The sequence below is a fragment of the Corvus moneduloides genome, chromosome 19 (genome assembly GCF_009650955.1).
Source record: "Corvus moneduloides isolate bCorMon1 chromosome 19, bCorMon1.pri, whole genome shotgun sequence".
Classification (NCBI taxonomy): Eukaryota; Metazoa; Chordata; class Aves; order Passeriformes; family Corvidae; genus Corvus; species Corvus moneduloides.
The window spans coordinates 11,731,562-11,978,925 of NC_045494.1; the positions used below are offsets into that span (position 1 = coordinate 11,731,562).

The window sequence follows — 247,364 nt, forward strand, 5'->3', positions numbered from 1 at the left end:
GGACTGAGGATGGGCTGCTCCAGCCCGGCTCTGTCCTGCTTCCAGCCTCTTCTCGTTGGGTTGGGTGACATCTCTGTCCCATTTTTCCCATTTACTCGAGGGTAAGACAAACCCTGCCCGCAAACCCCATTTTCTCCTCACAGCAGGTCTGGGCACATCATTCCGATGCCTGCAGAGGTCATGGAGTTTGTCACCTGGATAAGGTGCAGGGCAAGTGTCCCTGCCGCAGTTCAGCTTATCCCAAGCTGCATCTGCAGTGGATTTGCACGGGGTGATTACTTTTATTTAAAACAAGCAGGGAATAAAAGGAAATTCACGGAAAGAAACCATCCATGGGAGCTCACCCTGAGGCCCTGCTGCCATCTGCTGGGGTCCCTGCGCCGAGCCCGCTGCGCCAGCCTGGGATGGGGAGGGGGACGGGGACGGGGACGGGGACGGGGATGGGGATGGGGAGTGTCCGGGGGGAGGGACCCCTCCGGGGGGCTGGAAGGGGAGGGGATCCCCGTCCTTGTTTTTCTGGATTTGGACCTCTCCTGCTGCAGCCTCATTTGGGAGCAAAATCTCCGGAGAGGCCAAACACCCCCAAGTGTCCCAGCCGAGGATCTGGGCTGTCCCTTGCTCCTCTGGGCTGTTCTTTGCTGAAGTATTTCAGCCCCTGGATTTGGGAAGGCAGAGCCCAGCTCCTGAGGGGTTGCAGGACCCTGTGGTTTCTACTCAGATTTTCAGAATTACGCCTGATTTACACCTTGTCCATCATAAAATGTGCATCCAAAAGTGGAGGGGCAATGGCAATGACGGGTGGGACTCGGCTGGGCGGTGCTGCCTCAGTGCCCTAGTGGCCGTGCCGGCTGACAGGGCTGTGACCCGGGGAAGGAGCACAAACTGCAGCTGCTCTGGGCTCACAGCACCCTTGGAACGCTGCCACCTCCACCCCTGGATGTGTGGCCGCCCAGGGATGTGTCCAGCTGTCCAGCAAAGCACAGGCTCAGGGCGCAGCCAGCTCCAGGGATTGCCCAGGTTTATTCAGTCCCATCAGGACCTGGAGCGAGCCCTGGTTATGGACACGTCTTTACCTGGCAGTGCCCAGAGCGAGCTCCCGAATCCAGGTTTGGTTTCTGAGGGTTCACCGGGAGCTGTGGCGCTTTGGGGAGTGGAAGGTGCTGCTGGCTCTGGAGGCTCAGAGTGGCCGGGACAGAGGGCTGAGGGTCACGGCGGTCACAGATACCACGGAACCCGCGGAATTTCAGCACCCTCACATCGTCCCTCCCCCGGGATGACCCAGGGAGGCTGCCAGAGGCAGAGCAGTTCCTGGGAAGTGTTTTCCGGGGATTCACTGCCCAGCTGGTGCCCAGGGCCGGCTGAGCCGCACCCCCGGCGGATGCTGAGCCCTCCCCATCAGTGCAGTTCTCCGGCAGGACACAGGGTGGAAACCTCAGCCCACGGGAAAGCCGCTCCCAGCCCGGCTCTTCCCAGCGCTCTGCCCCTTCCCGGGGCCGCCTGCGCTCCTCCTGGTCCCGGAGGATGATCCGGACAGGAATCCCCTGCTGTCAGGGCAGGGAGCTCTGAAAAGTGAGGAAAGGGTGTTCCAGCTTCGGCTGAATCCCGCCTGGAGCCGGTGGAGAGCGAAGAGCTGGGAATGCCGCAGCCCCAGACCAGTGCAGATCAGACGTGTCTGCCGAAAGTGCGGCAGCTCTGGAGCCCTCCCAGCCCAGAACTGGCCGGAAAACCTTTGACATCTCAACAGATCGGGTCATGTAAAGTTTCATTGTCACCTCCTCCATGGGAGGTGGAAGGGCAGCGTCAGGTCTGCCCGCAGCGAGGTCTCTGCCCCAGTTTCATTTCTCAAGGGCTGCAGCAGAGTCTGTCAGGATCCTCTGAGCTTGCCCTGAGAAATGAAAAACACAACTTGTGGGGAAAACCAGAGAGAAGAAGGTTCCCTTTTCAGTGACGCTGCTTCCTCTTCCCTCCGAGGGACAGGCGGTGGGGAGAGGCTGCAGAGCTGCTCTGCGGGGCTGGGATGCTCCGATACTGTGGGAACCCAGGGAGAGGGAGGGAATGGGCTCACCTGGAGCCTGCGCAGCCCCAGCAGCAGCAGCAGCCTCGGGGGCTGCGTGAGGCCAGGGTCAGCCATCCCAAAGCTGTGCAAACCCTCAGTCTGGGCACGAGCAGTAGCACCCCAGGGAGACATGCCGGCTGCGCTCTGCAGAGCCTGGCCTGAGTGTACAGCTGCTGCCTTCATGGCATTTTGGGGGGGTGAGCTGCTCGATTCCCACTGTGGGGCTGGGTTGGGGTTGCTGTGTCAGGGAGTGTGTCTGGGTGTGGAGCAGACAGGAATGGGAATGAGACCGTGATGAACTGAACTTCACTGTAAGGTGAACTTCGGTGTCCAAGGCCAGGTTGGAGGGACTTGGAGCAACCTTTTCAGTTAAAGGTGTCCCTTCCCCACGGGGGCAGGGGCTTGGGACAAGGTGATCTTTAAGGTCCTTTCCAACCCAACCCATTTTTTGACTCTACAAATCCGTAATGCCGTGAACTTCTGAGCACCTCTTTGAATTCAGGGTAAGTCCCATTTTTCAGCAGCCACCCAAGAGGTGCCTTTGTGCTGATTTGGAGGAAAAGGAGTCAAAGTAGAAGCCAAGGAAAGGAGATTTGTGTTTGTGAGTTGCCATTCCTGGAAATGCAGGATTTGATTGCTGTCACAGGACACGTTCACAGCTGCCTCCCCCAGCCACCCCTTTGCATACGTGGGAAATATGATTTGCTTGGAGATGCTCTCTACGGAGATCCCTTTCCAGCACCACAGGGGCTTTGTGCACAGATTGCTCTGCTCCCAGCCAAGGCTTCCCATGAGTTGCTTTGGAGTTGCTTGTGGAAAAATGACTTTTATAGTTAATGGCTTGCTCTCTATCCCTGCACTGGCTGTTGAGCATCCCTGGAGCAGAGGTGGTGTCCCTTGGGCACTGGAAGCAGGGATGTGGCCAGATCTCTGAATTTGCACCGATGTGGCTGTTTCTGTGCAGTGGGCTGGAACTCACACTTTGATATTTGGGTGTTTTTCCCTTGCCCCATCAGCTGTGAGGGACAAAGCAGCTCAGGTGAGCACAGAGGAAGAGCACTGCTCCCAGCCCAGCATCCCTGGCGTGCAGCTGCTCCCCTGGCACAGGGAGCTGCCCCCAGGTCAGTGTTTCACCTCCTGTGCCCTGGGGTGTTCACAGAGAACCCAAAGGTCTAAACGAGCTCATCAGAGCACACCCTCAGCTTTCTCCTCCTGCTGGGGCTGGTCGGCAGCTCCAGGGGCAGGAACTGAGCTGGGATGTGCCGGAGCTGCCGGTGCTCCGTGGCCCTGCTCCAGCTGCAGCTCCAGCAGCTTCGGCATCACTGTTGGTGTCACCACAGCCACACTTGATGCAACTCCTCCTCGTGGGTGGGAGCCACCGGGGATGCCATTCCTGCTCTCTGTGTGACCCCTAAAAGCCACCTGTGGCCCCTAAAAGCCACCTCCCGCTGCCTGCTGTCACCTTGGTGTGGCACCAGCATCCCCAGGATCCCCTGAACTCAGACCAGCTGAGCAATAAGGAGGAGCACAGCTCCCTGCTCCAGGAGCTCCCAGGAACATGCTGGTGTCGACATCCCTTGGAGGTGCCCCTGCTCCAGAGCCCTTTCCCCGAGCTGGCTGTGTCAGCCTGGTGGCCCCACGCTGCTGTTTGTCACTGCTGCAGCCCTGGCACGGCCCCTCCCTGCCCTCCTCCGCTTCCTTCCGCCACCACGAGCCCCCCCAGCCCATGTTTGGTAACTTCCTCAGCTGCTCCAGGCCCCCAGGAGCACAACAAGGAGCTCCCAGTGCCTCAGACAGGGAGGGAGGGGGACGGGAGGGGACACACTGCAGCCCCAGCAGTCAGAGGAGTTTGGCCTCCGCAGCTTTGGACCTTCAGACACCTCCCAGTTCCTCCAGTTCAGGGATCTGCCTGAAAAGCTGGGTCTGAAATGAGGAGGTGGGAATGGGGCAGAAGGGGTGGGAAAGATCAGATTAGCATCCCAGGTTGGCATCCAGCGAAGAGCTCCGGCCAAGAGGAGCTGGGACACAAAGCTGCCCCGAGCACTCGGCTGTTTCCCAGGGCAGCGCCTTGGGGCAGGTGGCACCGCGACATCGACACCAGACCTTCCCTGTCCGGCTATTTTTGCTGCCTCAGGATTTCTGCTGAACTGCTGGTGGCCGCTCAGCTGGCGAAGGCCGAGCCCATGTCCCCCTGCAGGGGTTTCACCTGGCACAGGTGACACAGGCACCCGGGGCTCTCGTCCCACGCGCTTTGCACAGCGGGCGTTTGTCTCTATGGGTCGCCAATGAAAGGGGATTTCGGCTCTGACTGGGTTTGCTTTTTTTAAAATTCACTGGAATTTCACTGCAGAACCCACAGCTATTTTGGCCCCCGAGCAGGTTTCGAGTCTCGGAGCCGCAGTGGCAGCGGTCACTCTCTTCAGCAAACCGAAATCCGCAGAGAAACCTGCTCAGATTCCTGCCCCTGCCCACAGCACCGGCTGGGCAGGATCCGGCCACAAGCCCCATGAGCAGGCGGGCCCGGGGACAGGTGTGGGCCAGAAATCGAGGTGCGACGGGCCTTTGCTCAGGAGCAGCCGTGAAGGCAACAGGAAAGGCCACTCCCAGGTGCCACCAGAACAGTCACCGGCAGCACATCCCCAGCCTGGTGCCACCAGTGTGGGCTTGGCACAGTCACGGAGGGACTGAGGGTTTGCCCAGCAAAGGTGAGGTACAGGGCAGTGCAGGGAGGGAAGGAAAACAAACTCACATCATGCACAGGCTGGAGGAACAGAGAGAGGGAGGGAGGAACGGAGAGGTGGATGGCTGGAGGGAAGGAAGGATGGATGGATGGATGGATGGATGGATGGATGGATGGATGGATGGAAGGATGGATGGATGGATGGATGGATGGAAGGATGGATGGCAGGTGAAGGCGGAAAAGTGGAAAAGGTGCATGGATAGATGAAAAGAAGGAGAGATTGATGGAGGGAAGGGCAGATGGATGAAGAGCAGGATGGTGGACGAATGCATGGATGGGTGGGGGGCAGAATGGCAGGAGCAAGGGATAGATGGAGGGGTGGGTGAATGGAAGAGTGAAGGGCGGAAGAGAAAGTGGTGGTGGTGTCAGGATGGATGGATCCATGGATGGATGGACGAGGGGATGACCAGCTGGGTGACCGGCAGGGTGGGAGCAGCGAGGGAGTAAGAGAGGGATGGCTGTACGAAGGGAGGGAAGGCCTGAGGGCCGGCTGGGCGGAGGAAGCGGGGGGCAGGTGCCGGGGCAAGGCCGGGGCGGGGCGGGCCGCGCACATGTGCGGGGCGGACCCGCCGCCAGCCCCGCCCGCCCGGTGCCGCCGGTGCCGCCCGGCGCGGAGCGCAGCCCAGCCCGGCGACAGCCCGGCGGGGCCGGCCGAGGATGGGCACGGAGCCCCGGCGGCAGCCGCCCCGCAGGTGGGAGAGCCGGGAGGACCGTGCGGCAGGGGAGGGGGGCCGTGCACACACTGTGACCGGGGCGGGGGGGGGACCGTGCGGGCACTGAGCCCGGGGTAACCGGGGCGGGGGGCTCCGTGCACCCCGTGCACGTGGAGGAAGAGCGGGGGTTCCCTTGTCTTCCCGGGGTGTCCGTGTAAGCCGTGGGTTGGGGCGTTGGTGCCCAGGGCACCGCCGTGCCCGGAGGGGGGGCTGTGTCCTTCGCGGGGGGCTCGCTGTAAATGGGGTAACAAGGAGGGGGACAGAAACCGGTGTAATGCGGGGGTCCCACGTAGCTGGGGGCTTCCTCTTAAGCCCACCAGCGGGGTGTCACTACCCGGGGGCGGGGGTTTCCCTCGCACCTTTGGAAGGGGCCCCCGCACCGCGTCTCCCTCGGGGTGCCCTTGCAGCCCAGGGCGGTCCGTGCCTGGCCAGGAGGAGCCGGTGTCACCCCGCGGGCGGGGACGGCCCGGCTGTTGTGACTCATTTCGGGACTCTGTGTTTGTTTTCCTCCGCGCGGCCCCACGGAGCTGCTGCTCGGGGCCAGGTGTGGGGCTGTGCCCGCCCCAGGGGACCACCCTACCGTGGCGGGGTCCCCGGGAAGTCCCGGGGGCTCTCCAGTCCCCGTCTGGAGTTTTGGCAGGGCTGCCGGCAGCGTGGCAGTGACTCACGCGGGTCACTGCAGCAGCAGCCCTGCCCCGAAGGGACCCAAAGGTCACAAGTCGCCTGTTGCTCCCTCAGCTGGGTCTCCGCAGCCCGAGGGAGCTGAGGTGCAGACCCAGGGAAGGCTCTGCTTTGGCAACAGGATGTGGTTTGGGATGTGACAAGCTCAGCAGCGTCACCCCTCCAAGCACCGGGGGCTGGACACGCACCAGCCCCGAGCTGTCCCCGCGCTGCCTCTTGCAGCAGCCCGTGCTGATCGTCGGGCCTGCCAAGGAGCATCTTCCATCAGGTGCTTCTGTGGCCTCCCCGTGTCGCCAGCGTCACCCAGTCAGTGCCCAGCCTGGCCTCGGGCCACGCTCCCTCCCGCACCGGCCTCCCAGAGGATGTTGAGCTGCTTTGGAGGTGAGAGCCCTGAGGGAGGAAAAGGCTCTGCTGATTCAAATCGCTAACGAAAGCGGGAGAAAAGAGCTTTCAGCCCTTTGTTGTCATGTTTGTGACAATCTGGTTGCTGTCACCCAGCGCCGTTAGCTTTGCTAAGGGCTGGTTTCGGGGCTGTGCTGCTCCCGCTGCAGCGAAACTGCTCGGGCAGCTGCAGGCTGGTGCTGCTCCTGCTGCTTGCCCTGATGCTGAACAGCTGCAATTTATTTCGTTTTCCCATTTAGATCAATTTTCTAAATCTTGGTTTGGTGTAAAATCCAGGGGTATGCAGGATGTCGAGGCTTTAATTTTCCTGGGTGTCAGAAAGGTCTGGTTTTGTGTTCGGGCTTTTTTCTCTTGTTCAAAGCACGAACTCGGATGGAGTTGCAAAGTGTTTCCGAAACCTGGTTGCAAAGTGGTTTGGAGCTCTGGGTGCTGCTCAGATTAGAGCTCAAATGCAGAAAGGTGAGAAGATAACAGAGCCCGGCTGTGGTGGTGGCAGCGGTTCCATCCCTCAGTCACGGTGACTGCGTGAGGCCGGAGGGCTCGGGTGATGCTGGGGATGCTCCACGGGTTTCTGAAGGAAGCAACTGCGCAGCGGGGATGTGAGCGCGGTCCGAGGGCAGCTGCAGCCTCGCGGTGTGGTCCTGCTGAATTGAAGTGAGCGGAGCTCAGTGCTCTGCTCTCCCTGGCTCTGTGTGGCCACCCCTGTCCTGCTGCCGGCAGTTCTGCAGCCTGCTCAGGGCAGAGGAAAGGGGATGAGAAGTGTTGGGGGTGCTTATACAGAGGGAGAAAGGGGAGTTCTGGTGTGCGTTGGTTGGGTGAGGGGCAGCCCCACATCTCTGGGGCTGTAGGATGGTGCCGCTGCCTTTTCCCTCCTCCCCATGGAGATCAGGGCATCCAGCCGGGACAGAAACCAACCAAAACTGGCCCCGCGTGCCTTTTTGCTGAATGTGGAAATGAAGATGTGGATTTTGCACTAAGAAAGAAGAACTGAGTGCAGTGGGAGGTGCTGGCAGAGAGGAGCAGCGGCTGCTCCAGCAGGATGAGCGCTGGCAGGGCGAGCTGCCCGTGCTGCAGCAGCCCCAGGGCTGAGGGATGCCAACTTCAGCGCTCTGGCTCTGCTGGGGACCAGGGACACCCCAGCGTGGCATGGGGACCTTGCCATGTTGCAGCTCACCCTGGAGGAGTTTCAACTTCTCTTTTCGGGGTGCATGCTGAGCACGGCGGGGCTGCCCATTTTTGCATTATTATCCTGCAAGTGGAAGGTTGTGCCTGAGGGTGTCAGGGGAAAGTGCTCAGGTGAGTCCCCCAGGTGGTTTCGAGCAGTGAGAAGCTCCTTTTGTGTCTGAGCTCTGCTCCCAGCAGCGGTTTGAACTTCCAGGTGGGAGGATGAGGTTGTTATGCAAGCTCTGTCCCCCAACTCCGTGGGCATTGCACTGCCGCCCGGCAGGTCTCCCTCATTGCAGCTCTCTGCACTGCTGGTTCGGGCTGGAAATGTCCTTCCTTGGAGGATGCAATCCGGGCTCCGCGGCTGCAGCTCTTTTCCTCCTCTCTCCAAGACTTCCTTCCGCTTTCCTCAGAGCCTCAGGACCCCCCATCCTTGCCCTGTCTCTCATGTCGGGTGTGAGGACAGGGTCCTACCCATTGAAAGCCATCACCGGGGGCTCCAGGTGACCTCTGCGCCCACCTGGTGTTGGGTCCGGGCTGTTTGGTGACGGGGGTGCGATCCAGTGATATTCCCGGGGACCCAGAGAGCAGCTCCCTGTGCCGCAGCCTGGAGGGGCGGACAGGACCTGTCACCAGTGCTCCCTGCTGGCACCGAGCCCCGTCCGCGGCCTCCTGGGTGGGAGCCCGGGGAGCGGCCGCAGCCCCCGAGCGCCTTTCCCAGCACGGAGACCAAACCCCGCCGTTCCCGTCCTTCCGATCGGTCTTTGGCCGCCAATTAGCACGACGTGAGAACTTGTCTCCCTGCTGACGCGCCCGTGTGACTCCTCAGATGCTTTAATTGCGGTGTTTTCGGCGGCCGGGTGCAATGAAATGTTAATTGTTGTGATTGTGCGCCGGGCGGGAACTGAGAGATGCAGCTCTTTGGCGAAGCCTAATTAGGAAATAGGGACACTGTTGGGAATGGCTCTGCGATTTGATTTTCCTAATGAAAGCCACTGAATAGGCAGCCTTGTCATGAAGAACAGCCTCGCAAGGGCACTGCCAATTGCTCTTCTCTAGTGTTAATTTTGTATTTCCTCCCCATTGTTTCTAATACCCTCTTGGAAAAGCTTGGAGATAAAATGCTTTATTTCCTTGCGCCTCGTATCCTGTTTGGCAAGCGGCGATTGGAGCATGTGCATCTGGAATACATGAGAGGCCAGGCAGGAGCTCCTTCAGACTTGTTCATCTCTGATTTCAAGCTCTGCCACTGGAAAAAAAAATAAAATAAAGCAACTTCAGCTTGCGGCTGACGGGCTCCCTGGCGGCTGGCGCAGCGGGAGTGCTCGGCCGGGATGGCAGATGTGCGGCTGGAAGGGAGCTGGGTTGTGGAGCCGGAGCAGAGCGATGCTCCGGGAGCGTGGTTTGGGTGGGAGCAGCGCGGGGGGTTTGGAGTTTGGAGCTCCACCTCAGCCGTGTTCCCCTCGCTGTGTTGAACCTGCAGGGGCTGAAAGCTCGCCCAGGTTCAGTCTCCGGCTGGTAAAGCCGAGCCTGGAGGCCGGACCTGCCGGGGCAGCTGTGGCTCAGCGCTCCCACCTGGGCTGCCCCTTCCCGGAACGGGGCTGGAGCCCTCGGGGTGCCCGGGCACGGCTCCGGGGCTGCCTCCCCACCTGTGCCGGGCAGGGAAAAGCTCCGCGCGTGTTTTCAGCCAGCAGATGCGAGCGTGAGCCGCTGGCTGAGTTAAAAGGGGAGTAGGAAAGCGCTCCCTGGCTGGCTGGGGTGGTGCCGTGGCGCTGTGACAATCACCAGTGACAATCATCACTGACAATTATCAATGACTCTGGGTGCCGCAGGGGCACTGTTTGTATTTGTAAGAGACGCGGCTGGGCCTTGGCTTCCCCTCAAATGCTCTCTTTCATTGCTCAAAGTCCCCCCAGTGCTTGGGCTGAGAGCAGCTTGGGTGCTCCCAAAACGCTGCCGGTGTTTATTTTGGGGTGGGCTGAAGCAGAAGCGAGCAGGGCTGGCATGAGCAGCCCATGTCATGGGCACGGAGGACACGGGGCACCGTTCCCGGTCACGCCGCTCGCGGCTGCCCGACGCTGCTTTGTCTGAGCAGGAAGAGCTCGGCTTCGCCCCTATCTTGTGACTGCCCCAAGCAGCTGCCGGGGGAGGGAATTTTTCATGGTTGTATCCTGCGTCGGAAGGTTTGCGGGCCGCTTCGGGAGGTTTTCGCTCCCGTGTGTGCCCGTTCCAGCGCAGCGCTGCGGGGGCGGGGCACGGCTGCTGCGTGCGCGCTTTGGGAGAGGCGCCGCTGCCCTGAGCCTGCAGAAGTGTTTTCCATCCCTTCCACAAAGGCCCATTCTTTGTTGTCTCAAATTAGGATGAAACGCTTCCCCTTTCAGCTGCTTCCCCCATCGCTCTGTGGCTATTTAAACCCCCAGCCCAGAGGCTTCTCGGCAAACAAGCTCCCATCCTTTCAGGTGGCATTTCCCTTTTCTCATTGTTTCTGGCAGTCTGTACATGTGAAACTCCACAAATGGTTCTTCATTCTCGGTGTCTTTGTGTTGATAGAGCTCGTAAATGGGCACACACCGAGTGTGCAGCTGCCCGGGGGAGTCACAGCATCTCTCAGGTGTGGAGGCTTTGCAGTGGGACTCAGGGAATTCCAGCCCGGGAGAGATCCCTGCTGCTCCTCATCCAGCTGTGGGAATCCTGCCTGAGGCTTCCCTGGATCACTTAGCTGGGTTGCAATCAAAGCCAGCGAGGTCAGTGTTCCCAGAGGGCTGCTCATTAAATGGAAATTGTCCATAGGTCGATCTGGTCTCGATGCCAGGGTGTGCTAATTCCTTAGGGAGCTCCAGGGTGAGGAGGAACGGTTGCAAATCCACTTTTATGGCACAGAGAACACCCAGAGCCTGGGAACCCCGTGGCCCTGAGCTGCCAGATCCCGCTGCTGGGTTTAGAAGTGATGGAGGATAGCGAGTGTTAAACAGCATCCCCTGCTCCATGTGGGCTCCAACCAGAGCATCACCATGAGGGGATGTTTTAGGATGAAGGGAACAGCCTCTGGAAATTGAGTTTTTACAGTCACTGTCAGCTCAGCTCCCAGGAGTGTGGCTGGGATGAAGGACTGCTCCTTTTGGGATAAAGGCTCCTGTGCTGGGATGCTCCAGCCCATCCTGGGAAGACCTGGGGGCTGCAAGTTCATGTGCTGCACTCCCTGCTCCTGTGATGGGTGCCTGCCTGGGGGATGTGGGACTTGCTCTGAGGTCAGGGCTGTGCCAGCCTGGCCAGAGGCTCTTCAGAGCTGGGTTGCTCTTGGTGTCACCTTCAGATACAGCCCCTCTCCTTGGGCTGTCTCCCCATTTGGAGACTTCCTTCCTTCCCCTCACTGTGATGGGGATTCTGTGGTTGTACCACTCAGAGTGGGGCTCACACCCTCCTGTCAGATTTGGGAATCCCAGCCCCGATTGCCCTTGGCCTGAGGGCAATGGGGACCAGCCAAAAACGTCCCTGCCATCATCTGTCCTTTGTGGTGTCGCAGCCAGCGGTGCTGGGACTAAACTGAAGGGTTTGGGCAACCAAGCCAGGGACTGAAAAGGCTCCTGGGTTCCCAGCAGGGCCTCCACAATGGCAGGAAGCAACTTCTAAAGCTTCCTTTGGATACACAGGGCCTTGGGGGAAAGATTTACTTGCTTGTTTATGCGGGAAGTTAATCTGTTTAGTGGGTTTGGCATTGGAGCTCACAAAAAGTCCTCAGAAATGGTCACGCTGCTCGTTTGTAGGGCTTTGTCTCTCACTTACTTTGTTTCACAGCTGGAGGAGTTAAGCAGAGGCAGAGCCAATTGAAATCTCACGTGTAAACTTGTTTTTCCAAATAGCCAGAAGGAATTAGGATCAGCTCTCCCCTCCCTCATCACCAGGGAGCTGCAGGGGGAGGGCAGTGGGGCAGGGATTGGGGTCCCCTCTGGGAGGGACCCTTGTGCTCTGTGCCACCTTGCTGGGATGGTCCCTGACCCTGTTCAGGCCGGGAGATGTTTTTGCAACAGAAAAACCCCAACAAACCCATACCCCAACAAAACCCAAACCCCAAACAACCCTCCCTGTGAGCCAGGGTAGCAGAGTAAGGAGCCACATGACATTTGGGGGCAGGAAGTCTTGGGAAGGGTTTGGGGAGGCACAGAGAAGCGCTGGCTCAGTGGAACACAGAATGGGTGATGAGAAGTTTTCCTGGTATCGCAGTGTTGGTGTTTCCCTCGCGTTTGATGCTGTCCTGAATGTGACCGTGCCACTCACACGTGACCTGGCACACTGAAAAGGGATTTTCCCCAGGGACCAAGGCCAAGGAAGCCCCACGTGCCAGCAGCTGCTGTAGGAAATGCGGGACCCAGCTCCGTGCTGAGCTCCCTCCTGATCCAGACACTTCCTTGGAGCATCTTCAGCTGCCAGGAGTTCATGGGAGGGAGCTCAGCACCTGCTCCGTGTGGGCATGGACCCCGATCCCAGGTGTCCCACAGGCTTTGGGAGGGTTTCCTGCCGAGCATGGAAACACCTGGGGTTTTACCACCTCCACCCCAGGTGAGCGGCCATGAACCCGCACAGCAGGGATGTCCCCTTGCGTCCTGTCCCTGGGGGTGTTGGGAGGAATCCCTGGACGCTGTGGTGTCCTTCACTTCCTTCTCAGCAGGAACGGCTGGGGTGGCTGCTGGACTTTGGGAAACACCTTTTTTTCCTCTCTAAATTATGCACTTGCTGAATTTTTTATTTTTTCCCCCGTCTCTCCTGTGACACACAGGAACTCCTGTGCCGAGCTTCCACCTTCCCTAAGGAGCAGCCCTGGCATTTCCACCGCACCCCGCTGGTGACACCCAGCTCCTCCCAGGCTGAGACCACACCACGGCTGTCCCCAGCCTAAACCCTCTTGGGATCTCACGTGGAGCCTGGAATTGCCTGTGATGTTGAGTGGAACTTCAGCCTTGCTGTGGTGACAATGACTGGTAGAGGCTAAAATTAACTCTTGCATCATGTGGCCAGGGGTTTTCAGAATTGCTGCCAGGAACAGAAAGAGCATTTCCTCTCTGAAAACCGAGCGCGTAAAACTGGGCTGCTCTTACTCACACCAGATCGGTGTCATTTCTGTTGGCCTTGGGGTTTTTGAGGAGGAAAAGACAGGCTGCTCTTACCCTGGCTGAGTTTTGCCAAACTCACAGAGCCCCGTGAGTGGGCAGGGGTGGGGTGGGGTTGGTGATGTCCTGGGTGGCCTCTCCGTTCCTCTGCATCGCTCCAACTCCTGCTTGAACACAACTGTTGAGTGTCCTGGAGCTGCTCCTGAAGGAGCCTTGGTGGGGTGGGTGAGAGATGAATCTCCCTCCAGGAGGGTGGGAGGTGCTTGGTCAGAGGCACAGGGCAGTTGATCCCAGAATAACCTCGGGTGAGGTTTTGTGCCTGGTCCTGCAAGAGTTGATGGGGATTTTGCTCCTGGCTGAAGAGCCAATGCAACCTTGGTGTGGAAATGAGACCTGTGCTGCCCTGTCCCACACGTCCCAGGCTGTTGGTGTCCCTGGTGTTTGTTCCCAGCCTTCACATGCTCCAAATAACTAAATAACGATGCCTTTATTTTCTCTAATTTGTGTTTTCTGCATTATCAGTGCTCTAATGTAGTTCATCAGTGAAATAGTCCCCCAAAACTGACCTTAAGAAGGTTTAAAGTGCCCACTTCACCTTCAAAGGTGGGAATAACTTGGAGCAGAGGTTTTAAAGTGGCGATCGTTGGACCTTCTTGGCCTGGTGGTTTATGGAGAGCTGCTCATTCCAGCCTCTGGCACGCAGATTTTACATCTGGCTTCCCAGAGGTGGAACTCTAGCAAGGAATCCCGGGGGTCTTCAGCAGACAAAATGACCTGTAAAAATGTTGGGTTCTGCTTTGTTTGGTAAGAATTGAACTTGGGCATGAAAGAATTAAAAGCTAAGCTCTGCCTGCAATTTCCATGTTCCCATTATTGCATTATCTGAGCTTCTTACAGGCTTTGAAACATTTGGTTGTGCAACTGCTGGGGAAGGAAGGAAGTGGGATTATTCCTGTTGTGCACGTGGGAAGCAGCTCAGGAGAACAAGGATGGGAGTTGTCTTGCTTAAGGATGGCCTGAAAGAGGCCTAAAAAATTCAACTTAGGCTGCCCTGAAGAGGGGTTCCAGCTGGGTGGGGTGAGCTGCCCTCCACAGCAGGTGCTCTGTGTCTGGAGATGTTAATTTGTTTAATCACCTCAGTTTTGCATAGGTAAAGTTGGAGGCAATGACTCCTGTCCCTGGATAGACCCAGAGTGACCACGGAGCTCTACAGCAGAGCAAAAAGCTCATGGGGTGCTCCAAAGCACTGCATGATTTATTTTTTTTCATTTTACTTTGTGGCTTGGACTCCATCGTTTTTCAGGGCTCAGGATGATAATCCTGAAGTTTCTGGCCTTACTGGCACAGTGGTAAGGAACAAGACACCAGGAGTGTGGGCTGCTTTGCCTTGTGTGGTGTTGGCTGGGCAGAAGCTCACAAAGGTTTCAGGGCTGGACAAGGTCCCTTCCAACCCAAACCATTCCACGATTTTATGAACAAGCTCCTTGTGGAGCACAGCCCTCCACAGCCAGCTCTGGACAATTTAACTCAACCAAATCCTTGTCAAGATCAGTATCTCGTAGGCCAGCAATGGCAGTTTCCTTTAGCTGGTGTTGAGCGTGGACTTTAGTCCCCCAGTGGTTTTCTCCTCTCTGAGCAGCTGCACTTTGGGGAGTTTTTGGAGGGGAACTGGGTTTTCCTGCTTATTCCACTCCTCTGGTGGGGTTGTCCTGCTCAGCAGTGGTGGAACCCGAGTGATGCCTTCTCTTGGGCCGTTGCTCTGGGCTCGCAGCTCGCTGTTGCCGTGGGTGCAGTGGGAAGTGTGGGAAGGCCTGTCCCAGCTGCTGGACGCTTCCTTGGCAGTGATTTGTACCCAGGGGGAGAGGAGAGGCTGCTCAGGGTGGGGCCAGGGTATGAGCTGCCTGAGGGAAGACTGGAATGGCTCAGAAGGTGAATCTGCCCATCTGTGTGAGCAACCAGCTTAAACCTCTCTGATCTTACCAAGCCTTTCACACAGGCAGCTCCAGCCCTCCGATTCAAGTTACCCCATCTGAAAGGCTGAGGCTGCATTGTCGGTTGAGGAGAATCAGTGGCCACTGGCACCAAATGCAGCCAAATTCTCTTTGTGGTTTATCCCAGAAGAGCAAATGTTCACCATCCCTTGTTTCTTTTTCCCCCCAAACCATCAGGGTGGACGAGGGCCTTGAGTTTCCTTCTCCACCTGCCTGTAGAGCCCCCAGTGAGTTGTGCTGTCCTTGAGGACTTGGTCCCTCTGAGAAAACCAATTTTCCTCATTTGCTGGGGGGATGGAAGCCCTCAGAGATGGCAGCTCCTGCGTGTTGTTCCCTCAGTGACTCCCAACGAGGTGTGAATTCTGGATGTTGTGTTCTGACCTTGTGACTGTTGGGATGCTCTCCCTGCTAATTAATGCACCTCTAATTCCGGTGCTCATGGATATTCCCTCTAAAAATACCTTGAGGTGTCTCTCTGGTGATGAGCTACAGAAGGACTTGTAAGAAGCGAATGTGATAAGGCCTGAGCCACTCTTGAGCTGTGCTAGAGAAAGCTTCTGGTGATGGGGCTTGTCAAGCCCCCTTGGAGAAGGGAGGCAGGAGATCTTTCCCTCTAAATGGGGATGAGATTTCCATCATGGCAGCAGAAATCCAGGCTTTTAGGGCTGCAAGGAAAGGAGTGATGCTTGGGTCTCATCCAGACTGGAAAACAGCCCTCATGCTGAGCAGATGGAGCAAACCCTGGTGATGGATGGTGGGAAGAGCCTTCCCTTCAGTTTTTGGCAGCAGTTGGTCAGGATGGAGCTGTTCTTGCAGCATCCAGGTGGGAAGACCCAGCTCCATGAACACACAGGGAGGAGTGGATCTCTTGGCTCCTCTGGCTCTGCTGTTCCTCAGCACCAGATGGTGCTGCCTGAAGGGGAACTGACCCCTCAGACAAGAAGAGAGGGGGCCCCAGGATTGCCTGAGCCCAGCTTACCCCACGTGTGCCATCATTTAGGGGGCACAGAGTCTTTGCTTGGCCCTGGAGCTGCCCTCAGGTGTCTCTCCTCGCCCAGCCCTGCTGGGGTGTCTGACAGCCCAGCGAGCACCAGGGACAGCCTGGTTATTTCTGACCAGATCATCTGTGTGTGGGCTTTATTTCTGTATTTTCTTGCTCATGACTGTTGGGGTTCCTGGAACTGCTCACCCCAAAGCAGGGCCCTGGGCAGCCCCAGCCCCGTTGCGCAGCGTGGCCGGCGCCGTGCGTGTCCCTCGGATGTGGCAGGAGCCTGAAATCCTCCTCAGAATAGGAAAGGGTGCCACAACTTCCCCCCGGCTCGGAGCACTTCTCCTTTTGGCACAGCACACGGAAGGTGGAGTAAGAAGATCTCTGAAATTGCGGAAGTGTGGGTTGCTCTTGGAAACCTGTCCCTGGGCAGAGCCACGGCCTCGGGAGGGGATTTGTGTGGGGATGGATTCGGCTCCGGGCCTGGGGCTCCCTCCTCAGCCGGGAAGTGTTGGAATGCCGGGAGAGCCAGGGGATGGATGGGGGGCTGCAGGCCTCGCTCCGGGGAGGTGCCTTCTCCCATCCTTCCACCCTTGGGAACCGCCATCCCATGTCCTTGCTCGCCCACGGGTTGTTTTAGGTGTTGTGGAATGCTGCCGATTTCCACAGGATTATTCCCGCTTTGTGATGATTCTCCTGCGCTGCCAGAGAGGGAGAGCCCTCGCTCAAACCCGAGCTGTGCTCGTGGGGATGCTCCTGGCTGGTCCCTGGGAGCTGCCGGGGCGGGACCGAGGCCGTCAGGGTTTTGGCTGGAATTTTCTTTGACCTCATTTGATTACCGAGCCCTACGTGCTCAGCACTAGGGCAAAACATCCCAGGGAAAGCAGCTTATGCAAAAGCACCCAGAGCCAGTGCATTTCCAGAGGCACAAAGGACTTCCCAAGGTCACACCACAGACCCCGAGCCTGGGAACAACTCCCAGGGCAGCTGAGAGGGGAGAGGAGGAGCAGTTTGGGACATGCTGTGGATGGAGATGGATGGGGGGGGGTCACCTCGTCCCCGTGGGCTCTGGGGTCCCACAGCAGCACCTCCCCTCCGGGCTGGGCTGGGCACAGGGCTCCTGCTGCAGCTGCCAGGGCTTTGGGGTCTGGGGGAAGGAAGAAGGAGCATCCCCAGTGAGGGGAGCAGCCCAAACCCCCCAGCTCTGCTTCCAGCTGTTCTCCAGCTGTTCAGAGAGGGAGATGCTGGGAGGGGCTGGAGGGAAAGCTGGGAGTGTGTGAGGAGAGGAGGTGCCACCACAGGGAAGTGTCTGTGAGGGTTGGCAGCGGGGACGGACGGACTGGAGCCGTCCTGGGTGGCACAAGAGCTGCTGCAGCCCCTCTGTGCTCTCCCCACATCTCAGGGGGTGGCCCTGACACCTTGGGTGAGTTTCCTTTTCTCCTCTCAGCTTTTCCCATCCCTTTCTCCTGCCAAGGGCACAGTGGAGCAGCAGGCCCATGGCTGGGTCCAGAGCAGAGGCTGCCACCCCAATTCTGCTGAGGAGGGATGGGAAGGGGGGACAATCCATAAATGACAGTCTGGGCTGCCAGGTGTCCCAGTGCAGAGCTGGTGTTCCTGGGAATTGGGCTTTTCCTGCTTGAGCTTTCCTGCAGGAGGACTGGATACCAAACCATGGAATATCCACACCCATACAATCCCCAGAGGTGAGGGGTTGGTGGCCCTGGTCAGGAGCCTCTGGCCAGTCCTGTGGATGTCACTGACACCCCCCAGCATGCAGAGGGCCATGATTCAGATCAGCGGCTGCTCTGCTCCACTCAGCTGAAATGGCCAAGCCCAGGGGATGGACATGTTTGATTTGGGGGATTTTGGAGTATTTTCAGGCTTTGCTTTGGGGTTTCTGGTGTGAGAAGCTGTGGCTCAGCCTCTGAGGCTCTCAGATTCTGCAGCTTCGTGTCTGAGAGGTTCAGCATGGAGAGCACCTCCCTGGGGATGCCTCACCTGGAACTGAGGGGTCTGGAAGTCAAGGCAAAGCCACAAGTGCCCCCTCCATCCTGTGTGACAGCGGAGGCCGTGGCAGTGCTGCTGCAGGGCCGCATCTCCAGCTCCCGGTGTCCCCAGTGTTTGTGTCGGGCTGCTTGGAGCACGTTTGGTCCCACACAGGCAGAGCAGCTCTGCCACGGTGTCACACAGTTCTTGCACTGCCTGGACACCGCTTCTTGTGTCCAGGTTGCTGCTGGAACTGCTGAACTTGTAAGAGGATGCCTTCATTGGGATGGGATGGGGGCTCATGGTCTGTAGCACCCAGGGACAAATGCTGGATCCTTTGATGCAGACTTAACCCCAGATCTCTTGGGTCCCAGCAGGCAAAGCCATTCTGGCCTTGTACACAGAACTGAACCCCCTTCCCAAGCCAAAGGCAGGGGGTGAATGCGCTCAGAGCTGTCCCTGCCTCCTGCAGCCCCGAGCAGCCCTGCCAAGGCACCGTGGGCTGGGTGCCAGTGGGGACTGGTGGGACTGGTCTGGCATGGGCCCCTCAGAGCCGGGTCCTTCTCTGCCAGGTGATGCCTTGCTCTGGGGGTGAGGAGCTCCTCCAGCTTGGGGGGTATCCTAAAGCCCTGTGTTTCAAAGAGTTTGTTGGGGATTTTTTCCCTTCCCCAGCTCGAGCTGTAACCGCCGCGCTTGGGATAAGCACTTTGAAGCCTTAATTGCAATTATGAATCTTCCTCTGTTCCCAGGTCTCCCCTAATTGGCTTCCTGTGCAAACTTCCAAAGCTGGTAAAAACAAAACTGCTGTTTTTGTGAGGGAGCTGCTGGCGTGAGAGTCCCGAGCCCAAATAAAGCCGGGCTCAGCCGGGCCCTGTGCGCTGCTGTGCCCAGATGCTCACAAGGGTGGCATTATATCAGACCTAAGCTGATTTACATGCTTGCATTTGCAAAGTGCTAATCTAGTGGGATTTTTTTTTTCTTTCCCCCTCCTCTCTTTTTCTTTTCAGCCCCCTCTAATCTCCTGCTCTCCCTGCCAGGTTCCCAGCTCCTTTGGCTGGAATAGGCCCCAGCTAAATCCTTTATCTGTCTGTTTGGCAGCCCTGGGTGCAGTAGTTAGCAAACGAGTGACACTTTTCCTGGCTCATTAATTAGATTTACTGAGCTGAGTGCTCGCTGCAGCAGCAAGAGTCTGGACAAGGCAGTTCTGTATTTTGTTTCTTAGAAATTTGGGGTTAAAAAAAAAAAAAAACGCACTTCCAATGCAGTTCTGGTCCCAGTGGCCAAATCCACAGCTCCCCTGCTTGCACTGCTGCTGGGAACACGTGGTTTTCTCGTGTGCAGCTTTATTTCTGCAATTTGCTGCTGCATGGGCACTTCTGGCTGTGTGTCATTGTTTTGCTGCCCAGAAAGTTTGAGGACGGGTGGCTGGGTCCTGTGTTGGGTGCCCGTGGCAGGATGTCTTGGTTAAGGCAAGTGGTTCTTGTGGGTTAGAAATAACCTCGGTGAAGTATTAGGATGTTTTTATCTGTTATAAAAATGCTTTTCAGCATGTCCTGCTCTGCCAGCTTTGCATGCCAGGTTTATAAATGGGGTTGGGAAGGTTACAGTAGGAGATAAAAGTGAGAGGATGGAAGAAAATTCTGGTTCAGCTTTACCTGAGGGACTGTGCTGAGCAGGAGCCTCTGCCCCTCCTGTTGGAGGGGAAACTGAGGCACGGAGAGGTCTCACCAAACTCTGGGCTTTGATTGTGGACTCGTGGCTGGAAGCACTGGACACCACCAGTTTGTGTTGGGTTTGCCTGGGGGCTGAGCAGTCTGGGAGGGTGACGAGTGTTGGGGCCTTGTCACCCCCTGGGACACCCTGGGGATGCTCCTGGTGCTGCTGGGTTACAGCTCGAGCTGGGGAAGGGAAAATCCCCAACAGAGTCTGTGAAACAGGGAGCTTTAGGATACCCCCCAAGCTGGGAGAACACCAGGCTGCTGCACGAGCCCAGCCAACCGCGGGCAAGTCCCTAATTTCGGTTTTAGGCGTTTATGCCACCAAAGTGCCTCGCACACGAGGAGCTCGAACACCGCCCGTCAGGGTGTGCGGAGACAGAGCTGCCGCAGTTCCTGGAAGGAGTTTTGCAGGCGCAGAGCTGGGGGAGGAGAGCTGAGGTATCTGCGAGATGTCACAGAGCTGTGACCAGAAGCACTTTGCACTTCACCCCCGTGAGAAGTGCCCTCCCCGAGCAGCAGCGGCTGCTCCTCCGCCGCGGACCCACCGCCGGCACAGGCGAGCTGCCGCTAATTGGCTGCGCCGAAAGGCACAGGGGCCAGGCCGCTTAATTAGCCGGGTCTTTATACCTCCTCTGTTAATTTGGAGAGTGCGGGATATTCCCGGAGGGAGCTGGGCTTCCCGGGAGGGGACCCCCCATCAGCTCGCGGCGTCTTTTGATCCCTACCGGGAGCGAGCCGGGAGCTGCGGCTGGGAGCCGCCAGCCTGAACTCCGGCAAATAACCCCGCAGCTATTTGGAGTGAACATTTTGGAGTTTAAAAGCACGGAAATAACTTGAGGTCTCCCCGGAGGTAAGTGAGAAGGGGAATAAGTTGCTGCCAGCCCGGGAGTGCTGAGGTGGAAAGTCGGGATCTGTCCTGAGCCTCCCTCTGTGCTGGCAGAGTGATCTCACCTGGCTCAACCTGTGCTGTTTCTACTTTTAGAAAATTAAATATTAAAGAAAGACAGTCCAGGCACAGAAATATCCCTGAGTGTGCAGCTGAACCCAGGTGTGACCTGAGCTGTGAGTGCTGCAGGTTAAAATAGAAAAGGTGGAGAAGCTGAGAAAAGCACAGGATAATTGTGGTGACTGGATTTTACAGCAGCTCTGAGGGGGAAATGCTCAGCGTTTAGGGTGCCCTCGGGATCACAGAATCCCAGGATGGGCCAGGCTGGAAGGGATCCCAGGGGCCCAGCTCCAGCAGGGCCATCCCAGAGCTCAGGGCACAGGATGGTGTCCAGGCAGCTCTGGAATATCCCCCGGGAGGACACTCCAGCCCTCTCTGGTCTCTGCTCAGGGCTGGGCACTGCCTGGGGCAGAAGTTCTGCCTCATGTGCAGGGGAATTGCTGGGAAGGTCCCCCCTCTGACCCAGGTGTTTCACCTGCCCTTACACGGGGTTAAAGCCTTGTTCCCGATCCCAGGAAGCCCCCAGTGTTTCCATAGGGAGCAGAAATGAGTGGTAGTGACTGGGGAGTCCTGGAGACACAGGAGCACAGTCAGAGTCTGGGGCTTTGGCTGTCTCAGGGATGCTGCAGGAGGGCAAACCAGCACAGGAGCATCCTTGGGGGCAGCTTCCCACGCGGGTACCACTGGTCCCAGGGAGAGCTGGCCAGCTGGGGGCTTGCTCTTTGCCGTGGGAATCCAAACTAGTGTGAGGAGCAAAATGTCTCCTTTGATCAGGAATGAGAAGTTTCATTTTTTTCTGGCTTGATTTTTGCTTTTTGAATCACAGTCAGGTGACGGCAAACGCTGTTTTGAAATGACGAGTTGCAAGGTTTTGTTCTGAGTCCTTGAAACCCCCTCTCTCCAGGTCTCTCCTTGTGCACCCTCTGGGCAGATGCATCTTGTTGGAATCCTCTCCATCCACTGAGGAATTCCCTCACCTCAGAGCAGTTTCTGTTATTTTGTTCTTTTTGCTGAGTCTCTTGCAGCCCTGGTTTTGCTCCTCCTGTGATTCAGTTTGCTGCTTTGGTTGAACCCTGGGGACAACTTAATCCTAAATTTCAGGTCAAGCATCTCCATTATCATCCTGAGGCTGCCTCCTGTGCTGACCTGCAGGAGGGACGTGGCAAAGGTGGCCCCTTGGCAGCTGGTCCGTGATGCTGGGAGCCCCCACGGGCTCGTTTCACCCTGGGAGTGCTGCGAGTGCTGCTGCTGACGCTACAGCAACATCTCTGTGACTTATCAGCTCGGGGAGAGCAGATCCCTGAGCGAAGGACAGCTGAGGTGGGCAGTGCTGGGACCCTGCTCCTGACATGTTGCATTTTTTTCTTTCAGTGGAGCCTTTATCTCCAAATCTCCCAAACAAAGGCGGTTACACTTTGGAGCTGTTGATGTTTGCTTGCACGTCTTGGGTTTATTTTTTTGGCATTCACAGAGCCTTCACCTCCCGAGCCCAGCCTTAAGCTCCGGCTGCTAATGCAGGTAATCTTGGGGCTGGGACTTGGGAAATCCCATTAAATAACTCCCCTTTGCAGCGACACCAGGGCTTGGATGGAGGGCTTAGAGTGGGGCTGACTCGTCTTAGGCTTTTCTGAGCCTCCTGCGGGTTTCCTGCTCTGATCCCGGAGCCGGCGCTGCTCGGGGCCGGCTGAGCGGGGCCAGGCTGTGCCGGGAGGGGCTGGGGCGATAAAACCACTCGTGGTTGGCGAGCAGAGCGCTGCCGCCGCGGGCTCCGCTGCCCTCCCACCGCGGGTTCGCTGCTGAGCCCCGGAGCCTGTCCCGGGTGCGGCTCCGCAGAGGGGTCGCAGCTCAGGGCGGTCCCACACCAGGGCCACCCCTCCCCTGGCTGTGCTCAGGGCGGGGGATTTGGGCGGTTTTGGGTGGCGTTGCTCGGGGTTACGCGATGCTGAGCGCTGCCGGTGTCACACGTGCGGTTGTTTTGTCCCTCTCTCCGTCCCCTCCCCGGGTCTTGCTGCCTCAGATCTCGCTGGGCTCGCCCTCCCCTGCGAGCGAAGAACCGGAGGGACCCTGAGCAAGAAAAACCAGTCCTGCCTGGTCTGGGGAGAGGCTGTGTCTGGATTTGGGATCTTGCCTCTGGCACCCAGGGCACACAGCTGTCCCCAGGTTTTAGCTGGGGTTTGATCCCTCAGGGCTGGGTTTGCTGGTGAAGACAAAGGATTGGACACAGCTGATGACCAGAGGCCGCTCATTTCAGGCAGACGGCAGAGCACTTCCCTTATTTCTGCCTCTCCTGGATGTTATTTTCCCCTTTGCTTGGATGATGCTCCATCCTTCGCTTGCAGAGTGTTTTTAAGCTCCTTCCTAAGATGGAGACCTTCCACGTCTGACTGCAGATCTTTCTTTCTGCCACATCCTGGTGCTCTGTGGCCGTGGTCAGCTCGACAGCCGGAGCAGCACAGAACTGACCACCCAGACGTGCAGTTGTTAGGTCAGGCTTCACTTCCCTGCTGTCTGACAGGGATCTGGCCGTGCCCTGGCCGTGGACTGACCGTGGCCACCGTTGTGCCTTCCCACAGAGCCATCTGCTTCTGGGAATGGGAACTCTGAGCTAATTTGGGCTTCTTTGTGCAAAGCAGCATCTCAGGGCTTAGATCTGTGGCTGGGCTCCTCCACTGCAGCTCTGCCACGAGCTGGGGGATGTTGGGGATGTTGCATTTGGTGGAGAAGGACAGGCAGGGCACAGTGCCCATGGTGGGTATCCCCCACAGGGGCTGAGCAGCCCCAGGTCCGTGGCTCACAGAGCTATGTGACTGTAGCTGGTGGCAGTTTGGATGAATCACAGCTCACCTTTCAGTTCCTGGGGCTGCGCTCTGCCCCCCTTCCTGCACTGCTGCCAAGGACAGCCCCAGCCCCAGGGGTTGGGCACTGTGCATGCCCAGCTGGCACCTGGGGGAGCAGGAATCCAACTCTGGGTGTAAAACCTGGGTGCTGCTTGGCCCCTGTTGAGTCACGTTCTGGAAGAGCTGTTTGACACTCACAGGACTCCGAAACTGCTCTTGCACGTTGGGTGCTTTCCCTGCCCCGTGCTGGGAGCCTCTCCTCCAGCCCAGTTCTCAGAGCCAGCGAGAACAGGGAGGGATCTCTGGCTCTGAGGGAGCTCTGCACTTGTGGCTCTTTGAGATCTCTCAATTCTCGCATTTTTGGTGTAAATGAGGCTTTGCAGCTCAGAAGGGCTGCTGGGGCAGGGCTTGGTCCTGTTCTTTCTCTCTGGGAGCTGCCAGGCTGGTACCTCTCCTCTTCCCAAAACGCCATTTCCCACTCATAAATGAGGATTTAGGTTCCTCCTGTGAGCAGTGGGATGTCCTGTGTCATTCCTGCCCCTCAGCACCGTTATCCCACAGGCACAGGTGCTCTTGTTCTTCCAGAAGCAGATTTTCTTCTTGTGCCAGGACTTTTAGCTTCTGCTGTGAGATGAAATCAGTGCCTAAACCTCTCTTTCCCATTTCCCTTCCAAGCACGGCAGTTTGCTCAGAATCCTGCATTATGTGCCAATCCCAGAGCAGTTTTAAGGTTGATATATATATTTATATCATATATATGATTCATAAGGTTCATATCTCGCCTTGTTGCTCATCTATTCCATCACAGCTTTCTACATGTGCATGTCAAGCTGTCCCAGAGTTGGGGACCAATTGCTGTGAAAATCTTCCTTTCAGAGCTGTCCAAGTCATTTGACTCCTCACTTTATGGACAAGCAAAGGGGAAGTCCCATGGGGTGTCCAGGCACTGCTCTGATCGACTCCCGAAGAAATCAGACCTTGGGACAATTTTTTCTGTCCTAGTCCTTGCTCTTGGGTGTCTGTCACCACCTGGGAGCAGGAGTGATGCTCCCAGCAAGCCAACGCTGCTTGGATAGGTGAGGTGGGTGCAGGTGGATCTGCAGAGGTGGGAGCGGTGACACATCCGTGGATTTCCCTTGTGTTCCCCTCTGTGGCCTCGTCAGGGGCTGCTTTCGGTCAGTTTGTCCCTGGTCAGGATTCAGGGCTTGGTCTGGGTTTTGGGAGTGACTCTCTGCGTTCCTTCTCTGCTGCCTCCTCCCTGTTGGCTCAGGGCGTGGGGACTCCCTGGGGGTGAGGGTTTGCAGCCCAAGGAGAGGCTGTCCCTCCCGGTCCCTGCTATGGCTCGGTGCGTCCTTATCCGCAGCGTCACAGCAGCCTCTGCCCCCGCTCAGCGGGACAGGAACCCGGCCCTATAAGGAGCCGTGCGGTGCCGGGGGTTGGCATGGCACAGCCTCCTCTGCAGGCACCCCGGGAGGATGTTTGTCAAACCAGCTGCTCCTGGATCATCTGATACCCTGCCTTGGTGTGGTTTGAGCGAGCACCTTATCGCCCTCATCTCCCGCTCTGTGCAGAGCTCTCACTCGGCTGATAAACACCCCGAGGCTGAAGATTTTCTTGAAAATCGCAGCTTTCTCCCCGCACTGCCCCGTGTTCTACAAAGGCTTCCTCCAGCTGCTCCCTCCCTCGCTCCGGGTTTCTATCTTTGGTTCCTGTATGAGGTGGAGGTGCAGGGGAGGCAGTAAAATCTTGCAAGCAAAGAGTTGAAACCCAAGATTTTCCTCTGTAATCTAAGAAAAACGTGGTTTCACTGGAGGAGCAGGTACCAGGCGTGTGCTGCTCCACTGCCTGGCACAGCTCCGAATCCAGCTCTTCCTCTGCAGCGAGGACGCATCTCCCAAAGCTCCTGTGCTGCCCCTTTGGAGGATGAACTGGAGGAGGCAGGAAGCTGAGGTGGAGCTCGAAGGAGGTGATGACCCTGCTGGGGAGCTCGTGTGAGGATCTCGCCTTGAAAAGAGCTCTGGGTAGGATCCCTTTGCTTTAAACCAAATTTAGGGATTTTCCTTCTGGTGCAGCATCAGCCCAAGCTCCTGTTTCCTTCAGCCTCATCAGGCCTCTCGTTCTGATCCCCCCAGTGCCCAAAGCCCTCCAGCAGCATCGATCCAGGTGCTGAGCCACGTCCTGGCACCAACCCAGTTGAGGCATCTCTGTCCCTCCACCCGCTGCCGCTGTCCCCAAACCTGGGCAGCGCGTTCAGAGCTGCTCCTGAGGGCCAAGGGCCTTGTTTTTCCTCTGCTGTTTCCTGCCCAGAATGCTCAGCCTCAGAACAATCGGGGCAGGAAAGGGCGTTGTCCCATCCCCGAGGGTACCTGGGGGCTTCCCCCAGCGCCGGTGGAGCGGTGGCTGCTTCCCCGCTGCAGGATCCCCCCTGGAAAGGTCTTTGCCAGGTCCTTTCCTGCCCCCGGCATCTCAGGGAGATGTTGCTGGGATTTGCTGTCGTGGGAGGGGAAATCTCAGCTTGTTTCAGGTCTGCCTGGGTTTGCTCACCTGGAGGAGTGGATTTTGGAGCGTTTGCTGCCTGGGGTGGTCCCTCCCCAGGGCATCGTGGTGGAGCCCCCCAGGCTCCAGGGATTTGCTCCAGGGGGGGTGGGAGGTGTCCTGGGAGGGGAGTCTGAGCCTCTTCACCCCTTGATTTCGGAACACCCACTTTGGACTTGATCTTGGAGCCCTTCCCTCTGTTCCAACCTCCCGGGGGCTGTCCTGGGCTCCAGCACTGCAGAAGGAGCTCCGAGAAGTCCTTTGAGTGTTGAGGATGGGACTCAGGTGCACCTCAATACAAGCACAGGGTTTTTCCTTGCTGGAAAGGCAGCTCTGAGCCCTGTCCCAGGCGTGTCAGAGCTGCTGATGTCACCTTGGCTGCTGAGGGACCTTCTGCTCCTGGGCGTGGAGCAGATCCTGAGCAGGAGAAAAGCCCTGGGAGGGAAGGGTTCCAGGGCACTGAGGGCAGCTGGGGGAACCCCAGTGGGTCCCAGCGGAGTGGAAAGTCCCCGTCAGGGAGCTGTGGTACCCCAAGGGCTTCCCGTGACCTCCGGTGCCTTCCCAGCTCAGCAGGAAAAGACGTGTTTTTGTTGGTAACTTTTTTTCATACTATTTAAAAACTTTTTTTTTTTTTACACAAACTTTTTGCCTCAAGCACAACAAGGGAAAATGTAAAACCAGTGATCAGCAAGTTCCCACTTCCCACCAAGGGGTAAATGTTTACCAGTTTGGTGTTAATTAACAGAAATATTTAATTCGTCTGATCACCTTTGTGACTGTGACCCACAGAGATGAATGAGGTTTAACTAAGCAATCTTGGATGGAAATTCCCCAGGGATCTGGCTCCCGTGCAAGGACAGTTGCACAAATGATCTTAGGATACTTCCCAAGCTGAGCTTTGGTGTGCTGGGCCTTTTCTCGCTCACTTTAATCAGTGCTTTTTTGGAAAATGATTATAAATTAATTATTGTAAATTGCCCTTTTGGGCACTCACAACTTCAGAGGGGATGGGTTCAACCTTGCCCCGAGCCCTGACATTGGGAATTGTTGGGCATCTGTTGAAAATGGGACAAAACCTTGAGGCTTTGGGTTTCTCTCAGGACATGGGGCTCTTAAAACCAGCTGTTGTCCCTGCTCTGTGGAGAGAGCTGTGCCACCACTGGGGCGATGTCACGTGAAGGTGCTCAGCACCCTCATAAAAAACACAGCATTTTCCAAACCCTTGACCTCAGCACTTGTTTTCCTTGGTGTTCTCGAGATGCTTAACAAGGGCTCCTGAAGGTCAGATTATGTTCTCCAGAACTGTCCCCTGCCCTGTCATCGTGCTCAGCGTGGGTGGCAAGGACAGGGGACAGCTGGGGGAAGACGCAGCAGGAAAGGTTGCAGGGCTTCTGCTCGGCTGTGGTGGACAAAGAGAGGCCTTTCCCACGGAAAATGCTTCCATAAGCACTGCCCTGGGAGAGGAGGTTTAGGTTCACGTGTGGTCCATGGCACAGCAGGAAAAAACCACCCAAAGAGCACGTTTTGTGGTCTGAAAGTTATGGTGATATCTTGGGTGTATTTTATTTTAAACTCCCTGCCTGTTGTGTGCTGAGACACGGGGGAAGGGATGGTGGGCTTGGTGTGGGGTGAGGAGCCCGTTCCCCTCTGAGGACCAAGCTGTGCCGAAACCGAGCTGTTTTTTGAGCTGAGTGTTGCAAAGGTGCCTGTGAGTCACTCTGGGCTCTTACTCACCCCTTTCTTCTGCCACAAGCACGACTGAGGTGCTGGGCTGCGATTTCCCCGCTCCTTCGCGCGGCTCCAGAACGTTCCTCGCGTTCCTCAGATGAAAGTCCTGGTGCAGAGCCCAATTCCAGGCTTTGGCAGGGGCCCACGAGAGGAGGAGCCCATGAGCCTCTCTGGGGCGAAGGGGAGCGCGTGCACCGGGCAGGTCAGTGGTGCTCAGGGCGTGTTTGCTGTCACCTCCGGGGAGCTGCTGGTGGATCCAGCGCAGGGGCAGGGCTGGAGGTGGCTCCCTGTGTTCTCAGGGAGCTCCAGCAGGCAGGCACAGCGCTCCTGAGCCCTTCTGGGGGAGTTGCTGGCAATGCAGGGTGGGTGGAGGTGGCTGTGCTGAGTGCCAGGGCAGGGAGGGCTGTGGAGCCTCTGGCGGGGTCACAGCGGCTCCTGCTGTGGGTGGGTGGGGCTGTGATGGGCACAGCCGCTGCTGGGTGCTGGCACCAAATGTTGGCCAAGTGAGCAGAGAACTGAGCATTCTGGGGTGGCTTTGGGAATTATGTGGGTGTGTGGCAGAGGTGCTGTGCAGGGTGAAAGCAAAGGCTGCCTCACAGGTGGTTTTGTACCATTGGCAGCTTTTATTGCTTCTTCCTGGATTGTTTTTGTGCATTTGTGTTGCTTCTAAACGAGAGGCAAAGAGTCTGTGGGATGGACCCATGCCTGTGCTTTGGGACAGGAGGACAGCTGCCCCAGGACTGCAGGGGAGGAGGGAATGTCCACCTGGTCACCTCTGATTGCTCAGATCAGGAACAGCAGAGCAGTGACCCTGGGAAGCAGCTCTAATGTTCCTGCTGTCCCAGGCAGATGGATACGGGTTGGGTGGGATAAACCCTTCCTCCCCTGCCCGGGCTCTGCCAGCCAAGGTTCAGGTTGCACCCTGGGCCCTGGAGGAGAGGTGGGATGTGACAGAGCTGCAATCACAATTTCACAATGTCCTCGCTGGGCTCACGTCCCCTTGGTGTTTCCCACCATTGCCACAGGGGCACGTGGACCTTTCCTTCATGTCAGCTGTGTGGCAGCAAGGGGACAGTTCTGGAGCCTTCCCTGGCCACTTGGGGTGGGTTTGTGACCATCACCAGTGGACATTGGAGCTGTCAAGGGCAATCCTTTATTGACTCTCCTCTTTCTTTCCTCTTTAATTCAGGAGATGAATTAAAATGCAGCACACCACGTGCACGGAGGACAGGATCTACCACGCACTGGAAAGGTGTCTCCACGGGCTTAGCAGGGACGCTGTGTCCAGCAGATGGGCTGGTAGGTGACCTGTTAACCACGGACTTCTCTCTCTGTGATCCACCAGGGCCCCTGGTAGGGTGTCCCACCCAGGACTCTCTCTGGGTAAGAGGGAACTGCTGGTGCTGCTGGAGGCTTTACAGAGTCAGAGGTAGCCTCCAACCTGGTCGGTCTTCCCGGACATTTTGCTGGAATAGGAAGATGTGCCAAGACCCCAAACAGGTCATGTCAGGTCTGACCCGTGTAAGGACTCAGCAGGGCAGTCGTGCGTGCTGCCAGCTGTCCCTGAGTGAGCTGGGAGCGGAGAAGGCTTTGTTCAGCAGAGGAGAGGCTCCTTTGTGCAATCAGCCAGCCCTGCCTCGATGCTCGGGCCCCCAGGCCAGGGGTGTGCTCTGTGCTGCATTGTCACACACGGCACAGAGATGTTGTTATCAGTTTAACCCTGGCTCAGATACTGTGCTGGCCATAAAGAGCTGAGCCTTGGTCAGGGGGCTGTGAAGGGATTGGGGCTGACGTGGTGAGGGCAGAGCAGCAACGAGCAGAAATAATTTTTGAATGTCGTTTTGACCTTTCTGCCTCATAGCTGTGTCTGTGAGCTGTGACTGAATCCCTGCCAAACCCTCTTGTGGATGAAGGAATTGGGGGCTGTCAGACTCTGATCCCTTTTTTGTCTGTCAGTTCTTTCAAACCTTCCTGCTTTTCTTTTTCCCTACAAGTCAACAAAGAGTGGCAGACAGGGTCCTACCTGCTGCCAAATCCCAGAGGAGTCCCTTTGCCATGCCCTCACGCACCGGAGTGATGCCACCTCCACGCTGTAGCATCACCTCAGGGCTTGGTTCGGGCAGTTCTGCCCAAGGTTCCTGTGTCCTTTTCTTCTTGCCCGCTCTGGGAAGCGGGCCCTGAAGTGTGACCCACATTCCTGGTTCCTGGAAGCGCGGCCTCGTGCTTGGCACGGTGACAGCGCGTGGCCAGAGGAGCCCCTGTGGCCAAGCAGGTCACTGTGTGCCCAGAGCTCACCTCTCCTGCAATTACCAGCAATCAGTTCCCGTGTCACTCACAGCTCTAATCCCAGCCCCTCAGCGCTGCTCTTTGGGGTGGGGAAGCCTTTAAACAACGACTTCATAATTTTTCTGGCTCATTAGCAAAGATTGGGGTGTGCAGGGCAGGGGTCGGGGCTGGGGGCTCTGCTGGGGGCAGCTGTGCTGAGTCCCAGTGAGTCCCATCCCATCCCCAGTGATTCCCTCTGGCTCCCAGGCCCCTTCCTGTGGCTCTCGTGGGCTTTGGCGGAGGGACCTGGCGTTCCTGGGAGAATTTCGGGCGTTTTGCACCTCAAAAGTCTCCCTTTCATCCAAAGGGTTTGTGCTGCCGCCAGGAATGTCCAGGGTGCCCTGGGTGGGTGTTGGTGGCTTTGCAGTGCCCCAGCCCAGGTGCTGCTGCTGGGGACCCCCAGGGACCCCCCCAGTGCCCTCCCCAGGGGCTGTCCCTCCTTTCCCCTGCTGGCTCTGAGGAGCTGCTCTCCCCATCGTGCCCCGTGCTGCCGGAGTGGGGAGTGTTTGGTGGCTGTGGTGACACGAGGGATGCAGGGAGAGCAGAGCACAGTGCCCACAGCCCAGAGCTGCCCCCTCCTGCCTTTCAAAACCAGAGCAGAGATGTTGCTGCATCCCCCCCAAGCTACAAGTGACAGTTTCATTATTGCTGTCCTGTGTCAGGCCCAGGCTGTTGTTTGTGGCAGGGCTGATCCTCACAAGTCAGTGAATCCTTTCATCGTGCTCTTGGCTGGGCTGGAACCTTCACCTTCCTCATTTTTCACTTCTATTTCCCAGTTTCTTTGCTTTCCCCTCCTCTTTTACCCTTTCCATGCACCAAGATAACACACACCACTCACAGCTTTTTAGGCTGAGACCTTGCTGAATTTTGTTCATTCTTAAATTATTTAAAGCTTTATTTGTCTGTGCTGACTTCACACGAGGTTGCTCCAGAGAAGGTGAGTAATCATTTCTGACGTGTTGTTCCCCCCTGCGTAAGGGATGAGGAGCTGAGGGCTATGAAGTCAGCAAGGAGGAGCTGTGAGGGTTTGGCCATCCCGGAATTACACCCTGGATGAGGCCCTGGCCAGCTCTGGGGGGTAAATAGAAAACCTTTCTGCAGAATTTATTGGAGGAACCAAATAAAAGCGAAGGAACCTCCTCAGGGCTGGCCTTGCTTTGAGCTGCAGGAGAGAGAACGTGGGCAAATTAGAGTGTGAAAAGCAAGAAAAATGTTTTATTTCTTGCTGGGGAGCAGAAAAACAAAAAGAGGAGGTTTTGGTGAAGGAGAGCCCTGGGCTTGGCTCTGGTGGTGCTGGGGATGCCGTGCTGTGGAGTCAGAGGTGGGAGAGGGGCCTGAGGATCCTGGTGGATGGGAGCTGCTGGAGAGGCTGGAGGGCACCCAGCGCCTAGAATGTCCCAGGGGTGGAGTGGAGGGCACCCAGCGCCTGGAATGTCCCAGGGGTGGAAGGAGACGCTGTGTCTCTCCCACAGGGATCAGAGAGGATGGAGGATGCTGGTGAGGGAGGGTGGTAAAGGTCACAGGTGATCTGGAGGAGCAGCGGCCCATGGCCAGTCCCACCTGGGGCCCAGGAGTTGACTCTGCTCAGCTCTGGTGAAGAGAAGCTCAAGGTCCTGGCAGTCCTCTAAACACCCTTCCAGGGAAGGAGCAGGCTCTGGTGTGGGGCCCTTCTGGCTTAGTCACTGAGCAATGTCTGAAACTCTTCCCGGAATCCCAGCATATTCCGAGTTGGAAGGGACCCACCAGGACCAGCCAGTCCAGCTCCTCAGTGAATGGCTCCCACAGGGATTGAAGCACAGCCTGGATGGTTTTGGCTCTGACCAGCTGAGCTCAGGGTCCTGCAGCTCTGGGTGCACAACATGCACAAGGCTCCTGGTTACTAAATCTGGCAGATTTTACCCTTTCTGCTGATTTCTCCAGGCTTGTGCTGGGTTTTCCTGCTGAAATCTCTGCCCAGGCTGGGTGGAAGTGCCGGGAGGTGCCCTGTGCTGGACATCACTACCCACCTTCCCTGTCTCATGGATTGCTGTGCTTCCCAAGGGATGCTGTGGCTGCCAGGCTTGGGCTGTCCCTGTCCTTGGGCACCCCCGGCCCCTCTGTGCCAACTGCCCCGAGCTGGCCCTTCCTCTGGGCAGTCCCTGGGAGGAACCACCTCCCTCTGTGAGGAAGTGGTGGCAGCAGGTCTGGGGGAGGTGGAAGCGGAGCCTTCTGCTTTCCACCCACCCCGGGCTGTGTCACTCTGACGGCACCAGGAGCCCATGCGCGGCTCAGCGCCGTGGGCGAGGGCAGCTCAGGAGGTGCCGTTTCTGCTCCAGCGCTGCTGGATTTCCGACTTGACAGCTGCCCGCTCTGAGGGGAAATGCCACCCCCTGAGGCCAGGAAGGAGCTGGTGTGGGAGGAGGAGGAGGAAGAAGGCATCTTGGGGCACTTCTCAGAAAAGAAATGGCAAAGCCTCATCCTTCCGAGGCCGCCCACGGGGCTGCTGTGCCCGGTCTTGGCATCTTTGGTGCTGATAACGATCGAAGCCGAGCCCAGGCTCCCTGTGCCCGGCACCCGCTGCCTGCTCAGGGCTTTGCTGTGTTCTGCTCCCAAAGGGGGTTTTCCTTTGGCTCGGCAGAGGCTTTGCTGGGGCTTTGCCCTCCCGAAGGAGGGGTTTCTGTGGGTCACTGTCATGCTGGGTTCAGTCGAGTCGTTCTCTATGGGGTGCTGGGATAAGCCCAGCGTAGTCCTGCCTTTGCCCCAGCCCCACATGTCCCCCAGCTGGGGACAGGGTGTTCCCTGGGCTGCCTGTGCTGCTGGCAGATAAACCTGACTCGTTCTCTATCTTAAGGAAAAATAACTGGCGCTGGGTGGCTGCTTTGGTGGAGCACAGCCCGATGGATGAGCACTGAGGGCAGCAGCTCCTCAGTGTGGGGCTTCCACCGCCCTGCTGGGAGTCTCCTGGGCCTCTTGGGGAAAATTCCTTGGATTTAGGAACTAGAAAGGGAAGTTCTGTACAAGGTGCATCTCTAATGGTGATCTTGGCCCCTGCAGAGCCATGGACTGCTCTCCTCTCTGCTCCTCACAGCTCCCGGGGATCCCGCTGCCCGCAGCCGGGCTCTCAGAGGTGAGAGAATCCTGGAATGTTTTGGGTTGGAGGGGACCTCAAAGCCCATCCGGTGCCACCCCTGCCGTGGCAGGGACACCTCCCACTGTCCCAGGCTGCTCCCAGCCCCAATGTCCAGCCTGGCCTTGGACACTGCCAGGGATCCAGGGGCAGCCACAGCTGCTCTGGGCACCCTGTGCCAGGGCCTGCCCTCCCTCACAGGGAGGATTTTTTTCTCAATATCTCATCTAAATCTGCCTTCCTTCAGCTTCCCCCTTGTCCTGTCACGCCATTCCCTGTCCCAAGTCCCTCTCCAGCTCTCCCAGAGCCCCTGGAGCCACTGGAAGGGGCTTGAAGATAAATCCTCCTCCCAGCTGGAGCAGGATGGGTTTTTCAAGGACCCTGTGGGTCCAGCAGCTTCTTGATGGGGTCAGCAAAGCTCCCAGCAGCTCTGACCAGCTCCTGCTGGGCCAGTTCTTCCCTGAGTGCCTCCCAGGAGCTGGGGCTTTCCCTGGAGGATGCCACACTCTGGGGCAATATCGATTAATTTGATCAGTCTGCTGGAGTCCTCCCGTGGCTTTGTGCCATCGCGCTGTCATGTGGAAGCGGCTCACAGGAAAACTGGAGCTCCACAGAATTCCTGCATGGTCGTGGCTGCTCCTCTCTGACAAATACCCCAGGATCTTGGTGGATGGCAGCAGAGCAGAGGCAAATTAAGAATTGCATCTGTAATTACCAGCGAGTGCATCGGAGCCACTTGGAACCTCTCCAGGAGGATCTTTCTCCACTGGAAAATGTTGATTCATTGAAAGTAAAAAGTCGTGTGGCAGCAGGGGGCTTTCCCTGCTGATTCAGCTGCAAGCCTGGCAGAAAGCCACGGCAAGTGTCCCACTGAGCAAATGCTTGTCCCTGCTGGGGGACCAGTGTGGCTTTGCAACCTCTGCCTCGGTTTTGCTTGTCTTGCCATTGGCCTTTCCCCCCAGGCCACGGCAGATCTCTCCAGCAGTTTAAATTCACCTTCCTTAGCACCTGGATGGGGTGTAAAGGTGTTTATGTGGCATTTCTGGGTGTTTGATGGATCTGTAGCCTCTGCAGCTGAAAGAACCTTTGAGGGAGAGGCAGAGAGCCCTGTGGGTTTGTGATGAATGTCCCCTGCCAACGAACACCCCTGCACTGGTGTTTGTGTCCTGTGCTGCTTTTAGGGTGAGTGAAACCCAGCTGGATTTATATTTCTCCTCTCTGATCTTTAGCCCCTCGTTTCTGCAGAGAGGAATGCTCTGTTTCTCTTGGCTTTGCCTTTGGGCTGAGACTGGCAGAGCCCCGGTGCCTCCTGAGCTGTGCCCTGGGTGTCTGCACTGCCTCCTCTGCTGCTGAAATGATCCGTGGCAGAGCAGGACCAGGAGCTGCCAGCGTGGACCTTTCCCGGATATTTGTGGGGCTGTTTGCTTGCAATTTCCCCGTAATTTTCCCCAGGGGCTGTGGCGGTGCCCGGGTCCCTGGGGAGGAGGAGGAGGAGGTGGAAGGGGAGAGGAGCTGCTGCTCCCTCCTCGGGCTGCGGATGCCGCGAGCTCTGCCTCTCCCCCGGGATGCGGCGCTGGGCTGAAGGAGGCTCCTGGCAGCTTTCACACATCGGAGCGTTTCCTCCAGCACCAGCTGCGAGCTGGCCCCGAGTGCCAAGGAGAGCCACGGCCTCGGAAACACCTTGGCTGTTGTCACCGGCCGGGACCCTGCAGCCAGAGGCAGCTCTTTGGGGCAGGGGCACTCTCCGACCCTTGGCATGGCAGTGCCCCTCTCTCAGGGTAATGGTTTGGTGGGGTTTTGATAGATTTAATGAGAATGTGAGGGTGCTGAGAGATGGACTGAGCGCTGGGCAGGCCTGGCAGCGATGCTGGTGCTGCTGCCTTGGGGCATCTCCCACTGTGAGGAGCTGGGTGTGATGCAGCCAGAGGGGGGTGGGTTCCTGCCTGGCAGGGAGCTGGATTTGGCAGGATTTGAGTGAGTTTGGAGCTGGGATAACATCTGGGGTTTGAGGTGGGGTTAGGGTAGGGGTCACATGGGTGGGTTCTGTGCTGGGGCAGGAGGAAGGGGGGGGTCTCACCCTGGCCAGGTGCACCCCTTTGGCCTCTGCCCGCACCTGGCTCTTGGACATCGGGCATCTTGGACACTCACCTGGCACCTGGGCAGAGGCCTCCAGCCGGGTGTGTTGGGCTGAGAAGGGGAAGGTGCTCAGGTGCCCTGTGGTGCCACTGGGATAAACCGCTGTGTTCGGGGTTAGACCCGGCTCCAGGGAGGGTGTGGGGCTTGTTCTTCCGCCCTGATCTGATACCTGCAGTCACCACCTCCCCGTGACCCCTTCCCGGTGTTCATCCCTCTCTGACCTTCCTGAGCGGGGCTGGGGGTGCCCGCGGCTCTGTGAGTGCCCACTGCTCTGTGAGTGCCCACTGCTCTGTGAGTGCCCATTGCTCTGTGAGTGCCCACTGCTCTGTGAGTGCCCATTGCTCTGTGAGTGCCCGCGGCTCTGAGTGCCCACTGTTCTGTGAGTGCCCATTGCTCTGTGAGTGCCCATTGCTCTGTGAGTGCCCACTGCTCTGTGAGTGCCCATTGCTCTGTGAGTGCCCGCGGCTCTGAGTGCCCACTGTTCTGTGAGTGCCCGCGGCTCTGTGAGTGCCCACTGCTCTGTGAGTGCCCACTGCTCTGTGAGTGCCCATTGCTCTGTGAGTGCCCGCGGCTCTGTGAGTGCCCACTGCTCTGTGAGTGCCCATTGCTCTGTGAGTGCCCATTGCTCTGTGAGTGCCCGCGGCTCTGAGTGCCCACTGCTCTGTGAGTGCCCGCGGCTCTGTGAGTGCCCACTGCTCTGTGAGTGCCCACTGCTCTGTGAGTGCCCATTGCTCTGTGAGTGCCCGCTGCTCTGTGAGTGCCCGCTGCTCTGTGAGTGCCCATTGCTCTGTGAGTGCCCACTGCTCTGTGAGTGCCCGCTGCTCTGTGAGTGCCCATTGCTCTGTGAGTGCCCACTGCTCTGTGAGTGCCCGCGGCTCTGAGTGCCCACTGCTCTGTGAGTGCCCGCGGCTCTGTGAGTGCCCGCAGCTCTGTGAGTGCCCGCGGCTCTGTGAGTGCCCGCTGCTCTGTGAGTGCCCGCGGCTCTGTGAGTGCCCACTGCTCTGTGAGTGCCCGCGGCTCTGTGAGTGCCCACGGCTCTGTGAGTGCCCACTGCTCTGTGAGTGCCCGCAGCTCTGTGAGTGCCCACTGCTCTGTGAGTGACAACTGCTCTGTGAGTGCCCGCTGCTCTGTGAGTGCCCGCGGCTCTGTGAGTGCCCGCGGCTCTGTGAGTGCCCACTGCTCTGTGAGTGCCCGCGGCTCTGTGAGTGCCCACGGCTCTGTGAGTGCCCACTGCTCTGTGAGTGCCCGCAGCTCTGTGAGTGCCCACTGCTCTGTGAGTGCCCACTGCTCTGTGAGTGACAACTGCTCTGTGAGTGACCGCGGCTCTGTCCCCACAGCCGGGCTGTGCCTGAACTGCTGGAGCCTGCAGGAGCTGGTGAGCCGGGACGCCGGTAACTACCTCATCCTGGTGGAGAAGATCCTGAGCAAGACCAAAGAGGTCAGTGGGGGCTGTTGGGGGCAGCTGCAGCCCCTGAGGCATCGGCAGCTCCGGGGCTTGCTCAGGATGGGCTTTGGCAACGCTGGGTGGGGGATTTTGGGTCATAAGATATTGCTGGGCCCAGTGCTTGGGGTCGGGTGGGGCTGGGTCAGCAGCTCCAGAGCTCTGGTGGGCGCAGGTCCCGTGATGAAAAGCCCGTATCCATTGTTTGGGCAGCCCTGCAGATCCCCAGGGATGGGTTTTGATCCCCCAAAGCGCTGCTCGGCCCTGTGCAGGGGCTGTGCAGATCCTTCAGCCTTCCTCAGCCCTCTCCTGGCTCCACAGCCGAGCAAATGGAAAATTTCCTGTTGTTTTTGGTGGAAACATCGCTGGGGCTCTGCCGGGGCTGGGACACTGGCGACCACAGGCAGGATCTGCACTGCACAGCAGCCTGGCAGGTGGCAGTGGGGTCACAGCAAGGGGACAAAGCAGAGCAGGGCCAATCAGATGGACCTGCCATGGTCCCATCATGTGCCGGGGGAGCTCGAGGCATCACTGGTCAAGCAGGGTCATCCTGGGCTGCAGCCAGGAGGGCCTTGGAGGAATCCCTTGCTGTGGCAGGAAATGGGGGTGTGTTTCCCAAATCCCCAGTGCTGGGATTCATGCGAGAGGGCAAATTCTGGCTTCCATTTCTTGGGAAAGAGGCTGTGGAGCTGAGAGCAGTCGAGGTTATTCATGTTTATATTCTTTTACTGGCTGGAACTGCTCTGGGTGCAGAGAGGGGTTTGGTACAGGAGGGTTTAGTAAAGTGAGGCTTTATTGCACTTTGGGCTGAGCTCAAAGGGGAGATCATCTGCAAGTGTCTCCTTGAGCCCTCAGAGAGAGCGTTCTGCTGGCTGTTCCCTGGAATAAAGGCTGGGATTCCATCCCCTGGATTCCACCGTGCTGCCCAGCTTCCCCAGCTGCCTGCAGCTCTGAGCCACTTCCATGGAATTTCAAGGATCAGGAGCATCAAAGGGTTGGGTGCTTGGCCAGAGCCGGGAGAAGACAGAGCAGGAGGTTGTGCTGCTCTGCCTGTCCCATGCTGGGGGTCAGGGGGGCTTTGGGGGCGGTTTTCCCGTGGAGGTGAGGGAATCTCTCGGCCGTGTTGATGGGATGAGGGGGGCTGGGGGCTGGAGTCTCCCGGCACCTCCGGGGATATTTTGGGCGGTGCTCCTGGCCGGCAGCTCACCCCTGTGCCCTCGGGCTGTTCCCGCAGGTGCAGGAGAGGTGCGACTACGACCTGGTGACGCCCCTGGCCCTGCTTTTCTACTGCGCCGTGCTCTATGTAAGTGCTGAGGCTGCTGCACCGATCCCAGCCCGGGGCAGAACCAGAATCGGGGGGGCTTTGGCTGGAACATCCCAGTCTGCTTTCATCACTTCATCCCAGAAAGAAAGATTCTGTAGGAACCCATAGGGATCAGGATCATTGCACAAGTTGAGAGACAAAGAAAATGAACTTCAGGGGTTTGAAGCTATTTTTTTAAGTCTGGGCTAATCAGAAAGGGAGACGGACAATGAAGGGGAATTTTTTTCATTGCCCTTTATAGTTGGGCAAAATACATGGGCAACGTGAATGGAAAGGAGCAGAGCCTTCCCAGGAAATACTTTTATTATTATTATTATTACCAGCACAATGCGTTGTTATCCTGAGGAAATCATTGCTGCCAGATCCTGCACAAGCGCAGGCTGTGTGCAACTCATCCGGACGGCTTGTGAGGCTGAAAAAGGAATTTCTGCTTGGGCTTGGGCACGTGAGCCGAGGTTGGGAAGGAGCTCCTTGGAGCTGTGCCCAGCGGGGATCCTGTGGCCCTTCCGTGGGAGGAGATGGGGTGGCACAGGGGGACCTCTGCTTTGCTCCTCCTGCTGCCACTTCCAGCCTAAGCCCTGCAGTTCTCACACAGCACTCGGGGTCTTTGCTCCTCTCTGACCTCCTGTCCCTGTCCCTGCAGGCTCCTCACCTCCCACCCGGCTCTGAGCTGCTCCTGAAAGCTGCCAGGGTCTACCACAGCTTCCTGACCTGGCCCGTGCCCTACTGTGACACCTTCCGGGAGCTGCTCACCTTCATCAGCAACGAGCTGAAGGCACCAGGTGAGCGGCCCTGCCCTGCCCCGGGGTCTGCAGGCACCCAAACCCGGCCCTGCCCTGGGGTCTGCAGGCACCCAAACCCGGCCCTGCCCCGGGGTCTGCAGGCACCCAAACCCGGCCCTGCCCCGGGGTCTGCAGGCACCCAAACCCGGCCCTGCCCCGGGGTCTGCAGGCACCCAAACCCGGCCCTGCCCCGGGGTCTGCAGGCACCCAAACCCGGCCCTGCCCCGGGGTCTGCAGGCACCCAAACCCGGCCCTGCCCCGGGGTCTGCAGGCACCCAAACCCGGCCCTGCCCCGGGGTCTGCAGGCACCCAAACCCGGCCCTGCCCCGGGGTCTGCAGGCACCCAAACCCAGCCGTGCCCCAGGGTTTGTCCCCCTGCTGCTCCAGTCTTGTTCTCCCCTTGCTTCCTGAATCCTGGGAGTGCAGTGTCCATCCCAAACCTCAGCTTTTCCAGGGGGTCAGGAGCCTGCCCTCCATCCTCCCTCAGGATGGTGTTCCCGGGTGCTCCAGCACAGGGTGAGACCGGATTCCTCTGCAGGAGCAGGGCAGGATGGTGTTTGGTGGGTGCCCTGAGTGCACGGAGCATCCCGGGCCCTCCCAGCCTGATCGGAGGCAATTAGCCAGCCGGGTCAAGATTTCCTGGCTGGCTTTCAGCCTGGAGGGTCTTTTCCCCAGCAGAGCACGTGCTGGCTGCTCCCCCAGCCTGGCCTTTGTCTGAGGTGCTCAGTGGTGCAGTGGGGGGACAACAGTGGGGCCATTCATGGGCATCAGGGTGGCTGGAGCCTCCGAGCCTGCTCTTCCATGGAGATTTCCACGGGGCTGAGGGACTCCCTGGGTTGTTCTTTCCAGCCCAGATGCTCCTTGTGACCCAGCTCTGGGCACATCCAGGGGCAGCACCAGTGCTCCTCTTAATTAAGGACTCCTTGCAGATGTCCTGTGGTTCCCAATGGAACAGCTCTTCCAATTATTTCTCAAAGCCCTTTTTCGTAATCTCCCTGCCTTTTGGGGGCTTTTGAAGAGCTGTTATCACACAGAGCACATTGCAGCCCGTGTTTAATCCTGGGCAGGGCTTGGGAGGCCTGGGAGGGGGATATGGCTGAGGCTGGGGGTGTTCCCCACCTCCTCAAACTGGGAAGCTGCTTTGGGGAGCCCTGGAGGATGTGAAATGCAGGGTCTCTGTCAGAGCAGCGATCCCTGGGAGATGGGAGCTTGGAGATGGGATGGAAGGTGCTTTCAAAGGAACAAAAAGATGGGAACACCCCCACCTGTGCAGTGGGAGCTCTGGGCTGGCTGCTTCACCCCCAGCACAAATGGCCACGGCCACCACACAGCGTCTGGCTGGGCTCCTGCTGTGTCCAGCTCAGAGCTGCAGGGCCACGGGGACTTGGGGACACTTGTGGGGCTCCCCAGCTCCCTCCTGGTCATTTGTTGCTGTGCCCCTGCTCAGGGCTGTGCTTCACACGCTCTGGAGAGCTCCGGTGCTGGCTGGGGGTTGCTGCACCCCGTTCTTGTGCCATGCCCCGTGCCCCAGGCTGTGTGAGGGGGGGCTTTGGTCCCAAAGCTTTTCCCCTCCCACAGCAGAGTGGATTTCCTCCTCCTGCCAAAGGCACCGTGTGGGAGGCGTTGGCTGCGGGGTTTGGGAATCCCTCTCCAGAACCAGTGAGGCTGTGTCCCTGCTGCTCAGCTGTTCTAGGCTTGCTGCACGGCCCCCTGCCCTGCTAGGGGCTGAGGCCAAAGCTTTTTATTGGGATGAGGGTAAAGGTTGAGGGAGAATGAGCCGCTGTCAATATTTGCCTGGAGTGCCAAGGCTTTGATCTGCACGCAGGGGCTGTGCCTCTGCAGGAGGGGTCACTGCTGCCCTGACTCTGTGGGTCGGGGTGGGCCCCCATGGGTGCTGGGCCCCCTGAGGGTGCCGAGCTGGGTGGGATGTGGCTGCCTGCATGGATAAGGGGGCTGGATCCTGCTGATGCCGTAAGGTTTTCCCAAGTTGTGGCCCTGCCCTGCTGGTTGGGGTGACAGGGCTCTGCTGTTGCCACCCAGCCCAGATCCATCTGATGTCAGCTGGTGTCCTGGGGACAGTCCCAGCGAGGCATCCAGGGCATGGCTGCCCACAGCAGCCTCCCTCCTGCTGGATCAGCCTGGGCCCCAGCCCTGCGGGAGGGGAGGTGGCAGTGCCCTGCCGGCCCTGTGTGACATCCAGGCTGTGTGGGGCTAAAGCAAGTGGGAGAAGCTGGTAAATGTCATCCATGGAATTCCCGTCCCACTCAAGCAGTGGGGCAGGAGGAACTGGGGCTGGAGCAGCTCTCCTGTCCCATCCTGTGCGTGATTTCCCATCACTCTGGGATTTTACCCTTTCCCTCCCGAGCTCCCCCGCTCCTGGACTGGCCCCCTCACTGGGTGGCTGTGCCTTGTCCCCACTCTTGGAGGACTCTTGGTGCTGCCATTCCCACTGCAGGCAAGGGCTCTGCCAGCTCAGGACTGCCCTGGGGGCAGAGCCAGCTCAGTGCTGCTGAGCTGAGCAGCCCTCGGGGACTCTGAGCCTCACTCCTCTGCTCTCTCCCCAGGGATCACTTTCCAGAGGCTGGTGAGGACGGAGCAGGGGCTGCCTGTGAAGAACTACCAGAGCTCCACGGTGTAAGTGTGGCCACGGGCATTGCTGGGGGCTCCCTGTGGCATCCCCACGGGCTGGCACTGCTGCAGCATGTCCCAGGGGCTAGGGAGGAGGGCTGGAAAGCCGGGCTGAGCTGTGGGAAGGGTGAGGAGAGCGGCTGGGGCATTTCCAGAGGCTTGGGATGGGGTCTGTGGGCTCCCTGTGCCGGTGACCCTGCAGGGCTGAGATGTGGGGAAGGCAAGGTCTCCTCCCCAGGGAGCTGCTGATCTCAGCACATGTTGGAGAACAGCTGGGAGATGCCGTGATCCATGAATTTGGGAGCCACCACCCCGACAGGAGCCAGGAGCGAGTCCATCCCAGCCCCAGAGCAGCGAGGAGGGAAAGTCTTGCAGCTCTGAGCAGTCAGACTTTGCACCTCACTCGAGGGCTGAACCTTTCCCTGCCATCCTCATTTGTAAATAGGGAAATGAGGCTGGGAAACAGACCTGTGCCATCCTTAAAGCTCCTCCTCTGAGCTGCACCCTCAGGAGGGAGATGTTGCGGTGTCACTCGTGTCCAGTGAGGCCAAGTGGCTGCTGGGCTGGAGCCCTGCCTGGGCTCGGTGTCCTGGCCTGACTGGTGTCCCTGTCCCCAGGACGGTGCTGCTGCTGAACCGCTCGGAGGTGCAGAGCGAGTTCCTGTCCATCGCCGAGAAGCTGAGCTCCAGCGAGCCCCCCCAGCACTCCACGCTGGTGCTGCTCCTCGAGCACCTCTACCAGGCCAACTTCGGCACCCGCTGCGACCTGGACAGGCTGCACCCCCTCCTCAAGGTGGGCTGGGGCAGTGCCCACCCTGGGGTGCCACAGGAGCAGTTCAGGGCACTTGGTTGCTGGATTTTGTACCCAAAACAGGGCTGGCTTGGCAAAGGAAAAGAGTTTTGATAATGCTTCTGGGAGGAAAAATAAACATCTTTCCCTTCTCAGGTTAAATCTGAGATCTGAGGTGTTTGGTGAAGCGTGTGCAGGGGGCTCACTCCCCTTTCACCCCGTCACTCCTTTCCCATCCTGAAGAGGAGAGAGGAAGGGCCCCCAGACTTGAAAATCAGCAAAAGTGTTTGTTTGACCAGAGAAACACTTGGGGCAGAGGCAAAAACTAATGAAGGAACCCCCTGGGGTGTTTTCAACAACATTTTGATTTTCTTTGGAAAAGTCTGGGGGGGCTTAAGGGGATGGGGATAGTGGAGGGGAGAGAGTCACCCCGTTAGTGATGCTGCCCGTGTGCTGCCTCAGTGGAGGGACCTCCTGAATGTCTCCCCCTGGCTCTGCTCCGCAGTCCAAGCCCCTGGAGGAGCTCCTGGAGCTCTACGCCAGCGCTGCCGATGCGCAGGAGGCGGCGGCCGCCAGCAGTGACCCCGCGCTGGCCCGGGAGCGGCTCCAGGCTGTGCTGCGCGACATCGCCGGGGCCGCCTCCTTTCCTGCCATCACAGGTGAGGATCCCCCCATCCTTCCCTTCCCCAGGGTTTGCTGCCAGCTCAGCCCCGCAGCAGCAGCAGCAGTGGAGAGTGGTTTTGCAGTCTCAGCCAAGGGCAACAGCTGCAATAAAAAAGCACCGCCCCAGGTCCTGGTCAGTAACCACACCGTGAGCCACAAAGGGTTTCAGTAAAACAGCAACAAAGCGAATTGTCCAGCCTTTGAACAACTTAGGGTGAGATGAGAGCGTTAGATCAGATGGTAGCTGTGGCATCTGGTGGCTCCTAAAGGTGTGAAGTGTCCCCTCCGCCCAACCGCACGTGTTTGGGGCTAAGGACAGCCCCATCGGAGCTCAGCATGGCCTGGGCTGCCCAAAACACGCAGGGGGTGGGTGGCACCTCCCAGGCCAGGAGAGCTGGCAGGGGTGGCACAGGGGGACTGCAAACCAACTCCTGTCCCTCCTCTCTCCCCAGGCGAGGCCCAGCCCCGCAAGCTCCACCCCATCCCCATCCCCCCCGCTCGCTGCTACACCTACAGCTGGGACCAGGACAACTTCGGTGAGTCGGGGGCCTCTGCTGAGCTCTCGGCTGGGCCCAGCAGTTTTGGAGAAGTAGAAGGTTCCCCTTGTGCTGAGCTGGTGTCTCCCTCTTCCCCATTCCTGGAAGAACCTTGTCTGCTCCTGGGTGGGCTCTGTGTTCGTTCCCTGCTGGCCCCAGCAAGCAGGAGCAGAGCTCTGGCTCAGGCTTTGCAGTGAATTTCAGCCCTAAAAGGGAGCCAGGGTGGCTCAGTTTGGGGTTTGATCATCAGCCACAGGCTTGGCTTTGCTCCTGCCCTCTGGTTAAACCTGGATCAGATGTGCGGGTGTGGTGAAAGCTGGGGGGGAAGGAAGCAAAAGCCCAGCTGGAGTTTGCCTTTGGAGAACCCAACCAGAACCTCGGGGAGAGAAACACACCTTGCTTTGCATTGCACCTGAGCCTTTTGTGGAAACCTAAAAACATTGGGGAGGAGGTTTCCAGCTCCTTGTTTGACACCAGGAGGGAGGAGAGCTTTGGCCACAAGGAGTGGCGGTGGGGTCTGGGGTCACCACGTTTGCAGTGGCTCTGCTGGAGACACCTTCTCCCTCTGGTTGCTTTCAGACATCCTCAACGATGTCCTCAGCAAGGAGTGCAGCACTGCTGAGCCCCTGGCCTCGGAGAATGAGGAGGAGGATGAGGAGGAGGATGTGGAGGATGTGGAGACCGACGGCGGCTCCCCCGAGCAGGACTCGCTGCTGGCCCCGCTCTGTGCCATCTCCAGTGACTCTGTGTACTCGGTGCTGTCCGAGGAGGGCTCCAGGCCCTCGCGGGTGTCGCTCTTCACCTCATCCAAGGACTCCATCTCGGAGCTGACCGTGGTCTCCAGGAAGTCCCTGAAGTCGTTCGTGTCCAGCCTGAAGGACTGCATGGACAGCGGCTATGCCGAGGACAGCGATGAGAGCTCCCTGGACACGGCGGGCAGGACGGAGCCGAAGGCGGACAAGGCCCCCAGGTGCCGGCAGTCGCTGACCAACAGGCTCTACAAACTGTTCAAGAGCAAGAGCCAGCTGGTGCTGCGGCGGGAGCTGCGGCACTGCCCGGGGCCGTGCTCGCTGTCGCTGCCGCTGCGGCGCGCCGAGAGCCTGTGCGCGTCCCCGGCGCAGCCGCGCGTCCCCGCGCGCTCCCGCCGCGCGCTCTCGCTGCCGCAGCACGGCCCGGGCCAGTGCGGGCCCGCCCCGCTCGCCCCCCGGCCCCTCGGGCTGCCCCGCCGCCCCTTCCTCAGCTACGACGAGGAGGCCAAGGTGGCCACGCTCCGCGTCGTGGTGTTCGGCTCCGACCGCATCTCGGGCAAGGTGGCCCGCGCCTACAGCGACCTCAGGTGAGCCGGGGCGGGCTGGCCGCGGGTGCCTCGCCCCGCCGGGATGCTCTGCTCAGCCTCTGCACCTCCGCAGGCTCAAGGAGAGCTCCTGCCCCTCCCTGACACGGTACTTCAGGCTGCAGTTTTTCTACGTCCCCGTGAAGAGGAGCTGCGTGGCTCCATCGACCCCACAGATGCATCATCACCCCTCGCCGTCCCTGGGGGACCCCTCGCCCCGGGCACAGGTGGGTGTCTCCTCCCTGCGGTGTCACCAGGGCTTAGATTGGCCCGGGGGTGCTGTGTGAGGTGGGGCAGGCTGAGGTGGACCCCGAGGTGACCCCAGTGTCTGGTTTCAGGACCCTTCCCTGGCTGGGATGGAGAGCAGCACCAACGACATCTCCCACTACATCGGCCTGCTGGACCCCTGGTACGAGCGCAACGTCCTGGGGCTGATGAACCTGCCCATGGACGTCCTGTGCCAGGTGCGTGTGTGCCAGGGGCAGGGCGGGGTGTGCCCCATCCCCAGGGAACCGGGGAGCTCTTTGGAGAACCTTCTGCCATGCTACATGGACACAGGATGGCGATGGGGCTCCTGGTGGTCAGCAGGAGGTTTCCATCCCCAGTGGGGTGGGGTGGGCAGTTGTGGCTGGAGGTGCCACCTGCCCCGTCACGTTTCTGACCCGTTCTGCCACCACAGTGTGCCAAGCCCGAGGCTGAGCCCCAGGAGGACTCCCAGGAGCAGCTGCCCATCCTGGCAGACATGATCCTGTACTACTGCCGCTTCGCCACGCGCCCCGTGCTGCTGCAGCTCTACCAGACTGAGGTGGGCACAGGGCTCAGCCCCAGCCTGGCGAGGGACAAGGGGGATGACTCTGCCTGTGCCACCTGTTAGGAGCTGCCTGTGAAGCCCGGGGGGTGTGGCACAGCCACCACGTGCTGCTGAGGCAGAGCTCGGTCCCCTCTCGTCCCCTGGCTGTCCGTGGTGCCCTGGCTGATGCTCCTGGCTCAGGGACTGAGGGCATCCAGGTGCTGCCCAGACCGTGAAGTGCCACGAGCCGTTTTCCAGCCCAGTAGCCTTCCCCGTGGCACAAGGCAGTGCCTGTCAGTGCTGCCAGGTTGTTCATGTTGCTGGGATCGCTCCAGAGCTCTGCTTCCCAAACTGAGCCCCTCCATGGGGCGAGATTTCCACACCCCGCTGTGAGCCTGGAGCAGATGTGGTGGGGAAGGTTGAGTTTGGGGCTGCAACCCCTCCTTTGGGGCTGTGGCTCAGGACAGCTGCAGCAGGGCTTGGTGAGCAGAGCTGCTGCTCTTCCAGGGATTTGTGCTCCCAAAGCAATTCCCAGACCCTGCTGTTGGCTTACTGTGGGTTTTTTTCCGGTGGGCTGTGGAGTTGTAAGTGAACATGAGGGGTTTGGGTTGTTTTGGGGGCCTGTTCAAACAATCTGGCAGGTGCCACCCCAAGCAGCTGCTGAAAGGTGCTTTGAAAACATGGAAGGATTTTCCCAAACTGACCCATGTCCTGTGGGAGGGAGTGAGAGGGATGAAGGCTGCCTGGCATGGCTGGGCCCCTCACCCCCAAATGTCCCCTCTTGTCCCCCTGGCAGCTCACCTTCATTGGGGGAGAGAAGAGGACCGAGGTCTTCATCCACTCCCTGGAGCTGGGGCACTCAGCAGCCACCAGGGCCATCAAGGCCTCAGGTCTGTAGCTGCTTCTGCACCCCCTGACCTGCTGAGGGTCTGAAACCGCAGCTGGGAGGGAAGGGAAGGGAAGGGAAGGGAAGGGAAGGGAAGGAGGGGCTGGCAGAGCCTGGACTGCAGGAGGGGTCTGGGCCAGGCTGAGCGAGGATCCAGGCAGCTCCTCACTGGTTTGGGAGCGAAACATCCCAGTTCTGTATTCCCTTCGGAGCAAAGCCATGGCAATGCCTGATTGATTGCGCTGCTCTTAACTCTAGAATGGATTTACAATAAAACACCTTCAAGCCTGTTTCCTTCCTCTCATCAGCACCTGCCAAATGCAGCTCTTTATCCTTCCTTTTTGCTGCTTTCTCTTTGTGCTTTGTCCAAAAGTGTCATTTATAAAACCCCTCATTCCATTTCCTCAGTCTGCTGGGCAAAGCCAGGTTTGTGTGTGTTCTTGGAGCCCTCTGCGTGCAGCTTATGTACTTTTACGTTACGAATTTATAACATTAGTGATATTCAGAGAGCAGAAGCAGTGGCAGGAACATCTGGCTGCAGTTCCTCGCGGGTACCCGGGGCAGGATGCTCTGAAGTGCGGCTCACACAGACACCTCATGGCCAACCCCCACTACTGCACCCGAGCACGTTCTTCAGCTTTGGTGTGAGCTCGCCTTATCCTTCTAAACAGAGCCCACAAAACACCCCCGTGTGAAGTGTCCCCACCCCACTCCCCCAAAATCAGGCTCGGGCAAAGAGCTCTTCCCTCCAGCTCATGAAGCTGCCAGTGCTGACTCCAATGTTTTCCCCTTGGCTCCTCTGGCACCATTTCACAATAAAAAATTATCTGGGGGGGAAGAAACCAGTTAGGAAGTGTCAGGCCCGGTGTTCCAGGGCTAATTTAACGTGGGCAGAAGTCTGCCTGAACAAACAGGAGCAGGGAGAGCACTGTGGCGTCGTGGTTGCTCTGTGTTTTCCTGGAGCTCTGACCCCTCTGCACCGGCTCAGCCAGAGCCACTCTCAGTTCTGCAGACTGGTTTTGTGTTGTAATTCCACTCTGGATTCTTTGCTTTCTGCAGCTTTTAAGCCACCTTTTATCTTTTTTTTTTTTCCTTTTTTCCCCGCAGCTGTGCTCAGCAAACCCCTTCCCCCCTTTCTGCAGGTCCTGGGTGCGCTGCTATACCAGCAGCCAGGGAAGGCTGGGGATAAAAAGGCCCTGTGTGACATTTGCTCCTTGTTCCCTGCAGGTCCAGGCAGCAAAAGGCTGGGAATAGATGGAGACAGGGAAGCAATCCCACTGACACTACAGATTGCGTACAGCAAGGTGTGTGCTGGCACTGCTGGGGCGCCTCCAGTGCTGGGGACAGCTCTGGGACACTCATGGCAAGGAGGACACTGATGGGCTGAGCGTGTCCAGGGAAGGAGAAGGGGCTGGAGCACCAGGAGCAGCCCAGGGAACAGGGACAGGAGGAGAGGGAACGGCCTCGAGCTGCACCACAGGAAGTTTAGGTTGGATATTAGAGAATATTCACCAAAAGTGTTTTCCAGCCCTGGCACCGCTGTCCAGGGCAGTGGTGGAGTCACCATTCCTGGGGGTGCTTAAAAGATGTAGATGCGGTGTTTAAGGACTTGGCAGGGTTAGATTTAGGGTTAGACTTGACCTTAAAGGTCTTTCCCAAGCTTGAATGGTTCTGTGCTTCTCTCCCCTGGGCTCTGGCTGCTCCCTGCAGACGGCTGCCAGCGGCAGGAGCCACTGGAATGACGTGGAGAAGGTCTGCACGTCCGTCAACCTCAGCAAGGCCTGCAGGAAGCACGAGGAGCTCGGTGGGTACCGGGGTCCTGGGGGCTGTGCCCGGGGAAGGGGGGAGGCACTGGTGGAGCATGGGAACAGTGTGGAATTCTGGCTGGAGCAAGTGAGGGAGGTGTGAGTGCAGGAGGCACGTGGGAGGTGCCTGATGTCCCCTGGGCTGTACTGCAGTCCTTGGCTGTTCTTAGGACCACATCAGGGACAAAGGACGTGTCGTGTCCCACTGTCCTAAAGCTTCCAGCTGGAAAAACATCCACTAGGGATGGGTCTGGGATGGCCCAAACACCGGGATGGTCACTGGAGAGGGATGCTTTCCAGAGCAACCCTTATTTAGCAAGGAGGAGCAACAGGTGAAGCTGTTGCTAAATGAAGCAGGACCAAGGGCCAGGTGCCTGTCCTGCAGCCGAGCAGGATGGCAGCAGCCCCTTCCTGAGCTGCTGCTCCAGCTTGGTTCCCTTCCTGCAGCTCAGACACAGCTTCCAGCCACCTGCCTTGGCCTCAGGAGCCTTTTTCCTAACCAGGTTTCCAATTAATCAAGCTTTGAGCCTCTGAAAAGCTCCAAGGCTCTTGGTCCCTGTGTGTATTTGGTTCGTTCTCGTGTAAGAGCTGCTGCTTTGGCCACCAGGCACATCCGGTTCTGAGGAGACTGAGGGGGTTTGGTTCCTTTTTCCTCGTGTGCCTGGCAGGTGTTTGTTAGCAGGGTGATCAGGGGAATGGTGGTGTACCCAGCAGGAGGCGTCCCTGCATGCTCCATGGAGCTCCCTCCTGTCCCTGCCCATCCATGGAGCCGGTCCTGGGAGAAAAGCATCAGGAATTGGTTTCTCACTCCCTCTAAATGTTGAGTTGGGTGTTCCTGCTCCGGTTCAGGGTTTGCATCAGCTCCTCTCTGGGGAGAAACCTCTCCATGAATGTCCTTCCTTCCAAGAGGAATCTGATCCCCGGGCTTGGCTCCGTTGGTTCTCCCGTTTGACCACAGGATGTCACTGCAATTCCAGGCGTGAGGAGGCGTCTCCAGGTGGGCTCAGGAGAGGCCACGCTGGGACAGCCAGGCTTTCCTCACGATGATGGGCAATGGTTTTCCCCTGTTTGCAGCCCAATGTGGTTAAATCTCCTCTCCTGCCGTGTTTGGAAAGCAGCTGGAATCCCAGAGGACGTTTCTCTGTGTCCCCAGTGCTTTCCATGCATTGAGCACGAGGGGAGGGAATTTGGACTGCACTGCATCCCCCCAGCAGTGGGATCCTGCTGGAGCCCCAGTTCTGGGATGCTCTGAGAGGCGCAGGGACCCCTTGGGTTCCCTGCAGAGCCCCAGCTCATGGCAGTTTCCTTCTGCTGCAGCCTCGAAGACAGAATGTCTCAACCTAACCATGACCGAGGTGGTCAAGAGGCAGAACTCCAAATCCAAGAAAAGTTTCAATCAGGTAACTCCAGTCCTGGAGCTTTTATATTTGGGGGGACAAGGTTGGCCTGGCCCAGCTGGGAGGGGAGCAGGGCTGGACAGAGCAGCTCCTTGGGGCATCCCTTTGCTGCTGGCCCCAGTCCTGCCCCCAGCTCCCCTGCCCAGCCCCGGGAATGCGCTGAGGCAGCAGCTCCCTCACTCCAGCCTTTCCTCTCAGCAGATCAGCGTGTCCCAGATCAAAGTGGACAAGGCCCAGATCATCGGGGTCCAGTCGTCCTTCGCCGTGTGCCTGGACCAGGATGAGCAGAAGATCCTGCAGAGCGTAACCAGGTGGGAACTGCGGCCAGAGCTGCTGGGGTGGTGCATCCTGACCTGTCCCTGAGCCGTGGCTGGGAATGGGGTCCTGCCCCAGGGGGGCTCTGTGCCCCGAGCTCAGCTGGGGTGGGTGCTCCTGCTCAGATCCCAGCAGGAGTTTACCTTCAGGAAGTCCCACAGTCTGAAGGGTGATCCCCTGTCCACTCCTCAGCCCCAAAGACTCCTCTTCTAGCAGGAGCAGTCGTGAGCCAGAGGTTGTGGGAGATAAAGGAGGTGTTGGAAGAGCTCTGGGTGCATGAGCAGAGCCTTCACCTTCTAAACACCCTTTGGGCTGTCCCCTCCTTTGGTATCCCCATTGCAGAGGGAACTCACAATCCTGATGGGAGAGTCTGGGCTAAAGCAGGAATTGTTCATTGGACTGTTCACCCATCTGTGGTGTCCCCAGGGCACCAACCTGGCTCCCCAGGTGACAGAGTTTCCATGAGCACAGGAGATCAAACTCACAGATTTAAAAAATGTACAACCATTGTAATTCCACCCTCAGATTGAGCAGAACTCTGCAAAGTGATGCTGCCTCCAACAGAAAAATATTTGGCGTCTTATATCTTTAGTAACCCCAAAGAGAAGTGGTCAACTTGTTTGTTGTGAAACTTAGGGGGTTGGTGGAGTTCATGAAATGCTAAAGGAGCTCCTTCCCTCTTCCCGAAACTTGGGGGATGCAGAAGTTCTCATTTTCCCTGGTGAATTTCTGCAAATGCCCCAGGTGGGTGATGCTGCTCGAGGTCCCAGTCTGAGCCAGCTGAAAGTCCTGAACTCAGTGCTCAGCCTCCATTCCTGTTAAAGACTGGGCTGATTCCCGCTGGGTTTGCAGCCCCATTCCCATCCCTGCTGCGTTTGCAGCCCCATTCCCATCCCCGCTGTGCTTGCAGCCCCATTCCCATCCCCGCTGTGCTTGCAGCCCCATTCCCATCCCTGCTGGGTTTGCAGCCCCATTCCCATCCCCGCTGCGTTCGCAGCCCCATTCCCATCCCCGCTGCGTTCGCAGCCCCATTCCCATCCCTGCTGGGTTCGCAGCCCCGTTCCCATCCCTGCTGCGTTCGCAGCCCCGTTCCCATCCCCGCTGTGCCTGCAGCCCCATTCCCATCCCTGCTGGGTTTGCAGCCCCATTCCCATCCCCGCTGCGTTCGCAGCCCCGTTCCCATCCCCGCTGCATTCGCAGCCCCGTTCCCATCCCTGCTGCGTTCGCAGCCCCGTTCCCATCCCTGCTGCGTTCGCAGCCCCATTCCCATCCCCGCTGCGTTTGCAGCCCCATTCCCATCCCTGCTGGGTTCGCAGCCCCATTCCCATCCCTGCTGGGTTTGCAGCCCCATTCCCATCCCCGCTGTGCCTGCAGCCCCATTCCCATCCCCGCTGTGCTTGCAGCCCCATTCCCATCCCCGCTGCGTTTGCAGCCCCATTCCCATCCCTGCTGCGTTTGCAGCCCCATTCCCATCCCCGCTGGGTTTGCAGCCCCATTCCCATCCCTGCTGGGTTTGCAGCCCCATTCCCATCCCTGCTGTGCTTGCAGCCCCATTCCCATCCCCGCTGCGTTTGCAGCCCCATTCCCATCCCTGCTGGGCTCGCAGCCCCATTCCCATCCCCGCTGTGTTTGCAGCTCCATTCCCGCTGCCCCTGAGGGCTCTCAGCCCACAGCTCCCTCAGGGGTTGTTTCCTTGTGTCCCCCTACAGGTGTGAGATCTCCGTGTGCTACAAGCCCAGGGACAGCGACCCCCTGGCCCTGCGAGGGTCCCCTGGGCCTGCCCAGGACTCCGAGTTCCACTCCCTGCTGTGTTTGCCCATTGCCACCTTCAGTGGGGCCCTGCCGTAGGGGAGCCGTGTCCTTTCAGACCAGACTCCATCCCACACCAATCCAGGCTCAGGAGAAAGAAAAGGATGCCCAGCCCTGCTTGTCCAAGACCTCCTGCAGCTGAGGAGTCACTGCGGTGTCCGTGTGGTGGCTGAGCTGCTCCTGCTCCAGGCTCAGTGGGAAATGGGATCGTTGTGCTCTGGTGTCTCTCGGGGTTCCTCAGCAAAGGGGGGAAGGTGGTTCCTGGATATCCCCCCGTGGATCAGCAGATGCCAGTGCCTGTGTGGGGAGGGCAGGGCAAGGACAGGGGTATTCGCTGCCAGAAAACGGCGCAGGTGGGACCAGGGGGGAAGGGTGAGCTCCTGGGGGGATATTTGGGAAAAGGAATGTCCTTGGCTCAGTGGGGTCAGGCATCTGTCAGCACATGGGAGTTGCAGGTCACCCAACCCATGTCCTGATGGTATTTCACCGTGTCCTGGTGGTATTTCACCTGTACCGGTCAAGGGTGCTCAGGACAGTTTTTTTGGGATGGGGACAGGTCTCTCAAGGCTTCCCTTCCATCCTGGAGGTTGGGTGTCCTGCAGGGAAGCAGAGCAGAGCAGGGACCCTGCAGCGTGGAGTGCAATAGGCCATCCCAGGGCAAGGACAGCTGGTGATGGATTCGTGTATTTCCTGTACATCCAGAAGAGGAATTCCTCATCCCTGCAGGATTCCAGCACCGAGCTGTTCTCCCTGTCCAGCCCCTGGGCTTGCGTCCTGCTCCCAGCACTGTGAGCCAGCCCAGGGCTGAACCCTCAGTAGCTGCTGGAAATCCATCAGGAGCCGTGCTGGACTCCCAGCAGGGAGGGAAGCGCTGGGGAAAGCACCAGGGTTGCCTCCAGCCCACCTGCAGGGACACATCTGCTGGGGAAGGACCCAGCGCCAAACCCACCGAGTGACACCTGCAGGTGACAACAGGATTTGAGATCCTCCTCCTCACAAACATTCCAACCTCTTCCCTCTCCCTGCAAGGCTGTAGGTACAGAAAGGTGCAATATTTGAGCATATTTAGGGGTAGTCTGACCCCATGAGCAAAGAAATAAGACTGGAAAAGCCTCAGGCTGTTTCTGGGTTTTTTGGGGATGGTACCAGTGCTGACAGCACAAGAGCTCATTGCCTGCTGCAGGCTCAAAGCAGCTTGATCCCAAGGTTCTGTGTTCCCTGGATGTGTCCGGGGGCTGCAGGGCTCAGCCACAGTGGGGTCAGTCCAGGGAGTCCCTTGATCTTCCAGAAAACAGCAAACAGGACCTGGCGAGCTCTTAGCACTGTCCCCAGTGGGGCTGGAATTTGGCAGGTGGTTATTTTTGTTCAGGCCTTTGAAATAGCACCTTATCCTGTCAAACGTTGCTCTTTGGGATTTGATATCCTTGGCTAAATTCCTGCCAGGACATCAATCCCTCTGGGTTCAGTTGGCCCTACAGAAATCCTGGACAAGAGAATTTCCGTCCCATAGAGAAAACCAAGCACAAACTGCAGGGACTCATAATCCTGGGGAAGGTTTTGACCTCTGATGCTTTCTGGAAATAATTCCAGGGTTCTTTGGGGTCAGTTGTGTACATTTGTGTAGCCTCAGCAAATCTGTGTAAAGCCCGTGCTGATCTGTAAAATACTGTGCAGAGAACTTTTAAAGTAATTGTAAAATATTAAAAGTTGATTTATTTCCAGTACAGGAGCAGTATTGGGTCAAGGAATTCCTGGGTGGGTGGGAGGCACGGGAGGAGGCTCCAAATCTCCGCAGAGGAGCTGACCTGGGAGCAGAAAAGGCTCAGCAAGTCACTGGCATGAGACAATTCCAGCGCCCACCACAGCACTGGGATTTTTTCCTTCAGGTGCTCCCAAGTCTCCTGCTCACAGGTGGGTGACCTGGGATTAACCTGCAGGTAGAACCTGCACAGTCTTTATCAAATAAATGGTATTTTCCACCCTCACAGGACATCCTGAGACGCTGCCCAGACCTGAACACTCCATGGTTTATTTTTATTATCTTTTATCTCCTTATTTTGATTTTTTCAATACCAAAAAAAAAAAAAAAGAAAGAAAAGAAAAAAGAAAAAAAAGAAGGGTTGGAGGTGACTCAGTTTAGAGAAACGAAAAAGGCAACTTCAGTTCTGGCTGTCACCTTGGCTTTCCCTGTGCCCAGCTCCCCTCATCTTCTATATTTGCTGGAGCTGGAGTAAAAATAGATCTGGGCTGGAGGCCAGGGTAGAAAATAGAGCTGCAGCATCAAAGCAGTGTTTGGTTTGTGACCTGTTCCCTCACAAACTGTAAGGAAATCACCCAGGGCTGGGCTTGGCCGCCTGCCAGGGGAGCTTTCCCTGCAGGACGGGAGAGGAGCTCGGACAGCTCCGTTTGCTTTGGCCAAACACCTCCGGACCCGCGGCTGCCTGTGAGCTTCGTCATTACAGCAGCCACAGAATGACGCAATTAAAGCGGGGGAAAGCAAAGCATCCCTGAATAGCAGCCAGGGCGGGACGGAGCTGTCCGAGCTCCCCTGGCCGGGGAGGGTGCGGGGCAGTGGCCGAAATAGGCACCAAACGTCAGCGCAGGATGGGGAGGAGAAACAGCGCCGGCCCCGCTCGCTGCCACCCCGGCACCGCTACCCTGGCACTGCCACCGCTACCCTGGCACTGCCACCGCTACCCTGGCACTGCCACCGCTACCCTGACACTGCCACCTTCACCCCGGCACCGCCACCCTGACACTGCCACCGCTACCCTGGCACTGCCACCGCTACCCTGACACTGCCACCTTCACCCCGGCACCGCCACCCTGACACTGCCACCGCTACCCTGGCACTGCTCCCCCGGCACCGCTACCCTGGCACTGCCACCGCTACCCTGGCACTGCCACCGCTACCCTGACACTGCCACCTTCACCCCGGCACCGCCACCCTGACACTGCCACCGCTACCCTGGCACTGCCACCGCTACCCTGACACTGCCACCTTCACCCCGCCACCGCTACCCTGGCACTGCCACCGCTACCCTGGCACTGCCACCGCTACCCTGACACTGCCACCTTCACCCCGGCACCGCCACCCTGACACTGCCACCGCTACCCTGGCACTGCTCCCCCGGCACCGCTACCCTGGCACTGCCACCGCTACCCTGACACTGCCACCTTCACCCCGGCACCGCCACCCTGACACTGCCACCGCTACCCTGACACTGCCACCGCTACCCTGACACTGCCACCTTCACCCCGGCACCGCCACCCTGACAGCCCTGGGGGGGCTCGTGGCAACCGAAGGGCTGTGAGGGGCTCTGACGGGCCGGAGTGTGAGCACCAGGAGGAGCCCGCCCCGTGTTGGTGTCACAGCGGTGTGACCTCGGCGAGGAGCTGCCAGTGCCGGCACGGGTTCAGGTGGCAGCGGGATCTCCAGAGCAAAGAGAGCTGTGGGTGCTTCCATGGCAGGACAGCCCCTGCCTGGGAAGCAAGGTCCTCTCCAGGCTGGGAACCCCCTCTGGAATTAGTGCTTCAGGTGAGCTTTTTCTGTTTCATTGAATCCCAGGATGGTTTGGGTTGGGAGGGATCCCAAAGCCCATCCAGTGCCACCCCTGCCATGGCAGGGACACCTCCCACTGTCCCAGGCTGCTCCCAGCCCCAGTGTCCAGCCTGGCCTTGGGCACTGCCAGGGATTCAGGGGCAGCCACAGCTGCTCTGGGCACCCTGGGCCAGGGCCTGCCCACCCTCACAGAGAACAATTCCTTCCCAATATCCCATCCAGCCCTGCCCTCTGGCACTGGGAAACCATTCCCTGTGTCCTGTCCCTCCAGCCCTTGTCCCCAGTCCCTCTCCAGCTCTCCTGGAGCTCCTTTAGGCCCTGTAAGGGGCTCTGAGCTTTCTCCTGCCAGGTGAGCATTCTCCTCTCCAGGTGAGCAGCCCCAGCTCTCCCAGGCTGGCTCCAGAGCAGAGGGGCTCCAGCCCTGGAGTATCAGGAGATCATTTCAGGAGACAGAGTTTTTCCATGTGAGGAAAATCCTGACTTCTTCAAGACTTCTCTGCACCCCACCTATGCACAGAAGTGACCAGGCAGGGCTCTAAAATACCTGTAAATCCCAGAGCACAGCATTTGCAGGGACAAAGAGCTGCTTTGTCCCTGGCCTGCCACACAAGAGGTTCTTTCTCTGCTTCAGTTTGGTTCTTCCCTTTTTTTTTTCAGTCTTCTGACTGAAGGCTTTGTGTGAGCAGGGTCATACCTGGCTCTCCCTCTCTCTGTGGCCAGGAGCTGATGTCATCTGGGGGGATTTGGCAGTTCCCTGGGCTGTTCTGAGGGTTTCTGTCAGCTGTGTTTCGGTGTTCAATGACATCAGAAAACACTGGGAACCAACCCTCTCCTCCCCCTTCCAGGGGCTGACACAAGGAAATGTGGCCCCATGGCAGGAGAGGGTTAATGCTGCTGCTGTGGCAGAGATGGAAAAGGCAGGAGGGGAAGGGGTAGGGTGAGGCTAAAGGGTCCCAGCAGGACGCTTTAGTGAAATGGATTTTTGGGTTGGGATCCCTTGGTGGCCGTGAGCGGGTGCTGGGTGTGTGCTATGGACACTTGGACATTTAGACACTGTCCGAGGGAGCTCTCTGGCCTCTCCCTTCTCTGTGCAGGGGGACAGAGTCCAGTTCTAGGGAAAATTAGGGAATGGTGAAGGCTCGGGGCCCGCAGTGACCAGCTGGGAGGGGAGGAGTGAAAATATCCGGGAGCAAGTGGGAGATCCCGGCCCTGAAAGTGCAGCAAAGCCACAGCACACCCGACACGAGGTGCTGGGGAGCCCCTGCCCCTCCTTCCCCTCCCATGCAAAGTGTGGGGCTCCCACCCCCAGTCCTGCCAGAGCCCTCTTCCCTCTGGAATTTGCATGGAAAGCAGGAGCGTGTGGCAGGTCCGGCCCGTGCCACAGCTCCTGCACGCTGGGAAATTCCTGCTGAGGACGGACAGGCAGACAGAGGTGGCACCAGGACAGGGGGACAGGCATGGGACAACGCACTACGGAGCAGTGACACCCCAAACCTTCTCCTGGGCTCCTGAAGGTGTTAATTGTGACCCTGGCAGGACAAAGCGCCCCGTGCGTGTCCGGGCCGTGCCCACCTGCCCGCGGGGCTGGCCGGGGGTGCCCGCGGGGCTGGCCGGGGGTGCCCGCGGGGCCGGGCCGCGTGTCCGTGTCCCTGATGAATGGGAGCGCCCGTGAATGAACGCGGGCCGGGGGAAACGAGGATGTTTTCATTGCTGCTGCTGCTTCCCGGAGCCTTCCTGCCCGCGGGGCGGCTCGGGCGGGGCTGGGGAAGGGGATGCGGGACTTGGCACCAGCGCAGCGAGAGGGAATTGGCGGCGAGGGACGCTGACAGCCTGAGCTGCCTCCTGCTGCCTTTCTGTCCCGCTCAGGAAGGAAGGAGGTTATTTTTGACCTGGGGCCCAGGTACGGAGCGGTACCTAAGGCTTTTCCTCATGCAAAAGAAATGGGAAGTGATGCAGCGTCAGCTGCAGCTCCCACGCTCCCTCCAGAGGGATTTTCTTCCCCCCGTCTACTTCCCCAGCAAAGCTCGGCACCTCAGACCCTGCTCTAGGTGCCATTTGGGGAGAGGGCCTGATCCAGCATGGCCCTGGCCACGGGTGGGGACAGTTCTGGCCAGAGAGGTTGGGCCCTGGGCTGGGGCTGTCCTGGGCTCTGTGCCCAGCAGAGCCTGGGGCGCACACGAGGGGCACGCAGGGCTCCAGCAGCTGCCCAGGCTGGCGGGGCTGGGGGCTCATCCCACCCTGCCCCACACCCCACAGGGAGCAGCGCTCATCTCCACATTTGGGCTGGGTCTGCTGCGTCCCCTCACTGCTGCCCTGTGCCACCCGAGATTGTGCCAGCCTGCAAACAGATCCTAATCCAGACTGAGGGTCAGGGCACCGCCGGAGCCCGGCAGCCCCGAGCAGCCACACCTGGGGCCCGTGGGTCTCATCCCGGCTCTCCTGACTCGGAGTCACACGCGGTGACAATGACACCCTGCTGAGCACGGCCAGACCTGCTCCAGGCTCTGTCAGGGCAGAGTCAAACTGCTCCGTGAACGCATTGCAGAGGGGCCGGGCATCCCTGCCCGGGCTGCATCCCGAGCTGGCAGCAGGCAGGAGCTGCCGGGGCAGCCGCAGGGGCTCTGAGCAAAAGCAGACGTGGGAGATGCTCCGGGCGGGAGGCGCTGGCAGAGGCACAAACACCGTGCCTGGAACGGGCGGCTGCAGAAGTGCCTTTGGACGGACTCCTGGTCTCCCGGAGCAACGCGGTTTGTTGGGAGGTGCGAGGATCCGGGCTCGCTCTGCCTCGCTGGGCGGCAGCAGCGCAGGGATTGCCCCTGTTTGGGATGGTTGGCAGCAGTGCCAGGGCCGGTGCCAGGGCCGGTGCCAGGGGCGGTGCCAGGGCTCACAGGCCGGTCCCAGAGCAGTCCGACTGGCGGGGCTGGTTTGAGGGGATTGGATCCAGGGCAGTGCTGAGCCTCCTTCCCTGCTCCCGCCCGTCCGGAGCGCGCCGGGCGCCGGAGACCCACACGGGGACAGCTCTGTCACTGCGGGACCTCCCTGTGTAAGAGGAAGTTGTCTCGAAATAACTCGCGCTTCCCTTTCTGCTCCGCACGCTCTGAAGCGGCTGCAGAGCCCGGGAGCCGCGGGGGCTCCGCCGGCACCCGCGACCCCTCCCCGGGCAGGGCGGACCCGCGATGTCCCCTGCGGGACCCTGCTGTGTCCCCCGCGCTGGCCGGGACCTCGGAGGGGACTGTGACTCCCTGGGCCCCCCGTGCCCGCCCTGAGGAAGGTAAGAGCCCCGGAGGGCGCGGTGCTCCCGGCTCCGGGCGTGGGGAATCCTGCGGCTCAGCCTCTCCCGTCTCCGCCGCTGCTCCCCAGGCTGCTCTGTCACCGGGGAGGGCTTTGTTTAGGGGCTGGCACCGTGTGCACGAGCGCTGAGTGCCGGGGGGGAAAGCGCCCGGAAAGCCGTGGATGCGGGCAGCGATGCCTTTTCCCAGGAAGAATCGGGGGAGGGAGCAGCGATGGTGCTGGAGATCAGGAATGTGCTGCTAAAGGGATATTTGTGCCAGCTCCGCTGGCAGCGAGCGGGATCCTGCTGGGCCATGGGTTTGCCCTGGAGCCTGGCCCAGGCAGGAGCGTGGGGACTTTGCTGCCCATGCCCCGGAGAGGACACGGGCGGCTTTGGTCCCGTCCCAAGCCCTCGGCCACCCCCGCACACCCCACGGACAGCCCGGCTGGGGCTGTTCCACCCCATCCCGGGGCTGCTGCAGCACCAGCCCGTGCTGGCTCCCTTTGTTCTGTGTGGAACAACTGCCAGCTGCAAGGGACAGTCACCTGCCCCGGGCCACCTCCGGCCACCCCCGGGGCTCCCTGTCCCGGCTCCCGGTTCCCGGGGGGCTGTGCCGGGGATTTTGGCACGGCCGGGGTGATGCACGTTCCGGCACCCGCTGTTTGTGCGGTCGTGTGGCTGCCCGGCTCCCCTGCCCTTGGCCCGGCGCCCCGGCTGCTCCCTGGGGCCCCGAGCAGCGGTGACAGGGCAATAAAGAGCGATGGCAGCGGCGATAAGGAGCAGAGAGCAGGGCCCCGTCCAGAAAGGAAGCAAAAAGCTGCGTGCTCGGGCCCAAGCTGCAAACAAATGCACATGAGCCAGCTCTGCAGCGAGCAGGGCTTCGTCCTTCTGCCCTGAGCGCTTCCCTTGGCATCCTCTGGCTGGTCAGAGCCATCTCACCGTGACCATTCACCTCCCCGGGATGCTGTTCCCTTCCATGGGAGCTCTCCAAGTGTCCTTGCAGCTCAGCAGCTCTTTTTCTTTTCTGTCTTTCACTTAAAGCTTTGGCTTGGTGATCCTGGAGGTCTTTTCCAAACTAAACGATTCTGGGATTCTTTCTCTTGGCTAAGCCTGAGCACAGGAACAAATTTCCCTGGGCTTCCAGGACTGCGTTATCATCTCTGAGTATCACACAGGGGTGTCTCGGCCCTGGTGAGACGGCCCAGGCAGCCAGCAGGGGTTTTATCGGAGTTCCCTGGACCTTGTGGGACTGTGTGTCCAGGTTGTTCTGTGACACAAACTCTGCTTCCTTATTTTGCCTCGAAATGAGGGAATCTCTGCTCATGGGAGGGCCATGACTGCTCCTGCCCAGGCCCCAACCTGCACATCCCCTCTGGAGCAACTTCCCTGTTCTCTGTTGTGTTCAGAGGGCTCCCCCTGGGCTCCTGTGAGCTCCGAGCAGCCCTGCTGGGACGCGGTGTCACTGCCCAGGTGACAGGGACATGTACAGCCTGTGCGTGGCCCCTGGCAGGGCCCTGTGCCCCAGCTCAGGTGGATTCAGGTTCCCACCTCCCCCCACCCTGTGACAGCCGGGGTGGGCACAGCTGCGGCTGTGACAGGGCCACAGTGACCTTTCATCCACTGGGTGTGGTGGGACGAGGGCAGGACCCCTCCCCAGCACCCAAACTCTGATTTTCCCTTGGGCTCCTCTGCTCCGAGTGCTTGGGACAGCGCTGACCCCGGAGGGGCCTTGCTCTGGTCATGTCCAGCCTTCCTCAGGCTGGCGCAGCTCCCACCCAGCCCTGGGGCTCTCAGGAGCTCCTTTCCCTGCCACCTTCTGGCTTTGCGGAGCGGTGCTGCTGTTCCTGGCTGCTCTGGAGGCTGAGTCACATCTCCGTTCTGAGGTGTGACACGCCTCAAGGCAGCACCAGCCACCAAACGTGACTGGGACAGGGGAGCTGCTGTCTGAGAGATCTATGCTGGATGGGTTTGATCGAGGGCGAGTCCCTGCTGTGATTCTCCAGGCCGGACTGGAGTTTCAGGGTGCTGCTGAAAGCAGAGGGGGCTGTTGGTGCCTGTGCCCTGTAATCAAATCCTCTTATTGACGTCGTTGTCCTGGTGCAACCCTAAACCCTCGTCCCTTCCTTTCTAGGCTGCTTCTGCGTGCCCTCCCTGCCAGCACCTGTCACATCACTCTGTCCCCACAGTGCCAAGAGAGGGCTGGGCAGGGCTTGGAGCAGCCTGGGACAGTGGGAGGTGTCCCTGCCCATGGCAGGGGTGGCACTGGATGGGCTTTGGGGTCCCTCCCAACCCAAACCATTCTGGGATTCCGTAAGGATTTGCTGCTAGCACAGAGCTGTTCTCTCCCAGCTGGTGACAGAGATGTCTGTGACAGTGCAGGGCTGTCCCAGGGACTGTGCAGGTGCCAGTCCTGTCCAAGGGAGGGAATGCCCAGGGAATGGGTCTGGAGGGAGGCTGGGAACAGCTGTGCCAGCTCCCAGCCCCTCCCACCCCAGGAAAGCAGCCTGGCCTCTCCCAGGTTGGCCACATTTGGAAGTTTGAGCTCTCCCTGCTTTTCTCTCCCCTCAGGTGGGCAGTGCTCTCCTGGGCTGTTTGTGAGCACAGTCCTGGCAGTGAATTTCAAATCACATGCATTTTTCCCCTCTGATTGTTTTCCCAAAGTCGGCTCTGGGGATGGAAAGAGATGCTAAATCTGAAAAGCTGCTGTTTCCGGAAAACTCATTCCTTTCCTTAGGAAGAATGAAATGTGACATTGGCAAGGAAGCCTCCAAACAGTCGGTGGTGTCCAGGAAGCTGCTGGACTTCCACAGCCTCAGCAGATGCCTGGGGGCTCATGCAGAGCTGAGGGGCTGAGGAACACTCGCTGCAGGGCCAGTGAAGGGGTTTTGTTACTGAAACGGCCCCAAGAGCCGCCCTTGCTCTCCCCTCCATGGGCAGGGCTCCCCTGGCAGGGCCGTGCCTTCCCAGAGCAGCCAGCAGGCAAATGGAGCCTCAAAGAGGTGCTGGAAAGCAGAGTCGGGGCTCGAGATGCTCTTCCTTGGCAGTAAGAGCCTGAGGGAGAGCAGCTGCTTTCATCTCAGAGCGGTGTGGAACCAGAGCCCTGCCCGGGCTGGAGTTCAAACTGGAAACCAGAGCAGGAGGGGGCTCAGGCTGGGCCCCAGCACACGTGGGGCTCCCAGCTCTCCTGCGGGTCTGTCCTCTCCAGCAGCGTGTCCAAAGGGACCAGAAATGAGGCAGGGGTCCTTCCTGTGGGGTTTGAGCCTCATGCCCAAAGTTTTGCCCGGTTTTCATTTGAACTGAGGCCCCTTGTGCTAGGGCAGCTGATGGAAGGGCGAGGAGCAGACCCTGCCCTCACTGTTTATCCTTGCCCAGGGTCCTCAGGGAGCCTGGAGCTGCTGCTGCCTGCACAGCCAGGAGGGCTGGAGGCTGGAAAGCTGCCTTTGTCCTGCTTCCCTACCTGTGCAGCTGTGCTGGCGGTCGGGATCCAGGCCAGAAATAGTGGATGCTGCACTGGCAGACGGACAGGGTCTAAGAGGAGAGAGCAAACAGGATGCACCACCTGCCTCTGGTGGGGTCCCCTGCAGCTCCAGCCCGGTCTGGGGTGAGGAGGTGAGGGGTTAAGGGGTGTCAGGGATGCTGCTGGAGCTGTTTCTCGGTGTTCCGGAGCTGCCAGCTGCAGTTCGGAGCAGCCCAGAGGATGCAGTGCCAGATCCCCAGCGTGCCCTGGGGTACGCGGCCCTTCAGCTCCCACATCCCCTCCGCTCCCATCCCATCCCCGTGCCCCAGCCGTGCCAGCTGCAGGAGGCAGCCCCGCTGGGCGGGTGCCCGGGGCCGTGCCGGGCTCTGATGCGCCGCTTTCAGAACCAGCCTCGCCCGGGGGAGCCGCGGGCAGACGGGGGAGGGCGGCACGAGGGGGTGGCGAATTTGGGCTGTCCCCAGGACATTTGTCATCCCATGACGACACTCCCTGAGCCCGTGTGCTCGTGTGTCCCCTCGGGCTGAGCGCTCCCCACGGCTCCCGCGGGACGCTCCGGCGCTGAGCCCTCGCCCCTCGCTGCCAATGGTATTTGTGAGATCCTTCCTTGCTCCGGGCGGCTGCGGCAGGGTGGGAAGGGCTGGGATCGGGGCGGTGACTGCGGTGGGATGGGGAGAAGGCAGAGCCGCTCTCCCGTGCCGGTGCGAGGCGCGCGTTTCTCTCTCTCTGTGGCGGAGCTGATAAAGAGCCCCGGGAAAGCTCAGCCGTGCCCGGGCGGTGAGTTTGTAGCTAAACCCTGGCTGCAGAGGCGCGGGGAGATGGCTTTGGGGCGGATAAATGTAACCGGGAGAACGCGAGGGGATGTGCTCCGTGTGCCGCTGTGGCACCGCTGCCCTCGGGCAGACGGGAAGGGGGGACAGGGACATCCCCAGGCTGCTGTGCCAGCCCAGCTCCAGGTGGTGGCATTTGGGATCCACGGCAGGGTGTGCCGGGAGCAGAGAGCCCTGGACACGCTGGAGCTTCCCAGGGGAGCCTGGTTTGCTGCCAGCCCGGCTCCCACCACCGCAGGGTTTGGGGTTTTCTTTCGTGGCTTCAGCTATTTCTGCCTCGCTTCAGCTATTTCTGTGCCTCTCGTGCTTCAGCTGGTCGGGGGGTTTGGGGTTTGGTGTTTCCGCCGGTGCTGATAGCCTGTGAGGCAGAGCAGGAGGGCTTTGGGGGGGCTGTGCAGCCCCACATTTCCAGGGGACAGCCTGAGTCACTTCACGGTGGGGCTGAAGTGACTCACCTGGATGGACACACCCCCGTCCCTCTGTGTGGGATTTCCAATCTCACACCAGTGGCCTCACAAAGGGCTGAGCTTCAACCCCTGCCACGGGGCTGAGAGGGAAATACCCTTTTGTGGGGCCAGGGATGAGCTGTTCCTCCCGTGGTTCCTGACAAGGGTGAGTGAACGTGGATCCTCCTTCAAGGAGGACAAGGAGCAGCCCAGCCTGGGCTGTGTGTGGGGACCGATGACCCTACAGGGACAGTGACATGCTGGCTGTACCTGCTGGTGCCCAGGACCCTCCAGACACACCCGGAAGTGTTGTTTGATCTGCTGGAATCCACCTGGTGACAATGGCCTTGGTGCCTGTCCTGCTCATGATCAGCCCTCAGAGAAGGGGGAGGGCACTCGGGGCGGTGCCCCCGGCACTCGGGGTGGTGTCCCCAGCACTCGGGGTGCTGTCCCCAGTGTTCCTCCCTGCCTGTAAGGATTAGGGAAGGGACAACCCTGGAGGGAGGTGACAGCTTCCTTGTGCACACCCAGGCCTGAGCAAACGGGGATCCCTGCTTGGGAGGAAGGAGCTTCAGAGGGATGAGCAGGGGGAGGATGGAGAAGTGGGAGGGAGGCAGAGGCTGGAGGATCCCAAAATGGGACAGAACTTCACCTTGGATTAGCTGGGCTGAGACAGAGCAGCCGTACAAACTGCTCCCCACCCTGGGCCCCCTCTGCCCTGCAGAGGAGGGGCTGAGGAGGCGCTTGCGGGGTGCTCAGCCAGGTCCTGCTCTTGCTGTCTCCAGCACCTGTAGCTTGGAACAGGAGGATTCCCTTCAAGCCTGCAGTTCCCTTTAACCCACGGGTTTATCTGCCCCTGTCCAGGGTGAGCTGCACTTTCACTGCCAAGCCCTTCACTTCTAAGAATAGACCCAGATGTTCCCCACAGCTGCCCCAAACTCTTGGGAAAGGTGGCTTTTAGGTCACTAAGGGTTTTTGCACTACAAATCTCAGAATTATTGAAACCTGAAGGGAGAAATGGCACTTCTCTTCTTGCCCTTCCTGTTTCATTTTTTTCCTGCAAAAGGCATAAAATCCAGCTGATGCCACGGGTATTTTAAGAATTGCGGAGAGGAAGTGGAGATTTGCAGCTCTGCAAAGAAGTGGGATGAATGCAGAGAAGGCTCTGGTCTTGCTGAGCTGGCAGACAGCAAAACACCCGGCTTTGGGATGAGCTGTGCCTCGTGTCTGCCGCAGGGGAGGGAGGAGATCCAGGGGGAGGAGGGGGACAGAGCAGAGAAACCCTCCCGGTGTGGATCAGGGAACCTTCCCGGGCTTCTGGGGAGCAGCGACGGGTTCCCGGATAAAGAGGCTGAGTCCAGCAGGCACTGGGACCAGTGCAGGGTCCATCCCCAGAAATGGGGACGATTTCCCTTCCTCGTGCCAGGGATCCTCTCAGGAGAGCTGTGGCAGGCAGAGAGGCTGCCTGGAGGCCGCTGCTCCCCTCCCTCTGGGCCGGCAGCATCCCCGCCTGCCGTGCGGGGGTCGGGATGGGGCACGGTCAGTGCTCAGGGTCTGGCACCCTCACCCTCGGGGAGCACAGCAGGTAGAAAACATTCCCAGGGAAAAGGGGGATTTTCCGCTCGTGTGGGTTCCTGTGCTGCTGACAGCGGAGGGAGAAGCAGCGGCCAGAGCCTGGCAGGACCCTGACTGACCCCAGCCTTCCTCAGAGCCTGTTCCTGGGCGTGTGCTTTCATCCTCTTCTCCCCTGACCCCTGCCTGTCCTCCCCTGGACAGCGTGGCTGGTTCTGAACGTGCTGGGGACCAGTTTTTGTCACTTTATGTTGAATTTTCGTGGGAGGCCCAAGCACAGGCACCGCGGGCTCAGCCTCAGCCACTCTTTGCTGCCAGGGAGGAAGAGGAGCCCTTTTGAAGCAGACAGGTGAACCGAGAATCAAAGTTTCTCGGGCGGGAGGAGCTCACGCTGGTCTTTGCTAAATTTGGAAGCTCTGCCGGGCCGTGGCCAGCAGCGCCCACCCCCGCACTGCCAGGAGGATGCGGATGTGGGGAGCCACCGACACCTTTAGCCACATTCAGCTGCTGCTTCCTCCGGCAGCAGAGCCGAGAGGAGCCCGGGGCGCAGCCCTCGGGGGCAGAGCCCGGGGGTCTCCCGCGGCTTCGGGAGCGCGGTGCTTTCCCAGCAGAGCTTTAATCCTGGGAATGGCAGTGCCAGCAGCTCCTCCCTGTGTCACGCTGCTGTTGGCGTTTGGTGCCTCGTGCACGGGAGGGATTGGGAGAACCATTCCCTGTCCTTCTGCAGCCTGGGATTCTAGGGGAGATCTGTGGGTTTGGAAACGAGGAGGGTTAACTGATGTTCTCCTGTGCCCCAGACTGACATTCCAGCGGGCACATCCCGGTCCTGGCTGTTAAAGGAAACCTCTGAGGAGTGTCTGGGAGCTGCTGTGAGCAGGATGCTCAGGGGCTCGAGGGGTGCATGGCAGGGACACTCCCACACGTGTCTGTCCTCCTCCTGCAGCTGCAGACTGTTGGATTTGGTGATGGAGATTTACAGATTTAGGAACTACCTGGGTGGAGTTTGGCCCTAATTCTTCAAATTAAATAGAAAAACATCTTAAATAAAGGGAATTCGGGCTTTCCCTCGTCCTTTTTATTCCTAGATGAACCTTGCATTTCAGACTCAGTTTGGCTTAAATTGAACATCTCTTAAACCCTGGGAGGATGAGGATCCCGATCCTGCCCTTCTCAGGGATGCTGCTGCTCATCCCTGGGGAGCTCCTTGCTGCAAGATGCTTTGGGGGCCAAATATTCCACCGGGATCAGCTTTGAGCTGGAGGTTGCTGCCCCAAACACAGCCTGTGCTCACCCCTAGGGCTCTGCCTCTGCCCCACGGGAGGTCCCACGGGGTCCTGGTGACTTTGTGCTCTCCCTGATCTCCAGCCCCACCTAAGCCAAGTGTGTCCTCATTTTCTGCAGGCACGATCCCGGATCTGAGGCCATGCCCGTGTGGAGTGAGGAGCTCTGTGCAGTGCCCCCACGTGCTGCAGCCTCAGCCTGGCCATGGAGAGCCCAGGTGGGTGATGCTGAACCCCCGGGGGGCTGGGGAGGGGGTCCTGATGAATGAACCCTCGCCGACCTCTCACACTTCGATTTCCCTCTGTTCAAGCACCTGGGTGCTTTCCAAGGCGTTGGCAGGTGCTGCTGGAAGATGGGAAACGAGGCACAAAGCACTGCAGGGGCAGCCGAAAGCTTTGCTGCGTGGGGAGCGCTCCGATCCGACAAAACACTTTTGAGTTTTAGAGCAGCTCAGTCCGGGCAGTGCCCAATGCTGAGGGGCTTCTGCTCCTCCCCAGTGCCCCGTTCTGGGTTCGTTTTGGTGGTTTCTATATCTGATGTGAGGGGTTTTATTGACCGGGGGGAGAGGAGGGCTCTGCACGGCTCAGGCGTGAGCTGTCCTCGGCAGAGCTTCTGTGCCACACATCCCTGCAGGGGCACCTCGCTCTCCAGCTGGGCTCCAGGGCCACCAGTCCGTGGGGTGGCATTCCCGAGCCGCTCCAGTGGCCTTGGGGACAGCTCTGTTGATTCCATCGCGGCTCACCCGGGCTCTGAGGGCTGTGGGGAGGGTTCTGTCCCCTCCGGGGTGCTGGCCTGGCTCACGTCCCCGTTGTCCCTTGCAGAGGTGGAGTCGGACATCCTGCGGCGGGTGCGGGCGCTGCTGCGGGAGCTGGACGGGCACCACCCGTCCTGCCAGAGCGACCGAGGTGAGAGGGGCTGGCACGGCCCGGGGTCCGCTGGGCACTGCCTGGCCCCAACACCCCCCATTCCCCTCTCAGTGCCAGCAGGGGGATACGGTGGCTTCACTCATTTGCCCTTCCTGACCCTCTCCAGGAGGTGCCAAATCCTTGCTGAGCTGCATCCGTGCCCCAGCAGCCTCGGTCACCACCGTGTGGCTGTCCCCCCCTGCACAACCCCAGCAGCCTCTGTCCCCCCCTGCACGCCCCTCACTCGCCCGGGGCCAGCATTAAGCTGCGACGTAAGTGCAGAGCCCCCAGCTGTGACACCGACCCCTCCCACAGCCCTGTCCAGCTCTCCGAGCTCCGAGCTGCGGTCCCGCTGTCCCTCTCCTCGGGGATGTTCCTTTGCCGTGCCCTGCCCAGCGCCTCCCTGAGGACTCGGTTATTTCCCTGCGTTATGGGTTTGGAGGATGAAGCTGTTACAGCCTGGGGAAACGTAACAAAGTTTGAGAAATTGAGTTTGCTTGGAGCACACGGAATATTTTACAGTTAATTAAATTCGATTTTGCCTGGAATGAGCCTTGGCATCCTCAGGGCTGAGAGGTTTTGTGGTCCCCGCTCTGAGGGTGAGCTGTTGGCAGCCAGGGGCTTGTGCTGGGACCAGTAGGATCCCAAATTCCTTGGGGCAGGTGGGGAAAGCAGCTGGGCACGAACAGAGCAACAGAGGAACAGGAAGCAAACTCCACATCCCTGCTTTTCTCCAGCCCTAGGATCTCTAGGAGCCATTCCCAAGGGTTTCCCAGAATTAGATCCAATACATCAGTGCTGCACCCAGGCCCAGGGCAGGGGCTGGCCTGGCCCTTGCAGAGGCTCAGAGGTGGAGGCAGAGGGAACAGGAGCCTGGTTTAGCTCTCAGTGATGCCTGGGCAGCGTCCCAGGGGGGATTTTTGCAGCTCCAGTGCTCAGGTCCCTGATTCCCCTGTGAAACCTCACCCTGATCCCTCCATTGGCGACCTTTCCTGGCTCTCACTCCTCAGGAATGCTGCGATGGACCCTGCACAAGAAAATCGACCAGAATCCCAGCACCAGCTGTGTCCTGGTCAGGATCCTGGTGAAGGAGCTGGAAAGGGTGAGTGCCACCTCCGAGAGGGGGATGCCACCTCCGAGAGGGGAATGCCACATCAGAGAGGGGAATGCCACCTCGGAGACGGGAGTGCCACCTCGGAGAGGGGAGTGCCACCTCGGAGAGGGGAGTGCCGCCTCCGAGAGGTGTCCTGAGTGCAGGGCTGCCCCCGCTGTGCCATGAGCTGTGCCATCAGTTGTTGCGCGCTGGGGGAGGCAGAGCGATGGGGCTCAGCTCCACCTCAAACAGGGGTTTCAGGGCTTTGAGGCCTGGCTGGGCACTGGGGCTCAGCACAGAGTGAAAACCCCTGAGGGACACCAGGGCTTGTCCCAGCTGATGCTTTGTCCCTACAGTGTCACTGAGCCGCGGCAGAGCCAGGAGCCCCCTCAGGCTCCTCCCTGCCACAGCAGCCCGAGGCAGGCAGCCCTTACACTGATAAACCCTCCCAGCCACCCCAAACTTCCCCCACCCCTCCCTCCGTGCCCTCAGGTAGAGCGGAAGTTCCTCCCCCACATCTCTCGTTTCTACCCCTCCCAAGCCCGTGCCCTGCCCTGGAGCCACCGGTGGAAACCTGCGAGGGCTTTTGGTTTCATCGATTTCTTACCTCATCTTCTGGTCTGTTCGAGCCTTCAGCAGCCTCTGCATCCTGGTGTGACCGCGTTTGTGGTCTGGGGACGTGTCATCTTCTGAGCCTGCCTCAGTTTACCCAGGGCCCTCGTTCCCCTCCTCCTCCTCCTCACCCCACAGATGAGCCCCCGCTCCTTGTCCCCCATCCAGAAACCTCCCTGGGCCATTTTCTCTGCATCTCTGCTACTTCTCCTTTGACCTGGGAGGCTGGAGCAGCCCTGCGGAGCTGTCACCTCCCTCAGCACTGCCGTGTCCCCCCGGTGCCAGCCCAGCCCAGGTCCCTGTGCACACACCCAGCACTGTGAACACCCAGCAGTGATCCCAACCCCAATCCCAGTTCCCAGCCCAGCCCTGATCCCAACCCCAGTCCCAGTTTCCTTGCTCCGAAGCAGCTCTGGGGTTGTTTGCAGGCTCTCTGTCTCGTGTTGAGGCAGTTCAGCTTCCATCAGTGCCCTGGAGAGGAATTTTATCCAGGGGCTTTCACAAATCCAGACAGGAACATCCACATCAGCCTTGGCTGTGGATTCAGGGATTGTCCCTGAGGATTTGAGGGCTGCTTTCCTCTGCAGAAGCCAGGCCAGTCCTCCCTTCTAGCTGTTATCACTCTGTCACTCTTATCTTCCCTTGCCCAGGAGGGTGTCAGCCCTCTTGCTCTGTAATTCCCTTCATCTCCCTGAAGCTCTTCCAGGAAATCCCTGTCACTTGGGGCTTTTGTGGGTTTTCTCACTCCTCAGCAGCTCTGAGCCATCAGCACCAGGCAGGGATGATAATTTAGCAATTTCATGCCTGAGTTCCTCCAGGGCCGGTCCCAACTCAGCAGTTCCCTGCTATTCGTTTATTGAGGTTTTCTCCGGCTCTGCTGCCACCGGCTCCGGTTAGCTCAGCTCCACCAGCACAGCGGCCCTGGGGAAAGGGGCCAGAGTTATCTTAGCGGTGGGAATTCTTTCCCAGGGTTATCCAGGGGCATTCTCAATGCTGGAGCTGTTGTTAGAGCCAGACCAGGCTGCAGGGTGGGGCTGGAGCATCCCTTGGATTCCCATGGGCCGGGATGGGGACCCAGGACGGGAACACCTCCCTGTTCCCTCTGCTCCCACCCCACCAAACCCAGGCCAGGCTTTTCCCAGAGGTTTTGTGTTCATGCAGGAGTGGAAAGGAGCTCCCCAATGAGCTCAGTTGGAAACCTTTGCTCGCCCTCTCCCATCCTCCCCTGTGCACCTCCCCAGGGACATCCTGCCCACCCTAAAAGCCTGTGGAGGGATCCCAAACCCCACCCTGACCCAGGGATCCCCCCTAAGCCAGGATGAATTCCCGGGCTCAGAGACAGAGCCTGGCATGCGCTGGGGGCTCTGGGGCAGCTCTGCCCAGCCCAGCGCCCTGCCAGGACCTGACTGTGCCCTCTGCTCCCACAGGCAGAGCGAGGGGACCTCCGGCACTACATCATCCCCCTGCTGCACACGCTGATGTACACCTTGATACAGGTGAGCTGCGCCTTGATAAGGGAGCCTGTGCCTTGATAAGGGAGCCTGCACCTTGATAAGGGAGTGTACACCTGGATACAGGGAACCTACCCCTTGGTAAAGGGAACCTACACATTGATACAGGAACCCACCCTGGGCCTCACTGGGGCAGCATCCAGGGACATCAGGAGTCACAGCAGGGGCCACCTGAAGCCACTCAGAACCTGGAACAGCCACTCAGAGCCAGCGAAGCTCTGGGACTGCCCCGGGTGGGCTCAGCTGTGCATTTCCCATGTCCCTGTGCCACGGGCAGTGCCAGGTCCTTCCACCTGACCCCCTTTCTGGAGGCCTTTCAGTGCCTGGTGGCACAGGAAGCCCCAGCCTCGCCAAAAAAAATGTCCCCAAGCTGCAGTGGGTATTGCTGGAGGTTCTCAAGCCACTGCAGGGCCTGATCCTGCTCCATGCTTTGCATTTAAACCCGTGGTGAGTTTGGGGCAGTGAACTTGGTGCCCTCCCAGCCCGAGGGCTGTGTGGGAGCAGATTTAGGGATCACTCCCTGTCCCTCTGCAGGCTCCCTGCATCCCTGACGAGCTCTGTGCCAGGGTTTATGACTTCTGCAAGAGGCTGCTGACCCTGCCCAAGCCCTTCTGCACCATCGGGCTGGCCTATGCCAGCAGGCTGAAGGTGGAGAGGACAGCCCCAGGTAAGGGGGTGCCCCTGCCCCATCCCTGCCCAGCACAGGGGAGGGCTGGGCCCTCGAGGGGTGGTGTGAAGAAAATCAGCTCTAAACCAGCCCAAACCAGATCAAAACCTGGCCAAACCCAGCTCATTTTGGGGAGTTTTGGGGGATTTCCACACCTGAAGAGCTTTGCCTGATGCACTGAGCCATGGCTGGGATTCCTGTGGGACTGGACAAATGTTTGGGGTTTTGGGAATGTGTTTGGGTGGGAGGGTTCCCCTCTCCTGGTCTCAGCCTGCTGAGCCTCTGTTACCATCAGAGAAACTTGGGATCATCCTGCTCTCAGTGTAGGCACAGCTGAGCCAAGTCCAGCCCACCTAATGCCAGAGATATCAATAGATGTTTATATACACAGACATCCTCTTTCTCTGTGGGAAACGAGCTGTTCTGCTCCCAGCCTGGACATCCCCGTACATTTTGAGGTGTCTCCTTCCTGCAAAGGGAATTTTCCATCTGGGATTGCGGCTCAGACCCGCCTGGGCTCTCCCCCAGGCTGTGGCCACTGAGACGTCAGCGGTGGCTGCAGGAACAGCCCCGTGAGCGAAGCAAGCCCAAGAACACCTGGTTTCCTTTTTGGCTGTGTTCTTTTCCTCTGTTCTTATTAAAGTCCTTCTCGTTAAAGTTCTCTTTAACAGGAGCCTTCCAAAGCAATCCTTTAAAGCAGAGCAAGGTGCAGACACCCTGTGAGGGGGAGGTGAAACAGGAGAAACCTGGTGGGGAATTTTGGTGCCATTTTGGGGAGGCTCAGCCCACCCCCGTCACCCCAACCACCCCTCCCCAGCGCTGCTCTGGCTGGAGCTCCACGGGGCACCTTTATCTCCCCTGACTTTTGGTAGAGGAACGGTTCAGTGTGGAGAGAGGGGATCTCCCCCTCAGAGCACCACAGGGCTCACAGGGTGATTGTCCCTGAGCCAGGGCAGGAGGAGGGATCCTCACCCCTGAGCAGGGGGAGGGGGAAGTGCCTCTCTCCTGATCCGGAGATCCCTGGTGCTCCTCAGATGCCCCCAAACACCAGGCCAGCAGCAGGGCTCTTCCTCCTGCTTCCAGCTCCGCTCCCAAGCTCATGATACCCTAAACAAAGGAAGGGAAACACAGGAAATTGTCCCAGAATAGAAGGGGGTTTCTTTTTCTGGAGCCTGGCCTATCTTTGTCCTTGGCTATTTTTAGCTCTGGCCCAGTTCTGGGCTGTTTAGCCTCATCTCGGTGGGTGTTCCCTGACTTGGCAGAGCCACCTCAGCCCCTACACCTGGGAGCAGCCCTGGCTGCTCCAGGAGCTGCACTGCTCCTGCTGCTCTGACCCCGAGTGTTTATCCCCTTCCCAGGAACCTTGTACCAAAGGATGGTCATCTCCGAGCAAAGCCTGCGCAGCGCCCCGTACCCCTACCAGGAGAGGTGGGTGCTGCCTCTCTGCAGGGGCTGCGGCTTCTATTTTGTGGCCTCTTAGGGAAACCTGTCCTTTCCCGGCACTCTGAATTAATCTCCGCTGGAACAGACAAGCTGAGCCTAAACCACGTGGTTTTGGGGGACACGACTGGGTGACGTCCAGTACCTCGCTAAAACTTTGCACGGGGAGAGGCACATTCCTCCTGTGTCCCCAATTATTTTGGGAGGCAGGGAGCTGCCCTTGGAGGGGAGACAGGGTGGAGAAGGGGAATATCGACAGCAATAATCAAAAAAGAGAGATGTGAGCTGCTCCTGCCAGCCCTGGTGTCAGTGACAGTGGATCTGCAGCTCCCTCTTTCCCCACCCTCCTGTCCCCACAGGATTTTCATCTTTGCTGACCCAGAGCTGCTGCCCGAGGCCATCTGCACCGCCCTGGTCACCGACACCGAGGCGGCCCGGGTGTCCCAGAGCCCCCGGGGCTGCATGAGCTGCGTGGTCACCCACGCCCTGCAGGCGGCCCTGGGTGACACCTGCGACATCCACGGCCTCAGGGCTCGACTCCAGGTAGTGCAGCAGCTCCTCCGGAGCTTTTCCAATGGTCCTGCTCTGGCTGGACACCTTGGAGGGGCAAAAGGTGTTTTGGCAAGTGGAGAAACCCCCTCAGCTCCTCAGCGGTGGTCTCCAGCCCTGGCAGCCCCAGTGCTGGGCTGGGGTTGAACTCAAACACCCTTCAAATGGAAAGCAGCGGCTGCAGCAGAGCCAGAGTCTGGAATCTTTAGTCTGAGTGTTGGCTTTGCCACTGAAACAGCTCCTCTGAGAGCCCCTGGGCACTGCAGGAATGTCTCAGGGGAAACGTTTCCATCAGTGTTCTCCAAAACCTCCTGGAAGGAGCTGTGGGGCCGCAGTAGCGCAGATGTCCGGCTCCAAAACTTTGCAGGAGCTCTCGGCAATTCCCACCCCAAGGACACTTTGTGTGCCTGCTGTCCCCATCTCCTGAGAGCCACCTGAAGTGCCAGCACTGCTGAGATGCCCCAAGGGACACAGTGCCCATCAGCTGCAAAGCTGCCAGAAAAGGAGCTTCGAGCAGCCAGCACAGCCAGCGTCCCTCCTGGGGACAAGAGGACGTTTGTGTCCTGCTGGGAAATTATTTTTGCGGGACTTGTTTGCTCTTTCTGCCCCTCCCGCTGCCCTGGCCATGGAGCACTCCCTGCTCCCAGGTGTTCACAGCCCCTCTCCCAACAGGCCCTGCCCCCGGGGGACGTGGAGCACTGGTTCCAGCAGGTGGTGGCGGCCGTGGAGTGTGCGGGGAGCGAGGGGGGCTCGGAGCGGGTCCAGCACACGGCCAGGCTGGAGAGGATCTACCACGGCCTCCTGGGCTCCCTGCCCGCAGGTGAGCCCCAGCCAGACATTCCCACCGGGGCACAGAGCCCTCGTGTCCCCGCTGTGTCCCCGCCATCCCCTTTAGCAGCAGGATCAGGCTCCTTGCAGTGACCCCGTGGCCAGCAGGGAGAGCTGGCCCTGGCGAGCAGATTTGTCACTGAGGAGAGGGACAATGGGAATTCCTGCTGCTGCTTCAGCGCGGGACTGGGTGGGCTTTAAGGCCCCTTCCTGCCCAAACCTTTCTGTGGTGTGCTGGACGGTGGCACTGCCATCTCCTGCCATCCCTGCCATGCTCTGTTCCAGCCCGGTGCCACTCAGGACACACAGACTGTAACAAATTCCCCATCCACCACAGCTCCTCACACAGATCTGGGGTAGCCAGAGGGAAATGGGGTCATGGTTCCTCTCCTGGCTGCTCCCTGTGTCCCAACCCCTCCCCAGAAGAGCTGGAGACTGTCCCAGTGCAGGATATGGGGAGGAGCGGCCGGTTGGTGCCAGGGGGGAGCAGGACCATCACCTTTTGGGGGCAGTGAGGGGTGTGGGACCATCACCTTTTGGGGGCAGTGAGGGGTGTGGGACCATCACCTTTTGGGGGCAGTGAGTGTTAAAGTGTCCCACTGCTGTCCCAGAGCTCTCCTGGATTTAAAGGGTCGGTGCTGGTGGGATCAGAGGGTTCAGATCACCACGAGCACTGGAGGCCCAGTGCCAGAGGAGTGTTCATTTACTCTGCAGTCCCTCTGCTGGCTGCAAGGCGAGGTCCTTCACCCCGCCTCAGTTTCCCCATTTTCATTTCTCCCTCCCACCAACGTTGTGGACACTTTGTGGTGGCTCCGTTTGTGAGAGCAGAGGCCTCACAGCCTCACATCTGGCTGAGAGAGCCCCGGGGCTGCCTCAGCCGGTGCTCAGCACCGGGGGGTTCGTGCTCCTGTGTGGGGAAATGCTCCCGCGTGCTCCAAGCATCCTTGTTTTCCCAGGGAATGCTCCCCAGGAAGGGCTGCAGGGGACCCCTCTGCCCAACCCCAACATCAGCTTCCACCTGTGGACAGAAGATGAGCAGCTCTGTGAGTGCCCCGGGGCTGGGGGGAGCTGGGTGGGGCCTGAGCCTGGGGGTCCTGTCCCAAAGGGGTCACTTAGCCCTGACCCTTGGGCAGGGAGTTTTGGAACCATTGTCCCAAGGCCAGGCTTGTGGAGATTCGTGCTGACTGCTCCAGCCTTCCTTCCTGGGATCAGGTCAGGGGATTTGGGGAGCGAAGGGGTGAAGGAGCTGGGGCTGCAGCAGGATGTGCCCAGAGGACCTGATTTTGTTGTGGCCTGTTTTTGTTGTTGTCCCTGGCAGTGTCCAAGGCCAGGCTGGATGGGGCTCTGAGCACCCTGGTCTGGTGGAAGGTGTCCCTGCCCATGGCAGGGGGTGGGAACAAGATGATCTTCAAGGTCCCTTCCAACCCAAACCAGTCTGGGATTCTGGGATTGGAACGGTGCTGAGCTCTCTCAGTGGGAAATGGGACGGAAAGGCTGACTGCCCTTGGGCCTGCTGCTGGAGATCTCTGCTCGGCAGCTGGCCTGGGGAGAGGGCAGCGGGGGCAGGACAGGGCTGAGGCTGGCAGTGGCCGGCTGTCCTTGCTGAGGCCGCTCTGTGCCCGCAGGGAAGGAGCTGGTGCTGTTCCTCCGCCCTCTGTCGCAGAGCTGCGAGCCCGACTGCCTCGGGCAGGACCTGGACCCCATCGAGATCCAGGACATCCTCCCGGACTGTGCCTGCTGCGGGCAGAGCCGCTTCTCCGTGCTGTCCACCGACAGCGGCATCGAGCGGGACCTGCCCGCCCAGGAGGAGCCGTGCGCTCCCTGCGCCGCGGACACCGAGCACTCCCGGCTCCACAGGAAGGGGGGCATCAAGAAAAAGCTGTCCCCGCTGGACAGCGTGGCCTTCCTGCAGGCTGGCAGCGGTGGCCCCGGGGGGAAGTCCCCCGGGAAGCTGCCCAGGAGGTCGGGAATGCCCCCGGAGCCCGCGGCCCCGCTGCAGAGGCTGCACACCGCCCGCGTGGTGCTGCTGGGGGACGACCGCATCCTGGGGCGCCTGGCACAAGCCTACCACTCCCTCAGGTACCGGGGCCAGCCGGGCTCGGGGGACAGCAGGACAGGGCGGCTGCTTTGCCCTTCAGGCTGTTGGAGCAGCCGGGGTGGCTGGGGACGGGGGCAGTGACGGGGGCAGGTGGCAGAGCAGCTGCAGTGTCCTGGCACTGTCCAGCCTTGGCCAGGAGCCGCGTTCTGCCCCTTTCCCTCGGGACATTCTATTTTTCGTTTCAGGAAACGGGAAACCCGGCGAGTGTTCCTGACGCCCAGGCTGAACCTGCAGTTCTACCACATCCCCGTGGTGCCGGGGCAGCCGCACCCCTCGGCTGCTGCGGTGAGCGCCTGACAGCGGCCGGGGATGGGCATCTGGGGGAAGAGCAGGGGGATCCAGGAATTCCCACCTTCCCAAAGCAAGGAGGGTGGGAGCCAACACGGAGCTGCTGGGCTCGGTTTGAAGTCACAGCTGCTTCAGTTCTGCTTCCAGGCCCCCGATGCAGGAGGTTCCATGAGGTTTAGCCAAGGATTGCTGCTTTTCCCACCTCCCCAGTGCTGAGGGGAAGCAGTTGCTGCTTGTTGAGGGCTTCACCTCCTTGGCCATGGCCCCGGTTTAGGTCTGTGAGTCACTACTTGCAGTTTATGTTGGACACATCCCCTCCCCTCTGACAGCCTGAGACAGAGAGAAATAAACAGTTGCATTTAGGATCTTTTAAGCTCAGCTGGCTGTGACCCCTGACCAACAGGCCAATATAAAAATCAGTATTTCTTCTTTTCATTCCTCATGGCATTTTTGTTCTTGAGCACCTGCTAAATGAGTTTGCCAACTTCTCTGGACTGAGCAGGGAAAGGGGAGGGATGGGGAAATGTCACAAATCTCTCCATCTCCTTATGGCTCCTGATATGGTGAACCCTGCTGTTCCTCTTTGGCTGCAGGAAGCTTCCCAGGAGTGTGAGCCAAATCTCACAGGAGCTGGATTTAGGGCTGGAAGTGGCTGGGAGAGGTTCTCCAAGTTCTCCTCACATTTTGCTCAATGCAAGCCCAGGAAAAGCAAACAATCCCTAGGCTGGAGTGAGTCTGAGCTGTGTTTCTCCCCCAGGACCACGCTGGCCCCGAGGAGCTGTGTGAGGTGGCCGGGTACCTGGGCAGAGCCGACCCCTGGTACGAGAGCAACATCAACACCCTGTGCCACATGATCCCCAAGCTGGCCACCATGGTACGAGGAAAGCCTTCCCATTTCCCAAACAACCTGCAGCGCCTGAGGAGGGGCCTGTGCCCTGCAGGGCTCTCCATGCCCAGGCAGAGATTTCCTCCTGCAAACCCTCCCCAGGGCCCTGCCTGTGGCTGCCACTGCCCCAGCCCACAAGAGCCATTTGCTGTGAGGGGTTTTTTTTGACCAAGGGACAGGAAATGGCAGATTTCAAGAAAGAAAACTTTTGCTGAAATCCCCCCAGCTCTCATTTCCCGGCAGTTTGAGCCACCAGTGACAGAAACAGGGCTGAGAGGCGGGTGCAGCTCCCGTTCCCTGTGAGTGGCGAGGGCAGAGGACAGCTCATCGCTCAGCCTGTGCCCAGGAAGGTGTGACATTTTGTGGCAGGGTTTTTGAGAAGTGGCAGGGGCTGACCCAGCCTGTGATTTGCCCCCCCAGCCATCGTCGCCGAGCAGGGCCCTGGTGACCGACCTGTTCCTCACCGATGTCATCGCCTACTACGCCCGCATGGGCACCCAGCCCGTCTGCTTCCAGGTGCACGCTGTCAAGGTGGGTGGCACAGCTGGCACAGCTGGCACAGCCCCTGGGCCTCCAGCGGCCCTGCAAGGGCTGGCAGAGCTGTGTAGAGCCAGCAGAGCCAGAAGGGGCTGGGGGCTTCCAGCAGATCCAAGCCTGGATCCCCGTTCCCCCCAGCCTGTCCCTCCCTGCCAGCTCCCAGTGACTCTGGAGCCCAGCTCCGCTGGAGCCAATGATCCTGGCAAGGCCATTTCAGGATCTCAGCTCAGCAACCCACAGGGATGCAGATTTCCTGTGCTGCTGGGTTTGGGGGAGCCCTGGTACCTCCTGCTGCTTTAGATGCTGGGAGCAAGCGGGGCTTTTCTGAGCAGCTTTGCCAAAACCTCCCTGTACCTTGCAGAGGCTCTGCAGGGTTTCCTGCAGCGCATTTGATTGATTTCCTGCCAGCTTTGCTGTGAAACGGTGTCAGAGCGAGGCCTGGCATTCGATAGGAGAGCAAAGAAGAGCTAAATTTGGGCACATGAAATTAACCCTCCCCTCCCTGCTCTTCTGGCAGCTCCCCCAAAGCTCAGGATGATGCAGAGACCTCCATTTATCTGCTCACAGGCACTTTGGCACCTATTGCAGCACAGGAGGAGCCCCAGCCTGGGCAAACTGGCACAAGGCTTGCAAAGAGCTTTGATAATTCCTGGTGGAGCATCCCCAGGACTTCCCTAAAAACCCATGGCCTGCCAGTCCTTGGAGCACCTGGGCCTCGGTTTGTGGCTGGGCATTTTGATTTTCTGGTGGAATTTTCTTCCGCTCTTTTCTCCTCCAAGATAACACCCGCCAGTGAGAGTGTGGGAGATTCAAGCAGGGGACGAGGAACTGGCTCCAGATGTGGTTTCCAGACAGAGGCCCCTGAGCTGCTCTCCTGGCACCCAGGGCGTGAGGCTGCCTCGGCTGCAAACACTGCCCCTGTTTCCCTTTGGGGTTAGGACCCCACTGTTCCTCTCTGGCTGCAGGAAGCTGCCCAGAGGTGTGAGCCAAGCCCCACAGGAGCTGGATGTGGGACCAGCAGTGGCTGGGAGAGGTTCTCCAGGACCTGCTCTGCACATCTTGCCCAATACAAGCCCACGAAAAGAAAAGAGTCCATAGGGCTGGAGTGACCTGGTGATTTGGGTTGGATCAGAGAGAAATTGCGTCCCCTGAAGCTCAGCAACACCTCAGCCTGGCTGAGCACCGGGGCAGTGCTCCCGGTGATGTGGGTGGGTGGCTGGGAGCTGACTCAGCTCTGAGGGCACAGTGACATCCAGTGGCAGGGGACACTGCCCGTGGCTCTGCTGGCCAGGTCCTCGGGGCTTCTGGCAAGGCCTGCCACGCTCCTGGAGCTCGGGGAGCAGAGCCAGGGCAGTTCCCCCATCCCACAGGAACCCTGAGTGCCATGATGAGATCCCAGCTCCCCCTTGGGTGCTCTGGAGGAGCAGTCTGTGCCACAAGCCCCGTGTGACACCCCAGGGTGACAGAGGGATCCTCAGGGATGCTCCTCTCAGGGGTGCTCCTCTCTTTCAGGTCCTGTTCCGGGACCCGGCGCAGGAGCCGGCCGAGGACGTGTTCCTCACGGAGCTGCTGACGCAGGTGCAGGACAGCCCTTCCCACAGAGGTGGGTGTGTCCCACCAGCCCCAGCCTGCACAGGGCTCCTGCCATCCCCAGAGCCCACCCACCCCATCCCTCAGCCTGCACAGCTCCAGGCCATGGGCAATACTCCTTGTTCCTGACTTCCCGAAATGCCTGGTATTTGTCCCTGAGGTTGGGCACAGACGCTGCAGTGAGTCCATCCCTCTGGCACAGAGCCTCAGCCTCTGAGGCAGGGACAGAAGGGACAGTGTGTGACGCTGGGGTGGCTCATCCCACGGGAGGATCCCTCTCTGCTGACCACAGACAGGTGGGATGAGGGAAATTCAGTCCCACCTCATTCCCTCCTTGCAGAGCTGAGCACAACCAAGAGGAAAACCACCCTGGATGGCCCTGGCATCGACCTCACAGTGACCTACAGGAAGGTGAGTGGGGCTCCCGGCACCCCAAACGTCTCTGCTCCCAGGGATGCCCAGCAGGGCACGGCTCTCCTAAAAGGAGACTGACCCTCCCTCTTTCCCTGGAATTGCTCTCCAGGCAAGGACAGAGAGGTTGTGGTGACCCTGTCAGGTCACCTCTGTGAAAAGCTGTCCCCAGCCCTCCCCACGCCCAGCCCCTCTGCCAGGGGCACTAACAGGGTCCGGTCCTGCCTGCAGGTTGTGCTCAGTGACCGGGAGAAGGAGCTGGCCCTGGCCCTGCGCTCCACGGGCCTGCTGATGAAAGCCATCCCCGCTGACGAGGCTGCAGGTGGGTTCTTCCCGCTTTGCTGAGGTTCCTGGTGCTCACTGGGGTAAATCTGGCCATGGTCCTTGGTGCCAGCTGTGTCTGGGCTGTGGGGGTGGAAGCAGTGACAGGAATATCGGTGTCCCCACGGTCTGGTTGGGGTTTTTCTCAGGAATGCCATGTCTGAGGCTCACACACGATTTAAGCGTCTTCCCTCTGCTCCAGCCTTCCTCTTTCACCCTGCCCTCAGCACAGCCTCTGAGCTTTCCGCCCCAAGCGTGGTCCCACGCAGTTCCTTTGCCCATGGAGCTGCTGGAGCGCCCTTTCCTGCTGTCCCGTGTGCCCACAGCCAGTGCACCCAAACGTGGGGCAGGGGTCCCCAGAAAGCTGAGCCGAGGTTGTGCCACAGCCCCAGACCAACCCTCTGCTTCTGTCACAGCGCGCGGCTGTCTGAGCGTGACCATCACCGAGATCGTCAGGATCAACAACCTGGCAGGACGGTCCTTCTCAGTGAGTACCCGTGGGGTCCCCAGGCCCTGCAGGGCCAAATCCCCTACAACAGCAGGGAAAGGGCAACCCTGTGGAGAGGAGAAGGCTTTGGGGCCACCCTCCTCACAGGGTGTTTCGCAATTATTTTCCATGGAAAAATCTGGATGTTTGAGCCAAAGGCCCAGATGCCCTCCCTGCTGGTCAGTGGCCTCCCTGCTGGTCAGTGCCACGCTGAATCCTGTCTCAGGAGCTCCTGAATGCTTGAGCTGCTGCTGGGGTTACTCCGTGACCACAGGGACAAAGTAGAGGAATAAATCGTGGCCCCACTTGGGTCCAGGGCAGGGTCTGCAGTTCTGCCATCAGCTCCATCAGCTCCACACCTTCAGCTGCGGTGCCCCCCTGTGTTAATCCCCCCAAAAGAGATCACCAAAAGTAATTCAACAAAGCATAAACGAGGAGCAGGAACTTCACTGAATCTGTTTATCAGCTCGGAGAGATGGATTTATAAGAGAAGGGATTGAAATTTTGACTTCTGTCCTTTTTGTTTCGCTTGAGAGTTTCAGCACACCCCAGAGGAAACGCTGCCCATGGTAACGTGTCACTGCAGTTTGGGTGGCACTAAACATTGCTGTGCCTTGGTCACTTGGGCCCTGGACCCTCTGGCTCCCCGCTGGTGTTTTTAACCAGCACATTTTGCCCATTCTTGCCTGGCTTTTGGGAACACTGAGGTGCTGCAGCCCCACTGCCCACAGAGACCCTCCATGGCCATGGAGCACAGACCTTGCCCCACAGCAGACACCCCAAACTCACAGCCTGTGCAGGGATTGCCAGTTTGGAATGTTTGTCCTTACGAAACATGGCCAGGTTGTGAATACAGAGAAAGGATTTGCTTTGTGTCACATCTGGGGTTAAAGAATAAAACCAGAGAGATGTCATTTTCTGTCCCTTTCACACCAGCCCAGGGAGGGGAGGGACACCCTCAGCAGGCTCTCCCTCCTCTCCCCATCCAGGCTGTGGCAAACAGGTTCAAAACACGGAATATCAAGATCAGGAGCCCAGAGCAGAGACCCTTCACCGTGCGGCTGGACAAGGACAGCAGGAGAACCTACAGGGACGTGATCGGGTGAGAACCCCCCGGGTGCCTGGCTCTGCACACCTCCCCTGCATCTCCTCCTGTTTTCCAGGGAGTCCTGACCCTCATACATAATAAAAACCCCACAGGCAAACCCGTTCCTTCTGCAGGGAAAGCAGGGCACAGCAGGGCTCTCCCACATTTGTGTTTTTGGGTGACGGTGTGAGGAACAAAATGGTTCTTTACACAAAAGGTGCTCTCAGTGAGACAGCAGAAAACCAGGGACAAACCTCCAGGGACAAACAAGGCTTGGCTCTCCTGAATTATGAATTATCTCACGATGCTGCTGCTGCTGCTCTCTTCACGGGCTGCATCCCTCACCTGGGGGTCTCCAGCACATGCAGGCAGGGGAGAGAGGATCCAGCCCTGTGGGATGGCAGGGATTAGTGTGCCTGGAACAGTGACATGGGATGTGCTGATGCTTCGAGGTCCAGCCAACACAAACTGTGAATTCCTGAGCTTCACACTGGGCCAGGCTCAGGACACTGGGTTTGTGTCAAACACTAACACGCAGCAGCTCATCTCTGCAGCCAAACCCAGCTGAAAGGAGCATGAGAGCAGCTGCAGCCGGCAGTGTGAGAGCCCTCCCTCAGCAGGCAGTGCAGAGAGCTGAGGTTTGAACACGCAGTAAATGTGTTCTTGTGCTCTTCCAGCCTGGAGGTGTCTCCCTGCCTCGAGCCCAGCTACTGCCTGCAGAAGACAAGGACCATGAAATGCAGCCCTCACGAAACAGAAGATGTGGGGCTTGTGAAATACCTGCCCAAGTCTCTGCTGCTGCCCATCAACACTTTTGCGGGAGTCATCCAGTGAAGGAAAGGGGAAAAAGGTGGTGTGAGTTATGACACGGGGTTATGAGAGGATGCGGGGAAAGAAAACACACTAAAAGCCACCAGTGGTGACTTTAAAAGGCAGTGGTGTGAAAAGCTGCCCCAGCAGAGGTGGGTAACCTCCGAGGGGACAGCCATGCCCTGCTGGTGACAGTGTGACCACGGCTGACAGCCAAGGGCACAGCCATGCTGCAGGACTGAGCTTTAACCTTTTGCACAAGTCAGGGAAAAGCTTTGAGCTCCTCCATTCAGGAAGACCAAGGAAATCCCTGTGAGGTGGTGCTGGCTGTGCTGGTGATCCCAGGGCAGTTGGCAGCAGCAATATTTATTTTGGAGATGTCTCACAGCCCAGCAGGGATCAGGGCCTGACCGTCGGGTTCTGCACGGAAAACTCATTCTGGCACAGGGTGTCACATCTGGGCAAAGCAGCCCGAATTCCCCAGCCTGGTTTAGGACAGCTCGTGGTATCCCTGCCCTCAAGGAAGAACACCGGTGCTCAGTGCAGCTTCCGTAAAAGGCAGTGAAAACCTGCTGCTGGTTCAAAGGGAATGTGGATAACGATGGATGGTGTGAAACAGGGAAATGTGGTGCGGTGTTTGGCAGGGCAAGAACTGCTCAGGCTGCCCAGACTGTGGGATGTGTTTGGCTGTGGATGGTTCTGCTGGAAGAAGAGCCCTCCACGGAGCAGATAATGAGGCTGCACAGCAGCTCTGCGACAGCTGTGCCTTGGAGACCACCTGGGATTTCTCTGTGGCTTCACTGCACAGCCTCTGGACATCCCATCCGGAGCCTCACGAGCACTGGTGGCATTGCTGTGGTTGTACATCCCAGGAACAGCCCCTACAGCCCCAGCAGGACTGGGCCTCCCCTGTGAGCTCAGCCAGCAGTGCCCCTGTGTCCCAGCCTGCCCCACAGTCCTGGTTCGGGCTGTGCAGGTGAGAGATGCAGCAGAGTGGGGGTTGATGGGCGGGCAGGAGGCCTCAAAGGCTTCCCTGTTCCTCTGCTGCTCCCACAGTATAGAAACCCCACCCTGGTTTGCAGAGGGGCCAGGCTGGGCAGTGACAGTGACAGCACAGCTCCTGCTTCCACCAGCTCAGAGCGACCCAGGGCTCAGGATAGGCATGAGGAGGACTCTGTCCTCATCCCAGTTTGTGGCTGACTGGAATAATGGATGAAATAGGATGCGTGTTATGAACCTCCAGAATGTGATCTGTGTTTTCTGGAGTGTCTCCAGGGACACTTTCGGGGACATCCCTTCTATGACACTAGGATTTCTGTACTGTCCTGGCTCCCAGGTAACTCGTTCCCTGGGCTGCCTTCACTCAGGAGTGATTGTTGGCTCATCAGCCCAAAGGAAGTGTCCTTTAGCAGCTATTCCCAGTCACCTCTGGCTGACACTGGGGAATCCCTGGAGATGTGCCACAGGTGCTGCAGTGGCACTGGCAAATCCTTCCTTAGCCCCATAGCTGAGGACAAACCCTTCCCTCTGCCGTGTCTGTGCCAGGCCTGCCCAGCTCTGGGGAGCAGCACCTCTGGAAAATCCCTTCTGTTTGTCCACCTGGAACAAAGAGCCCGCCCCAGTTATCCCAGTCTGGGGTCCTGGAGCAGTTTCCCCTCAGCAGAGCTGCCCTGAGCTTGTGGCTTTTCTTGGCTGCTTGGGCCACCTCTGTTTCTAACACATGCCCAAGGCTTTGGGGTTCAGCCCTCAGACTTCCCTGGTCTCAATCTTTGTCAGCCAGCACAGGGCAGCCCTATTCCTGCTCCTGGCACAGCAGGAATTGTCCCTTCCTGTTCCCAAGTCAAAGGTTTATTCATTCCCACTCCAAATGCCACCCAAAGCAGCCCCTGACCCACTCCTGGGGCACAGCAGCTCTAGAGCTGCCAGCAGGATCTTCAGCAGTGTGAAATCCTCCAGGTCTCATGAAATGTTTAACCCCAAAGCTGCACCAACACCTGGAAGACCACGCTGGGCACAACATGGCCATTTCCCAAGGAATCCCCATTGGAATGCTGGCGGATGCAGCCCCTCGCTCTCTGCAGAGCCAAGCACAGCACTTAAGCCTTAAAATCCCCCACAGGAGTCACAACTCTGCAATATCTCAGCAGCAGAATTCAGTTCTCCAGTTTTCACCTCACGACCCAAACATTGTGCTCCCCTGTGCCAGCCTGGGGCAGCAAACACTCTGTCCCTGAAGGGAGCTGAGGGGAGGCAGGAGGCTCACAGACGAGTCAGGAATGCCCTGCACGAGCAGCTGTTGTTGTTGGGGTAATGTGGGGCTTTAGGGGTGACCAGTGGCTCTGCACCCTCTGCCTCTTCAGGGCTTCACTGTGGGTTTTGTACACACAAAGAAAATGCTCAAAAAGCCAAGAGGCTTTGGGCTGGGCTGGAGTGTGGGCTGTGTGTCCAGAGTTTGTTCTGTACAGCTGTAAATTATGTAGATGGATGATAAATTATTTGTATAGGTGTCCTGGATGATCTGTACCACAGGGTGCAATCCTTTTAATGCCGATTGAAAGGAATTAAGACCAACCCAAGCTGAAACTGCCAGTTGGTTGTTGTTGTGTGTTTGCACGCGGCTGGGGAAGGACGCCCCGTAGTTCCACCTGAACACGAGGCACGATTTCTTCCCTGTGCAGTGACCGAGCCCTGAACAGACTGTCCAGAGAGGGTGTGGAGTTCCCCTCACTGGGGACATTCCAGAACCACCTGGACACAATCCCGGGCCATGTGGTTCCCGTCCGCGTCCCCCACGCCCCGGCCGGCCGGGATGAGGGCGAGCCCCGGGCGGGTCCCTCTGAGCCCACGGAACAGCAGCCGCCGCTCCCCGGCTTGCGCGGGGCACCTGGGCTGGGTGATCGCTGCGGCCCCTTCCAGCCCGAGCCATCCCGGGGTCCTGCGGGACGGGGACGCGCCGGGCCGTTCCCGTGCCGGTGCCGGGCCGTTCCCGTGCCGGTGCCGGGCCGTTCCCTTGCCGGTGCCGGGCTGTTCCCGGGCCGGTACCGGGCTGTTCCCTTGCCGGTACCGGGCTGTTCCCGTGCCGGTGCCGTTCCCATTCCCGTGCCGGGCCATTGTCGTGCTGGTGCCGTTCCCGTTCCTGTGTCGGGCCGTTCCCGTCCCCGTTCCCGTCCCCGTCCCGGTCGGCAGACGGCGCTGCGCCCCCGCCATCCCCCCGGGGCGGGGCAGGTGCGGCCGGGCCGGAGCCGCCGGAGCGATCACTGGGTCCGGAGCGGTCACTGGGCCCGGAGCCGCCGGAGCGGTCACTGGGTCCGGAGCGGTCACTGGGCCCGGAGCCGCCGGAGCGGTCACTGGGCCCGGAGCGGTCACTGGGCCCGGAGCGGGCCCGGCGGGGAGCGGCGGCAGCGGGTGAGGACATGCGGCGGGGGCCATGAGCGAGCGGTGGGACGTGGGCCGGGCCCTGGCGCTGGCCGCGCTGTTCCGGCTGCTGCAGGGCGCGGGCCGGGGCTGCGCCGCGCCCTTCGTGCCGCTGTACCTGCGGCTGCTCGGGCTGCCCGCGCCGCTCGTGGGGGCCGCGGCCGGGGCCCGGCACCTGGCGGCGCTCGCCGTGCCCCTGTGCTGCCCGCGGGGCCGCGCCGGCCGGCGGCTGCTGCTGGCGGGGTCGGTGCTGGGCTCGGCCGGGGCCAGCCTGGCGCTCACCCTCATCCCGCCCGCGGGGGACACGGGCTGCGACCGCAGCGGGCAGCTCGGCCTGCCCGGCTCCCTGCCCTCCGCTCTCCCTTCCACTCTGCTCGTCCCGGTGCCCACCACAGTGCCCAGCCCGATGACCAGCCCGTTGCCCAGCCCCGGCACAAGCAGTTACACAGCGTTAAGCTCGAGTGCTGTGACGGACACGAGAGCTGTGCCAAAGGGAACGGGGAGAGCAGCTGCTGACGTGTTGGCAGCGAGCAGGAAGCCCGCTCTGGGCATTTCAACCTTCCAGGGGTTATTGGGCACACCAGGTGCACTTCAGGAAAACGGCAGAGGACTTGGGGAAGGCAATCCGAAGGGAGATGGCTCCTTGGACGGTCCCTCTGGCTGGACAGTGAGAGCCGTTGATCAGCGGACACAGGAGCCAGAAAGGCCGGCTTTCTCCGGACCTCCCTCCCCCGGACTCCAGGAGGAAACTCCGGGTTCTGCTGCAACAGATCTTGCTGTTGATGCTGAGGAAAGCCTAAATGCTACTGAGAGTAATGAGCCAGCTTTGTTTAAAACAGCTTTTCCAACAGCTGTTGGAAATGCCTACGTGTCTGAAAACCTTTTGGAGTCTCGAGATGTCAAGTTCAAGGCAGTGCAAAGCATCTTCCAGGACAGAGAGTATCAAGTTTTTCTCATGGTCCTGGGCGCTGTGGTGCTTTGGGAGCTGTTGGCCACTTCCCTGGAATGGACCATGGATGAGAGTGTCTACGAGTACCTGGACTTTGTGGACGCCACGGACAGGTTCGGGCGGCTCTGGCTGTGGAGTTCTGTGGGCGCGGCCGCCGGAGCCTGCGGTGTGTCCGTGCTGGTGGATCAGCTGGATTGCTCCCTTGGCCACTCCATCCCCCGCCTCGCCGTGCACTTCTACAGTTACGCTGTCCTGGCAATGCTCTCACTGCTTGTCAGCGCCTTCTTTCCCGGCCACATTCCCAGGAAGAGCGCCCGTGCTCCCAGGCTGGCCAAAGCGCTGGCCCTGCTGTGGGGGGACGGCCAGGCGCTGCTGTTCGCGGGCACCATGTTCCTCGTGGGTGCTGCCAGCTCTGCCGGGCACAACTTCGTCCTGTGGCAGCTGCAGGACCAGGGCAGCAGCGAGCTCCTCATGGGGCTCTGGGTGGCCCTGGGGCCTCTGGCAGAGCTGGGCCTTCACCCCCTCAAGGGGCAGCTGCTGCGGGCGCTGCCGGGTGCCAGGATGGTGGTGCTGAGCCTGGGCGTGCTGGCAGCGCAGCTCCTCAGCTACTCCCTGCTCCGGGCTCCGTGGGCAGCGCTCCCCGTGCAGGCGCTGTCCGCCCTCAGCAGCGGGGCCCTGCGCTGGCAGCTGGAGGGGACAGTGGGGGACATCGCCAGGCCGGGCACGGAGCGCGCCCTGCACGCCCTGCTCGGGGGGCTCTGGGCGGGAGGAGCCAGCCTGGGCAGCTTTGGGGGCGGGTTTGTGGTGCAGCACTTGGGGCTGGCAGTGCTGTTCCAGGCCAGCTGCGTGGGGCTCGGGCTCTGGATCCTCTTCTTCATAATTGTCCAATCCAGACTGCCCCGGCAGAGGAAAATTAATTATTCCCGACTCCTGGCTGCTGATTCCAGTGAAATGAGCGACTCTGAGGAGGAGAACGAGAAGGACTGGCTGGTAAAGGCCATGAAGGATGAGAGCTTTAACAGGAATTGGATACAGCAGCACGGGGTCAACTAATCTGTACCTAAATCTGCGGGGTGGCATGGGAACCTGGTATAATGATAATATCCAGGAATCGCTGTTAATTCTAAAGTGCTAACTATATACAGGCTATATCTGACGGGAGAGATTTTTATTTTTTAAAAAAAATCATAAATCTTATTTTCTTACTTTATAGGCTTCTTCCTTTTTTTGTAATTTTTCCTTTTTAACGTGATGATTTTGCTGCCAAAATCCCAAAAGGATGTTTCAGGTGTACATTGGCTGAAATGAATGTGGATGAGTTTTTAGACGAAAAACAAACTTGGATTGTTGCTGCAAGTGCTGCTGTGAGTGACAGCTGTGACCTGGGCTGTGACACAATCAGATGGAAATGACTGACGTGCTGACAGCACACGGAACCCTTCCAAGGCGGCTGTGAACTCTTTGCACTCTGTAAGGGCTGTGAATAAAAACCTGGTTCATTTGTAAAAGAAGGTTTTGCTGCAGACCATCTGCCTTGTCGCGTTTTGTGATTTCAGGGTGCCCCTGCTTGGAATCTGCTGGGAAAAACCGCCAGGTGTGCTCAGAGGCAGCGCCCGTGGCTGGCCCAGCCCTCCTGGGCACTTCCTGGTGGCGACTTAAAGCGTCCCCGGCATTGCAGGTGACAGGAAGCAGCCGGGCCTCCCGACTGGTGGCACTTCTGTGGGCTGGGAATTACCGGAGGGCGGGATGGGATCCATCCAGCTTGGCACTGCTGGAAGCTGCTGATGCTGCCTGGATCCTGAGCAGGGATCCTCCAGCTGCTGTGTGAGGCAGCCGGGCAGGGACAGCTGGGCAGGGACAGCCACAACCCCACAGACAGAAAGGGGAATTTATTTCTGTTCCCTCACTGCCCAGGGGACCCCCAAAGCAACACCTGGGCACAGGTACACAGGCGGAGAGCAGCACTCAGTCCGTGCCAGAGGATCTCCTTCACACCGAGTTACCCCAGGTTACTCCCAGCTGGAGGTCACTGATATCCAGCCCTCCCTTTTTAACCCATTCCTGGGTTAAACCTGCCTTACCTGCCCTGCCTTCACCTCCAAGGCACAGATTTCAGCCCCTCTCTGGGAGGTAAGTTTTGCTTTTCAATGAGAAATCGGTGGTCTGGTCTCATTAAAAGATCTTAAATGGGGTTTAAATGAGCATTGGAGTCCCTTCAGCCACAGCAAAGGCTGCTGTCAGTTTATCAGGTATTCCTTGGTCAAGGAATTGCATCATTGCTGAGCAGAGGGATGGATTTCAATAACATCTGCGTGAGTGGCTCACAACCCCGAGACAGGCAGCTGCAAAAAGCAGAATATTTATGGAAACGCATATTTAATGTGGCATATGCAAATGTGTCACCCTGCCGTGTTGTGGGCTCGGCAGGAAGCGCTGGAGACAAGGGAAGGACTCCTTGGAGATAATTCCTTTCTCTGTATGCACCGATCCCGCATTATCTGTACATCAGATGCTTTCAGGGTAATTAGCTCCCTCTCTTCCTGGCACCGATGCTCTGTGCCAGCAGAGCGCTCCGCTGCAACGGCTCTATAGATAGAATTGTCCCCGTGCCAAGAATAGCTGGAACTTTTTATTAAGATGTTACCTTCTCCCAGGAATTCAAACACGAGCGGAGAGCAATTTTAGTGTCAAGAATCTCTCCCGGCCTTATTATCATGTAATACCTGAGGAACAAAGCTGGTTAGTGGGGGATCTGCCTGCAGTCAGGCTCATCCCCACACGCAGCACATCCAGAGCCTTTGTGAGAGGCACAGAAAGAGCTGGAATGGTTTGAAATGCAGCTGCAGCTTCAGCTGCCAGCTCTGCCCTCGTTAGAAGCCTATTACCTGCGTGAGCTGTGCCCTTTTCATCTGCCTCAGCACAACGGCAGCTGCTGGATTCCAGTTTGGCAGAGAGAAGCCTTGGAATGACAGGTGCCTGTCCATCCTGGAGCTGTGGAGGGGGCGACTCCCCCGAATCAGCACCAAATGTGTTTAATGGATTATAAATCTTTAAAAAATAACCTTATTGTGCAAGGTTATTACACTGATGCCCCGTTTTGGGCATTCCCTTAAATCCTGCCTGCCCACAGCACGAGCACATCTCCCTAAGAAGGAGCAGGGAAAGATCCCATTGAAACTCCTCAGCCCCAGGATTCCAGGACCTGGGTGAGGGAAGAAGCCCAGGGTCCTGTCAGGTGTAGGGCACACGCTGCTCCCGTCCCTGATTTGCACTTCCCTGTGCACTGTGGATTTGCCCAGGACGATTCCATCCAATCCAGCAGATCCAATGGTGTGTGAATTGTGTCCTGACCCCGTGGGTGCCTCTGGACTGTCTGATTTACTCCCGTGCTTTTACTAGGGATTAAGTGAGCCTATAAAATGCATTAAACTCAAGTTCAGCCCCCAGCAGATCTGGCTGCTCACAGTGAAAGTCATCCTGGAGAGTATTTGCCTGAAGAACTAATTAAAATATTTACAGGTTCATTTTCTCTGTGCTGTGGAGTGACCAAAACAAGGTGAGTCACTGCAGCCCCGCTGGTTCCAGGGCTGGTGGGTGCCCATCATTAATGAGCTGAGAAGCAGCCACTTCATGGCTCTCCTTCCTCGCACATCCAAACGCCCAAACCAATCCGGGGCGGCCCTCAGCTGGGAGCCCAGCAGTTCCTTACAAACCCAGGGCACTCCTGAGCAATTCACTGGAATACTGGAGCTCCCTGTTTGTCACGGATCACCGTTCCAGCTCACAGCCCACGGCCTCGTGGCTTTGTGCTGCTGCTCCTGGGAGCATTTTCAGAGGAGTTCTGGAGCAAGGTGCTGCTGCTGCACTGCCAGCCCAGAGCAGCAGCTCCCATGTCCTGTCTTTCCCCCGTCTTTACACAGAGACTCTTAATTTTTGCCTCCTCATTGTGTTTATATTGCACAGTTCTCCTCAAAGAATGGAACACCATCCCTCTGGCCTGTGTTCTGCTTTAAATCACTTGACTGGACCAAAAGTCGAGAGCTCCTCTTTGGCTGCTGGAGATGGGAATTCCCAGATCTTGCTCAGGTTTGTGTTTCACTGGCTGGAGGTCAGACTGCTGCGAGCAGAGCCCACGGGCTGGTTCTGGGCAGGTGCTGACCCCCAGACCCCTCCCTTGTGTTGCTGTGTCCCTGCTCTCCAGCCCAGTGGCACTTCCCAAAATGTCCCTGAGCCACGTTGCCAGGCTGGGTGTCCCTGAGCCCCTGGACCTGTGCGTGGGGACATCAGTGTCACCTACAGGCACCTCCTAGCAGAGCAGTGTCCCAGCAGAGGACCCCTCCGTGTGCTTTGGGGCAGGGGGTGTTGAGGTGCGTCCTTCCACAGCTGGGAATCCCCAGCCAGGTGCTCTGGGAGCACAAAGCCCTGTGAGCAGCAGGGTTTGCCCATCCCCACCTTCCCTTGTCGCTTTGCTGGGCCCAGCCTTCAGGACAGTGGCAGGGGTCAGTGCTGTGCTGGCCAGAGAGAGGAGAAACCGTCTGGGTCCTGCTGAGGTGGGTGCCACCACCATGCTGGATTTCAGCCCTTGGAGCGTTGTCAAACTCTCACTGTTGGGTTTTTCCATGGAGAAAAGTTGCTTCTACTGGAAAACGCAGCTGCCCTGGCTCCGCACCTCGCAGCAGTTTTGGGGGGGCTCTTGGGTGCTCTGCCTCACCCCGTGTCCCATCCCCGTGTCCCATCCCCGTGTCCCGCAGAGCCTGGGTGCCTTCAGTGCCCGGGCCCCGCTGTCGGTGCCGCTGCTGAGATTTGGGGGCGTGAAACGGCCAGAAAGGGTCCGGGGAATGCCCCGGGGGAAACTGCGGGGGCCGGGGCCTGCAGGCGGAGGACTCGGAGCGCAGGGAGCGGTGGGATCGGAGGGAGCGGAGCGGTGGGAACAGTGCGAGCCCCCGCCCAGGCGGAGCGGCGGGATCGGAGCGGTGGGAGCGACGGGAGTAGTGGGAGAGGAGGAAAGGGAGCGGCGGGAGCCCCCGCCCCGGCGGAGCCGTGGGGTCGGAGCGGTGGGATCAGTGCGAGCCCCCGCCCCGGCGGAGCGGCGGGAGCAGCGCGGAGGGAGCGGCGGGAGCCCCCGCCCCGGCGGAGCACAGCGCGCTGGGCTGCGGATGGAGGGCAGCCGCGCTTCTCCCCGGTACGGATCCATGGAATCCACCCGGTGGCCGCCGGCCGGCGCGGGGCCAGGTGAGCGCGGCGGGACCGGGACGGCACCGGCACCGCCCGAACCCAACTTCCCCCGGGGATGGGTGGATGGATGGATGGATGGATGGAGTGGTTGGGGGAGAAAAAGGACGCGGAGAAGGGGCTGGGCGGGAGGAGGGGGGGGATGTCTGGAGGGACACACCGGGGGAGCAGGGTCACATCTGGCCGCTGCTGCCCAGCTGGACACGGCGCCGCTGCGCTGCCATGCCCGGCCGTGGGCACGGCTGTGACGAGGGCCTGGAGGGCTCGCCCTGTCCGTCACCGCCTTCGCCCCTCTCTGACCAGTTCCTCCAGCAGGACCCGGGGTGAGAGGAGCTGGGGATGCCAAGCAGGGGAATTGCCTTGAGCAGAGCCCTCGACCTTGGGCTGGGAGGAAGGGTCGCAGTGCTGGGCTGTGCGGAGGGGAGGCGCCTGCGATCCCTCTGCTCTGCTGCCCCTCCGACCTCTCCCCTTCCCGTCCCTCTCTGCTCCCCCTTCGCCCCTTGCGCACAGTGGGGCAGCGACAGGCAGCTGGAGAGGCAGGGGAGGAGGGATGGAGCCAACTCCAGCACCCTGCTGGGTACTGCCTGGGGGGTGTGTGATGCCCATGAAGCTGCTCAGCTCCTGAGTGAGCTGTGGGAAGTTTTGATCCGTTTCCTTTGTGCCTTTCCTGGCAGGGTGTATCCTCCCCTACAACCCCCGTGGGGGTCTGAGCACCTTCATCACCCGGGTCCTCTGCTCCAGCAGCCGGGTGACATCGGGGTGGCGCAGGGGCTGGACTCAGGGTGCTGGGTATGGCCTGGACATCCCCCGTGGGTGTCTGTAAGCAGGACTGTAGTGGCTGCGATTTTGTTGATTCGGTGCAGTTGTGTGAACTCCCAGCTCCTGGGGACCTTGGGATGGGTGAGAACCTTGGGATGGGTGAGGACACTGCAACAAGCCCTGCCTGCTGTTTGGATGCTGCTCTGCTGCTTGCTCCCAGCCAGGACAGCTCAGGCCAAGCCTGTGGAGCCCTGAGCTCCTGGAGCCTCTTGTCCTGCTGCTGTTCAGGCTGAATGTGCCCTGTCCCTGCTGCTCTCTGGAGCACAGGAAAGCACACGGCTGAGTTAGAGGCCATTTGGGATGGTGCCCCCGTAAAGAGCTCTGACCCCTCCACAGGGGGCTGTCAATCGATTTCCCAACTTTAATCATGAAGAAAATTGCTTGAAACTCACCCTGCACTGTTGGCTGCCGTGACTCATCCCAGGCTCGCTGCTGACTGTCCAAATGTTTTCCCCAAACCTTCTGGAGTGGAAGTCTCTGGCCATTACACTCCTCGTGTGTAACACACACCCTGGGCTGGGTGTTATCAGAGCATCTCCAAATTTCAGTCCAAGCTTTCTCCCCCTCCTTGGTTGGCCACGTTGAAGTGGTGCCGGGTGGGATCCCTTTGGCTCGGGCACTGGGGGTTTCTGTGTGGGGGTTTCTGTGTCTGTAGGTTTCTGTGTGTGGCTGTGCTGCTGTGGGAGCGCTGTGGGAGCGCTGTGGGAGCAAAGGGACCCCTGGACAGTGTGGCCACACCTGGGGCCATCCCTGTCTGTCCCCAAAGGGAGATTTGGATTGTGAGCTTGATCACAGCTTTAATGAACACCCTGCCTGGGGTGTCTCCTTCTCCAGGTGCTCCCTCCCAGGGTTCATGGGCTTCGTTTTCCAGGAGTTTTCTCCTGGCACTGCCCTCCCTCTGCTTCTGCCCTGAATTCAGCAGCTCCAGGGACACGAAGGTCCTGTCAGAACTTCTTGTCCAGCACTGGCTGCTTAGGGGAGCAGTTCCCTGGGATTCCTGAGGGATGCAGAGTGTCAGGACCTGACCACAGCACCTGAAGGCACAGCCAAGGGCTGGCACCCTCCAGCTGAGCCCTGAGGCCCTGGCTGGGCTGTGCTGCAACCTTCTCACTGTCCCCACGTCCCAGCACACTCCTGACCTGGGCAGTGTCCAGGAAGGTGACTTCAAGGTGTGTGTGAGGGCAGGGTGGTGCCAGCCACACCTGATGGGAACCATCCCAGAGCTGAGCCTCAGGCTGGAATTACAGCCCAGCCTCCTGCTGCAGGTGGGGGAAAGCAACTCAGCTCTTCCACCTCCTCCCCTCCCAGCACTGCCACCTCATCCCTCTGCCTGCACAGGCGAGGATTCACCTCTCCCACCTGGAATGGATGTGCTGACGACATTCTGGGATGAGAGGGAGAAGAAGGGATGCTGACGGCTGTTCCAAACCCTGGCGCTCCTCCCGGGAAATACCTGGCTGGGAACCTCAGCCAGATGACTCTGCCAGCAGGGATAGGTGACATTCTGGGTTATTCCCCACCCGGGCAGGCCAGGAGTGATGGTCCCCCTACCCAGCCCCGCCCCTGTGCTCCCAGGGCTGGTCGGTGTGCCCTTGGATGGAGGCTGCAGGAAGCTCCGGGTTTATCTGTCTCCGTGTTCATTGGCACACCTGGGCAGCCACCAGCCTTGTCACCTCTGCCTGGGCACAGAGCGGACACAGCAATGCAGCTTTTCATGACAGCTCTGGAGCTGAGCTGAGGTACAGCCCCAGGGAGCGGCTGCCCACGGGCACATCCAGCTGTGCCACCTGCGCCTCCAGCTGTGCTGGCACCTGCACATCTGCCAGCATCTGCCACGGGTCCCTGGGCCATCCCCAGCTGCTCAGCTGGGTGCAGCTGCAGCCAAATATCCCAGGCCAGAGGAGCTTCGGGGTGGCAGAGCCCCAGGATGCTCAGGATGAGGGACCTCAGCATCCCGGTCCCCTAGCAACCGCACTCTGGTCCCTTAGCAACCGCATGCTGATGCTGTAGCAGCCACAGGCCGGTCCCTTGGCAACCCCATCAGGAAACGAGGCAGAGGGAGGGGGCTGTGCAGAGCCCGGGGCAGGAGCTGCTGGAGGGCTCATCCAGCCTCACACCCTGCCCAGCCCAGGGATTTGTCTGTCCTGATCAAGCACTGGCTCCTGGCAGCATCCCGAGGGCTCTGAGCAGGGAATGAGTGAGGAGTCACACCCTGGCATCAGCTGAGCCTTCGTGCCTGGGGGAGAGGGAGACAATCTCCGAGAAATCCTCATGAGCTTCTCAGCCAGAAACAGCAGAAATTTCTTCTCCAAGCCACTCTCAGGAATCCAAACTATCGGATTTCCACAATAAAGCTTCCCTGCTGGAAGTCTTGGAAATATGTCCCACTCTGGGAATGATTTCCCGGGCAGTGTTCTGTGATGGGGAGAGGACAAGGAGCGCAGAGTGTTCAGTCTTGAGCCTTAGAGTTTGTCTCTTCCTGCCTGTAACCCTCAGCACTGGCCTGGATCCCATTTGAATGCCCAGACCCCATATCCTGACATCTCCCATCATCCCTGCCTGGAAAATCCTGCTCCTGGAGCCGTAACAGGGCTGTGCTTTCCCCTCTCCCTGCATGGGGAAAGTCCCAGGGCTGCAGGAAGGCAAAACCTCAGAGGGGAGAGGTGCCCTGTGAAGGCTCAAAGGAAGCAGACTTTGCCCTGATGTGGTATTTGGAAGGGTTTGGAATGTTTTCCCACAGCCTGGCTCTGCTGCAGGCCCCTGTCCCCAGCACATCCCGGGATTAGCTGGGATGTGATGAAGGTGCTGCTGCCTGGCACTGGTCACAGGCTCAGTGTCGTGTCTGAGAGCCAGACTGGGCTGGGAGCTGGCTTGGAGCAAATCCTCAGCTCTTCCCATAAAACTGGCTGGGAGCCACTGTGGGATCCACACAGCACCCACGAGTAAATCCGCGGGACGGTCTGGGGCAAAGGAGTGGGATCTGTGTGTGTGAGTCACGGAGGGCGAGGAAGAGCTGCTGGTCAGAGCCACGGACGGGGGTGGACGGGCTTTCATCCTGTCCGTCCCTCCAAAATACAAATTACAGCCCCTTTATCCCACATTTTGCTGGGAAGCCCCTGTCCCTTGCCCTGAGCAGGTGACCCCCCTTTCCCTGCCTCAGTTTCCCCGGGTGGGGATGGATGTGATCCTCAGCACTGCAGAGGGTGCGGGAGCTGAGCTGAGCTGCCCTGCTGGGTCTCAGGGGGGCTTCTCCCCAGAGAGCTGGGAAGGATGGGCGGTGTTCATCCAGCGTGTGAGGGAGGGGGAGCAGCAGAGGGAATTTCATCCCCGTGACCCCTCAGCTCTGAGCTTTGTGTGCCCAGGATTTGCTCCTGGCCATACAGGAGGAGGCTGCTGGGCAGGCTCAGCTCTCTGTGCTGGACATAGCTCTGGAAAAAGAAAGGGACATTCCCACTCTTCCCTCCAGCAGTTTCCAGCTCCCTTGGCCTCCTGCTGTTGGGAGAGGGGGAGACCCCTGGGGATGCAGGGTTTTGTCCCAGCACAGAGCCCGGCACAGGGGCCGGGAGCAGGGGAAGTGCTGCTGGGCCCAAGGCTGCCCTGAGGTCCCTGCTGGTCTCCTGCTGCCTAAGGTGGCTCCCATTCCTTTTCCAGAGGATGAGGTCGTGTCCATGGCCGACTCCACCACCACCATCGATGACATCGAGGGAGAGCTCTTCAGGATCGAGCGGATCCGGGAGATCCTGGTGCGCAGGGAGTCGGAGCTGCGCTACATGTGAGTCCCTGTGCCCCCTCCTGCTCTGCTCCCTCCCAGGGACACCCCAGCACCTCCTCCTGCCCAGCCAAGCACAGCCCAGCCCCAGGGATGAGCAGGGCTGCGGCTGCTTCCCACCTTGTTTCCCAGCTGGAAGTGCAGCCTCTCGCACGCTCTGGCCTTGCTCTCCTGAATGGGTCCCTCTTACGAAGCCGTCACTGTGGCTGGGGAACTCTGAGCCAGCTGAATTCTGTGCAAGCAGAGTTTATCACACAGGTTTGACCCCTCAAGTGTGCCCACATCCCACCGGCTCCAGGTGTTCCCAGCCGGTCCATGCTCTTCCTCAGTGTGAGGCTCTTGGGCTGGGCTTGGGAAGGGACCTGGGGTTTGGTGCTTTGGGGCTGCTCTCTGAAGATTTGCCCCAGCAGGAAGATCCGGCTTTGTCCCAGCACCAGGATCTGCAGCTGCTGAGCAGCCACACAACCACAGTCTGCTCTCCCCGGTTTGAAGTATTGCTCATCCTCCCACCTCCCCTTTTCCTCCTCCATGCCCTGGGGCCACCAGGACATGCTGGAATTGGCCTGGCACCAGTGCCTGGAATGTTTTTCCACAGCCTGGCTCTGCTGCAGTTCCCTGTCCCCAGTGCATCCCGGGAGTGCTGGATTAGCTGGGATGTAGCATCCCATCCCTGCATCGCCTCCCTGCATCCCACTCTCCACTCCCAGCACAGCCTTTGCAGCCTGGTGAGGAGGGGAGGATTTTCTCCAGGGTCCATCTCAATAATCAAAGAAGTTTTGGAATAAAATTCTCCAGGGTTTTCAGATCTAAGGCAATAAAACAGCCCCCAGGTTGCAGTGGTGCCCACCAGCACTTGGGGGGATAAAGGACATTTTCCATGAGTCTATTGGGAGATTTTATGTGTTTGGAGGAGAAGACCTGATCAACATCCAGAGTCTGGGTTGATTAGGCTTTTCAATATCACTAAAGGGCCGTAGTCAGCCCAGTCCTCAGATCCCACCCTGCCAGCCCAGCACCAACGGGGATTTTGGCAAAGGTGACACTTTCTGGGCTGTGGCACTTCCTGTGCTGCCTTTGGGACTTGACTGGGTCCCCACTGGTCCCTGCACTGAGGGACCCCACAGCCTGGGAATCCCTGGGTAAACCCAGCGTGAGTGGAAGCTGGGAGCTGCTTCAGAGGCTCGCATTTGGAGCCCCTCGGAGGCACAGTTCTCCCTGAACTCGTTGTTGAAAAGGATTTTTGGAAATCATCAAAAGTATACTTCTTAAAGGCTTTCCATAGCAACAGTACCCGATGCTCTCCGGTGCCGTCGAAGCTCACAGCTCTTGTTTGGCTTCTCCGTTGTCTTGCGCATGGAAAACAAAGGGAAATCTGGGATCCCCACCACAGGCACTGGCTGGGTGTTGCTCCGGGGGTTTGGAACCTCTGCTCTCCCAGTTTTCCCCCTCAGAGGTTCCGTTTGTGTCTCCACAGGATGGATGACATCCAGCTTTGTAAGGAAATCAGCCGGCTGAAAACAGAACTCCAAAAACTCCTGTCCCTGCCCGGTAAGGCTTTGGGGAGCTTCGGAGAGCCCCACCCTGCTGCCTCGTGGGGGCTTTTAATGCCAACACCTTCCAGTCCATAAACCAGGACTTTCCCTAAACCATGCCTCAGAGCAGAGATAAACTGGTCTTCTCTGTTACTGGAGAAACGAGCCTGGCTTTCCTTCCTGCTTTGGGCTTTCATTTCTTGCCTTTTCAGCACTCCCAGACTCAGCTGAGAGCAGAAATTCTGCTCTCTTTGTCTCCTTTGTAAGTTGACTCAGACCAGTCTGATCTGGAAAAATCCTGCACATCCCTGTTCTTGTGAGACAGCCACGGCAGCCTTGGGTTTGGATAAAGACTGGAACACGTCAGTGCTTACTCAGAGCCCAGCCAGGGCTGGGGCTTGAAATGTCCCCAGTCAAGGTGCCTTTAATGATTCAGATCATCACCGTGGTCATGATGGGCTCTGACATCAGCCAGGGGAGAGAGAGGGACTGCGTTTGTCCCGTGGGACCTTAACTCTGACAGGTTCGTCCTCATGACTGCAGGTTGTTAATTAACTGCAAGTGGCCGTTGTTAATTAACCCCAAATAGCCGGGGCTTGGGCACAGCCTGACGTGTGGCAGCCAAATGCCACTTGAAGTGCCCGTGTCCCCCGCAGGCAGGTGGGGGCTGCTCAGAGACAGAGCCCAGGTGACTCTGCCTTAATTCAGGGGGTGGGAGAGCCCAGCCCAGGCCAGAGCAGCTCCCCGTGCCAGGGAATTCATTCTCTGCACGACACCACAAGAAAACCCTTCACTTGCTGGGGACGTTTTACAACAGGATGGGTCTGAGGCAGCACCTGGATCAATCTCCCAACTACAAATCAATCCTTGGTTTGGGAGCTGCTGAGACCTGGCTGGCTCCATCCTGCAAATTTTGCTGTGTTTTTATTTAGCTGAAGGAAGACTCGTGGTTGATCCAGTCTGGGCTGGGCTGGTTTTGGAGCTGGCTGGAGAATTCAGACGTGGCGTTAAGCAGTACAAACAGCCAGAGTTCCCACCTCGGGTGGCTCCCCATTGATGTTTCCCACTCCTGGCTATCGTCTCTGTGTATCCCACTGTATCCCATTCCATACCAATTCACACAGGACAGGCATTCTTAGTGATGGGAGAGCTCTCCCAGCCTTCACTTGCTGCTCACTGAGCAGCCAGAGCCTGGATCCAGCTGCTTCCTTTGGGTTGGCTTTGCCCCCAATCTCAGAGCTGGGCAGAACAGAGCAGGACTGGCCTGGCAGGAGGGGCTGGCCCCTGTGGGGGTGAACTGTGCTCCCTGTGCTGCAGAGAACCAGAAGTCCAACGAGGAGAAGCAGAGGGAAGAGGAGCTGGTGCAGCAGATCCACAAGCTGGTGGAAACGCGGGATTTCCTAGTGGATGACGTGGAGTTTGAGAGGCTCAGGTAGCTGCTGTCACTCGTTCCTTGTGCTGGGGACAGTGCAATCCACCCCCTGAGCCGTGTCCTGCCTTGCCAGAGCTCCCGGGGGCCTCATTGCTCCTTTCCTGAGCAGAAACCGAGTTCTTTGTCACAGGGAAAGGGAAGAAGACAAGGAAATGGCCGAGTTCCTGCAGAGCAAGCTCTCCAAAAGCTACCTCCAGAGAGCAGGTAGGTGCTGACAGGGTTCATTCCTGGCACTGAACCTCCCTGGCATTTCTCCCCTTTCCCAAGCACTCTGTCTCCAAGATTTGACTGCCTGGGACTGGCTTACCTGGAGGAGGGTGGGGAAGTGGAACTGGGGGATGCTGGTTCTTGAGATCACATCGTGGGAACATCTGGAATTGGAAGAGGTGTTAGGAATCCATTTCCCAGCCTAGGAGAATGGGATAGGTTATTTTAGAGCTGACAGACTTCCTCTGACCCTTTAATATTGCCTCACACCTCAGGTGGGTGCAGGATGGACACCACATCCTCTGATGAGAGCCACCCTGTGCTCTGTTACCTCCCCAGGGCCATGGGAAGCATTCCCAGCCCTGGGGACACCCCAGAGCAGCCACAGCAGTGTCCTCATGGTGCAGGGGCTGTGGCTCTGAGGGGGTCAGCAGCAGCCCCAGAGGAGCTCTGAGCACCAGCCCTGGGCTGTGCCCTGTGCTGTGGGCAGACCCCGATTCCTCTGCCCGCAGCTCCTGTCCGAGAGAAGAAGATGACGTCGAGGGGACAGCAAACCTCCACTCCCTACGTGACCAAGACAGGCCTGACTCTGCTCAAGGAGTGCTGTGGCTTCACCTGCTCCATCATGTAGGGCACTGCCAGCCCCTGGCACAGGACACGCCGTGGTAGGGGTAATTCCCAGGAATCTGGGACAGGCAGGAGGGGCTTCCTTGGAGCTGGGCCTTCCTGGGCAACCCTACAGGGATGTGCCATGATTCTGGGAACAGGGATTGCCCAGGGGGCTGTGTCAGTGGCACAGGACAGTCCTGTGGCTGCTGAGCCAACCAGGCAGTTCCCATCCACCTGCCAGTGGGTCAGGACAGAAGTCATCCCAAATTCTGTGGGAATGGCAGACCCACAGAGATGCTGCTTGCCAGTGCTGGAGTGGGCTTCCCAGCTCATCCCAGGAGGAGCTGCAGTGCCCTGACAGAGATGGGGGTGGGATCCCCACTGGAGCGGCTGTGCCTGGCTCCGGCTGCCTCCCCGCCCTGTGGATGGCTCTGCCCCACAGCACTGCTGCCAAAATTGGGCTTTGGGGCTGCAGACAAGGCCAGCAAGGCCTAAACAGCTTGGAGTGGGCTTTCCCCAGAGGGTGACGGGAACAGAGCTGCAGCACCTGACTGATGCCACGTGGGACAAGCTCTGTGTGAGGGGAGGGTGATGGGGACAGAGGTCCAGGGGGTTGTGGCTCTGTGGGAGGATTCATTTCACCCCAGAGGAGATTTCACTGGGGCCAGTGGCAGCAGGAGTTCCCCCAGGGGCAGTGGGTGCTCTGTAAAGCAGGGCTGGCTCCATGGCCACTGGAGAAAGGAGCACAAGGCGATCCCATGGCTGTAATTCCTGATTTCCCACCTCCTGCCCTCGCTCCCCAGATCTGCAGCCAGAGTCCACTCCCTGCTCTCCTCCGAGAGACCCAGCATCCATCATTGTCCACAATTTCCCCGCAGCAGCACCACCGAGGCTCCCAGGCTGGCTGGGCAGGTCTGGCTGCTGGCACAGGTCCTGGTGGCCCCACGTCCTCCATGGCAGCACAGACACCACGGCCCACCCCGGCTCAGCCTGGGAGCTGTGACAGCAGCGGGGAGCCCACGGCACAGCGCTGGAGCATCCTACACCCAGACCCAGGGATAAAAAGCACCTGGAGCTGCTGTTGGGAGAACATCCTGCTCCAGCACCCAGAACACGCTGTGGCCACTGCTGATGATCTCCTCCTCACCCTTGCCCCACCCTGGGAGTGCCCATGGGATGGTTCCTGAGGACTCCTGGTGGGGAATGTCTGTGTGTCCCAGCTGTGCCCCTGTGGCTGCTCCTGGAGAAGGGCTCAGGCTGCTCCCCTGGGCACATGGAACTGCTGGAACTGCTGGAAAAGGTGCCCAGCCCATGGGCGTGACACCGGTTCATGTGCATTGATCTCGACCCAAACCAATAAATGTCTGTTGGAAGCTCCGTAGCTGTGTTCCCACCTGGGACCTTTTTAGGAGGTGGCTCAGCTGCGTCTCAGTGGGGCGGGTAAAGAGGAACAGAAACCTGATCCTAAAGAGTCAGGCTGGACTTTGGAGTTCCCTGGAAAGCCCAGAGCAGCACCTGCTGCTGCAGCAAGGTCCCCAACCCTTCCATTTCTGGTTCTGACCCACACTGCACTTTTGGTCCCTCAGTGTCCTCCACCAGCCCCTGGGGACAGCCGTGTCCCCAGCCGTCCCTCACAGGGCAGGGGCAGAGCTGCTCCTGTCCCATGAGCTCCTGCCACCTGCCACCACTGAGAGGCATCCAAGTGGGTGACGGGGTGGCCGTGGGTGGCCGGGGAGAGGACAGCTGAGTCACCTCTCAGGAGGGGTGGGAAATGTCACAGCTGAGATGAGATGTGAGGGCACAAAGGCACAGCATCCTCTGTGCTCTGGGATGAGTCAGGAGCTGACTTCTCCAGAGCAGGCAGCACCTCTTGGTGGCACCATCAGTGTCTCTGTGAGGCCCTTGGGACCCCTGAGGGCCACGCAGGGCTCACTCTCTCCTGCTTGCTTTTCTGTCTCTTCTGCTGCTGAGTATTTGGGCTCGCAGAAGAGCAGGGAAGGTCTGCAGGAAATGAAGAATGCCTTAAAATATTTGCTATATTTTTAGTCTGCAGTATCTGCGGGGTTCTCTTGTCCTCTCCTTCCCCTGGCAGGGGCAGGGCCTCACTGAGGTTGGCTGCGGCTCTTCATGTCCTCCGTGAAGTCATGGAGGTCGTGGATAAACTGCTGGATCTAGGGTGGGAAAGGGAGATGGCAGGGCCAGGGCAGGACTGGGAACAGGAGGCAGAGGGGAGCCTGTCCCTCTTGGAGGGCAGATGTCCCCAGGCTGAATGACAGGACAATAGGGCCTTGCTGGGTCTGCAGCACCACAATGGGCCTCTGTGGGGGAATGAAACCAAACCCTGGCCATGGCTGGATCTGCATCCCCACATCCCTGCACCCCCTGTCCCTGCACCCCTTTGTCCCTGCACCCCCTGTCCCTGCACCCCTTTGGCCCTGCACCCTCTGTCCCTGCACCCCCTGTCCCTGCACCCCTGTCCCTGCACCCTCTGTCCCTGCACCCCCTGTCCCTGCACCCCCTGTCCCTGCACCCCCTGTCCCTGCACCCCCTGTCCCTGCACCCCCTGTCCCTGCACCCCCTGTCCCTGCACCCTCTGTCCCTGCACCCTCTGTCCCTGCACCCCCTGTCCCTGCACCCCTTTGGCCCTGCACCCCCTGTCCCTGCACCCCCTGTCCCTGCACCCCTTTGGCCCTGCACCCCTTTGGCCCTGCACCCTCTGTCCCTGCACCCCCTGTCCCTGCACCCCTGTCCCTGCACCCTCTGTCCCTGCACCCCCTGTCCCTGCACCCCCTGTCCCTGCACCCTCTGTCCCTGCACCCCTTTGTCCCTGCACCCCTTTGTCCCTGCACCCCCTGTCCCTGCACCCCCTGTCCCTGCACCCCTTTGGCCCTGCACCCTCTGTCCCTGCACCCCCTGTCCCTGCACCCCTGTCCCTGCACCCTCTGTCCCTGCACCCCCTGTCCCTGCACCCCTTTGTCCCTGCACCCCCTGTCCCTGCACCCCCTGTCCCTGCACCCCTTTGGCCCTGCACCCTCTGTCCCTGCACCCTCTGTCCCTGCACCCCTGTCCCTGCACCCTCTGTCCCTGCACCCCCTGTCCCTGCACCCTCTGTCCCTGCACCCCTTTGTCCCTGCACCCCTTTGTCCCTGCACCCCTTTGGCCCTGCACCCTCTGTCCCTGCACCCCCTGTCCCTGCACCCCTGTCCCTGCACCCCCTGTCCCTGCACCCCCTGTCCCTGCACCCCCTGTCCCTGCACCCCCTGTCCCTGCACCCCTGTCCCTGCACCCTCTGTCCCTGCACCCTCTGTCCCTGCACCCCCTGTCCCTGCACCCCCTGTCCCTGCACCCTCTGTCCCTGCACCCCCTGCCCGGCTCCCACCCCTTCCGCCCCCACGAGGCCCCACTCCCTGCCCCACCTCCTGGGAAGGGACAGATTTCCCTAGTGTCCCCACCATTCCCCATGCCCAGGGACCCCAGGGGAGAAGGGAGGCTCTGTTGGGCTGTCCCCTCTCTTAGAGAGAACCATTCCTGCTGCTTTTCCTGGGCAGGGAGCGGGCTCTGCCTTTACCATGTCCAGCTGCCTGTGGCTGTCACCAGCTGCCACCTTGCCCTTTGGCTGGAGCTGTGTGCTGGCGGCCTGGAAGAGGCTGTGGATGGCCATGCTGAGGGACTTCAGCTCCACGGCTTTCCGGGCAGCCCTGTCCTGGAGCTCGGCCCAGCGACCCTCCTGGGGGACACGAGACACGTCCCAGAAAAGCTGCTTCAGCACCAGGACCCCGGCTTGGACACCCCAAGTTCCACTCTCATCCAGGATGGGAAGAAGCCAGATGTGCCCAGGGCTGGGCTGGAGCTCGTTCAGCCTGACGTGGTGGGAGCAGATCCAGGAACCAGCCCCGCTGTTTGCCAGCCCCGCTGTTTGCCAGCCCCTGCAGTGCCACCCTGGCACGTCCTCCCTGCTGTCCCCATCCCCTCCCCGCCGCAGGGATGGATCCCCTGCAGCAGCACTGCCACTGTCACCCTCCCAGAGCTGCTGCTTCCCAGCTCTTCTGATGACAAACCTGCCCCACACCTGGGCCCTCACTCCTCCTCCTGCGGCCCCGTGGAGGGATGGGATCAGGCATCTCCGCCCACCACAAACTCTGCTGCTGGGCCCTGCCACGAGCCCCCGGCAGCAGGAGGAGCCAGCAGCCGGTCCTGCCCCAGCCAGGCCTGGGAGAGCCCCCTGCCCACCCCACAGCTCCTTACCCACTGCAGGATGTCACTCCGAGCACGGTCAAGAGATTCTTGGAGCTGCACCAGCTCATTCCTGCCCTGCAGCGCCTCAGCTTCCCTCTCCGCCCTGAGCTGCTGCAGCAGCACCGTGGCCTGCTCCGTCAGCTGTCTGTGTCCCCACTGGGACTGCACCACATCCTTGCGTGTCCTCACCAGCGCCTTGTAGAAGGAAATGATGTCCTCGATGTCCCGAAACTGCAGCACAGGACCCTGGGGTCAGTGCCCCCCTGCCCTCCCCTTGCTGGGATCCCCTGCCCTCGCCAGAGCCAAGGCCTCCCCAGCTGGCAGATCTTCCCCTTTCCATCGTCCCTGCTGGTCCCTGAGCATGGCCACATTCCCTGGGCCATGACATCCACAGTGCCAGGCCTGGAACTGGCACTGCCACAGGGCCACTGGCACAGCTCTGCCCCAGGGGAGCAGTGCTGGGATGAAGCACAACAACTCCATGTCCCCGGGCCCTGGGAGGCAGCAGGAGCACCAGGGATCATGGAGAGGTGTCCCATCACCCTGGGGGGAAGGCACAGCTTTCCTGACACTGCCTGGGTCCCACTCCTGGGCAGTTCTCACCTCTCCCAAACCATCAGTGTGACCTGGAAAGGTGACACCAAGGGGGCCCTGTTCCCCTCAGCCCTAAGCTTCCCCCATTCCCATGGTTTTTGTTCAGTTTTCTCAATCCTTCATCTGTTCTGGTTCTCCTCTCCTGACCCTGCTCCCTGTGGCTCACCTTGGCTGCAAAGGAGCCCCTCCCATCCCCTCGAAGTCTCTGGGTCTGATCAAGTGTTGATTTCCCTGGCCTCTCCTCTAGTTTAACACGCAGGTAGGGCCCTCCCTGAGCCACGTCCAAGGTCACCTGTGAATTCTCCACCACATTCTCCAGGTACCGCTTGAACAGGGAGTACTTCACCAATTTTTTGGAGAGTTTCTGGTGCTGTTTTGTGAGGGCTTCCAGTTCCCTCTTAGCCCCCAAGAGCTCACTCTCCTTTTTTGTGTTCTGCTCTTTCTCTTCTCTGGCTTTCTTCAGAGCTTGGGTCCGCAGCCTTTCGTTCTCCTGGTGAGGTTTTCCCACCACCACACACAGACAGAGAGGAAGGAAGGCAAGGGAAGGTGGAGCTGGGTCACTCAGGGGCACTGGAAGGAGACACCTCCAGAGAGGAGCCCCTGGCACTGCAGCACCCTGGGACCATTTCCCCCCCTGTTGCCCAGGGCCACCCCTCTTGCACTGCCCCTTTGGCCTGGGGGCAGCACCTGGGATGGGGCTGTGCCCTTCAGACCTCCTGGTCCCTGTCCCTGGAACATCGCTGGGGGTCCACAGTGGAGACAAGGCTGAGACCCTTCCCTGGGGACATTTGGGGCCCTCAGGAGGTCACAGGGCACAGGACAAGCTGTCTCCTAGCCAGGGTACAAATCCCTGCTCCTCACAGCTCCGGCCTCAGGGGAGGTTTGGCTGGGAGTGCTGACCCAAGGTTCTTCCCAAGGGAGAGGAGTTGGTGCTGTGGCTGAGCAGGGGCAGTGTTCCAGGTGTGCCAGGTGTGCCAGGTGTGCCAGGTGTTCCAGGTGTGCCAGGTGTACGAGGAGTGCCAGGTGTACGAGGAGTGCCAGGTGTGCCAGGTGTGCCAAGTGTGCCAAGTGTGCCAGGTGTATGAGGAGTGCCAGGTGTATGAGGTGTGCCAGGTGTGCCAGGTGTATGAGGAGTGCCAGGTGTTCCAGGTGTGCCAGGTGTGCCAGGTGTATGAGGAATGCCAGGCGTGCCAGGTGTATGAGGAGTGCCAGGTGTGCCAGGCGTGCCAGGTGTTCCAGGTGTGCCACTCGTACCTTTACAGTGCTCCCAGACCTCACCACGTGGGCTTTCAGCTGGGCCCTCCTGGCGTGCAGGTGCCTCCACTGCTCAGCAAGGGCCTCCATCCTCTCCATGAAGGCCTGGCAGCACCAGGGCGAGGGTGACACAGCTGCCACAGCCAGAGCCACTCCCTGCCTGCTCCTGCCACCCTCCAAAGCCCCACCAGCCCTCCCAGCCATGTCCCAGCACCCTCCCACCTTCCTCACCTCCTCTTTCTCTTCCACAACCTTCTCCATCAATCGCACTTCTTTCATCTTCTTCAGGAGGCAGATAAACGAGTCTGTGGAGTCCTCCTCTCTCACCCGGAATTCCCTGACACAGATTTCCTCAGGTTACACTCTAGATCCCATTCCTGGCAGGATGCTGGATTGCTCTGGGAGCTGGACTGTGTCCCAGGTGTGGTGACAGGAGCCCAACCCCAGTTCAGAACCCCTCCGGCAGCGTGGCCTCCCCAGCCCTCCCCTGCAGGGACCCTCCAGCGCAGCCAGCGGGGCTCCAGGGAATGACGGGGCTGGGAAAGGGAGGCACAGGAGGAACAGAGAAGGGATGGGAGTTTGCCACGGCAGGGGAAGGAGGGATGGGGAAACAAGAGATGAGGGCAGAGGAGCCCCTCACCTGAGCAGGGGCAGGAGTCTCTCCTTGTACTGCCCCCGGTAATAGCGCACGTCCTCGTGTGCCATCGCTGCGGCCACGTCCAGCCGCTGGCCCTGCCCTGGCCCCTGGGCAGCCCGAGGGCACTGCAACACCTGCAACAAGCCCTGGGGCTACTCCACTCCACCAGGACAAGGCCTGGGGCTACTCTCACTCCCAGAGAGAGGCCCTGTGACTCCTCCAACCATTGTGACAGGTCCAGTGGCTCCTCCAGCCATTGTGAGAGCTCCAGTGGCTCCTCCAGCCATTGTGACAGCTCCTGTAGTTACTCCAAGCACTGTGGCAGAGCCAGGGGCTACTCCCAGCGCTGTGACAACTCCTGTGAACTCCCTGGCACCACAGGGACTGACCACTGTGTCCAGGACCAGGAATTTTTTCATTCCCTTCTCTTCTTCATTCATCTTCTCTGCTTCCTCCTCTGCCCAGATCTGGCCCTTGTGCCGTGTGCCCTCAGCTGCCCTGGGGGCTCTGTCGGGGCCCCTGGCAGCCACATCCCCCTGTCCCAGCACTCCCAGGCTCCTTTCCCACAGCCCAGCTGGGAATGCAGCCCAGGCCCATCCTCAGGCATGGCTGAGCACTGCTCTGCTCAGACTGAGCTTTCCCATTTCCCAAAGTCAGCTGATTGGTTTTTAACTGATTTCGTTTCCCCCTCAAAAGAGGGCCCGTGACCCAGGACCACCCAAAGCAAAGGGGTGGGGCTCAGGGGCCAGCTGGGGGAGCCCACAGATGCTTCCCAGGGGATTGCTCCTCTCCTGCTCACTGCCAGTCCTGGCTTCCCCCCGGCTGAACCCAGAGCAGCTCTGTGAGCTCAGAACAGGGCACAGGGGCCACATCAGCAGCTGCAACAGAGGGATTAGGGTGGTCCAGGCCCCTCGGCACCTGCACGGAGCATTTTTGGGTACGAAGCCACAAAAGCCACTTTTGTGACTGTCCCTGTCCCTGCTGCTTCTCCTCCCACCAGGGTCAGTTCCTGGATTCTTCACAGCACCTCCTGTGCACGGTCTCTGTTCAAAGAGCAACCAACACAGGCCTTGAAACAGTGAAAATATAAAAACCCTCCCAAAATGCATTTTCAATATTCCCCCTTCAGGAATATTGTAATATTGATATAACAAACACTAATGCTAAAATATACAAAAATATCGATTTATTTGAATATATAATAATATACAATAGATTATATATGATACAGCTTTTTAGACAACACATAAAAATTATAAAATACAATGTATAGTATAAAAACGTCTAAAGAGGTAGATTTGCTGAATTTATAAAACTTTTCCCTGCTCTTTCCCAAAGCACTTCCCCAAACAGAAGAACTGAGAGGACTCTAGAATCTCTTAAATTCTCGATGTTTTTTAATTATACCAAGACCCAAATTTGCATGTTGCAGTGGTTTTGGTGTTTTTAATCAAGTTTTCAATCGAGCTGTTCTCCAGGAGATGCTCTGATGCTGCCCAGTGCCCACATCTGCTGGGCATCCCTCTGTGGCCAAAGCCCCGGGGCAGGAGGTCACTCTGCACAAGGACAGCGGGGCCAGGAGGGGTCAGGGCCCTGCTGACGCTGAAGGGTGTCCAAGCACAGCCCCGAGCTCGGGCCGGAGCTCCGGCAGGAATTCTGGGGAGCTGGGGACATCTCCTGGCCGTGGGATGGAGCAGCACGGCCGGAAAATCCCCGCACAGAGAGCTCTGCAGCTCCTCCTCTCCCCGGACACTGGGACACGGCCACTGGACTCCAGCTCAAGGGAGCACACTCGTCTGAAAGAAAAATAGAAAAAAAAGAGTCTTTTCTGAAAGTGACTAAAACCCACTTGTTTTAAATCACAACATCTCCCTTAAGCACCCTGAACACCAAAGCAGAGCCTGCCTGGCGCTCCTGGCCACATTTTATTTCACAAGTCTGACCTTCCTATTCAACCTCTCTAAATATACACCACAATCAGCATTTCCAGCTGATTAATCCGTCTATCAAATAGCGATGTCTTCTTTCCACACCTCTCCTGGTTTCTATGCAAGATTCCTCACAAATGTGAGTGATATCCAGAAAGTCAGCATTCCTGGCTGCTTTTCCACCCCTGCCTTTGGAATGGAGTGGAACCCTGGGAATCCTGCCCCATTAACGGCCCTCACAACCCGCACAGATCTCTCCCAAGGAGAAAAGGGGGCAGAAGATGCTGAAATTGTGATTAAAACCCAATTAAAGGAAATTTGACTGGCCCTGCTCACAGGGAGTCACGCAAACAGCACAACCTTTCCCTGGAAAATTCCAGCGGCATCTTAATTAAGGCCGGAAGGGGCCGGAAGGGGCAGGAATGCCGTCCCCAAGCCACGGAGCGTCCTGCCCGCAGTTGTCACTTGGGATCAACCCTGAGAGCATTAAACCACAGCCCTGCGCCCCAGAAACGGCTTCAGAGCAGCTTTCAAAGGAGGTGAAACTCACTGAGTGGTGACCAAATGTAAACCAGATTAATTCCAGGGAAACCCTCCCAGCCCCAGGCCCTGGGACAATAAATTTGTGATCAGTGGTGCAGGAAGGTTAATGAAAGGAAGGGCTGCTGCAAGAACAGGACCTGGCCGACGTGGGCTGTCACATCAGGGCTGGATTAGATATGGAAAAGCAGCACAAACCAGGGAAGTGTCACTGCTCAGCTTCATCAAACTCCAGGCGCCGATTTTTCTAATGCAGGAAAAGCTGAGTGTCAGCTCCAGGCACATTCCAGGGTGGGCTCTGCCACCTCCGGAATCCCAAAGCTGGGCCAGGACTCTGCAAGGATTCCAGAGGGACCCCGAGCTGGGAATGGCAGCTGAGTCCTACAGACCCTGGGGGCTCCGGGCCTGAGACCAGCCCCTGCCAAGCTCCTGCCGAGATCCCTCCAAGCTCCCTCCAAGGTCCCTCCAAGGTCCCTCCAAGCTCCCTCCAAGGTCCCTCCAAGCTCCCTCCAAGGTCCCTCCAAGGTCCCTCCAAGTCCCCTCCAAGCTCCCTCCAAGCTCCCTCCAAGCTCCCTCCAAGCCCCCTCCAAGCCCCTTCCCTACAGACCCACAGAGCCCAGGCTCAGGCAAGAGAGGGAAGTTGGATTCACTGGCACAAGATTCAGGCCCTGAGCTGTCTCTGCCTGCACCCCTGAAAACCAGACCCACACGGACAATAGGGAAGGGGTGGGAGTTCACACCTCAGGAGGAAATGGCAGAGTCATTTTGCTGCCCATGGCCTGGCTACCAGCTGAGGAACGAGGCTGGGTTTTTGTTACCCCTTTCCTCCTCTCTCTCCTCCAGGACTTAATTCTTTGGGCACTTTAAACACGTGGAAGGAAAAAGAGAGTCATTCCAAGTCTGTACCCAACGTGGTTTGTTATGGACACAGCACCTGTGTGGCTCCCACCATTCCCAAAAATGTCCACGTGGAGAACGCTGCATTTAACTGACCCAGAAGGGCACAAAGGGAACACAGCCAAGAAAGTCACTGGACACAGACCCCACTGCTGGCTCCCACTGCAGGGGGAGAAAAAAAGATTTCACTTCCATTACAGAAAAAAAAGAAACCAGGGGAAGCTTTAGGACCAGCTCAGCAGAGCAGAGTTCACAGATGGTAAGTGCTGGATTCTAATCTTTCCTCACAGGTTTTGGTGTTCTATTTTAGATTTTATGCTCTATTTTTGGCTCAGCAACAAGCAAGAAGTTTGTCATCCATGCTAATGGCAAAATACTACAAAAATAAAACCCTGTTTACATTCTCCCCAACAGGCCAACACTGGACAAAGGCATTTTCCTGCATTACAACACTCAGGAGGCACAGGACACGCGACTGCTCAGCCGTGGATTTCTCAACAGGCATTTCTGTTATGAAAACACCTCTCTCGTTGTTGGAAACTTGTTTAGAGTAGAATCAAACACTGCCAAATATTCCTCTTTACCTGTTAGTGGATTAAAGGAAACTGGAAAACACAGGGCATGGAACAAATGATTTTATGGAGAAGTCAGTCAGCCGTGCAATGTTTCCATAAAACACAACCCCGGAGAGCTCCAGCCCCAGAAAGGCTCCCAACAACACCAGCACCACGTTTCATTGGGGCTTTGGACTCATCAGAGGTGGCACTGATGCCAACAGAGAACTTTGCCCTCTATAAATACCGACAGATTGAGCAGCAAACTTTTTATTGGTCTGCTGTCGTTCAGGTGTATCTGTACAATTTCAGATACTTCACCATCCTGAAAGCAGGAGTTTAATCTGCACCTCCAAACACCCCAAAGCCAGAGAAAACACTGCCCTCAAATCCCACTGATTTGGGTCTCCTGAGACCCCCAAAACCCCAGCCCAAAAGCCCGCTGAACCCCCTCCCTGCCCGGGGCACAATGATAACCATAGTGATAACGATATTGATAACGACAATCAAAACAATAGTGATAACGATATTGATAAGGGCAATAATAACAATAGTGATAACGATATTGATAACGACAATCAAAACAATAGTGATAACGATAATGATAACGACAACGAGCGCATCCTCGTCAGGACGTTCCCGTTGCCGGGGACCGATCCCCGCGGTGCTCCCGGCGGTGCCCCGGGCCCGGGGCTGCCGAGCGCGGAGCGAGGGGAGCCCCACGAGCGCTGGGGACCAGCCCCGATCCAGTCGCCAACGCCGGGGCGGCTCTGGGGAGGCGCTGAGCACCCCAGGCACCCCTCGGGTCCCGTCCGCTGTCCCGCAGGCTGGGCAGGGCTGGGGACACGCTGGGGTGGGCAGCAGGGACACGTCCCGCTCCTGCCCACGAGGACCCAGTGCCAGCAGTGCCCTGAGGGGCTCGGAGCCGCCCCCCGGCCCCGGCAGCCCCCCGGGGTGGGCTCTGTCCCCCCGGCCCGGCTCTCCGCACACCCGGAGATGCTCCCGCAGCCGCGGCCATCAAACATTCATGGCCTTGGCTGCGCTGCTCAGCCGGAGCCCCACGGCCTCTACATATTTCATTTTTACGCCATTAAAAACGCATGAAGCGACATTTCCTTTCGCCCTGTCCCTAATTCGCTTCCATCTCCCATCTCCGGAGCGGCTGCCGGAGGTTTCAGAGCTGCGTCGGACCGGCAGGAAGAGGCGTCCGCTGTCCTGGAAAAGGCAAACGAGGATAAGGCGGCTGCCAGGGGCCGGGGAAAGGCAGCGGGAGCCGCTGCTGGCAGAGCTGGGCAAAGGGTGGGAGCTGGAGAGAGAAGGAGCGGCCCCTTGGCACCGGGAAGCAGAGCGGGGTGCGGAGCGGGGACCCGCGGGCCCCAGGAGCGGGGCTGGGGCCATCACTGCCCCTTCGGGAGCAGCCTGCGGAGCAGAGCCGCCCATCAGGCGCCCCGGCGGGCTCCGGGGGCGGATAAGGAGATAAGGATAAGGATAATTCCCAGTGGGAGACCCCCTCGCCTCCCTCCCACCCGGCACAGCCCCGGGGGTCTTTGCTGACACAGCCCCTCGCCCCCACTCCCTGGGCTCCCAGCTTGCCAGGACCAAAGGCAGGGAGGGGCGCCGGGACAGCCGAGCTACCCCCAAGGAATCCTGGCACACACGGAGAAGGTGAGGAAGAGGAAAGGGTCCGCAGGGAGACTTGCTGGGAGATGCCCCAGGCCCGCGGTGCCAGCGGATGCTCAGGGATGTGCTGCGGGGCAGACGGGCCTGCGGGCAGGGAGGCCGGTCAGGAACAACCTGCAGCTGCTCTTATCACAACAGAAACAATGCGACTTTCAAAGGCAAATAAAAATCCTTCCACACGTTTCGATGCCTATAAAAATGCCCGCTGAGCGCAGCCTGAGCTGAGAGCTCTGCGGCAGCAGCGTCGGCCCGGGCCGCCGGCCTGGGAGCCTCTCCCGGCTGCTGGAGGCTGCTTTTCCTGCAGCTCGGCTCTTCTGCCCGTGAACACAACGCTCGGTTTGCAGCTCTGCAGCGCGTTTGGAGGCTAAAATCAGTCGATACCAACCATTCCCTGGGGCAGGCTGGGAACGCCGGAGCCCCACGGCCGTGCCCGCAGCAGCCGCAGCCTGGGCTCCGCCGGCAGCCGGGGCCGCGGGGCCGCATCGCCCCGAATTTCCCCGCGGTTGTGCTGGAGCAGCCGCGGCCCCGGCGCCGGGCAGCGCCCGAGGGCGCACACGGCGGGGGCAGCCGGGGGTCGCTGCTCCCCGCGGCCCCGGTGTCCGCCTGGCCCCGGCTCCCGGCCCTGCCGCTCCCAGCTCCTCTCCCGGCTCCCCGGGCCCCCCAGCGGGAAGCGGTGCCAGCCCCGCTCGCTGTGCCGGGGGTTCCCTGCTCAAGGACGGGCCACGGCCGGAGCCCCGCAGCAGCTCCTGCCCCGGGCGCTGCGAAGGGAGCGAGCCCCGGGGCGGGAACGTGAAGGTTATCCTCGGGAAAAGAAAGGATTCATTCAGTGCTCGTGCTGCTGTTTGATGGTATCGCAGCCCACGGGGTGTTTACAGCCCCCCCCCGCCCGGGCTCGGAGCGGAATTGGGGCAGGAAGGGGCGATGCGGGCGCGGAGCTGCTCCACCCCTCGCTGTATTTACCCCAAACAAAGCCCAGTGCCCTCACCTTAAAAGCGCGGGCAGGTGGCGGGGCCGGAGGGGGCCCGGCAGGGGTGGCCGAGCTGGCACATGCTGCAGGTGGGGCTCAGCCTGCCCCGCTGCCCCGGGGGCGCGGCCGGCGCCTTCCCCATGGCCGAGCCGGCCGCGGGCGAGGACGCGGGCACCGGGCGAGGTGAGTGCGCCGAGCGGGACCCGCCCGTGCCGGGACCCGGCCGGCAGAGCGGAGGGGCTGGGGCAGACCCAAATTCCTGCCCCGAGCCCCCCGGCTCGTCCCGGGGCGGGCAGAGCGGGAGCCTCCATTCAGCACCCGGGGCCGGGGCGCCGGCGGTCGGGCGGGCTCGGGCTGATGCTCCTCGGTACCCGGGCAGGGCAGCACCCTGGGGAGGGGACGAGGTGAATTTGGGGATCGTGGGGTGCAAACAGCCCCTGACTCACCCCCGGTGTTGGTTCTGTGGCCAGGAGCCCCCGTGACCGTGCTCGGGTCAGGCTGTGCCCAGGGCAGGGAGTGGGGCCGAGCAGCCCCGGATCCAGCAGCTCCTGCCCTGAGCCAGACTGAGCCCGATCCTACTGACCTTGGGCAAGCGCCCAAGTGAGCTGGAGAGCGAGGGCCGGAGCCGGAGCCAGCCCGGGCGTCAGGACCGTCCCGATGCGGCACCGCGTGCTGTCCCCCCGTGTCCCCTTGGCTCAGTGCGAATCCATCCTTGGCTCCCCCGGCAACTGAGCGCATCCACGATAAAAACATCCCAGAGTTAATGAGTGCGCTAATTGCCTTTATCCCTGCCCGATAATCTGTGCCCAGCAGAGCTCCCCCACGCGGGGACGGCTCCCGTGTCCCTGCAGGGTTTGGATGGAGCTCTCCGGCAGCCCCGGGGAAATGCCGCTCCCGTCTCTCTAGGAGGAGCTCAGACCCTGCTCTTCCCAGCGCCGGGCTGGCGGCTGCCCGAGCCCCGCCACGGGGCTGTGAGCGGGAGCCTCCCCCGAGGGTCCCCTGCTGTCCCCAGGGGGCTTTAAGGGGCTCAGCAGCCCCCGCTGCGGTTCCCGGACAGGGTCCCTCCAGTGCACAGGGGCACGTGGGGAACGGGGACCCTCTGCCCCCACAGACCGGCCCCGCACCCCCGGCGAGCCCCTCGGCTGCAGCAGCTTCTGCTCCCTCCTCCTCTGACACCCGAGGGGCCGGAGGGGCCGGGAGACTTCGGCAGGAGGCACAAGAGGAGGGCAAACACCCGAGGGCGGCTTTGCCCACTCCGCTGGGCTCAGAGCAGCCTGCTCTGGGCTGCCAGACGCGGACAGGACCCTCCTGCCCCGTGCTGTCCTTAGGAGGGGACACGATGGAAATGGTCCCTCTCAGCCTCAGCATCGCTTGGGACCCCCCTGCCCGTGGGGTCCCTCCTCATCCCTGCAGAGCTGGGCTGGGACAGGGCTGCTCGTCCTCCTCGGAGGTGTGACAATGTCCCACGGTCATCCCCGGGGCACAGGGACCGTGCCCCTGCCCTCTGCACCTCCCTCTCGGCAGGTCACAGGCTGGGAAGTCCGTAGCTTTGGGAGGGGTGAAAAGCCCCTCACAGTGTGAGAAGAAACCCTGACACCCGTTTGGGACCTGGCCCCACACTTCACCGGGGCCCTGAGCCGACGGGAGCGGGAGAGGGCAAAGCCCAGAACCCTTCCCTTTGCAGGGGAGAATAAAGAAATCCAGGACGTGGCCGTGAGACTTCAGAGCACCCTCAGCCAGGGTGAAACGCTGTTGGTGGGGCGGTGAAAGGTGTTCAATAAAAGGTCTTTGTCCTACAGAGGCGCCGGGCTCGTGCCCAGTCACCATCGTGGTCACGTCCGAGGCTGACACCTGGGACATCGACACCTCGTCCTGCCTGGGCTGTGGGCAGTTCGTGGATTGGGACAAGATGCCGGAGCCGCAGCAGCCGGCGCAGATCCCGCGGGACGTCCTGAGCAGGCCCCCGAAGGAGCTGAAGAGGCTGGCGAGGGAAGGCTGCTGGGCCGGGAGCCACGCGGGCCGGGCCCGGCTCTACCCCCGGCTCATCCAGCAGGTCTCCTGCCGCCTCGTCACCCCCGACGCGCTCGTGTACAGGGACGTGGCCGGCCGGCTCTTCGGGAAGCCCAGCGTGAGCTCCCACCCTCTGCCCGAGTTCCTGGAGGGCTGCCCCATGCCCACCTACTGCCTCAGCCCGCACGGGGTCACCGCCCTGAAGAAGATCCTCATCTGTGTGGGCGCCCTGTTCCCCGACATCACCCACAGCCCCCTCCTGCCGGCCCTGGCGGCGCTGCTGCTGCACTACAGCGAGGACGAGGCCCAGTGCTTCGAGAGCGTCTCGCGCCTCATCGCCAGCAACGCTCCCCACGCCGGCTACATCGACCAGTCCTTCCTGGCCCACCAGGCCTCCTGCATGACCTTCGGGGACCTGGCCAACAAGCACTGCCCGGCAGCTCACAAGCTCATAGCCGGCACCGCCAAGAACGTCCTCGAGGTCTACTCGGAGTGGCTGTCGTGGCTCTTTCCCGGGCTGCCCTTCGGCTACGCCGTGCGGGTGCTGGACGTGTTCCTGCTGGAGGGCCAGAAGGTCCTGTACCGCATCGCCCTGGCCCTGCTGAAGCAGTTCCGGCTCTCGGTGACCCCGGCCGGGCTGCAGGGCTCCGACATCAAGGCAGAACTGCAGGCTTTCGTCAGGAACATCGCCGAGCACGTGACCGTCGACAAACTCCTGGAGAGGGCCTTTGGCATCCGGCTGTTCTCCCGCAAGGAGATCTGGCTTCTCCAGATGGCCAACAGGAAGGCGCTGATGGAGAGGGGCATCACCGTGGTGCAGAGAAGGTGAGGAGAGCTCTGCGTTCCCCGGCCCTGGGGCTGAGCTGACAAAATGCGAGCCCCCGTGGAGAACACCCGGGGGGAGCTCCAGGCACGTCCCGCAGCTGTGGCTGTGCTGGGCCCTCCCAGCCCCTCGGGGGACCCTGTCAGGGGTCACGGCACAGCCGGAGCCGGGGATGTCGGCAGAGAGCTCGCGGTGCAAAGAGCAGGACAAGCCCCGCTGCAGGGGCTGTGCCCCGAAGAGCAGAGGGGCCCCAGCCCGGCCTGATGTCCCTCCCCTCGCAGGCCGTCCTTCCACCTGGCCGTGGACATGCAGAACTTCAGCTCCAGCACTGTCACGGCGCAGGAGATGCGCCTCGTCTGGTCCTGGATCCCCGAGCGCTTCTCCCTCTTCCCCCCGCTGCTGCTCTTCTCCACCTCCGAGCACGGCTGCAGCCTGCAGAGGTGAAGCCTCCGCTGCCCCACGGGGCCGGGCCAGGCGGGTCGGGCGTGCGGGGAAAGCCGGGCAGGGCTTGGTGCTGGAGACAGCAGCAAACACAGTGACCAGGGCACAGCCAGGGGCTGCTGGGGACCCTCCCGGGCTCGATTCAGGGTCCTGAGTGGGGCTTAGGGGAGAGGGCAGAGGCTGGGCCAGATGGCCACCGACACCTGGGCACCGCCCGGGGCACACGGGGCCGTGGATGTGCCACGCAGGGATGTCCCCGTGTGCCACACTGTGCCAGGCACGCTGTGAGCGCCCAGGGACAGCCAGCACACCCTGCCCAGGGCTCCAGCTGCCCCCAGCCTGACCCCCGTGTCCATCTCTGCAGGTTCTACACGTGCTGTGAAGGCTACGAACCCACGGTGCTGCTCATCAAAACCACCGAGGGGGAGGTGAGCGTGTCCCAGGCAGGGCTGGGAAGGGGACGGGGTGGGTGACCCTACTGGCCCCTCTTGGAGCAGCCATGGGCTGTGTGGTCCCTGTCCTGCCCTGCCCCGGGTCTGTCCCAGCTCCCAGGACAGAACAAACTGCACCTCTGGCCCCCAGGACACACCTCAGCCGGGGTGCCGGGGCAAACGGGAGGAGTGGGTGAGAGGGAGAGAGGCCCCGAGTGAGACTTTAATTGCAAATACAGACTGATTCATGAATCCTTGCTGAGCTGACTCTCCTGAAGTCAGCAGATGCTTTGTCTGAGCCAGGACTTGCTTTCAGAGCACTAAAGGCAAGGTTCTCTCCCTGACTGCACGAGCAGCCGCACAAGGGAAATGGAGGAGAAATAAGGACAGTTCCTACTGAGGTAACTGCAAAGGCCCCTGAGCCAGGGCTCTTCCCCGGGACTCTGAGTGCCTCACAAACCCCTAATTTATCTCTCCACTCTTCATCCCACAGTGGAGGAAAATTCAGTGAATTGTTCAGGCCTCCCAAAGATTTACTGACCAACAGTGCTGATGTCCCAGGCCTGACACTTCAGTGGTGTGGAGATAAACACCTGCCACCCCCAGGGCCTCGTGCAGGCAAGGGAAGGTCCCTAGAAAACCTTGTTTGCTACAGGTTTTAGCTCCTGTTATCCCTCGGCTGTGCCAAGGACAGGCAGGAGTTCCCAGCCCTCGGCAGGGCCCCTCCAGCCATGGTCAGGTCAGGGGTGTCCGCAGCCAGGGTCAGCCTTGGGCACTGGGCTGGGTGGGCTCAGTGCAGGGCACCAGGGATGGGCAGTGCAGGATGGAGCTGGCACAGCAGGACTTGGCTCTGATTCCCGGGGGAAGGGGCAGAGCCCCTGCCCTGCTGAGCCCGGGGCCATGCCCGGCGCTCCCGGGGCTGCCTCTGCCCCCGGCCCATCCCCTGACGGCTCCCTGTGCTCTCTCCCAAGGTGTGTGGGGCGTTTCTCTCCTCCGACTGGAGCGAAAGGAAGAAGAGCGGTGCCACATCGGGCTTTTTTGGGACAGGGGAGTGCTTTGTGTTCACTGTAAGTCACGGTTTATGTCTGGCTCTGTCCCTTCACTACTGTCCTGCCAGGACGCCCTGTCCCTTCCCTGCCCCAGGCCCAGACCCGGACGCAGCACTTGGCCCCAGCCCCCTGAGCAGCAGCAGCACCTTCCCGCAGCGGGGGCGAGGTGCCCAGGGACAGGGACAGGGCTCACCGGGTGTGTCCCGCTGCCCAGGTGCGCCCCGAGGCAGAGAGGTACGAGTGGGTGCTCATCAAGAAGCCGGAGCTGGCCAAGGCCGTGCCGCGCTCCCGGCAGCGCTCGCCTTCCCCCGCTCCCGAATCCCGGCTCGGCTCCTCCCGGGACAGCCGCAGCTCCAGCCCCAACCACCTCGCCGTGCCCTCGCCGCAGAGGAGAGGCCGCCTGTCCCCGTTCCTGGCCATCAGGCACTTCCTCCTGCCCTCCAAAACTGCCTCCATGTTTATGTCCGGCTCCCGGGACGGGATCGTTATCGGTAGGGGGGGATCGTTATCGGTAAGGGGGGATCGTTATCGGTAAGGGGGAATCGTTATCGGTAAGGGGGGATCGGTATCGGTAAGGGGGGATCGTTATCGGTAAGGGGGGATCGGTATCGGTAAGGGGGGATCGGTATCGGTAAGGGGAGATCGTTATCGGTAAGGGGGGATCGATATCGGTAAGGGGGGGATCGGTATCGGTAAGGGGGAATCAGTATCGGTAAGGGGGAATCAGTATCGGTAAGGGGGAATCGTTATCGGTAACGGGGGATCGGTATCGGTATCATTAAAGGATCGTTATCGGTAAGGGGGGATCGTTATCGGTAAGGGGGGATCGGTATCGGTAAGGGGCGGTCGGTATTGGTAAGGGGCGATCGGTATCGGTAAGGGGGAATCGTTATCGGTAAGGGGGGATCGTTATCGGTAAGGGGGAATCGGTATCGGTAAGGGGGGATCGTTATCGGTAAGGGGGGATCGTTATCGGTATCGTTAAAGGATCGTTATCGGTAAGGGGGCTCGCTATCAGTAACAGGGCCCTTATCGTTAAAGGGATCGGTATCGTTAAAGGATCGTTATCGGTAAGGGGGCTCGCTATCAGTAACAGGGCCCTTATCGTTAAAGGGATCGGTATCGGTGACTCCCCAGGGTGGCACCCACCGCCCGCCGCTGCCCCGCTGGAAAGGCCCCGCTCCGGGTTAAACCCCGAGCTGCCTCCAGAGGCACAGAGCTCCCGGTTCGGGATATCGGGTTAAAGTCGGGGAGGAGAGGACAGCCCCCTCTTCCTGCAGTCCAGGGAGCTCCTTCCGACCCTGCGCTCGCCCTTGCAGGTGGAGGGGGAGGCCAAGCTCTGTCCCTGGACGCCAGCCTGCTCCGGGGACACACGGAGCACTGCGAGACCTTCGACAACCCCCCGCTCTGCCAGGAGAACTTCCAGGTGCAGCTCTTGGAAGTGTGGGGCTTCCAGAGCGCGTAGTTCCCGTGGGGACACGCCTCGTGTGCCGCCCACGGGCACGGGGACCCCTCCCCGCGCTGGCCACCCCCGGCCGGGCTGTGGCCACCTCTGCGGCAGCTCCACTCTCCATCGTCCCCTCTGCGCTCCGATCACATCAGATCACATCAGATCAGATCACATCAGATCAGATCAGATCAGCGCTCCCGGTGCCGTGGAGAGAGGGCGAGGCAGTGCCAGGACCGGGACTGCGGGCGCTGCCCCTGGGGACATTCGAGGTCCCCTCCCGCAGTTTAAACCCGGCCCACGCCACCCAGTGTGTCCCAGTTTGGGGTGCTGGAGGGGAGGCCAGCCAGTCTGGAGTTTCTCACACCCTCCTGGCCTGTCTGCAGCGTGGGGCTCAGCAAACCAGTGGCAGCACGGGCAGATTCTGTGGGAATTCTGAGCCCGGGCGAAACCCAACACCGAGCTCCAAAGCTCACCAGAAACACTCTCAGATCCGCTTCCCCCTGGCCCCAAGCCCAGCACAACCCTCCAAGCATCCACGGAGCTCTGCAGCCTCCGTGGGTATCCAGGACTGCCCGGGATCCACCAGCACCGGGAGAGACTCTTCGCGTCCCTGGCTGGAAGTGCTGCCCGGGGATGGCAAAGCCCTGCCCGGAGTTTGCAGGGCAGCAACAGCCCCGGGGGGACCCCACGTTTGGGGCTGAGCCCTTTGCTCTGTGCTGAGCCCAGGCGGGCGTGGGGCTGCAGGGCTGGCCACGGAGGGGATTCCCCAATGGGATCACCAGGATGGGCCATTCTAACGAGGAATGGGAACATTTGGTGTCGCTCTGTGAGGCACAGGAGGGGTGGAGGCCACGGGGAATGCTCTGGCTGCAGCAGGAGAACCTCTCCCACCCCAAACACACTTTCCCAGTGGGGTCACCTCCCATCCCACCCATCCCAGCTCTGCAGCCACTCGGGGCAGGAGCTGTGGCTGCCTCTGGATCCCTGGCAGTGTCCAAGGCCAGGCTGGACACTGGGGCTTGGAGCAGCCTGGGACAGTGGAAGGTGTCCCAAACCATTCCGTGATTCCATGATTTCCATGTGCCCAGTGCTGCCCCTGGTCAGAGCTGTCAGTGTTCACAGCAGTCCCTGCCCAAGCTCTGCCGAGCCTTTGCTGTGCTGAAAGGGACGCTGAAAGGGATTCTTTCTTCCTGCCCCTTATTCCATTGCTGAATAAAGTTCAAAACTCTTGGAGAATTCAAAAAAAAAATCCAGCACAAAGACACGGTGGGGGAGCAGCGGGGCCGGGAGGCAGAGGGAATGTGTGATAGGGTATAAAGAGATCTGTGTCCTGCTCTCACTTCCCTGCAGAGGGTCAGCACCCCAAACCCTCACCCTACGGCCCCACAGCACTTCAGCCCCTCACCCTGTGTCCCCAGGGCATCCTAACCCCTCACCCTACAGCCCCACAGCACCTCAAACCCTCACCCTACAGCCTCACAGCATCCCAGCCCCTCACCCCGTGGCCCCACAGCAGCCCTGCCCTGCCACCCCTTAACCCATTTCCCTTGACCCAGAGCCTTTACTGAAATCCAAGGAAACTTCAGCCCCTGTGTGCTCCAACAGGAGCCGGAATATCCCTCAGCTCATCCCTTTAAGGCATTTCTGCTCCTTGTCCACACAGAAGTGTTCTCAGAGCAGCACAAGGGACCCGCCTGGGTCACTCCTGTTCCCTGAGCAGGACTTAGGGCTCGTCTGGAACACGGAGCTGCCGGTGTTGGCACAAGGAGGGCAGCCCAGGGGTGGCTCGGAACAACGGAGAACTAACGAAGGAACAATCCCATCCTGCAGGTCTGGATCATCCCCCGCCCCCACGAGGAGCGAGGGACAATTGGCCACTGTCCTGTAACACAAATTGCTACAAAAGGCACGTTTCGTGACATTCAGACCTGATTTCCCTGGCGAGCTGGGGCGGCTGTGGGTGCCCTTGTCCTACCGAGTGCTGGGCTCGGCAATTTTAGCGCTTTAAACAAGGGGGGCAGCGCAGGAGGTTCTGCTGTGGTGCAGTTACCTTGTAAGGAAATGCTTCCAAGTGTCCCAAAGCACTCCCTTCTCATTCCAGAACTGATTCCCACAGGGGCTGTCTCTGAGAAAAGAACTCACTGATCATTTGGGGTGAAGGGAGAGAAGAGACACATGGGGTGGGAGGAACAGGCAGAGCCTCCAACCTCCTCCTTCCCTGCTGCCTAAACCAGACGTTTCTGTTCAAAGCAAGGATTTTGGAGCAGACACAGGCTCACCTTCACCCCTTCTCCTCTCCCTTCCTTCCTCCCTGCCCTCTTCCCCCACTCCTACCAAATGCAGCTTCCAAAGGCGTGAAATGGGAAATTCATCAGGCCCAGCTTGTTCTTGCAGTCAGGGAGAAGGTCCTGGTACATTTTTATCTCCCACCACTGTCAGATCCATTTTCATCCTTCCCATTTTCCTTTCCCAGCTCCGTGCAGTGATTCCCCTCCCACCCACCTGCTGCACACACAAACAATTCCTTGTCACCACACTGTCACCAGCTCCTCGTGGAACACACATTTAACGTCTCACAGCAGAAATTTCCAGCTGCAGCAGAGCCTTCAGTGCCACAGGAGGGACTTTGAAGATGTTTTTTTCCAGTCAAACCCACAGCATTTATCAAAACAAATGTGTTTCCATCCTTGTTTCCGCACAATTTAGTCCCTGGAATTGCTAACCCTGGGAGAAGGGTTGATTTTATTTCCCCCCTGCAGAGCTGGGTGATTTCACCAGGCATCTTTGTACTTTTCCTTGGAAATGCAGCAGATATTGGCACTTCTATGGAAAATTCCCCCCTTTGGTGGAGAGGAGCTGCCCTGGGCTCAGCAGGGAGCTGTGCTGTCAGCGGCTGGGCTGCTCCGAAGGCGGTTTGGGGATGGGCACTGCCTGGCCCAAGAGGGAATTTCCCTCCCTGGAGGGGAGCTGGGCCAGGCAGTCGCCCCTGGTGGAGCTGTCCCTCCCTCGCTCCCTGGGGGATTGTTTTCAGCACGTTGTTGCAATTTATCTGAAAAATACAATCCCAGCCTGGTTTGGGTTGGAAGGACCTTAAAGCCCATCCGGTGCCACCCCTGCCATGGGCAGGGACACCTCCCACTGTCCCAGGCTGCTCCAAGCCCCAATGTCCAGCCTGGCCTTGGGCACTGCCAGGGATCCAGGGGCATACAAAAGATGTGTTTCAGTGAACAACCATCACCCTTTATCCTGGAAACCTTGCTCACACTGGGAATTAGGAGCCCCTGGCACTCCATGAAACTCCAAACCTGGAATCCACAGCCCCCCACGAGGAGTTTGTCTTTAAAGAAAGGGTTTAGATCTGCTGGGGGAGGGGAAGATGTTTATGAAAATAAGTTGGGTCAACCTTAAAGGAATTCTGCCTTTAGATAGAGGAGAACGTGTTTATTCCCTGGGTGTGATCTGAAGATTCCTTTATTTGTGTTTTGAGGAGGAGTGGCAGAACTCTTCAGTGGGATGATGATGCTGCTGCTCCTTGTTTTCCACCTACGTGGAATTATCTGTACGTGCATTTCTGGGAGGTCTGTAAATGCTGGGATAAACAGCCAAATTCATTTTGATCCCTGTCACAGCTGAGCAGCTCCAAGGCTGCCGAGACAAAGGGGGATGCACCATGGAAATGCATTTCCAGAAAGGGTTCATTTGCACTCTAAAAAAAAAAAATATATATATATATATTTAAAGGAGGTGAGCTGGAAGAGTTCACAGGAGATCAGAGCAGGACAAAGAGCAAATATTCCTGCAGGGGAAGGGGTGGGCAGGCAGGGTTTCTGATGGTGTTTTTATTTATAATCACACTTCAAAGCATTGGGCTCTTGCTGTAAGGAGTAAATAATGAATGGGGATATTTTTAACCTCCTACACAGACTCCGTGTTTCATCCACGAGAGGTCTGGCAGCATTAATGGAGCTGCCTGGCTGCTGGGATAACGAGAGCAACCCAAAGATCTCTGTTTACTCCAGGGGACCCAAAGCACAGCCTGGGCAGGAGAGAAGAACAATTACAGAGTTAATGTGGAGATCAAACCCTGGTGAACTCTGTGGGGGCAGGCTGGGAGAGCTGGGGGTGCTCACCTGGGGAAGAGAAGGCTCCAGGGAGAGCTCAGAGCCCCTTCCAGGGCCTAAAGGGGCTCCAGGAGGGACCTTGGACAAAGAATGGAGACACAGGACACAGGGAATGGCTCCCACTGCCAGAGGGCAGGGCTGGATGGGATATTGGGAAGGAATTGTTCCCTGGGAGGATGGGCAGGCCCTGGCACAGGGTGCCCAGAGCAGCTGTGGCTGCCCCTGGATCCCTGGCAGTGCCCAAGGCCAGGCTGGACATTGGGGCTGGGAGCAGCCTGGGATAGGGGAAGGTGTCCCTGCCCACAGAAGGAGTTTGGAACTGGATGGGCTTTGAGGTCCCTTCCAACCCAACCCATTCTGGGATTCCATGATTTCATGAGCCTGGCATTGAATCCTGTCCACTTCAAGGTGGTTTTTTTCTGTTTTATTAATCCCCTATTCCCTCACAACATGAAGAACTGAAGAGAATTCCTTGGAAAAATCAAAGCAGCCTTGGCAGTGCTGCAAACCCTCTGATGTATCAGCAGGAGCACGGAGCTTTCATCAGAGACATTCCATAGCCAAGGGTTTGATTTCTAATCCCAGCACCTGCCCCAAGGCCAAACCCAAAGGTCATGGCAGGGGGAAGCCTTTTCCAGGGAAAACTGCAAAGCTCCAGATCAAAAGCAGCTGATGGGGCTGTGATAACTGAGGACTCCCAAAGTGCTGCCAACACCTCAGAGGAGATTTTTTAAGACATTGTTCAGGAAGGGTTTGTTGGTGGATCACGTTCCTGATCAAAGGAATCCCTTTGATCTCCTGCTGTTGCTCAGAGCATCTGCCTGAAGCTGCTCCCTGGCTGCTCCTGGTGGGGCAGTGAGGCAGGAAAACCCTACTGGGGGTTCTGCTTTCCACAGGGATCGATCTTGGCGTTACAGGAGACCATGGAAGTGCTGGAGACAGACCAAGGAACAAATCCCGTGCAAGGAAATCACAAATCAGGAATTATTTTCTTTCAATATTTGTTTCTGCCATCCTCATTTATTCGATTCCTGTGTTAAACAGCCCTGGAGCTGGTTTGGGTGGGAAGGGACCTTAGGGATCATCCCATTCCAGCCCCCTGCCGTGGGCAGGGCCCCTTCACTGGACCAGGTTGTTCAGAGCCCTGTCCAACCCAGCCTTGGAAAAGAGTTTGTCCCCAGCCAAAGTTTTTATTGCTTTAATTTTATTATTTGTTGTTATTGATCCCTTCCTGGCGTGGCACAAAGGCTCAAACCTCACCAAGATCCGGCAGTGCAGGAGGCTCTCCCCGTTTGGCACAGCCTGAAAATCCACGTCCTTCCAAAGCAATGAGGGAACCGTTTGCAGCTTTGGGTTAATCTGATGCCAGCATCCCTGACTGGTGCATCCCTGCCCCAGAGCTCCCTGCAGGGGCTGGGTTTGGGGATAATTGTAAGGACCACATTGCACTGAGGGTTCATTTTTAACCTGTTAGCTGCTCCTGAACAGAGCACACCACTGACAGGGAAATGCAGCCTCAGTTTCCCAGTTCTGGCTCATTTCAGGAGACTCGAATTGCTGCCGTTCTCCTGCTTTACAAAGCACCTCACGAGCTGGGCTTGAAAGGGGCCCCCCTTTTGTTGTGCCACTTTTCCCTGCCCTGGTTCATCTTTGCGGCATTTAGGGGACGTTGAACAAAAGCCTGAGGTTCTTTCTACATTTCCCTTCCTGTCATATCCCTGGATTTGTGTGCTTTGGAGCTGATCTGAAATCATCAGCCCCGTGGCAGCTCGCTCTTTGTTCCACCAAGTAGAACAAGTCACAAACAGGCTCCTGCCATCCTCCCACTGCCCTCAGCGATGCTGAACAGGAACCAGCCAGGGACAGAGAAACAAAACGACACCTTCACAATGCGGGGCTGCCGCGCATCCCCGGGGGCTAAAGCTGGGCGGGCAGCACCTCCACACCCACTGCGTCTGTCATTGTCCCTCATAACAGCACGGGAGGGGCTTGGAGATTGGATACGGGAAAGGCATCCAGTGGGGGAAAAATGCATTCAATGTGGGAAATGCATTGGATATGGGAAATGCATCCAGTGGGGGAAAAATGCATTGAATATGGGAAATGCATTCAATATGGGAAATGCATCCAGTGGGGGAAAAATGCATTCAATGTGGGAAATGCATTGAATATGGGAAACGCATTGAATATGGGAAACGCATTCAATATGGGAAATATATCCAGTGTGGGAAACACATTGAATATGGGAAATGCATTCACAGCTTCCAGAAAGTGGAACCCACCGGATTCATTTCTCCCTGGCCAGAATAAAAAGGGAATTAAATGGAATGGTTTATTTGGGACTCTGTGGTCTCCTCTGCAGAACAGAGGTTTTCATGTGTACACTGCTGGCCTAACAGGTGCGGCCTTATAAAAGCTTAATTAAAAAAACTTAATTAAAAAAGGGTTCATTGGGAAAGGAAGAAGAGGCAGTAATATGAGGACAGTCTGTGGGCCTGGGTAATCTGTGTCGTTATGGCCTTTAGGTTGGAATGGCAGGGAATTCCATGCCTTGAAGGACAGCCAGTGTGACTGACAGTGCCCATGGCTTGGGAGTGGCAGGAGATGCTGCTACCAGTGCCTGGAAATGGATCATTAGTGGAGCAGGTGAAGGGCAGGAAATTCTTGCTTAAACCCTGGGGCAGCTCTGTGCTCTTACCACAGAATGATCAGTGCCTGCTCAGTCGGGGTGAGCTGTTCTTATTTTCCACTTCAGCAAGGTCTGAGCTCAAACCCCTGGCTTTGGCAGTTGCAAACCTCAGGGCAGGATGTGAAACAATGCCCTGATTTCTTCAGCCTCAGGAAATCGTCGAGGTGCAGAATCTGCTCCTCATTGTCACTGTCCATTTGTCTCTCCCCTGGATTTGCCTCATCTGCTTCAGTCACATCTTCCAAGGCTCCATCTGTGCTCCAGCTGAGACTTCCTCTCTGTCAGAGCTGCACAGCTCCTTGTCCCGTCCACAGTGACCTGTTTGCATTCATTTCACAGCACAGAGCTCATTTTATATCTCTGCACTGTCTGTGGGGCGAGTTCCCAATTCCGTGGGATGGCACTCCCTGGTTGAGGTGGCTGTTGATGAGACTCTAACAATAACAACTCCATTTCCAATACAATATGGAAACATTCCAATCCAAATAACAATAAAAATAAAAACCATCTCGTAGGCATCAGCATCCAGCCTCATTTCTCCAGCCATACAAAACAAACCCTGTGTACTTTGGCTGCTTCACAGAGCAGTGGGTCTTCTCAGCCAGTGAAGTGACACTCCTCTCCTAATGTTTAAATAATTCTAACACAGGGGATTATTTATATTCAAAATAAATAATTGGGCTTGGAAGGCTCCTGTTCAAATGCTTGCCTTGCTTTGGGCTTCCTCCCTGCTTCTGGTGAGAGGCAGACACTGAATTGTGATGGATTTAACTGAAATTTATCTCCCTGTGCTTTGTCTGTGTGCCCTGAGCTGAAGGGCTCGGAGCTGTGCTGGAGAGGGCACGGGGAGGCTGGAGGAGTGAGGAAGTGGCTTCCAAAGCTCAGGCTGATGTCCCAGCCACTGGAGCATCGTTCTGAGTCACTCTGCACCCCTCGTTCGAGCAGTAACTGCAGTGCCTCCTCTCCCTGAGCAAAGGCAGGAGGGAGGATGAGCCACTCCAGCCCTTCCTGGGAACAGCATGGTGAAGTGCTCGGCTGATTAACGCTGGATGAGGCCCTGGATCCTGTTTCCCACACAGAGACTGGCTCAGGCTCTGCTCACTTCATCCCAGAATCGACAAAGGCAGCTGAGACCGAATTACACCGAAAGGTTGGTTAAATAGAAATGAGAACTGCAGGGGACCACTTGCAGCCTTCACTGGGAACACAAAAAAGCTCTTCTGAAACACCCGTGGTTCTGTCCAAATCAGTCCCTGAAAGCTGCCACTTCCAGGGGCCCGTAAAGGACCTGGATGCTCTGATCATTTCTGTAGGGGGAGCTGGATCCTGATCCTGGGGTTAGCAAAGCATCGGGCTGGGAAATGGGGACAATCAGCTCCCTCTGCTTCTGCTGGCAGTGCCTGCATTTCTCCATTTCCCCTAGGATTTGACCTCACTGGAACGTAAAAATGAATGAAGTTGGCACTAGTGGGACAGCAAATGAAAGGTGTGAGAGATCAAGTCCTCAGAGCAAAAGGATTTTTGCTGTTACCACCCCTGGGAAAAGAGGTGCTTTGGGGCCCAGATCTCACATCAGAGATTTCAAGGCAGGTTTGTGTTTACTGACTGGAATCGTGTGCAGCACAAACAGCAGCAGCTTCTTCATATTCCATTTCAGCAGCTCTGCTCTCTGCTCTTTAAAGCACCACTGGAAATGCCTCATGGACTGGAGGCTCTTTCCTAATCGAGGAATGAGTAAAGTGAAGCACGACAGAGTGGGAACACGGCCGACAAGGGCTGGGGTCAATGGCCAGGAATTTGTGAGCCAAAGTGGAGTGGCCTCAAGGACTCAGAGAAGTGGAATGAGGCAGATTTGTGAACAACCCCTGGAAAACAAAGGCACTCGTGGAGACTGAGCTGCTGTTTGTGTTCTAGGGAGAAAGAAGAGTTCAGAACAGCCTTGGGCTGAGCTCAGCCAGGACCAGGAGGGACAAGGGCAGGGCAATGTTGCTGATTTCCAGCTGAGGGTCTGGCAGGTTGGTGGGAAGAGCCACAAACTGCAGAGAGTTCTGCAGGAGCCTTCACTGTGTCCTGTGTGCAGATGAGGAAGGACAATCCAGTGTGCCACAACAGCCCTGGTGGAATGTGCAGCATCTGGGATCTCGTGAGAGAGACAGATGAGGATTCCAAAGGATTTAAAGTGCTGGGAAAGTCTCTGTTGGGTCACTGTGACCTGTTTGGGACAACTTACAGTGAGGAGGAGGGGAAAAGAGCATTTGGAAAGAGAAGTTACCATAAAGAACCTCCAATGCTAGAAATGTTTCAGAAAAGTTTGACAAACATTTATCTCAAGTTGTTTTCTATTGGATCCTGCTTGGCCAAGGGGTGGAGCAGGTGATTTCCTGAGTTTAGCCCTGTTTTCCAGGATTTTGTGACTTGTTGAGCTGTTCCCTGGTTTGGCCCCGCCGTGCTCTCCTGCACTCAAGAGCTGTGTTCCAGTGCCCTCCTCCAGGATGCTGGCAGGCTCCAGGGACAAGTGGGAATGACTGCAGGCTGCAGGCAGCCCCGGGCTCTCATGTTCCCACTTCTGTGACATCTCCTCTGGGAGCTCCCCAGGCACAGGGGAGCCGTGGCTCCGTGTGCATTGCCTGTAGCTAAATCCCTGGATTTGCTGTCGGTTCTTGTAGCTTAACCTGGGGAATGGATGCTGGGTAAGAGCCTTTTGCAGGCCCTTTGTAATACTGGCCCAGCTTCTGCCACAGCTCCCTGGGATCTGCTGGTGCAGGCCCTGAACTCTGCTGGGCACCAACTCTGCTTCAGCTGAAAAGGAATAATTGTCACAATTCCCCCGGTGGTTATCCCACCCTGCCGAAATCAAAGGGGTATCTGAGTATTCCCCTGCCATGAGAGGACATGGGAAAGGGCCTTAAGCAGAAGAGGGAAGGTTTAGATTGGATGTTGGAAGAAATTCTTTACTCCAGGCCTGATGACGCCCTGGCACAGAGAGGCGTGGACTCTCCATCCCTGGCAGTGTCCAAGGCCAGGCTGGACAGGGCTTGGAGCAGCCTGGGACAGTGGGAGGTGTCCCTTCCCATGGCAGGGGTGGAACTGGATGGGCTTTGAGGTCCCTTCCAACCCAAACCATTCTGGGATTCTGGGATTCTGGGTGTTGCCAGCCTGGAATTCCCCAGACTTGCACACGCAGCTGGAGCAGGAGCTGTGGGGCTGCTGCTTCCTCAGCCAGTCCAGGTGATCCTTTTCTTACAGCTGAGGTCACTTTAAAGCATTTTTACAATTACAGGAGACTCTATTTTTATATTTCCTGTCAGGCATTTACCAGATCCCCCCAACGGCCTCCACAGCACTGAAGAAATGGGTCTGACTCTTTCAGGAGGACCAGGAGTCTGCTGCTCCTTCCAGATTGGCGTGAAGGATTCCTCACTTCTGAGAATCATCTTGGCTGTTGCTATAACACTTCCATGTTGTTGCTGCCACCTTTCCCGAGAGGCTCCTGGCTCCGATCTGCTCCGTTTTGGAGACTCTCTCGCTTTTGCTCCTCTCTCTTCCCTCCCCCCTTCTGCCCTCCCTTTAATGAATGACTTGTTGTGTAAATTCAGTCTTCTGTGTTTATTTTAATTTGTCTGGTCCTGATTAAGGACCAAGCCCTCAGCTCCAACTCCTGGCATTTACTGGGAAGCTCTTTTGAGCCAAGCTCTTAACCCCACGTTCTCAAAGGAATTCAGGGATGTTGGGGCTGCTTCTTTTGCAGTGTCCAATTTAAAGGTCTCTTCAGGGACCTCGTTCTGGGGAGTGAGAGTGCAGTCCCTGCTGAAAATGCCTGGGTGTTTCCAGCCAGACACACTCAGATTCCCGGGCGCTGGCCTAATTCTTCAAACAGGCTCCAAATTTCCATGGAAGAAGTGCTTATTACTAACTCAGTATCACATCTAGGATTAAAAGAAACAGCTCTCAAGTACTGTTTGTGTAAAGATCAGAGCAGGCAGCAGCCTGGGAGTGATGCAAGCGAAGGGAGAATTTCTCTTGCAGGCATTGGAGGCCTGGGAGAATTCCATCATCAATTAAAATGCAGCAGAACGCTGCAGCCCTCATTGCTGGGGATCTCAGATGTTTTAGTTAATGGAGATGATTTATCTCTCACACCTGCACTGACAGTTCTGGTAGGCACTGGGGGACAGGCATTTAAAGGTATCATTGCTTATTTTTCCTCGTGTGCCACTAAAAACGCTTCCTGCTCACAGCACAGCAAAGGTGGATCCTTTCGGACTGTGCCCCTCTCTTGTCCATCAAACACTGAACAAATCATCTTCCCTCTGCCTGGAAATCCCCTGCTCTCACTACTGGAGCCTTTAGCACAGGAATTCAGTCATTCCATCCCCTCTCCCTTTGGAGTCCCTGGAGCTCTGAGCCATAAACGCGCCAGCAGGTTCCACAGGCTCTGCAGCTGGGCTCGCTGGGCTTGGGATGCAGGATCCAACCGCTGGAATGTGGGACAGGCCGGCAAAACCTCTGTGCTTGTGCGGGGGAATCAGGAGGGCAGTGGGGCCTGTGAGAGCCACCCAGGGGTCCCAAGGAGCACCACCAGGTCCCCGTGGGGCAGGGTTTGGAGATCAGGAGTCTGCCCGGCACAGCCCCACCTCAGCAGAGCCATTCTGTCCCCAGGGGTCACCCCAAACCTGTCACTGCAGGAGGGGGAGGATCCAAGGACCCACTGGAGAGCCAGAGTCCTGTGTGGTGTGGCTGCTCCCAGGATGGAAAGACCAGAGCCCTGCACTCTCCTCCTGCCCCAGCTGGTTCTTCATGCCCAGGAGGCAGCAAAGTGAGACAAATGTTCCTGACTCTGCCACCCTCTGGCCAGTGCCACCCCCTGGCCAGTGCCACCCTCTGGCCACTGCCACCCCCTGGCCAGTGCCACCCTCTGGCCACTGCCACCCCCTGGCCACTGCCACCCCCCTGGCTCTGCGGAGGGCGGGAGCTGTGGCTGCTGAACCTCACCTTCTGTCTGTGACAGCAGCCAGCTGGCTCTGCCCTGGGCCTGCTGCCCTCCAGATTGGAAAAGTGAGAGCTCAGGTTCCCTGGAGGAGCCCTGTCGTGCCCATCCTGCTCTTCAATGGGAAGCAGCATCGCTTGATGAAACCAGCCCCAATTTTAAGCACAGACAGTGGCTGAATTCACCTGTAGGAGCCAATGTAGGTCACAGCAGCGCTGGCAGCAGCAGCAGCAGCCCAGCAGCTCCTGTGTCCCATGGCACAGCACACCCCGTGTCCCTTTAGCCCCCAGCCCAGTGTCCGTGTGCAAGGCCGTGCCCCACACCCCTGCTGCTGCAGGGACCGGTGGTTTGGGGCACATTCCCACGTTCCTATAGGAAACAGAGGCCATAACCCCCCAGGCTGTGGCTGTGAGTGGCTCTGAGACCTTTCAGGCTCATGCTCAGCTCCGAGGCAGGACCTGTTCCCCAGCACATCCTTGTCCCTGCCGGCACAGGTCCCATCTCCCAAGCGCTGAGAGCCCCCGGGGCGGTGCAAAGGGCTCTGACCCGCATGGATCCCTCCGGACAAGCCCAGCATCCCTGAGACACCCGAGGTGTGAGGCTGGTGCCAAGCCGAGGCCTCTGAGCTCCCCCAGCCTGGCTGAGCCCCCGGGGAAGGCTGGGGCAGTTTCCAGGCACAAGCCCTGCTCAGCTCCCCCTCCCCACGGCCGGGTTCAGCTCCTGCTGAGGGGATCACATCGTCTCAGTTCGCAGGGATAATGGGTGGAAAGAGCCTGGAGACACCTGCTCAGTGAAGCAGCCAGGGATGGAGCAGATGCATTAAAACCCGAGTGAAATTGCTGCAAAGAGCAGGAGTTCCTGCAGCTCGGGGTTATCCGCTGCCTTCCCATTCCGAACCGATGGAGCATGGCCAGCTCTATTCATCACGGCGAGCCCAGAGCCCTGGAAAAGCAGAATTTCCCTGCCTCGATGCTGTCCCTCCTCAAACAGACTCCCAAAAAAGGCAGGCCCCATGCATCTTTCATGGGGCACTAAATAACTCACTCTGCTATCTATAATTTAATCCGAGCTGGAGAGGCTGAGGAGGGAGGGGTTTCCAGGGGGGAGATTTCTCTGCCTGCCTGGGGCCCTAAAACTGCTGCAGGCAGGGAGAGGGCAGGGAGGGGGCAGTGCCAGCCCAGGCCGGCTCTCCCAGCCCCACCCGGGCTCCCCCAGCTGCCCCCAGGCCGGCAGCAGGATGGGGCTGTTGAAAGCACATTTCCACTCCACAGCACAGATGTTCCCAGCCCGTGCCAAGAGAGCGGGAGAGGCTCAAAGAAAGCAAACATTGTCCCATGGCAGAGCGCAGCGAGCAGGGAGGAAGGTTTCTCTTTTTTTGTTGTTATTATTATCACGACAATTTGGCAGAGTGGAAATGGATTTCTCTCGGGCCTGAGTCAGTTCAGCTCAGATCTATTCAGGGTTTCACCCCAAAATCCAAGTGTCTCCCTGGCACAGAGACTCACGCCCAGCCACAGGGAACATTTCTGGTGCTGCCCTGTCCCCGTGGCTCCCTAATCCAACCCAAACCATCCGTGTTTTTATATCCATCCCGGCTGTCTGCTGTCCTGGGCAGTTCATGCCATGAAAACAAGGAATTTTCCATCGTAGTGACCAAGCGTTTCCCTCCTTTCCTTGTATTGACGCTCACATTTTGCCCACCCCACCTTTGCTCCAAAGCCCAACCCTGGTACTCAGGAAACGGCAGCTTGGGAGGCAGGAGCTGGAGAGAGCCAGGAGATCCCAAAAAAGGCATTTTAGGGAGTAAGTGCTGACGCAACCCAGCAGTGCCGGATGCTGCAGCGTTGATAAATATTTGATTTTGCCTGAATAGGAAGGCATCACGTTCAGAATGATCTGAACAAGAGGGAAGATGACAAATACAGTGTCACTGAAAGGCAGATCCGCACAGGGAGCATTCCTGGAGCTCACTCCGGTGTGCAGATTGCCTTAAACTGGAATAAACTGGAGCTACCTGTGGGAAAGGCTCCTCTGCCTGCTCTGGGCCGGGTGGGATGCCTCCGCCTGTGCTTGGAAAGGCACTGATACAGATTTCAGTCGTTGGCTGATGTGTGCTCTCAGAATTCCTGCACTGGCATTGCAGGGGGACAGGATCCCAGGAAAACACTTTCACTACCCAGTACTTCCTAATTCTGGTAGGTTTGGGGGTTTTGACATGACTGAGTTTCACTGCCTCATTTCAGACCATTTTCCTTGGCTGTGTTTGTCAGCTCTCCCTTCCCATCCATCCCCCTCTAATGAGCACCAGTTCTGATCCACCTCTCAGTTCAGCTCCTGCCTCTGGACTCTCCATTCCTCTCGCTTTTCTTTAGGCTTTTCCTCACTTCCCTTAGCGAGCTGCTTTGGAATTTTGGTTCCACTCAGCTCAGCACGAGGCCTGCCGGGGTTCCCTCTCTCCCTCCCTCCCTCCCCTGCAGCTCTGGCTCGCGTGGGATGCTCCGGGCTCGGGTGTCCAGCCAAAAGCAGCCAGTGAGAAACAACAAGGGCTTTTCTCTTCAGTGAGCCGGGAGCTGCTCTAGATAAACCCATTCTTCCCACACTGCATGAAGCACAACCTGCCCTTGTTAGAGAGTTCAGAGAGAAAAGCCCCATATCCTCACACAAACGCTCCGGTGGATCCCAGTTTCCATCTCCTCGGGGTCTGCAGCGGGGTTTGCAGTGGGTGGTGCTGGGAGCAGGGCCAGGAATCTGCCAGGGGTCCCAGGGAACACTCAGGACTCTGCGTTATGGGTTGTGACCTTTGGCTAGGAGAAGGGAGCCTGGTACTAAGGATGTCTTTCCCAAAGAAGCGTTTTATCCATTGGCTTTGTAATGATGGATTGCACAGCTCTGGCCAGGAGGATGCTGAGAAATGAACTTCAGCAGTGGGTGCAGAGCCAGGTCAGGAGCCAAACCTCTGAGCCTGGGGGTGTTTGTAGCTGAGTCTCAGCTCAGCGCTGACTGCCCTGAGTGCCTGGGCCAGCGAGAGCCTCACAGTGCCAGCAGCTTTCCTTGGGCAGGCTGGGCGCTGGGAGCCGCCGCGGTGCTGGGGGGGCACTGCAGGGCCAGGGGCTGCACGGAGCCCCTGCACTGCATCCCCAGCCCAGAGCTGCTCCCCGGGCACAGCAGGGTGGGGACCGCCCTCCCCCCCGCCAGGGCTGCTCCGCATCGCCATTCCCACCGCCCCAGGAGGAAAGGCTGAGTGCCCAGGGTGGGATCTGCACAGTCCCTGCAAGGCGGCTGCTCCGTTGGGGGGCAGGGAGTGACCCCAGCCAGGCTCTCAGGGGACATCCCGTGCCAATCAGGGCTGGCTGCGGGCGGGAGGAAACTTGGGCTGGGCTCAATCCTCTCTCCTCTCTGGATAAGCAGCTCCTGAGCCCGGGGCCACTCGCGGTGGAACCGTCCCTGGGGATCCCCGGGCGGCTGATCCCCCTCCATCTGCTCAGCAGCGGCAGAACGAGATGGATTTAGCCTGACATCACTCCAGGGGCAGCACACGGCCCTGTGCCCTGTCCGTGCCCGCCACAGCGCTGGCTGCCAGCCTGGCATCCCTCAGGGAAGTCACCATCCTGTCACCTCCCCCTGAGCTCGCACCCGGCCCAGGCACTGCCACCCCCGGCCCTGCAGCAAGGTGACGCAGCGGCACTCCTGCCTGGCAAAGGAGCCTCCTTCCCAGCCTGTGCCTCCCTGGACAGGGACAGCGGCGGCCGGGATGTGCCAGTTCCTTGGCACAGGGCAGCCCTGCCGCCTCCCAGCTCCGCTCCGGGCCGTGCTTCCAGCGGCTTGGTGGGAGCCGTCAGAGCATTCCTGGGTGAGAGCTCGCCCGGGGCTGCTGGCACAGGAGCGCGGCTCCCAGCCCCGTGTGGCCGAACTGGGCCGGGGGGTTCGAGCCCCCCACAGCTGCTGGAAGAACAATGGTGCTGCCACTGCGCTGGGGCTGGGTGGAGGGGAGGCCACTGCTGTCCCCATCCTTGCGCCAGCGTGGTGCCGTGGGACAAATCCGGCTGGACCAGGGCACCAATCCTGAAAATCGCCTGTAAAACCTCACAGTGGGCTTCCTCTGCTGAAGGTGCTGAAGGTTCTGCAGGTGGAGAGCAGGGAGCTGAGCTGGTGGCTCGGACATCCTGAACCTCCCCATCCCACAGGGAGGGCTCAGGAGACACCATCCCCTCCCAGACAGGCTCTGCCTGCCCCCAAACACACACCAGGGTGTGGTGCCAAACAGTGTGGGGTGGGCAGGAGGTGGCAAAGGCTCTGGACTCTGCCAGCACTGGGTCCCGTTTGTGACTCTGTGCGAAGGAACTGTCATTATGTCCCCAAACCTCAGTGTGGAGGGTGCAGAGGTGACCATTGTCCCACTGTTCCAGCTCCGAGCGCCCAGAGGTGGCAGAATTGGGGCATCTCACAGCGATGCCGTGACACCCTGAGGTGCTGCTGGGGGCAGCAGGGCAGCACTCGTGGAGCAGGGATGGGACTGCCGGGAAAGCCGCGGCGCCGTGGAGGGGACAGAGGGATGGCTCAGCCCGGGTGATGATGAGGGTGGGCTGGGGCACCCCGGGCTGGTGTTGGGATAGAGGGATGGATCACCCCGGGTGATGCGGGGTGGGGAGGGCTGGGTTAGCCGTGTGGAGCTGGGGGCGGAGGGCTGCGGTACCCGGGGTGACGCTGGGGACACCGGGGCAGGCGGGGCACGGCCGCCCGAGCCGCCAGCGGCACCTCCCCGCTCCCCCCCCCCTCCTCTCCGCTCCCTCTTCCTCCTCCTCCCGTCTCCCTCTCCCGAGCCAGCCCGGCCGGGGGAGGAGCCGGCCGCGCACAAAACCTCCCGCCCGGCCCCTCCGGGCCCCGCACCGGCACCGGCACCGGCACCGGCACCGGCGGCGCCCAGCGCCCGCCCGGGGCCATGCGCGCCGCGGCGGGGCCGGGGCCGGCGGGGCCGGGGCAGGGCGGCGGCCGCCCGCGGCCATGAGCGCGGCGGGGCCGGGCGGCGGCCCCGGGCGGCGGCGGCGGGCGGGGGGCGGCGGGGCGAGCCCTGCGGGGCGGCCGCGGGCGGGGGGCGGGCGGCGGCGGCGGGCGCTGCGCTCGCTGGGCAGCCTGGCGGGGCGGCTGCTCCGCACCTGGGCGCGCCTGGCCGGGGGGCGCGGGGGGCACGGGGGGCGCCGCGCCGTCCCCGAGGATGACGAGGGCGGGTTCCGGGGGGAGTCGCGGCGGCGGCTCGGCGGGGCGACCCCGGCCCTGGCGGCGGCGGCGGGGGGCGGTGCGGGGGGCGATGCGGGAGCGGGCGGCGGGGAGCGGCCGCCGGGCGCGCAGGGGCTGCGGAACCACGGCAACACCTGCTTCATGAACGCCGTGGTGCAGTGCCTGAGCAACACGGCGCCGCTGGCCGAGCGCCTGGCGCTGGGCCGGTACCGCGCCCGCGGCGCCCGCGGCGAGGTCACGCACCGGCTGGCGGCCCTGGTCCGCGCGCTCTGGACCCGCGACTACACCCCGCAGCTCTCCGCGGAGTTCAAGGTACCGAGCGGCCCCGCCCCACGGCCCCCGCGCGGCCCCGGCTGACCCCGGCCCCCAGCGGCATCCCCGGCTCGCAGCGGCACAGCCGGCACGCAGCACCCACCACCCGGCACACCCGGCTCGCAGCTCCCTCCAGCTCCCCCGGAACCCGCTGACACCCTTCCCAGCTCGCAGCACCCACCAGCATCTCCTGCTCCTAGCATCCCCCTACTCTTACCACCCTTCCCAGCTCCCACCAGCATCCCCCCACTCCCCACATGCCCTAGTGCCAGCACTCACCAGCAGCCCCCGCTCACATCACCCAATCCCCTGCCTCATCCTCCCCATGGACCCTGCCCTGCCAGACATCCCCAGCCCTGCTGCTGTCACCTCCCTCTGGCCTGGTTTCTGTCACCTGAGCTCCGGCGGGTGGGTGAGTTCCCAGCGCTGGCCATGCCACAGAGCCCTGAGGGGTGAGCAAGTGCTGGCTGTGACCGTAGGTAAGGCAGGATATTGTCCCTGGAGCCCAATTCAGTGGCCTCAGGCTCTGTCACTGAGCGTGTGTCACACCTCTGCCAGGCACACACCAGCGTGCTGGGGCCTGAGCCTGGCTGGGGACAAGGACAGGGCGTCACGGGCAGCACAGCATGTCCAGCCTGGCATCGTAGCTCCCCACGCTCAGGGACACGTGTCCCCTGTCCGAGTGACATTTCCTCGGGGAGCCGGTGCGGCCAATAAACTGCTGCTGCTGCCATTGAACTTTGCAAAGTGCCCGGGGCAGCTCCCGGGAAGCCGAGCCCTGCCCTGGGATGGGTTACATTGAGTTGATGCCATCGGAGTGCACGGGGCAGGTGGGACCTGTGGGTCCCCGTGGCTGAACTTGCCCATCTGGACTTGGTTGTGGTGTGCCCTGTGTTCCCTCTTGGCCTCATCCCGGCCGCTGGAAGCTGGGACACCACAGAGCCTCTGTCTCAGCTGCGTGTGCTTGGTGTCCCCACTGCTCTGCTGGCCCCGGGGTGGCCACGATGTCCCTGCAGAGGCAGGACGAGAGCAGAGGCTGTTGCAGGGATGGGTTTGGGGTGGGTGCTGAGGAAGAACCCGTTCATCAGCGCCCGCCGCGCCCGTGTCTTGCAGAACATCGTCTCCAAGCACAGCTCGCAGTTCCGGGGCAACGCTCAGCACGACGCGCTCGAGTTCCTGCTCTGGCTGCTGGACCGAATGCACGAGGACCTGGGCGCCGCCTCCCCCGCCCAGCAGAGCCGCGGCCCCCCGCAGGTGGGTGGCCCCCGCAGGTGGGTGGCCCCGCGGGGTGGCCGCACGCCCTGGCTCGCGGGGAGGCGTTCGGGCCAGGTCTGGGAGCAGGGGCACCGGGATGCGCTGCGAGGCGGTGGGATGGAGTTGGCCCCGCCCCGGTGGGGATGGGGATGCTGTGGTTTGGTCGGTGCGCGGGTGAAAGGATGGTGGGAGCCGAGTGCTGCGGGGCTGGGCAGGGGGTGGAGTGCTGGGAGAGTGAGGGGTGTCGGCAGGAGCCCATCCAGCCGAGCATCCCGGCTCTGGGGGGCATCCTGGTCCTTGGTGAGGAGGAGACGCAGCCCCCCCGTCCCTCCCTGCCTCCAGCTAAGCTCGCTGTAATTACAGCTCGGCGGCTTTGCTGTTGGCAAAATGAGTAATTAAGTCTTCTTCAATCCATCTGCTCTCAGGCATTGCCCTGGCCCCGGCCCTCCCTGCCTCCTCCTGCCTCCTCCTGCCCGCTCCCTCCCCGCTCCCTCCTCGCTCCTTCCCCGCTCCCTCCCCGCCCGCTGCTGCCCGCCGGGCGCTGCCTGTTGCAGGGGATGGATTTGAGCTGTTGGCATTTGACTCGTGGGCTCAGCCCGGCTGTTTGCTGTCCCCTCTTTAGTGGTGACACCCGGCTCAGCACTGTGCTGTCCCCTCTTTAGTGGTGACACCCGGCTCACCACTGTGCTGTCCCCGTTCTGTGTGCTGTCCCACTCTGATGATGCTCCTGGTCAAGCCCGTGCCAAGGCTCAGGGACTGGGCAGCTCAGGTGTGGGAAGCAGAAAAGGAGGAGGCTGGAGCTGGGCAGGAGGGGTGGGAATTCCCTCCTGGCTGCGGGATGGGTGCCCACGAGGTGCTTGCTGTGGCACCCAATGGGCTGTGGGGCCACCAAAGTGGGGACCGAGACTTGGCTGCCAGGAGGGCTTGAGAAGGAAGCATCCCCTTGGATTTTTGGGGAATTTTGGGGGCCCTATAGGGCACAGATACCATCCAGGTCCCCTCTCAGCCACACCAGATGGACCCCAGTGCCAGGCAGACCGTAAGGACACGTCAGGCTCAGCAGGACCTGGTGCCAGCAGATGGCATTGAGGAAAATCCACCTCCCGGCCAAAATCCTCAGTGATTTTCAATCTTACTCATCGAGACACCAGAAACTCACTGTCTCACCTCAAAACAGCCCACTGAAACTCCTTTCTGCAGCATCTCTTCTGCCATCAGGCTCCAGGGGTGAAGCTCCTGTCCCCAGCATGGGCACGGGGGCTCGTGGCAGGTCCCAGGGCAGCGGGCAGGCAGGGAGATGTCCCCTAACAGGGCAGGTTTGGCTGTGTCACACAGTCACATCCCAGTGTCCCTGTTCCCAAAGGACTGGAGCAGGAGACCTGGCTGCTCTTGGGGTCCCTGGGGCACAACTCACCTGTCAGCGAGGCACCGTGCCAGGGCCGGGCTGCGGGGCTGGCTGCCTCGGCTGGGCTCACTGTGCCGGGTGCTGTGCCCGGGTTTGCCGGGTGCTGTGCCCGGGTTCGATGTGCAGGTGCCGCGCTGGGAGCTGCGCTGGGGCTCGGGGCAGCGGGAGCTGTGCCCGGGCCTGTTGCCGGTGCAGATGCTGGGGGAACACGCAGGGACACGGCCGGGTCTGGGCACCACCTGCCCGGGAGGGCACCGCGCCAGCCAGGGCTGTTCGCACCTCCTGGGCGCGGTGAATTCGCACCCAGCCGTGTTTCCCTGGGGCGGGGACACGCACAGGAATGTGCACGTCCGCTCCAGGAGCTCATCCCAGACACACGGACACACAGACACACACATGGACACACGGACTCCTGCTCCCTGCAGTGTCCCACCATCTCACCCACCCACGCTCAGCTCCGGTGCCGATGGATGTTTGCTTGGCACAGTGGGAGCCAGGGTGGGGTGGGCACCCGCCTGCCGGGGCTGTTGACCCAGGATGTGCCCGTGGGCACTGGGGCTCCTCGGGGGGACGTGGGGGGGACCAGCTTCCCCCCACTGGGATGCTGCCATGGCCACTGAGCCGCCTCACCCAGGATCCCCTCCTGGAGCATTTCTCCAGGCTTGAATGCATTCCCAGCTCCTGTTCCTTGGTGTCCCGGAGCTCTGGACACTGGGGCTGCCTTGGAGGGGGTCTCACCACTGCAGACCCTTCATTAACCCTTCGTGCCCCAGGCTGGCTGGGGAATGGGATGTACCCCAAAGGTTCCCCTGGAGAAGGTGTGTGGGCAGACTGGAGGCACAGCAGTGCCAGGCAGGCAGGTGCCAGGGGCTCTTTGGCATCACCTTCAGCCCATGCTCGTGCCATGGGGACACCAAAGCTGGGCTTGGCTCACTAGGACGTGTCCCTGGCCCACTGAAGGACACGTCCCTCACCCGGTCACCTCACTCACCACTTGTCTCTTGCCCCTGCAGCCTGGCAAGGACGGGAGCAGCGGTGCCAGCAGGTCCCCCCCAGGCACCCAGCACCCCCGTGGGCAGAGCTTTGTGCAGAGCCACTTCCAGGCCCAGTATAGGTGAGTGGGGGGATGGATCCTGCCTGGCAGAGGCTTTGCCCTTCTGTGAGCCCTGCATGGGCACTGTGAGCCTTCACTCCTTCCTCTACAAGCACTTCAGAGTGTCCAAGGCCAGGGTGGACAGGGCTTGGAGTGGTCTGGTCCAGTGGCAGTGTCCCTGCCATGGCAGGGGCGCTGGACAGGGTGGTCTTTGAAGGTCCCTCACAACCCAAACCACCTGTGGTTCTGTCACAGGGCGCGGGACTGTCCCAGCAGTCCAGCACGAGGGTGCCCCTGTTTGGGACACCCCACATATTCATCTGACTGGGACTCATGGGACGCTCAGGCCACCCTGTCCCCAAGCCATGGCACTGCAGGCAGCAGGGGATGCATCTGGCATCACAAGCCCTCCCTCCTCTCTCAATCCCTCGCCCTATATATGAAAAAAGGCACTTTAATTATCCCTGTTCCATGTGCCAGAGCCGTCTCTGTGCTAAAGGATTTATTAATTTGTGTGACTGCTTCCCAGGGAGCTCAGTGGCTCTTCAAGGTGACAAATAACAAGGACTCAGGATTTTGTCTTGGATTTTAATTTATTTTTTCCATTTTTTGTTGAACAAAAAGGCGGGGGGGGGGGGGGGGGGGAAGAAATTTAAAACCCCCCAGAATTAAGAAGAATCAGCAGCAGGTGGCTGTTGGTGCCAGGTTGGGCAGGGGACCAGCAGTGCCTGCCCAGGGCCACCCTGGGGTCACTCACAGGCAGATATCCTCCTGCCGTCCTTCTCTGCTCCCCCTGCAGCCCAGCCATGGCCCTGCTGCTCAGGGGAGTCCTGTTCCCCCCCAGCACCCCGGGGCGTTGTCCCTGCTTAACCCCACCCAGGCGGGCTGGGGTCACCTCAAAACCTCCAGGAGCTGCCTCAGGCTCTGCCAGCCCTTGGGAGGGGGAGCAGGACTTGGGAGGGTTTGGAGGCCACCCTGAGGAATGAGAGTGGGAGATTCCCAGTCCTGAGATTTCACTCCGGCTTCCCCGGCACTGCGGGAGGCCCTGTTTGGGCTCAGAGTGAACAGACCCTCGGGCTGGGCAGGCAGGGGCAGGCAGGAACAGCCGGGGGGGGCCCACTCTGCCAGGAGGTCGTGCAGATCCCGTGGGATGCTGTGGGGTGCAGTACCCAGGGAGTGGTACCCAGGATGTGGCACCCGGGATGCTGCACCAGTGCCAAGGTGCTGCAGCCCCAGGATGGGCACTCGGGGGGCCGTGCCCGCTCCGATGACGCTCCCCATCCGTTTCCCAGGTCCTCCCTGACGTGTCCTCACTGCCTGAAGCAGAGCAACACTTTCGACCCCTTCCTGTGCATCTCCCTGCCCATCCCGCTGCGCCAGACCAGGTGAGCCCCACATCCACCCCCGGCGGGACGGCAGCTCCAACCAGAGCAATCTACGTATTTTGGGGTAAATAATGAACACGGGAGGTGGCGGCAGCACTGGGGACAGGTGACAGCCGCAGGAGCTGTGTCCATCAGGTGTCTGCCATCCCGGAGCTGCCGCGCCGGCACACGGATCCACCGGCGGTGCCTCCCGCGGCTGAGCGGTGTCCCCGTGCTGTCCCCAGGGCTCTGAACGTCACGCTGGTGCTGCAGTGCGAGCGCTGGCGCTTCGTGCGGGTGGGCCTGGCCGTGCCGCTGCTGGGCACCGTGGCCGACCTGCGGGAGATGGTGGCGCGGGAGGGCCGCATCCCCCCGGAGCAGGTAACGGCGGCACGGCGGGCGGGGAACGCGGGAGGCGCCCGCGGGATGCTGAGGGTGCCGGGGATGTCCCGCAGGTGATCCTGGCCGAGGTGTCCCCGCGGGGCTTCCTGCGCTCGCTCTCCGACCCCGAAGCGCTGGGGGCGGCCGGGGAAGCCGGGCCCGTCTACGCCTTCCAGCCGCCCCCCGCCCGCCGCGCAGGTACCGCCCCCGCCCGCGCTGATTGGCTGCGGCTGCCAGCCCGCCCGCGCTGATTGGCTGCGAGCGCCTGGGCTGCGCTGGGATTGGTGCTGGGCGGGGGGGCGGGAACGGCCCCGGGATTGGCGCAAGGCCGTGGATCCCTCGCTGTGATTGGTGGAAGCCAGTGGATCCCTCACGATGGTTGGCGGGAGGCAGTGGATCCCTCACTGGGATTGGCGGGAGGCAGTAGATCCCTCGCTGTGATTCGTGGAAGGCAGTGGATCCCTCACTGGGATTGGCGCAAGGCCATGGATCCTTCACTGGGATTGGTGGGAGGCAGTGGATTCCTCACGATGGTTGGCGGGAGGCAGTGGATCCCTCACTGGGATTGGCGGGAAGCAGTGAATCCCTCACTGGGATTGGCGGGAGGCAGTAGATCCTTCACTGTGATTGGTGGAAGGCAGTGGATCCCTCACTGGGATTGGCGGGAGGCAGTAGATCCTTCACTGTGATTGGTGGAAGGCAGTGGATCCCTCACTGGGATTGGTGGGAGCAGGCGTGCTGCCCTGTGATTGGTGGGAAGGGTGCTGGTGGGCAGAGCCACGGCACTAATTAACCCAGTGCTAACGAGAGCCCCTCATTTTCCCGCCCCGCAGGGTGTCCCCGCAGCCTCCCCACGTCCCCCTCGGTGCCGCGGCCGGAGGGGCCGCGCCTGCTGCCCAGCACTGCGCGCTCCTCCGACTGCCTGCACCACGCGCCCGGCGGCCGCATCCTGCTGCTGCTCTGCAACACGGCGGGCACGGGGCCGCAGCTAGCCAGGTACCTGTCACCTGCCTGTCACCCTGCCCCGCCCACTCACCGCCCGTGTGACACCCAGCCACGTGTCCCCGCTGCCTGTCCCCAGGTTTGGGCCACCGCTGGTGCTGCGGGAGGAGCGCGGCGTCTCCTGGGAGCAGCTCCAGCAGAGCATTCTGGCCCAGATGAGGGGGGTTCTGCGGGGAGAGGTGCGGCCACAGGTGAGCTCAGGGAACAACCCTGTCCTCTCCCAGTGCACACGCAGCTGCTGGCATCTGCTGAGACCATGGTCATGGTGGGGATGGAGCTGTGGGTGGCCATGATGGAGATTTGGGTGGCTGTGGGGTCTCCACGGGTGGCCATGCTGCAGCTGTGCGTGCCTGTGGCAGCACCATCACAGGCTGTGGTGACACTCTGGGTGACCATGGTAGAGCTGTGCTTGGCTGCAGGGATACCAGGGGTGTCACCGTGGGTGGCTGTGGTGGCCCTAGGAGTGGTTGTGCTGTGGACACTGGTGGCTGGTGGTCGCTGTGGGTGCCTTGCTGTACCTGTGGGTTGCTGTGGTGTCCCCTGGGGGTTGTCTTTGTGGTCACTACAGGTGGCCAGTGGTGTCACCACGTGTGGCTACAGCATCACCATGGGTGGCCGCAGTGCCACCCAGCCTCCATGGCAGGGCCACCCCAGCCCAGCTGCCCTCCCCAGCCCCCAGGTGCCACCATCCTACAGGCGCTGGTGCCCCTGTGCTGCCCCTTTGCCCTCCAGCTGCAGCACAGCCATGGGGACAGGTCATCTCCCAGCCCCACATACCTGTCCCCACAGGTGTCCCCTGCCAGCCCAGCCATGGGGACCAAAGCCATCAGATTTGTGGGGCTTATTTTGCCCTGTGTCCCAAAGCTGGGCTCACCCAGGTGCTGCTGCAGGGCAGGGGGTCCCTGTCCCCCAGTGGCCCCACAGTCCCCTCTCCCCTCACAGGGCACAGGAGCCCTTTTCCGGATCCGCCTGGCCGGGGGCGCGGCCCCCTGCACCTACCTGTCCCCTCAGGATCCCCGTCCTCTCTGCCACCCTGCCATCGACAGGTAAGGGGCTGCAGGGACAGGACTGTCCCCAGGACGTCCCCTCAATCCCTAGGGGTGGCCAGTGGCATCACCATGAGTGAGCACAGTGTCCCTGTTGGTGGTCGTGGTGTCCCCGTGTGTGGCTGTCACCATGGGTGGCCAAAGGTGTTCCTGTGGCTGGCCAGTGTCAGTATGGGTGGCCAGTGGTGACACCACGGATAGCCACAGTGGTGGTCACCTTGCTCCCCCAGCACTGGGGCCCCAGCACTCCCCCCGGCGTCCCCACTGTGGGTGGTGTATGGGGAGGTGGTGGCTGTCCCTGCCTGCCACCACGGGCTGGCAAGGAGGTGTCCCCACGGGGACAGGGGGTTTTGGGGGTGTCTCACCCTGTGCTCCCCTCAGGGCCCTGCAGCTGAGCGGGGCCGGGGGCCCTCCCCACGTGAAGCTGACGGTGGAGTGGGACATGAGCACCAAAGAGCGGTGAGTCCCCTGTGCCCGGGCTGGGGGGACACCCCGGCACTCGGGTCACCCTCCCTGGTGACGCGTCCCCCCCAGGCTGTTCGGCAGCCTCCAGGAGGAGGTGGTGCAGGATGCGGAGAGCGTGTGGCGGCAGCAGCAGGCGCACGGGCAGCAGCACAGCTGCACTTTGGATGAATGCTTCCAGCTCTACACCAAGGAGGAGCAGGTACGGGCACCCCCGGGCACTGCCCACCCTGGCACAGCCCCCGCCATGGGGGACCCAGCCCTTCCCTGGCACAGCGGCTGTTGGTGCTTCCGGTGCTGGGGGTGGCTGTGGAGGTGGCAGGGGGCGGACAGGGACGAAGGTGGCCATGACATGGTGTCCCCAGCTGGCTCCGGACGATGCCTGGCGCTGCCCGCACTGCAAGGTGCCCCAGCAGGGCACGGTGAAGCTCAGCCTGTGGACGCTGCCCGACATCCTCATCATCCACCTGAAGCGCTTCCGGCAGGTGGCCGAGCAGCGGCACAAGCTGACCACGCTGGTGAGGTTCCCGCTGCGGGGGCTGGACATGGCCCCGCACGTGGCACAGCGGGGCCAGCCCGGGGGGCAGCTCCTGGGGCGCTGGGCGCCCTGGCAGCCCCCCCTGCGCCTGCCCCCGGGCTGCCCCCGCGACCACCTGTACGACCTGTACGCGGTCTGCAACCACCACGGCAGCATGCAGGGCGGCCACTACACCGGTGAGAGGGGACACTGGGGACAGGGGGTGCCGTGGGGGTGCCGGGGGCTGGGGCATGGGGCATGGGGCATACACTGCGCTGTGCCACGGGGCGAGGCGCGGCGTGCGAGGGCATCTCAAGGGCTGTGCTGTGGGGCACAGCGTGGGGTTTAGGGGTGTGGCTGGGGTGCTGCGGGGAATGGCAGAGGAAGAGACAGACCCCCGTCGCCCCTCACCCCCACCCCTCGTCCCCAGCGTTCTGCTGCAACGCCCTGGACGGGCGCTGGTACAGCTACGACGACAGCCGGGTGGAGGGGGTGCGTGAGGCCGAGGTGAGCACCCGCAGCGCCTACATCCTGTTCTACCAGCGCCGCCACGCCGCCGGCCCCGGCACGGGTGAGCCCCAAGTCCCTGCACACCCTGACTCGAGTGAGCCCCAAATCCCTGCCCACAGCACCCCAACACTGCCCCTGGCTCGCGGGGCACAGCCGTGTGGTCACACCCCCCTGCAGTTGTGCACACAGCCCTACGTGTGACCCACACCTGTGCGCACGCCTGCCCGTGACCCCTGCACAGATGTGCACAAAGACCTGCCGCCCCATCCCTGCGGGTGTGCTCACCCCTTACATGTACGTGCGTGTGCACACCCCCGACCCGCCCGTGCGCAACCCCGGCCCATCGTCCCCGCTCCCCGCGCTGGGGCCCGGCGGGACCCCCCGATCGCTGCCCCCGGCCCACGGCCGCCGCTGCCCGCAGGCTCCGCCGCCGCCGCGGGGCACTGGCTGTTCCGCCTGGCCGCCTCCGAGCCCCGCGCCGACCCCCGCAGCGACCCCGACCCCTCGGGCTCCGCCGCCGCCCCGGAGAACGGTGAGGCTCAGGATGCTCGGCCCCCGGTGCCCCCCGCGCCCCCCGCCCGCCCTGACCGTGCTTCCCCCGCAGGCGGGTTCGAGGCGCGGCCCGCGGTGCGGGGGCTGCAGGGGCTGCAGGGGCTGCAGGGTCGCAGCCTCAGCGTCCGGACCGCCCCCGCCGGACCCCCGGGGCAGGGAGAGCCGGGCCCCCCCCGCGCCCCCCGCCGGCTCCGCCGGGCCGCCAGCGCCGAGGGGACCCCGCGCCGGCCGCCCCCGGGCCCCGGCAGCCCCGGGGCCGCGGTGCCGCACGGGGACGCGGGTGTCCCCCCGGGCCGCTGCCCCCCCGGCCCCTCGGCGCTGGGGCGGTCGCGGAGCTCGGCCAGCCTCCCCCCCCGGCCCGAGGGGGGGCTGCGCAGATCCGCCTCGCTGGGCAGGGCCGCGGGGGTGCCGCCCCTGGCCGCCCGGGGTCCCCCCGGGGCCACCCTGCAGCGGGGCCGGCAGCCCCCCGGGCCCCTGCGCCCCCCGGCCGTGCCCGAGTCCAGCTTCTGAGCCATGGGTGCGGGAGCATCACCCCTCAGCAGCTGTACAGCAGGTCCTGAACGGATCAGGGAGCTCCCCAGCTGGGGTGTCCCAGCCCAAGGGTGCCTGAAACAGGGATCCCAAACCAGGGGCATCCCGATCTGGGGGCTCCCAATCCAGCTGGGGGCAGTCAGGTACCCCGAAGCTGGGCCATCCCAACCCAGGGCCATCACAAACTGGGGACCATCCCAAATCAGGAGCTCACAAATCAGGGCATCCCAACCTATTGGCTCCCAACCCAGGGACTTCTGACCCAGGGGAAAGCCAAACCAGGGTATCTTGACCCAGAAGCTCCCAGATCCTGATCCAGGAGCATTCCAAACTGGGACCATCCCTAGCTGAGGGTTTCAGACCTCGGCTCATCCCAAAGTGGTGGCTCTGAACCCAGGGGTCTCCCAGCACGGGGCTGTCCCAAACGGGGCAGGTGGGTGCAGGGTCTCCAGCTCTGCAGCACCAGAGTATTTATTGTACCAGGAGAGTTTTATTTAGAGACGCTTTTTGTTTTCTAAAAGGCGACTATTTGGGGGTGGGGGGTCCCCCACACCTCGGTCTATGCAATCCCCGATTCCTGCAGCCAGCTTTTGTACGGGGCTCTGCCCCACCGCCGGCGGTTTCTATTAAAGACACGTGAAACAAGCCCAGTGTCCATCCCAGGGGACGTGTCCGAGGGGAAAAGGGCTCTGTGTCCCTTAGGGGTGGTCCTGGTACTGCAGTGGGGATCAGCCCAGGGCCAGGGGTCAGTCCTGGCTGGATCCTGCTGTGTGGGGTGGCTGTGCCTGAGTGAGGCCTGGGAGCAGGGTGGCAGCACCAGGAGTGCCGGAATCCTGGAGCTGAGCCCACCCAGGCATGAGCAGGATGTCTGGGGAAACTTGGTGCAGCCACAGCGAGGGATGGAGGTGAAGATGGTGGGATCAGGGAGGAGATGGAGGAGATGGACACAAGGGTGGAGGAGGAAAGGAGGGCTGGTAGACATGGAGGTGGGATCAGCGTGGAGACAGAGATGGATGTGGAGGAGGTGGGATTGGGGTGGAAATGGAGGAGGTTGGGGTGGATGAGGTGGGATGGAGGGGATGGAAGGGATGGGCAAAGGTGGAGATGGAAACAGGATTAGGTGGAAGTACATGAGCAGGAAGGTAGAGGAGACCATCCCTTGCTGGAGGCTGCTCCAGGCCAAGGCCCCTGCGGTGCCACTGCTGCTGCCATGGCTGTGGCCCTGCTTTGCAGCAGGGGACACGTGGGTTTGTCACTTGTTGTCACCCAGGCACTCGGCAGCCCTGGCTGTGGCAGCTTCCCTGGGGTGCCCAGGCGTGCTGGCAGTGACAAGGACAGGACCCCTCCGCTGCTCTGCATGCCACAGCTGCAGCTGGAGAGGGTGGGAGCCCCAATGTGACTCCCATGCCTGACACTGCCCCATCCCATGGCACCAGATCTATGACAGCCCCTATAGAACCCCAAACCACCATTTTATCACCCAAACCCTCTGCACTCCCACGTCCTCCCCCCAAGGCTGGGGCAGGAAGCAAAGGCCGGTGCCGCCGGGCAGTTCTCAGAGAGTGGCACACGGATTTATTGGATTTATTGATTGCTTTGGGGTGCTGGTGCCCCCCGGTGCCCACCTGGGGCGGGGGGCACGGCACGAGCGGGGTGGGGGCGAAGCGCTGCCATTTCCATCCTCCCTCTCGCACCGGCCGGGCGGGAATGGCTCCAGATAAAACAAATCTCTCTATAGTTTCTCTCTCTCTATACAAATATAGAATATATATATATCTCTGCTGATATATATATATATAGATCTTCTCTCTCTGGAAAGGATAAAAGGTTAATTTGTCTGTGCATGCACGACCAAAGCCACCAACCCCCAGGGACAGCGGGTGCCGAGGGACGTGCACCTCCTCCGCTAGCACCCCGAGAGCCGGGGGGCACATCCTGCGTCCCCAGGTTATTGCTGGTCAGGTCCCATCCTGCTCCCAAACAAGCGGAGGGGGAAGAAGCCGAAGAAAGGAAATCCCACTGCAAAGCGCCGGCGAGCTCCTTGTCACCTGGCCAGCACCCAGTGGCACCCGCCTCGGGGCATGGAGGACGTGGAGGCATCACCCCAGGGTCGTGGGTGCTGCGGGGCAGGGGGTGCAGGCACCCGGTTCAAAGGCAAAGTCTGGATAAGGCGAACAAAAATGAACTAAAGAACAGCGGCCGCCCCCAAACCGGACGCTTTGCCACCCGAAACTGGCCCGTGGCCCTCGGTGCCGGTGGCCGGTGCTGGCCCCTGGGTGCCGCACGGATGAGCTTGGGGACAGGGACACTGTCATAGGGCTGTGCTCTCCGATTCCTCCTCCTCCTCCTGCCGCGGGCTCAGGCTCGGCCCCGAGAGTCTCTGCGCTGCCTCCGGCGGGTCCCGGCACAGGGCGGCGTCCGGGGACACGTGGAGGGAGGGGACCTCAAAACGGAGCAGACCTGCGGGAGGGCACAGTGATGGGGCACCCACAGGGGCTGGCACCGTGTTAGTGCCACCACCAGGGCTGTCACCGCCGCCCTCTGCTCTGTGGACCCCACCCGAGCCAGGGCGGTGACACCAGCTGTCCCCACACACTGCCCGTGTCCCACGAAGCTCTGTCCCCCTGAGCGTGGGTGACACCTCTGTCCCCTCTCCCAGGGGACCCGCAGGGTGAGGCTGCACCTGTGAAGTGACAGGGTGAGCACAGGCACAGGCAGGCAGTGTCACCGTGTCCCTTGCTGAGAGCAGAGCAACCCCCTCAGGTAGAAAAAGCACCTCTGCCACAGCTGCCTGGCCCAGGGACACTGCCCAGGGACATTCCCAGGGACATTGCTCAGGATGTGGCTCAGCGACTTTGTTGTCCCAGAGTGGGACAGTGAAGCTGCAGCTAAGGCCAGGAGCAATGCCAGGGTGTGATGTCAGGGCTGCGTCCATGCCAGGGTGCCATGCCAGGCCCACAGCAATGCCTTGGCAGAGCCACAGCCATATGCCAATGCCACCCAAAGGCAGGTGGCAGCCCCTGGGGACACTGACCAGCCCCACAGCGTGCCCGGGACTTTCTGCCGCTCACGCCCTCACAGGCAGGACGGGCACACAGGGAACAGATCCCTGTGCCCTGCCGGACCCCATGGGAGGGACACTGGGACACTCCCCCAGCCTCTGTGTCCTCTGGGGTCCCCAGTGTCACCTGGCACTTCCAAAGCATCCCCCTGGCCATCCCCCTCCAGCAGCACAGGGACCCCGGGGAGACACGGCACCAACACAGCCCAGGGCCAGGGAGGGCAGAGCGGCAGGGGCAGCAGCACAGCTCCCAGGGCTTTCCCGGGACATCGCATTCCTGGTGACACTGCCACTGCCCAAGGGACACAGCCAACTTCCCGATTGCATTGGCACCTCCCTGGGCTCATCACCACCGTCCTGGGGACAGTTCCTCTTTTCCGGGGCCATCACCACCTTCCTGAGTACCTGGCCACCCTCGGGGATGTTGGCACCCTCCTGGGCCAGCACCACCTCGCTGGGGCCAGTTCTACCTTGCCTCTGCTATTGTCACCTTCCTGGGGACACCTCCACCTTCCCAGGGACATCTCCACCTTCCCAGGGACATTGCCATTTCCTAGAATGCATTGTCACCTTCCTGGGGACATCACCAACTTCCTAGGGACAGTTCTGCCTTTCCAAGCACTTGTCACCTTCCTGGGGAACACTGCCACCTTCCGGGGCACCGTTTTGCCTTCCAAGGGACACTTCCACCTTTCCGGGGAGGGTGCCACCTTCCTGGGGACATCACCACCTTCGAGGGCTCGGTCCTGTGTTCCCAGGGCCATTGTCCCCGTCCTGGGGGACTCTGCCACCCCCCCGAGAGCCCCCCCCGCCGGGGTTACCTGTGAGCGCGCCGTCCCCGGGGCCCGCGGTGTCCAGGCGGGGCGGCTCCGGGGGCTGGGGGGGTGCGGGGGCGGCCGGGGGCGGCTGCGGCGGGGGGGGCAGCGCGGGGCGGGGCCGCGCTTTGGGGGCGGCCCGGGCCCGGGGGGCGGCGGCGGCGGGGGACGGCAGCAGCGGGGGCGGCCCGGCCCCGGGGGAGGCTCCGGGGGGGGCTCCGGGGGGGGCTCCGAGGGGGCCGTACGGGGACGGGGTGCTGGGGGGGGTCGGGGACAAGCTGGCCGGGGACGGCTGCCCGCCGCCCGCCTCCCCCGCCGCCCGGGGCGGGATGGGCGCCAGCTTCTTGGCCCCTGCGGGACAGACACAGCGACAGGGACGGGTCAGGGCCGGGTCACCCCGCGGGGACCCCCCCGCGGCCCCGCCCCGGCCCGCCCCGACCCGCTCCTACCTTTGCGCAGCGAGTGCGGGCTCTGCTCGGCCGCGGGGGCGGGCGCGGGGGGCGGCCCCGGGGACAGCTCCGGGGGCTTGAAAGTGCTGGGGCGGGCACGGGGCACAGAACGGGCAAGGGAAGGAAAGAGGAAACAGGGAAAGGGGAAAAAAGGGAAAAGAGAAATGGAAGAAAAAGGAAAAAAGACGCAAAATATAGAAAAGGAAAAAGGAAAGGAGTAAGAAAGAGAAGAAAAAAGGAAAGGAAAGGAAAGGAAAGGAAAGGAAAGGGAAAGGGAAAGGGAAAGGGAAAGGGAAAGGGAAAGGGAAAGGGAAAGGGAAAGGGAAAGGGAAAGGGAAAGTAGAAAAGAAAACCCGAAAGGGAAAGTAAAAGTATCAAGCATAAAAAGGAAAAGAATAATAAATAAAAGTAAAATTAAAAATGAAATAAAATGAAAATAAATGAAAAATAGAAATAAAGTAACAGAACGCAGAAATTAAACATTCAAAGAATTAGAAATAAAATTAAAACCAGAAAATGCAAGAGAATTAATTAATAAAGGCAAATGAAAAATTAACAAAGAAAACTCAAAAAATCATGAAAAATATAATTAAAAAATAAAACAAAAATAAAGCCAAAAATAAAATAAAAGGAAAATGTAAAACATGAGTCATAACAATAAAAAAGAAAATTGGAAATAAACAGCAGAAGAAGAAGAAGAGGGAGAGCCGTGAGCTCCTTCCCGCACCCAGCACTCAGCACCCGGTGCCCCCTCCCGCCGCCCCCCCCGGGATTCCTCCGCCCCCGCCGCTCGTGGCCACCCTCCCCCGGGCCCCAGGGTCCCCCCGGCCGGCGGTGACGCCCCCAGCCCGCCCCGGTCCCGCGGTTACCTCGGGGGGCCGAGTCCTGCGGCGAGGGCGGGCGGGCGGCCGCCCCGGGGCAGGGGGGGCGCGGGGGGAACCGCGGCGGGGAGGCAGGGCCAGGGGGACAGGCGGGGACAGTGCCACGGGGCCAGCGGGGCCCAGCGCGGGGAGCGGGGGCGGGCGGGCAGCGGGGCGGGCCACAGGGGCCGCGCCCAGGGCGGGGAGCGGGGGCTCGGGGGGTCCCCGGGGCGGGGGGCGCTGGGGCCGCCGCTGCGCCGGGCGGCTGCCGGGTCAGCCCTGCTGCAAAGGTACAGAAGCACCGTAAAAACCGGCAGAAGTCACACAAAAGGGAGGGGAAATTCGTAAAAGAGCAGAAGCGCTGGCGGGGAGCGGGGAGCGGCGGGGGAGCCCCCGTGGTGCCGAACCCTCCCGGGGCTGCCCCCTGCCTAGTGTGAGCACCCGGCCCGGCTCTGCTTCCCTTTTGGGGCAGAAAAGTGGGATTTCTCCCACATGAGCTGTGCAATTAAAGCCGGAGTCAGACCCTGGGCAGACAAAGGTCTCAGGGGCCGCTGGGCTCCCCGAGGGTTTTCCCTGCACCTTCCTGGCACCTCCAGCCCAAATTCCGCTAACAGCCCAGGAACACCCGGGCAAGGGGCCCTCAGGAAAATCCCTGAAGGCAGCACGGTTCTCATGGGAATGGCAGGATGGGGCTGTGGTAGTGGCTGCAGGGATGCAGAGCATCCTCTCCTCCCTCTGCCCTAAAGATGCTGCTCCTCTCCCGAGGATGCTGAGCGTCCTCTCCCGCACCGAGAGGTTGTGTCGCTGCTGGCCTCACTCGCGGGGACGATGCTCGGCTCGGGGACACGGGGTGCCGGTGGCCTTACCTTGTCCGCTCGGCTGCCGGGGGGAAGCCGAAGCTGGTGGGAGGCGGGGAGGGCGTTGCTGAAATCTCCGGCGACTGCTCGGGAATGGGCGAGTGGGGCGTGGGGGGGAGCTCGGCGGGCGGGGCCGGGGGCTGCGCGGCCGGGGGGGCCGAGGTCGCCTTGCGCCCCGCTGAGGTGCCTCGGCGAGCCACCCACGAGGTGTCCATCACCCTGACGCCCATGCTGGGGACACAGAGACGGGGGTCAGCACCCACCCGGTGGGAGGGCACCTCCAGCACCCCCTCACCACTCCTTTGGGGTCCCTAAAAACGCCTCTTCCACCGGGAAACTGCTGGGAGTGAAACTACAGGGCAATAGGGCAGGGGTGGCAGCGTGGGACGGGTTTGTGTCACCCATCGGCCACCTCTCCCTTCCCCCAAGAACCAGCAGGCACCAGCACCCTCCCAGCACCCTCCCTGCACCCTCCCTGCAGATTCCCAGCACCACTGCAGAGGATACGGTACCTTTGGATTTTCCTAAGGCTGCATGGGCAGAAACAAATGGTTATTAGTGTGAAAACCCCCTAAACTGGACAGTGCACAGGGTGAGAGGTCACTGCTGGGGAAAGGAGCTGCGAGGCTGAGGGGCTTCGAGAGTGGGGGCAGGGGGGGCTCAGGAGGGACCGGGCTATGCCGGTGGTGGGACAGCTTGGGATATCTTCTGGAAATGGGGGCATTTTTGGGATGGGGAGAATTCTGGGTGTTTTCTGGAGCCAACTCGACCATTTGAGGTCCCTGTGACATGTCATGGACAGGGGACGTGCATGGGGTGGGAATGGGAAGCCTTCCCCTGGAGCAAATCCTGCAGACCTTGAGGACACCAGGACACCTGTATCTGGCGTGGCACAGCCTTGGTGTCACCCCATGGGCCACCCCACTCCCATCTGCAGTGGGCAGGTGTGAGTTCACCTGAACACCCCCAAGAGCCTGGCATGGAAAGCAGGGGGTCCCTGCACCCTGGGACCACCCAACCTCCACCAGCTCAGTGCCACCCACCCCAAGGTGGTGGCAAAGCCACCCCTTCCCTGTGCCCAAACCCTGGCAGTGACCCTACCCATCCTTCTTGTAGAACTCCAGCATCATGTTGTCGGTGGCCACGCTGAGGGGCCGCCGGGCCTGGTCGTGCTGCCGGCGCTCGCCGTGGTCCATGTCCGGCGAGGGCATGGAGCTGTAGTTGGCGTTGTGGTTCACGTGCAGGGGGCTGCCGTAGTTCCCCGTCACGTTGAACTCGATGTCTGGGGGAGGGATGAAGGATGGTGGTGGGAGGAGTGTCCTCAGGGAGGGGAAGGATTGGGGTGCTGGCACTGCAGGGGTGCTCAGGGGGGGCTGGAGCAGCGGGGTTGGGCTCAGTGCTGTGCTGAGCCTGGCCAGAGCCCTGCCTGAGCTCCAGCGAGCCAAGGCAGCTGGCAAAAACAAACCTGGGAGCTCTGAGCCCCCTCCCAGGAGGTGCCAGGGAGCCCAGCTGTCCCTACGACCATGGGACACACCCTACCTCCCGGGAAGAACCAGTCCGCGTGCTGGATGAGCGGCTCGATGATGCCCACGATCTGCAGCGACAGCGTCGTCATCATCTCCGTCATGTTCCTGCACGGGGGCGGCAGCTCAGCAACCCCTGCAGGCCAGCGGGGCTCCCAGCAGGATTCCCAGCAGGGCTCCCAGCAGGATTCCCAGCAGGATTCCCAGCAGGATTCCCAGCGGGGCTCCCAGCAGGATTCCCAGCAGGGCTCCCAGCAGGATTCCCAGCGGGGCTCCCAGCAGGATTCCCAGCAGGGCTCCCAGCAGGGCTCCCAGCAGGATTCCCAGCAGGATTCCCAGCAGGATTCCCAGCGGGGCTCCCAGCAGGATTCCCAGCAGGATTCCCAGCAGGATTCCCAGCAGGATCCCCGCCTCCCCCAGCGCTCACCCCTCGGCCTGCGGCCACAGCAGGTTGGGCCCCAGCACGATGGCCACGTTGCTCGGGGTCATTTTGTTCATATCCTGGTACTCGGTCAGCTTGGCCAGGAATTTAATCACGTACCTGGACAGCCGATCCCAAACGGGTCAGTGCACGGGTCACACCCTGTGTGTCCCCTCCCCGTGTCCTGCTGGCCCCGGGCTCACCTGATGTTGTTGTAGTTGGCTTTGGGCAGCTTCTCGCAGGCATTCCAGAGAGCCTGCAGCCGTTTCTCCTGCTCTGGGATGCTGCAGGGAGGGGGGAGAGGGCGTTATCCCCCATTCCCACCCTGTCCTGGGGCTGTGGACCCCACCAGCCCTGCCCTCGGGGACTCTGCAAGACCCTCAGGCTGCCACCAACATTATATAAGTAAATTAATCCCCAAAACCCAGTCAAAAGGAGAAGGAATCCCTTCGGCAGACATTGGATGTTGAACTTCTCACCACCTCCTGGCTCTCAGAGCCCAGAGGAAACACCCCAAACTCTGTGAGCTGTGCCACAAACAACCCAAACCATGCACGGGGACCCAGGCTGTCCCCGCCCGTGCCAAGGAGGAACGGGGGGATGTCCCAGACTCACTTGGAGGCCTGGATCCACTCCTCGTACAGCTCGAACGTCATGAGGGGCTCGGGCAGCTCTCGCAGGTAGGACTTGAGGGCTCCTGTGGCACACAGGGGACACAGGGATTGGCACTGCGGGTGGCACTGGCTGTCGGGCACCAAAGCGGTTTTGCTCCTGGGCACTGGACTCCCATCCCCCCCAACCTCCCCCCCACCGCACCCCGGAGCACCCGCTGGTCTCCCTGACTCGGAGCAGCCTGTGGCACCCCCAGCCCCCAGCACCCACCTTGCCACCCCCCAGTCCCTCTTGGCACCTTCCCAGTTCCCTCCTGCAGGTGTTTTCCCAGGTCTCCATCACTTGTTTTTGCCTGGGACATTCCCAGCTGCCTGTGCTGGGAACAGGTTCCCGTTGGGAAGCCAGGGTTCAATCCTGTGCCTGCCGGAGCCCCCATTCCCAGAGGGGAGCAGGGATGCTGTGGAACCCCAGCCAATGCTCCAGAGCAGCCCCATGGGCTCGGATCTGTGCTTGGGGAGGCAATTCCCCCAGAAGAGGTGACAGAAGATGGGAAGTCTGATGTTAACGTGAGTCTTCCCAACCACTCCCTGCTCCTGCAGAGATCACCTAATCAGTGTCACCCTCGTTAGGGCCACCCTCATTAGTGTGACTGGATGATGGTTGTATCCCTATTTTCTTCATCTCCAGCCTGTCCAAGTCCCTCTGGATGGCAGCACCTCTTGGGGCAGCCACTGTCCCCAGGTTGTGCCACCTGCCCCACCTGCCAGGCCATTAATGAATGATGGCATTGAACAGAATCAGACCCAGCATCAACCCCTGGACTGCATCACTGGTTCCTGGCCTCCAGCTGGACTTGGTGCCACTTATCCCACTCAGGGTGCCCTTGGGGGGTGCCCCGCCCCGAGGAGCCCCACCTGCGATGGCGTGGGGATCAGCTGAGTACTCCTGCACGTCCACCACGCAGCAGTCCAGGGCAGCCTTGAGCTTCTTCAGCTTGGAGGCCGAGGGAGCCACGCGGAAGAGACCCTGGGCAGAGGACACGGGGAGTGTCGGACAGGACTTGGGGCTGGGGATGTCCCTGGACCCCTCCAGTTCCTTGCCCTGGCCCTGGGGACCCCCATGGCCCCTTCCATCATGCCCAGCGAGGGTGGGACCCGGTACCCACCTCCTCCTGCATCCCACATTCCAGCAGCATGGTCACGCAGGCCTCCACAGGGAAGGCGATCTCCCGCCCGCTGACGGCCAGGTGCTCCTCCAGGGGCTTCCCGAAGGAGGGCTTCTCCATCCACGCCTCTGTGACGGGCAGAGGGGGCAGAGGAGAGGGAGGATGGTGCCAGATCCAGCATCCCCTCCCCAAAAGGCCCTTGGATCACAGTTTTGGCAGTAAAATACTCTGTTTGGGTGTTGTTAGAAGAACAGGGCCCTGCACCTCTGGCAGCTCGTGAAGTGCTTTTGAAAGGTGAAATCCAACAAAATGTTTTCCAGTCATCCCAGGATTTCAAAGGAGCTGGATTGCATTTTCCACAGGGGTAACAACAGGCAAACCTTTGCAATATTCTCCCCTTCTTCCATCACAGTTTAAGGCAGGAATATTTTGTGGGATAGAGAACAAAATGAAATACAAGTCCCTCCCTGCCCCACTGCAGCGACAGCAGCACCAGGAGCCCTGACCTGGGAAGGAGCTGCTTTTGGGGCCATTGCCTGGGGCTCACCCTGACCTCAGGCTCCCAGCCCAGACCCTCTGGATGCTGCACCCCCAGAGAGACCCCCAAACCCCCCCTCAGTGCTGGGATTCCAGCTGCACTCGATGGGGATTTCCACAGAATCCCAGAATGGTTTGGGTTGGAAGTGACCTCAAAGCCCATCCAGTGCCACCCCTGCCATGGGCAGGGACACCTTCCACTGTGCCAGGCTGCTCCAAGCCCCAATGTCCAGCCTGGCCTTGGACACTGCCAGGGATCCAGAGGCAGCCACAGCTGCTCTGGGCACCCTGTGCCAGGGCCTGCCCACCCTCAACACACTGGGGCAGGTTTCCCCCTCTCCGTGCAGATGGATCCTGCCCCCCCAGCCAACGGGGATGGGGATGGGATCCCCTCCCAGCGCCGGGACAGGCAGGATGCAGGCAGGACAAGCAGCAGGAGGGTGCTCAGCTGTCCCTGCGGGGTCACACAGAGCCTGTCACAGGCCCTCGGTGCCACAGGTGGGAGTGGGACAGAGCTGTGGGCACTCACCCTGCTGGGCTTTGATCTGGGGCAGGAAGTTCTGCAGGAGCGCCAGGGATTTGCGGTGGTACTCGGCCTGCACCTCGATCAGCTGCAGGGACACGGCACCGAGGTCACCGCGCCACCGAGGACCGGCACAGCCAGGGGGTGGGTGGCACTTACAGTTTGAAAATAATTTGCATAGTCGACTTCTTTGGCCACAAAATTGTACATGTCAGCCGAGAGCTGGTCCTGCAGGGGCAGAGCATCTGTCACCGTCCCTCCCCTGCTGCCCCAGTGCCACCACCACGGCCCTTCCGGAGCCACCAGGAGGGACCAGCTTGGTCCCAGCAGGAGCCAGGGTGGCACAGGGTTAGGGTTAGGGTGTCAGGGAGGTTCGGGAGCCCCCCCCACTGCAGCCTGATCAGGGTCCAGGTCCCCTCAAAGTGCACAAAGAAGGGAGGTTGGAATCCCTCTTATCCCATGGAAAGGGGGTCGAAGTCCCTCTTAGTGCTTGAAAATGATGGGAAATAAACCCAGCACAGAGAAGGTGGAGAATTGTCTTTAACAGGGCTGGATGTACCCAGTGCTGAGCTCTGCCAGGATGGGTTCCCAGGGAATGGGAGGCTCTCCAGCTCCAGTGGGATGTGGAGAATGGGGACAGAGGAGCTGGGGATGTCCCATTTGGCTGGGGAGCATCACCCGATGCCACCGCACTGCGTTTGGGGAGCAGCCAGAGGAGGGTTCAGCACAGGCAGGGGAAAGGGAAGATGCAGAGCAGGGTGAGAGGAGAGGATGCAGCTCTCCCCAGAGTCTGGGAGCCCCCAGTCCCCCCTCGGCCAGGAGTGGCCCTGGTACCCTGCAGATCTCCACTCTGTTGGCTGCCTCCTCCATCTCCTCCCTGAGAGCGTCGGCTTTGGCTCCCGACGGCTGCAGGTTGCTGGCCAGGCCCGAGGACTTCACCGACTGCTGCCACCTGCAGGGGACAGGGACCGGTGCGGAGCAGTGACCACATCCCAGCGGCCCTGGGTGGCCACCATGGTCCCAGGGCTGAGCAGCAGGAGATGATCCCAGTCCAGCTGGAATTCAGCACCCACTCCCACCCCCAGCCGTCCCCATCCCCGCAGCACTGCACACACTGCGCTCCAAGGAATTCTTTCCTGCAGGATAAGGAGCCTTATCCAGGTGGGAGGAGAGAGGAAGGGGATGGGAGAGCCTGGACATGATGCTGGGGACTGTGGACATCTCTCAAACTTCTCCCAGGATGTGCTGGAGTGGGGGCTTGGACAACTCAACGGTGGCATGGGACAATCCCGAGTCATCCCAGCTCCCCTCAGTGCCCCTCTGCAGGGGCAGGAGCACCTGGCTCTGCATCAGAACTCACCAGGACACGGAAAAAGTACAAATAACCCTTTCTGCCAGAAAAAAATACACTTTTGCTGCAGAGGGCAGCCAAGGAAAAGGGGTCCATGGATTCTGTGGACAGGAGCAGTAATCATGGCTCATTGCAAAACTGAACTCATGGCCCACAGAGACACAGCCAGGACCTCTTGTCCCAAGGGAACTGCAGTGCCAGGGGCCCAGGAGCTGCTCTCCCTGGACCTACCCAGGGCTTGGGAATTTTTATTCCTTAAAAAGCACCTGAAGGCATTTCCTACCTCGTCCTGGAGGAGTCCATGTCCAGCACGAGCTTCGCCAAGTGCTTCCTCTGCTTTTGGATATTTGGGATTTCCACCTGCAGCAACACATGGAGTGGGAGGAGATGAACACCCCTGGAGAGGCGTCCAGGGGTGGGTCACACCCTGGGGGTTTGGGCTGGGGCAAGCTGGGTGGGTCAGGACGCAGCTCCTTAATTTAACATCCTCAGGGAGACGGCCCAGCTGATCCCTCCTGCGCGTCCCACCCGGAATGTGCCACACCTCGACAGCTCCAGAACCCGAGAGCAGCAGCCCTGGGGGGTCAAAGCTTCCTGGGGAGCTGGATGAGGGCAGGAAAAGGGTCCTGGAGATGGCAGTGCAAAGGCCCCATGCACAGGCACCAGAGCGATTTGGGAACAGCTGGGAGCCCTGGACCAGCAGCACCCAAAGCTCCCGTTTGTGCGGGGGGGACAAAATCCGAGCCCAGCCCAGGAGGTTTTGCTGGGTGCAAAAGGAGGGGAAAAGCATCGGGAAAAATTGAAAAACAAATTCAGCAGCAGAGGGGAAAAGGAGAGGGAAAAACCCCAACAACAACGGGAAGTGTTTGGGGCTTGGAAAAATGGATCAGAAATAGGAGTGTGAACCCCCTGTGTTTGGGAAAGGAGGAGGAGCAGTGGGAGCAGAGGAAGGAGCCAGCAGGACACGGCTCCAGGGGCCAGGAACCAAACAAGCGGCTGAAGCAGGGAGACCCTTCCCTTCCCCGGCACGGTGACACCCCAGGGACCCCCAGGCACCCCCAGCTCACCTCAGCCAGCACGAAGAGGGGCTCGATGACGTCCCTCTCCACCTGCAGCTCGAAGTGGATGAGCTCCTGCGCCAGTTTGTCCTCGGCCTCCCCGCAGAGCCGCAGCATCTTCCTGCGGGGACAGGCACGGCTGGGGCTGGGGACACGGTCCTGCAGCCACTGCGGGGACAGGGGACACCCAGCAGCCCCGGGGCTCCGGGAGTGGCACAGGGCAGCCCCTCCCTGGCAGAGGGTGGAGGGAGGGTGCCACCCAGGATGCCAGGAAAGCTCATTCCTTAAGAATTGCACTTCTAATGATATAATAATAATAATTAAAATACTAGATTATTATATTATGACATATTATTAGCTATATAATTATGTTATATATTACTATTATATTATGTATTAGTATGATGTTATATATTATTATTAGGCCAGTCTAAAACTGTGTGGACTTCAAATATCTATATAAATAAAAAAATATATAATATATAAAAATAATATATATAAATATATATATTTATATACATATAAATATATATATTTATATATAAAAACATATATATAATATATAAAAATAATAAATCACATGTAAACATTTAAATATTTGTAAAATATTTGTAAATATATGAATAATAAATAATATAGAAATAAATATATAACATGTACAAATATATATATAGATAATGATAAATCATATATAAGTATATAAACAGTAATAGCTCATATATCGATATATAATACATAAAAACATCGATATGAATATATGAATATAAAAGTCTATAAATGCAGTTTACATTGGACAATCACAGGATCCCAGCCCATACAAGGAGGAGAAGAATAAACCACCGAGATCCCCCCAGCCCCTCCAACACAGCAGTGAATCCCTGTTACCTGGCATCAGAGCCAAGGAGGAGCAGCATTCCCAGCACATTCCCAGCACATTGCCAGCACATTGCCAGCAGCACTCCTCGCACTGTCCCAGCCCCCGGCCCCCCTGGCAGTGTCCCCCCGGGGCAGCCCCAGCCGCCCTTACCCCAGCAGGGAGTCGTCCCCCAGCACGGCCGATCCCTCCATCAGACACTGCGCCAGCGTCGTCAGCGGCAGCTTCTTCTGCAAAGAGAGGGGCTGCGTTCCCACCCGGACCCCTGGATCCCCCTGGATCCCCGAATCCCCTGGATCCCGGACCCCCTGGCCCCGCCGCCCTCACCGAGCGCTTGTCGGCGTCCAGGCCCTGCTGGCCCTGCAGACAGGCTGTCAGCTTCTTGTGGGTGCTGTGGGACACCTGCTTCACCAGCTCCAGCCGCTTCTCCACCTGTGGGAGCAATGGAGCCCATCACCGGAGTATCCCATCACCCACCACCCCGGGATCCCATCACCCACCACCCCGGGATCCCATCACCAGGATTCCCTGCTCTAGAGGCAAAGAGCACCAGGATGAGATGTCCCTGAGGGACGCCAGCTGAGCATCACAGCCGTGTGATCCCTGGATGCTCCAAGCCCCACGTGTGGCTTTTGGCTCGGGCTGTTCTGCTGAAATCCCCCAACCCAGCAGCCCTGGGCACTGTCCCCTGCTGTCACACGTCCCTTGCCCGGGGCTGGACATGGAGCTGCAGTCCGGCCAGCTGGATCAGGCTGCCATCCCTGGATCCGATTCCTGCTGACCTGGAGCCCGGGCTGGGAAAGGGCTGGGAGGCTCGTGGGAGGGAGGCAGTGTCGCTTTCCATGCTCCCAGTCCCTCCTCCTCCTCCCTCCAGCCCCTCCACTGCCCTGGGACGCTGCAGCACCAAGAGGGAGCTGCTGATGGCTGCAGCCCCCACGGGACACCCTGGGGTGGCTCCGAGGGAACCTCACCTGCAGCAGATCTTCGCTCAACACCTCGGTCTTCTCGGCTCTGCAAGACAGAAGAGGAGAGAACCCATCGGGGAAGGGTCTGGGCCGTGCAGCAGCGCCCTGTGCACACCACGGACCCCAGGATGTGCTTTTCCATCAGGATGCAGGGGGGATTTAAGGATCTCTGCTCCCACCAGCCTTTGCCTCGTCTCCTAAAGAAGGAAAGGATGGAGCATTTCCATGGCTCACTGCCAGGTTCCACACCAATCCAGGGCCTGCATCTGATCTCCCCCTTATTTTTCCATGATCCCCAGGAAAATAGGGATGCGAAATTCCCAGAAGGAAGCGGGCAGTGCTGCGGAGAGGGGCGCTGTGTCTGCACAGGAGCGCGGCTCGCTGGGCTCCCTCCGGATCCCAAGGACAGCGCGTCCGCATGGCTGGGCCTCCTCACACGGAGGCAGCCACGGGATGTGAGGTGGCAGCTGCTGCCCGGGGCCTCGCCAGAGCCCTTCCTGCTGCTCACTGGAGACGGATTTAGCGCTCCAGAGCCCGTGGCAGCCGCTGCCTTCCTGAGGGAGGAGCACCGGGATGCAGGAGGAGACACAAACCCGCTGTCCTCGGCCCGTGGACCCACAGCATCGAGCTCAGGGCCCTGCACCACAGCTGCTCAGGCTCATTTAAACCATCACATCCGGATCATTTATTCCTTTTCCCAGGGTTTTCAACGACTTCAGTGCATCCTTTCACTTGGAAAAACGAGCTCTGTCAATGTGAGCTGGGGCAGAGCTGTGATTCAGCCAATCAGTCCCTAAAGGTTCGTCAAGGGACAGCGAGAGATTGGTGCTGTCATCCTGAAAAAAACACCTTTATTTCCTGAGTCTGGTCCCTTCCTGCCATCCAAGCTGGATTCTCAGCTTGGAGAGAGGGAGGGAAGTGTTGGAATAGTGGAAATAAGGAGCAAACACAGAGCAAGGTTCAGACAGTGAGCGTGGCACGGGAGCGGCTCACCCACAAACACATCCCATCCAAAGCCTTGCAGAAAGTGCAAATCACAGAATCGTGGAAAGGTTTGGGCTGGAAGGGACCTTAGAGCTCATCATTCCAGCCCCCTGCCATGGCAGGGACACCTTCCACTACCCCAGGCTGCTCCAAATCCCGTCCAACCTGGCCTTGGACACTTCCAGGGATGGGTCAGCCATGTCCCTGTGGGAAAACTGTGCCAGGGCATCCCCAAATGAACTGCATTAAATCTGCTTTGGGCATGAAAGATGTCCCAGCACCTGATTTAAGGTGATTTAAAAATAAATTTAAAAAAAATAAATTAAACAAATCCTGTTTATTTTAATTTTTAAGATAAGTTATTGAAATGAACAGATTAGAACATCTCTAAGGAGCACTGCCCACCTGGGAGCAAGGGCTGAGCAGCTCCTCCTCCTGCTCTGGGAATCACCTTCACTCTCATTTACACAGGATTGGAAGTGACACAGAATTAGCACAAACAGGGAAAAAAGCAGCAAATATCCACGGGCACAGCCACAACGTCCGTCCTCAGCTCGGGATATTTTTAGCATCCCTAAGGAGTGGGAGGTGGCAGGGAGTGAGGCACCGCTGGCACATCCCTGCTGCTCACTCCCCAGGAGTCACTTCCTCACTTGAACAGCAAAAGGGATTTTTTTTCCTGTGTTTTCTGCTCTCCCAGCCGGGTGGTGGGTGGGATTTGCACATCCCAGGTCCCGTGGGCAGGTGTCTCTCCCAGCAGCCACATCCCAAGCCGTGCTATGCTCTGAGGAGTGTTTGAGGAGCAGAAAACAACGTTTCAAAGAGAATAACAGAAATGTGGCCCTGATCTGTGTTTAAGCACATCCTCAGCATTTAAAACCCAATGCTTTCACCAGAGAGCATTCCCCTGTGCCAGCCCTGCACATCCTGGGATTTTTTGGGTGCTGAGCCCTTGTTGGCACTCAAAGGTGTTCAAAGAGATGCTTTGAGGTGCTCAAAGAGACCCTAGCGGCGCCTCCCCGGTACCCAGGAATTTCCCCGGGGCATCCAGTGGGGATGAAAGATTATCCCACTGCCTTTTCTGGAGCAGCAGGATGGCAGCATCTCGCCAGGGATTTTGGCAAAGCATTTCCAGTGGGCTCAGCCCTGAACATCTCCATCACCCCCTCCCCAAACCTCCCTGCTTTGGGCTCCCCTCTCCCTCCCATGGTGTGCTCCAACCAATCCCACGTAAGGACGGGTGATGGTTCCTGTGCCTCCCAAGAGAGGGGTACCCAATTTCCCTGGCTGGTCTCCAATCCCCCAAAACTTCATTCCATGAGTTACACGCATCCCGTGGGAGCGTCCCTTGGAGCGGCAGCCAGCACTCCCAGCTCCCAACGCTTTCTTTCCTGTTTCCTTCTGGTAAATAAAATCCTGCTCCTCCCCCTCCCCTCCAGATTTCCACCCCGAGCTGTTTTTCCCAGCACAAACCCGGGCCCTGCTCAGGCAGCAGCCGGACTCCATCCCTGCAGGCAGCTGGGGAAAGGGACAATGACCATGGAGAGCCAAAGCCAACAAGTGGGGATGCAGTCACAGCATGCTCGGGCATTTGCTGTGCACGAGTTAATTGCTGCCAGCAGAAATCAACACCAATCAAGCAAATTATGTTGATTCCCAAATAAATACATGAGTGTCCACAGCCTTGACCTGGGGAGGTGCAGCAGAGCCGGTGCTTCCCTGGAGCATCTCCTCGTGCCAGCCACCTGTGCCTGGCTGGACCATCCATCACTGTCCCCTGCCACCGTCCCCCTCTGGTGCTCTGGCCACCCATGACAGGGAGCTGCCGGCCTTGCATCTGACCCCGAGCCAGCAAAACTCCAAGCATGGCAAGGATTTCATGGTAATTTATCTCTGAACGGGAAAAGCACCATACTGGTGTGGGGACGGCAGGAGCAGGGATGCATCTCCAGAGGCAGAGCATGTCCATGGTGCTGCAAAAAGCCCCTCACCTGCATCTCCTGCCCAAACTCCCCTTTGACCCCAGCCCCAGCCAGCCCTCGCTGCAGCCTGTCCATAAATATTTAATCGCTATTTAATGACCAATGCTGATTCCCTAATTTCTCCTTGCTCCAGCCTAAAAATAGCTGCACTGCTGGAGAGGGAGGCACAAACACCCAGCCAAGGCCGTCCCGTGCCGGCAGCGCTGATTCCCAGGGGAGGGTCTGTCCCACATCCCACATCCCACATGGACACAGGGACAGTGCCCGGCTCCATCCCCGCCCTGCCGCATCTGCCTCCGGTACCTGCGGGAAAATCCCAGGTGCTCGAGCCCCCAGAGCCCAGAAGGGAGGCTGGGGAGTGAGGTTCATCCCCAGTCCTGGGTAAAGCACCGGGCACCCTCTGCGTTTGCCAGAGGGAGGAGGAAGCCCCTGAGTGCCATCCACACCCCTGGAAGCGCCGGGCTCCGTGATCCAGGCCAGATTCTGATCCACGACCGCGCTGTCCCCACCTGCCGCCACCTGAGCTCTCCTGGCCACCGCCTCCCCGGGGACACAGATCCCGACGGCTCCAACCCGGCACCCGCCGAGCTCCAGCGGAGCCGCGGATTTTTCCCGGCGCCTTTTTAGCAGGCAAGAAGCAAAACATCAAATATTGATATCCTCAAATCGCTGCTCAGCTCCCCCGGGAAACGGCTCCGACTGCGACATCCAGCGCGACGCGGGGACACGGCCCCGCCGGCGCCTCCTCCGGCGCGTCCTGCCCGCGGTGGCACGGTGCGACAGCCCCGGTCCCGCACCTGCGGTGAGGGGAGCTGCGCCCACCCCGCGGGCCCAGGGCCGGCGCTCAGCCCTCGGCAGCCGAGCCAGGCTGGAACAGAGGGAGGAACAGGCAGGGAGGGCCGGAGCAGCTTCCCTCCATCCTGCCCACAGCTGGGAAAAGCGAATGAAGCAAAGCAAAATGGGGGACAGAGGCTGAAAGGCAGAGAAGCCTCTTGTCCTCATCTCCTGCCCCCTTCCCGGCGGCGAGCTCGGTGCTGGCGTCCCTTTGGCTCGGGATGCTCGGGGCCCTTTGCTCCTGGCGCTTCCCTCCCCGGGGTCGCATCCCGACCACGCTTCCATCCCGATTTAGAAATCGTGGAGAAGCCCCTGCAGAGCCCTGAGGCTGCTGGAGCAGAGACAAAACCCTCAGCCTGCTCCATGAATGTTCCAGGTTGTCAGCGCTGCCTCCTTGCGAGGAGGATAAAAATATCCCTGGGGCTGCCGGGATCTGCCGATCCAGAGCCGAAATCCCAGGGGGTTCTGCTGACAGCGAGTCCCTGGCACCCCGAAGTGCAGATGGGGAACCCAGCTATTTACGGGATGTTGTTCCCGCCTGCAAATCCCGTTGGAAAAATCCCGGGTGATGCTTTTATTTCCCTCTGTCCCTATTCAGTGCAAGCAGAAGAAAATGTCCTTATTTCTCGCCGGATGCTCCTGCTGCACCAGGAATAACCCCGGTGTTTAAAGGCTTTGTGTGGATGTCCTGGTGCTTGGAAAAGCATCTCCCTGAGAGCCACCGTGGTGACATCCAGCCCCAAGTGCCACCACTGCCCCCGGGATGGGGGACACAGCGTGGGATGCTCAGAAAGGTCGAGGGGGAAAAAATCCAACCCCTCCGAGCTTCCGCCACCATTCCCCGTGTCCTCCATTCCCTCTGTGCCCTTTGGGAACCCAGCCGTGTCACTCTGCCAGCGGCTGCAAGTGCCCGGTGTAATCCCCATGGGAAAAAATCCCTATGGAGCCGATTCTGGGCAACTCCCAGGGCTGTTCGAGCCGCTGGAGCGGCTGAGGTGACACCCTGGTGGCATTGTCCCACTGCCTGGAGCCAGGGCGGGACCTCCCGATGGGACGGACAAACACAAACAAAGATAAAAGCGCTTTGCAGGAAAGCTCCTCAGAATGTTCTACAGCCACTCATTGGTTTCCCTTCCCCTTTTCCATACCACGGAGATTAATATTCCTCACGGACTGGCACAGGAATTCTTCCCAGGGTTGAGTACCAGGTGCGGACTGGGCTGGGCTGAGCATCCCCAGTTCCTTCTGTCAAGTGAAATGACCAAAAAACCCCCAAAAGCCAAAGTAAATAAAATAAATAAATTCAAAATAAAAAATTAAATACAAAACTAAATTAAACTAAAATAAAACAAAATAAACCCCATGCTCAGGGCCCAGCTGAGGTTTTGACTGGTCCCTCTCACTCCCAGACTGGGCACCTGAGCTCCTGTGGGAGCTGCTGCTCTCCCCGGTGGGAACAGGAGCTCTGGGCTGGCTCCCAGCATCCAAGTGGAGCCAGGAAGGAACGTGGGGGCACCCGGGACACGGAGCTCCAGACCGGATTTGGAAAGGACACAGTCACTTCCTCACATGACCTGACCCTAACCCTGATCTTGATCCTACCCTGACCCAGTAATTCCCCAGTTCTGATCCTTATCCTGCACTGATCCTGGCCTTAACCTTGACCCTAACCCTAATCCTGACCCTAAGCCTCACTTTAACCCTAACTACAACCCTGACCCTGACCTTAGCCCTGGCCCTAACACTGACCTTGACCCTGGCCCTAATCCTGACCCAAGCCCTGAGTCTCCTCCTCACCCTCGGTCCCTCGTGGCTGCTCCCTCTGGCTCCTGCCGACCCACGGAGACGGGTTTCTCTTCAGTCCCCTCTCTCCTTCCTTTTTTTAATGGAAACCACACCACCTAAAGCAGGAAAAGCCACCAGGGGCTGGGACACCTCTCTGCACACCCTGTAGGGTGGCTGGGCAGATGTCCCTGCTGTCCCTGCTGTCCCTGCTGTCCCTGCTGTCCCTGCTGTCCCCATTTTCCTGGAATGCAGCAATGCCCCCGAGAGACAACCCCCACGTGAGCACAGCGCTCAGCCCAGGACAGGATCCATCCCGGTGGTCCCCATTCCCAGACTTGGGGGCGCTGGCACTGCAAGGGGACCCCACTGGGGTTTGGTGACAAGGAGGAGGGGACAGCCCTCAGAGCTGTGGGGCTTGTCCCCTCCTCAGCCCAAAGGCTGTGGGGCTTGTCCCCCAGAGAGCCTCTTCCAGGGAGACAAAACACCAGGGTTGTACTCTTATTCCTTATTTCCATTAATTATTCCTCAGTTCCATTAATCTTCCCTCATTTCCATGCATTATTCCACATTTCCACATATTATTTCCTACTTCCTTTTATTTTTCCCTATTTTCATCTATTATTCCTTATTTCCATCTACGATTCCCTGTTTTCATCTATTATTCCCTATTTTCATCTATTATTCCTTAATCCCATCTATTATTCCTGATTCCTGGCTGTCTGGAGAGGACCGCTCAGGACTCCAGTGGGAAGAGGGATAAACATCAGCCCATGGATGAGGTGGGGACCAGTGGAGCTGGCATGAGGACAGGGATGCTCCCCAAGCTCCAGCCAAGCCCTGAGGATGCTCCAGGTGCCCCATCCCAGGAAAGAGGGGCCACATCCCCCCGCTGTCCCTGGGTACCTCCGGAGCCTCCCAGCTGCCCAGCACATCCCCTAAGAGGATTATTAGGGGTTTATCCGAGCCCCCGACCCCATTCCCGGGGCTGCGGGAGGGCACAACAGGGTGCTCCGGCGGGATGTGGGAGAAGGATGCTCCTGGCCCTGTCAGAGGCACCATTTTGGAGCCAGGGATGGGAGCAGTGCCCTGCTCACGTCTCCCACGCCGAGCTGGGGGACCTGGGGACACCCCCCCGTGCAGCTCCCATTCCCAGAGGGTGGGGATGTGTCCAGCCCCCTCGGAGGGTCTGGAGAGAGAACCTGGCCTGGTGCAGATGCGACGGGAAAATGTCCCCAAAACAGCCTCTCCTTGCCGCTCCCCCACAGGAGGCACTGCCGGGCTCCCAGCGCTCCCGCACCGCATTCCCACAGCACGATCTGCGTGCCACATTCCCTGTGCCACAATCCCACAGCACGATCCCACAGCACGCTCCTGGCACCACAGTCCCTGTGCCACGACCCCACAGCACGCTCCAGCACCGTGCTCCCGCACATTCCCTGTGCCACGTTCCTGTGCCATGATCCCACACCACGCTCTGGCACCACACTCAGACCACGCTCCCACACCGCATTCCCACGCTGTGCTCCCGCACAGCGTTCCCACACCACTCCTGTGAGGGATTCCCACACCAGACTCCTGGAGCTCCCAAGCCACGTTCCCCCCACTCTCCCGTCCCTGCCCGGCATTCCCACAGCCCCACACCGCAGCCGCTGCCACCCCAGCCCGTGCCCGCTGCGGGCCGTGGGGCGGCAGCTCCAGCCCGGCCAGGGAGCCCGGGCCAGCCGGACGTGCCCCCGGTGCCATGGGGGACACGGGGGGCACACGGGGGGTGCCAGCAGAAGCCCTGGGGATGCCGAGGGGATGCGGAGCCGCCGCTCCAGCTGTGCCAGTGCCCCAGTGCCGCGATGGGAAGGGAAAATAAATAAATCCTCTTCCCGCCCCCCCCGATGCAAAATCTCCAGTAATTACACAACAGCCACCATCAAACCCAGGCCTGGCCGTGCACCGGTGCACACGGCATTCCCGTGGGCATTCCCGTGGGCATTCCCGTGGGCACGGCTCTTGCTCCAGAGCCCCAGAGTGCCCCTGGCTCCATGGCCAGCCAGGGCCAGCCAGGGGTGCCGGGGGGGCAGGGCAGTGGGGCACCCCACAGCATCGGGGCTGGGGGGCCAGGGGAGTGTCCCTGCAGCCCTGGGACAGAGGGGATGGGCAGGGGGACAGGCAAGGGGAGGGCAGGGGCAGGCAGGGAGTAGTGGGTAAAGGGGGCAGGGAGTGGGGCAACGGACAGACAGGGGTTAACAGGCAGGGGAGCGGGCAGGGAGGAGGGAGTGGGGCAGAGAGAGGGGCAGGGAGAGGGGTAGGGAGTAGAGCACGGTGAGGACAGAGGGTGTCAGAGTGCGGCAGGGAGCAGGGCAAGGTGCACACAGGGAGCAGGAAGAGCATCTCCCTGAGAGCCTGGGGTAGGCAGGGAGCAGGCAGGGAGCAGGCAGGGAGCAGGCAGGGAGTGGGATTAGGGCCAGTGGGGCAAGCAGGGCTCAGGCAAGGAAGCAGGCACGGAGCAGGAGCAGTGGGGCAGGCAGGAGCAAGGGCGGAGGGGCAGGCAGGGAGTGGACAGGGAGCAGGCAGGATGCAGGCAGGTTGTGGGATGAGGGCAGCGAGGCTGCCAGAGTGCAGGCAGGGAGTCGGGGCAGTGGGGCAGGCAGGGAAGGGGCAGAACCAGGGCAGTGGGGCAGGCAGGACACATGGGATTGGGGCGATGGGGCAGGCAGGGGACGGGCAGGGAGCTGGGAACGGGCAGGTGGGGGTGCAGCGGGGCGGGCGGGAGCAAGCAGGGTGCGGGATGGGGGCTGTGGGCAGAGCTGGGTTGGGCAGGGTGGGTCCCCACCCTCCTCCCATCGCATCCCATCGCATCCCATCGCATCGCATCCCATCCCGTCCCTACCTGCCCACGGTCTGGTTGGCGAGCTGGCGCATGCGGTTGAATTGCTTCTTCATGGTGGCGGCGGCGCGGGCGGTGCGGGCGGTGCGGGCGGGCAGCGGGGCCGGGGGCCGCGGGCCGCCCCTCCCGCATCCCCGCCCGGCGCCGAGCCGGGCCGGGCCGAGCCGAGCCGAGCCGGGCCGAGCGGGCCCCGCCGCCCCTGCGCCTCTCCGCGCCTCCGCCTGCGCTCCGCGCCCCCCGCGCCGCCCCGCACCGCCCCCGGCCGCGGCGGCCATGGGAAATGTAGTCCGGGGCCGCCCGCCCCGGCGGGCTCTCCGAGCCGGGAGGGGGTCATGGAGGGAGCCTGGAGCCGGACATCCCCCCCGGCATCCCCTGACTTCCCCCCGGCATCCCTGGGCGTGGCCCCGGCATCCCCCCGGCATCCCTCGGCGTCCCTGGACATGGCCTCGGCATCACCTGGCGTCCCCCCGGCATCCCTCTGGCACGCCCGGCGTCACCTGGCATCCCCTCGGGTCCCGTGACACGGCCTCAGCATCGCTCCAGCATCCCTGGCATCCCCCCGACATCACCTCGGCGCCCCGTGGCATGGCCCCAGCTCCCCCAGGATCTCCTGGCATCCTTTGGCACCTCCCCAGAACTCCCACGGCCCCAGCCCCGCTCCCTGCCAGCCCCCGGCTCCCACCCCGGCACCCCCATCGCTGCCGTCCCGGCGCCTGGGATTCGGGACTCTCGGGACCGGGGCACTTTGAACAGCTCGGGCGGAGCCGGGGTGAGCCGGACCAGGACCGTGCTGCAGCCCTGGGCAGCACAGCAGGAGCCTGTCCCGGCTGGGGGACCCCTCTGCCCGGCTGCTCTGTGCCCCCCAAGCTCTGCAGAGCCCGGGGAGGAGCTGGGGGGATGTTGCTCCCCTGCCCAGGGCGCTGAGCCCCCAAAGGGCAGCTCTCCCCGCTCGGGTTTGAAGAGCACTCGATTGATTTAATTGCTCTGGAGCTCCTTGGTGCGGAATAAACAGAATCTACTGATCCTCCTGAGGATGTGAGACCTGCTTAGGGAACGCCCCCGTGACGCTCCCTGAGGGCAGCTGCGTCTTCCCCACCCCGGTTTCCCTGTCCTGGATCTGGACCCGACCCTCGGGGACGCGGTCCCACACAGGCAGGGCTGTGGGTGGCCACTGTTTGCCACGGGCAGGAGAAGCACCAGGGCGTTCCCCGCCCTGGACTGGGAGTTCTGACCGGACATCCCGCGGCTCCCAGCCCTTCTCCACCTGTCCGTGTTTCACCCCGCCAGAGCGGGGTCAGGAGAGCCGCGGCCGCTGTCGGATCCCGCAAAGCTTCTGCTCCTCCGCAGCCCCGCAGCCCTTGTCCTGTCTTCCCATCTGAAAAATGGACTGGAAAGGTGCCCCGGGATTTTACAGCCTCTTTTAGGAGCGACTAAGGGGATTTTCCAGAAGCCAGCAGTTCCCATGGGTTGTCCATCATCCTCCCTGAAAAAGACGATGGGATGTTGCTGCTGCTATTCCAGTCAGTCCAAACAAGCCCTGAAAGAGCCTTGCTCTGCCAGCTCCGGGATGATGCTCCCCGGTGTGAGAGGGCAAGGACTGAGGGGGAACATCCCTGTTTCGGGGCTCACGTTGGGCTGGTGGGGGGCCTTGGCTGCTGGGCGCTGTCTGGGCTGGGGACGCTGGGATCATCAGCCAGGGGACTCCAGAGCCTCTCTGCCACTGAATTCAGCCGCTGCCTCAGGGGGCTGGGATCGGGTACCACGGGCTCTCTGATGGAGGGGAAGGGGGTTGAGTTCCCTGGCTGGGCTGGGATGCACCAGGAGCAATCCCAGCAACAGCTCCAGCTCCGCTCAGCTCAATCCAGCGGGATGGGGGTGAGGGATCGGGGCTCCTGCTGCAGGAACCCAAAGCCTCTGCTGATGCCCAGTGTGGGGTCTTTCCCCGGGACGGCGCCCAGGGGGCCTTTTCCTCCCTGTGATGCTGCTGCTGCACCACAGCCCACAGCCTCTCTCAGGATCTGGGGATGTTTTACAGCCAGGCAGCTCCTGGCATCTCCCCTGGCATCAGCTGGTGCAGGCTCAGCACTTCCTCTCCCCGTTTTTCCATTCTAAATTGCACCATTACTGCAGGATGGAAAAAGCAGATATTTTATGTGGTGTCTGGGGGTGGAGATAGGGAATTTTGGCTCTTTTGAAGAGGGACAGGGAGCTTCACGGCGCAGAGCTGAGCTCCCACCATGCGATCTTTGAGATGGTGCCAGCAAAAGGCTCCTTCCACAGGCACAGAAAGGGTGACACTCATGGACAACACCATGAAAACCCCTGTAGGACACAGTAACGGTGCCCAGCTCCTCCTGGCCCAGAGGCAGCTCCAAACACCCTGTCAGGGTGGATTCTCTTTGCCTTCACCAGCGCAGTGGTGCCAATAAGGTCACTCTGAGCGCCGGCTGCCGCTGGCTCTAATCCTGCCTCCTTCACACGGTGACAGGGCCGTCCCTCCCCTCCACCCCCAGGGTCTCGGGGCCGTTGAACCTCCAAGATCTGATGGCGTCGGCCCAGATGGGTCAAAGCCAATTACCGTCAGAGCAGCCCATTTCAGTGCAAACCACTGACAGAGCGGCGCTGACGGGAGCCTGGCGCTGGCCCCGCCGGCCCCACCCGCAGGTGCAGCGCAGGCTCCTCCTGACCCACATCCCGCCCTCCTGCCCCCGCCTGCTCCCCAGACACGCCACCAGCCGATGTCACATCCACCCTGCCTCTCCTCGGGCTGTGATGGGCACCGTGGGGTGAAGGCAGCAGGAGCCACAGCCCTGCTGTGCTGCTGACAACCCGGGAGCACCGGAGGTGCTCTCCCGGGAGAAGGGAGCTCCTGGCCTTCCCACAGGCTGATAAATTCCCTGCGAGAGGGCTTTAATCGCATTTCCCTGTTTGCTGTTCCAGGAGGCAGAGATAATGAAGGGCGGGCTGGAAGCAGCGTCTGTGCAATCCCTGCAGCAGGAAAACAGCGGGAAAGGGAGAAGGGAGCAGCGGGGGCAGCCGGGAGCTGGTGCCACCCCTTATCCCTGGGCTGGTGGGGTCAAGTGACCTCCACCAAAGCCCTGCTCTGTCCTGGCTGAGCTGTGCTGGAGCACGAGCCTTCAACCTCTGCAGGATCCCATCCCATCCCATCCCATCCCATCCCATCCCATCCCATCCCATCCCCCATTCCCAAGCCCCAGGAGGCACCAGGCTCTGCACTCGGTGCGTCAGTCCCTGTGCAATGTCAATAACCCTTGGGGCATTGACCAGGAGCGAATTCCCGGGAAGCAGGGCTCGCCGCCCGGGGCCTGCAGCCCCCTCTGCTCCCCTCTCCCGACTGGAATTGGCCGCTGTGCCTGCCACGGGGCTGTGCCGCCGGCAAGAGCAGCCCTGCTCCACCTGCCATCTGTCACCTGGCCCGGCGGTGCCCGTGCCAGCGGGTGACATATGGCACCGGAGCTGCCCCTTTTGGCCGGGACAGCGCTGACGCTGCTGCTCGGGGCTGTGCCCGCGGCTCCCGCGGAGGGTCCGGCTCCCTCCCGCTCCCGCTCCGCAGGGATCCCTCCCTGCCTCACAGAGCCCAGGCGTTAAATCCTCCGGGAGAGGGGACCTGGCGATGTGGAGGAGGGGCAGAGGCGGCCAGAGCCTCTCGTCCCCGGCGCAAAGCCCTAAGGGTCGGTGGTAGGGACGCACAAGGCGCACCGAGTCCCGCTCTGCTCTTCGGGGGCTCCAAGCCAAAATCCCAGAGCTGGCACCAATTACAGAAATGCAGAGGAAGGTGTTGCACTTCCAGCTGGAAGTTCTCCAGCGGAGGAACTCCCGATCCCCGGGGAACGTGACCCATGGGCAGGGACACGGTGCCGGTGCCAGGTCACCAGCCTGGCACGGGCCGGGCGCCTCTGTCCCGGAGCTGCTCGGGAGGGTGTGAGCACCACCCTCCACTGTGTCGAGGGCTGCTTTCTCCTCTCACTGGAATGAACACATTTCAATGAGGTTTATTGATGTGATAGATACACAAACGGGGAGCAGAGGAGCGCCGTGTCTCGGGTAAGGACGTGGGGTGTTTGCAAGGCAGCAGAGAAGGGAGGGGTTTTTTCTCCTCTCCGTAATTATTGCAGGAAGGGGAACAGCAGGACAGGAAGGTTTCAGGGCAGTGCAGCTGTTCTAAGAAATCCCATGTGTTTCACATCCTTTGGATGATTTTCCCCATAGCTCCCTGACATCCTGCTGGGATCCACCTCAGCACCAGGGAAAAGGGAGCATGGCAAGGCTCCACTCACTCTCCACGAGCACAGTGCAAGATTCGCCCTCTCCAGACATTGCTCGGGAACAGAGCCACATTTATGGAGAAGTCCTGTGAGGAGGGAGGGTTGAGGGAGAGCTGCAGGCTCCTTTCCTGGACCGATGGAATTGCACCCATAATCCAGACCCACCACAAAACCCCTGCTGCAGCCAGCCTTGCTCTCCAGGGAATTACAGGACGGGTAAATGAATGAATGCTGGGTAATTAAGCAATTAATTACTGCAGGCTCTATGGGCAGTGCCTGGTGCGGCTGCAAACCCCGAGAGCCACCCCTCACTCCTCACACTCAACACCCCTCGGATGGGCAGCAGGGAAAGCAGAGGGGGATTGGAAATTAAAATGCCATTGGAAAGTTTCACCAGCTCATCGTCATTTGTCACCCCAGACGCGGCGCTGATGATTCCCTGTGCTGCTGCTGGATTTCCATCGCTGTGGTTCCCTGCTCTGGTGCACAGAGAGGCAGCAGGGCTGTGCCTGCAGAGCAGGACCCGCTCCACTGGCGCATTCCCAAGCGTTATCGGATCTCTGGGATCCGGCTGTCCTCACACCGGGGCCCAGCGACCTCGGGGCATCCTGCCCTGGATGTGCATGGCTCTGGAGCGGGATGGATCCCGCAGGCACTGCAGCCAGAGCCGGCCTTCCTCTGCCTTCTGTGCAGACTCTGATTAACGGGCAGAGCGTCTGGCTCTCATTTTCCAGCCACGGAAGGATCCAAATGAAGGCTGGCAGTCCCCGATTAACCATTGCCCTTCCCACGGCTGTTCCCAATGCCGGGATTGTGCTCTGTTCCGCTTTGCCATCCCTGTACAGATCACCTGCTGCTGCTGCTCCATTACAATTAAAACCAGAGTACACCAAAAGCAGGTGTTTGATGACATTTATTGAGGCAAAGTGAGGATTGCTTCACCTTCCTCTTGAATTACGTCTTCCTGCTTGGGCAGAGCAGACACAGAACCACCCGGCTGCCTCTCACACCCACAGCAGGACACACCCCTGGTGTCCCACAGGGCTCCCAAAGACCTTTGAGATGTTTCATGAACCAGGAGAAATATGCTGGCACTGGGGAAAGCCTCGTGCTGCTCGTGGGATGAGCAGGCTTTGGAAAGCCTGGCCAGGCTGTCGGCTTGGTTTAGCTGGGATGTGGAGATGGATGAAGGAAGGGCCCAGTGCTGCTGTGCTGAGCCCCCCGAGGGTGCAGTGTTGGACCTGCAGGTACCAGAGCCCAGAGCCTTCTCGGTGCCCACACTGCCAGGGCTGTCACCAGGGCTGGGACCACAACACTCCTGTGGGGTCCATCTCCAGCCAGCACCCAGCACGGCTCCAGCACTCTGCCACCATGGCACTCTTGATGTCACACTGGTCTCTGTTCGCCCTGAGGTGGCCACTGTTTATCCCCTGCTGGCTTTTGGCTCCTCACTGGCCACCGAGGATGCCCTGTGTCCCACCAGGAGAAAGCCCTGGGACCATGCAAACCACACTTTATTGCAGGGACAAATCACACTGTGCCTGTCCCTCACCCCAGGGGTTGGTTAACAGTGCACACAACTGGATTTTCTGGAGGCAGCCCAGAGCAAACCCCAGAAACGACACCAGGGCTGTGACAGGGGCGTTGGCATCGTGCTGCCATGGCGCTCCCTCACCGCGAGCGGGGTGACAGTGATGACAAATGACAGTGGCCTTGTAATTACAGCCAGGCTCCGCTCAGCCAGTGCTGTTGCATTATTGAGAGCAACCAAAAATACTCCCAGCTCAGTCATTAACTGCTCTGGGCCTCACGGTGAGTGGCTGCCGGGGCTGCCTCGGCCTGGGCTGGCAGAGGGGAGAGGGGACAGACTGGAATGTACTGCAGAGGTGTTCACACGTCCTCCGTTCCATAGACTGAGGCCCTGGGGAAGCAGAGCACCTTGGAGGGTTCGGGATGCCCATGGGAAAGTGGCATTAGGATAACATTAATTGCCTTAGTGTCAGTGTCACCGCTGAGCTGAGCTGAAGCCAAGCAAGGGATCAGGGGAGCCCGTGGGTGTGGCTTTGCTCCATGCCCAAGGTTCGATCTGGAAATCAGCTGGAAAAATGGCTTGGATGGGAAGGGTGTGAGGAGGAGGGCAGGGAGCCTGGGTGGGCTCCCCAAAGCCTGGGGGAACCTCATCCCCTGGCTGCTCCAGGAGATGCTCTGCTCCAGGGGAGTGGTGCAGCGCAGGCTCCCCTCTGCCAGCACCACCGAATTCCCTCTGCTGAGGGGCTCCTTCCTCTGCAGGGACCAGCATGGACCCAAACCTCCTCCCTCTTCTCCTCCAGGAGGAATCCCATCCTTTTCTGGGAACCGGCCTGTGCCTGAACCTGAGCTGTGAGTGCTCTCAACCAGAGGTGTTGTGGCTGTGCCCGTGCCAGATGTGCTCGTGTGCAGCCAGATGTGTGGGTGCTCAGAGCAAGACACACATTGGAGGAGCCCAGGGAGGAGTTAACCCACACCTGAAACAACCACAGCACCTCGGGCTGATGTTCCTCCAAAGCCCAAGAGGAGCCCCAAAAGCTTTCCAAAAAAAGTGTTTTTTCGATTTTCTGATCCATTTTCCATCAGAAGGGAGTTTGATGGAACATTGTCACCCTGCTGGCGTGTGGCCAGGCACAGTGCCCCCCTTCCGAGCTATCTCTGTTTACCAGAACGTCCCTTCCTGGGTCACCGCCCCGGAGAGCAAGGCGACGACCAGCAGGGCAGTGACTGGAGGGACATGAAAGGCTTGGCCAGGACGGTGACAGTGACAGTGACATCTTCTTCCTCTGAGTGCCACCAGAAGGGAGCACCGAGCAAAGGTGACCGAGCAGTGCGGGAGGGGACAGTCACCATCTCCCCCAGCGCTCCCGCGGGGTCTCGCAGAGCTCCCGGTGCCCGGGCGGCCCCGAGGCCTCTGTCGCAGCACAGCGGGGACAAGAGTGCACCCGGCCGGGACCAACCAGCGCCTGTGTCCCCCGCCAGCCCGGAGCCCTCGTGCTCGGAAGGGCTGTGCCTGCCCCGGGCAGGGAAGGGCAGACACAGCAGGTTTGGGCTCCGCTCTTCTCTGCTCAGTTTCCTCCCTGGAATTTCCTCGTTCTTTCCCTGCTTGGCAGCGCAGTGAGGATGGATGCAGGATCGGCCGGGCTGCTCGTCACTCTCCTCCTCGTCCTCTCTGTCCTGTGGTTCCTGGTCTGGAGGAATGACAGGAAGAGGAGCCGGCTGCCTCCTGGCCCAGCCCCGTGGCCCATCCTGGGCAACCTGTGGCAGAAGGATGTCCTGCCCCTCTACAGGCACTACGAGAAGGTAAGGGACAAGCAGCAGTACTGGACCCATTCCCAGCCCCAGCTGGACAGATAGCGGGAATGTCCTGTGCCAAAATAAAAGGGGAATCCCACGGCTGACTCTTTTCCTGCCTTTCTTTTCTCTTCTTCCCTCCCTCATCTCTACCACAATTGCCTAAATCCTTCCTACTGGGAGCAGAATCAACCTTATAAAACCCCCAGGGACAGGGCTGGGAGTGGGATGAAGTTGCAGCTTTGAGGGAGGCACTTCCCCTCCCTGCTGGGCATCCACCAGTGCTGTGGGCTCGAGTCCCAGTTTGAAATGAAACAAAGGGACTGGTGTGGGACCCCGGCTCACAGAGCTCTCCGTCCCCCCCAGCTCAGCAGCACATACGGCCCCATCTTCACCGTGTGGCTGGGGCTGAAGCCAGTGGTGGTGCTCTGCGGGTACGAGGCGGTGAAGGACGCCCTGGTGGGACACTCCGAGGAGTTTGGGGGCAGACCTGAGATCCCACTCCTGATGCAGCTCTCCAAAGACTACGGTGAGTGCCTGGATCTCTCTGGGCGAGTAGATGGCCACTCCCGAGTCAAGGGAAGGGCTTGGCAGCCAAGACCTCACATGCCCCCTTCCCACTCTTCAAGACCTCTCAACTCCTAAGCCCCTTGTCCAAGGACTTTATTCATTCCAGTTAGGCAGTTCCAGCTTTGTTCTGAGTTGCTGTAGAGATCCTCATCTTTCATGGACATTGTGCTCACGTGCATCCTTCCCTGGCTTATTGCCCTGTTGCTCCTCAGCCCGGCTCCGAGCAGGGTCCCCATTCCTGGGAGCAGCAGGGTGGGCAGGGGCTGATCTCCACCGTGTCCCTCCAGGATTTGTGTCCAACAATGAGAAGAAGTGGCGGGAGCTGCGGAGGTTCACTCTCAGCACCCTGCGGGACTTCGGGATGGGGAAGAGCTCCATGTCCCAGAAGGTGCAGCAGGAGGCTCAGCACCTGGTGGAGGTGCTGGTGAGGCTCAAAGGTGACGTGGGTCCTGTCCTTGGTGGCCCTGTGGGAGGCAGAGGACACACGAGAGCCCCACAGGACACGTGTGGTCCCAGAGCTGTTAGCAGGGCCTGGTGTGGGTGATCCTTGCAGGGCAGGGCTGAGATCCAGCCCCATCCCACCCAGGAGCTGCAGGGATGTGCTACAGCCACGGCTGAAGGGCCGGGAGGGAGATCCTGCTCTGAACTGGTGCCACAAGCGAGGAACATTCCCTGCCAAAGGACCAGGAATAGGGAACTGAACTGCGCGGGCCTGGGAATGCACAGCAAGGACCCTGCCCTGGCGACTCGGGGTTCTCAGGATGATGTCCTCCTCTCCAACCAAACCCAGCTCCTGCCAGTGCCAACACATCTTCTGGGGCTTCCTGCAGCTGCCTCTGCTTCCCTCAGCCCAAGCTCTGGGAGGGGTTTAGGAGCAGGGAGGAGGATGGAGGAGGCCCACAGCTCAGGAGGGCTCTTTGCTGTGGCTGTCAGGCCCACAGATCAGCCAGGGCTCAATGCCAGGGGCTCAGAGCAGCAGGAAAGGCTGTTTTCTATCTTGAAGCAGAGAAATAACTGGTGACTTTTTGATGTTTTCTCACCTCGTGTGGCTGCAGGCAATGCCTTTGAGCCCATGATCATGTTCAGATACGCAGTTTCCAACGTGATCTGCTCCGTGGTCTTCGGAAACCGCTACAGCTACGCTGACGTGGCTTTCCTGGAGCTGCTCAATGCCATTGGGAACTACATCAGCTTCTTCCTGTCCCCTGTGGCCAAGGTGGGAGCCTGGTGTGCTCAGCACCCTCTGTTTGCTGCCCTTGGGGGCTGAGGATGCTCCCTGGCTTTGATGGGACAGCACGGCTGTGAGGGCAGGGCTGGGAGGCTCTGTCAGGACCCTGAGCCCTGCTGTGCCCCTCCCTTCCCAGGTGTACAACACCTTTCCCAGCATCATGCACCACCTCCCGGGGCCTCACAAGAAGGTCCTGGCCGACTGCCAGAAGCTGAAGGACCACATCCGAGAGAAGGTGCAGTACCACCAGCTGACCCTGGACTCCAGCTGCCCCCGGGACTACATCGACTGTTTCCTGATGAAAGCAGAGAAGGTAGCGGGGCTGTGAGGGGGGGCTGCCCTCCAGCCTGGCTGCAGCCTGGAATATCACCCAGACAACGCTGAATCCCTCCCCACCACCCCATCCTTGCAGGAGAAGGGCAGCCCAGAGAACATGTACAGCCAAGAAGACCTGATCATGTCAGTGTTCAACCTCTTTGGCGCCGGGACGGTGACAACCAGCAACACCCTGGTGTTCTTCCTGCTGATGCTGGCCAAGCACCCCCACATCCAAGGTATGGCAGCAGAACACAGCTGCTCTGTGCCTGAGGAGGTCACGGGGCAGGGAGTCCCAGCCCTGGAAGGTCCCGTTTTGGGGCAGACCAAAATCACCCTGTGGGGTCACCCAAGGTTGGGAGCCGTTGGACACAGGTTCCCACAGGTCAGGGGGATCCGGGTGCTTCTCCCTGTGCTCCATCCCTGCCCGTGCAGATGGCCCTGCACCGGCCTCTGGGAGATGCTCTGAGCTTGCCTGATCCAGGGAGGGATGAGGACAGAGACTGTTTCGGATTAGGCCAGGTTGCTCCCCCTCCAGCACATCCCCGTGTTTAGCATGAGCGCCCAAGGAGGCCAGGAAGAAACTCTGGGGAGGTTGCACAGCAGGCACCCAGCCCCCCCTGCTGTCCCCAGCTAAGGTCCAGCAGGAGATCGATGCCGTGGTGGGCACCGGCCGTGCCCCGTGCACAGAGGACAAGCTGCGGATGCCCTACACCAACGCCGTGATCCACGAGCTGCAGCGCTTCCACAAGACCCGCATCGAGAACTTCCCGCGCATGACGACGCAGGATGTCCTGTTCAGGGGCTACACCATCCCCAAGGTACACAGGGTGGCCCCGGAGCCTCTGCCCCCAAGGGAGAGGTGGCAGCAGGGCTTGAGTGAGATTTGCCTTTGTCCCTGCACTGTTTGTGCACATCTGAAGGCCCCACATCTTTCCCAATCCTCGGAGGCAGTGACCTTGCAGAGCGAAGCAGGGGCAGGTGAATGTCACTGCCCGTCCTGCCCTGCCCCCCGTGTCCCTTCCTTGCCCATCCTGGCAAACAGCTCTTCCCACCACAGGCTGCGGGGCTGGAGCAGGAGCCCACCCTGGTGTAGGGCCAGGCCAGCCTCCCTCGGCAGATCTGGGGACAGCCACTCCTCCTGGTGTGACCATGAGCATTGTGTGCAAAGCCCATGCCGAGGGAACATCTCCTGCCTTTGGATTTGGGGCAGTGAGAGGGGTTTGAACAGAAATCCATGGGAATCACTCAGTAATTTGTGTCTCATGAGCCGCACAGAGACTGGCAGGACCTTGGGGACAGCAGAGCCCCACGTTAGTTGTCCCTGTGGCACAGAGCCATCATTCCAGGCTGCCTCCCCATGGAACCTGGTTGGCCATTGGGGTGCACACCCAGCTCCCCCGTGCCCCCCGGATGCTCCCCCCTGACTAAGCCCACCCGGCAGAGCCCACGGCATGGTACTGATGTCCCTCCTCACGTCCCTGCCCCACCCCTCTCCCGCAGAGCACTCCTGTTATTCCGGTATTTTCCTCTGTGCATTCGGATGCAACCCAGTGGGAGAACCCCAAAAAAGTGGACCCAGGACACTTCTTGGATGAGAAGGGCGAGTTCAGGAAGCGCGAGGCCTTCATGGCATTCTCAGCAGGTCAGTGCTGCCCCGCCCTGCCAGCTCCGTGCCCAGGAGTGCCAGCTCAAACACCCAGCGGCACCACAGAGCCACCCTCACCACGGGCTGTCTGCTCACGCTCCTGTGCCTTCGTTCCCCGTGGGAGTCACCCCCTCTCTCTGTGCCCAGGGAAGCGGATGTGCCCAGGGGAGGCTCTGGCCCGCATCGAGCTCTTCCTTTTCCTCACCACGCTGCTGCAGAGCTTCACCTTCCAGCTGGCCACGGAGCACAAGGAGATGGATTTGTTCTCCCTATGGCTCGAGATAGAGAGGAGAGCGATCCCGGGCAAGTTCTTTGCTATTCCACGCTCAGTGTCCTCCTAAGCAGGGAGAGCGGGACAAGGAAAGGCTCCTCCAGGTGCCTCCATCCCGACCCCAGAGCGAGCCCTGTGGCCATGAGAGCACAGCCACAGCCACCACACTTTGAGCTTGGAGTTTCTCCTCTGAGAACTGTCAGGCGCCTCTGCCACCAGCTCCATGAGCAACCTGCTCCCAACCCTTCCCTCCACATCCCAGGAAAACGAGGAGGGCAGCACTGCTTTTCCTCGTCCCTCCCCACCCGTGCTGTTTGAGCTCCTCATGGCAGGGCTGCCTGGGGCTCCTGGGCTGGGCAGGGGCTCCCTCCATTTGGTGACAGATTCAGAGAGCTCTGCAATAAAATAACCATCAGAACGGGATGCTGGTGTTTATAAGGACACTCGTGGTGCCTCTTGCCTCCAGTTCTTCCCAGTGCAAACCTCTCAGACACAGGATTTCAGCTCCAGGTGTCTTTCCCAGAACAGCTTGAGCCAGGAAATCACCCGGCTTGTTTTAGCTGATTTTCCCCTGTGTCTTCAAATGACTCTTACACGCCTCAGGAATTCCTTGCTTGTTTGCAAACACTGATCCCACTCTGAGCCTGGGGAGGGCTCCCAGGCGGGCAGAGCCACCTGAGCCCCAGCAGCAGCTGAATGATTCAGCTGGAAAAGGAGCACAAGTTCCCAAGGAAAGGGCTGAGGAGCAGCACAGAGGGGCTATGGCTCAGGAGGGCTGAGTGGGGAGTAGAAGAGATTAAAAAAATCAAAGGATGGTTCGGGTTGGAAGGCACCTTAAAGATCAGCCAGTTCCACTTCCTGCCACTATCCCAGGGTGCTCCAAACCCTGTCCAACCTGGCCCTGGACACTGCCAGGGATGCCACAGCTGCTCTGGGCACCCTGTGCCAGGGCCTCCCCACCCTCACAGGGAGGAATTTCTTCCCAATATCCCATCTAACCCTGCCCTGTGGCAGTTCAAAGTCATTCCCCTTTGATCTGTCACTCCATCCCTTGTCCCAAGTCCCTCTCAGCTCTCAGGAACAGAAATCTGTTCTCTTCAGGTATTGGAAAGGGCTCTAAGGTCTCCCTGGAGTCTCTTCTTCTCCAGGTTGAACAATTCCAATTCTCTCACCTTTCAGAAGGTGTCTCAGTGCTGGGCTGTGCTTCTCTGACTCCTTCACGTCAGTATTTAACTCCAGAAAGTGCCCTCAGGTGCCAGTTCAGCTCCTGTGCAGCTGCTGGAGTCATTCTGGGGGTCCTGAGGGGAGCTGGCAGGGTGGGATGTGCTCCCACCCTCCTGTTCCCCCTGCCTGGGGATGAGGGTGGCTGCAAGGGCTGTTGTGTCAGCAGTGGGGCTTGGGGTCTCTATGAAGCCTGGGACTTCAGGGCACGGGGGAAATTTGGGTTCTCAGAGCTGGTTTTGGTGGGGTTTGCCTTGCTCCTGCAAACACGGAGAGGGGGACAGCAGGGACTCTGTCCTGGGGGAGGTGGCTATGCCCTGTGGGAGGTAGGTGAGATCAAGGACCTGGTGAATCCCCTGCCTCGTCCCAGTTGATGGATGAACCAGCCTTTACCCTGATGCTCAGTGCATTTGTGACCTTTAGATGACTGAATCAGCTCTTTTCTCAACGTGGGGAAGCGCAGGCAGGCAGAGCCACCTGCCAAAAACGTGTGTGACCGAAGCCTTTGCACAATCTCGACCCAAATGCCTGCATCACAGTGTGCCCGTGATGTGGGTGACCTCTGGGTTCCCGTGTCTAAAACCAAACACCGGTGTCCAAAGGCCACTCGTGCTCCCGCTTCCCGCACCCGTTTGGGCCACTGCCCAGCCCAGCTGTGCTCGGGGCTTCCATGGTGCCCTGCCCTGACTGCGGCTCCCCATCCTGGAAGGGCTGCTGACATCGCCCGGATATCCCCCGGCATCCCTCGGCATCCCGACATCGCCCCCATTAAACCGACATCCTCCATCACCCTGGCATCCCCCGGCATCCCGACATCCCCCATTCCCCGACATCCCCCATCCCCCTGACATCCCCCATCACCCTGACATCCCCCGGCATCCCGACATCCCCCATCCCCCGACATCCCCCATCCCCCGACATCCCCCATCCCCCGACATCCCCCATCCCCCTGACATCCCCCATCACCCTGACATCCCCCATCTCCCGACATCCCCCATCCCCCGACATCCCCCATCCCCCTGACATCCCCCATCACCCTGACATCCCCCGGCATCCCGACATCCCCCATCCCCCGACATCCCCCATCCCCCGACATCCCCCATTCCCCGACATCCCCCATCACCCTGACATCCCCCATCACCCTGACATCCCCCATCTCCCGGACATCCCCCGGCGCCGCCTGCTGAGGGGCTGTGCCCGCGGCTGCGCGGCTCTTAGCAGCATTAGGGCGGCGGTTGGAGATTACGGTAACTGTCGCCGGGCAGCCCCGAGGCGGTGGCGGTGGCGGTGGCGGGGAGCCCCGGGCAGGTGAGCGGGTCCCTTCCTTTCCTTCTGCAATGTCACAGCTCCAGTCGTACTTCTGCTGATGAAAATGCAGTGGCTAAAGGAAGAGCAGGTTTCCCCCTGTTCTCAGTGAAACGGTGCCACCTCCCTGGCATGAGCGGCTCTGCTGTGCCCCCTTGGAGCCTGGGGCTGTCGCCTTCCCGTGCTGGTGACTGCTGGAGGTGGAAGGTGCAAAGTACAGAGCACACCGTTGTACTGCGTCCCCACCAAGCCCCCCCGCGGTGTCCCGTGGCTCTCTGACCCCCTGATGTTTCCATAAGTGAGGAGCCCTCGCCAATCTCCAGGGCAGGGCTGAGGGGAAGAGATGTCCCCCTGTCCCTCAGCCGCGCTGGTGTGAGCTGTCCTGCAGCCCAGGAGCATTCCCAGCATTGTCCCGTCACTCGCACGGTGCCAAAGTGATGAGCGGAAGAGTCAAAGACCACCCAGCTCTTTCAGGGCGTTGCTGACAACGATGCTGTCCATGGCACCAAAACTCCGGCACTTCCCAGACTGCAAATTCCGTTTTCCAGGTGGCCAGGCACCAGAACGTGCTTTTGGCCCCAAAGCACCGAGAGCCCTGCCCAGGAGGGTCCTGATGCAGGGGACAGCTCACCTACGTCCTTAGCTGATTCAGATGCCACCATGGTTCCCGCGTCTCTCCAGTCACGCTCCAGTGACAGCCAGTCCAAGGATTTCACTCGTTTCCTGCCACTCCAGCTGTCCATGTCCATCCTGGGTAAAGCTGCTCTGATTTCCAGGGGTGGTTTCTCCTAAGGGTAAGGAGTGGTCTCCAGTGGGGATTAGCCAATCTGTCCCTTTAACTTCCCAGGGCTTTTGGATCCAAAATCCCTGGATGCCTGTTCTGCTGTGAATAGTCACTGGGAATTCCTGGTCAGGCAGGTCCAGGAGGACAAGGAGTGTCGGAGCACAGTGCAGAAGGACCTCCTGCAGTTGCAGGTGGGACACCTGGGCTCCTGCCACTATTATGCACTTTAAAAAGAGCGGGTTTTGGTACTGCCCAAGCTGCTACATGGAAATTCTTGTGCCAGAGGCTGCCCCCAAATCTGCCATGGCCCTTCTACCTCCAGCTGCAGAGCAAAGCCAGGTGACACTTCACATTGTCACAAGAAAGCACCAGAGAATGGCTTTTACTCTCCTTTAGAGAGCCTGTGACTCTAAAAATGGATCCAAACTTTCTCGTCACCAAGAAAGCAGAGTTTGGTCACAATGAAAATTTCTGGCAGCAGTGGAGACTGGGCAGAGCTACAACAGCTCCCGAGGCAGCTCAGGAATGAGCTCCATTTGCTCCACACGGGCCAAGGGAAATGCAAGGTCTGTGTGAGGAGCTGGGGGTGGTGGTTGGAACACAGGAACACAGAACTCCGGGGGGAGGCTTGTCCTGGCCAGCAGGACCTGCCACAGACCGAGCGAGGTGTGAAGGGGCATCCCCCAAGAGACAGTCTGGAGCCTCTGATGCTTTGGGTTGTGAAGGCAGCACAGAAACTCAGCTCTGTGCTGCCCTTCAAAAAAGGCTTCAGGGAAGATTTCACAGGCTCAAAATGAATCTTGAGTGTTGACCAAGGTGTTTTGAGAGCCTCTCATCTCAATGAGTTTGGATTCTGAATCAACTGAGTGCCTGCCAAAGACGAGATGAGCTCGAAATTTTGCTGCTTATTAAAAGCTTAAGATTAGAGTTTGGAAAAAATAATAAAAAGCAATTATTTTTCACCAGAAGTTAAACCTTAGATAGATGAAGTGCTAAATGTAAGCCAGGTCTCAACAACAAGCCAGTGTGTGCAGCTCAGCTTTGCAGGGAACCTCAGCACCCCATGGAGATGAGCAGCACCCCTGCGTGCCTGGGCTCTGCGGTAATTGTTGCCTCTATTGGTTTATTCCAGGAGTTGTGTCCTAGAAAAACCATTCCAAGCTATGCTAAAAGAGTCGATGTGCAAATTCCCCAGTTAAATGATGAGGGTGAGGTCATCGAAGTGAAGGACAAGGAGCAGAACAAGAGACGTAAATCGAAGGTTTGTTGGAGGCTGTTTGCCTTCCATGGATGCTGCAGTTCAGTGTTTGGGGAGGAAGGACTGGGCTCAGAAGACAGCACAGTGAATTTGGAGTTGCTTTGTGCTTCTCCTGCGTTTGGATTGCCCCATGGTGAGCGATTCAGGGCCAGGGCTTGCTCAGCACCTTCCCACGCGGGACGGAGTTCGGGAGGCACTCCCAAACTTCTGCCTCGTCCTCCTGTGCCCCAGTCACAGCACAGCCCTGGGGACAGGGGCCTTCCTCCCACGGAATAAAGGGTGCAGCTCTCAGGGCTTCCATTTATGCCACAGAACATGGCCTGGGAACAACCCCGGACTAAGCAGAGACTTGCTGCACTCTGGTTTTCCTTAGCAACACTCTGGGTCTGCCCTGGGCTCCTCACTAGAGCTGGTGTGCTCAATGCTATGGAATAATGCTGCATTCCTGCCTCCCTGAGTTACTTTTCCTTATTTCTCTTGCCATCAGACAGAGGATTTCGGTCTGCACACAGCCTATCAGGAAATGAAAACTCTCAAGGTCGAGCTGGAAGAGAGGAATGTCTTCTGTGGCTCCTACAAGATCCGTGTCCTCATGGAGCAGTGAGTAGAGTGCCCGACTGTGGGGCCAGCAGCAGCTTTAGGAAAGCTGCTCCATTCCCTGAGATCCTCCTGGATGGCTAGAGAAGGTTCCTCAGCATCAGCATTAAGAAATCTCAAATTTTAATAAAGATACCAAGATAAGCTGTTTTTAAAGGAATAAGGGTTAGTGATCCATGATGTATCCCAAGGGATATGGGGCTGGGAGGAGCCCTCGCCCCTCTGTGAGCCCACCCTGATACAAAGGGGGAAGTGCAGATTTAGGGACCCTGGTTGTGGTGCCCTGCAGAGGATCCACCACGGCAGTGTTGCCCACCCTGCTCAGTTAAACACAGGGAAATGCTGTCCCAGACCTTGCAGCCAGCTAAAGCTCACCCCAGCCACTGCTTCTCTCCAGATCAGACAGGACAAGGATAATCCATTACAGTGGTGGGGATTTGGTGGTCACTGCCTCTGCCAACAGAAAAGTGAGGCTGCTCCGTGTGCCAGGAGGGAAGGAAGTGCCTCTTCTGCTCCAAGGCCACGCTGGGCCCATCGGAGCTCTCTGCCTCTGTGAGGACAAAGGGCTCCTGGTCAGCACCAGCTTTGATCTCAACATCAGGTGAGCTGAGGCTGTGCCTGGGACACCCAAACCGTGGCAAACAGAGGGGAAAGGGTAGGATATGGGTAAAACTTAATGCTAAGCCTGACTTGATCATCCAATTTCTCTGACATCTTAGTGGAACAGCTCCTGACTTTAACCCAGCGTGTGTGAGAGAAGAGCTGGGCACATTAAATAGGAAATAACCACAAAGTCACAGAATGGTTTGGGTTGGAAGGAATCTTAAAGCTCATCTGGTTCCACGTCTCTTGGGTCGGTGCTCTGTAGGTACTGGAACATTCCCAGCGGAACCTGTGTGAGAACCTTCACTGGTCACTACGGGACCATCACCTGCCTGGATTCCCACGAGGAGCACTTTGTGTCAGGAGCTGGGGACGGGATGGTGAAAGGTGAGAGGCAGCTCCCGGCCAGAGGCAAACACGGGAGCATAAGGGCAGAGACCTGGAGTTGGAGTGAGTGGGACACAGGCATGGGGATGCAAGGAAGGGTGAAAAGCAGAGTCTGTTTCCACGAGAGCCTAAGCTGGGGACACATGCACACACACAGTCTCTGATTGTGTCAGGACCTAAATTCTCATTATTTCTGCTTTTATTCAGAATTAATGGCTATGAGGCTGCAATGCCAGCCCAACTCTTGGGCAAGTGGTATTAACTTTCAGCTTTGCCAGATGTTTCCTTATAGAATAAAGGTGAAAAAGATGTGCCTTTTTTGGACTTTGCATTTAAATTTTTTTCCATACAATTATGCTTTTTAAGCCAACACTCAGCTCCTCACAGAGCTGCAGGTACAAGGTGTGACTGTAATCCAGTAGTATTTTTTAATTCGTGTTGTACTCCCAACACTCGTCATTGGGGCAGATGTATTTTTAATTCTCCTCCCTTTTTCCCCAACAGTGTGGAGCCTGAAGAGTGGGAAATGTGTCAGGACTCTGATGCACAACAGCCCTGTGTGGGCAGTGAGGATGGACGGGACCCACGTGGTCAGTGGGGGCCACCAAGGGCTGGTGAAGGTCTGGAGTGCTGAGACAGGGGCTTTGATCAAGGTGAGTTTCCTCTGAAGTGGATGATTCTGTGCTAAATGGTCAAAACTCTCTGCTGGTTCATCACAGTGTTTCACTTTTGCCAAAGACTTTCTAAAAAAGAAAACAATCCCCCCGAACAACCCTCAAATCAGTCTAAACCAATAAAGAAAACTGCAGATAATTAAAAAACTGACTTGCAACCAGCTGTTGATTTTAAGGCAGGGTATGATTTGCTTCACCCCCATCACTGCTCGCTCTCTTTAGATTTGTTCATCTCTGCTCCCATAGAAACCTTCCAAACCTGGGGAGATGATGGAAGAGCTTCATTAACCTGGGGCTGGAGGCACCAGGGGTCAGCCCCAAATGGGAAACTCGCTCTCAGAAGCAGCTTCTGGAGCTGAAGCAGCTGGGCAGCTGTGGGAGCATTGAGAGTCTGTGAATTCCCTGAGCAGGTGTCCAGAATCGGTGCCAGTCCACACCTGGGAGAGGAGTGAAGCCCTTTACCTGCAGAGAAACTGAGAGATGGCCCAGATATCTCAGAGATCCCAGCTCCAGCTGAGCCCCTTCCCCTACAGCCAGGACAGCCCCTCTCTGCCCTCCAGGGACAACATTCCAGAGACCACAGAGGTCTCGGCGGAGTAACATCTCTTTATCACACGTAATAAGGATGGAAAAGGGATGTTAATTCCATGCCAGGAGCTCAGCAGCAGCACCAAGCCCAGAACACTTCAGTGACTGTAACACAAACACAGTGATCCATAGGGTGCACAGTAACACCCTATAAAACACTATCAGCCTGGTGTCCTGGATGCCATAAGACACCTCAGACCCATTTACACTCAGATTACTGAGAGCGTTGCACCTTTTTCTGTTCCTTTGCAGACGTTAGAGAGGCACCAAGGCCCAGTTCTCTGCTTGTCCTTTGACCAGTGGCACCTCGTCACAGGGAGCAGCGATGGATATGCCCTGGGATGGAGCATGTTGGGAAAACTTAGGAGATGCCTGATAGCTTTCTTCCATCCCAAGTAGGAATCAGATGTGTTTCAAGTTGTATTCAACAGTGGACTGAATCTGTAAAAAAAATGTGCCCCTTACAGGAGCAGAAAATGCTTTAATTATCAGTTTTAGGATTTGAAATATCCCCACTTCCACCAGTCTTTGTCTCAAAGGCTCTGTCAGGCACCACGTGGTCACAAGCAGCATTTTCAGTTTAGACCTGGAACCACCTGAAATGCAAACCCACAACACTTTATCACAAACAGGGATGACCAAAGAGTGCACAGTCCAATGTTCCAAGGATCCCCCCTGAGTGCCCCAGGGTGTCACATCACCTGGGCAGCAATAGAGGTGGCCCAGTTTCATGCTGACCAACTGTGTGTTATGCTGTTCTCTCAAACTTTAATTGTATCTACAACTGTGAAAACTGGAGAATCGTATGGTTTGCATTGATTTTCCTGGACATAAAACTGAAACTCCAAGTGCAGCAGATGGCCATGGCCATATGGTTGCTATGGGGAGCATGGAATCACAGAATCCCAGAACGGTTTGGGTTGGAAGGGACTTTATGATCACCTCATTCCAACCCCCTGCCATGGGCAGGGACACCGTCCAGTGGAAGGATGCACTGGGCTGTTGCTTTGGACGTGGAGTGATCTGAGACTTCTCTGTCAGGCCTTTGGAATGTCCTGATCTACTCCTCAGCACAAGCTGTGGCTCAGCCAGAGCTCTGCTCCTCCTCCAGGCCAAAAGGGCTCGCTGACCATTTCTCCTTGTGAAAGCACCATGGAAGTGCCAACCCTCACCTGATGTGTTTTCAGGGAAGTCCTGTCCCTGGAGTTCCTGTACCTCAGAGTCATCAGTGGCTGTGCTGATGGACACATTCGGATATTCAACTTCCTGACTGGAACCTGCCTCAGAGTGTTGGAGCCCACCAGCAGCGGGGACCCCCTGTCTTCTCTCTGTGTTGCAGGAAACAGGTTGGTGACAAGAGCTGCCAGCAGGCTCTGACCCAAATTTGGTAGATTACACTGAAATTAAGGAACTGTGTGTTTTTCCTTCTCACAAATAACTTTTAAAGGGCTCTACTACTTACTAACTACTTCAATAATCCGGTTTAGCTCACAATGGCTGAAGAGTTCTCCTTAATCTCTTGAGCAATGTATAATTTCCTGTTTCTCTACAGCTGAAGATACAGACCCAACTGTAAAGATGAATTCAGAAGCTTTTAGGAGGTTGGAGAATCAAGCCAATACCTGACAGTGCCTCTGCCTGCTCCCTGACCTACAGCCTCTTTATAAAGGCCAATAATGAGAAATCCTCCCGGCTTCATTCACTTGTGCACCTCTAACTAAAGGTGGCTCCACTGGAAGCAATGGGTAAAACACTGCTGTGTGTTCAAGGCTGGGTTGGCCACACTAAAACACAGCAGTAAATGGGCAGCTATGAAGAAATTAACTCCAGCCCAACCACACCCAACAATAGCACAGCACTCCAATCCACATTTAAATGCCCCTGATAATATGGCATTTGCAGTTAGGTGCTTCCCTCCTTTAGCACTGCACTGATCTTGCTCTGTTCGCTGCCGGCAATTTTCATCCTAATTATTTTAAAATTAATTTTGCGCTGGAGCTGAATGAAAAGAGCCCCAGAGAGCTCACACAGAGCACGAGTCAAAATGTGCAGTGTCTGATTGATGGGGTTAATTGCTGCCGCTCCTTCAAGGAGAGATGATTCTCTCGGATCCGTTTGAGCCTCGGGGCTTTGTGTTGCACAGGAGCCCCTCAGGCAGGACCTGCCGTGTCCATGATTCCTGTGCTTTTATGGCTCTTCTCTCCCTTCTCCAGGATGGTGACCAACTCCCCCAGCAGAGTGGTGCTGCTGCAGTTCGAGGATGTGGTGTGGGACTATTCCCTACCCGCTGACAGAGAGGTGGCGAAGGACAAGAAGTCCCGGAGAGGGAAGCGCCAGGGTGCCAGCGCAGAGCAGCGACGAGCTCAGGAGCCTCAGGACAGGTCCCCGGGGTCTCGCCAGCCATCAAAGAGCCGTGGAAGACCCAAAAGTATCACACTGAGCCTCTGCTTTTCTGGCTTTTCTAAACTGAGCTACAAACCAAGCACCCACTGCCTTCAGCCCAGCCCATAATTCGTTCTCTCTGCTGTTGTCGAGAGCAGATGTGCTGTTCCATTTCAATGGTTCAGTCATTTTCTAGGCTTCTGTGAAACCTTTCTGCCTTTTTACAAGGGTTTGGTGTCAATTCAACACATTTTTCAAGACAGGCACTGTCATTTTCCAACTGAGTAAGAGAGAAATCAGTAGTAGTATTCATATTCACACAGCTGGCGGGCTTGGAAACACGCTGCTGATTCAGGGCTTGAATTATTCATTAGAAACACCCGAGAAAGTGAGAGAACACCTACACTCAGGATCTGCCATCGCCGGGAAAGGCGACTGCACAGAACCAGGCACCTTTTCAATTGTAACACAGTGATGTGATTTTGTTTTAAGCCAGAGCTATTCAATTCAGTTTGATGACAAATCCTCCAGCTCCACAATCAAACTGAGTACTGCAGATAAACTGATGGGCCAAGGAAGGGTTCCTGCTTTTCGGGCCATCAGATGGCAGCTGATGCTCTGCTCCGTGAAAGACAGGACACAAGGGAAGGGCTGGAGCTGGGCCAGGGCAGGTTCAGGCTGGATCTCAGGGAAAGGTTCTTCCCCCCGAGGCTGCTGGGCACTGCCCAGGCTCCTCAGGGAATGGGCACGGCCCCGAGGCTGCCAGAGCTCCAGGAGTGTTTGGACACCGCTCCCAGGGACAGGGTGGGATGGTTGGGGTGTCTGTGCAGGGCCAGGGGATGCACTGGATGGTCCTTGTGGCTTCCTCCCAACTCAGTCTAATCTGTGGTTCTTTGATTCTATGATCTGCAGTGTGTGGGAAAGCCTCTCAACCCCAAATGTGTTGCTTTGTTTTTGGATACAGGTGGTGACGCCGAACAGGGCCCTGCTCCCCCTGCACCTGAGGAGGCAGAAGCCACTTTGCAGCCTGAGCTGCCCAAGAGAGACCCAAGCTGTCCAATGTCCCCTGACAAGTTCCTCTTAACAATCAGCACCCTGCAGAGCTCCTGCAAGCCAGCCCGAGTCAGCTCCAGCACTGAGCTCTCTGCAAAGGCCAGGGAAGCACAGCAACACCGCCCGAGGAAGGTGCCAATGTCCAAAACGCCCCTGCAGCACAAAGAGGAGCAGGCAGCCCAGCTCCAGCGTGCCAGGCTGCACAGTGATTCTCTGACCGTGACAAAAATCTCGACACCCTTTGAAACCAAAATGCTGCGGCTCAGGCTGCAGAACTCCTTGCACAGCCCCACTGTGAAATCCTCCATCCCTGCTCCCTGTGTTGTACGTCCCAAGTTTTGTGGCTCACTGCGAGAAAGGAAAACTCCCAGTGGCCATGGGAAAGATACTCCTGGCCCCAAAGATGGGGATCAGCTCATCGATCTCTGCACAGCTTCCTCGGAGCTGATCCAGCCAACACCTGGCACAGCTGCACAGATCAGAAATGAAGTTCCCAGGGGAATAAAGCCCCTAAGCTCCTGCCCCTATGGTTCCCGCAGGGACAGTGGGTTCAGGCTTCTGACAGCAGAGCAGGAGGTGCATGAGGCAGCTGAGGCAGCTCAGCATCAGGCACAGCAGGCAAAGCCCACGGAAGCTGAGGAAAGAGCCAGAAGGAAGGCCTGGCTAAGGAAAATTAAAGGCCTACCTGTGGATTCCTTTACTGGGGAGAGGAAAACACCTGCTCCAGAACTTGGGCATAACACATTTATCTGAGGTGATTCCTGAGTCCACAGCAGCCACAACCTGGGAACTCTGGTGTCCCGCCGAGTCTGCCATGTGGCTTGAAATATAAAATAAAGATGTATTCATTTATATATATTTAAGTATATTTAGTATATTTAAGTATACTCCCTGTGGTTTTAAGTGTAAAACACATCCCCACTATAAGTTTTCCCAAGAAATACTATTGGTATACTCAGCTGTTTCTCAAGGCACTGAATGGACTAAGCCCTCTCCTGGATTCAGCTCCCTAAACCTGCTCTCCTAACAGACATGGCACTGTCTGACACCAACACAGCTCAGCACGGGCTCAACCCTGTGAGAACAATAATAAAAACATCTTATGAGAGCTTTTGTGGATCGATTAGAGTGTAGAAGCTGAAGATGTGTGGACTGAAAGCTGAGTGTAGGCTGGGGGGATCAGTGGCACAAAGTCTGCTTGGAGGCCAGGAACTGGGGGTTGATCCTGGGTCTGATTTTGTTTATCATCATTAATTAATGCCCCGGACGATGGGCAGGGTGCCCCCAGATGCCACCAACCCCAGAGAGGTGCTGCCATCCAGAGGGACCTGACCAGGTTGGACACAAAGCTGACAGAGCCCCGGGGAAGTTCAGCAGGGGAAGCTCCAGTGCTGCCCTGGGGAGGAACAGCACCAGCCCCAGGACCTGTGGAAAGCAGCTTCAAACTTCATTTCTATGAAATGCAGAGTAGGGGAGGGGGTTCCCCATTTCTGTGGATAAATGCCTACATGACCTTGATTGTGGAAGGTTCCCTGTCCATGGCAGGGGGATGGAACTGGCTGATCCTTGAGGTTTCTTCCAACCCCAACCATTCTGTGATTTTGTGATTTCCAGTAATACTCAGGACTTAACAGGAAGACAAAAGCCCTTCTAGCTGTTCAGCTTTGAGTATCTGGGCTGGTGTACCAGAAATCTGTTGCATCAGAGGTTTGAGGGAGGCCAATCCTGCCCACAGTCACGCCGAGGGACTGTCAGCAGCAGTTCTGGTTTGAAATTAAAATCTCTGAAACTCTGACACATAGTGGGGCTGTGATTAGTGTTGGCTTGTTTAATTCAATGCCATCTTGGACTTGCAAACCCTGGCATGAAGCCAGTGAAAAATAACCCCAGGGCAGCTGGCAGCTGGCGAGGCCCGGCACATCTGTGCCACGGCACAGGGACGGTCGCTGCGAGGTGCCTGTGCCTGGCGAGAGGCACAAGGGGCAGGGGTTTCACATTCCACCACGGGACGGCAGCTTCTCCCAAGGAACGAGGACAAGCCCAGCCCCGCTGCGGCCACGGAACCTGTGCCACAACCCCCGGGGAAAACGTCTCCAAAGAAAGCCTGCTGGAAAAACATCACGGAAAGGCTGATTCCTTTTTGGCTATGATGAAGTGAGGAGGATCAGGGGGTTGTGTTCAGCCTGGAGTGGATAAATCAGCACCTCCCTGCAGCTGTGGGTGCTGAGGTACTTGGAAGGCGTGACAGGCAAAGGTGGTGGTGTGAGATCACCCGCAAGGGCAGGGCTGGAACAAGTCCTTCTGTGATCGGCTTCGGCTGAGCTCGGCAGAGGGAAAGCTGGGCGAGGGTGTTGGAGATGGCCTGGAAGGGAATTAACCTGTGGCAAAATGTCAGGCCTGGTATGTGAAGTCACAGATGTATCTGAGGGGAGGCTGTTTCTCATAGAATCACAGAATCCCAGACTGGTTTGGGTTGGAAGGGACCTCAAAGCCCATCCAGTGCCACCCCTGCCATGGCAGGGACACCTCCCACTGTCCCAGGCTGCTCCAAGGCCCAGTGTCCAGCCTGGCCTTGGGCACTGCCAGGGATCCAGGGGCAGCCACAGCTGCGCCGGGCACCCTGTGCCAGGGCCTGCCCACCCTCACAGGGAGGAATTCCTTCCTAGTATCCAGTCTACTCTCTGTCAGTTTTAGTGCTTTAATTATTCACCTTTGAACTAAACTGACCCATTCTGTGCACCTGGACTGAGGCATGTGACACAACCTGCAACAAACTGGGTCATGCAGGATGCAATGCACCCATGAGCACACAGAGCCAGGTGAGGGCTGGCACGAGAGTTTTGGTAGTTTTGGTGCAAGCAGGTGTCACTCAGGTTGTCCTTGCCCTCCCCAAAGTGTAGATATTCACCTGTTGTGATGCTACCATGTTGGTGTAATAAATGAATTGGTTTCAGGGTGTTGGTTATTACTGTTTAGATGAGATATAAAAGAGGGCAGTGGAGGGTGGAATAGATGGACATGTTAATTGAAGGGAAGTTGCGAGACTGTACGGGTGTAATGCTGGGATGTAACCCTGCATGGGGATATAACAAGGACCCAATGGGTTTAACAGAAGGAACTTTCTAGTCCATGGCTTCGTAGGGTACAAGGGATGAGGACGATGCCCTGGACTGGGACTGGAGAACGAGCCAAGCAATGAAGCGGAGTTGTTTGGAAATGACTGGTGAGGAATGCACGGAGGTACAGACCGACCAGCCAACAGGGAAGGCACCGATCAGCACGAGGATTGAGAAATGCACCAGTCCGGTGGCACCAGAGACTCTAAAAGCCACCAGGTGCTCTGCACCGCGTCCTCCTGCGGACCTTGGGCTCCAAGGGAGCGCCCAGTGGGTCTCACTGTCTTGGTGGTGGATTGTTTTATTCTGGCTTGTCGCGCGGAGCCTGGGCTTATCCTGGGTTCCCGCTCTCAGCAGGTAATAAATAAACGAGTTGGCTTTTCTTTTCAGAAGTCTCAGCCTCGTTTACAACACTGGTGTCACAGCAGTTCTGCCTGCACAGCTCAACAGGTGCCTCCGAACAGAATGTGCTTCATCCAAGTGCTGTTTATAGCTGAAGTGTCGCTATTCCAGCAGAAAGGCTGGATGCTTCACACAGTGAACAGAAAGGAGCAAGACACTACTAAAGAGCTGCAATAACCTCTTCTATAAATACCTCTCTTTATTAAAAACTAAACTGAGTTTTTACGTGGTACTGTATTTCTCAGCAACAGCCTGTGATGACCTGTGAAGCGGCTGGCGGGATTCCACCGGGGGCGGTCCGGGCTGGAAGCGGTCCGGGCTGGGAGCGGGCGGTGCCGGTTCGAGGCCCCGCTCCCCTCACGGCGCTTGGGCGGGAACGGGAACGGCCCCGGCCACGTCTCGCGCCCAGGGCCCGCCAAGCGCGCACGCGCGGGGGGCGGTGCGGCCGAGACGGGTCGCGGGGCGGGGCGCGCTGCGATTGGTCCGCGGCCGTGACGCACCGGGCTGTGGGCGGGATCACGGAGCGGGGCGCGCCGCGATTGGTCCGCGGCCGTGACGCGCGCGGCGGGGCGGAAGTGGCGGTTCTGACCATGGTACGGGACCGGGGGCTTGGACACGGCACCGGCACCGGCACCGGGAGCGGCATTCGCGTTGGGACTGGGATCAGGGGTTGCGGCATGGGTTATAGGACCGGGATCGGGACAGGGGCCGGAGCGGGGGCCTAGGTGTGGATTATAGGACCGGGACTGGGACCGGGAGCGGAGCGGGAGCCTGGCCGTGGGCCCGGGCGAACTGCGGGGCACAGAGGCGCTTTCTGCCGCCGCAGGCCCACCCGCACCACCAGCCCCCGCTCGGCCCCGCAGCCGCTGCCCGGCGGTGTTTGACACACACGCTGCGCTCCGGGGGCTCCCTGGCACCGCAGGTTATCCGGGCGGTCACAGGAGAGGGGCTCTTCTCAGAGCAGCTTTCCGTCCTGGCCACAGTCCTGGGCAGCGGCTCTCTTGGAAGGCTCAGGAACAAAAATATCGTCCCACACGGGTTGTTATTGAGGCAAGAAGAACAAATGTCCCAGGCCGTTTGTTAAAGCCTTACACGCCGGGCAGCAGACGGTGTTTCTGCTCAGCTCAGGGGGGCTCAGCCCAGGTGCAGCTCACCAAAACCGAGGCCTGCTGATCATTTCTCAGATCACAGTGTGGGCTTGTATGTGGTTACATCTTCGCATTCTTCCCAAATGAATTCTGATCCTGAGCTGCCTCTGTGATTTTCTGGGTAATCAGCACTGTCCCAGGCTGAAGTTGTAAATGGTTTCATTTTCCTCCTGTAAGCCTTTGCCTCTGCTTCCCCACTTCAGGACAGCAGTGATGACATTGAAGATGTGTCTCTCTTTGATGCAGATGATGATGTATCCAGGAGATCCAAAAAGTCAAAAATAAGGTCAGTGGTGACAGAGGGAGTTCCTGGGTGAGCTCCAGGCAGAGCCAGGAGGAGGGACGGAAGGATTGTCACGTTGTATCAAAGCATGTAATGGTCGAGCCCTTCTTCGTTTATTGGGAAGTAATGGAGAGTAATTTCTGGGTAACTGAGAGCTCCACTTCCAGAAGCCCTGTTGGAATTTGTAGAACTGTCCCTTCCTGCTTCTGAGCGCCCTTACACTTAACCTGTGTTTAATTCCTGGGTGTAAGGGAACTACAGGGATACAACTCTGTGTAAGGGGGGCTCTTGCTGTGTCAGGAGCTGGTTCTGGGCTGGTCCATGATCTCCTCCCCAGCCTCCATTCCCAGGTGTGCTCTGTGCCCTGTTCTCTCCATGTCCTGGCCTGCTCAGTCCAGCTGCTCATTCCCTGTTGTGCCCAAATCCCGCAGGGAGCGTGTCCATCCCCTCGTGCCGTGGTGGCCTCGGCTCTGCCCTGCTCCTTTCCGACCTGGCAGCTGCAGAGGAACTGCAGAGCAGCCTGGGCTGCTGGGAGGGGTCCCTGCCCTGGCAGGGGGTTGGGTCCAGGGGAGCTTTAAGGTCCCTCCCAGCCCATTGTGGGATTCTCTGAAATCACAAAGAAAGGCAAATCTGCTGTGTTCCTTCGGGAGAGTTTTCTCTGTCAGAACCTTTTAAAATTTACGCCAAAAATTGCCCTAAACTGAATACCAGGTAAAGCTGCCTGTCCCCTCCCACCCCAGATCCTGCCTGCGCATGGGCTGTCTCTGCATGTGGGATGTCTCTTCCTTGTGTCAGCTTCCAGGCAGTTGTTTCCCATATTTTCAGAACGCTGGGTTCATGTTACAGTGCTGGTCCTTGTCCTGCGGGTTGCTGGGAGGTCCCTTGGCAATGTCACTTGCCTGCAGGAGCTGTGACTGTCCTGTCCTTCATTCCAGGCACCCAGTGGCGTCATTTTTCCACTTATTCTTCCGAGTCAGTGCCATAGTTGTTTATCTGCTCTGTGAGCTCTTAACCAGCAGCTTCATTGCCTGCATGGTGACCATCATCCTCCTCCTGTCCTGTGACTTCTGGGCAGTAAAGGTGAGTTCCTCTCGTGCTTTTTGTTTTCTTTGCCTTGCTGTATAAAAATAATTGACAGTGATATTCATGTCTCAAAAAAAGTAGTTTATTTGTGCCTGTCCCACGAAGTGACACAGTCCATGGGTTCTCTTTCAGAACGTCACAGGGAGGCTCATGGTTGGCCTTCGCTGGTGGAACCAGGTGGATGATGATGGCAGAAGTCACTGGGTGTTTGAAGCCAGGAAGGTAAAGGATTTTGTTCTAATCTTGTAATTGTTTCTGGTTTATGAACCCTCTGTTAATTGGTGGTTGTGGAAGTTACTCCTTTGGCTGTTTCTAAGCTTCATAACTGAACCATGCAGGAAATGTCGTTTTTCCCAAACTTACCCTTTTAGCCCCAGGCATTCCAAGAGGTTTTGATGCTGCTGCCTCCAGTGATTCTGAGAGAAAATTGAAAGGAGTCCCTTAAATGGAAACGCTTTCTGTTGCAGAGATGTCTCTGTGTGATGTAGAAATTAATCTTGGAAGCTGTTGTGTGGAGGGAAATCCCAGGGAGTGTGGGGATTCTGCTCTGTTTTTAAGGACATGGATCTGTAAGATGGAGCAGCCTGATCACTTCCATTTCCTCTCTGTTTCTAGGTGTCAGCACAAGGGGGTAAAACCTCATCTGAAGCAGAGTCCCGAATTTTCTGGCTAGGCCTGATCACCTGCCCGATGATCTGGGTGATCTTTGCCTTCAGTGCTCTCTTCTCTTTCAAAGTGAAGTGGTTGGTGAGTCCCTCCCTGAGCTCCACAGTGGATCTGGCCCTGTCTGAGCCAGGAGTGGCAGCTGGTGACTTTTTTCCCCTGTCACAGGCAGTGGTGGTGATGGGGGTGGTGCTGCAGGGAGCCAACCTCTACGGCTACATCAGGTGTAAGGTTGGCAGCAGGAAGAACCTGACCAGCATGGCAACCAACTACCTTGGGAAGCAGTTCCTGCGGCAGGTGAGGTGTCCAGGGCTTTGGAATCCCTAGGAAAAACAGGGGTGGTTACAGAAAAAAGGTGGTATTTGAGCTGGGGAATGTGAGCCCCATCAGTTCAGGCACAGAGCGCTGCTGATTGTTGCCATCCAGCCCCGTGTGCAGCGCTGTGGTATTGGCCAGTGCCATGGATAAATGCCTTGGGAATTACTGGAATATGACTGGTGGAAATAACACTCATGGCTGAAAGGGCTGCCACTGCCCTTTGTGTTCTTTCCCACTCCCACCCAGCTCTTCCCAGCAGCTCCAGTTCTTCCCCAGCTCTGGGTTTCCTCCTGCCAGGGGTCTGTGACGCAGCAGGAACAACCACCCCAGTTCCACTTCCAGGCTGCCACTTCACTGCTGCTGACCGCTTTTCCTGGCTGTATTGATGGCTCTGGCAGAGGTGTTTTGGCTGCCATGGATTCACAAATACTTGCTGGAATTACTGCTGTCAGTGTGACCAGAAGCTCAGACACTGATGGACCTTTCTTGGCACTCTGTGCTGGGCCCATCTCCTCCTTGATTTGCTCCCGAATTCTTTTACCCTCGCAGGGGTTACCCAGAGGCCCAGGCCAGGCTCTGGCAGAAATGAGTATTTTGCCCCAAAATCCCAGCAGTGACTCACAGGGTTCTCCCGCCCTCTTTGATTTTGCCTCCTGCAGACCATGGCTACAGAGGACCAAGCAGCATCCTGAGTGTGGTGGGAGCCTCAGGCCAGGCTGGATTCTCAGCAGTGACCAACAGAGAAGGTTGCTCTGACCAATTTGGGAGCTGCACACAAGGTGTGAATCAAAAGAAGTAAATAAATTGTGCAAGACTTGAGGTTAACACTCCTGGCAACTTATATTCCATTTTCCACTAGCAGTTTGTGTTTAAGTCCTTTCTTTAGTTTGATTAATGAGAATTAATTTGCTTAAACTTTAAATTAAAAGATCGCCTGCGTGAGTTTCATACAGGTTTAGAACTACTGGATGAGTTAAGAGAAAATTGCTGGAGATACTTCAGAAAAGCCATGTACAAGCTGACCCTTGGCAACTCTCCTGCTCCTCCAGCGCTTGGTGCCTCAGGTAGTTTCAGTTGTGGACAGGTTTTGCTCTTGGAGGTTGTTGCTGCTTCTGTTCAGGGAGTGATTTTTTGGCCCTGCATCCCTCATTGTGTGACTGGAATGGCGCTGAGTGGTTGCAGTGAGGGGCATCTGAAGGAAATGGAGCTGGTGGGAAGATCACTGAAATCTGATGGCAGCTGCAGAAAGTGACCTGTGAGCAGGCCCTGGTTTTCTGAAGCATCCACAGACCTGGGGAACATCCCAAACCCCTGGTTCTGTGGGAATCCCTGCAGGCCTGTGCCTGTCTGGAGAGAGTGGCAGGAGCAGAACCAGTGTCCAGGGAAAGCTGCACCCCCAGGTCCAGCCAGGGGCTGTGAGAGTGGCCCCTGTGTGCCTGACCTGTTACACCGAGGCCATGGGGTGTCCTGGGAGGGGCCTTTCCTCAGGCCAGGAGGGCGTGGGGGATGTGGTCAGCAGTTCCCTTGGCACAGGGGCACAGGCAGTGGGACTGGCAGGGTGTTCCCTTCCTGCAGTCCGTGCCCTGTGCTGTCCTTAAGCTCCCCAAGGGCTCTGAGCTGGGGAAGAGCCTTTTGTGGGATGGTGGCTTGCAGTGCTCAGTGGGATGGCAGTGGTGTGTTCTGAGCTCATCTGCGCTCAGTCCTTCGCATGGGGTTCTGTCCCTGGAGCTCATGGTTCCACAGCAGTGGGTGCTGAACATTCTGGGTGAGGAATTTTAAATGAAGAATGTGATTTCTTTTTGACTCCTGGGTGTTGTGAATTGTGGGGTTGCATTAACCTGGTTCCTCTCCCTGTACTCTGCAGTGCTGGGAGCTGTACCTTTGTTCAACTCTTTGGATTGATACCTTCCTTTTGTAAATACTTATTTATAAAATATGGAAATTAAAATACTGCTTTGTTTAACCAGACCAGACATCCCTTCTGTGGTTCATGGCTCAGCTTCATTTCTAGCCCGTGTCCTTGTCAGGTGCCTTTAGCAGGGGTTTATTGTCCATTTAAACAGTGCTGTTCCTCCAGCTCTGGCACAGTTCCTGTCAGCCGGGGGTCTGCAGAGCTTTCCCTGGGCAAACACTGCCCAGGCTGCTGGGGCTGTCACCATGCAGAGCTGGTCACTCCAGGGCTCATCTCCTTTGAGGGCACTCACAGGTGCTCCCTGCCCAGACCCCCGTGAGTGCTCAGTGCCCCCACCAGAGGAACTTCAGTCCCATTTACATCCAAGGGATCAGTTATTTCTGAGAAACAATGTAAAGAGGCCAAATCCAGTCAAACCCTGAAGCAGAGACACTTCAGCAGCCACATGGGGACGTGCAAGTGCAGGTCCTGCAGGGAGGAACGGGAATCCTCCCTGCTCCAGCCCCTGTTTGCTGCTGGGCCAAGGGGCTGGCAAAGCTCCAGCCACGAGCTGCTGCTTCTAAAATGTGCTCAAAGTTTTGGACTTCATGTTTATTCACCTGCTGCCAAAGCTCCCCCCAGACTCCTGGAAAACAGGGCTTTTCTGGAAGTTGCAGTTTATTTAACCAAGGACAGAGGCATTTCTTAGTAGGTGCCTTTAAACAGAGCCCTGTGTGGGTTATTTTTAGCTCTTGGCAAACATTCAGGCTTTTGGCTTCTGAGAAACTGGCAGTCTATTACATTTCTGTCGTGGATCAGAACCAAATTTCTTACCTCTGCTGCAGTTGGGTGTGAGTCTGGTTTGATTCTCACTCGCTGTGAACTGGGGTTTCCTGGGGAGCAGGAAGTGGGAGTTGCCTCAGAGCAGAGAAATCCTCTGAATGTGCTTTTTTCCACAAACCCCAGGACTCCAGACTGAGCCAGTTTCTTGAGCATCAGCTGAGTAATCCTGGCCCCACCTCAGCCCTGGGTGGGGGCTGAACTTGGAGGGTTTACAGAGCAGAAATTCTCCAGGAGCAGCAGCAATAATAATAATAATAATAATAATAGTAATAATAGTAATAATAATAATAGTAATCTCTTTGCTCTGAAATAGGAAATACAGATCGGATGCTGCAAGCACAGCTGGACGATGGGCTCGGGATTATCCTCATTTCACAGGCAGAGCCCTGCTTGGAGTCCTTGGAATATGGGCCAGCAAGGAGCTGGGACAGACCAGGCCCTGGGGCACCCTGTCTGTCTGGGGTGCCCATACTGATCCTTCTGTCGCTGTCTGGTGACAGTGGGGACCTGTCCCCTCCCTCCCCCTGTTCCCTCACCCTGATCCAGCACCCCTGGACCACCCTGATCCAGCTGCTGGGTGCTGGATTCCCCGGGAAGGGGCTGGAATTCAGGGACAGAGGCAGTGCTTTCTCTGGCACTGTGCTTTGACGCATTACGGGGATGCATCGGGACATTCTAACCCCAAAGAGCTTCCCAGGCAGTTTTTCCCCATTCCCCTCCCTCGGTGCTGTCCAGGATGCTGAGGGGGGCAGGTCTGGGCACTTGGAGCCTGCCTGTTCCTCCGTGGATCCCTTGGAGCCTGGCTGGGGCTGGAGGGCTGCAGGGAGGCTCTGTTGTCGCTGCTTGCCAAGGCCATACATGGGACAGGACGGGACATCCCAGCTGGCATTTCCAGAACAAAGCTGCAGCCTCCGGAACGTGACCTTTTGGAGACCAAAGGCTGCGGCCGAGGGCGCTGGAATCTGGCCAGGACTCGGCGCCACTTCCAGGGCTCCGTGCAGGAAGGAATTGCTCGCTTCCCTCCTGCCTCCCTGGGCAAAGAGCCCCGGGCTGGGAGCAGGGAGCGAGCGCTGCCCTGGGCAAACCCGGGGGAGCCGGCGCCTCTCCCCGCCCGGGGCTGCGGGAAGGGCAGGGAGGAGACGCGGCTGCTGTGGGGGCTCCGGGCCGCGGGGCCGCTGGCTCTGCGTGTGCCCAAAGCACCCCGGCTGGGCCGACGCCACTCCAGTTCCTCCCTCTCCTGCCCTGGGGACAGCTGGCCTCGGGGACGCTCCGTGCCGGGTTCCGCCGCTCGGCCCCGGCTGCTCCCCAGGGCCAGCATCGCACGGGGCAGCCTCTCCCTGCTCCCAGCCGTGTCCCAGTGTTGTAAACGAGGCTGAGACTTTTGAAAGGAAAAGCCAACTCGTTTATTTATTACCTGCTGAGAGCGGGAACCCAGGATAAGCCCAGGCTCCGCGCGACAAGCCAGAATAAAACAATCCACCACCAAGACAGTGAGACCCACTGGGCGCTCCCTTGGAGCCCAAGGTCCGCAGGAGGACGCGGTGCAGAGCACCTGGTGGCTTTTAGAGTCTCTGGTGCCACCGGACTGGTGCATTTCTCAATCCTCGTGCTGATCGGTGCCTTCCCTGTTGGCTGGTCGGTCTGTACCTCCGTGCATTCCTCACCAGTCATTTCCAAACAACTCCGCTTCATTGCTTGGCTCGTTCTCCAGTCCCAGTCCAGGGCATCGTCCTCATCCCTTGTACCCTACGAAGCCATGGACTAGAAAGTTCCTTCTGTTAAACCCATTGGGTCCTTGTTATATCCCCATGCAGGGTTACATCCCAGCATTACACCCGTACAGTCTCGCAACTTCCCTTCAATTAACATGTCCATCTATTCCACCCTCCACTGCCCTCTTTTATATCTCATCTAAACAGTAATAACCAACACCCTGAAACCAATTCATTTATTACACCAGGAAAGGCTCCTGGCCCAGTGAGCCCCTCAAGCCCCAGGCTCGCCTCAAGCCAATTCCTGGCCTGGCAAAGCCGCATGGAAAGGGCCAAATCCCGGCCACGCTTCCTGGAGCACCTTTGGACCTCTGCGGGTTTGGGGCTCCCTCTGTGGGTTTTGGTGCCATTCATTTGGCTGATTCTGAGCCCAGACGGGTTCCTGGGGTCTGCAGTGTCCTGCAGCAGTGCTCCACAGGTAACCGCGGTGAGAGGCTCCACCTCTCCGTGTGGCACCTGCCGGGTTATTTTGTGTCCATCTGCAGAGGGAAGGCCAGGCCAGGGGGTCTGGTGTTTGCAAAGAGACTGGGTTTGCATGAAATGTGGGATTTGAAATCCCAGACAGACTTAAACTGCTGTCAGGATCCTGCTGGATTGACTTCTGGAGATCCAGGGTGCCCTCTCATACCCATGGTCTCAGCCCATAGCACAGTGCCAGGAGCACTCAGCATCCTCCAGGACAGGGATTGCCATCTCCCAGCAAGGGCACAGGTTTTACTGGGGTGGAGATGTCCAGGGGACACTGCGGTTTCATGTCCAGGAGGACCTTTGTAAGGATGGTTGAGCAGCTGGACTGCAAGAGAAGACTCAGGATATAGGGAGATGTGGGATTCCATCTCTCCCAAGTACTTTTGTTTCTTTGCTTACCCTGGAAGGGCTGAGAATGATGCCAATGCTCTGCAGGGACACTGCTCCCACAGAAATGATCCTCCAGCAGGCTCTGCTCCAGCCCCTGGGCTTTCAGAGCACAGTGAAGCCTCCGAGGAGCACTTTTGATACCCCCAGGTAAGAGCAGAAGGGTTTTCTGTGCTGTCCTGCTCCCCTTCTGCTCCGTGCTGGCTGTTAATGCCAGGCCAGCCCATCCCCCATTGCTGCACTTTCCAAGAGCTTTGATATCCCCCAGAATATTTGCCAAAGCCACGCTGAGGTTCTTCAGCTGATTCTCTCTGTGAACCCTGGTCTGTAGAAGTCCCAACAGTTTGCTCCACATGGGAGTTGGACTTTCTGCTCTGTTGTTCCTCACATTCCTCCAAGAATCCTTAAAAACCACCAGGATCACCCTTGCCTCGTCCCACCCATCTGGCACCAGGAGAAACATCAGTCTGGGGATTAATGCACCGTGAGTTCATCCCTGAGCCCTCCGGACTCCTCCTGGAAACCTCCTGGGCCTGTGGGGTTGTTCCTCTGAGTTATCCCTCCTTGTGTCACCAACCTCCTTCCATTTCATTCATTTTGGGTGAGCTCTGTAGCGTTTTTTCCTCCTTTTTTTTCGTCCGAAGCACTGTGTAAACAACTCCATAGTAACGGCTGGAGCCCGTGAGTCACTCAGCGTTTGTGCCACGGACACTCTCCCTGCTGCTGCTGTGACTCCAGAGCAGGGGAGGGCTCAGCTCTTACTCACCCTTTCCTACTGAGGGCACCCCTGTTGGGTCTGGCCCTGTTTTATGGTTTGTGTCACTTCTGCCCCGCAGAGAGATCCTCTCCCCCAGTGGGACCTTCAGTGCTTGTCACCTGCTCCCTCTCCTCTCAGGTTTAAACTCACCTCAGTTTCTTCTCACCCGGATTATGTTTTGTTCTTGTTGGAGTCCTCCCTCACATCCGGACCCTGTTGCAAAGGAATTTGCATCACTCTGGCCTTGGGAACTCCCACACCTCCTTCCCAGCCCCTGAGAGCCCACGAGAGGTGACAAACCCTCCTGTGGGCAGAGGTCCCAACCCAAACCCTCACCTAAAATCTCTTTGGATGAGGGAAAACTATTCCCTCCCCTTTTGTGAGCCCTTGATTTCTCATGTTTTAATTGCCCAAAAGCTTGGTTTAATTAGGACTGGACTGGATGGAGATGGGGGCAGGGACTTTGCTTGATTCCTGCTCCATCCCTGGCACACAGAGCGGGGGACTCAGCCACGAGCTGGGGCAGGACAGCAGTCAGGGCTGGATGCAGGTTGGAGTTCTGGGATGTGGAGCCTTCACAAGGCTCCCCCAGCCACACGAGGGGGATCAGACTGACCTCCCCAAGCTCTTCTGCAGCTGCTGCACGTGGGACACCCCAATCCTCAGCACAACGGGAGAAAAATGCAGGATCTGGAGCATCCCTGTGGAATTTTCCTCCGTTTGCAGCAGGATGGGGAGGGCAGCATCCCCTGGGGTGTGACGAGACTGGGCAGCCTTTAGGGGACATCAGACCAGCGAGCCCCCGGACAAACCCTCCTCATCCCCGCGGCCCTGGTGTCTGAGGGCAGCAGCAGCAAACACCTGGAGCCGCACGGCTGGGCTGCCCCTGCCCTGGGTCCCTTCCAGCCCCTGCCAGGACTTCGATCCGTGCTCTCACGGCAGCAGAGGGAGCCCTTACCCTTTTGTTCCGAGAACAATTAAATAAATAACAATTTAAAAATGGAGCAGAGAAAGCTTTCGGGACGGGCTCGCTGGAAACAAGTCCCGGGATCGATCGTGCGGCCCGAGGAGCGCCAGGAGCCGCCCCGGCGTGGCACCGCGGTGGGCAAAGAGGGGAGCGGCCACCAAAACCAGCGCTGGGGCCGGGCAGGGAGAGAGCGGGAACCGATGGGATATAACGGGAACATGATTCACTGCTCTGCTGTCACAGGGGGTGTGAGCAACCGCTGCAGCTGGAAAAAGCCAGTAAAAAGCGAATTTGCTGCCAGCCCTGTGTGTGTGGGACCGGCTGCCTGGGCTGGCTCCTCCAACAGCCCTCGGGACTGCCCCGATTTTGGGGAATAAGCTGTGATGTCATAAATGCTCCCCAGGAAAGGATCCTGCCTGGGCTGATCCCTGGGCTGATCCACACAGGAGCTTGAGGAGCCTGCAGTTTGGCTGTCGCTGCCTGGCTCCACCTTGACCTGTGCAAATCTGGTTGAGAGAAGGTAGATTTCCCTGGAAATCTAGATTTCCCTGTTCTGGGATGGCCTTTGCCAGGCTGGGAGAGGAAGGTGTGTGGCAGGGTCACTGGGATTGCCCCACCTATGTGGGATGGAGTTTTGAACTTTGGTGGCTGCTTAACTTAGGCTCAACAACACCCAAAGGTGTTGAAGCAGCAGGAGCCTCGCAATTCCCTCGGGGAATAACTCCCAGCTCTGCCTCCTGAGTGTCCTCCTCCAGCTGGGAGCATCCACAGCCCCAGATGTGAACCCACAGCTCAGGTCTCTCCCGCTCTAAATATGTACCAGGAGGAAATTCCAGCCCTGGCCCCTCTTGGCAAAGCTCTTGGCTCTGCTCTCGTGGTTTGAGCCGCAGGACCTCTGACTTCCAGCTGCAAAAATCCTGTAGTTACACAAGAGGAAGCAGCACAGCTCATGTGCACGGGAATTATCCCATGTCCTAAACCTCTGCCGGGCCTGGAAGCCATCTGTGTGACCCTTCCCGGGGTCGGCGGGGAGACATTCTGTCTTTCCTGTGTCATTCCGAACAAAAAGCCAAGATCTGGCTGCTGCTCGCAGCCCTGGCAGACACCAGGTCCGTGTGTGGGATGCTCTGAGCTGTTTTCCTTAAATGTGCTTTAGCAACGCCCAAGCGCGTCCAGCCGGGAGCCGCCGGAGCCGGGGATGTGTCAGGGCCTTCAAGGAAAGAGAATAAAAAATGAGCACAACTCAAGGGCTGAAACCTTGGAAGTCTGCAGGACTCAGCAGCTGCGAGGGGAAACGGTGACAATCTCGGTGTCTGGAGGGAATTTAAAGCATGGACGTGGATGCAAGCTGTGGAAGCACTGCCTGGACACTGCGAGATGTGGAATTTATTGCAATTTATTGCCATTCATGACCTGTATTTGCTGGTAGCTGAACAGTGTCAGTCACTGACAACCACAGAAGAAGGTTCCAATTAACTGATTTAACTTTTGGTCATTTGTTTAAACCAACCCCATACAGGTGAAGTCAAGTCCATTTTAACCCCATGGGGCCCTCAGGACACCCCCCACATCCGAGGAATCCCAGTGTCCCAGGAGCTCTCAGCAGGTGGGTTTGGTGTGTCCAGCCCCAAGTGTGACAAAGCACACCCAAAGAGCCTGTCTGGCTCAGAGTAGGATAGAAATTACTTCTAATATTTAACTGCTGGAGTTGGAGCTTGGTGTCTCCTCGCTGCCCCTCTCCTTCCCACCAACACAGACGTGTGCCAGGGCTGTGCAGATAAACCATAAATAAACTGACTTCCCAAGAAAGGGTCTGTCTCTGCTCCCTGGGATGAGATCTTTGGGGAGCACCCGGCTGGTGATGGGAAGGTCACTGGGGGTTCACTGTGTCGGACCAGTGCCAAAGCCATGGACCAGGAGCCTTTTGTCCCAAAAGTGGGGTGAAAGGCCAGGCTCTGTCCTCACACACAGGATGGGAGATGGGGCTGATGTGCCCATGGGTGAGGCCGTGCCAACCCCCACAAGTGTCAAAGCTCCCTGCCACTGCCAGAGGGTGCCAGGGCCTTGTTTGGGCCTCCCAAACCTTCTCCCCACCCATCCTTTGGAGCTGGCACTGCTGGGATGGGCTGGGGAGTCCCAAACTGGCACTTTCCTCCCCCAGGAAAAGGTCCAAGCCATGCATGGGGACGGGGGGCTGGCACTGGCACGTTCCCTACAGGGAATAAAGGCAGGCCAGCAGCACAGGGAGGAGGGAGGCAGGGCCTGGAGGGCGGCTGTTCGCTGCAGCTCTCACTGCTCCACACAGGAACAGCCATCCCTGGCTTCCCCCTGCCCTGGCAGTGCCGAGGCTGCTCTGCTGTGTCAGGAGAGGCTGGAGCTGTCCGAGCTCTCGCCAGGACAGCGTTCCCACCGCTCCCACCCCACGGAACGCCAGGGTGACTCAGATTTCCCAGAGATGTTCTTATCTCGTCCTGCCCGGTGCTCTCTCAGCGGCGGCCCTGGAAGAGCTGCCCTCTGCCCTTCCCCAGCGTGCTGGGCTTTGCTGTGCATCCCACACACTCCGGGAGTTGGGAAAGCCCAGGGAGGGCTGGGGGCCGTGGCACAGCCCGGGCTGCACTGCCAGGGTCTGGGGGGTCAGGGCAGGTCTGTGGCCCCAGCTCAGCTTCTCCTGCAAGGAAAGGCCATGGCGAGCTGGGCATGGGAGAGCAATCCTGCTAAATAATCCTGGGAAACCTCTGCAGAGCTCTCAGCCCAGCCCCGAGGGTCTCTTAACCAGGCAGAGGAAGAGGAACGTGGGCATACTGGATGGAAAGGGATATTTTGGGACTGTGGTGAGAGCTTTTGGATGTGATCCCAGGGAAGGAATGACTTGGAGGTGGCTCCACAGGCATTTCCCTGTGTATCCCTCATAGAATGAGCACCTCTGGCTGTAAACAATAAATCCTGGAAATTGTTCCACCCCCCTGGCACATCCCGAAGGCATCTGGAAAGGAGCCCAGCCCCAGGGAGGAGGATCCTGCAGGCCATGCCGAGTGTCCGGCTGTGTGACAGATCCGGCTCTGCAGGGATAGGGATTTGGTGGAAGTGATGCAGAGCTTGGCCAGGCCCGGCCGGATCCGTGTCACACCAGGAGCGGCCTTGGCTCCCTGTCCTGCCAGAGCCCAGCCTGGAGCTGTGCTCGCTCAGGTTGTCCTCATGACGCTTTTTCCAGAGCAAGGCTCTTCCTGGGGCAGGGGGCTCCCAGAGGAAGGGATTGTTCATTTCCAGGAATGTTTGAACCAGAGGGAGCTCCTGGAATCCTCCTCCTCCTGGATGTGTTCCCTCAGCACCGGACTGCTCTGTCCGTCAGGGCTGGGGAACCCTCTGGCATCAGCTCCTGGTGCCACCCGGGCAGCCTGGGCAGCTCCAGGCTGGGCTGATGCCAGCACAGAGCACGGAGCCTCCCAGACGGGGCAGAGGGATGCTGGCACCTCCTGTGCAGGGCTGGGCTCTCCCAGGGCAGGGACCACTCGAGGCAGGGGTGTTTCCATGAGTGCAGATAACTCATCCTGATGGAAACCTCTTCCCCGAGCTCCCTCTGGGCCTGACAGCGGGACAAGCTCAGCACACACAGGACCTGTGCCCAGCCTGTCACAGAGCAACCACACACTGAATAAAACCCTCTTTTTGCTTGTTCTGAACCTGCCTCCTCCTGCTCTCCTTTAGCACGGCCTTGCGGGGCTCAGACCTCCCTTGGGAGGTTCCCTTTGGCCCCACCCTGCTCTGATCCCTCTGGGATGGGCCACCAGCACCCCCCGAGCAGGAGATCTGCAGTTTTTTAGGCGGAATAACCCCATCCTCAGCTCTGACTCCTTTTCCTGCCCTCTCCCTTTCTCCCTGAGCTGGGTGCACCCGCCAGCGCTCATTCCCTGCATCCCTGCTCCTCCCAGCACCGGGCGGGGACGCGCTGGGGCTGGGACAGGAGTGAGCTCAGCGCTGAAACTCCTGGCCCGGAGCAGGACTCGGCCGCGGGTGTTGGCCAAAAGCCGCTTTATTTACGGTGCTCTGAGCAAACGGGGACTGTCACCGCCGCAGGAGCTCCCTGGAAAGAGGGATGCAGGCGCCGGGCCACGCCCACGAGCTGCCAGTGATGGGATTGGAGATGAGGACAGCTCGTGTGACCCCCGGGCTCTGCCCACCCGCGAGAGGGGCTGTCCTGGGGCGCAGACCAGCCCCGCTGCCGGGCTTGTCTTGGGTGGAGTTCCTCGTCTCACTGGAATTCGTTGGTTTCTCCTGCTGTTTTTTTGGGAGCATCCTCCCACGTTGTCCCACCTCAGCCCATTCCGGCTCCCACCCTCTGCCCCTGCCGCGGGCGTCCCCCTTCTGCTCTCTGACTGCACTGCTCAGGATTGCGGTTATGAAATCGCATATATGGGGACATTGCCCCCAAATACGATAAAGATGTGCTGTCCCCCGGCCGTGCGGCTCAGCCCCGGCTCCTCTGGGGACACGGAGGGCTCACACCCTGTCACCGCCCCCAGGGTGACCCTGCGGGAGGGCGGCAGCTCCGGGCTTTGGGCACTGCCAGCCCTGTTCCGTGGCTCGGGAGGGGACAGGCAGTGCCTGGGTGGTCCGTCCTCCCCTCCCTCCCACCAGGCATCCCCCGAGGCTCCCGTGGCACGAGAGGCTCCATTACACACTTCCCAAACTCGCTGCTTCCTGCCAGAGACGTGACTCAATCCAGACACAATGAGCGTCCAAATCCCATCCCATTCCTGACCAGTCGGCTCAGGAATTACAACCCGGGTCCCACAGGGAGCCCTCGCCCACCTGCCGCAGGTGAAAATAAGTTCCTTCCATGAGGGCCCTGCGTTTCAGTTGGAAAAACTCTGCTCTGTGCCCGCAGGGGACTGAGCTGATGGGACGGCACAGACGGGGGGGCTGCTGGTCCCCTCCTGTCCCCTCCTGTCCCCCACACAGGGACCAGGAGGGCAAGCACAGCAGCTCTGGGCAGAGCACACTCAGCCCCGCACTGCAGCAGGGAAGGAGAATCGGGGACAGGATGAAAGCCCCGGAATTCCCTGGTGGCCGGGCTCCTCCCACAGACCCCTCTTCTCCTGCCATTTGTCATAAGGAGCAAACTGGAAGCGCTGGGAGGAATGACATCTTCCCCGAGCCCTTGTGTAGAAAGTCTCTATGAGGTCACCCCAGTCGGGCTCTTGCAAAACCTTTCCCTCTGAGGATCTTCTGTGTAAGGTGGGATCTGCCCTGGATCCAACTCCTGCTCCAGCAGCTCCTGGGGCTGGGCTGGAGGTTTTTAAAACACGTGGAGATAAAAGCAGAATCTTTAGAAGGGTCTGAGAGGGGCTACACAAACAGCGCTGATCCACGAACGCTCTGAGCTGATCCATGAGTGCTCCGATCCATGAGTGCTCCGATCCATGAGCGCTCTGATCCACGGCACTGCTCCGTGGCTGTGCTGGTGCTGCTCTACACCCTCTGCAGGGACACCACCCCTGCCCAGGCTGTGGGGCTCAAAGACAAGCCAGCAGCAGCACCTGAGCTGTTATTTCATGGTCAAGACCTGGAACCAGCTTTTATAGGACCCAGGATCTGCTCCCTGTGCCTACAGGATTTGTCTTGCCCAAAATGAAGCAGGGAATTGTATCAGCTTTGCTTCTGTGTGGAGCTCTCCTGGTTACAAGGGTTTCCCACACCAGCATGTGCTGGACATGGATGGTCAGGTGTCCATGGGTGTCCTTCCCAGTGATGCCATGAAGATTTTTGCCTTTTCTTTTATACCCCTGTTATACCTTTTTACAACTTCTGTATTCCCAGTGCTTTTTGCCTCCATTCTTGGACTTGTTTGTCAAGCTAAGAGACTCAACATTTTAGAAGCTTCGTAGCCGGGGATCAGTGTGCCCCAGACCCCAAGGTCCTCTCCAGAACATATTCTGTAAACCAAGATAGAACCATCCAGGGGAAGGTTCCTTGGGGAGGGGGGCTCACTTGAGCTTCTCATTGGGGAATCTTTGATAGATCTGCTAATTAGTAAAACCTATAATGTTATACCCAGTGTTGGGGGGGGAGGAAGAGAGACACGGACACAGAGATAGATTCGGCGAGGTGCATCTCGATGCATATGACCTAAACGTGTACACCTAAGGATCCTTAAAATAAATACCAAGGTAAAATCCCTTTTCCCCTTCTAACCGTGTATGACTCTTGATTTTAAGACCAGGAAAAGGCATCACCAGAGCTCTCCCTTTCTACATCTCTGATAGGAAACGTGGTTTGTCCCAGGACGGGAACTCCAGGTGGGCACTGCAGGAGGAGCTGTCTGGGTCAATGTGCTGTTAATGTATCCAGGGATAGGGAGGCTGTTTGAGATGTTTGGAATTGATTTTGGTGCAGATGGGGCAGCACCAAAGGGAGCAGCAGGACTTTTTCTAGCCAGGATCTGGAGTTTCTGGTGTGGCAGGAGGATGGTGACATGGTAGTGACTGCCACAGTGGGGATTCCTGTAGGATTTGTGTCAGCTGCCCAAGAAAAGGCACATCCTTGTGGGGAGGTAACCAGGGGACAGAAAAACACCTGGAGAGACAGATGAGGCACAGGACAACAGGAACAACTGGGCACATCCAGGCTGATTTTAGGCTGGTTTCCTACAGAAATGAGCTCTGAGCACCCCTGCCCTGGGAGCCTTCAAACCCCCTGGCTGATCCAGCTGGAACTCAGCAGAGGGGGAATCCCCCACCACCTTAAAACCCCCTTTTAGAGGCGTGCAGGGGTGGCTGGGCTCAGCTGGCGGCACTGACTGGGGAGGAGGCCCTGGGGGATAAAAGCACCTCCAGCGCTGGGCCGGGTCTCAGCTGTCCCCTCAGCGGGGCTGGGGGTGCTCTATGGTGTCACGGGCACCCAGCAGGGGTTGCGTTCCTGGGCGTGCCCTGCGCCTTAACTCCAGCAGAAGCTGCCCCGCTCCGAGCTTGGCTGCTGCATCCAGTACTGCGGGTGTGAAAATGGGGATGGGACTGCAAGGAGAAAGCAGAGGAAGGGCCCGGAAGGGGGGAGCTGGGGAATCAGCAGCCAGAGAGAGGGCACAGGAAGGGAAATCCAGGGAGCGTCTGCAGCCCCGGTCTGTGTCCTCTGCCCAGCTCCCAGTCAGCCCAGTTGTCCCAGTGTCCAGCAGCGTTTCAAACCCTGGTGCAGGCAGCCTGGGGCGGGAGTGTGACTCCCAGGACGGCCCCTGAATGGACAGGCTGGGGAGTTTCCCTAATAACCTGGGTTTAAGGCACACACAGCATGGGAGGATGGGCCTGAAATGTGTCACCAGCTCCAACCATGGCTTTTCTCTAGAATCCGTGACTTTGCCACCTGCCTGTGCTCTCCAAAGCCTTTGTGCAGGATCTAATACTCCAAGGCAGATTCCAAAGCTTTCAGTCAGGCTCCCCTGCACCCCCGAGCCGATGGAGCCAGGCAGGCAAGCACCGAACATCTCTGGGAGATCTGGGAGCAGCTCCCTGCAGGATGCTCCTGATAGGGACTGTGGGCGCTGATTCTCTACAAACAGCTCGAGGCCTCTTTGGGGAAATGGGTCCCGAGGTCTCTCACGGCCCCAGGGGCTGGTTACGGACCCCAGAGAGTTTGACCCCTGAACTTTAGGGGACTGGACAAAGGGGGCCGCCCAAAGTCCTGCAGAGCGCAGGCAGCCTGACCTTCCCAGCTTTGGGGGGAATGGCCACACGTGTTCACGGGGGGATACGGGGCAGGCGGTTGGGTCAGGCTGTGCCCTCCTGGTACCTCAGCCCAGGGGGAAAGGAAGAGAGCAACGTGCAGCCAGGAGTTTGGGATAAAAGGAGGCTGCACCCTCCAAAACCTTGAGAGAGACCCCATGGGGGTATGGCCCAGTGCACTCTCTCCCTTTATTCCAGTAAAGCTGTGGGACTCCTCCGTCTCCGTTATGGACACTGCCTTTTCACAGGGTGATTTTCCACACACTCCTGGCCTGGCCTGTCCCTGAGGGGGAACAAAGAGGAAAAAAACCTCGTGGCCACTCAGCCAAACACTAATTTGCCTGTTTTGTACCCCCACTATAGATTCGGTGAGACAAATGAGTTTTTTAAAGAAAATCCTGGAACCATCAGAGCAGGATTCATTTCACCACTTGACATGGACGGGAAAACCTTGTATCAGCATCTTCGAGGGCCTGTGCTCAGGTGAGGCTGTGATGGGCAGGGTTACAGCAGAGGATTCCCACAGTGTGGGCATTTCCCTCGTGCTGCTTTCCTGCAAAGCTTTGGGACTTTTTTATTGATAACCTTCAATCTCCCCTGGGCTGGAGCTCAACCCGCGGCTGCAGGAGCACGGGTGGAGCTGCAGCTGGGATGGTTTGTGCTGGAGCTCGGGGCTCTGCTGTGATGAGGGTGAACAAGCTGCTTTTCCTTGGTGGTGCTGCCGTGCGTGTCCTCCAGGACTGCGGGAAGCTCTCGCTCCGTCGGGATCTCTGCAGTTCCCAGGGGAGTCAGGATTTACTCTGTGGTAGATGTGGGACGCATTCCCTGAAATACCGGGAAATACTCGGACTTTGTTTCGTGCAGCAGGAAAATGAGCCTCACTTCTAAATTCTTGTAGCAGTTCGCTGCCCCGGGTGTACCGCTGCCCTCCCTGATCGCCGGTAATTAATGCGAATTAGTGGCTATTTGCAGCCTTTCGCGCCTCGTTTGTCTCCGCTGCTCGGGCAGGGAGTTTGTGTTTGCACCAGGTGACACCGAAATGATTTTCTGGGTAGTTCGGCGTGGGTGGTGCAGAGCGAACACTGAATTTTGTGTGTGAAGCATCCTCAGCAGAGCCGGCCTGGGAGTGTGCGGTGCCTTCACTCGTGTGCGGGGAGCGAGCGGTGGAGTCCGTGGCATAATGAAGTGATTCTGGAGTCTGTCATTAAATTCTGGGGGGTTTGAATTTCCCTGCACGTTATGGATTTGGTGCATCCCTGCTCTTGTGACCCCTGCCTGGGGTGGGGATGTGCCTCGGCCCAGCTCTGTGGCCACCCCAGGGGCAGCTGGAGGAGCCCTTCCACCAGCCTGCGGGGATGCAGTCCTGCCCCAGACACCTGGAGTGTGGGACTGGCTCCCTGCGGAGCTTCCCCCGGCCCCTCCAGCCCCGTCCATCCCCAGCTGCAGGTGTTGCCACGCAGGTGGGAGGGCTGTGTCCCCCCTGCCTGCTGCAGAAATGCTCTGGGTGCCTCTGCTGGGTTTTACCTGCTGCGGCTGAGCTGCTTTCCAGCCCTGTTTTGTGGGCAGGGATCCCTCCTGCTCCACTGTGTTGGGGAAGATGAAACAGGAAAACCTTATAAATATGATTGCCTGACAAAAGATTTTGGGAATATGAAAACTACAGGCAACATCGAAATGAAAGCCACTTTTGAAATACCAAGTCTTAGTTACTGAACAACTGGAAAACAATGGTATGGCCGACTGAAGGTAATCCCCTCTTGATTGAACAATACCCTCTGCTTGCAGGCAGGTCCAAGGGTCAGAGCAGACCCTACTAGCTCAGCAGAAGAGGTCCAAAGAGTAGTTTTTAGAAGTTAAGATGTAACACTCTATGGTAATATAAGAACTCTTATAGGCTGTATGTAAATGCTATAGGATTTGTATCTTGTATTAGATTGGTTAGTGACAATTAGAATATTCAGTACAGAAGATGATTTATTGTATTGTAACCAGGATTTCAGACATTCCATTCCTTGATTCCATTCCTTCCTTACTACTTCTTCCACTCTTACTCTTGCTCTTACACTCTCTCTCTCTCTCTCTCACCCGTTTACTCTCTTGCTCTCTTGGGCCTGCTCAGAGCTGAGTCTGGCAGCTCTGAGCAGTGCCCCTATACCCACGCCCTTTGCAATAAACCGACTGTGTCCCAAGACCTGCCTATAGAGATCTCTCGTCTCCGTCCCGTCTCCGACCGTCCGTCCCCGACCCACCAGTAACCTACACCACTGCAGCTCTATTTTGTCCAGCTCTATTTCTCACTTCATCCCAGGGGATGAGGGGTGCTCCTCAGGGAGCTGCTCTGTATCCCCCACCCAGGTTTGCTGGGATCGGTGGCCAGCAGTGCTGGAGCAGACAGAGGGCCCTGCTGTGTGCAGACAGACAGACAGATGTGCTGTGTGCACCCGGAGCCCTGCCAGGGGAACATGGAAAGCAGATGTTGGATTGGGACCTGCTGGAGAAGCGCTGGGCCCTCACTTCCTCCCGTGCCTTTGTGGTCAGGGCTGGAGTCAGGAGCTCGCAGGGCTCAGGGAGCTCGGTGCAGCTCTGGCTGAACAGAATGTCTGCTCGTGTGGCGTTTGGAGAGTGGAAAACCAGCCAGGAGTCACGTTACACGGGAGCTGAAGCATGATCAGGGAACTGCGGTGCTCCCACTGCTTTTCCCTGTTCCTGAGGAAGCCTGGAGCTGCTCTGAGATACCCCAGGGTGACCACTGCGGGCAGCTGGGTGTGGGTGCTCCTCAGTCTGCCCTGCTCATCCTTTAGGGGCCAGCATTGGTTACCTGGGCCCTTCTCCACATGGGTTTGGGCCAGACCTTCACATCCATTTGAACTTCCCAGAGAAAGCCCCCAGTGAGATCCTGGCTGGCCTCCACAAACTTCCCCGACTTCCACAAGCCAAGGAATGGGAATTCTCTCACTTGTCCTTTGTCCTTTGCTGTGTCACCAATGCTTGCTCACCAGACATGAGGGCTGAGCACTAGGGGATGGATCCTGGACCACGAAAAAGGATCCTAATTCAACAGACATTGCCGTTCCTGCCAGCCCTGGCTCCTGGCTGCAGCTCGGATGTGGCAGAGGAGCAGTTCCTGCAGCACAGGAGGTGTCCGGGGGAGCTGGAAGCCTTTCTGCAGGAATTTTATTCTGCCTTGCCCATGGGCTCTGCTGAGAATTCCCAAAGGGGTTTGATGGTTCAGGGCTGGAGAGGGGAGGCAGAGGCTGCTGCAGGGAGGAGGGATCAGTTTTGCTGTCAGGAAAACGTCAGTGCAGTGATTTTGCTCTTGGAGCGAGGAACAGCACTGTTGGGAAATCCGTGCTGCAGAGGACGCTCTGAGGGACTTGTCCTTTCCTGCTCCAGGCCATGTGTGCAGCTGGAGCAGCCCCAGCCCTGGCTGACTTTCAGGGCAGATTAGGGAAATTAATTGGATCCAAATGCCCTGATCTGGTTCCTCTGGATACGGAGTATCTGAGACCCAATGCGTGATCTGAGGTGTTAAATGCCTCTTGTGTGGGGCTGAGTCCCACAGGTGAGGGCCTGCATGTGGCTGATGGCTTGGACAGGACTTTTCTCTGGAAAACCAGTACTTCAGAGAGGATTAACCTTTTGCTGAGGCAACTCCAGCCAAGGGTGTGTCCCTGCTGGCAAGAAAAATCTCTGGATGCTCTTGGACACATGGTCTGTGCTTTCATTTGAGGGTGCCTCTGTTTTTAGGATTCAAGCACTTTATGGAGTGTTAATCTGAGACATCCCTTTCCTGCCAGCTCAGGGAAAGGGCAAGGTGGGGAGGGGGGCACTTGGCTTGACTGTTGTTGGCTTTTACCTTCCTTGCACCCCTGGGAAGATCGTTCTGATCTCCATTTCCATGTTCCATGCCATGGATACAAGGCAGGAGGAGGCAGAGGGTGCTGGAGTGCTGAGCCTGGGATAGCTGAGCTGCTCTCCAGGGACAGCCGGGCAGGAGTTCAGTGTGAGGTTTTCTCGAGCACAGCTCAGGAAGAACAATGCTGCAGGTGATTAATTCTGTGGTGGACACTCCTGTTTCTGAGGAAACTTGTGCTCCTGGTGTCCAGGCTCCTTTGGTGTTGGTGTCTCTTGGAAATCACATCCAAAGCTTCCATGCAGGAATGTGTGAGGGATGCAAGAAACCCCGAGCAAAGCCCTTGGGGACCCTTGGAGGAAAGCAGAGCACAGTTTTCACTGCGGGTGGCTGATCTGAGGGTTTCAGTGTGAGATCAGGTGTCCTGCTGGCTGCTCTGTCCCCCCGAGCAGCTCCTGGTGGCCTCTGTCACCCCAGGTGTGTCCAGGGCTGATGGGGCAGCCTGTGCACAGCAGGACAGGCAGGATGAACAGTTCCTCCAGAAATCCCCACAAAGCTCCTCAGGTCATTCTGGATGTGCTCCTTGTATTTCCTTGGCGCTGCTGGCCAGCCCCAGTCGTGCTCCCTCCAGCCTGTGCTTGTGTCTGGGCACTCTGAGCTCTGTCCCTGACCTGCTGCTCACCCACATTCGTCTCCTGACCTCCAGCCTGAAATCCTTTTTCCCTTTCCCTGTGTTCCCACAGCTTTCAGAAAGCTGCTGCCATCTAAAGGTGCAGGAGGAGGCTCTGCAGCCGCGGGGCTGGGGAGGTGCTGAGCGCTGAATCTGTCCTGGGTCACATTCCTGCGCTGATCTGGGGCAGTCAAATGTGGCAGTGAAATCATAAAATACAGACTGGTTTGGGTTGGAAGGGGCCTTAAAGCCCACCCAGTGCCACCCCTGCCATGGCAGGGACACCTCCCACTGTCCCAGGCTGCTCCAAGCCCCAATGTCCAGCCTGGCCTTGGGCACTGCCAGGGATCCAGGGGCAGCCCCAGCTGCTCTGGGCACCCTGTGCCAGGGCCTCCCACCCTCATGGTAAAAAAACTTCTTTTATTCAATCTCAGTGGACCCTCCTTTAGTCTAAAAGCCCAGTTCACCTGTGCTTTGGGTTTGTTCCTGGGGGTCAGAGCCGGGAAGGCCAGACCTCAGAGCTGGCTCCAAGCAAGGCTCAGACTCAGCCAGAGCTGGTGTCTGTAGGAGAGCAGGGGGCCCAGAGGGAGCAGGGATGTGTTTGTGGGAACTCACCAGGTTCCTACAGCTTCGTGTGCTGTCCCCAAGCCAAAGGCGAGGAGCACGGGCAGCCCCTGTGTCCTGGGAAATCATTTGGGTTTCCATGGCTTGTCTGCAGGACTTGGGAGTGCTGCTTTCCCTTCTGGTGAGGTGTGGTCTGAAAACGGGGAGAGTTTTCTGTGCTGAGTGGAGCTGGAGGCTGACAGAAAGCTGCTGCTGGTGGCAGATACAGAAAGGGTCACGCGAGTGGTGACAAAGTGGTGGCACGAGTGCTCTGAGTGTTTCCCGATGACAAAGCTGTTCACAGCTTCAGCTGTCAGAGGTGGTTCCCAGCTCTGGATCATAGGGGAGAGGTTTAGTCCGGGAAGGGCTGCTCAGGCACCCTCAGGAGAGTGCTCTGCTGGGTTTGTTACATTCCTGATGGAATCCAGGCCTGGCTTTTGCTTTCTGAGATAAATGGGTCTGTGGTGTGTGACACCCACCAGGGACCTGCTAATGAGTAGGAAAATGAAGTCATCCAGAAGCTGCTTCAAGTGACCTCAAATCACTCAGGTCATTCCAGGAGGCTCCCAGAAACACACAGCCCCCACCAGAACTCAGCAACCACAACTCCTGGAGGGAATTTCTTCCCTGGAGGTGTGAATTTTATTTTTATCCCCCTGTGCTGCTGCTGCTGCTCCGGCAGAAGCTCTGGACACCCCGGGGCTGGAGGGATCTGTGCTGGGTGCAGGGGCAGTAAATATTCCGGTCCCCAGGGATGATCCGTGTGCAGGACGGGTCTCGCCGCTCCTGCGCCCCGGCCCTGCCCGGGTTATATTTGGTGGTGGGTCTGGGCAGGGTTTCCTTTTCTGCTCTTGTGTTCTCTTGTTTGTTGTCAAGGAATGAGGGACTGGGGAGCCCGTCCTGGGTCACCCTGGGTTTCCTGGGGATGGGCAGGGGGATGTTCCATTCCCATGGAAGGTGAATGGTACAAACTGAGATGGATCTGGTTGGACACTGAATGTTCCTGTCTCACATTTCTGGCGTGGCAGGGAGGTGTCACAGCCCTGCAGCATCTTCCTGCTAAAAACAGCTGCTGTCCCAGCCCTGCTTCTGCTGCACGCTGTGTCCAGGACAGTTCGTGTCCCAAGGCCCCTCCCGGGAATGTGGGGTGGGTCAGGGGTGTGTGCTGGGTGTTCATGACATGCACGGGCAGGGGAGCTGGGGGTGATGTGACCTTGTCCATCCTCTCCTGTGCCATGAACAGCCTGCCCAGGCGTGGAGTCCCCATCCCTCCGGATTTAAAAGCTGTGGATGTGACACTTGGGGACAGGGTTTAGTGGTGGCCGTGGCAGTGCTGAGGGAATGGTTAGACTTGGCGACCTTGGAGGGCTTTTCCAACCTAAACAATTCCATGATTCTGTGATTTCAGAGGGTCAGGTCGCTCAGGCAGGGCTGGGGTTTGAAACACCGAGTGCAGCAAAGCCAAAAGCCTGGAATTCTGTGCTGGAGTGATGCTGCTGGCTTGGAGCTTGGGAGATGTTGGGCAGTGACATCTCCCGTGGGTCTGCAGCTGGAGGGGAGCTCAGCTCAGCAGGAGCCAGTCTGGGAACATGTGAAACCCCAGCAGGAGCAGAGGCAGTCGGGATGAGCAGGGACAGCTGAGCCCTGTGGCTAGAATGTTGTGCCTGGGTCACGGTGTCACTTCTGTCACTTCTCCTCTCAGCCCACGTGCTGATGGGGCTGGCTGGGAATGTTTCCCTGTGCTGAGGGGAATTTCGTGGCAGAATGAAAACAAACAGTGCAAATTTTCCATTTGGAGGGATTGTTTTCACTGAAAAGTGAGGTTTTCTGTTCTCTTGCCTGATCTGATTTTTGATGCAAAGTGGATGTTGTCCAGTTTTTCATCTTGTCAAAAAGTCAGCAACTCTGAAAAGCAGATTTATCCCAGCAAAGTACTTTCAGGCTGGAGCTTTTTCCTCCAAACTCCCAGCCAGCTCAACTCATTTCAGCTGTTGGTGTTGGATGTCTCCTCATCTGAGTGCCTTCACACAGAAATCCTTTTCCCATTATTGGAGAGTGAGATTTTAGCGAAAGCAGAAAAAAACATAAAGCAGAAGAGTCTCCATTCTGTTATTAAAAACCTGCTGGGCACTGCCCAGGCTCCCCAGGGAATGGGCACGGCCCCGAGGCTGCCAGAGCTCCAGGAGCGTTGGGACAGCGCTGCCAGGGATGCCCAGGGTGGGGTTGTTGAGGTGTCTGTGCAGAGCAGGGGTTGGGCTGGATGGTCCCTGTGGGTCCCAGCTCAGGGAATTCCCTGGTTCTGTGATTTCCAGTGAAACACGTGCAGCGTGCAGGTGGGAGGGGCTGCTCCGGTGCCCGGGGGCAAACGGGAGCGGTGCTCAGCCCCAGCAGGGCTGGGACCGGCTGCTCTCCAAAAGGCTTCCATCAGATGGGGCTGTGGATGTGCTCTGGGGTTTCTCTTCCCTCCCTGGAGGCTCGCAGTTAACTGGGAGGATGTTCTCGTCTGCGCTCCCTGCGAGGTGCCGGAGCTCCCCCGGCACGAAGCCGGGCTGGTCCCTCCCCGTACCCGGGGGGAGGACGCGCTCCTGCTGCCACCGGGGGTCACACGGCGGGACAATGGGGACTTTATTTCCCGTGGCAGCAGCCTCTGGGCCGGGGCTGTCCCGAAATGACCTCCCTGCCCCGGCCGTGTGCTGGGCACGGTCGGGAAGGGGAAAGGTGGCGGAGCTCCAGAGGGAATGGAACTCGCAGTTTCTCCCCTTGGTGCTGAGCGGTGAGGAGCGGAAATGTCTGCAAACAGCAGCAGTTGCAGCCCTGGTGTTAATGGGACTTTGATCCTATAAACCTCTTTAGGAATGAATCCTTCCCTGGGAGGGTGGGCAGGCCCTGGCACAGGGTGCCCAGAGCAGCTGGGGCTGCCCCTGGATCCCTGGCAGTGCCCAAGGCCAGGCTGGACATTGGGGCTGGGAGCAGCCTGGGACAGTGGGAGGTGTCCCTGCCATGGCAGGGGTGGGAATGGATGGGCTTTAAAGTCACTTCCAACCCAAACCATTCTGCAGTTCTGTGAAGCTGAGGCTGCTCTGTCGGGGTTGGGCTTCTCTCCTTTCACTCCCTGCAGGCATCCCTGCCTTGCCCCTGCTGGGTGTCAGCCCTCATCCCTGTCCCAGCTGCATTCCCAGGGCAGAGCCTGCGGAGGACACATGGGCAGAAGGTGCCTCGGGGATGTGAGGAGCTCCAGGCTGAGCAGTGCGGTGCGGTCTGTGCCCAGTTTAGCCTCTGAGGTGGCAGGTGCTCCTGGAGGGTCACCCAGGTACATCCAGGGACCTCTGTGGGCTTGGAGAAATCCCTGCTTTCACCAAGAGGAGCTGCAGGAAGGGCTGTGTGCTCCAGAGGTGCCTGGCCACAGCTGGCTGTGCTTGGCTGTTGTTTCTGGGCTGGTCCAAGCCCTGTGGGGCAGGAAACCTTGGGGGCAAAACTGTGGTGTGTAACTTCCACGAATTAAACCGGGACGTGTCCTCAGCACTGATGGAGCAGCAGCCACATCCTGGTCCTTGCTGGGACACGGAGCTGGGCAGGCCTGGAAGCTGCTGTGGGTGGGCTTGGTGTCACTCCTGGGGACAGCTGAAGCTGGAGCCTTGTGTGGGATGATGAGTCTGAGGCAGTCTGGCATCAGCTGGGTCTGGGGCCAGGCTGGAGATGCTCGGCAGGGCCGGTGTGGGAGCTGCTATCCCCTTCCCAAAGGGCGATGGGCTCAGCACTGGCTCCCTGCAGCATCTCCAGGTGTGGGAGCTGGGCGAGCCCTGGTGCCTGGGGGCACCTCCAGGCTCTGCCCCTGTACATGCTGGAAGCACTGAGGTCTTGGGGGGCAGGATTTTGGGGGGGCTGTGGCAGCAGCGGGGCAGGAGGCGGGTGCGGAGCCACTTTGGAGCATCTTGCCCTTTGCATCCTGCTTCATCTGTACTGGAGAGCAGGGCACTGCGTCTCCCGGGGAAAAAATGCCCAGAAATTCCACAGACCCTTCAATATCGTTTCTGTTTTACAGCGAGACAAAAAGGGGCCCTTTGTGTGAGGGCTGAAAGGAACAGCCCAGTCCCACAGCCTCCCCAAAAGCTTAATGTCAACTATTTGCTTCCTCGTGCTTTCACATAAACAAGCACTTTCTCCTGAGTTTCTGTGCTCTGGCTGCTCCCCCAGCTCGGTGCTCCCCGTTTGGTGGCTCCCAAGGGATGGACACGTCCCTGCTGCCCATCTCCCAGCCAGGGTGGGGGCTGTGCAGAGGTGCTGGGATGGCTGGGGGTTCAGGGCAGGGGGAGCACAGGAAAGGTGACTAAAGCTGGGCTCGGGCAGAGGTGAGCAGCTTGAGCAGCCTTGAATTCAAGGCTCTGCTGCTTGTCTGACAGCAGGGACGAGCCCTTGCTTACTGCTCTGAGCTGGCTGAAGCAGCAGCAGCCTGGTGAATCTCCGCTTCCAGCAGGCTGGCCCAGTGTCTGCTGCTGCTCTGGGCTCAGGCGTTGCCCTGCTTTAGGTGCCTGTCAAACGAGCAGCAGCAGCCAGAGCCGCCCCTGCTGCTCTGGGGTTCCTTGCATGAGCACTGGAGTGTCTCGGGTGTAGCACCAACGATTTCTGTCTGGAGCCCACCTTGCCTTTTTGTGTGTGTGTTCTCTTCCCCTTTATAAGAAGAAAAACTAGAAGTGCAGAAAGGACAGATGACCTGCCTGCAAAGAGCAGAGGTGCACTGAAAGCGAGAGGCAGCAGCATTCCCGTGGTTATTGCTCAGTGCTCCCGTCCTGTGCCGTGGATCCTGCTCTGTCCCCAGCAGCGCTGTCAGGAGCGTCCCCGGGAGCCTGGGGAGGCAGCGCCTGCACATTCCTGCTGCTGGGGACACCCTCACGCGTGTTCCTCCTCTTCCTCCAGCACTTTCCAGACTTGGGGCTGTTTGGAGGAATGGTCCTGGAATCTGAACGTGGTTCCTAGGGCTGGTGAGGGCAGTGCTTGCTCTGGAGAGGGATGAGGGGGATGTGATCCACAGGGATTCATTCATTCCCACCTCAGCACCTGTTTGGAAATATTTGGGAGTGTGGTACCCCCCGGCCTGGGGTGGGACCTTGGCTAACCAGCCATCCCAGTTAGCCCATGGCTCAATTCCCAGCGGACCCAAAGCCCTCTGAAGGCAGGGGATGGGCACTTGTCCACTCCACCTGGTGCTGAATCAAGCCCATCCTGGAATAAACAGGAATAAAATACTTGTTGAGCTATTTGTTCCTTCTGTTGGCTTTTCACTGCAGCCCTAGCACCTAGACAAGGTTTTTCGCCTTCCTTGGAATCTGTCATGGGATCCCGACTTCCCAAATCTGCCGTGCTGCCTCTTCTGTTGATCTGTTCCTGCTCCTCCCCTTTCAGAGCCTGTGATCCTCTCTTTCCATCTTCATCACACAGCCCCCAATTCGCACACGCAGGGAGGAGCTTGGCCTGGCAGCAGCTCGTGGAGAACTTCAAACAGTAGAATCAGATGAATGAATAAAGGGGATTTTTGTTGCTCTTATCCTTTCATCAGCTTGATTTGGTTCCCAGCAGTTATTTTGCAATTGCTCTTCCATCTTTGTGCTGAGGGTCAAATTAAAATCCTGCTGGAGTTGGGAGCAAACTGCTGTGGAGTTGTACAGGACAGGGAAGGTCTGAATTTTGCTTCTGTCAGAGGAGCACTTGGTTCTCCTCATTTTGCTGAAGCTGAGAGGTTGGAAAACCCTTGGATGGGAGCCTTGGGGGCAGGAAGCCTCTGTCCTGAGGGTCCCCCAGCCATGCAGGCTAAGCAGGTAAAATGCAGCATTAAGATGTGCCCGGTAGTGCTCGTCAGCCCCCCAGGCTGTGGGGCACGAGGGACAGCAGCTGCTGCTTCTTCCCAGGGTAGTGCAGGAGTTCTCTGTGCTTCCCTTTGGTTGTAGGAAAGGGAGATGTTTCAGTGTGAAGGAAAACCCTGTGTCAGGGAAGATTGCAGAGTCATTGATGCTGGGAAAGGCCTTTAGGGCTGACTGCAGCCATGAATCTCACACTGCCACCTTCCCCCTAAGTGCTGTGTGCTCCCGAGTGCTGTGATCTCCCTCCCAGGCACGGCCCTGTCCCCAGGCCTGGAGTCCTGTGGGCTGCAGAGATGTGTGAGTGCCCAGTTCCTGCTTCTCCTGGGAGCCACATGTGGAATCTCCTCTGCCCCAGCCCTGGGATCTGCCAGCTCCTGCAGGCCGGGGCACCCCCGCCAGGAATGTGGGGGACCACATGGCCAAGGCCAAGTGAATGGGAGGGCCAGAGCCTGACAGCAGGACTGGCTAAAAAACAAATGAAAGAACAGAGGGAGAAATATTTCTAATGACTATGAACTTTAGAAACAGAAAATAAAAGCTTATTCTTTCCCAGAGGTCCCTCTGCAGCCTGTAAGTTCATTTCCCCCATTTGCTTTTACTGCCTGCTCTGGGCCCTGTCAGAACCCCCTGATTTACAGGCGACAGCTTTGGCTGTTTGTCAGGCGAGGCTCTCTAAATATAAGAGTGTGAAACCTGTCCCGCTGCCAGCAGCTCTGAGGATTAAACTCATGAGTTGTAGCATGAGGCAAAGTGCTGGGTGCTTTATGGCTCAAATGCCTCTCAGAAAAGCCACCCTCCCTCCTTCCTCTGGGGAGAGTTTTTCCTTGTATTCTCCAGAATCTCTCGCCCTGCAGCTGGAGGAATGGAACCAAACCCCTCAGTGCAGCCCTGCTCAGCTCCCCTGTGCTGGCAGTGCAGGGCTGGCATCACGAGGCACCTCTTCATTGAGCAAGGCTTTAGCACCAGGGCTTTGTCTCAGGTTTTGTTTTATTCTCATCATGAAAAGGTAAAGAAAATGAGCCAGACGAAGCCTCACACAATGGCAGGGATACAGCACAGGCTGCTGATGAGGTGAATTGATAATTATGTCTGAAATTGGGGAAAGCCTGAGCAGAATTCAGCTGGTGCTTTAAGCTCTGGCTCTAAGGAGAAGCTGTGTTCTCTGCGTGATGATATTCTGTGTATCTGTATTCTGCCTTTGGTGGTAGTTGTTTGGATGGAGTTAGAAAAACGTGGACCTTTGTCTGTCAATGTCTTGCAGCTCAGCAGCATTAATTTGGATTTAAAGCAGGCCACGTGTGTCCCCACTCTTGCAGAAATTGTAATTCTATAATGAACTATAAAATTCTGGGTTTGCCCATTTTCAGCGTCACAAAAGGGTCATTGTTTGAGCAAAGGGGTCTTTTACACTCTGCTCTCCAAAGGGGCTCCTGTGGTGTCCCGACACCCTGAGCCTGATTTACAGCCTGGCTGGGCTGAGCCTGGGGCTCCTGCTGCCAGACCAGGGGGGAGCAGCCTCAGGGAGTCCCAGCTCTGCTCTGAGCCACAGCTGGATGCAGGGGGCAGCTTGTGGTGCACAAAGGAGGCTTTTTGATTCGATTTTTGCACTGGATCAGAGAATCTCAGACTGGTTTGGGTTGAAGGGACCTTAAATCTCTCCTTGTCCCCCCTGCCATGGGCAGGGACACCTTCCACAGACCAGGGCGCTCCAAGCCCCGTCCAGCCTGGCCTGGGACAGACGGGCACCAAAGTGACCGAGTGTCTCTGCGGGTGCTGGGATGCAGCACCAGTGCGGCTCTGTGCTGGGGGTGCTGTCCTTCGGGGGGCCGTGGGCAGGGTCTGAGGCCCATCCTCTCCCTGTTGTGCTGCCAGCTCAGGGTGGGAGCTCCCACAGGACCACGGCTGCAGCTGTTCTTGATATCCTCCAGGTTACGCAGAGGGGATCCACTGCACAGGGTCCTCCAGAGCCTCTGGATCAGCTCGGGCCAAGGGTGAAAACTGCCAAACTGAATTTTTTGGGATGTCTGTGTGCTGTGGGTGCCTGGCTCATCTCAGATGCCTCAGCCCGGAGGGAACATCCCAGTCCCACCAGTTCCCCCAGTGCCTCAGCCAGACCCCGAGCTGGTGTTGGGATGGGACAGGGGTGTGTGGGAGCATTTCCCACTGCAGCAGGTCCTGAGCTGATCCCTCGGTGTGGACAGCTCCAGATGAAGCCTGGGCAGGGCAGGGGCAGTGATGAGCCTGTGCCTGCAGTGGGAGGGGAGCCAGGCCAGCTCTCCCTGGAAAGCCTTTCCCAGGATCCCAGGGATCAGCTGGGACTGCTCTCCCTGGCAGGTGCTGTGGGGCAGGAGCTTGTGCTTAGAGCATTCCCAGGGGTGTCGGGGAGCCTTTTCTCCCTGGGCTCTGGAATCACTTCCAGGCCAGTAGCCAAGCACAAGCTGTAAATAACAAAGCATGGCTGATGATCCCGGCTTGTTTTGCTCCGAGATGTTGTCAGCTCTGGGCTTTCCCTTGGCATCTTCTCTCCAGTGCTTTGCATTCCCATCCCCAGCTCCCAGGGCTCTCCTGCCACGCTCATGGTGTGAAGGAGTTGCTCCTGTGGGGGCCTCCCCAGGGATGTAATGCAGGGGAAGCTGCTGGATCCAGGCTCTGCAGTCAGGGAGATGTTTGTGTGTCCTTTCCCTGTGGCTTCTTTTATCATTTCTGCTTTGGGAAGGGTTAGAGAGAAGGTCAGAGGAGAAACGTCTGGGATTTTTATCAGCCTCTGTCTCAGCTCTCCAACATGGGAAATCTGATCTTGTGGCCTTGTCTGAGGTTCTTTGCACCCAAGCACCCACAACCACACAGGAAAATTCAGCTGGTAGTATCCAAACTTCCTCCTGACACCAAAAGTTCCCACACCATCAGAAATCCAAACTGGGAGTGTTCTCCATCACATTGCTTCTTTCCTCTCACCATTTAGAAAAGTGTAAAACCCCTTTATTGCCCTGTGAGATGACGCTGTAGCAGTTGGACACCACAGCTGAGCCCCAGGCCCTTTAGAAACCCCAGCCTACAGGAATATCCCGTGAGTGGCAGTGTTTATCCAGGATTAAATAACACGGCAGCCATTCCTGCTGCATGCACATGTCCTCCTGTCCTGGACATGTGAGCTCAGCCAGCCTCTTCACCCCTGGAGCTGGGAACATCTGGCTTGGAGCAGGGAAGGTGAATGTTCCAAGGAAAACACTGGTGGGAGGTGTGGGCTGGCCCCACATCCCATAACCCCTGTCCTTCCCTGTTCCACCACCTCGGTGTGCTCATTCCTTGCCTCTCCTGTTCACAGTTGGTGGCTCAGGTGAGGGACTGAGCTGCATCTTTGCTCTGCAGGATGGGGGGGGTGGCTTTGTTTGGTGGCGATGAGCAGGAGCTGCTCTCCCGCTCCTTTTGGTGTGGTCCTGCCCCACGCTCGGTTCCGTCTGCGTGCTGAGGAGCTGGGGGGGCTGCTCTGGCTGTGGCCTCGCTGTCACACTCCCTGGCACCCCTTTGGGTCTGCCTGGCAGCAGCTGGGAGGTTTTGCTGCTCCTCAGGGGTGTTTGGAGTTCTCTGCCTGGGGTTTGATCCAGCTGGATGAGCCCCGCAGCTCAGCCCTGGCTGGTGGCTCTGTGTTTACCCAAAGACACGAACTGCAGCCTGCAAAAGTGGGGCAAAGGCTCCACATCAGCTCTTTTTGTGCCTCATTCTGTTGGTTTGTGTCTGATCCTGCTGTTTCTCACTGGGTGCAGAGCTGCAGCCCCCACGAGTGCACTGTCACCATCAAACCCATGGGTCTGTTCAGAGCAGCTCCTGGGATCCCAAATCCTTCTGCTGGGGGTGTCCCGCTGTCTGTCCTGGCTCTCTGGAAGATGGGCTGAGCCAGAACTCCCTGGTCATCAGAAACATTTGGAAAATAATTGAATTCTCCTGTAAAAATTCTTTATTTAACCCTCTTGTAGTGGATTTCCCCCACATCATCCCACAAGCTCAGTGTTAAACCAGGGTTAAACGCTCCCACTCGTGAGTCAGGACAGGCATTCTGGGGACAGGGATGATCCCAGCCTGCCGAAAGAACCCTGGTGAAGCTCAGAGCGTGCCACAGTCTGAGAGCTCAGAATTTAACCCCAGGCTTGTTTTGGTTGGGTTTTCGTCCTGGTGGAGCTCAGCGTGCACAGCTCAGGTACGGAGCCGAGTTAACACCACGGCAGCACCAACTTCTTTTGGTACAGAAACTCTTCTCCCCCCTGAAAACACGTCAGGCTGTTCCTGTTTATAAATCCGGGTGGCGCTTCCAGGGGTGCCCTGCAGGGAGGATGGATCGCTGTCTGTAGGGAGCATGGGGGAGGCGAGCAAGCCCCAATCCCTGGGATGCAATGGGAGCAGTTCCCAGGGCTGCAGACCCTGACCTGGTGCAGCTCCTCCTCGGGCAGTGAATCAAACATAGAAATAAAGGCACAAAGGTGGAAATTATGGATATCACCAGTTTCTTCCATGGATTGGTTGACTCTGGATGCAGAGTAGCTACAGGCACTGCTGTCCCTTGGTGCTGCCTGGCCCCCACAGCCACAGCAAAGCCATCGCCGATCCCAGGGTGGTCCTTGGCTCCAAAGAGCATCCCTGAGGATCCTTTGTGACCCTCCCCAGGAAGGGAAGCTGGTGGGAGCGCCTGGCTGTGCTCTCACGCTCTGTTTTTGGCTTCCAGAGGATGTGCTGCCCTCGGCCAGTGTGGGGCTGCCCAGCGCCCTGGTGGCCCGGCAGCCCCCCAGGCCCGCCTACGTGACCCACAGGGGGCCCCTGGTGCAGCTGCTGCTCCAGCAGGACCCGCTGGGGAGGGCTCGCTCCGGCTGTCCCGCAGAGCCCCAGCCCCACGGCGGCCCCCGAGACGCCGGGGCCCAGGAGCAGACCCCAGTGCGGGGCAGGAGAGGCAGCACCGCCGGGACCGAGGAGGATTCCATGGGAATTCCCACGGAGAAGAGCAGTTGGACACCACCGGCTGTTTGCCACAGGATCGTTTTTGCAGGAAAACCTTCCTCAACTGTGCCGCCCCAGAGCTGCCCGGCCTGTTCCAGCAAGAGGGAATGACCTGGCTGAGCTGGAAGCAAAGGAAAGGAAGAAGATGCTCCTGAGGGTTTTCCAGACTCCATTAAACTTCCCCTGCAAACAACATTTAAGTCTTGGAGTCTTTTCCTAAAAGGCCCATTGGAATGAAAGCAGAAGGGGGTGGAAATCATCCTGTTCTCTGCTCTCAGGGCTGGAGCAAACCACAGCCTCTGCATTTGAAGTAAAATATTTACCTTGTGATGGTGGAAAAAAAATTGACCCTTTTTTGCTGTCAAAATGAAATTTGCTTAAGGAAGCCGTTTGTCCTGGAAAACCCTGCTGGAGTTATAAACAACTTCTCTGATAATCAGGAGTATTTTCTGCTGCATCCAGTGTGTGGTTCCTGCTGTGCAGCTCCTGGAATTTGGCTGCTGAATGCTTTGGGAAAGGGTGTTTGGCTTCTGCAGGGAAAAAATGTGAAGAATGAGAAAATGTGACAAAAAAAGGAGAAACTACCACTTTCTGGGGCTGGATAAATAAATTTGTTCCCTGCCCTATTTTGAGCCTGGTACCTCTCCCCTGTGCCTGCAGCACGTCACGAGCCCCGAGCTCAGGAGTGGCCCTGCCACCCCTCAGTGCTGGCCACGAGCCACAGAACCGGGAATAAATAAATAAGTGAGTAAATAAATAAATCCTCAGCTCTTCCCTGGGGCTTTGTTTGGGGGATCCTGGAAGGGGACACAGCCACGTGCTGCCTCCCTGCTGAGGGGTCCGGGGGGCTGTCCCCTGCACCTTCTGGGGACAAAGCTCCGGTGTGGGAGCACCACCCCGAGGGGGCTGAGGGCCCCATTTAATGACAGGGCTGTGCAAGGCCGATGGGATGTGAGCCCCCGGCCAAGGCTCTGCTGTTCCATCCCCCGTTCCCAGGGGAGCAGGAAGGCACCGATTTCCCTCCAGGGCTGCTGTCAGCCAGCCCTGCCCATGCAGAGGATGCTGGAGCAGCTGGGAGCTGTTTGTGCTGGCTCAGGGATGGGGAGAAGGCAAACACCCCCTTTCCCTCTCCTGGCTGCACGGAGGCTTTTCCGGGGCTGGGATCTGGTTCTGTGCTAAACCTCCTCCCCCTCCGGGAATGGCCTCCCCTCTCCTCAGGTGGATGGCCAGAGCTATTTACAGGCAGCTCTGTGGCAGGAAATGGTGTAGGAAAAGGCTGGAATCATCCCTGGAGAGCCAGGAACGGTAGCTGAGGTGGCTGAGAAAACATTCCCATTTTTTCTCTTGCGTGTGGAAGTGTTTGCACGTGTGCTGGGACTCTGAGGGAAGGTGTCCCAGGACATCCCTTCCAGTGTCCCTGCAGGTGGGGAACCCTGTCCCTGGCCAGCTCCAGGACTGATGGGGGTGTCATTGGCTGCTCTTTGCTCTCCTTTTCCTCACAAGAGCTGATTTTGCTCTCATTTTCCCTGCAGCACGGTCAGTTTGATGCAGTTGGATCATGCCTGGAGTTCAGGAATCTTGAAGCTGCCTTGGAATTGTTCTGGCAGTGCAGCTTCCTGCAGCAACAGGCCAGGGGTCTGAAAGTTTCAAGGCAGTGAGGAATTTTATCATTAAAAAGTAGTTGGAAATGCATCATGCCTAGTGAAGGCTGAAGTGTTGCTTCTCCAGGACAAATTAGAGTAAAATGGAAACAGGCAAAACCAAGTGTTCTGAAAAGCACTTGTGGGAAAAAAGGGGAAAACACACAATGAAAGCAAAAGAGAAAAAACCCCAAAAAACAAACCACCAACAAACCCCAGATGTGCTGGCTTTGCTAATTCTTAAAATGACTTTTTCAGTAACTTCACTTTATGGGAAATGTTGACTTTTCTGCTGTCGCTGAGGATAAAACGACCTCTCCAGACCTGCAGATCACAGAATGGTGTCACTCATGCCTTTTGTACATCAGTGAAATTCTCTGAGGGCCCTGCTCAGCCCCAGCTGAAACATTCACTGATATTTGGAGCCCTGAGGTCCCAGAGCTGAGGACTCATCACACAGGTGAGCTCTGTGTTCCAGGCGAGGCTGAATCCCCTAAAGCAGCCCAGAGAGGTGCCCTGGGCCCTGCCCTGGGTTCACAGCTTGGCACCAGAGTGCTGGGCAGCCCAGCTTGGCACAGGAATCCTGCCCTGAGTGCGTCCAGGGGCACAGCACCCGCAGAACGCTGGACGTGGCACAAGGGAATGTCTGGATCTGAGGATGGGGGGATGTGGGGCATCTCCTGGAGCTGGAACTGCCCCCACTCTGCCTGTGAGCAGCTGCGGCAGCACCCCCTCGGTCACTGTGGCACAGAGGGGCTGATCCTGCCAGCTCCCCACACGCTCAGCTTGTCACAGACACGAGCCCGGCCCGGGCTGAGCACAGCAGGGGCTGATTTCCTGCAGGGGGGAGCGTGGGCAGACACATCCCAGCACCGGGAGCGGCAGGAGGCTGGGGACAGTGGGGCTGCTGTGACTCGGGGACCCCCAGTGAGGGTTTGGTATCACTCTGGGACATGGCTGGTGGAAGGTCAGGAGCTGCTGAGGGGTTTGGGGCAGAGACTCTGCCCCAGAGCTGTTCCTGAGCAGTCGCAGAGGTGTCCCTACGTGTTTGAAAAGCATCTCTGGGTGGGACACCTGCCGTGCTGGAGGGGACTGGCACAAGGTGACAGACCCTCAGCAGCAGGTGGGGTCATGCTGGGTCTAGTCCTAGGTCAGGTCTGTGGGGTCCCCACAGCGCTTTAAGCTCCCAAACAGAGCCTTTAGTTGGAGCATTTGTCCCTGGCAGCCGCCATCCCTGGTCACAGCCATGGTGAGCACAGCAGGCACAAGGCAGAGCTGCTGTGCCAGAGCCAAGAGGTGCCCAGTTCACACCAGGGTGTCTCTGATCAGAATTTCTCAGCCCTCTGTGTCTGCAATCCCCACGTGGCTCTTGTGTCCCTGCCCGGCCTGTGCCAGCAGCAGCTCCAGGCTGGAGCATCCTTGCCCTGCCCTGGGAAGGGCTGTGCTGGAGCCCAGCAGGGGCTGAGCTGCTGCCAGTGCTCACAGCGAGTCGTGCCCAGTGCTGCTCGGGGTCTTGGCTGGTGCCAGGCCCCACGGCAGTGCTCAGCCTGCCCTCCCCGCCCCTTGGGAACCTGCACACGCCGAGGTGATGGAGCTGCTGCTGCTGCCTGGTGCTCTCTGATCCCTCACAGCTCTTCCCAAACCTGTGCTGAGTGCTAGGGGGTCCCAGGCTGCTCAAAGGGCCTGACTCCCACAGAGAGGGAGATTGTCCCTGCTCATTGCATGGAGCACATGAGCTTTAAAGGTCCCTCAACCCAAACTATTCCATGATTCTGTTGGAGAAAACCACTCCACGTGTGGCTGCTGAGGCTGAGCTCTGGTTGCCAGAGGCATCTTGGAGGAGTCCTGGCCCTCAGCTGAGCCAGGGCAAAGCCGTGACAGCCTGACCTGGGCTTTGCTGAGTCATTTCTATCGGGATCACGGAGCAGTGGCAAAGCAAGAATTCCCCTCCCCAGGCACTGCTCCATCCTCCCAGGGCACAAAGATGCTTTTTTCCTGTCCCAGCATTTGTGCTGGGAGCAGCTGTGATGCTCCAGTTCTCGGAGTGGCTCTGCCTCAGTAGGAGCTTGGTATGATGTCAATGTTTTGAGTGGGTGAAGCAGAGGAGGCAAAAATAGACATTTAGACATTTTTTCAGTTACGCCTTTTCAAAGAGGAATATTTATAGCTGGGTGCCTGAACACAGCTCTCTTTGTGAATCTGCTTCCAATTGCAGCACAGCACATCCCCGCTGGACCCGCAGGATGTGTGCAGGCAGCTCTGAGCCCCTGGCAGGGGGAGCCTCTGTGTGCCTGGACCTGCTGGAAGTGTTCCCAATCCAGGCATGAAGCACCCACAGGGATCTCGGGGTGCTCAGGGGATCCCTTGCTACAAACTGCCCTGGCTGACTGCAGGGCAGGGGTGCAGCACAGCGGGGTCTGAGCCTGCATTTTGTGATGAACTCTGGAGGCTGGTGACCAGGGAGGTGTCCTCAGGCCACTCATTGCTGCGTGTGAAAGGTCCAAATCACTACATTTCACTTCACCTCTCTTTCCCCATCTATGGAATTTGGGTAAAGGGCTTCACCTCATAGTTTTGAAGTGCTCTGAGACTTTCTCAGGGTGTTGTTTCACCTGAACCACCTCCCCAGGTCTGATCCTGCTCGCAGGAGCTTTGGGGCTGTTCTCAGGAGTTAAAGCTCTCTAGGTCCTGTTCCCTCCCTGCCTCAACAGGAAGGACAGCTGTGGGTGTCAGGTGAGGAGGTTCCAAAGGTCAGGAGTGGCTCTCCAAAGCCTGTGGGAGCTTTTTAAACTTTCCATGAAGTTGTGCTGCTGCCCCTGGCCAGAGGTGTGGCTGGTCCTGGCAGTGCTCTGGGCTGGTACCCTGCAGGGCTTTGCTCTGTGGTGCTGCTCAGAGGAGCTGGTTTGGAAGATTGGATTTATGGATTTTGGGACACTTTGGAGAGCAACTAATGGAGAGATAACCCTGACTCGTGTGGGGGAAAAACTCCCAGATCTTTGTGATGGGAAAAAGCCTTGCGGGCAGGAAGGTGGGGCTGATAATGCCTGGGAGGCTCTGCAGGTAGATTCAGGGCCTTGCAGGGTCACTTGTCTGGGATCCAGGGGGATTAAACTCTTGCACCTTAAAGGCAGGAAAAACAATCCTGACGAGCAGTGGGTTAAAGCCTGGCTCGCTGTGCCCTGCGGCTCTGAGGGGGAGCCTCCAAAATGTGGCCAGAAATCTCTATCTCGCCTCAAAGTGCTTTTCCTGAAGCCTCGGGCTGACCTCGGGCATGTTCCCCAGGCTGCTGGAGCGGGACAATGCCCCCACTGCTCTGGCGTGTCCCACAGAGCCCAGCTTTGTGCCAGCTCCTCAGGCTCCCCACGCTGGCTGCAGGCTCCGAGCCCTCCCTGCTCCTGCAGCCTCTGCTGCCTCAGCACTGGCATTTGGATTCCTCCCCTGCACTGGCAATATCCATAAAGGTCGAGTTTAGGAACAACAGCACTGAAAATCAGTAACTCTTCCTCTAGAACATGCAGATCAAAGAGTCAGAAAAACACAGAAGGGGCTGGGTTGGAAGGGACCTTCAAGAACATCAATTCCAGCCCCCTGCCATGGCAGGGACACCTTCCCCTGTCCCAGGCTGCTCCAAGCCCCATCCAGCCTGGCCTTGGACCCTGCCAGGGATCCAGGGGCAGCCACAGCTGCTCTGGGCACCCTGTGCCAGGGCCTGCCCACCCTCACAGGGAAGGATTTATTCCCAATTATTCCCAATTCCCAATCCATCCCTGCCCTCTGGCAGTGGGAGCCATTGCCCCTTGTCCTGTCACTCCAGGCGCCTGTAAATGCCTCTCTCCAGGTTTCCCATTGGCCCCTTCAGGCCCTGCAAGGCCACACTGAGGTCACCCCAAGACTTCTCTCCAGGTGAACACCCCCAGCTCTCGCAGCCTTTCCTCCCAGCAGAGCTGCTCCATCCCTCTGCTCATCCTGGAGCTTCCTCTGGGCTCTCTCCAGCAGCTCCAGCTCCTCCCTGTGCTGGGCCCTGGGGCTGGGGCAGCTCTGCAGGTGGGGGCTCACCTGAGCACAGGGGCACAGGGGCACAATGCCCTCCTCAATCTCCTGGCCACTCTTCTTTCCCCTCCAAGAGTTTGAGCCTGAATCTGGGGGGTTTACAGCAGGATGGCAGCCAAGGCCAGCCGTGCTCTGCTTTCTCTCCACCCACACGTGGTTCCAGCAGCACATTTCCTGGAAGATGTTACACCAATTAAATCAGCATCGATCCCTGGGAGCTGGAAGCGGCTGTGCTGAGAGCCGAGGCTGTGGGGAGGTCGCGGGGAGGGGGGGGGGGGCGATGAAAACCTGCTGGGGGAACAGAACCTCTGTGTGGCTGCCAAGGCTGCCCTGGGCCTGGGCCAGGCTCCCTGGGGTGGATCAATGGCAATAACAGAGCTGATAACAGAGATCCATCCCAACGGGAGCTGATCCCAGCGAGGCGGCTCCAGACCTGCTGATTCACTCCCCGATGGATAAACAGGGATGCTGAGCCCATGCTCCGTGCCCGGAGTGTGCAGGGAAAGGTGCAGCTGTGCACGGCCGGGGCTGCGGCTCCGCAGAGTCAGCACCTCCACCGGGAGCTCTCCTCCCTGGAGGACCCCGGAGCCTGAGGGTGTGGGAATGACGGGCTGAGGCTGTAAGAGGGTGAGGCAGGAGCTGGAGGAGCCTTGTGGTAACCTCGGTGTGACCTTGGAGCCGGGTGAGAGCAGCTGTGCTGCTGCCCTCTGCACAACGCTGGGAAGAGACAGGCAGGGGAAGGTTCCTGCTGGAAAAGGCTTGGAGAATCCACTGTAGGACGGCTTTGTGTAGGCTTTGGCTTGGAAAAACACATCCTGCTTGGACAAGTTGGTCCAAGTGGATCCCTGAGAGCTTCTGGTCACTGGGAGCAGGGGGATTTCAGAGCTTGGTGCTCCCAGCTGTGCGAACCCTGCCGTCCCTGGAGCGATGCAATAGGGCAGGTGGAGCCTTTACCTGACTCTTAAAAAAGTTTTCCAGCTATGAGAGATGTTTTGGAGTAAAACCAGTTGGTTTAGGAGCCTGACTCTGTTCCTGCCCTGCCCCAGAGTCAGTTCCCTGGTCTGGGGTGGGCACAGCTGGGCTGGGCTCTGTGGGGTCAGTGGCACTGGGCTGTTCCCGGTGCCAGTCTGTGCTGGGTGTGGGCACAGAGGGTTGGTGCCTCCTGGGAAGCTGCTCAGGCTGGGGCTCCCTGTGACACCTCGAGGTACCGAGGGCCTCAGCCCCAGCCTGGGTGAGCTTTTCCATTCCTCCTCATTTCTCAGGGATTTGGAGTGGAACAAGAGCAGAACGCCCAACCAGGCACCGCTTTTTACTAATATATCTGTTTTCTGGGGGAGAAATAAGTCGGTTCAATTAAAGCCAAAGTTCAATGAGACACTCCTCCCCACATTGTGGCCAGAACTCCTCTCTGTGTTCCCGGTGTGGTCACGCTCAGCTTGGCCACGCAGAACAGCTCTGGGTCTCAATGGACTTTGTGCTGATTTTAACCTTAAACTAACTGCTCCATTTTCCAAATTTGAGGACCCACCATGGTCAGATCCAGCCCCTGCTCTGCTCCCAGCACTGAGCAGAGGTTCCAGCTGTTCCTCCAGCCTGGGGTGGAGAGGTGGGATTTGGAAGGAGGCAGAGTGAGACTTCACACAGAAGTGAACTTCCCTGCAAATTTTGGCCAGGCCCTTTGCTTCCAGCACTGCAAATGAGGCAGATCAATTATTGTGAAACAGAAAGTGGAAATTACTTTCCTGGCTGCCCTGGCTTTGTTCCAGCCCCTCAGTTTGCTGGAAAACATTCCAGCTGGTGTGCTCCACACACAGACTCCCTCTGGGATAAAAAGCCTCCCACTGCTTGTTTTCATGCAGATCCCTCCATCCCACCCTGGAGCCTTGCCCACGTCTGTGCTCAAGCTCCTGGAGTGCTGCAGGTGCTGGGGACACCCTGGGGGCAGCCTGGTGACAGTTCTGAGCTGTCCCATGTGCTGTGCTGTGCTCCCCGGGCTCTGCACCCCAGGACAGGGACTGGAGGAAGAGATTTCTCCCAACAGCTCAGCTTCTCTTCCTGCAGCTGGACAGGCTGGGACTGGTACAAGTTTTCTGAGGAAGCAGCAAAGAGTGAGCCCTGCCTGGGAGGGACATTCCCAGGGTGTGTCTGCCCTGCTCCCACCTCCTGCAGGGAGGAGAATCCTTTCCCAGGGCTGTGGAGAGGTTTCACTTCTGCAAACAGCCACGTTTTGGACAATTTCCAGAAGAGTTCTGGTGATGAATAAGCACTTTTGCCCTGGAAAACTCTTCCTCCCCCTCCCTGGAGCAGCACAGTTCTCCACTTCTGATTGCCACATTGCCTGAATTCCAGGCGAGCCACCTCCTGCCGGTCCGCTCCCCATCCCTCCCAGTGCTGACACAGCTTTTGGGGGATGGATCTCCTGGGGGCTGTGGGACCCTCTGCCAGCTCCACACCATTCTCTCAGTGGGGCAGTTCAGCTCTCATCATATAGAGGATAAAAATGGGCAGGAAAACACTCCCGGGGAGTCAGGCCCTGCCCCACATCCCAGCAGATAACTGGTGTTTTGTGGCACACCCGAGCATTGATGTGAAGACATATTTTGGACTGAGAATTGGGAACTGATCCCAGCGTGCCAGAGCCTTCATGGGAGCTCGCTCTTCCCCAGCACGGAATATTGCCAGTCCCGCTGAGCTGCCTCCTGTGGGGAGCAGGGATGAGGACACGGGCCGGGGGTGGATCCATCCCTGTCCACGGGACATGGGCTGGGGGTGGATCCATCCCTGTCCACGGGACATAGGCTGGGGGTGGATCCATCCCTGTCCACGGGACACAGGCTGGGGGTGGATCCATCCCTGTCCACGGGACACGGGCTGGGGGTGGATCCATCCCTGTCCATGGGACACGGGCTGGGGTGGATCCATCCCTGTCCATGGGACACGGGTTGGGGTGGATCCATCCCTGTCCACGGGACACAGGCTGGGGGTGGATCCATCCCTGTCCATGGGACACGGGCTGGGGTGGATCCATCCCTGTCCACGGGACACGGGCTGGGGGTGGATCCATCCCTGTCCATGGGACACGGGCTGGGGGTGGATCCATCCCTGTCCATGGGACACGGGCTGGGGGTGGATCCATCCCTGTCCACGGGACACGGGCTGGGGGTGGATCCATCCCTGTCCACGGGACACGGGCTGGGGTGGATCCATCCCTGTCTATGGGACACGGGCTGGGGTGGATCCATCCCTGTCCACGGGACACGGGTTGGGGTGGATCCATCCCTGTCCACGGGACACAGGCTGGGGGTGGATCCATCCCTGTCCATGGGACACGGGCTGGGGTGGATCCATCCCTGTCCACGGGACACGGGCTGGGGGTGGATCCATCCCTGTCCATGGGACACGGGCTGGGGGTGGATCCATCCCTGTCCATGGGACACGGGCTGGGGGTGGATCCATCCCTGTCCACGGGACACGGGCTGGGGGTGGATCCATCCCTGTCCACGGGACACGGGCTGGGGTGGATCCATCCCTGTCTATGGGACACGGGCTGGGGTGGATCCATCCCTGTCCACGGGACACGGGCTGGGGTGGATCCATCCCTGTCTATGGGACACGGGCTGGGGTGGATCCATCCCTGTCCACGGGACACGGGCTGGGGGTGGATCCATCCCTGTCCATGGGACACGGGCTGGGGTGGATCCATCCCTGTCCATGGGACACGGGCTGGGGGTGGATCCCTCCCTCTGCCTGGCCTGGATGGGGCTCTGTGAGCACCCAGCCCACCCCGTTCATCCCCTGTATGGTCCTGGGGCCAAATGCCAGAGGTTTCTCTCTGAAATGCAATCTCCCTCCGAAACGTGGGGGCTTGGTTTTCCTGCTGTGCCCGGCCGAGTGGCAGGGACTGATCTGGGAGCGGGCGCTGAGCACAGGAGGAGAAGGGACAAATGGCACAGGCTCACCAAGTGTCTCGTCTGTCCTTGCCTCTGCTTTACTGAAGAGATTTCTGCACCAAACACTCTGCACTCCCACTTTGTATTGACCTGAAAGAAAAAAGGGTGTCTCAAACTGAAAAAAGGCTCCTTGGTGCCTAAACCCCTTTTGAAGGAGGGTCTGGGGTTGTTCTGTCACTGGTGGGGTGACTTCTCCTGCCTTTCCTTGGTTGTCCCCAAGCCTCGGGTGGCTCTGGAGAGAGGCAGAGCCGGTTCCTTTGCTCTGAGACAGGGAAAGATGCCTTGTTTTTGGGAGGGCCCAGGGCAGGGGCCGTGTCCCACTTGGGTATTGTCTTTCAGTGGGGTTTTTCTTTGTTTTTTTTTTTTTAATCTGATCTGAAACACAGGAGACAATTTTGGATCCACACCCGGGCTGTGTCTCAGGAGCTGTCCCTGAGAGCATCCCTGGGTTTGCTCATGGAAAACTCGTCAGCAGCGTGTGACAAACGAGGCTCTGTTGTGGCACAGCCATTTCAGAGCCACTGAAGCCCTGCTGGGTTATCCAGGATTCCGTGGTGCTCCGGAAACATCCCGGAGGGCGAGCGGTGGGTGGGAGGTGCTGTCGGAGCGCGGCTCCACTCAGCCCTTGCTGCTTTTCCTGTTTGCCTTTGAGGCTTCCTGGAGCGCTTGGTGCAGCTTGGGCAGGATTTGGGAATGAGCACTTTGGAAAGGGAGAGAGAGCCGGGTGGGCTGCACACACATCCCTGGGTCCCCCCTGCAGCCACCTCACCATTTCCATTCCAGGCTGCTCCCAAACAGCTCAGAGGCTCCATCCAGTTCATGTCTCACTTTGGGTTTTGTTCTTGTGTCTCCACATTTTTCTTGCAGATTGCAACTAACTTGGATAAAATTTTTTTTTCCAAGCTTTTTTCCCCCCAAAGTTTCCTCGCATTGAGGGGAACAGAATCTGGGGTCTGAATTCCTTCCTTGCCCAAACAATCAGTTTCATATTGACTCAAGCACAAATATGCTCTCTGCAATCCAAGGTAAAGAGCCGTGGAGCCAGCAGCTCCTTCCAAGAGTTTTGTGGTGTGGAAATGGAGGCGCAGCCCCCGAGCCCTGCCCTGGCACTTGGGAGCAGCCACTGCAGTGCCTGGTGTGACACTGCTGGACACCAGAACGGGGCGTGGGGGCTCCTCGTGACTGGGCACACGAACGAGGGCGACCCCTCACTGGAACAGAGATGAGGAATAAGTGGGAACAAGCGTCTTTCCCTGGGGCGATGGCTCTGTGTCACCCCAGGGCTGCTGGGGACGGTGTCACCATGGGTGATGGTGGCAGGGCTGTGTTTCCGTGCTCAGCTGCTCTCAGAGGCAGCGTTTGCTGTGGCCCTGGCAGCCTCACCCCGACCTTCTCGCGTTACAGAGCTTTGTGTCCCTGCAAGCTATAAAAAGCCTGTAGTGAAACCCAAACCACAGCGCAGCTCCCGGCTCTGCCGGTGGGATGTTCCTTTTCCTTTGCAAATGGAGTGGAGCACGAGGAGAGGGATGTGTGTGGCACTGCGGGGATGTGTGTGGCACTCTGGGCACTGTGTGGCACTGCAGGGATGTGTGTGGCACTGCAGGGATGTGTGTGGCACTGCAGGCACTGTGTGGCACTCTGGGCACTGTGTAGCACTTCAGGGATGTGTGTGGCACTGCAGGGATGTGTGTGGCACTGCAGGGATGTGTGTGGCACTGCAGGGATGTGTGTGGCACTGCGGGGATGTGTGTGGCACTGCAGGGATGTGTGTGGCACTCTGGGCACTGTGTGGCACTGCAGGGATGTGTGTGGCACTGCGGGGATGTGTGTGGCACTGCAGGGATGTGTGTGGCACTGCGGGGATGTGTGTGGCACTGCAGGGATGTGTGTGGCACTCTGGGCACTGTGTGGCACTGCAGGGATGTGTGTGGCACTGCAGGGATGTGTGTGGCACTGCGGGGATGTGTGTGGCACTGCAGGGATGTGTGTGGCACTCTGGGCACTGTGTGGCACTGCAGGGATGTGTGTGGCACTGCAGGGATGTGTGTGGCACTCTGGGCACTGTGTGGCACTGCAGGGATGTGTGTGGCACTGCAGGGATGTGTGTGGCACTGCAGGGATGTGTGTGGCACTGCGGGGATGTGTGTGGCACTGCAGGGATGTGTGTGGCACTCTGGGCACTGTGTGGCACTGCAGGGATGTGTGTGGCACTCTGGGCACTGTGTGGCACTGCGGGGATGTGTGTGGCACTACAGGCACTGTGTGGCACTGCAGGGATGTGTGTGGCACTGCAGGGATGTGTGTGGCACTCTGGGCACTGTGTGGCACTGCAGGGATGTGTGTGGCACTCTGGGCACTGTGTGGCACTGCAGGGGCTCTGTGTGTTCGTGGGGGGACGCAGAGCGCCGGGGCCGTGTCTGCCCCTGTTCCACTCCCCAGTCCCCGGGGAACTCTCTCCTTATTCAGCCAAGTGTCTGAAGTCAGGCAGGACGGACGTGGTTATTCCAGACCAAACTTCCAGTGGGACATCAGCAGGTGTCAGGAGCTGGAGCAGCCTGGGGCAGTGGAACCCACGGCAGGGGTTGGAATCAGATGGGCATCAAGGTCCCTTCCAGCCCAAACACTTCTGTGATTCCAGAGGTGCTGCGTCCCAGCCCCGCGCAGGCCCTGTGTTTGTGCAGGGCTGCTGCTCCTCACCTCAGGCTCCTTGGCTCTGATTTTCCCGTTCCTGGCCCGTGTCTCGAGGGAGGAAGCTGTTGGATAATTCAGCCATTTGTTTTGGCAGCTCCTGCAGGTGCCAGCTCCGGCCTTCCTGGATGTGCTCTCATGGAACTGCTCGGCCCAGAGCGGCCGGGGGGCCTCCATCCTTCACTGCAATAAAAACCTGCTCAGAGTAACAGTGAGCAAAGGACCCAGCGAGGTCCTTTCCCTGATCCCGGTCCTGTGTGAAGCTGCCCAGGGACTTTGGGATCCCCTCCTGTAAGAGGAAGGTGTTTCATCCACCCAGCCCTGCAGGAGCAGGATTCCAGAGGAATCCCACTTGTCCCAGCTTTCCCTGCCCTGTAGAAATGAGACTCAACTTCAATAAGACTTCCCATCCCTCATCTCCTTGCAGCCCTTTTTGGATGCAGAGGGCAGGGACGGATGGGATATTGGGAAGGAATCCTTCCCTGTGAGGGTGGGGCAGTGCCCAAGGCCAGGTTGGACATTGGGGCTGGGAGCAGCCTGGGACAGTGGGAGGTGTCCTTGCCCATGGCAGGGGTGGGATGGAATGATCTTTAAGGTCCCTTCCAACCCAAACCATTCTGGAATTCCATGATATCCTGAGCTCCTGCCCTGCAGCACCAGGGCTGGGGATGACAGGGACAGCTCACCCTGGTTTCCAGCAGCACGGATCTGTCAGGAGGAGCTGGGCAGCTCCCCGGGGTGAATCAGATAAAGCTGCCAGCACGTCAGGACAGTGGTTTAGGGCTAATGAACTGCAGACACAACACTGAGATGCTCCCTCCCAGTCTGGATGCCCGGAGGGCCCCGCCAAGGTCGTTCCTGCCCCGGTGAAGGGCGGCTCCGTGGGCTGGTCCTGGCTGGTCCTGGCGGGTACGGAATCCCCGATCCCAGTGCGGGAGAGCTCCCCGGGGAGTGCCGGTGCCTCTGGTGCCACCTGAGCCCTGCCCTTGCCTTGTGCCAGGAGTGCCACCACGCTGGGAGCGTCACCACAGTGTCACCTCCCCGGCAGCACTGTCCTGGTGACACAGGAGGGGCTGGGAGTCATGCCCAGGCTCCAACTTTGATTACCCCAATAAATCACTTGTGCAAGGCTGATAACAATAGATAAGACTGCAATTACTGCCCCCCCTTCTGTCTGGGAGAATTCTCTTGGCTTTGGGGCGCTGGTCGCAGGGATGGTGTGTGCTGGTAGGGTGAGATTGCTACAGTTCGACTCAGCCACTCAGAATAACATTATTAATTACAGAAAAATCAGAGCTAGTTAAATGTGAATATTATTCCATTAGAAACTGTTTTAATGAAAATCATTTGGAGGCAGGTGAGGAGAAGTAAAGTCAGAAGAAAGCTCACAATTTTTTTACTTTATCTCTGTAGGGTTTTTTTCCCTGCTTATTTATCTATGGAGGTTTTTTTTAAGGTGTTTTCAGAGTGTTGCATAAAGGCCCCCCAGAAAGCCCTGGTGCCGTCAGCTGAAAACCCAACTCCAGGCTCTGATGGAGCAAGGCTGGGCCCAAGGCACCTCTGCCATTCCTGATGGAGCCTTTTCCCCTCCATGAGACCCAGCCTGGTTATCAGTGACAATCTTGGGGCTGAACTCAATGCTAAAAAATCTCATTGGTTTTGGGACTGGGTTCCTCTTGCTCCTGACTCCTCTTTACCCCGTTTGCCTTTCAGTCAGTGAGAAAGGCCTTGCACACAAATCTTTCTGTCCAGCCCCCTCAGGCAGCTCCAAATGGTGTGGATTGAGATCCTGCTGCAATCCCAGCCCTGCTGCGGATGGCAGAGGGGAGTGGAAGTGAATTAGGGAGAGCAAGAGCATAATTAAATCAAATGGAATGTGCAATTAGAGCTGATTAGCTCTGGATGCCAGCCCGCATCCTCGGGCCGTGCTGTGGGTGCCGAGCCCCTTTCTGTGAGCTCCCAAGAACCTTCCTGCCAAAGAAGGGTGCAAAAAGGGCTGTGGCCATCACAGAACACTATTTTATATAAGGGCAGTTTAATTTTTTTCCTAAATGGGGCCATAAATCCCCCCTGGGATGCTCCTGGCCCTGCCACGTGCCCCGCACAGTTCCTGCAGATTTGCCAGGGCTCACATTTATCTTTCCTCCTGTTCTCCTCAAAAGGCACATTTGGGGATGCCAAGAGCTTGCTTGAAAAAAGTATTTCCTCCTCTTCCTCCCCCTCCTCCTCCTCCTCCTCTGTCCAAGCACGGAACTCTAGCTCAGGTCTACCTTGAGTGATGGCACTGGAATTCCAGGGGGTTTTCCTGAGCCAAAGCTCCCCAGCTCTGTGCTGCTGCCGTGTTTGCCGGGCTCCCTGGTGCCTGGTGAGTCAGCAGCATTCCTGCTCTTCCTTTCTTCTCTCTGGGATTTTTGCTGAGGCAGCACATTTGGGCAGGTCCCTGTGCTCTGTTCCCTGCTCCGTGGCCCTGAGGGGATCAGCCACCCCTGTACAGCTGCGGCTCCCCGAGGAAGGGCTCAGGCATCCCACAGCCAGGAGCTCTGACCTCCCCAGGGAGCGGCCAGTCAGGATCCCCCAGCACCGCTGCTCGGGGTCACTGCTGGGAAAAAGGAGCGTTTTTGTTGTTGGAAAGTGGCCGCCACATCTCCCTGTGAAATCACAGTGTTCCAAAGACCTTGAGGTGTGTGTCTCTATATCCACACATTCCCACTTCTCATCCTGTTGCATCCAGCGCTGTCAGGCCACACGAAAGGCCAAATCCGTATTTTGTTGCTATAGAGAAAGGGAGACTTGGCCCATCAGACCCAGCAGAAGTTGGTTATTTAATCCTGAGGAGCCCTTGGAGAAGCAAAGGGGGATGGAATTGCTCTGAGCCTTTTTTTGTGCCAACTTTCAGGAATATGAGGTTGGAAAAACACGGTCTGAGTTTCTGTCTTTGCTGCTTACCTATGGCACAGCATTTTAACTGCAGCAGATAAAAGATGGGTGGGAGTGTTGTGGGGATGAGTAGGATGGGAGTATCTCAGATCTTAAAGCCACTAAAAAGTTATTCTCAGGATAATTTCCATATGAACCAGCAGGTTAATTGAACCTGAGCCATGCAGTAGAAATGTGCTGATTCCAACAACATCTTCCAGCAGCAAAAAAAAAAAAAGTGGAAATATTTTGTTTGGACAGTATAGAAACTCCAGCAGAAGCAGAATGTTTCTGTTCTGTCATTATATTAATTTCATGTAATGTAGAGCGTAAATTTTCATGTGTTATTGTCTTTCTAGATTGTATCACTCCACACACGTGCAGTGGGATTTGGGAAAGGCACAGGAGGGACAGGAATAATGGGAAGAGTCGCTGAAGTGAAACACTCTAATGGCCCTAAACCGCTAGCTGGGAGGAAATGTTCCTTGGCAAACACAAGAATTCCAGCTTTTTGTGCAGAATCAGAATCAATCTCTCCCTTCATGTCAGGATTTCCCAGGCAGTGGAAATTGCAGCTCCCAGCCAGGACGTTGTCTCTGTTAATTATTCCCTGGAGTCAGATGTAGCAGGAGATAACTCAGAGGGAAGCTGGGATGACGCCCCTTCCTTGAGCCATTCACCCCCTTGGCCGGCCGGGAACAGAGGGCGGGGGATGCTCAGATCCCGGGGATGGACCTTGGGGAGGAGCCCAGGATCCATCCCCAGGCTCCTCCCAGGACCGGGAGGATTGTGATCCCTGCTCCAGGAGTGACAATGGAATGAGAACTTTTCTGACAATTCCACGACAAACCTGTGTCCACCTCGAGAAAACGGCAGCAGCACCTTCCCAAAACCTTTCAAGGAGGAAAACAACTTTCTGTTTCTAATAAAGGCTTCCAGCAACAGCTGAGCAGGCTTTATTTTCATTTTTCTTCTCCACAAGTTTCCATTGTGTCCAAAAGCCGTTTTCTGTCAAAAAGGGTTTTGATGGAAAATATTTTACTAAATCTGTTTACAACTGATTCAAAGCTGTGCCAAAAGAGAGGGAATGAGTAAAGCCCACGAAGCAGCTCCTCGGCACATTAAAGGGAATATCCCAGACTTCCCAGAGCCTCTGGAGGGTGTGTTGGGTGGTCCTGGTGGAGCTGGGAT

General features: G+C 58.8%; 11 protein-coding genes across 26 annotated transcripts; 9 read left to right on the forward strand and 2 right to left on the reverse strand.

Moving 5' to 3' along the window:
* The first annotated feature begins 5,405 nt into the window (after positions 1–5,405).
* On the forward strand, positions 5,406–53,379 carry PIK3R5 (phosphoinositide-3-kinase regulatory subunit 5). 9 transcript variants are annotated; one of them, XM_032129208.1, is made up of 19 exons: positions 5,406–5,488; positions 28,780–28,889; positions 36,495–36,595; positions 37,833–37,901; positions 38,566–38,704; positions 41,269–41,338; positions 41,950–42,124; positions 42,627–42,780; positions 43,237–43,320; positions 43,900–44,656; positions 44,730–44,880; positions 44,992–45,117; positions 45,333–45,458; positions 46,240–46,333; positions 47,557–47,633; positions 48,040–48,133; positions 49,452–49,534; positions 49,730–49,842; positions 51,556–53,379. In XM_032129208.1, the coding sequence occupies exons 2-19, from the start codon at positions 28,793–28,795 to the stop codon at positions 51,692–51,694; spliced, it is 2,649 nt and encodes an 882-aa protein (XP_031985099.1). In that variant the 5' UTR covers positions 5,406–5,488; positions 28,780–28,792; the 3' UTR covers positions 51,695–53,379. The 9 variants fall into 9 exon arrangements, with proteins under 9 accessions (XP_031985099.1, XP_031985108.1, XP_031985100.1 ...); XM_032129217.1 differs by having other exon boundaries at positions 49,733–49,842; XM_032129209.1 differs by lacking the exon at positions 5,406–5,488 and adding an exon at positions 6,289–6,571.
* Positions 53,380–54,870: 1,491 nt separating this feature from the next.
* Positions 54,871–84,723, forward strand: PIK3R6 (phosphoinositide-3-kinase regulatory subunit 6). 5 transcript variants are annotated; one of them, XM_032129299.1, is made up of 20 exons: positions 54,871–55,193; positions 66,213–66,309; positions 66,914–66,997; positions 68,008–68,099; positions 70,130–70,198; positions 70,748–70,880; positions 72,239–72,308; positions 72,680–72,863; positions 73,542–73,689; positions 74,654–74,740; positions 75,323–75,776; positions 75,981–76,080; positions 76,841–76,957; positions 77,390–77,500; positions 79,019–79,109; positions 79,437–79,507; positions 79,739–79,829; positions 80,245–80,315; positions 81,281–81,417; positions 82,080–84,723. In XM_032129299.1, the coding sequence occupies exons 2-20, from the start codon at positions 66,297–66,299 to the stop codon at positions 82,234–82,236; spliced, it is 2,280 nt and encodes a 759-aa protein (XP_031985190.1). In that variant the 5' UTR covers positions 54,871–55,193; positions 66,213–66,296; the 3' UTR covers positions 82,237–84,723. The 5 variants fall into 5 exon arrangements, with proteins under 5 accessions (XP_031985190.1, XP_031985186.1, XP_031985191.1 ...); XM_032129295.1 differs by lacking the exon at positions 54,871–55,193 and adding an exon at positions 58,184–58,488; XM_032129300.1 differs by lacking the exon at positions 54,871–55,193 and adding an exon at positions 58,186–58,488 and having other exon boundaries at positions 81,305–81,417.
* A 916-nt stretch (positions 84,724–85,639) lies between these two features.
* Positions 85,640–88,103, forward strand: MFSD6L (major facilitator superfamily domain containing 6 like). Its single transcript, XM_032129448.1, has one exon. It carries the CDS (start codon positions 85,640–85,642, stop codon positions 87,626–87,628), a length of 1,989 nt encoding a protein of 662 aa, XP_031985339.1. The 3' UTR covers positions 87,629–88,103.
* Positions 88,104–91,398: 3,295 nt separating this feature from the next.
* Positions 91,399–101,556, forward strand: LOC116453676 (bMERB domain-containing protein 1-like). The gene is made up of 7 exons (XM_032129367.1): positions 91,399–91,807; positions 96,278–96,398; positions 97,870–97,943; positions 99,245–99,359; positions 99,490–99,563; positions 100,079–100,231; positions 100,979–101,556. The coding sequence occupies exons 1-6, from the start codon at positions 91,414–91,416 to the stop codon at positions 100,195–100,197; spliced, it is 897 nt and encodes a 298-aa protein (XP_031985258.1). The 5' UTR covers positions 91,399–91,413; the 3' UTR covers positions 100,198–100,231; positions 100,979–101,556.
* A 790-nt stretch (positions 101,557–102,346) lies between these two features.
* CCDC42 (coiled-coil domain containing 42) lies at positions 102,347–106,970 on the reverse strand. The gene is made up of 8 exons (XM_032129396.1): positions 106,900–106,970; positions 106,491–106,596; positions 106,260–106,364; positions 105,298–105,495; positions 104,421–104,642; positions 103,744–103,902; positions 103,547–103,582; positions 102,347–102,352 (listed from the first exon to the last, which is right to left on the reverse strand). The coding sequence occupies exons 1-8, from the start codon at positions 106,962–106,964 to the stop codon at positions 102,347–102,349; spliced, it is 897 nt and encodes a 298-aa protein (XP_031985287.1). The 5' UTR covers positions 106,965–106,970.
* Positions 106,971–113,467: 6,497 nt separating this feature from the next.
* On the forward strand, positions 113,468–120,659 carry LOC116453653 (TBC1 domain family member 24-like). The gene is made up of 7 exons (XM_032129334.1): positions 113,468–113,645; positions 115,262–116,297; positions 116,577–116,735; positions 117,101–117,164; positions 118,139–118,234; positions 118,431–118,707; positions 119,536–120,659. Exons 1-7 carry the CDS (start codon positions 113,543–113,545, stop codon positions 119,679–119,681), a joined length of 1,881 nt encoding a protein of 626 aa, XP_031985225.1. The 5' UTR covers positions 113,468–113,542; the 3' UTR covers positions 119,682–120,659.
* Positions 120,660–136,569: 15,910 nt separating this feature from the next.
* On the forward strand, positions 136,570–147,773 carry USP43 (ubiquitin specific peptidase 43; the record flags this gene model as incomplete). The annotated part of the gene is made up of 15 exons (XM_032128993.1): positions 136,570–137,010; positions 138,124–138,264; positions 140,683–140,783; positions 142,055–142,147; positions 142,372–142,507; positions 142,582–142,705; positions 143,341–143,503; positions 143,589–143,700; positions 144,452–144,555; positions 144,937–145,014; positions 145,090–145,219; positions 145,383–145,731; positions 145,965–146,105; positions 146,466–146,576; positions 146,649–147,773. Coding segments are annotated over 15 exons (2,682 nt in total), but the record flags the coding sequence as incomplete, so codon positions are not given.
* A 906-nt stretch (positions 147,774–148,679) lies between these two features.
* Positions 148,680–170,770, reverse strand: ARHGAP44 (Rho GTPase activating protein 44). 2 transcript variants are annotated; one of them, XM_032128991.1, is made up of 21 exons: positions 170,665–170,770; positions 162,205–162,244; positions 161,561–161,665; positions 161,387–161,463; positions 160,369–160,480; positions 159,585–159,661; positions 158,785–158,902; positions 158,110–158,178; positions 157,957–158,038; positions 156,891–157,018; positions 156,640–156,751; positions 155,729–155,810; positions 155,317–155,397; positions 155,120–155,233; positions 154,709–154,800; positions 154,271–154,451; positions 153,682–153,699; positions 153,179–153,400; positions 151,453–151,538; positions 151,010–151,354; positions 148,680–149,587 (listed from the first exon to the last, which is right to left on the reverse strand). In XM_032128991.1, exons 1-21 carry the CDS (start codon positions 170,715–170,717, stop codon positions 149,439–149,441), a joined length of 2,343 nt encoding a protein of 780 aa, XP_031984882.1. In that variant the 5' UTR covers positions 170,718–170,770; the 3' UTR covers positions 148,680–149,438. The 2 variants fall into 2 exon arrangements, with proteins under 2 accessions (XP_031984882.1, XP_031984883.1); XM_032128992.1 differs by lacking the exon at positions 153,682–153,699.
* A 6,926-nt stretch (positions 170,771–177,696) lies between these two features.
* On the forward strand, positions 177,697–182,743 carry LOC116453595 (cytochrome P450 2C5-like). Of its 2 annotated transcripts, none has more exons than XM_032129219.1 (10): positions 177,697–177,793; positions 178,093–178,277; positions 178,635–178,797; positions 179,126–179,275; positions 179,894–180,054; positions 180,203–180,379; positions 180,479–180,620; positions 181,015–181,202; positions 181,885–182,026; positions 182,177–182,743. In XM_032129219.1, the coding sequence occupies exons 1-10, from the start codon at positions 177,712–177,714 to the stop codon at positions 182,368–182,370; spliced, it is 1,584 nt and encodes a 527-aa protein (XP_031985110.1). In that variant the 5' UTR covers positions 177,697–177,711; the 3' UTR covers positions 182,371–182,743. The 2 variants fall into 2 exon arrangements, with proteins under 2 accessions (XP_031985110.1, XP_031985111.1); XM_032129220.1 differs by having other exon boundaries at positions 177,715–177,793; positions 178,088–178,277.
* A 2,595-nt stretch (positions 182,744–185,338) lies between these two features.
* LOC116453602 (F-box/WD repeat-containing protein 10-like) lies at positions 185,339–194,114 on the forward strand. Its single transcript, XM_032129228.1, has 11 exons — positions 185,339–185,580; positions 185,674–185,801; positions 186,743–186,871; positions 187,356–187,468; positions 187,863–188,066; positions 188,334–188,455; positions 188,960–189,108; positions 189,970–190,112; positions 190,905–191,063; positions 191,931–192,145; positions 193,064–194,114. Exons 1-11 carry the CDS (start codon positions 185,487–185,489, stop codon positions 193,903–193,905), a joined length of 2,298 nt encoding a protein of 765 aa, XP_031985119.1. The 5' UTR covers positions 185,339–185,486; the 3' UTR covers positions 193,906–194,114.
* A 3,062-nt stretch (positions 194,115–197,176) lies between these two features.
* LOC116453600 (Golgi apparatus membrane protein TVP23 homolog B-like) lies at positions 197,177–202,136 on the forward strand. Of its 2 annotated transcripts, none has more exons than XM_032129225.1 (7): positions 197,177–197,263; positions 198,022–198,104; positions 199,037–199,181; positions 199,317–199,406; positions 199,800–199,931; positions 200,016–200,144; positions 200,825–202,136. In XM_032129225.1, exons 1-7 carry the CDS (start codon positions 197,261–197,263, stop codon positions 200,855–200,857), a joined length of 615 nt encoding a protein of 204 aa, XP_031985116.1. In that variant the 5' UTR covers positions 197,177–197,260; the 3' UTR covers positions 200,858–202,136. The 2 variants fall into 2 exon arrangements, with proteins under 2 accessions (XP_031985116.1, XP_031985117.1); XM_032129226.1 differs by lacking the exon at positions 197,177–197,263 and adding an exon at positions 197,273–197,395.
* Positions 202,137–247,364: the final 45,228 nt, after the last annotated feature.

Bases quoted from the DNA above. Each gene is read 5' to 3' on its own strand.
- PIK3R5 (XM_032129208.1), top strand. From the start codon at position 28,793: ATGCAGCACACCACGTGCACGGAGGACAGGATCTACCACGCACTGGAA. The intron at 28,890-36,494 runs GTAGGTGACCTG...CTGTCCCCACAG, and splicing joins TGTGTCCAGCAGATGGGCTG to CCGGGCTGTGCCTGAACTGC. The intron at 41,339-41,949 runs GTAAGTGTGGCC...CCCTGTCCCCAG, and splicing joins AACTACCAGAGCTCCACGGT to GACGGTGCTGCTGCTGAACC.
- PIK3R6 (XM_032129299.1), top strand. The intron at 68,100-70,129 runs GTGAGTGCCACC...CTGCTCCCACAG, and splicing joins TGGTGAAGGAGCTGGAAAGG to GCAGAGCGAGGGGACCTCCG. The intron at 73,690-74,653 runs GTGAGCCCCAGC...TTGTTTTCCCAG, and splicing joins CCTGGGCTCCCTGCCCGCAG to GGAATGCTCCCCAGGAAGGG.
- MFSD6L (XM_032129448.1), top strand. From the start codon at position 85,640: ATGAGCGAGCGGTGGGACGTGGGCCGGGCCCTGGCGCTGGCCGCGCTG.
- LOC116453676 (XM_032129367.1), top strand. From the start codon at position 91,414: ATGCCCCGGGGGAAACTGCGGGGGCCGGGGCCTGCAGGCGGAGGACTC. The intron at 96,399-97,869 runs GTGAGTCCCTGT...GTGTCTCCACAG, and splicing joins GAGTCGGAGCTGCGCTACAT to GATGGATGACATCCAGCTTT. The intron at 99,360-99,489 runs GTAGCTGCTGTC...TCTTTGTCACAG, and splicing joins GTGGAGTTTGAGAGGCTCAG to GGAAAGGGAAGAAGACAAGG.
- CCDC42 (XM_032129396.1), bottom strand. From the start codon at position 106,964: ATGGCACACGAGGACGTGCGCTATTACCGGGGGCAGTACAAGGAGAGA. The intron at 104,643-105,297 runs GTGACCTTGGAC...CCTGTGCTGCAG, and splicing joins ATGTGGTGGAGAATTCACAG to TTTCGGGACATCGAGGACAT. The intron at 103,903-104,420 runs GTAAGGAGCTGT...CGTGTCCCCCAG, and splicing joins GGAGTGACATCCTGCAGTGG to GAGGGTCGCTGGGCCGAGCT.
- LOC116453653 (XM_032129334.1), top strand. From the start codon at position 113,543: ATGCTGCAGGTGGGGCTCAGCCTGCCCCGCTGCCCCGGGGGCGCGGCC. The intron at 113,646-115,261 runs GTGAGTGCGCCG...TTTGTCCTACAG, and splicing joins GGACGCGGGCACCGGGCGAG to AGGCGCCGGGCTCGTGCCCA. The intron at 118,708-119,535 runs GTAGGGGGGGAT...TCGCCCTTGCAG, and splicing joins CCGGGACGGGATCGTTATCG to GTGGAGGGGGAGGCCAAGCT.
- ARHGAP44 (XM_032128991.1), bottom strand. From the start codon at position 170,717: ATGAAGAAGCAATTCAACCGCATGCGCCAGCTCGCCAACCAGACCGTG. The intron at 158,039-158,109 runs GTAAGTGCCACC...GTGTCCCTGCAG, and splicing joins ATGCAAATTATTTTCAAACT to CTGATCGAGGTGCAGGCCGA. The intron at 154,801-155,119 runs GTGAGCGCTGGG...GCCCCCGTGCAG, and splicing joins CTGTGGCCGCAGGCCGAGGG to GAACATGACGGAGATGATGA.
- LOC116453595 (XM_032129219.1), top strand. From the start codon at position 177,712: ATGAAAGGCTTGGCCAGGACGGTGACAGTGACAGTGACATCTTCTTCC. The intron at 177,794-178,092 runs GTGACCGAGCAG...TTGGCAGCGCAG, and splicing joins GAAGGGAGCACCGAGCAAAG to TGAGGATGGATGCAGGATCG. The intron at 180,055-180,202 runs GTGGGAGCCTGG...CTCCCTTCCCAG, and splicing joins TCCTGTCCCCTGTGGCCAAG to GTGTACAACACCTTTCCCAG.
- LOC116453602 (XM_032129228.1), top strand. From the start codon at position 185,487: ATGGTTCCCGCGTCTCTCCAGTCACGCTCCAGTGACAGCCAGTCCAAG. The intron at 185,802-186,742 runs GTGGGACACCTG...GGTTTATTCCAG, and splicing joins AGGACCTCCTGCAGTTGCAG to GAGTTGTGTCCTAGAAAAAC. The intron at 186,872-187,355 runs GTTTGTTGGAGG...TCTTGCCATCAG, and splicing joins ACAAGAGACGTAAATCGAAG to ACAGAGGATTTCGGTCTGCA.
- LOC116453600 (XM_032129225.1), top strand. The intron at 199,932-200,015 runs GTGAGTCCCTCC...CCCCTGTCACAG, and splicing joins CTTTCAAAGTGAAGTGGTTG to GCAGTGGTGGTGATGGGGGT. The intron at 200,145-200,824 runs GTGAGGTGTCCA...TGCCTCCTGCAG, and splicing joins GGAAGCAGTTCCTGCGGCAG to ACCATGGCTACAGAGGACCA.